The 283,290-nt window shown below is 37.6% G+C and overlaps 10 protein-coding genes and 1 pseudogene across 16 annotated transcripts; 6 read left to right on the plus strand and 5 right to left on the minus strand.

The window, feature by feature from the left end:
* Positions 1 to 6,471: 6,471 nt before the first annotated feature.
* LOC142167980 (uncharacterized) lies at positions 6,472 to 201,564 on the minus strand (annotated as a pseudogene).
* On the plus strand, positions 48,288 to 49,102 carry LOC107818655 (ethylene-responsive transcription factor ERF106-like). Its single transcript, XM_016644697.2, has one exon. It carries the CDS (start codon positions 48,398 to 48,400, stop codon positions 49,010 to 49,012), a length of 615 nt encoding a protein of 204 aa, XP_016500183.1. The 5' UTR covers positions 48,288 to 48,397; the 3' UTR covers positions 49,013 to 49,102.
* Positions 57,995 to 58,609, minus strand: LOC107818654 (ethylene-responsive transcription factor ERF106-like). Its single transcript, NM_001326026.1, is given in 1 exon segment — positions 57,995 to 58,609. A coding segment is annotated over 1 exon segment (615 nt).
* On the minus strand, positions 80,266 to 88,587 carry LOC107818653 (putative lipase ROG1). The gene is made up of 11 exons (XM_016644694.2): positions 88,293 to 88,587; positions 87,342 to 87,409; positions 86,240 to 86,310; positions 85,870 to 86,112; positions 84,158 to 84,321; positions 83,995 to 84,050; positions 83,849 to 83,901; positions 83,652 to 83,772; positions 82,836 to 82,933; positions 80,558 to 80,657; positions 80,266 to 80,432 (listed from the first exon to the last, which is right to left on the minus strand). The coding sequence occupies exons 1-10, from the start codon at positions 88,421 to 88,423 to the stop codon at positions 80,586 to 80,588; spliced, it is 1,077 nt and encodes a 358-aa protein (XP_016500180.1). The 5' UTR covers positions 88,424 to 88,587; the 3' UTR covers positions 80,266 to 80,432; positions 80,558 to 80,585.
* Positions 92,380 to 96,484, minus strand: LOC107818651 (uncharacterized). Of its 2 annotated transcripts, XM_016644692.2 has the most exons (5): positions 95,906 to 96,484; positions 94,701 to 94,869; positions 93,745 to 93,777; positions 93,524 to 93,618; positions 92,380 to 93,014 (listed from the first exon to the last, which is right to left on the minus strand). In XM_016644692.2, exons 1-5 carry the CDS (start codon positions 96,242 to 96,244, stop codon positions 92,784 to 92,786), a joined length of 867 nt encoding a protein of 288 aa, XP_016500178.1. In that variant the 5' UTR covers positions 96,245 to 96,484; the 3' UTR covers positions 92,380 to 92,783. The 2 variants fall into 2 exon arrangements, with proteins under 2 accessions (XP_016500178.1, XP_016500179.1); XM_016644693.2 differs by lacking the exon at positions 93,745 to 93,777.
* Positions 97,734 to 105,374, plus strand: LOC107818650 (uncharacterized). The gene is made up of 7 exons (XM_016644691.2): positions 97,734 to 98,006; positions 99,007 to 99,220; positions 99,866 to 100,032; positions 101,420 to 101,544; positions 102,940 to 103,000; positions 103,407 to 103,455; positions 104,853 to 105,374. The coding sequence occupies exons 1-7, from the start codon at positions 97,842 to 97,844 to the stop codon at positions 104,927 to 104,929; spliced, it is 858 nt and encodes a 285-aa protein (XP_016500177.2). The 5' UTR covers positions 97,734 to 97,841; the 3' UTR covers positions 104,930 to 105,374.
* Positions 166,467 to 174,304, minus strand: LOC107809459 (U-box domain-containing protein 35-like). The gene is made up of 9 exons (XM_075229062.1): positions 173,002 to 174,304; positions 172,131 to 172,270; positions 171,947 to 172,068; positions 171,517 to 171,743; positions 170,668 to 171,101; positions 170,134 to 170,298; positions 169,580 to 170,008; positions 168,533 to 169,282; positions 166,467 to 168,364 (listed from the first exon to the last, which is right to left on the minus strand). The coding sequence occupies exons 1-9, from the start codon at positions 173,201 to 173,203 to the stop codon at positions 168,182 to 168,184; spliced, it is 2,652 nt and encodes an 883-aa protein (XP_075085163.1). The 5' UTR covers positions 173,204 to 174,304; the 3' UTR covers positions 166,467 to 168,181.
* Positions 177,378 to 181,006, plus strand: LOC107809458 (splicing factor-like protein 1). The gene is given in 3 exon segments (XM_016634095.2): positions 177,378 to 178,925; positions 178,927 to 180,049; positions 180,717 to 181,006. Coding segments are annotated over 2 exon segments (2,517 nt in total). The 5' UTR covers positions 177,378 to 177,494; the 3' UTR covers positions 180,013 to 180,049; positions 180,717 to 181,006.
* LOC107809460 (uncharacterized) lies at positions 184,508 to 190,818 on the plus strand. 2 transcript variants are annotated; one of them, XM_016634098.2, is made up of 9 exons: positions 184,508 to 184,730; positions 184,817 to 184,878; positions 184,988 to 185,054; positions 186,955 to 186,994; positions 188,362 to 188,603; positions 188,699 to 188,762; positions 189,403 to 189,494; positions 189,593 to 189,907; positions 190,503 to 190,818. In XM_016634098.2, exons 1-9 carry the CDS (start codon positions 184,689 to 184,691, stop codon positions 190,653 to 190,655), a joined length of 1,077 nt encoding a protein of 358 aa, XP_016489584.2. In that variant the 5' UTR covers positions 184,508 to 184,688; the 3' UTR covers positions 190,656 to 190,818. The 2 variants fall into 2 exon arrangements, with proteins under 2 accessions (XP_016489584.2, XP_016489585.2); XM_016634099.2 differs by having other exon boundaries at positions 188,365 to 188,603.
* A 9,769-nt stretch (positions 201,565 to 211,333) lies between the features above and the next one.
* LOC107820688 (uncharacterized) lies at positions 211,334 to 230,035 on the plus strand. Of its 5 annotated transcripts, none has more exons than XR_012697913.1 (16): positions 211,334 to 211,495; positions 211,570 to 211,649; positions 219,732 to 219,826; positions 220,759 to 220,919; positions 221,310 to 221,461; positions 222,332 to 222,450; positions 222,916 to 223,076; positions 223,174 to 223,248; positions 224,391 to 224,462; positions 225,807 to 225,944; positions 228,286 to 228,466; positions 228,551 to 228,715; positions 228,874 to 229,052; positions 229,260 to 229,339; positions 229,436 to 229,549; positions 229,638 to 230,035. XR_012697913.1 is itself a non-coding variant. In XM_075227740.1 (15 exons), the coding sequence occupies exons 1-14, from the start codon at positions 211,429 to 211,431 to the stop codon at positions 229,318 to 229,320; spliced, it is 1,569 nt and encodes a 522-aa protein (XP_075083841.1). In that variant the 5' UTR covers positions 211,338 to 211,428; the 3' UTR covers positions 229,321 to 229,339; positions 229,436 to 229,602. The 5 variants fall into 5 exon arrangements, 1 of the variants encoding a protein (XP_075083841.1); XR_012697911.1 differs by having other exon boundaries at positions 211,338 to 211,495; positions 228,286 to 228,441; positions 228,663 to 228,715; positions 229,415 to 229,549; XR_012697910.1 differs by having other exon boundaries at positions 211,338 to 211,495; positions 228,286 to 228,441; positions 228,663 to 228,715.
* Positions 230,036 to 245,642: 15,607 nt separating this feature from the next.
* Positions 245,643 to 252,366, plus strand: LOC107774282 (uncharacterized). The gene is made up of 4 exons (XM_016593775.2): positions 245,643 to 247,960; positions 248,453 to 248,732; positions 249,171 to 249,379; positions 251,857 to 252,366. The coding sequence occupies exons 1-4, from the start codon at positions 245,767 to 245,769 to the stop codon at positions 252,255 to 252,257; spliced, it is 3,084 nt and encodes a 1,027-aa protein (XP_016449261.1). The 5' UTR covers positions 245,643 to 245,766; the 3' UTR covers positions 252,258 to 252,366.
* The last annotated feature ends 30,924 nt before the right edge of the window (positions 252,367 to 283,290 follow it).

The raw sequence follows: 283,290 nt of genomic DNA on the forward strand, positions 1-283,290 counted from the left end.
TCAACGCACGATCAAAGAATGAAAGAAGAGAAAACATTCCTAGATGTTCAGTAGCCTCAATATCATAAGTATGGGCGCCTACATACCCATGAACAAGACTCTACTAAACATTGCTCCATGACTCGGGGCTTAAAGCCTAAGCTCTGATACCAACTTTGTCACGACCCAATTTAGGATCGTGACCGGCGCTTAGGAGCAAGTGCTCCCAAGAAAGCCTTATCGGTATTTAACAGAAAAACGGACAGAGTTTCCACTATTTTTGGGCTATCCAAAAAGTTTCCTATCTCATAAACAAGTAACAACCAACCAATATTCACCTAAATAAGTTACAATCTTCATCAACTAACCACAAACGGGTTTCCACCAATATTACCAACCTCCTCAACATAATAAAACCAAAACCAACTCTAAAAATACGAAAAGAAAGTGTAATACTAGTAACTAGTCCATATCAACAAATGAATACTCACGACACTAAAAGGATGACTATGAAGTGACTCTAAGAGTTCAAAGAAAAGACCATAACAATAAATAAAATCTCCGCCCACGCGAACAAGTGCGAGGCTCACAAAGAACTATCAACCTGCGCGCTCTAATTAACGACATCCTCGCCCGCGTCAATACTGTCACTGTAAAACAATTGCGGGGAGTGAGTCGCTAGCTCAGTGAGTAATAACACTTAACCACAACCATTTTTATTGGGGACAAATCAGAAAACATACCTTCATAATAATAATCAGAAACTATCATAAACATAATTGCCGTCTCAAAAACGGTAAATATAATCAGTTTATTCATGTGCTTCCTGTAACACAAATCAATTTAATAAATTGGTAATAAACTCGGTAAACACTGTCTCATAACAAATCTTTATGTTTGGGAGGTTTCCAAGAAAGGATCATGTAATCACTGTGTGAACCTGATCACGCCCAACTATGCCTTATAAAAAAGACTAAGCGGTCATTGCAAATATATTCAGGCTAATAAGTCTGGAGTCGAATCCCACAAGGAATTAACCTATCAAACACAGATACTAGACTCGCACAAATTCACACAATCAATCTTCAAAAATATTTAAGTAACAAATTGGGTTTTATTAACTAAATATTACGTAATGAAAATGTAATAATTAACAACTAACTACGAACGAGTTGTAAACAAGAATTGGAATGATCTAAGGTTGTGATTTCCCCTATTGTTGGAATCTTTTCCGCTATGTTTTCTACAAATTTGCCTAAGTTTTCTCTATCGACCATGAGCACTCTAACTGTCGTAACTCTCTCCCGAGTAATTACCATAATTTACTACGCATATTCTTCCGAATTACGCTAGCTGGCATTAAGTACAGCTCACTCAGATCGCATCAAGGTTTCGTTATCCCTAAACCCACCTTTAAACCTTCGTATTGATCCCTCATATACGTTTAGGAGTAATGTTGTTCAACAAATACCTAAATATGCACTCTCTCCCGAGTAATACATACTAAAGAGGCACAACTAATTGAGGGCCCTTCAATCAACCATAAGAATAATATAGTTGAACAAATAGAGAAAATACTACGTCAAATCTATATTAACGTAACAAGAAAATCATCCTTCAATAGGTTCCATCAAAACCCTAGATTAGGAATTTAGCTACTCATACTCATAGTAACAATATACCAAATATTTTGCATAATTAAAATACAGAGTAAAGATGAAAAGATGTAGAAATGATGATTCTAACTCCCAAGGGGTGATTCCCCCAGCTATTCTTGCCTCTGGCTGCTCAAACAACGTCCCTCCAAGTGGTGTTTTAGGTCTATTTATATGTGTAGAAGAAACCCTAAACGTGTAGGCCCAGTTCTAGTCAAACCCGGAATGAATTAAGTCTTCAAAACTCGGATTGGACCTGGCCTCAGGCCTGGCGTCGCCAGCCTAACGCCTGGAATTTGGCTGGTCTCGCCAGGCTAAAGCCTAGTTCAGCCTGGCCTTAGGCTGGCCTCGCCAGGCTAAAGCCTGGTTTCGCCTGGCCTTTGGCTGGCCTCGCCAGGTCTCTCCTTTCCACTGTTCTCGAGCACACTTTCAACGTTTAAGTATCCCTTTTGCTCTACTTTCATCTCCAATTCACCTACACATAAAATAGACTCCATTATGCACAAATAAAGTGTAATTTATCATTAAAACATGTAAAATACAAGGCACATAATTTACGAAACTATGGAATTATAGCCACACATCAATACTCCACACTTAAACATTGCTCGTCCTCGAGCAATCAAACTACACTTATAGATACGACCTTTTTAAGCAATTCTCCTAACTCATTACACTAAGAATTTTTAAAATAGTTTAAGCACACAAGTGTGACATCCTCGCCTCAAGATTCGACTCACAAATACCATGCCTTATTCACAATTCACTTACTTACCCTGACATGGATGTCAACAACATTACCTTTTCTTTATGAATCATGTGCCCTCACCCAGTCAAAGAGCTTAGTTCCACACACAATGAATTTTAAGAACATAGGAACTCAAGATAGACAAAATTCACTCGCTCTCAGAAATAACATTCATATGCCACAAATGATGCACCATAGGTTTTCCCGTAGTGTAATACTCTACTAATCGAGTTTATTCAGTCTAAGATCAAGAAGGACTTTCATTGGTTGTAATGTAGGCTGCGGGTCGGGTAGGATACATTTGGATATGAGTGACTACACCTCCCTTAAGCACTTTAATATATATACTTTAACTCACATCCTATACTTATGCCAAACCAAACATTCCACCTTCACTTCAATTTATATTACCCCATATTTCTTTAAGCATAATTACATTAAGAGTCACCACTTATCAAAGAATATTCTTTTTCCCAGCAATACAACTATTTTCTTTCTTTCTTTCTTTCTTTCTTTCTTTTTCAATTCAAGCGGCTCTTACTTTTCAAAACAGTTCACCTTTCTCCTTATTTCATTAGTTCCACGCAAAAACCAAACCAACCACCCCATACTTTAACTTTTACAAAGTTCATAGCAATTCAAGTGCTCATTAGAGGTGAAAAAGTTCAAATAGATGGTTAATTCAAACAATTGGGTAAGGCTTGTAGTGTGGTTGCCAAAGAAACAAGATTACAGGCTCAAAGGGGTTAACTACGTTACATAACTTTTAGGTGGGTAAACTATATATATATCTGGCTTAACAAAGAAACGCCTATATCACTTCTCAGACTAAACATGACTACTATTTCGCTTTGCACACACACAGGGCAAGTTCTAGACATCAAATGCAATGCATAGAATACATACAAAACTCACACACACATGGCACATAACTCATTCAGGATTGGTTTCATCGCGACACTCCAGTCAAAGCAGTTAAGCAAAATTAGGAATCTACGATTTAAGGTACTTATGCGAGAGTCAAAAATCGAGCCTAAGCGTCACAACCATAGTACTAACTATTCTCAAGGCATAACAAAGCTAAGATATATTGCTACAATTAAATGCATAGCTTCGTGGTTCCTACTCCTAAAAATTACAACTAACTACACCCGGTTCAACTAAAAGCCCCTGGAAAAGAATCGCGGCCCAAAGAAAAGCCGAGGGGGAATTACTACACCACCTACACAAAAATCATCTTTTTGGTATTTTCTTTTGACTTACCTCCCTCAAGAAAACTGTCTGGGAGATCCATCGTCGGGATGAGTCCAATTTTTTTTTAAACACTAAATAACTAAAATTAATCATGTATAAGTCCCCACCCCACACTTAGATCATGCATTGTCCTCAGTGCATGCACAAAATGACAAAACACGAAAAATGAGTAGGGTGTAAAAAAACTCCCTGATCAAGTAACATCTTCATCCTCTGACGCTCTCCATTCCCCATCATGTTTGTCCTCCTCCTTCTCATCATCTCCCTCACCATCTGACTACTCTGGCTCAGCCTCAGACTGCTCCGGTGTGTTGATATCCTCATCATTGGGGAGTTTGTATCCATCTCCTAACCCAACCAGCTGCTGGGCATGAGCATTGAGCGGGTACCGGTGCTCCAATTCAGTCCTCTCCTCAGATGTGGCCTGTCAACCTCCTATCCTTAGCTGCAAATCCATCATCCCATAGAGATGAGCCATAAAACTATCATCCCGAGCGTTACGCTCAGTACTTGTCAATGATGCCATGTCAGTCTCTTCTTTCAGTCGGAGACTAGTGATGTCCGTTTGTCGTAGGGGCTGATCAATTGTGTGGTCAAACTCTGGCTCCTCCTCAACCCCCTCGTGTCTTAAGTACTGAGTTAGAAAATTGGCAAATGGCATTCGATCGATCTTTTTACTCGTTCTGACTAAAAATATCTGGTAGCGGATCAGATGACCCACATTTACCCTTTGACCCGTCATGAGGAAGTAGAGTACACAGGTCCTCTCACGGCTAATGAGTGTGTCATGATTGCACGGTAGGAGCCGTGCATTTATCAGTTTAAGCCACACTTGAGCCTCCGCCCTCATATTCTTCTTGGGAAACCTCTTGTGCCTATTAGTTATCTTATCCCGGACCCATGCTGCCGCAGAATTGGCACCACAAAGCATGTATCTTAACTCTCTGTATGTAGGCCGGCGAATGAAGTGGTCCAATGGATCCACAGGAACATCCGGAGCACCTAAAACGTTACATATGGCCGTGGGTGAAAAATCTGTCAATCTTCCATGAATCGGCACCAGTTGTTCAATACTCTGCGGATCAAACCCTGCATAGAATTCTTGGACTAATTTGAGATTAATGTTCCCTATGTTCTTGAATACATAGCTCAACCCCATATCCTGAATGCCCCTCCAAATTTCCTGATACTTTGCTTTCAAGCTGCGTTCATTGATAGCTGCTTCCGGGTGTACATGTTTAGGCCTACAACGCCTGTACCAATCCTTAGTATGCGGTGGTATGCTGTTGATGCCAAACTCCCGTTGGCCTTGTGGTTGTTGACGCATGGCTGCTATAGCTGCCACAGTTTGTACTCCACTTAGATTGGAGGTAGCTTCCCCCCCCCCTTTCTTTTCTTTGGGGGAGGTGTTGAGGTTGCCTTTACTTTAGCCGGCACAGTGGAAGTAGCCTTGGCTTTGCCTGTGTCTTTTCTGGGAGGCATCGTTGTTCCTGGCGTCGCCTGGCCCAGTACCTGGTGTTAGCCCAGCGTCGCCAGCCTAAGGCAAAGCAGACTCTGGCATTAGCCAGGCATCGCTAGCCTAAGGCCAAGCAGAACCTGGCGTTAGCCAGGCATCGCTAGCCTAAGGCCAAGCAGACCCTGACATTAGCCAGGCGTCGCCAGCCCAAGCGCCTGGTGTACGTCAGGTAATGCTGAAACCCTGTTCGACTTGCCCAACTCACCTGCAAACTTGTTAGTACCTAAAAACAAAAAAAAATAATTTTTTTTCAACTACACTAAAAATCAACTACGAATTGGGTTGCCTCCCAACGATGATTTAACGTCGTGGCACGATGCAGATAATTGTACTTAAGGGTCGCTTAACCTTGGTGGCTCGAGCAAATGAGTCACCAACACTACTTTTGCATCTTCCATGCCCAAATAATGTTTTAACCTGTGCCCATTGACTCTAAACGTGTGAGAGGCATTTGATGCAGCAATCTCTATGGCTCCGGTGGGGTGAATCTCCACCACACTGAATGGTCCCGACCATCGTGACTTTAACTTACCCGGTAATAACCTCAACCTTGAGTTGCATAGAAATACCTTATCTCCGGGTTTAAAACTCCGCTCAAGAATATTTTTATTGTGCATTATATTTAATCTCTCCTTTTATAATCTTGTGCTCTCAAAAACGTGGTAATGAAATTCATCAAGCTCGTGCAACTATGTGACTCTACTTGTGCCCGCAACTTCTATATCGAGATTTAACTACCGCAGTGCCCATAAAGCTCTATGCTCCAACTCCACTGGTAGGTGACATGCCTTCCCAAATACCAACTTATATGGCGTCATACCAATCGGAGTTTTGAAAGAGGTACGATAGGCCCAGAGTGCATCATCTAACTTTCTTGCCCAATCCGTTCTTGTAGCATTCACAGTCTTTGTCAAAACACTCTTTATCTCTCTGTTCAACACTTCTACTTGCCCACTCATTTGTGGATGATATGGGGTGGCAACTTTGTGACGTACACCATACTTTTCTAATAGCTTTGCGAAGGCTCGATTGCAGAAGTGAGTGCCTCCGTCACTGATTATCGCCCTTGGAGTGCCAAATCGGGTGAATATGTTCTTTCTCAAAAAACCAATTACTCCCTTATCATCATTTGTTGGGAGCGATGTAGCCTCCACCATTTCAACACGTAGTCCACAGCTACGAGTATGTATTTGTTGCTATATGAGCTGACAAAAGGCCCCATGAAATCTATTCCCCACACGTCAAACACTTCCACCTCTTGAATTGGGTTCATAGGCATCTCATGTCGGTGGGAAATATTCCCAGTTAGTTGGCATTCGTCACAACCTTTCACCCATAAGTGTGCATCTTTGAACACTGTCGACCAGTAGAAGCCCGATTCCAGCACTTTCGCGGCGGTCCTTACTCCTCTGAAGTGGCCACCATTTGGTGATGCATGACAAGCCTGCAAAACAGAAGATTGGTCTATCTCGGGGATACATCTCCGGATCTTGTTATCAACACAAATCCTGAACAGGTAAAGCTCATCCCAATAATACATGTGACAGTCACGAAAGAACTTTTTCTTTTGAACAGAGGAAAGATCATAGGGGACAATACCGCTTGCCAGGTAGTTTGCAATGTCTGCATACCATGGCGCTTCCTCCAATGTCACTGGTAGCAATTGTTCATCTGGGAATGTCTCAGTTATATCTTCTTCCTCATCTTTCTTTTCATTTCCCTCCAACCTTGAAAGGTGGTCTGCCACTTGGTTCTCTGCCCCTTTTCTATCGCGGATCTCCAAATCAAATTCTTGTAGCAAAAGAACCCAACGGATCAAGCGTGGCTTTGACTCCTTCTTTGCTATCAGGTACCTAAGTGCTGCATGGTCAGTATAAACAATCACTTTTGAACCAATCAAATAAGACCTGAATTTGTCGAATGCAAACACCACAGCCAACATCTCTTTCTCAGTCACGGTATAATTGAGTTGTGCACCGCTTAACGTTATGCTTGCATAGTAAATTGGGTGCACCAGTTTGTCCTTCCGCTACCCCAGGACTGCTCCTATAGCATAGTCACTCGCATCACACATGAGCTCAAATGGTTTCTCCCAGTTGGGTGCAACGATGATTGGTGCAGTCACCAGTCTCCTATTCAGCTCCTCAAATGCTAACCTGCAGTCATCAGAAATCACAAAAGAATGATCCTTTTCAAGGAGTTTACATAAGGGGTTAGCAATTTTACAGAAATCCTTTATAAATCGCCTGTAGAACTCGGCGTGCCCGGGGAAACTTCTCAATCACCTCAACCTTAGCATTGTCAACCTCAATACCCTTACTGGATACTCGATGCCCCAACACTATACCTTTTTGTACCATAAAATGGCACTTCTCCCAGTTCAGCACTAAATTTGTCTCCACACACCCTTTCAACACTCTTCTTAAATTGTGCAGACAGTCTTCGAATGAATCCCCCACCACAGAGAAATCATCCATAAAGACTTCCATAATATCTTCAACCATGTCAGTGAAAATGGCTAACATACACCTCTGAAAGGTGGCCGGTGCATTGCATATGCCAAATGGCATTCTCCGAAAGGCAAAGATGCCATACGGACAAGTGAATGATGTCTTCTCTCTCTCCTCAGGGGCTATGGAAATCTGATTGTACCCTGAATACCCATCCAAAAAGAAGCAGTGAGACCTCCCTGCCAGTCTATCCAACATTTGGTCAATGAATAGTAAAGGAAAATGGTCTTTCCGGGTGGCTGTGTTCAGTTTTCTATAATCCATACAAATTCGCCAACCCGTAACTATACGAGTTGAGATCAACTCATTATTCTCATTGGGCACTACAGTCATTCCACCCTTCTTTGGCACACACTAAACTGGGCTAACCTAGTTACTGTCAGAGATTGGGAAGATGATTCCCGCATCTAACCACTTGATCACTTCTTTCTTCACCACTTCTTTCATGTTGGGGTTTAGCCTTCTTTGATGTTCTCTGGAAGGTTGGTGCCCATCTTCCAGTAGAATCTTATGCATACAAAATATCGGGCTGATCCCCCTAATATCTGCAATGGTCCAGCCAATTGTAGTCTTGTATTACATTAACACCTGCAAAAGCTGTTTTGCCTGCACATCTAACAAACTGGATGAGATAATAACAAGTAAAGTGGATTTATGTCCCAAGAAAGCATACCTGAGGTGAGAAGGTAACGATTTAGTTCCAACTGTGGTGGCTCTTCAATTGACGGCTTAGCCGGTGGTGTTTTTATTTCTTCTAAGTGTAAGGGCTCGAATTCGAGCTCTCTTTTCCAGTACCCTCGCCCTTCAAGGGCCAAAACCCACTCTGCCAAGTTTTCACCATTCATTTCTTCTAAGTTTATGAGGCATGTTGCTAGAGGGTCTTTTGCGTTCATAGTCTCATCTTCCTCCTCCAAGATCACATCCACAGCTTCTATCAAAGAACAGTTAGCAAACTCACTGGGTCACCGCATAGATTTCTGCACATTAAACGTTATCTCTTCATCGTTCAATCTCATCTTTAGCTCTCCAGTTTCACAATCAATTAGGGCTCTCCCAGTGGCCAAGAATGGCCTTCCCAAAATTATGGGAATATCCTCGTCAACCCGGCAGTCTAAAATGACAAAATCTGCTGGGAAAACAAACATCCCCACATGTACTAATACATCATCAAGGATACCAGAGGGCCTCTTCACTGTCCGGTCGGCCAGCTGTAATAACATAGACGTGGGTCTAGCTCTTCCAATGCCTAACCTTTTATAGATAGTCAATGGCATCAAGTTTATGCTTGTCCCCAAATCACAAAGTGCCTTAGCAAACACATAGTTGCCTATTGTGCATGGGATTGTGAAACTCCCTAGATTAGATAACTTCTCAGCTATGGGTCTTGTCACAACAGCACTACATGTTTGAGTCAGTGTAACCGTGGCCAAGTCTTGAAAGTCAAACTTACGAGACATCAAGTCCTTCATCATTTTTGCATAACCAGGCATTTCCTTTAAGGTGTCGATCAATGGAATGTTTACCTGAATTTGCTTTAACATCTCCAAGAATTTCTTATATTGCTTATCTTTTTTATATTTGGCCAATCTTTGGGGGAAAGGTGCTGGAGGACGCTTCTTTAATGTGGTTTGATTTTGAACCTGCTCTGGCACTGTTTCTTCTGCCTTCTCTTGCTCTGACTTAGTTTCCTTCGCGACTTTGTTTTCTTTGCTTGTTTCAGATGGCGCATGTTGTGCCGTAACCTCTGTTAACCCTGTTGAGTCATCTATCTCGATGGGTACTGGCACAAGTGTTTCAGTAGGCTGGCTTTCGTGATCCATCTCTTGCTCCAGATCTAGGTCTCTACCATTTTGTAGACTCACTGCCATAAGCTGTTTCGGGCCCTGTTCTTTTGGATTAACTTGTGTATATACAAGTAACGTCCCTTGGGGACGATTGTTTAGGGCCATAGAAATCTGTCCTAATTGAATCTCAATACCCTTTATCGCTGATTCATGCGAGTCTACCCTCTGTTGAATTTTTCCCGTGGACCCAATCAATTGTTGCAACATTCTGTTGTTGCTGTCCAGCATTCCCTCAAGTTTAGTAAACCCATCATCTGGTCTCATAATCTGTTGTTGTTGAGGTTGTTGATAAGTCAGCTGCTGATTTTGCTGGATGTAGCCCTGTTGCCTTTAGTAAGGCGCAACTTGACCCATTGGTCGCATAGCTCCAAGATTGTTGTTATTATTGTACTGCTGCTACGCTGGTCTATATTGTTGATTATGTTGACCCCAATTCTGACCACCTTGCCTCTGTCCCCCATAGCTGGCTACATAATTCATATCTTCCTGATATTGCTAGTTGTCACCTTCCGCACTCCACGAGCAAACATATGGTTGGTTAATGCATGGTGTACATAAGCCCCTATTAGTTGTGTCAACTATGTGATCCTGCTGCTTCTGGCCTAATTCATCAATCTTTTTGGTGAGGATACTTATTTGTGTCATTAGAGTGGCCACATTCTCAGCTATGGAGTTGTTTGGGTCCAATGCCACTGAGTGAACTGTCGGAGTGATCGTGGAGGCTCTAGTCATCCATCCTGAGTTTTGTGCCATCTTATCAAGTAGGATCTTGCATTCTGCGAATGTTTTACTCAGAAATGTTCCACCTGCCGAAGCATCAACATTGGCCTTTAAGCTGTCAGCCAGTCCCATGTAGAATCTCTGCCCCAACATCTGATCTGGAATACCATGATGTGGACACTTAACCAGCATGCCCTTGAACCTCTCCCACGTTTCTTGTAGTGATTTTGTTGGTCTCTGCCTGTAGCTCAATATATCATCAATCTGTTGGGCAGTTTTATTTGGTAGGTAGAATTTGTTCAAAAATTGCTTGACTAATTCCTCCCAAGTAGTGATGGAATATATGGGGAGTGAATTAAGCCAAGTCTGAGCTTCTCCTGTCAGCGAGAATGGGAACAACAAAAGCTTTATCGCGTCCGATGTCACGTTAGGTTGCCTTTGCATTAAACATATTGACAGAAAATTTTTTAGGTGCTGCTGAGGATCTTCAATGTGTGACCCTCAGAGCACTCCCTTGTTCTGCAACAAATTTAGCATGTTATTTGTGATTTGGAATGATTCTGCTTGTATCTGAGGGACTGCAATTGCGGTTGCCAGATTGTCGGCGGTGGGCTGTGCCCAATCATATAATGTTGTTTCTTGTACAAGAGGCACCACACTCCGAATGTTTGGTTCATTCTCATTGTTTTTGTTGTTTATTGTATTTTCTATTCCGTCAGCCATGTTTGATTCGATTTGTTCTCTCGAGTTTCGCTGTTGTTTTCTTCTCTTGTTTGCATGATTTAGTGCCTTGAAAACTTTCTCAGGATCTGATATCGCTTCAAGCAATTCACCAGTTCTTAAGGAATTCCTAGGCATGCACCTGTAACACCCAGGACTACAACGTTAAAATTTCAATGTATTTGGTTTAGAATGGAGAAAATTAACTACACTAAGAATTCTAGCACTTCTTTTAGCTGCAATTAATATCGTTAACTCCACGGCAATGACGCCAAAATTTGATCACGCCCAACTATGCCTTATAAAAAGGACTAAGAGGTCGTTGCAAATATATTTCGACTAATAAGTCCGGAGTCGAATCCCACAAGGAATTAACCTATCAAACACAGCTACTAGACTCGCACAAATTCACACAATCAATCTTCAGAAATATTTAAGTAACAGATTGGGTTTTATTAACTAAATATTACGTAATGAAAATGTAATAATTAACAACTAACTACGAACGGATTGTAAACAAGAATTGGAATGATCTAAGGTTGTGATTTCCCCTATTGTTGGAATCTTTTTCGCTACGTTTTCTACAAACTTGCCTAAGTCTTCTCTATCGACCATGAGCACTCTAAATGTCGTAACTCTCTCCCGAGTAATTACCACAATTTACTAGGCATATTCTTCCGAATTACGCTAGCTGGTATTAAGTACAGCTCACTCAGATCGCATCAAGGTTTCGTTATCCCTAAACCCACTTTTAAACCTCCGTATTGATCCCTCATATACATTTAGGAGTGATGTTGTTCAACAACTACCTAAATATGCACTCTCTCCCGAGTAATACATACTAAATAGGCACAACTAATTGAGGGCCCTTCAATCAGCCACAAGAATAATATAGTTGAACAAATAGAGAAAATACTACGGCTCAATTCTATATTAACGTAACAAGAAAATTATCCTTCAATAGGTTCCATCAAAACCCTAGATTAGGAATTTAGCTACTCATACTCATAGTAACAATATACCAAATATTTTGCATAATTAAAATACAGAGTAAAGATGAAAATATGTAGAAATGATGATTCTAACTCCCAAGGGATGATTCCCCCCAGCTATTCTTGCCTCTGGCTGCTCAAAAAACGTCCCTCCAAGTGGTATTTTAGGTCTATTTATATGTGTAGAAGAAATCCTAAATGTGTAGGCCCAGTCCTAGTCAAACCCGGAAAGAATTAAGTCTTCAAAACTCGGATTGGACCTGGCCTCAGGCCTGGCGTCGCCAGCCTAATGCCTGGAATTTGGCTGGCCTCGCCAGGATAAAGCCTGGTTCAGCCTGGCCTTAGGCTGGCCTCGGCAGGCTAAAGCCTAGTCCAGCCTGGGCTTAGGCTGGCCTCGGCAGGCTAAAGCCTGGTTCAGCCTGGCTTTTGGCTGGCCTCGCCAGGTCTCTCATTTTCACTCTTCTCGAGCACACTTTCAACGTTTAAGTATCCCTTTTGCTCTACTTTTATCTCCAATTCACCTACACATAAAATAGACTCAATTATGCACAAATAAAGTGTAATTTATCATTAAAACATGTAAAATGCAAGGCACATAATGTACGAAACTATGGAATTATAGCCACATATCAGGACCCCTTCGTAAAAGGAGTCAAATATAACTGTAGGTCCCTACTCGAGGGAAAACTATAACTGTATGCTAGTTCTACCTTCCCACTAGCGCGAGCTATAACTGTACTCAATAATCGGTAAATACAAGGTGCACCTAGTCTAACTAACCTGCCGTTAGCTACGGGATCCTTCAAAGTCTACTCCCATTTATACTTGTCTCTGTAATCCGTATATACTCATAAGAAAATATTTTAAAACAATATAGGGAATTTCGGTTCTTATCAAATCATGTAATTTCATTTTGATAACATTAAATTCAAGTAACGGTAAACATATGTAGTAACAACAAGAATATTTAAGACAACGGTAATCATCTCAAATAACTATTTCGGTATCATATTAGATAAAAGACTTGTCCAACATGCAACTCAAAATAATCGGTAACATATTCATATAAATCATGTGTAAATCACGCAAGTTATGAAAATACAAATTGCGGTAAGATTACTACTCACAGTACTCGTGCCAAAATATCAAATGCTTCACCTCGAGCAATTCGTACAAATTCCTCCAATCAATCTATAATTACATAATATCGATCTCATGTTAATTTCCTTGTTTAGGCTAATTCATAGCTAATTTAGAATACCCAACCCTCGAGGTTTCATATTTGACTCTTAATTTGCCGAAATATATTTACCCACATATGAGTAATTACTAATCTATCAACTCCAACCTATTCATATAATTTATTAATCCAATTTCATAAAGTTCTATTGATTCTTTAGGAAGAAAATTCTCAATTGCGTGAATGAACTAGTGAAATTTCTATTACTATATAGAATCTTCCAATCATAAGAATTGAAATTAAAATCTATCAGAAGAAGAAGCTCAAGTATTACATGTAAGACTCAATCAATGCTTAAGATTCCTCAACAACTATAGCTATGGTTCCAACACACTGCGCCAACTTCTTTTCTCTTTTCCTTGTTTCTTTCTCTGCTGGTTCGTGTTTTTTTTTGTTTCCTGGAGGTTTCAGGTTCGTTCCCTTTCCCCTAACCCTTTTAAACTTTTGGGTAGATATTTTTGTAATGGGCTTCAGCCCTTTTGTTTCAATTCCTAACCTTTTTCCTTTTTTTGTTTTGTTTTTGTTTTATTAGTTAGTTCCTTTTTTTTGGACTTAAATTATTCACTAAATATCCAATATATCCTCATTTGAAATATTGGGAGTATTACAAGTAACCAATGACTCCAATCACCCTTATCACTTGCACTTTTGTGATACTCCGGGAATGGCTTTGGTGAGCTCACCATTTGATGGAAGAGGATTCCCAGGATGGAAGAGATCTGTCCTCATTGCTATCTCAGCCAAGAACAAGCTTGGCTTCATCAATGGTGTAACGACCCGACCAGTCGTTTTAAGTGTTGTAGCCCCATTCTCCCATTTACTACTCATTTTATGCTTAATTATTGTTATGTGACTTGTCGGGGTAGTTTATTCGATTCCGGAGATGTTTCAAAATACGATGAGGCACTTAGTCTCAAGGTTGGAAGCATAAGTTGAAAAGGTTGACCGGATGTTAAATTATGTGTAAACGATTCCGGAATGGAGTTTTGATAGTTCTGATAGATCCATTGGGTAATTTTGGACTTTGGAGTGTGTCCAAATGGTGATTTGAAGGCCCATAATTGATTTAGGCTTGAAATGACGAAAGTTCAAAAATTAGAACCTTTGGAAATTTAGAAGTTTCACCGAGAGTTGACTTTGTGGTTACCGTGCTCGGATTTTGATTCCGGGAGTTAGAGTAGGTCCGTTGCGTCATTTATGACTTATGTGCTAAATTTGAGGTCAATCGACCTTGATTTGATAGGTTTCGGTATCGATTGTAGAAGTTTAAATTCCTTAGTTTTCATTAGGCTTGAATTGGGGTACAATTCGTATTTTTGATGTTGTGATTTGAGTGCTCGACTAAGTTCCTATCATGTTTTAGGATTTTTTGGTGTCATTGTTTGAGGTCCCGGGTGTAATGCCCGGGTAGACGTACGTATATATCAATTATGCGGCCGCATAATCATTTCGCGGGCCGTACTTTTGTCACAGAAGCCAACATGAGAAACTTTGGAAGAAGGTTCTGCGGTCCATTATGCGACCGCAGACCTGCCACAGACCTAACCCGAACAACCCAGTTTTGGGACCCTTTTCTGCGGTCCCATTTGCGGGCCGCGTACCTGTTTTGCGGTCCGGTCTGCGACCGTAGACCCGGCTTCGTAGAGTTTAAGTTTGGAAAATTTCACCCGATCCCATTTTTTATAAAAACAACTTGGGGCCTATTTTGGATGGTCCTAATTGGTTTTTAGAGAGAACAAAGTGGTCTAGAGTGAGGAGGGGATCCCTAAGCTAAGTGTTTACCAATCTTGGCTCAAGTCTTAAAGAATTCACAAGAAAGAGTCACAAGGTATTCATCCTAGTGGTAAGATTCTTCACCCTAACCCTCAATTTTGAGATTTAACTAAAAATAGGTAATAAGGTAATCAATTCTTGGGTATGAGAGTGTATCTATGCATGCATGTACAATCATGAGTATGGGAAAGTAGTTGAGCCCAAATGGGTAGACCTTGGGTTGTGGGATGAGGGAAATCCACCATAGGAGAAGCTAGAAAACATAATGCCCACCTAGTGTTTGATAAAATGCTCAAATGAGCTGGAACCATGAACTCCTTCCTAATTTGTGTTTAATTTTGCTATATTTCTAAATAGATCGAAGTGGCTAAGATTTTCGAAATATTGTAGTAATTTAAGGAAGCTCAAGATGAGGTATGTTGACTAAACTTCTCTCTTAGAGTTGAGTCTTACGGTGTTCTTGTAAGTCTCGAGTTGATCATTATAAATTTGACTATTCCGAATGCTTTTATCTTATTGTGTTATCCTTTGGCAATGTGATTTAAGTATGGGATGTGTGTTAATATGTTATGACTTAAAAAATGTGATTTTAATGAAATTTATCACGTCCAACTGTGTAGGAAGTCACATGTGCCTAAGACCCATATTTGCTCAAATATGTACTTAAAGTCTTGAATAGAAATGTTTTATATTGATGATCCGTGATGATGTTTGAAAGTGAAATAGTAAACATGAAATATGAATTACGTCCAACGTGCCAAGAACGACATTAAAATTATAGCTGCTAGCGCTAGTGAAATGGAAAGATGTGTAAAAGAATATGAAAGGGGTAGTGAATCCTTTTAATAATAAATGCTTTGGTAGTATTGTTTAGCCACCAAGGAAGGGTAGGTCAAAATAACCTAACCCCGAAACTACACATACCAGTGTAGGAGTGATTGAGGGGTAAATCCCCGTATTAATGTGATGAAGTTGTTTCACCTTATATGGGATGAGATTGATGTGTTAAGATGTTTTCCCTTAAATGGGATGAGATTATTGCTAGAGAGATGTGATGTGATGTTGACCCACATGGCATTGTGGTGAGACAGTTTAGCTGATCGGGCTGAGTTCAGACGCACAAGGTGGTATTGTGAGTGGATGTCTCGGGGTGAAACGGCTTAGCCGATCGGGCTGAGATCGGACTCCGTGCTAAAAATACGGTGGTGTATAGGTACTAAAGATCTCCCAACTTAAAGGACTAAAACTTACTTGAAATTTACCTTTCCCCTAACTTGACACCTTGATACTGTTTAAGTCTCTTATTTATTTCATGTTTTCTTCTCTGTTCACTGTTACTCGTCCTATTGAGAGGGTGTTTAGTTTTACATACTAGTACTATTCCATATGTACTAACATCCCTTTTGCCGGGGGCGTTACATCTTTAATGGATGCAGGTGGTTTCATAGCAGGTGTTATTGATCAGTGATAGCAGTACACTCTCTCCTCAACCGACTTGGTGAGCCCCACTTTGTCTCGGGGTCCTATATCTCTTGTCATTTGTACATATCATTTTGAGGTATAATCGGGGCCTTGTTGTCGGCACTGTCGTAGCACTCTTTATTCTATTAGAGGCTCTGTAGACATAGTATGGGTTGTATCTTGTTTTGGGAAGGTTAAACTAAAAATGTTGTAATCGTTTCATCTGTTCCACTTTAACTATGATTGTATAGTGTACTATTTTGGAGACTTGTTAATGATATAATTTATGAAAATGAACCGGTGTTGTACACTTGACCTCTTACCGTTTAATTAATGAAATATATTCTACTCTTTATTCATAGGTGAGTTGGTTAGACGGTATTGTGCAGGTTTGCCCGACCGGGGTAACTCGGTTGAGCGCCGGTTGAGTTCCACAAGGTCGGGGCATGACACCGGGGGACCTCGGGTGGAGTTCGGATGGTTAACAGATAAAAATTTGGAGTTTACAGACTGCTGAAGTGCACCAGGTCTGGTGCGATTGCACCTGTTAAGTTTTAATCGCAAGTGCGAGAAGGGGAACACAAAAGCGGCCTGGAAAGAAGTGGGTTGTGGTCGCAGGTGCTTGGTTATTTTCCGCACCTACGTGGTCGCAGAAGTGGTGCATTGGGAGCTGAAGCAGAGATTGGCCAGCTGGGGATTTGCGCAAGTGCAAAGGGATTTTCCACACCTGCGAGTTCCCAGATGCGAAGGAAGCATCGCAAAAGTGAAAGGGGGCCTGGTGAGGCAGGTCCGCAGAAGCGGAAAAATTACCACAAAAGCGGAACCGCAGGTGCGGTTAAATGATGTGCAGAAGCAAAAGTACTGGGCAGAATGTTAAATTCGAGGGTTTTGTGATTTTTCTCATTTTGGACTTTGCAAACTCGGTCTAAGGCGATTGTTGAGAGGATTTTCGAGGGGTATATTGAAGTAAGTCACTTGTGATCATTTTTATTCAATAATCTTATTTCCCCATTGAATTTCCCACCTAGTTTATGTGTTATTGAGGTGAAATTTGGGAGTTTGAGGCTAGGGATTTGGAGAGTTTAATTTGGGGATTTGAGTGGTTTTTTGGAATCGAAATTTGGTAAATTAGGTATGGCTGGACTCGTGGTTGAATGGGCTTACGGGTTTTGTGACTTTTATTGGATTCCGAGATGTGGGCCCGAGGGTTGACTTTTTGACTTTTGATTAAGAACTTAGTATTTTCTTATGGAATTGATTGCTTTAGCTCGTGTTGATTGTATCGAATTGTTTGTGGTCAAGACCTTTTGTTGAAATAAGTAAGATTGCTTTCTAAAAGAAGTAGTTTTCCTCTCATGGATTTTTTTCCCGTTCATGCCAGAAAAGCCCCGTAGCTATAGCTATCCAAGAGTGAAAGTGAAATTCAAGCGGACGCGGATGCTATCGAATGAGACCTTTGCCACAGAATGTGATGTATTAGAATCTCCTTCCTTGAAAGCTTCAGTTTTTCAGTTCGGAATCCGATGTGAGGAAACAAATCCTAGGTCAAGGCAGTAGCACGGTACGGGATCGATCTTAGGATACCGGCTATAAGTAAAGGCGCATACGTGGGAAGGGTCCCCCACTACTTCTTCATTTAGGGGGGAGGGGCTCTAACCGGTGAAAAGTGGTGGGTGTCCACTAATGATCATTCCTGGCTCGGCTCCGATAATGCAATTTTGGGAGGAGTCGGTAATTGGGCACTCGATCCCTTCGAACCTCGAGAATGTGTGATGCTGGGTTGGCGTTTGGTAAACCAACTGGTCGCTCCTCTAGTTAAAGTATCGGGCCCTTTTTTCGTTGCCTAGGTCGCGAGGCAAGGGCTTGTTGGAGTAGAGATTTTCATGGTTTAAGGTAAGTAACACTTGTAAACTTGGGTCTAAGGGTATGAAACCCTGATTTACGTGTTATATGATTGGTGTTGAGGTGACGCGCATGCTAGGTGACAAGCGTGTGAGCGTGCACCTTAGTAATTGTGATCTAGTCGATTCCATAGTACTGTGTATCTATCTTATCTGAACAGTATTATTGTACTCTATGTGATAGAGCACTTGAGCTATAATTTATGCTAGAAAACATGTTTTGTCTATGAGCTAGTATTATTGGGTCCCACAGTGGTCGATCTTTGCCGTTGAGATGTTTGCTTAATTGCTTTCATGTACGCAGTCGTATTCATAATTGCATATCATATCTTAGTCTCCATTACAGTATATAGTCACATCTTGAATCATTGATTTGGGATGCTTATCATGAGTGTTGTGAGCCTGAGAGACTGGAGAGATTGATGATTGAGTGAGGTCGAAGGCCTGTTTATGAGTGATATTTATGGGATCGGGTTGCACGACGCAACAGATTTTATTGATTCATGCCTGGATTTGGCTTATTATAGTGCTTGGGCTGGATCTACCCCTCCGGCGTCTGCACATCCACAATGAGAGCAGTTGTTATTGATTTATTTGCATTTTGGCTGGATCTGCTCTGGAATTATTTGCGTATGGGCTGGATCTTTCCCGTACAATGTTGAGTGATTGAGTGTGATAAGTGAGAATTGAGATATTTAGGTTGAGTACTCTGAGAGTGTGAGTACGCGAGGCTTTTGTTGTGTTGCATCACATACGGTATGCATATTGGCATATAGATATAGAGATGTCATATTCCTCATATCATTCAGACTCGGCATATTTTATCTATTTTGAGTTTAAGTGTTAAACCTAGAGCATGCCTAAATTCTTGTATCGTTACCTATAGATTATGAATATATGAGATATTACTGTCATATTTTCCGTACACTTCCGTATTGTTAATTTCGTATGTGGGTTGTAATGTTCGAGCCCATCACTACTTTCAGTCCAAAGGTTATATTTGTTACTTATTGAGTTGGTTGTAGTCACACTATACGTTGCACTTCGTGTGTAGATCCAGGTGTTTCCGATCACGATAGTTACTGATTCACAGAGTTTAGTCATTCGGCGACTATCGAGGTAGCTGCCATGGAGTCCGCAGACCTTTAATCTCCTACCCCCTATCCCTCAGTTTATTTATTCGGCTTCTGTGTTTCTTAGAGAGTGTATCAGACTTAGTATTGTATAGATGCTCATGTACTCAGTGATACCCTGGTTTTGGGAAAACATTTCAATTGAGTTACGACATTCTATCCCGTTTTATGACATTTTCACTTATTTAAACATGTTCTAGTATACTTTCAATTTGGAAGTGTTGGTAATGTCTGAGTTGTCGGCTTGCCTAGTACCATGATAGGCGCCATCACGACAGGTTGAGTTTTGGGTCGTAACAAGTTGATATCAAAGCCTAGGTTACATAGGTCTCACGAGTCATGAATAGGTTTAGTACAGCCTTGCGGATCGGTACAGAGACGTCTGTACTTATCTTCGAGAGGCTGCCGAACCTTTAAGAAAAATTCACATTCTTGTATTCTTGTCGTGCGGATTTGTCGGTTCCGGGAGCTAAATTTTCTTTTATTTTATTCTCTCACAGATGGTGAGGACACGTGCAACCGGACCGGACGGACAACCACCAACACCGCTAGCTAGGGCCACGAGATGTCGGGGTCGTGGTAGGGGCCACGATAGGGGCAGAGGTGCAACTCGTACAACAACTAGAGTAGCACCTGCAGATCAACCAGTTGCTCCAGCTCAAGAGCAAGTTCGAGATGTGGTTGAGCCAGTAGGACCAGCTCAGGCACCAGTTGTGCCTATTGTGATTCCAGGCCTTCAGGAGTCTCTGGCCCAGATATTGACTGTTTACACTAGCCTTGCTTAGGCGGTTTCTGTTCAGAATACGCCAGTCACTTCTCAGGCCGGGGGAGGTACTCAAACTCCCGCCGCTCGTACTCCAGAGTAGGTGATGCAGGAACTTCAGACACCGGGGGTACTACCAGCCCAGCTTGTCATAGTTGCTTAGGCCTAGGTAGGTCCCGTTATGAGTGATGATGAGCAGAAGAGACTAGAGAGATTTGGGAGACTCCAACCTCCATCATTCAGTGGGGATGAGTCAGAGGATGCCCAGGACTTCTTGGATAGGTTCCAGCGGATTCTTCGTATGACGGGTATTCTGGAGATTAGTGGGGTCTCATTTGCTACTTTGCAGTTTACTATGGCTACCTTCAGATGATGGGAGGCCTATGAGAGGCGCAGGCCAGTCAGTGCATCACCACTTTCATGGTATGAGTTCTCGGTTCTCTTCCTGGAGAAGTTAATGCCACAAAGTTGCAGGGAGGAGCTGCGCAGACAGTTCGAGCAACTACTTTTAGGATGGCATGTCTGTGACCCAGTATGAGATGTGATTTTCAGAGTTGGCTAGTCACGCAGTTTGGTTGGTTCCCACTGAGAGGGAGAGGATTAGGAGGTCCATTGATGACCTCACCTATCAGTTGCGTTTATTTATGACTCGGGAGAGTGTATCAGGTGCTACGTTTGAAAAGGTGGTTGATATTGCTTGGCGTCTAGAGATGGTTCGTATTTAGGAGTGTGAGGAGAGGGAAGCCAAGAGGCCTCGTGGTTCGGGTGGTTTTAGCGGTGTTCCTTCTGGGGGTCAGTTCTACCACAACAGGTAGGGCTACTTATCGGGCGGATCGAGTGGTTAATTACTCTTAAGGGTTCGGCTTATCGGTTATCGATTTTTAAACATATTAATCTGCTAGCCACCCGATAAGATATCAGGCGGATTGGTATCGGTTCAGCTATTATCGGGCGGTTATCGGACGGTTTATCGGCCTAGTTCAATTTGTATTATAAAGGACTATTTTAGTCCATTATGTTGCATTGTTACAGTGTTATCAATAATTAGTACATACCAGCAAAAAACCAACAGTGCATCAGCAATTCCAAACATGGCAATTACATCTGTCAAGTGATGGAAGGTTAAAAATATAGTAAGTACTACTTATTGTACTTTAAAATGTAAACTGGGAGTTGGGGGAGTGAGCTTCCAGTAATTCCTAAGACTTGCATTCATTTCAGATTGCACCATTCTTTATTTATTTTACTTTTTGAAAAACCAACCCTTCATTTTAACCTTCTTTTTGTTTAGGTTATTCATAAGGTCTAGTTAATCTTTCTAACTACTCTAATTTGTGAAAATCTAAAGATGTGCAGATTTTCATTACTTTTAAGCTTGAATAGGAATACTAAACTTACCATCTACTGCTGCCTGCTCTAGCTATGGCGAGAGGGAAAGGCGAGAGGGAGAGGCTCAGGCGAGCCTCGAGGTTAAGGGGGTTGGCTGCTGGTTGTGAGTTGTTGTTGCTTATGAGAATTGAGATTTAACTTGTGAGTGTTAGGGTTTCTAAAGTTTAATAGAGTAATTAATAGAGTAATACTATACTGGGCCAGACGTCATTAGTCATTACTGGAAGTAGAAGTGTGGAAGGGATTTTTATTATTTAATATACATATGGATAAAAAGATTTATATATATATATTCCTTACTGATTAACAGATTATCCGTTAAGAAAATTGAATAATCCGCCCCAAACCGATAAGCCGTTAATAAAAAAAATTCAATTTGTTCCCCATCCGTTAAACTGATAACCTGATACCAATAAGCCACTTTTGCGGTTTGGTTTTCTATTTTGGTTCGGTTTTGAACACCCCTAACAACAAGGGTCGTCCTTATAAGGCTCAGATAACTCATCTAGTTCATCATGGTGCATCAGCTAGACATGGATCATACAGTGCTCGACCGGGTCAGTCATCTCTCAGTACACTCCCTGCTCAGAGTTCATCTCGTGCATCTTTAGTTTAGGGTTCATCTGCACCAGGTTCTTCTGGTAGTTATTCGGGTTCTCGGGGTCCGCCTCAATACTTACCACCATTTTACGAGAGGGGATGTTTTGAGTGTTAAGAGTTGGGTCATGTGAAGAAGTTTTGTCCTCACCTTATGGGACGTCCAATTCAGCAGAGGAGTCAGTCAACGACTACCGCACCAGTTACTTCACCACCCGCCTAGCCATCTCGGGGTGGGGCTTAGGAAGCTAGGGGTCACCCTAGAGGGGAGACCGATCAGGTGGCAGTTAGGATCGATTCTATGTTATTCCTACCAGGCCAGATGTCGTTACTTCAGACATAGTGATCACATGTATTGTCTCAGTATGCCACGAGGATGCTTCTGTATTATTTGACCCTGGTTCCACTTATTCGTATGTATCATCATATTTTGCTAGATATCTGGATATGCCCCGTGAGTCCTTAGCTTCATCTGTTCATGTATCTACGCTGGTAAGTAATACTATTGTTGTGGACCGTGTATATCGGTCGTGTGTAGTGCCTATTGTTGGATTGGAGACCGCAGTTTATCTCTTATTGCTTAGTATGGTCGATTTCGACGTGATCTTGGGTATGGATTGGCTGTCTCCATATCATGCTATTCTGGATAGTCACGCTAAGACTGTGACGTTGGAGATGCCGGGTTTGCCAAGGATCGAGTGGAGAGGTTCTTTAGATTATGTTTCCAGCAGGGTGATTTCTTATTTGAAGGCCCAACGGATTGTTGGGAAGGGATGACTGTCATTGTCACGACCCAAAAACCAACAGTCGTGATGGCGCCTATCGTGGAACTAGGCAAGCCACTACTCAACTATATCAACCCAGTTAAAACTTTAAAATATAGGCGGAGGCAATTTAATTTTTAAGAAAACCCTTTTTAAAACCGAAATAAACCCGTAACACAATACAATCTATCCCAAAATCGGGGTGTCACTGAGTACATGAGCATCTATGTCAGAATACAGTCTACTATAATGTCTAAGGAGTGAACAATGAAGTACAGATAAAGATAATGAAGGAGAGTCAAGGCCTGCGAACGCCATGCAGCTACCTCAATAGTCTCCGAGATCCTATCTCCTCAATCAGAGCCGTCGTAACCAGAAGTACCTGGATCTACACACGAGGTGCAGGGTGTAGCGTGAGTACAACCAATTCATCAACTAACAGAAATAAATAAAGAACTGAGAAGCAGTGACGAGCTAAAAAATACAATTCATTTTCAATAATTATAGCAAAGAATAGACATGCTTTCAAATCCGGTATTTTAAGTCAAATCAGTTTTATACAGTCCAAGTTCAGGTAATCCGGATATAGAATATATTAGAAATTTCACAACAATGACAGATAGAAACTAAGTGCATCAACAAATGAAAAGCAAGTACAGCCTCTCTGGGGCAACAGTCACTCAACTCATCACAACAACTCAATTACTCGGCTCTCAGCCCTCAGTACTCACACTCAATAGGTACTTGCGCTCACTGGGTGTGTGCAGACTCCGGAGGTGCTCCTTTCACCCCAAGCGCTATAATCCACACGGACAATGCACGTGCTACACAAACAACTCACGTGCTATAGTATCATATCAGAATGCGCATGGATAGCTCACGTGCTGCACGGACAACTCACGTGCTATAGTATCATATCAGAATCCGCACGAACAACTTACGTGCTGCACAGACAACTCACGTGCTACGGTATCATATACCTCATAAATAGGCCCTCGGCCTCACTCAGTCGTCAACCTCTCTAGTCTCTCGGGCTCTCAGAAATCATAAAGATCAGCCCAAACTGAATATGATGCATCAATAATAAATAATAGAGACTGAGGTAAAATAAACAAGTAAATTGTGACGGAGTACAAAACAATAATTAAGCAGATAGTTCAACAGGTACGCGACCTCTGCGGATCCCAACAGTACCATCACGTAGCTGAAGCATGATTTCTAACATGATTTAAAGTCAAATTTCTATAACACATGGAGAGCATATAGCTAGCAATAAGTTATTCAACTTTACGGTTCCACGGAATGGACCAAATCCTAATTCCTATGGTGCACGCCCACACACCTGTCACCTAGTATGTGCGTCACCTCCAAAATACTCACATAATCCAATAATCTGGGATTTCATACCCTCAGTACCAGATTTAAAACTGTTACTTACCTCAAACCGCGCAAAATCCTATTATGCAATGCCTTTGCCCCTCGAATCAATCTGCAAATGCCCTGAATCTAGTCACAAGAAGTACGATATAATTAATATAGGCTAAAAGAATCAATTCCACAAGAAAAATATGAAATTATAAGCCAAAATACGAAATAGGCTCAAACCCTGCCCCCGGGCCCACACCTCGAAATCCGACAAAAGTTACAAAATCCAAAAGCTCATTCACTCACGAGTCTAACCATACCAAATTCATCAAAATCCGACACCATTTGGTCACCCAAATCCCCAAAATCCACTCTCCAATTCTGAAGCCCTAAATCCCCAAATTTCACTTCAAAATCTCACTAATTAGTCGGGGAAATCAGTGGGGGAACAAGTTTTATGATCCAAAACAAGTACAAGAAGCCTACCTCAATAATCACCACGAAAATATTCTCCAAAATCGCTTAAGTCCGAGTCCAAAATGTTGAAATAAGACTAAAATCGCGAAACCTTGCTTTTAAACCTTCTGCCCAGGCATTTCGTACCTGCGGCTACAAGACCGTATTTGCGCCTATCGCAGGTGCGGAAAACCCATCGCACCTGCGGCTCAACCTAGCTTCTACGCCCTTCAGACAACTTCTGCGACCATCGAAGGTGCGGGAAAGTCTTCGCACTTGTGACCTCTGCTACTCTCCTCCATTACCGCTTCTGCAGTTCCATCCCCGCTTCTGCGGGCTCTCACCTGCGGTGCCCACTCCGCAAGTATGGTTACACCAGTAACAACAACACTCCAACTGCTTCATGAAATAAAAATCAAGTCTGTTAACCACCCGAAATCAACCCGAGGCCCCCTGGGACCTCAACAAAATATACCAACAAGTCTTATAACATTGTACAAACTTAATCGAATCTTCAAATCACCTCCAACCACATTGAAAACACGAATTACACACGGATTCAAGCCTAAGAAACTTCAAAATTTTCAAATTCCTCACACGACGCCGAAACCTATCAAATCACGTCCGATTGACCTCAAATTTTACACACAGGTCATAAATGACCCCACGAACCTATTGCAACTTCCAGAATCGAAATCCGACCCTGATATCAAAAAGTCAACACCCCGATCAAACTTTCCAAAAAGTCAACTTTTGCCATTTCAAGCCTAATCTCACTACGGACCTCCAAACAAGAATTGTTCTTTCAACTAAATCTTGATTCATCCGAAAACCAAACTTGACTACCCTCGCAAATCATAATACACATTTCAAAGCTGCCCGAGACCTCAAGCCATCGAACGGAATGCTAATTCTGAAAATGACAAGTCGAGTCGTTACATTCTCCCCCACTTAAACATATGTTCGTCCTCGAACGTGCCAAGAGTTGTTCCTAAACCTTCAAGTCACTATTTTACCTTATCACGCACATACCTGGGGGTGATCCCACGTCACCTTATTCCATATAGGCCTGATGATGTCACATGGCTAAAATTATAAATTTAACATTAGCCCATAAACTTTGGAATCCAATTTCCAACATCCAACACAACCACTCTAGTAACATGCCACATTAATACAATCTAAAGCCACAACCCGTGCAATCTGTGCACCAATAAGCAACATTCCAAATATACTCCATTGTGGAAAATAACCCAAACGAGAGAACCATCCCGCTAGTTCAACAAGTACCACCATAACCGAAATGCTACGAACCCATCATACCTAGCAAAACCAAGGCACACAAATCTAACAGAAAGGATCATCTCCCGACATAACCCAGTTGCAATGCGACCCATCCAAGTACTGGTCTATATGAAATACCTCAAGCCACAATGCTCAAAATCAACAACCACATGCAATTTGACATCAAGTACATGAAGTGCATGACCATAACCATGGAGAAGCAAATAACACAATATACCACAATCCGGAAAGACCATAACTAAGGCGCAATCAACCATTCCTCACCCCAATCACCATCTGACTCGAATTCTGCTACTAGGCCCAAACAGAACTGCGCCATGTGTGCACATAACCAATGAATCACAACCTTTCATAGCATGGAAGAGTAACACATAGAACATATCCGATACGAATAAAAAAAATCAATTCTAACCGAATGGCACTTCCCTCAACAATAGTAGTTCGGAGTCAACAAATCCGACCCGGTGTAGAATACACATCCTCATTGGGCCTATCAATGGGCCCCCAAATCAACTCCGGCCATCCCCGAATGGAAAAATGGCCCTCCAAAAGTCCACAACGACCTAACCATGACACATACTATCATCTGACTAGGTTTGGCCACATCTTTACAGTCCACAACCACGAAACAACCTGCATCTGAGAACTCCCAGTCTCCAAATCCATAGAACACACGAATCACCATATTTGATCCCAACTCCACTGCCTGAATGTCTAACACATCTCTCATACACGATCATCCCATGAGGAATACTTTCATAATTCTTTCGTGCCACATAGAAATAATTTGAAGTTCAGCAGTTTATCAACCAGGTAAGTACCGCAATACCGATGAACATCCGTAAGTCAAAACACAATGCGCCTACTGAAATGCGCACCCTTCTCAAAGGTTACTGAGCAGCTATAACATTCGTCTAAACATCTAAAATTAACCATTCTGTCCATAATTTGTGATCTTCTTTTAAGGCTGAACTGCTACCTTGTACATGTAAATATCCATCTCACAGGACACGTCGCCTCTATTAGATCACCATAGGAAGAGTACGAGAATTTCATATCAACTCTGAGTCACCAGTAGAATACATATCCGATTAATTAGAAATCTTCCATTTGTTCCCTTCCAGGAGGAAATCACAATACACAACACGTTCCTCACACCGGAAGAAAATATCCGGCTCAACCCATGGTAAAAATCATCACGAACACTTTGAAATCTGTTTGCACATAACCAAGCTATCAAGATTAAATTCCTCTAACTCGACCAAGCCACGTAGGTTACCAAACCCAAGAACATTGCCACCAAAACATCTATAAAGTCTCACCACATCATAATTACCTAAAAAGAACCGAGCATGCCATTACCATACTGGTGTAACCTACTACCCAGTCATCCTATTTACTTCGAGTTTCTTCAGAATTACCCTCAAGTTGACATGTCTCCTTGTCAGAACACTACGATCCTTACCCAAATCTCACTATAAGACATCCTAACATAAAATCATACCGTCTTAAGGCCCATTAGCTACTGTATTCTTCTTAAGCACCACAAAAGTACCACAACCGAGACCACCACACTGAAAAGACCTTATGTGGAATTAAAATTGATCCTCTTTCCTTTCTTATACTGAAATGTAGAATCCATAGTCAAATAGAATTACCGCACGTCCAGATACCATCAAATGTAAGTAGCTGATTCTAGTGATATACAAATTCGAAAAATTTCCAATTGCCGCATATACATTTTGAATCCATTAGAACCCTCTCGAGAGTCATCCACTCTACTCAAATCTAATTTGCTCCACCCAAATGGGCCGAAAGACACGTGCTCCTTTAGCATACTTAACACTCGAAGAAGTAATCTTGCCTTAACACGACCAATCAAATTCATAATTCGTGCGCACTATATCCTTTAAAATAACAACTAAATCATTCTATAATTTATATATTTTCATAAAGTGCAATGTAACCCGTATCCAGGAATTTCCTTACCCGAGTCATCCTCTATCTCCACCTCTGCATGTCATAACTAACCCACAAGTATGCCTCAGACCAAAACTAAAATTTAACATATATCCATGAAATAGAATTGTCAATAGCAGGCTCCCCCATTTGGCTCAAAGCCATACAAAAAACAAATACTACATAACTCACAATACCCATACTTTATTACTACCATAATACTGCAATCAGTTCAACGAAAATTCTTCTCAAGCTTACGCAACACCTACCATAAAATACCTCAATCATCCGCTAAGTTCGCATTTATTCTCGTGACAGTCAAGTCAACTTTCTCAACAAGATTCAAATTCAAATCTCAATACATACGCCTAGCTGGCAGAAAAGAAACTTTTCACTCAACATTATAAGGAACACACCTACATAGATTACTCCGTGAGATAACCCACCTGCTTAGCCTCAAATTGGCATATCACTATACCCTTTCGCAACCACAATTACCACGAAAGCACTTAATATCTCTGAGTTTGAACTCATCAACACAACATGAAAATCTACTTCGCTCCACAATTAAAAAGCATGACAGATCCCTCAACGCACTCACAACTCAAGACTGTACGTCACATCAAAACAGGAATCAAGTACCCAATAGCAAACTCTTGAGTCACAAGTAAAATTTATTTGTCTCATTCAACCCATCTGAACACATCCCGCATTCACATCATACTTATCATATATTTATTCAACCGCTCATCGAGCCACAAATTCCACTCATAGGAATACTACCGAACGCATAAGTCCAATTGCATAGGTTCTCAAAATCGAAACTACCAACCTTAAGCTGCGGTCTAACTCCGGCCTCAAGTCCTCCAGAATGGCCCATCAACAAAACACAGAATAATCATCTCGAACCTTGTTCATAGAATCACAAGCCAACGATACACAACCGATACTGAGCGCACACGAATGTGTGGATGGAATTCAAAGAGTTATGTTTCATGCTGAATCAATTCCGCACGATAGAATATAAGAAGGTGAAATTTTCCTAAGGGTTCGGCAGCCTCTTGAAGATTAGTACAGACGTCTCCGTACCGATCCGCAAGACTCTACTAAACCTGCTCATGACTCGTGAGACCTATGTAACCTAGGCTCTGATACTAACTTGTCACGACCCAAAATCCTAACCTGTCGTGATGGCGCCTATCTCAATACTAGGCAAGCCGCTACTCAACTATCTCAACCTAGTAAAACCTTTAATATATAGGCGGAGGCAATTTAATATTTAAGAAAATCCATTTTATAACTGAAATAAACCCGCAACACATTACAATCTATCCCGAAACTAGGTGTCACCGAGTACATGAGCATCTATGTCAGAATACAGTCTACTATAATGTCTAAGGAGTTAAAACATGAAGTATAGATAAAGATAATGAAGGAGAGTCAAGTCTTGTGAACGCCATGCAGCTACTTCGATAGTCTCCGAGATCCTATCTCCTCAATCAGAGTCGCCGTAACCAGAAGTACCTGGATATGCACATGTGGTGCAGGGTGTAGTGTGAGTACAACCAACTCAGCAAGTAACAGAAATAAATAAAGAACTAAGAATCAGTGACGAGCTATACAATACAGCTTATTTTCAATAATTACAGCAAAGAATAGACATGCTTTCAAATCCGGCAGTTTAAGTCAAATCAATTTTATACAGTCCAAGTTAGGTTATCCGGATATAGAATCTTTCAGAAATTTCACAACAATGACAAATAACAACTAAGTGCATCAACAAATGAAAAACAAGTACAGCCTCTCAGGGGCACCAATCACTCAACTCATCACAACAACTCAATTACTTGGCTTTCAGCCCTCAGTACTCACACTCAATAGGTACATGCGCTCACTGGGGGTGTGCAGACTCCGGAGGGGCTCCTTTCAGCCCAAGCGCTATAATCAGTACGGACAACTCACATGTTTCACGGACAACTCACGTGCTATATTATCATATCAAGATCTGCACGGATAACTCACGTGCTGCACGGACAACTCACGTGCTATAGTATCATATCAGAATCCGCATGGACAACTCACGTGCTGCACGGACAACTCGTGTGCTATAGTATCATATTAGAATCCGCACGGATAACTCACATGTTGCACGGACAACTCATGTGCTACGGTATCATATACCTCACAAATAGGCCCTCGACCTCACTCAGTAGTGAACCTCTTTAGTCTCTCGGGCTCTCAGAAATCAAAAAGATCAGCCCAAAAAATAATGATATGATGCATCAATAATGATCAATAGAGACTGAGATAAAATAAACAAGTAAACTGTGACTGAGTACAAAACAACAATTAAGTAGATAGTTCAACATGTACACGACTTATGTAGGTCCCAACAGTACCAACATGTAGCCTAAACGTGGTTTATAACATAATTTGCAGTCAAATCTCTATAACACAGAGAGAGCATATAGCTAGCATCAAGTTATACAACTTTACAGTTCCACGGAATGGACCAAATCCCAATTCCTACGGTGCAGGCCCACGCGCCCATCACCTAGCATGTGTGTCACCTCCAAAATACTCACATAATCCAATAATCTGGGGTTTCATACCCTCAAGACCAGATTTAAAACTGTTACTTACCTCACACCGCGCAAACTCCTATTTCGCAATGCCTTTGCCCCTCGAATCAATCTCCAAATGCCCCGAATCTAGTAACAAGCAGTACGATATAATTAATATAGGCTAAAAGAATCAATTCCACAAGCAAAACACGAAATTATAAGCTAAAATCTGAAATAGGCTCACACCGGGCCCCCGAGCCCACGCCTCAAAATCCGACAAAAGTCACAAAATCCGAAAGCTCATTCACTCACGAGTCTAACCATACCAAATTCATCAAAATCCGACACCATTTGGTCACCCAAATCCCCAAAATTCACTCTCCAATTCTCAAGCCCTAAATCCCCAAATGTCACTTCAAAATCTCACTAATTAGGTGGGGAAATCAGTGGGGGGACAAGTTTTATGATCCAAAACGAGTACAAAAAGCTTACCTCAATAATCACCTCGAAAATATTCTCCAAAATCGCCTAAGTCCGAGTCCAAAATATTGAAATAAGACTAAAATCGTGAACCCTTGCTTTTAAACCTTCTGCCCAGGCATTTCGCACCTGCGGCTACAAGACCGCATTTGTGCCTATACCAGGTGTGGAAAACCCATCGCACCTGTGGCTCAACCTTGCTTCTGCGCCCTTCAGACAGCTTCTGCGACCATCGCAGGTGCGGGAAAGTCTTCGCACTTGCGACCTCTGCTACTCTCCTCCATTACTGCTTTTGCGGTTCCATCCCCACTTCTACGGGCTCACACCTGCGGTGCCCACTCCGCACGTGTGGTTATACCAGTAGCAGCAGCACTCCAGCTGCTTCATCAAATCAAAATCAAGTCTGTTAACCACCCGAAATCAACCCGAGCCCCCCGGGACCTCAACCAAACATACCAACAAGTCTTAAAATATTGTACGAACTTAGTCGAATCTTCAAATCACCTCCAACCACATCGAAACACGAATTACACACGGATTCAAACCTAAGAAACTTTGAAATTTCCAAATTCCTCACACGATGCCGAAACCTATCAAATCACGTCTGATTGACCTCAAATTTTGCACACAAGTCATAAATGACCCCACGAACCTACTGCAATTTCCGGAATCGGAATCCGACCCTGATATCAAAAAGTCAACCCTCGGTAAAACTTCTAAAAAGTTGACTTTGGCCATTTCAAGCCTAATCTTACTACGGACCTCCAAATAATTTTTCGGACACGCTCCTATGTCCAAAATCACCATACGGAGATATTGGAACCATCAGAATTTCATTCTAGAGTCGTTTATACATAATTCACTATCCGATCAATAATTCCAACTTAAGCTTCCAAAACAAGAATTGTTCTTTCAATTAAATCCCGATTCATCCGAAAACCAAACTTGACCACCCTTGCAAGTCATAATACACCTTTCAAAGCTGCCCGAGACCTTAAGCCACCGATCGGAACGCTAATTCTCAAAATGATAAGTCGGGTCGTTACAGTCATATTTGGCATTTGTGAGGGATGTTGGTACCGCCCGACATGCATATTGACTTTGGTATTGACTTGGTACCAGGCACTCAGCCCATTTCTATTCCTCTCTATCTTATGGAACCAGTTGAGTTGAAGGAATTGAAAGAGAAGCTTCAGGAACTTCTTTATAAAGGGTTTAGTAGGCCAAGTGTGTCGCCTTGGGTACACCAGCTCTGTTTGGGAAGAAGAAGGATGGTACTATGCGAATGTTCATCGACTATAGGCAGTTGAACAGAGTTACAATCAAGAACAAGTATCCTTTTCAGCGAATTGATGGTCTATTTGACCAGCTTTAGGTATCGAGGTATTCTCTAAGAGTGATTTGAGGTTAGAGTATCACCAGTTGAAGATTCGGGACTCAGATTTTCTAAAGGCGGCATTCAAGACCCATTATGGTCATTATGAGTTCCTTGTGATGTCTTTTGGGCTGACCAAAGCCCCAACAACATTCATACATCTAATGAACAATGTATTTCAGCCATATCTCGACTCATTTGTCATAGTATTCATTGATGATATCCTGGTGTAGTCACATAGCCAGGAGGAGCATGCCCCGCATTTTAGGATTATATTGCATCGGCTGAGGGAGGAGAAGCTTTATGCCAAGTTCTCCAAATATGAGTTTTGGTTTAGTTCGGTGGTATTCTTGGGGCACGGGGTGTCCAGTGAGGGTATTAAGGTGGATCCAAAGAAGATGCAGGCGGTTTAGAGTTGGCCCAGACCGTCCTCAACTACTGAGACTCAGAGCTTTCTAGGCTTGGCCAGTTATTATCGTTGCTTAGTGGAGGGTTTCACGTCTATTGCATCGTCTTTGACCAAATTGACCTAGAAGGGTGCTCCATCCAGGTGGTTGGATGAGTGTGAGGAGATCTTTTAGAAGCTCAAGGCTGCCTTGACCACGGCTATAGTTCTAGTTTTGCATTAACCTTCGGGCTCTTATATAGTGTATTGTGATGCTTCTCGGATTTGTATTGGGTGTGTCTTGATGCATGAAGGTAGAGTGATTGCTTATGCTTCGCGTTAATTGAAGCCTCATGAGAAGAACTACCCCGTTCATGATTTGGAGTTGGCAGCCATCGTTCATGGAGGTACTGTATCTACGGTGTGTCTTGTGAGGTATTTACGGATCATCGGAGTCTCCAACACTTTTTCAAACAAAAGGATCTAAATTTGAGGCAACGGAGATGGTTGGAGCTGCGAAAGGACTATAATATCACCATTTTGTATCATCCCGGAAACGCCAATGTGGTGGCCGATGCCTTGAGTTGAAAGGTGGTGAGTATGGGTAGCCTTGCATTTATTCATGTTGGTGAGAGACCGCCTGCAGTTCATGTTCAGGCCTTGGCCAACCAGTTCATGAGATTAGATGTTTTGGAGCCAGGCCGCATTCTAGCTTGTGTGGTTTCTCGGTCTTCTTTATATGATCGCATCAGAGAGCGCAAGTATGATGATCCCCATTTGCTTGTCCTTAAGGATACGGTTCAGCACAGTGATGCCAAGGATGTTACTATTAGGGATGATGGGTTGTTGAGGATGCAAGGTCGGATTTGTGTGCCTAATGTAGATGGGCTCTGTGAGTTGATTCTTGAGGAGGCCCATGGTTCGCGATATTATATTCATCCGGGTGCCGCGAAGATGTACCAGGACTTGTGGCAACACTATTGGTGGAGGAGGATGAAGAAAGATATAGTGGGGTTTGTAGTTCGGTGCCTAAATTGTCAAAAGGTGAAGCATGAGCATCAGAGATCGGGCGGATTGCTACAGAGGCTTGAGATTTCGGAGTGGAAATGGTAGCGTATCACCATGGATTTTGTAGTTGGGCTCCCACGGACTTCGAGGAAGTTTGATACTATTTGGGTGATTGTGGATTGGTTGACCAAGTTCACGCACTTTATTCCAATGGGGACTACTTATTCTTTGGAGTGGTTGGCTGAGATCTACATCCGCGAGATAGTTTGCCTTCACGGTGTGCCGGTGCCCATCATTTCAGATCGGGGCACACAGTTTACATCGTAGTTTTGGAGAGCATTACAGCGAGAATTGGGTACCTAGGTCGAGTTGAGTACAACATTCCACCTTCAGACGGACGAACAGTCCGAGCGCACTATTCAGATATTGGAGGATATGCTACGTGCTTGTGTCATAGATTTCGGGGGTTCTTGGGATCAAATTCTGCCGCTTGCGGAGTTTTCCTACAACAACAACTACCAATCGAGCATTCAGATGGATCCATATGAGGTTTTGTATGAGAGATGGTGTCAGTCTCCGGTGGGATAGTTTGAGCCGAGTGAGGCTAGACAATTGGGTCCTGACTTAGTTCAAGATGCTTTGGACAAGGTTAAATTCATTCAAGATTGACTTTGCACGGTGCAGTCTAGATAGAAGAGTTACGCAGATCGGAAGGTTCGTGATGTTGCTTACATGGTTGGGGACAAGGTACTGCTCAAGGTTTCACCCATGAAGGGTGTTTTGAGGTTCCGGAAGAAGGGCAAGTTGAACCCTCGGTATATTGGGCCGTTTGAGGTGTTTCAGAGGATTGGAGAGGTGGCTTACAAGCTTACCTTGCCACCTAGTCTGTCTAGTGTTCATCCGGTATTTCATGTTTCTATTTTCCGGAAGTATGTCCGCGATCCATCTCATGTTTTGTTTTTTAGACGGTTCAGTTGGATGGTGATTTGACTTATGATGTGGAGCCGGTGGCCATTTTGGATCAGCATGTTCGAAAGTTAAGGTCAAAGACATAGCTTCAGTGAATGTGCAGTGGAGACGTCAGCTAGTTGAGGAGTCTACTTGGGAGACCGAGCGGGAGATGCGGTACGTTTCTAGACCCGTTCGAGCACGAACTTTTATTTAAGAGTGGGAAGATGTAACGACCCGACTGGTCGATTTGAGTGTTGTAGACCCATTCCCCCCATTTACTGCTCATTTTATGCTTAATTATTGTTATATGACTTGTCGGGGTAGTTGATTCGGTTCCGGGGATGTTTCGAAATGCGATGAGACACTTAGTCTCAAGGTTAGAAGCTTAAGTTGAAAAGGTTGATCGGTGTTGACTTATGCGTAAACGACATTGGAATGGAGTTTTGATTGTCCTGATAGCTCCGTTGGGTGATTTTGGACTTAGGAGTATTTCCGGATGGTGATTTAGAAGTCCGTAGTTGATTTAGGCTTGAAATGGCGAAAGTTGGAATATTACAAGCTTTGGAAATTTAGAAGATTGACCGAGAGTTGACTTTGTGGTTATGAGGCTTGGATTTGGTTCCGACAGTTGGATTAGGTCCTTAATGTAATTTATTACTTGTGTGCAAAATTTGAGGTCAATCGGACTTGATATGATAGGTTTCGTCATCGATTGTAGAAGTTGGAATTTCTTAGATTTCATTAGGCTAGAATTGGGGTGCAATTCGTATTTTTTATGTTGTTTGATGTGATTTGAGGGCTCGACTAAGTTCGTATCGTGTTTTAGGACTTTTTGGTCTGTTTGGTTGAGGTCCCGGGGGCCAACAGCGGAGTTCGGATGGTTAATAGATCAAAATTTGGGGAAGGGAATTTCGAGTGGAGTTCCGCACCAGCGTGATCGCAGATGCAGCGCAATGGGCAGCGAAGCGGAGATTGGCCAGCTGGGGGAGTTACGCAGGTGCGAAGGGAATTTTTGCACCTGCGAGTTCGCAGATGCGGAGGAAGCATCGCAGAAGCGAAAGGAGGCCTGGTGAGGTAGATCCTTAGAAGCGGAAATATTACGGCAGAAACTACTCGGCAGAATGTTAAATCCGGGGGTCTAGTGATTTTTCACATTTTGGACTTTGCAAACTCGGTCTAAGGCGATTTTTGAGAGAATTTTCGAGGGGTTTCTTGAGGTAAGTTACTTGTTCAATAATCTTGTTTCCCCATTGAATTTCCCACCTAGTTTGTGTGTGTTTTAGGTGGAATTTGGGAGTTTGAGGCTAGGGATTTGGAGAGTTTAATTTGGGAATTTGAGTGGTGTTTTGGTATCAGAATTTGATAAATTTGGTATGGTTGGATTCGTCATTGAATGGGCTTCCGGGTTTTATGACTTTTATTGGATTCCGAGACGTAGACCTGGGGGTAAACTTTTGAGTTGACTTTTGATTAATAACTTAGTATTGTTTTTATGGAATTGATTCTTTTAGCTCGTATTGATTGTATCGAATTTTTTATGGCTAGATTCGAGGCATTTAGAGGCTGTTTCGCGAGGCAAGGGCTTGTTGGAGTAGAGATTTGCACAGTTTGAGGTAAGTAACACTTCTAAACTTGGGTCTAAGAATATAAAACATTAATTTATGTGTTATGTGATTAGTGTTGTGGTGACACGTATGCCGGGTGATGGGCGTGTGGGCATGCACCGTAGTAATTGTGATCTAGTCGATTCCATGGAACTGTATATCTATCTTATCTAAACATTATTATTGTACTCTATGTGATAGAGCACTTGAGCTGTGATTTATGCTAGAAACCATGTTGAGGCTTTGTGCCGGTACTATTGGGACACACAGTGGTCGATCTTTGTAGTTGAGTTATTTGCTTAATTGATGTTATGTACTCAGTCGCATTAATCATTGCCTATCATATCTCAGTCTCCGTTACAATATACATTCACATCTTGTATCATTGGTTTGGGCTGCTTAGCATGAGTGTTGTGAGCCCAAGAGACTGAAGAGATTGATGATTGAGTGAGGTCGAGGGCTTGTTTGTGAGAGACATTTATGGGATCGGGATGCATGCCGCAACACACATTATTGATTCATGCCTGGATTTGGCTTATTATATCTCTTGAGCTGGATATGCCCCTCCGGAGTCTGCACACCCACAGTGAGCGCAATTGCTATTGATTCATTTGCATAGGGTTGGATCTGCCCTGGATTTATTTGCACTTGGGTTGGATCTGCCCTAGACTTATTTGCATTTGGGCTAGATCTACCCCGTACAATGTTGAGTGATTGAGTACGATAAGTGAAAATTAAGACAGTCAGGTTGAGTACTCCGAGAGTGCGAGTGCTCGAGGCTTTTGTTACATAACATATGATATGCATATTGGCATGTAGATATAGAGATGTCATATTCCTCATATAATTCAGACTTGATATATTTTATATGTTCCGAGTTTAATTGTTAAACCATGAAACATGCCTAAATTCTTGTACCGTTACCTGCAGATTATGAATATCTGAGATATTACTGTCATAGTTTCAGTAAATTTCCGTATTGTTAATTCCGTATGTGGGTTGTAATGTTCGAGTCCATCACTACTTTCAATTCAAAGGTTAGATTTGTTACTTATTGATTTGATTATACTCACGCTATACCCTGCACTTTGTGTATAGATATAGGTGTTTCCGGTCATGGCGGCTGCTGATTCATAGAGTTCAGTCATTCAGAGACTATCGAGGTAGCTGTCATGACGTCTGCAGACCTTGACTCTCCTTCCCCCTATCGCTCAGTTTATATATTCGGCTTTTGTTTTTCTTAGACATTGTATTAGACTTAGTATTGTATAGATGCTCATGTACTCAGTGACACCCTGGTTTTGAGAAAACGTTTGTATTGAGTTATTACATTTTATCTCGTTTTATGATATTTTCACTTTTTTAAACCTGTTCTAGTATACTTTAAATTTGGAAGTGTTGGTAATGTATGAGCTGTCAGCTTACCTAATACCATGATAAGTACCATCACGACATGTTGAGTTTTGGGTTGTGACAAATGGAACTTGTGATGAACCAACGATGGATGACAAGGATTATTCATTATGGAGCAGGTGCAATGACATGGTCTCCTCTTGGTTGCTCAACTCTTTGACCAAAGAGGTAGGTGACAGTGTCATCTACTCAAGAACATCTAAGGATCTTTGGAGCAACCTAGAACACAGGTTTGGGCAGTTAAGTGGAGCAAAGCTCTACCATCTGCAAAAGAAAATTTCCAAAGGAATTCAGGGAAAACAACAACATATCAGGTTATTTCACTACTCTCAAGAGACTATGGGATGAACTGGACTCCGTTAACTCACACTTAGAGTGCACTTGTGCATGTATCTGTCGTGGTAAGAAGAAGATGGCTAAATTCATGGAAGACCAAAGGGTCATTCAATTCCTAATGGGGCTGAATAATGCTTATGCACAAGCAAGGGGAAACATTCTCATGCTCAGTCCCATTCCTGACATGGATCAAACCTACTCCCTGTTACTACATGATGAGCGCCAAAGGGAGATCTATATGATCCCACACTACCCTACTGATGGGGATTCTTTCATGGTAGGAACACATAACAAATTTTCACATAAAATCAACCAAGTGCAAAAAGGGTGGAATTCTTAACAAAATCAAGAAACACATAATATAAGTCCAAGCCAAAGAAGTCTAAGTTTAATCCTAATGTGACATGCAACCATTTCTCAAAGATAGGACATGTAAGAGCTGATTGCTACAGACTTATAGGATTCCCTGATGAATTCCAGTTTACCAAGGGTGGAAATTTTCAAGGAGCAATAAAATCAAATGATGTAGTAGCATCAGCAGGGCAATGGAAAGTCTGGTGACAATAATGAAGGAAATCCAAACAATCAGACACAATGTTTGCGCAAAGAACATATTTTTGTACTGGTCAACATAATCAAACAGGTACAAGTTGGAAGTACATGAAATGCTTCCTTAGAGATTAGTGCCAATGTTGTTGTTGGTATTATTCTTAAATATTCATGGACATGTCTTGCTGTTTTTAACACTAAAACTTGGATAATTGATTTAGGTGCCTTAGAACGTATGTGTTTTGATTCTAATTCTTTCCTAACTCTATCTCCTTTACTTGTGCCTTTACATGTAAGTTTACCTAATTCTTTTCAGCTTTTTGTCACACACATAGGAAAGGTTTTCATTCAGCTTGATATGATTCAAGAAAGATTTCTTTATGTTCCATCTTTCAAGTATAACTTGTTGTCTGTTCATAAGTTCTGCACTCAATTCAATTGCATTTTCAACCTTACTTCTAGTGAATGTCTATTGGAGGTCCCTTTAATGAGGATGGGACAAGTTTTTGGTGAAGTAAGAGATGGATTATATCTACTCGAGCCTAGAAGTCTAGAGTCTAGAATTTTATTTAGTCAAAATATAATTTTCATTCCAAAAGGAAGTGATTCAAGTCTAGTACCTAGTAAAGTTTCTTTTTTTTTTAGTTCCAGTTTTTGCTAATGTTGTTTCAGATATAACTCAATGGAATGCCAGGCTGGGCATCTGTCCTTTTTCAGTAATGAAGAAATTAAATTTTGTTAATTTTCCTTCAAATTTTAATGATGTGTGTGAAATTTGTGCTAAAGCAAGGCAAACTAGACTTCATTTGCCCATTACCCAAATCAGAACAATATCTACATTTGAGCTCATTCACATAGATACTTGGGGTCCTTTTAGGACTACTACATACAATGATTACAACTATTTTTTATCATACTTGATGATTTTAGTAGGGCCACTTGGACCTTTTTACTAAGTACCAAAAATAATGCTTTTCCAGTTTTAAAGTCTTTTCTCTGTATGGTTAAAAGGCAGTTTAACAAGAAATAAAAAGGGTGAGATCAAACAATGCTTGGAAATTGGGGAAGGGAACACAAGAATCTAGATTCTTTCAAGAATAGGGGTTTAATCATAAAACCTCTTGTCTAGCTACACTTCAACAGAATGGGATAGTTGAGAGGAAACATAGACATCTTTTGAAAATTGCAAGAGGATTATTTTTCCAGTCCAAGGTTCCACTTCAATATTGGGGAAAATGTATTTTATCTGCAATATTTTTAATAAATAGGTTCCCTTCCAAGGTATTAAAAGGCAAGACACCATATGCAGTTTTGTTTGGGAAAGAACTTACATATGAGGTTCTAAGAAGTTTTGGCTGCTTATGCTATGTGTCCATTTTATCTCAGAATAGAGGGAAATTTGAACCAAGAGTTAAGTCTTGTGTATTCTTAGGCTATGCACAAAGTCAAAAAGGGTATAAAGTGATGGACAAAGATATAAAAAGAGTATTTGTTTCTAGGGACATCAAATATCATGAAGAATTTTTTCCTATTCATTCCCCAAATTCCTCCACCTATTTTCCTTCTTGTTCTACTCCCACTAGCCATACCTATGCACCAGATATACCAACAACCGATACCCCCTCTCTAGTTTCCAATACTGAACCTCCTCTACATAATCTGCAACCTGTTTCCTCACCATATTCACCTATTTTAGATACTCCTTCAACACCTAATAAGTCATCTGGTTCTAGTACCGCTTCACTCAGAGTTCCACACTCTTCATCCCATCCTGTAACTGACATTACACTAATCTCAGGTGAGTCTTATACCCCTTCCTACTCATATGTTCACACATTATTCAGAAATATGATTCCTACACCTCCACCACTTATCAGCAAGTCTGACAGAGTTTCTCAAAAACCTACTTATTTGAAAGACTATGTGTGCAATGCTATTATTCTGTCTGATCTCACTAGTTCTTGTTTCACTCAGTTTGCTACACTTAATGTTTTTTTTTTTGGAGCTCTTTCTGCTATCAATCAACAACTTGTTCAATCACTATCTACTATATCTGAACCTAACAACTATGCCTAAGCTTCCATACACCCCGGATGGGAAGCATCTATGGAAGCAGAGATTGCATCATTACAATTGAACCACACTTAGGATGTGGTAGATTTGCCTCAATGGAAGAAAGATTTACCTTGTAAATGGGTGGACAAGGTAAAGCATCACTTAGATGGGGCTGTGGAAAGATTAAAAACTAGGTTAGTAGTTAGGGGGACATTCAAAGAGAAGGGATTGACTATTTTGAAACCTTTTCACCAATGATAAAAATGACTACCATAAGGTGTCTTTTGACTGTGGCTGTAAAGAAAGGTTGGAGAGTGTCACAACTTGATGTGAATAATGCATTTCTCCATGGAGAATAGCAGGAAGAGGTTTATATAAAATTCCCTGCAGGTGTTCTTCCACCTAAACCAAATCAAGTATGTCTCTTGAAGAAGTCTCTTTATGGGTTAAAACATGCATCCAAATAGTGGTATGACATACTTGCAGGAGATTTGAGTTTTAAAGGTTATTCTAGTTCAATCAATGACTATTCTCTTTTCTACAAACAGAATGGAACTCTTGTTTCTATCCTAGCAGTATATGTAGACGATATCCTACTCACAGGGGATGATGTAACAGAGATTGAATAAATTACTATTTTTTATAATTCAAAATTTAAAGTCAAACACTTAGAAGATATTCATTATTTCCTATGCATGAAATATTCAAAGAAAAGCAGGGGTTCATTATCAGCCAAAGAAAATTTACCTTAGAATTGCTACAGGAGTTTAATTGTTCGGGAGGTTGGATTTCTATACCTTTTGACCCTTCCACTAAGCTTCAAACAGATTTAGGGACATAAATGGACGACCCAAGCCTTTATCACCATCTAGTTGACAAGCTCAACTATTTGACGAACACTAGACCTGACCTATCATTTGCTATTTTATCTCTAAGCCAGTACATGCAAAGGTTTTGTCTTTCTCAATTTTCTGCTCCTCAACGTGTGTTGAGATATCTGCGCATAGATCCCTCACAAGGAATTCTTTTATCTTCACATTCTTCCTTTGATTTTTTGGCCTTTTGCGATGCTGATTGGGTGGCCTGTCGCGATTCTAGACGATCAATGAGTGGGTTCTTCATTACTCTTGGAGGTGCGTCTATTTCCTGAAAATCCAAGAAGCAAGCTTCCATTTCTTTGTCCACTGTCGAAGCTGAATATCGCTCAATGTGTCGAGTAACGACATAGATCACTTGGCTCGTTCGTCTTTTAGGAGATTTCACTGTCCAGTCTACCTTACCAGTGCCTATTTATTCCGATAGCCAGCGGCAATTCACATAGCTCGTAACCCAGTCTTCCATGAACGCACCAAATATGTGAAACTGGATTGCCATTTTGTTCGTCAACAATTTCTCTCTGGTTTGATCTCTCTTTCCTTTGTTCCATCGGATTGTCAACTCACTGATTTGTTTACCAAACCCTTATCTGGGGGTTCTCGCCGCCGTATTTATTCAAGCTGGGGGTCCATTCTCTCCCCTCCACCTTGAGGGGGGATGTTAAAGATCAGAACCCCCATATTAATTCAAAGGATGATGAATAAGGTAAGCATACAAGAGAGAAGAAGAAGTGTGAGGAAGAAGTGTAGGGTTTCGGAGTTTCAAAGAGAGGTTCGAGTTTATGTATGACGAAATCTTATTGAGATACTAATTTTAATTTATGAAGTGCTACGTGTCAAGATCATGAGCATTGATGCAAATTTCTTAAGATCAGATCTGGCACGTTGGTTTGAGAAGAGAAGACTAAATCCTAGTCATTCATTTAACAGCTCTAATTTCATATGAGGAAAGAGCACTAGAAGCTTCCACACGTGAATAACACATGCACACACATTGTAAAGAATAATTTCTGTTAATTTTAGTTACCCAATTAGCCAATAGGAAATAGTACAAGTGTATAGGAATATTTATTTACATTCTTTTGTATCTACAACATATACTTGTATATAAGGAGGAGAGTACTCTCAATAAAATTACAAGGAGAAAATTTCCACAATTTGAGTCTTTTCTTTCAAGTTGCAAGATGGAAAAAGAAACATCAAAATATATAATTCCTTTAAATCCACAATAATCGGAAATGTAGAAGCAACAATATAATGTTCGCAAGCAAAAAGTTAAAACAAACACGAGTTAAGAATTGACTTGAAATCTATTGGTCGGAAGTGTGGAGGGTTTCAATTTCACAAAAATGTTCTTTTCTCCTACCTTATTTTTGTCACTATTTCATCCACCTTTACCTATGATATATTTTTGTTAAATTTACTATTAGTGGATCACTAAATCAATCCCGTCGTAATTGGATAAAAATGTGAGTTATTAACCACCGAGATGCACGATCAAATAATTATAATGCTTTTATCTTTAATTAGATATCTAAATTTGGATCTCGAACCTTGAAAATATGGAATGCTTTGCTTTTTTTTTCCTTAGTAAGCCTGCTAAGTCAAATTCAAATTTATTGGATTAGTGAATTGAATATTCGTTGATTAAATCGGAAAAAAAAAAGTAGAATATTCAACTCAATTAATTATTGGGGACAAAGATGCAGCAAGTGGAGGCAATTCTTATCCTCTTTGCTCAATTACTGCAGGCTGGCCATGGGAAACAACAAAAGACGTTTGTCAATACGATTTAACATGTTATAAAGTCCTCTTGCAGGTTCACCCATGGTACGGACAAGTACGTGCAACTTGCATTTTTTTCAGGAGAAACGGAAAGAGGAATTACAAGGTGGATAATTGAATTCTCAACAAAAGATTAAGGACACGTTTGATCATAAATTTTGCCATAATATATTTGAATTTTTTTTGGTAAATATATGTTTGGTCATAGATTTTATCTACATTTTAGCAAATTTTCAAAATCCAAAACCTAAATTTCCAAAACCAGCTCAATAGTTGGTTTTGGGCAAAAATATCACTATTATATTTTTTAAAAATTGTCCCAAACTTTTGTATTTTATAAAAGAGCCCATCATTTATTATTTTGTAACGATGTTGTTTCGTCTTCTCGGTCATCTGATAGTGTATCATGTAGTTCATTATAAAAATGATAATTTTGTATCAAATTTATTTATGTTCAGGACTATGGTTTGCGATAATATAATGAATGTTATTGATAATAGTATTGTTGGGTATTTGTGATAGTTTTTAAAACTTGTGGGTATAAGTCATATTTCATGTTTTTTCAAACCAAACTTCACCCAAAACAGATGTCCAAACACATTTTCATCTTCAAATCAAACTTCACCCAAATCAAATTTTTCAGAATAAATTTAAAAATTTATGGTCAAACGCTAGCCAAATAATTGAGCAGTCAATTAACTAGACTACTAAAGTTCCCGCGCAACTTGCATTTAGTACATCGCTGATCACCTCTTTTGGTTATAGGATTTTCTTTAAGTCATAGTACAATAAATGTATACTGAAAATTTTGAATTTAGTACAACATTAGTCTCTCAACCTATTATAAACGAACTAAACATGTAAATTTGACCTATAAAATTGTAAGTCACCTAATTAAAATTAGAGTTTGGCGATTTAGTGATGAATTAATGCTCATTATAACTTGACTGAATCTATTTTGATTTAGGTAAACTTTAGACGAGTTGGGTCATCGTTGATTTATTACTTGAACTATATTGAGACTCCAATATTATCAATGTTGACTTGTAAAAGTGTAATTATTTCAACATCCTTAAATCCTAAGTAGACGGTTGGGAACATAACCAATTCAATCTCAACTGCTTTAAAGCAATCTAAACTGACCTAAATCGAATTATCCATTTGAAAACTCTAGAACAGACTCATTGTAATGTTTCAACGTGGAGGTTAAATCGATATCTGATGATTTAATCAATATATTTGGTTTTTTGTCAAGAGGCTCATTATAAATGGTATGCATTTAAGCATTTTAGCATTTCTTTGGATGGAGTGGGAGGAACTAGGGTTTCATTCCCACTTGATTTCGAGCTAAATTTTTTCTTTATAGCTTTGTTTCTCTTTCGAAAAAAGAAAAAGAAAAATGTATACCAGTCTTCCCCTTTATTTATTTTTCTCCCCATTCCTAACCCCACTAAGTGAAAATATTGGACAAATTGAAGGAGATGTGTATTTTGTTCTCAATAACATAATTTTTATGACTTCATATCATCTAGGAGTACTAGCATATAAGACTGAATTACAACATAGTACAAAGTACTACCGACTTTCTTCCTTGTATTTCTTTTTTGGTTTTGTGTTCTTTTAATTTGGACAGAAAAAGTACATGGAAAGTGTGCACAATAGACAACATTCTTAGAAAGTATGAGAAGAAGAGTTTAGATGTAATGTAAGAAGTTGATCTTGGAAAACAAAGATTCATCACTCTTCACTCTCATGATTTTCTCTTGCATTAGCATTTTGGTCTTAAAAAAATAGAATCAACTATTAATTTCATCTCTATATAGCTCGTAACTAACAGTTTTTTATAATTCATCGCTAATTTGTGATTAACGACGAATTTTATTGTTTAACTACAAAAGTTACTTGTCGCTAATTTTTGGTTTTTAGTAGTATGCGTATTAATAGATTGATTATGCATGTCAATAGGCAATAAAAGCACACTGAAGTTACTGTAAAGATGCCCCGTAAATCTTTTGCCCTTTTCGTGATTTTTGTGTTGAATGTTTTCACTTGACTTTTGCTCACTCCAGTAAGGAAATTTTGGCACGACTAATTAATGCTTCAAATACGATGAGAGCAGAGCAACTATATTCACCAGTGACAATGTATGTATCTTAGGACCTTTTATTTTTGGACCAGTGCAGCTAAAGTTTTCATTATATATGGTATATTTAAACTAGAGAAAAGGGCTAAATTTACCCTTTTACAATTCAAAAAGGTTTAAGTTTATCCTTCATTATTCTTTCATAAATCGCTCGATTCCATATTCAGTGAAAGTTCACTGAGGGCACGACTATAAAAGGATATGGAGGTCGCATTAAGGTATATAGGTAGTCGAGTGTTGTCTCCCATTCTTATGGGAGAGGATTGGTGGTAATTTGAAGCTCATTAGTACTATTCTTTGATTCTTATGTACTAAATATTATTTTTTGTATTGCGATTATATATCTTATTATTTTAATGTTGTTAATGCTCCTTTTTTTCAAATACTTTGTAATACTTTCCTTTACTATTTTTTCTTATTGGTTTTCTTTTTTAAAATTGCTTTGAGATGCTTTGCTTAAAATAAGATCTTTATCTTTATAAGGTAAGATAAATTCTGTATATGTATTTACTTACAGAGACCTCACATAAGATTGTGCTTGTTATCGTCACGTTATTCCATTGACCCTACTACACCCCAATTGATAAAGATGACAGAGAAAATCTTTTGCATTCTTCCCACTTGGGTAGTTGTCCAAAACCTGTAAACCCCACTTATATGATAACATAATTATCTAGTACAACGTGAGTTGTTTGGTATGAAAATAAGTTATTTGACATTAGTTATACTGAAATTAGTTATATTGGGAAGTTATCTCAATATTATTTCCTACTATTTATTATTTGATATGTTGTATTAATTTTGAGATTGTCAATTTTATTGCTTTATCCTAAAATAACTTATTCTGGGTTCACTATTTCACTCTCTGCTATGTATAAATTATCTCAATATTACTTTTAATCCTAGAATAACTTGTCCTAAGATTAGTAACCAAATAAGGGATAAGATAGTACTAAATTTATATGGCAAGATTATTATTTTTTTTGGTTTCTCATCCGATGTTCAATACCCCCATTGGGGGCCGACTAATCCGCATTGGCGCCGAGAAGTCCTACATTGGGGGGTAAAGCACTCCCTGACAAAGGTGACTACATACCCAAGGCTCGAACCTGATATCTCCGATTAAGGATGATGGAGTACTTACCACTCCACCACAAACTTTTGTGGTATTCCAAGATTATTTTTGCTCGTCTATCGTACCAAACGACCCATACAAGTATAATTTAACATGTTGTATAATTTGAACATTAATTTTATTTATTATGAGTAGTTAGATATTGTTATCTTTTTAGTAATCATGTGATAGAAATTCTCGTACACCAAAAGTGTATACAAATAGGGGCGGATTGGTATTATGTATGGGTTCACGTGAACCTAGTAGTTTTTGCTTATACTTTATATGTATATTAAAAAATTCACTAAATATATAAGAATATTTAGCTCGAAACTTAGTTCGTTGGTCCGATTATTCTTGAATATTATCATAAGATCATTTAAAAAACTTCATAACCTTCAAATCATAAATCCGCCTTTATGTACAAATTGAACAGTTGAACTCTAACATATACGTACAAAGTTGCTTTTCTTTTTCCGGCAAGCAAATCACAAACTCTTACTAAAATTAACAAAACACGCTTCTAAATTTCCAGCAAATCACAAACTCTTACCAAAATTAACAAATATATATAAGAAGGTTGCTTTCTCTTTTTCCAGCTAATCACAAACTCTCGGTCACATACAAATAAAAAACAGTGTCCAAACCGTTTCCCCAATAAAATGTCATACCCCACCCCCTCTTGAGCGTGTTGGATAGTGTGTGTGTGTATATATATATATATATATATATATATATATATATATATATATATATATATATATATATATATGTGTGTGTGTGTAGCGGGCTCAGAATTTAAAAGTATTTACGAGGGTACTACTATTGAATAAAAATTTGAACAAATGCTGGAGCAGAATCAAACCCAGGCAATGTACAAAAATCAAGTTTTACCCCCTAAATCAACCAACGCAACTAACTAAACTTTGAGATATATATATATATATATATATATATATATATATATATATATATATATATGTGTGTGTGTGTGTGTGTTTGTGTGTATACGCGGGCTCAGAATTTAAAAGTATTTACGAGGGTACTACTATTGAATAAAAATTTGAACAAATGCTGGAGCAGAATCAAACCCAGGCAATGTACAAAAATCAAGTTTTACCCCTAAATCAACCAACGCAACTAACTAAACTTTGAGATATATATATATATATATATATATATATATATATATATATATATATATATATATATATATATATATATCACACACATACATACCATCATTGTATGCATATTTTAGTTCTCCAAATTACCCCTGCATCATATTTAATATTCCCTCCGTTTCAATTTATGCGAACCTATTTTCTCTTAAGTCCGTGCCAAAAAAAAATGACTTATTTCCTTATTTGGCAATAATTTACCTTTATGCAATGATTTATAGCCACATAAAATATATGTGCCTCATTTTACACCACATGTTCAAAAGTCTTCTCTCTTTTTTTAAACTCCGTGCCTAATCAAATGGGTTCACATAAATTAAAATGGAGGGAGTATAAGAATTTTAGGGCCTTTTTGGTATAATATATATATACGTATATTTTTCCGAAGTTACGGGGACAGATGACCCCCTGCTCTAAGGGTAGATTCACCTCTGTGTATAAATATATATATATATATATACACACAAAAACACAAAACTACACTCACTTCAATATTTTCAAACTTCTTTTAGTAAAAAATTCAGACAATACTGCAATGACAACACAAGAAGAGGGATTAACGTTAGAGCTCATTCGACAACATCTCCTTGAAGATTTCACAAGTAAAGAATCATTTATCGACAGCCTTAATTCTTGTTTTACCGATCATATCTCCCCTACTTTGACCTCAGTAAAAACAGAGCCTTCTACTTCCAATAATTCACTCTCAGATTCTCCTACATCGTACCCAAATTCACCAATTTCCCATTACTTCAGCAATTTCCCAGAATTCAATACAAATTCAGACACTAATCTTAGCCCAACATCCGACAGCTGTGTTAGTTCCAGGTCGACTATTTCATCGGATACAATGAGTGGTAATAATAATGAAAATGATAAGAAGAAGAATTACAGAGGAGTAAGGAGAAGGCCATGGGGTAAATTTGCAGCAGAGATCAGAGATCCTAATAAAAAAGGGTCGAGGATTTTGTTAGGTACTTTTGATGCTGACGTGGATGCAGCTAGAGCTTATGATTGTGCTGCGTTTAAGATGAGAGGAAGAAAAGCTATTTTAAATTTTCCGTTGGATGCCGGAAAGTCTCGTGCTCCGGCGAATATTGGCCGGAAAAGAAGAAGAGATCTGGGGATGGAGTTGAAGATGTTATGTTAATTTTTTTACTTTGGAGATTGAAAATGTGTAAAGAAGTAATGCGGTTTTTAGAGTTTAAGTTATATATTTCATCGTAATATATTTTTTATATCTCATATCATCTAAAGAATATTTATAGGTAAATCTCTTTAAAATTTGATATTTATAATCTCAAAAATAAGATAAATTTTCCTATGCAATAAGTAAAAATGACCTAATGATATAAATATTTTTTATACCACCAACGGATATTACACATCTCTGTTACTTACGAAGAACAAGAGCGTTAAATGTCCAAACAGCTGGTTAGTTAGTTATAGCTAGGACATAGATTAGTTAAAACTTGAAAAAAAAGTTTTTGAAATTGTATTGAAAAATATTTTTTGGAAATTGAGGTTATTTTTGGACATGCATTTTATTTGAGAAAGGTTGAAGTTTTGTAACTAGAAGGAAAATTTTCACTCAAAAACTAACCCAAACCAATTTTTGGAACTTGATCAAATTCCATGAACAAATAATATTTTTAATATTTTTTGAAAAAAAAATAGCTAAAATTTATGTCTAAACGGGATCTCAGTTAAGAGCCGACCCGTACAAAATATCTTGGGAGTTAGGATACTTGTAAATTTTGGTTGATTATGTCGATTAAACTTATATAATCTCTAAATTTTGAGAGATACTATAAGTGCTCCATCTTAGGCTAAGTTCGTACGATTATAATATTTGGACTCTTTATAAGTCACATATGGTCTAATCTCATACAAGTCAACGAAGAAACTAGAAATATCTAAAATAACAAGAAGAATCCCATAGCTTTAGTGTGGATTGGATATTTATGGTTTTGAAGTAAGCAGTAGGATTTTGTGACCTCTGCATGTTGAGTTGGGGTCTTTATTATTAGGATGTCCATCTTTGTTTACGTATGGGAGTTTTGAAGCGATAATAAAGTTATTTACGTGTGACCTATAGGTTACTGGTTCGAACCGTAAAAGCAGTTACTAAGTTGTTTATATCTCATCCCTTAAGGTGCGACCTTTCCCTGAACTCTGCGTAAACACAAAATACCTTATACAAGGGCTTTCCTTTTAGCTCCATCCTTGTTTCAAATCCAGTTGGGGGTATCTGAAATTCAGTGAATCTTTCTACAACAAATTTTGCAACTTGGCATTTGGCAGGTTATAGACAATATTTTCCAATTATTTCTATGTCCGACTTCATGTTGACATTGAGTGGACTCTTTGTATATTTTAGTTAATTTAATTAATTTTGAATTGGGTCCCAAATTAATTGATTGTTGAACTACTGAGCTTTAATCGCATCTCTGAAAAGTACCACATCCATTGGATTAGCAAATTGGAAAAAAAGCTCATAACCAACATTTAACTTCAACATGTATTTTAGGAATTAGTTGAAGTTCTTGTTTCGTTTTCACCACTATTCAGGTTTGACTAAAAGCTGCAAGATGGAAAAAGAAGCTTCACAAATCACCAAGAATTTAATCGTTTTGAGGACACAATTATAGAAAATATTAAAACAATTCTTGATTGTTGTTACTGTTTTTCTTTCCGTAATTCTTTGTCATAATTGATATGATTATACTTTCCTTGACCCGATAGTTTACCAGTAACAACTCCTCTACTTTTACAAGGTAAAAATAAAGTCTTAAGTACATACTTCCCTAGAAGGCCTCCTCACTTATAGAAATACACTTAGTATGGTATTATTATTGTTGCATGGGTTAAGAATTGGCTTGTAATCTAATGGCTGCAAGTTCTAGTGGAGTTTCAATTTCACAAAATGTTATTTTCCTTTCTACCAGTTCGTTACTACTTCATATAATATATTTTTTTTGGTTTTTCATCCAGTATTCGGTATCCATATTGGGGCCCGACTAAATTCAGATTTGCGTCGGGAAGTCCCACATTGAAAGGTAAAACGCTCCCTAATAAAGACGACTCCATACCCAGGAACTCGAACCCGAGACATGTGGTTAAGGATGAAAGAATAATTACTACTTCACAAAAACTCTTGTCGGTCACTACTTCATATAATTGACCATTAAATTAATCCTCATTGTAAGTGCAGTTGGAATCTTTCTATCTCAATCAGAAGTCTGGAACTCTAACCTTTTCTAGCGCTTTTCTTTTCTTAGTAGATCTACCTAGCACAAACTTGAATTAATTGAATTAGTGAGTGAGTCGAATATCAGATAATTAAACTCAAAAAAGAAATAAAAATGTTCTTTCCAAAGAGATATCTAATGTTCACATAGAGATAACTTTAACTAAAGGGACAAAGATGTAGCAAGTTGAAGCAATTCTTATCTTCTTTGCTCAAATACACTGCAGCCAAGGGAAACAACAATAGTGATTTAGCCAATACAATAGTAAAGTCCTATTGCAGGTCCACACATTGTACGGAAAGGTACGCAACTTGCATTAATAGTACATTAATTCCCCTCTTTATAGGATTTTCTTGAAGTTCTAAAGTAAAAATATATATGTTGTAAATTCCGAATTTAGTAGCATTAATCTCGGAACCTTATTATAAATACAAAATATGTAAACCTCGACCTATATAATTGTAACTCACCCAAATTAGACAGTGAAAAAACAAAAAGATAATCTTATGCTCCCGCTATTCATGAGGTTCGAAAAGGGATCATGTCAAATTGGATCTTATTTACACAATTTAGATTATTTTCATGACTTGAACTTGCTATCTCCTGCAAATACGACGATAACTTTTACCGTTACACCAAAACTACTTTCGGGTAATACATAATAAAATAATAATAATAAAAATAGTAAAACGGTGGAAGGCAGGAAGGGGACATCTAATCTCCCTCAAGATTACTGCATTAGCCATGTCCTATTATATGTATAGAATGTACCCCACTGTGCTCTAGCAGAAAGATTAATGTAGCAGATAGACAGACTATGCCTTTCAAAAGGCTATAGTCTTGTTGACTTGGGAAGTGGTGCTTCTATTACTCCCTCGATTTGCAAAGAGCTCACGAAAAGAGGGAACTTGTGGTATAAAATAAAACACATATATTTTATATAATTATAAATTATTGCATAAAAAAAATTATTTTCAAATAGAAAAATGAATAATTCTTTTTGGCACGAACTAAAAAGAAATATGTTCACATAAATTGAAACGCAAGAAGCAGTATCTATCTACTTTTCTGATTCTTTACGGTTTCATCTTTTCTTTTTTCTTCTTCCTTTTCTCCTTATCATTCTTTTAATTTGGACAGAAAAAGTACATTAAAGTGTACAACCGATCAGGAAGTTCTTAAAAGACAATAAGAACGAAGAGGTTGTGAATAAAAAGTTGGATACTATATGAGTCAAGGCAACAAAGTCTATGGTCAAAGAGTCAACAGAGTCGTAGTCAACAAGGGTTGTTATCAACAAGAGTCGTAGTTGAGGTGCCAACAAGGGACGAGGTCGAGGTAGAGTACCGTTGATAGAGTTGTAATGGTAAATTTTCGAGATAGGACATTAAAGAAAATATTCTAATGGATATTCTCTACACTTGTACTATTAGGGTTTCTTAGAAATATGTCTCATATGTAGAAAAAGAGACAATAATAGGGGTATGTGATATTCATTTGTAAAGAACACACTTTGACTAAAAGATTCTCTCTCTCTCTTGCTAAAACACAAACATCACATTTTCACTAAGATTCTTGTCCATATTTTTCCATCAGATCCGAGAATAACTCAAATATTCAAGAATTGGTCTATCATCACTCATTGTAAGGAGAAAGATCCACTTATTCCATCCTTTATTGGATGAATCATTTCTCTTATTTACTTGAATGTCATTTATTGTTGTTCATTATTACTGAATGTTACATCATTACTTCTGATTTCTAGGGTATTTATTGCATGTTATTGTTGTTACTCGGCCACACCTACGCAACATTTACTGCCTCTTTAAAAACTCTATCTAGAGATATTATTGTTAGCTTAGATTAACCCTTATTTACATAAATTTAGTTATTTGAACCTAGATATATATTTTTTCGTCAAATAATTTGGTGTCGTCTGTGGGGATTTCTTAGCTAAATTTTTAGTATCCTCTAGATCTATAACTAACATATGTCCCCTAACGTCTAAAACTCCAAGACCTCTTTTCTTTGTGTATACAAAACCCTACATGGCAGGTCACCGAGAAAAAGGGACGAGAATAACAAGTGACCTCAATGGGCCAACTCACTGATTAACCTCAGTACAAGCTAAATCTAGAAAAGATCAAAGAGATAACGCCAGAAGAGATCATCCAATTCCGCGACCTAACAGGGAACAACACCAACCGTATATCAGGACGGTCGTTGCGCCCTCCCCCCGCCATGAAGAAAGCACATCCAAACCAAGGACGAGAACTCAACGGAAGGAAAAAGGTATGCCTCCCTTATTATCTACTCACAATTTTTGTGTATCACCTACAGAGATAGTCTATGCCCTGGAGAAGCTCGAACGGAAAGTGAAATGGCCATCAAAGATGAGATCGGACCCGAACATTAGAAATTCTGACGTCCTCTATGAGTTTCACCAGGAACGAGGGCACAAAACCGAAGATTGCATCGCCCTCAGGCAGGAAGTCGTGAACATATTGGGACAAGGGCACCTCAAAGAACTACTAAGCGACAGGGGAAGAACCATTTTCGCCAGAGGACACGAGCACCAAGGACCGCCAAACTCAAGTGTTCTATCACCCGGGAACGGTATGACGAACTCGATGAAAGTATCATCTTCGACAAGTTAGATGCCGACGTTTTAACTTTTTCTCATAATGACTCCCTCATTATTACTTTGTGAATTTTAGATACCGATGTTAAACGCATTATGGTAGACGACAGGAGCGGTGCATGCATTATCTATCCCTGAGTACTTGCCCAAATGAAACTCAAAGATAAGATAGTGTCGTGTTGCATCACGCTAACTGGTCTTAACAATGTAGTTGAACGGACATCTGGGAAAATTACACTCCTCGTTTTGGCCGGCGGCGTAACTCTGAAGACAACGTTCCACATCATGGACCAGGCCACTGTGTACAATGCCATTGTGGGACGACCATGGATACATCTCATGAAAGTCGTCCCCTCCATCTTATACCAAGTGATTAAATTCCCAACTCCATGGGGGATTTTCAGCATATGCTCCTCAACATCCCCTCCAGAACGCTGCACTTCCCCACCATCCGCACCAGATCCTCATCTCGGGCCTTCAAATCCTCCCTCACAATGTACTTGGAATTAGGGGGTTATCTACCCAGAAAATTGAATATCTATGAGTGTAGCTTCCAACAAATTAAACCGTTCATTGATACGATCTTGGAAGAGAGAGATATTCGCATTTTTGGGACAAGGTAAGGGTTAATTTGCCCGGTATTCACAAGAAGATTACGGTCCATCGGGATCATAATAGTCCTCAAACCTTACTTCAAGCTGGGTAAGCCCCTCGTCGATCATCCTCAGCTCGTCCGCATCCATGTCAGAATCAGATCCAACATCTTCTTCAGCAATAACCTTACTTCTATCATCAATCAAAGGAGGTGCATCCATTGCAACACCGGAGATGATGCCTCTTCGCCTCTTTGAAACACAGAGTCGTCGTCTGCCACTCCCTCGACCGCAGCCCTGGTAGGTCGAACATCCACATCTTCCAAACAAATGGTTTCGGAACTAGCCGTCGGGCACTCCCTAATATGCATTGTAGCCGTCTCCCGAAGGACGAAATTGCAGTCTCCATATCGGTAGCTGCCGAATTCTCCCCCATGATGTCTACGGCCCTCCTCTTACGAGGCATTAAATCATCATCACCAGGCAAAGGCTCTTCGTCCTCATCAATAAGACAGTATAACGGAGAGGCCGAAGAAGGGACATCCACTGGAGGGACCGGGACACGAACAGAAGCACTCGTCGTCGAAGAAGGGACCTGGGCACGAATAGAAGTAGCTACAGTCGAAGAAGGGACATGAGCTGAGGACGCAGTAGCTTTCCTTTTTCGGAAAAAGTGCGCGGGAGCCCTCGACCTCCTCGAAGATCCCCTAGCCGAAGTTAAGAAAAACAAAGGGAAAGGAAAAGTTAAGCGGAGGCAAGCAAAAAGGAAAAAGAACTAAGGTTCCAATGATAAAAAGCACTCACCAGTCGAAGGGAGAGCAAGCCCAAACCTCATAAAGAAACCCGTCCACTCATGAATCCTTACGATGTGAGGGAGAAGTCGGCCAACCCAATCATAAATGTCCTCGACCAAAGGAGGAGGCATGGTCTTGGCTGCACAAGAAAAGGACAAGAGGTCAAAGTCCATGACCAAACAAAAAATCAAGTACCTACATGCAAGGAAATTAGGTACTTACGAGTATAATTTAAAGTCTCAGGGAAACCGTCGACGTTTGCCACCACATTGTTATTTCTGACAAAGAAGAAGTTGAAACAGAATTGGAGGTTAGCTTTGTCGTCCATCTTCACCACTAGGCACTTGCCTCCTCGGCGAATGAGATTCAGCATCGTCCCTCTATAAAAGCTGGGAGCGAACGGATGTATTAAATGCCAAAAGAGTAAGTTCGACCTCGGCCAGCTCGGCAAATTTAGTAAGCATCATTATAAGCTTATAGACATACGGCGTAAGTTGAGCTGGGCAAACACCGTAATAACGACAGAATTTCTCCGCCAGCGGAAGAAGAGGGAGAGTGTAGCTGACTTGGAAGGGATAGGCGTAGAAGGCGCAATACCCAGGATGGTGGACCTACACAGTATCCTATCCGGCCGGAATCAATTCGACATAGTCGGGAAGGCCGAACTTAGCCCTAAGTTCTCCCAATTCTTACTCCGTCATCACAGACCGAAAGGCCCTAATGTTAGTATCGGGAAATTTAGAGAAGTCAGACCTAGTATCAGGGTTGCGAGGAACTATCTCCTCCACCAACGGAAAACTTCCATCATCGACAGCAACCGGAACGTTTTTCTCGTGAGGAGGAAACACCGTTGCCAAAGGGATCGCTTCAGTCCCCTCACTAGACTCGGAAGGCATGTTAGACATGTTTTAAAAGAAGTATCGAACGTTGAAGAACTGAGAACGAGTGCAATTCACTAGAACAGAAGAGGTTTAGGGCAAGGGAATAATGCTGGGGTTTGAAATAGAAAATTTGAAACTTCAAAATCATATCCTAACATCCCTATTTATAAGGATCTTGGCTCCAGAACCAAAGTCGTTTTATCATTACCTGGCACCGAAATCGAAGCGGCATATTCAATCAAGGGTCACACGCGAAACGAAGCAACACATCGGGAACATGCGTCATAATGATGCATAACGTCATAATGACGCATAACGTCATGACGTCATCCTAATTCGTGGACAGCATAACTCCAACAAACCAACCGGGAAAATCAAAGCGTTTGAAATAAGCGGCCGACGTAGAGCCACGTTACCAGTTCGCCGTAAGCACTCCGACCCGCACATCCCGCTCGATTGTTCCGACCACGACGAACAAAATCCGCTCATCAAACCCGACTGAAGCCAACCTTAATAGGCGGAGGGACTAACTATATGGGTCAAAATCTGTTTTTGGAATATTTAAGCCAAGATAATACTAAGGAAAGAATCCCCAAGTCGTCATTTGTCGAGATGGCCCAAGAAGCAGCAAAGTTTGTGGTCAAAGAGTCAACAAGAGTTGTAGTCAACAAGGGTCGTTATCAAGAAGAGCCGTAGTCGAGTTGCCAACAAGGGACGAGGTCGAGGTCGAGTACCTTTGATAGAGTTGTAACGACTAATTTTCGTGATAGGACATTAAAGAGAATATTCTACTGGATATTCTCTACATTTGTACTATTAGAGTTTCTTAGGAATATGCCCCATATAAATACAAAAGGAGACAATGATAGGGGTATGTGATATTCATTTGTAAAGAACATACTTTGACTAAAATATTCGTCTCTGTCTCTCTCTACTAAAACACAAACATCACTTTTTCACTAAAATTTTTGTCCATATTTTCCATCAGATCCGAGAATAACTTGAATATTCAATGATTTGTCTATCATCACTCATTGTCAGGAGAAAGATCCACTTATTCCATCCTTTATTTGGAGAATCGTTCCTCCTATTTACTTGAATGTTATTTATTGTTGTTCATTATTATTGAATGTTACATCATTACTTATGATTTCTAGGGTTTTTATTGCATGTTATTGCTGTTACTCGGCCATACCTACGCAACATTTACTGCTTCTTTAAAAACTCCATCTAGAGATCGCTTAAATTAACCCTTATTTACATAAATTTAGTTATTTGAATCAAAATATATATTTTTTTTGTCAAACAAGACACTGTTTACCGTCATGCTTTATCATAACTCTTACTAATCAAAAGGTTCTTTTCCAAGAAATCTCACAAACTTGTATATAGTATTCTTTGCATTATATGTGACGTACTTTGATATACGAAGGTCATGCAAACTGATTATTAGCGTGAATGAAAATATTTAAAAAAATAAAATAAAAGTATATATATATATATATATATATATATATAAAAATCACATAAAAATATTATAAGTCACAATAGTTAACAGTGTAAAATGTTTAAAAAGTATTTTCTAAAAACCAATAAAAAAACATTCTTTAACTCTCCAAACATCAAATGTGTAACATAAAGTGGAATTGAGAGAATATTTTTATATTTTTATTTTGAGACTTCGTAGAAGGCTTTATATTACTTTCACTATCAACATTATCTAATAGCGTTCACTTTCACGAATTCAAATTTATTTAATCAAATCAAAATTTAAATTTTCTTTTCGTTCTAACTATATTCTAAACTATCACTCTTAATTAATGTAAGGTAAATTAACTTCTTCATTTATTTTAGCAAGTTCAGACAAAATTGAACAGAGGGAGTTTAATACAGCTCTTTAAAGGATTAACATACTTAATTCACACATTTTTGTTACACATCTTCTTTCGCCTAACTAAAAACCTTAACACTGTTACAAATTCAGCATCTCAAGCTCCATCCCGTTATCTCTTCTCCTTTTCCGGCCAATATTCGCCGGAGCACCAGATTTTCCGGCATCCATCGGAAAATTCAAAATAGCTTTTCTACCTCTCATCTTAAACGCAGCACAATCATAAGCTCTAGCTGCATCCACGTCAGCATCAAAAGTACCTAACCAAATCCTCGACCCTTTTTTATTAGGATCTCTTATCTCTGCTGCAAATTTACCCCATGGCCTTTTCCTTACTCCTCTGTAATTCTTATTCTTATTTTCGTTAATATTACTACTCGTTGTATCCGATGAAATAGTCGAGTTGGAACTAACAGAGCTGTTGGATGTTGGGCTAAGATTAGTGTCTGAATTTGTTTTGAATTCGGGGAAATCGCTGAAGTAATGGGAAATTGGTGAATTTGGGTACGATGTAGGAGAATCTGAGAGTGAATTATTGGAAGTAGAAGGCTCTGTTTTTACTGAGGTGAAAATAGGGGAGATTTGATCGGAAAAACAAGAATTAAGGCTGTTGATAAATGATTCTGTACTTGTGAAATCTTCGAGGAGATGTTGTCGAATGAGCTCTAACGTTAATCCCTCTTCTTGTGTTGTCATTGCAATATTGTCTGAATTTTTTGCTGAAATAAGGTTGAAAATTTTGGAGTGTATCTTTGTGTTTGTGTTATGTATATATAGACACACAAATATATATAAATACACGCACAATTATCCAACACGCTCAAGAGGGGGTGGGGTATGACATTTTATTGGGGAAACGGTTTGGACACTGTTTTTTATTTGTATGTGACCGAGAGTTTGTGATTAGCTGGAAAAAGAGAAAGCAACCTTCTTATATATATTTGTTAATTTTGGTAAGAGTTTGTGATTTGCTGGAATAAGAAAAGCAACGTTATACATATTATAATATGTTAGAGTATATATGGAAATGGATCTATGTTTGAAGGTTACAAGTTCCTATAGATGCTCTTATGCTAATATGTAAGAGTTCCTATAGATGATCTTATGCTAATATGTAAGGATAATCTAACCAACGGTAAAGTTGTTTTTGTGTGACTTTAGATTATGGGTTAGAGTCGTAGAAACAATCATTAATACTTGTATTAGGGTAGGTTGTTTACTTCATACCCCTTGTGGTACGGTATTTCTCCGGACCCTGCATGAATGTGGGATGCCTTATGCACCGCGCTATCCTTTTAATTGGACCAACAGATTAGGTTGTGATTAGTTGGATATGAGCGAAAGCAACCTTAGATTTGTGAGAGTTTAATTTATATCAATGTTGACAATTTTTACATTATCATATCACCATGTATTTCATCCATTTTAATTTATATGAACTTTTTCGGAGTACGAGAGTCAAATTTCTCGAGATAAATAATTTTTTAACTTAATTGAAATAATTAGAAACTATATAAAAAGTACTATAGATCACAATAATTAATAATTTAAAAAAAAATTAAAGCTATTTCCAAAAAATATGATCAAAGAAAACCCTATTTGACTCACCAAATAATAATAAGTTTATTCTTTTTGAAAACCGAAGGATTATAAGTATTCATCATGAGTGAAATTATTTTTTAAGAGAATTAGACAGACAATCTATTAGGATAAATAAATATAGTAATATAAAAGAAATTTACACTGTTAGTCTGTATGAATTAAATCATATCCCTAAGAAGCTTTTTCAGCCTCCATATTTCTATCTTTGTTTTCTCCTTCTTCATCTCTTATCTTTTTTTTAGAGTTAAGGGTTAGATTAAGGAATGGGAGACGGGAAGAGGAATAATGCTTCGAAAGTCTATGTTGTATTTCGTAGTAAGAGGATTGGATTATACAACTCCTGGCATCAGTGTGATCCTATGGTTACTGGTGTCAAGGGTAGCATCTTCAAGGCTTTCAAATCGTATGATGAAGCCATAACAACGTTCAATGAGTTTAAAAAAAGTTATCAAGCTGATAATATATCGGCATCGAAGGTGTATATGATATTTCATGGTAAAAGTCTCGGATTATACAACCCTTGGTGTGAGTGTGCTCCTATGATTATAGGTTTCAAAGGAAGCATCTTCAAGTCTTACAAATCTTATGAGGAAGCTATAGCAACATTCAATGAATTTCAAGAAGAAAATGCTGACAGTGAAGAACCATCTTCAAGTTCGTTTGTAGATGAAAATGGTGTAGGGGTTGAAGGTGACAATGGAGCAAGTGTTATTTTATCTGTATTGTTAGCTGGAATGTTTGTAGGGATGAAGATATCAGAAAATTGTTCAGTTTGATTATTAATAAAACTATTTTCCCCCTTATGAACTGAATGTTTTGTCTATATGGTTAGATCTTAATTGAAAAGTTTAGTTCTAAGTGTCAAAGTGTTATCATCTACTGACGAGATGATAAGTAGTTATAAGCGTTAGATTCATTTTGCACATGTTTTAAACCTTACTACATTGATTCATGATATTCATCATATTTTGGACATTGTGTGGAATGTTAGATGAACTTTTCATATTTGTTTGATTCTGAAAAATGGTAGTAATGTCAGATTTTAGACACTGTTTGATTCATCTCTAAAAAATTCCTTTTTTTGACAAGAACTTGGGAAGTTTGCTTCATAAGTGCTTCTTCTATTCTCAACTATCTTCAAGTTTTTTATATATTTCTTGACAATATATTTTTCTATTGTCCAAGGTTTGGTGTCATAAGTTTAATGTGCTATCTTAATTTGGTAAAAAATTGACCACCTTTAGAGGATTTAATTAATCTTTACAAATGCTACATTAGTTCTTTCACTGCATTAGGCATCAAACGAATAATTGCACTTTTGAAGACAATATGACTGTTTTGTTAACTGGAATCAAACGATCATTTAAGTAAAATAAAATGATTCAAAGACATAATAATATAATTTCATTAATATGAGATTTCATAACGTCACCAAAACATAATAAGATCAATAAAAACATCACCATAAGGGATAGACAACTTCATAGACTATTAGAAAAACATCACCATAAGCGAAAGACAACTTGAGAGAAAACTTCATAATGCATGGATTACTCAATATTCTGGGTCACAGAGAGAGACTTGGTGGTCTTGGAGGTAGATTCAGTGTCACTAGTGATAACAATAATATAATTGCTCTTAGCTCCATTCTGGACGGATGGTATGGCCATATCATCAAGCATGGTATAAATTGAGGTTAACGGATGCTCCTCCAACATGACATTTTTTAGGGAATCAATGCTTGAGTCACGAACCACCCACTCAAGAAATTCATTAACCTCACGCTTCAGTTTAGTAAAGTCACGCTTAAGATCTTGGTACAGAATATTATGACTAACGGGTGAACCATGGAGTGGCTGTTCAACAACTTTCTTGATCGGAGTCCTATCCATTATTATGCTTAGATGTAGTAGTAGTAGTTTCAGTTTGTTTGTTTTATATAGGGTTAGCATACGAGAAAAATATATATAGGAGAGTTATAATAGCTATTCCACTTCCCAGTAGGATTTAATGTCTCTTTGTTGAGACCCTATGCAGCCATTACACTTTCCTGTAGTCACCCCCACTCCTCCATGCGGACATTACACTTTCCAGCAGTCACTTTCACTCCTCCACGTATCCATTACACTTTCCAGTAGCCCCTTCCACTCCTCCATACAACCATTACACTTCCCAGTAGTCAATTTCACTCCTCCATCCAACACTCCTCCATGCAAACATTACTCTCCTCCATGACTATAATTAATTATCGAAGTTTGTCTTTATCCATCCGTCTATACAGATTTTGGATAATTTTTTTTTAACTTCTTCCATATAGTGGAAGTGCCCTTTATAGGTTTTATCTCATAGTCTTAACCTTAGATTTATCAGACTTGACTAATCCATGTAAATGTTATTTGACCCTTATTTAGGTTTAGGTTTTGGTTCTCTTTTGGTTTAGGTTCGTTTAGGTTTAGGTTTTGGTGGTTGAATTCTAATTAATAACGAATCGGTCTCAAAAAATTTGTATTGGTAAATACAATTTTTGATTATCTGTGTTGATTTTTCCACTTTTCTATGAGCAAATTAATGTCGATTTTCAAACCTTTTTTTTAAAGATAAGCTTCCCAGTCTTGTTCTTGGTTATAAAAGGATAAAAAAGAAGAGGGGGACTTGGCCTAAACGATGAATGCTAAATAATATCTTGGTTGTAGTTTTAGATTAGTCATTTTTTTCACTAAATATATTAAATAATTTTCAGTTTAAATAGGCTTTTTTTAATCTAGTAGTCTTCTTAAAATAAATAAATATAACAATAATAATTAGAAAAAACATAAATAATATTATAAGAAACAATCATATTTATCCAGAAACATGTTCTTATAATACTACTTTGATCCATTTGAAGTCAATACATATAACTAAAAGCACATATGACGAGCTAAGCATTAGGCGTTCCTTGCACTTCAACAAAGAAGATCACGGCCCCTGATGTAGCCTAAACTAGTTCAAAGAGAAGAACACTTGCTTTCTTCAGATAATTTTCGACAATAAATTATTTCCGCCCCTTAATGAGTCTTCTCCGAACACCACATGTGAGAGTCACAGCGCACTCCTTCCCATTACATAGAAGCATTGTTTTAACCGAAATAGGAGGAAGATAGTCACATATACTCTTTGGAAGAAACTGCAAGAACATAAAGTAAAGATAGGGTTCGGAATTCATTGCTAGTTAGGATAATCAATAGTTATCAAATTATGAAATTAAAAAAAAAATTACCAGATCATCACGCTTAATATACGATCTGGGCACGTTCATCCTAAACCATGGATAAAAATCATCTTCAATCCATCCGTTAGCATTCATGTTTAGAGTATCTATTTTTGTTTGGAGAGTTGGAAATGCTGTTTAACACTTTAACTTGTGTTTAAGAGATATATAAAGAGTCAAAGCTTTTAATTTCCCTCCAATCGTATTTTTACTTTTTCCTTTTATTATAATTAAGATTATCCAATAAAAATATATAGAATTATAAATTGAGTATTATATAAACGGTCAATATGCCCTTAATAAATGAAATTATATATTGGCTATGTATAACATAGGCCATATGACTATAACCTTAGTCAATGGACTTATGAATAACTTTAGGCCGATACGCATGACCTTAATGAATAAAATTATATAAACGGCCAATATAACTATGAATCACAATGATGTAATTAGCATAAGCCATATTACTATAACCTTAGTCAATGGACTTATATGGTTGCTATAAATAACTATAGGCCGATACGTATGACCTTAATGAATGAAATTATATATTGGCTATTATATAAACTGTCAATATAACTATGAATCACAATGATGTAATTAGCATAGGCCATATTACTATAACCTTAGTCAATGAACTTATATGGTTGCTATGAATAACTATAGGCCGATACGTATGACCTTAATGAATGAAATTATATATTGGCTATTATATAAACTGTCAATATAACTATGAATCACAATGATGTAATTAGCATAGGCCATATTACTATAACCTTAGTCAATGGACTTATATTGTTGCTATGAATAACTAGTGGCCGATACGTATGACCTTAATGAATAAAATTATATATTGGCTATTACATAAACGATCAATATAACTATGAATCGCAACGATGTAATTAACATTAGAGTAGTATATGACTACAACCTTAGTCAATGGACTTATATTGTTGCTATGAATAACTAGTGGCCGATACGCATGATCTTAATGAATGAAATTATATATTAGCTATTATATAGACGGTCAATATAACTATGAAGTGCAACGATATAATTAACATAGGGTATATGAATACAACATTAGTCAATGGATTTATATGGTTAATATAACTATGAATCACAACGATGTAATTAGCATATGCCATATTACTATAACCTTAGTCAATGGACTTATATGATTGCTATGAATAATTATAGGCCGATACGTATGACCTTAATGAATGAAATTATATATTGGCTATTGTATAAATGATCAATATAACTATGAATCACAACGATGTAATTAATATTAGCGTAGTATATGACTACAACCTTAGTCAATGGACTTATATTGTTGCTATGAATAACTAGTGGCCAATACGCATGATCGTAATGAATGAAATTATATATTAGCTATTATATAAACGATCAATATAACTATGAAGCGCAACGATATATTTAACATAAGTTATATGACTACAACCTTAGTCAGTGGATTTATATGGTTACTATGAATAACTAGTGGCCGATACGTATGACCTTAATAAATGAACTTATATATTGGATATTATATAGACGGTCGATATAACTATGAAGCGCAACGATATAAGTAACATAGGTTATATGACTAAAACCTTAGTCAATGGATTTATATTGTTACTATGAATAACTAGTGGCCGATACGTATGACCTTTGTGAATGAAATTATATATTAGTTATTATATAGACGGTCAATATAACTATGAAGCGCAACGTTATAATTAACATAGCTTATATGACTACAACGTTAGTCAATGGATTTATATGGTTACTATTAATATCTACTTATTATTATGGTTTGAATTATATAATTTAACAATTGAGGTCAAAATGAACATTACACAGGGACACTTAATTCATTAATATTTCATAATTAAATTGCTAATTAGGTCCCAAATCTAACAATTGATGTCAAAATTCACATTACAAGGGGACTAAATATGCAAAATACACATTTTAATTAGGTTCTAAATCTGCATTTTACTAAAATTTATGGTCAAATATGCCTTTTTGAACAGTTGGCTGTGTATATATACACATTCACCCACACAACCCTATAGACATAAACACATACTCTTACACAAATCCTAGAAAACCAATTATGGAATCCTCTCCTAGCTCTGCCAAACGATCCCTATCTTACTCCTCTTCTGATGATAACGAGGACGAGCATAATCCAACATTTAAAGTGCTTATGAAAGATTCATACATCAATCACGACTATCTGGTAAATGAGTTTTTTTTATATAAAAATTTTAAACCATTAACTTCCGGCAGTGTGGCTTTTTTATGGGGGGTTTAGACTAAATGAGTTTCTTACTATTACTTTTGATGCCTTAACTCTAGATAAATATATGCATCGGTATATTTTTTATGCCTCTGGCAGTGTGGCTTTGTGTTTTATAGTTTAGGGGTAACAGTTATTATTAATGATTTTTTCTTCTGTTTGCAGCATATTCCAAAACGAATCTATGAGCATCTTCCTGAAACAAATAACACCGCACTTCTTCAATATGGTGGCAAAGAGTGGTTTGTAGGATTGACCATTAGTGAACGAAGAAGGCACAAAGAAGGCTGAAAAATTTTTGTAGTGGAGAATGATATCAAGCGAGGTTAGGTCGTTAAATTTGAGTTAGTTGAAATTGCACCATTGTTTGTTGTCTTCAAAGTTCAAGTGAAAGGACAAGGAACTTCTGAAGATCCGGTTGAAATTAATGAGTTTTTAGGTTATGTTTGCGTAGTTTCTTCCTATTTTTAGCTTTTATTTTTAAGTTCATCCGGTTATGATATATGTACTTTTATTTTCTATTGAACTATGAATGATATCTAATTTCTATCCTCATCCAGCTCTCGTGTGTTTTTTGTTATAACTGTATCTTGTTTTTTATATCATTTCAAAAGACTAAAATAATCTTGAATTCGAAAGAGTTAGGAAGAGTAAATAAGAGGTGTAAATGCTTTATTGAGAAGCTAAATGGTTGGTATGTGAATAATTTTGTTAGTAAATAGGATTCAATATCTACAAGAGGATTCAAAAATTGTAGTTATCAATACAATTTTGGTAACCGAAATTAGTTAATACAATTCAACTAATACCATTAATTTCGAAAACAACTCTATTCAAACCAAACCAGATAGTCGCACTAGTAATAGGTTGTTCGTTCACTAACAGGATTCTTTAGGCTAACTAAAATGGAGGATTCATTAGGCTAACTAGAATATAAATAATTTCAGTGGTTAAATTATTAGGCTAATTGAGATTCTTTTTTTCAGTGGTCTTACTGTCACGACCCCAATTTTTCTCTGTAGGATGTCGTGATGGCACCTAGTCTCTAAGACTAGGTGAGCCTAACAATTTGCGAAATAACTGAATATAAAACTAAACTCAAATCTCAACATATGAAATATAAACAAGAACTTCGATTCAAATAATTACAACTCTCAAAATTCGGTAGAAATAAGTCACAAGCTCTAAGGAGAAAGTGCTAAGTTCCCTATACATCAAAGTCTAATAAACATAAAGAAAGCAACATCATAAAGATAGAGGGGGACTCCGAGGTCTGCGGACGCTGGCAGATAAACCTTGAAGTGTCCACGTACGGTCTAGCTCACTGGTACCTGGTCTGCTAAGCAGTACCTGGATCTGCACAAAAAGATGTGCAGAAGTGTAGTATGAGTACACCACAATGGTACCTATTAAGTATTAAGCCTAACCTCGGTAGAGTAGTGACGAGGTTAGGTCAGGGCCTTACTGGAACAAAAGAGAAGCAAGGCAGAAGATATAATAATATAATGAAACAACAGAGAATTTAACAATGGGAAATTACAGAAAAGTAACAACACAACAAATGGAGGTAAAGTACAAGGGTACTCCCGAGGTATCGCCTCGTAGTCCCAAATGTAAATACACAACAGGGGGATCTCCGGGGGTACCGCCCCGTAGTCTCAAAAGTAAATATGCAATAGGGGATCTCCCGAGGTACCGCCTCTTAGTCCCAAAAGTAAATATGCAGCAGGGGATCTCTCAAGGTACTGCCTCGTAGTCCCAAAAGTAAATATACGAAAGGGGATCTCCCGAAATACTGCCTTGTAGTTCCAAAAGTAAATATGCAGTAGGGGATATCCCGAGGTACCGCCTCGTAGTCCCAAAAGTAAATATGCAGGAGGGAATCTCCCGAGGTACCACCTCGTAGTCCCAAAAGTAAATACACAACTCATAACCTATGGAACAATGAATTTACAGCAAGGAACCATACAGGTAAAGACTGAATACAAAAATCAAGGAAATATATAATTCAACTAAGCATGTTGCACAAATTGCAAGTAAGAGTTAAGACACGTAGACATGCGATACTAGGTGAAACATGATGACTACACTTGCTAAGGCAACTCAGTTAAGGAATTAAAAAAGACTACTCAACAAGAACCAGAATTTCCACATTTAGCCCGTGTACGCACTCATCACCTCACGTATACGGCATTCATATATCAAAAATTGTGACAACAGTACCAAATCCTAAGGGAATTTCCTCCACACAAGGTTAGACAAGTCACTTACCTCAAGTCTCGCTCAATCAATTGATAAGAATGCCTTTCCCTCGACTTTCCGACTCTGAACGGCCCAAATCTAGACAAAAGCAATTACATACCATGAATACAACTACAAAATACTAATTTAAATACTAAATCTATGAATCGAAAATCTCCCCAAAAGGTCGACTGGGCCCACGTCTCAGAATCGGGTAAAAGTCACAAAATACGAACATTCATTCGATATCGAGTTCACCCATACTAAAATTACTCAAATCCGATATAAAATTCTCGAAACCTCAAAATTCGGCCTAAGGATTTTTTCATATTTTTCACAAATTTCTCAACCCAAATTCTTAATTAAATGAAGAATAAATGATATATTAGTGAAAATAAATCAAAAACTAGTCAAGAATCCTTACCCAAAGGTTTTCTCTGAAAAAACCCTCGAACTTTTGCCTCAATCCGAGCTCTGTAGGTTCAAAAATGGAGAATGAAATTAAACCCTCGGAATTAGCCCTTTTCTGCCCAGCGAAATCGCTTCTGCGACACCGCATTTGTGATCCGTCCTTCTTATCTGCGGAGGCCACTAAGCCGCCCAACCGCTTCTGTGGTCAAGTCCCCGCTTCTGCGGTTAAGTCCCCGCTTCTGCGGGTGTGCATCTGCGAAAACGAACCCGCTTCTGTGGACCAACCTCATCACCCCCTGCTTCCGCTTCTGCGACCCTCCAAGTGCAGGTGCGAGTCCGCACTCACGGAATTCCTTCCACATCTGCGCAACACAGCCCCCAGTCCATTCCTCCGTATCTGCGTAACACAGCCCGCACCTGCGAGCTCGCAATCAAAGCTCCACATGTGCAGTTACACCAGCACAACCCAGTCTTCAGCAATCTCACAACTTCAACTTTTGATCCGTTAACCATCCGGAATCAACCCGAGGTCCCTGGGACATCAACAAAATATACAAACTGGTCCTAAAACATCATACGGACTTAGTCGAGCCTTTAAATCACATCAAACAATGCTAAAAATATGAATTGCACATCGATTCAAGCCTAATGAACTTTAAAACTTTCAACTTCTACATCCGATGTCAAAACCTATCAAATCAAATCTGATTGAACTCAAATTTTGCACACAAGTCATAATTGATATTATGGACCTACTCCAACTTTCGAAATCGGAAACCGACCCCGATATCAGAAAGTCCACTCCCTGTCAAACTTTCCAAAAATCATCCAATTTCCAACTTTCCCCAATTGACGCCGAAATGACCTATGGACCTCCAAATCAATATTCGGACACGCCCCTAAGACCAAAATCATCATACGAACCTTTTGGAACCTTCAAATCCCGATTTCGAGGTTGTTTATTTGAAAGTCAAACCTTAGTCAATTCTCCCAACTTAAAGCTTCCGAAATTAAAATTTTATTTCCAAATCCATTCCGAAATTTCCGAAATTCAACTCCGACCACACGTACAAATCATATTACCTGAACTGAAGCTATTCAATACCTCAAACCGTTGAACGACACGCTAGAGCTCAAAACGACTGGTCGGGTCGTTACACTTATTGTGTCCCAAGATCGTGATTATTAAAAGGAACCTCTCTATGTAAAATATATCTATATTTCATAATCAAAATTTCTACTTAGGATTCAAATTTAGGATGAAAAACGATAGAATTAGCATTAAAATACTATTTAATTAGCACTCAAACGATGGGATACAAAGTTGTCAAAATTGAACGAAGAAAAAACTTAAGACGGAAAATTAACATTCAAACTTTTTGAGGAGGGTGTTTGAAATATTTTTTGGACTGGGTTGGCCCCATATATATAATCTCATATACTCAAACCCTAAAGGCCTAAAACACACTTACCTACAAACCCTAACTATCGACGCCTCTCCCTCTACCAAATCAACCCTATATTACTCTTCTACTAGTGATAATGAAGAAGACAACCATCCAACATTTGAAGTGGTTATGACTGATTCATACGTCAACTACGACGATCTAGTAATTATTATGTCCTTTAAACTTTATTTCTTTTAATTTTACAATAACTTCTTGAGTTAATCCTAACTGATTTTCTTTTACATAAAATACTTTTGTTTCTTATACCTTAACTCCAGAAAATATATATGCATCAGTATTGTATATATGCTTTTTCTTGTTTCAGTTTCATATTTTTCGAAAACTTAATAGTAATGCTTTTTTTTTCTTTTTTCAGTATATTCCAAGAAAAATCTACAAGCATCTTCCTCCAACAGTAGAAACCATGCTTCTTCACTATCGTGGCAAAGAGTGGTTTGTATCTATGAGTGTTGGTGATCGAAGAAGGTTCAAAGTAGGACGAAAATATTTTATTTTGGACAATTATGTCAAGCGAGGTTTCGTCGTCAAATTTGCGTTGGTTGATGTTGCACCACTGTATATTGTCTTCAATGTTCAAGTGAAGGGAGAAGGAATTTCTGATCATAATGCGGTTGAAATTGATTAATTTCTAGGATGTGTTTGTGTTGATTTATCCTTTTATTATCTTTTATTTTCATGTTGCTTTGGTTATGGTAGTTGTGCTTTTCATTTTTTGTTGAACTATTGATGTTATGAAATTTTAATCTTCATCACATTGGTCTTCTTTACTATAACAATATTTTTTTAAATTATCATTCAAAAAACCGAAATGGAATGATCAGTGATCATGCATTGGAAGAGTAAATACTTCATAGGGAAGTTAAGTGGTTGGTATGTCATTAATGTGATAGTAAATTGGTAGTTTACATTGATGCTAATTCCGAAAAAAAAGGTATTATATTAAAACAACTTTGGTATCCCAAACCACTAACTACAATGCAATTAATACCAATACAACTTGAAAATCGAAGCAAGCAATTAATGGAAAGAAGAAGAGCAGTAGTTAATGTGTCCTCTTCTACTGAGAAGAAGAAGGGTCGCATGTAAATTAATGGGAAGAAGAAGAGTCACAGGTAGAATAATTAAGAGATCAACATTGCATGAAATGCAATACGTGTATCAATACCTAGGGTAGGGTTGAAGGTAGGGTTATAAAATAGTAGTTGAATGTTGGTTAAAGTTTCAGGAAAAAAAATGGTTGAATGTAAAGGTTGAAGGTAGGGTTTAAAATACCAAGATAGGGGTTGAAGGTAGGGTTTTAAGTTGCAAACTGGATTTTTTTCGTTTTTAGTAATGTCAAGATGTGAGTATTTTAGTTCTTAGTTTTGTACTGATTTTAGTCTTGTCAAGTCTTTCACTTCTGTACTAGTTGCAACTAGTCACATTTTGTTAGTCTAATCCTCTAAATTCAAAGCAAGTAACAATAAAATGAAGCATTTAACAATGACAATTATAATACCATACGTTTAAACTCATTACAAAACAAAGTCATAAATTCAAAACAAATCTATCTCAAATCAAATTAAATAAGTTCCAAACTTAAATCATCTCAAACTAAACGGTCAAGTCTTCCACTTCCCAATTTGCTTCATTGTTTAGATCAGTCAAGCTACTCTGTGGTGATAATATTGCATCATCTTATTGTAATTAGAGTAAAGAAGACTAATAAGTATAAGCAATGTATTTACGTAAGAAAAAATTAATCAAATTTATTATACTTTACTTCATTCCTTCCGCTAGCCGAGGAGTTCCACCACTTCTACCATCACCTCTAGCATAGCCTCTACCACCACGTCTACCACCACTTCTACCCCTCTTATCACCTCTAACTCCACTTCCACCACCCGTTTGTGAACTTCTAAAGTATGAATCAATTCGCCCTCTATATCTATTCAACCACGAGAAGCTACGTATCTAGGATCTCTTATATTTCTTCCTTCACCCTCACCCTCATCCTCACCGCCGCCCCCACCCCCACCCTCACCCATACCGTCATGTATATCTTCCAATTCCCAATTTGGAGCTATCATATCATCATCCCAATTCAAAAGGTCATGCTCCAATCTGTTCAAATCATACATAATATATTGCCTCTTCACTTTAGTGTCTAATGCAATATCACAAACTCATTCAAAATGCTTTAATAGTTCCCTGTACATTATGTATTCAGAAGTCATACGTGGGTAACCTCTTAGAAAGAAACGTTTCAAGTGTGGACGAACAACATCTCTTCTCCACCTTTTCAATATATATCTCTCATTAACGTTTTCAATCCTCTTATGAGATAACACCTTAAGTATATGGCAGCATAGAATACCTCTTGTTTCAGACCACTTGCAGCTGCAACTTAGATATTCGCCAATAGGTGTATATTCAACCGTGAAGACAAATGGATCTCTAGTGTTAAAACTCCTGAGCGAATAATCTGTTATAATGTATTTCTCCACGCCAGGGTTTGCTTGATGATCTTAGGGGTGCTGATTTTACAATGGTACAGTTTTCTTAACTGTACTTGAAAAAATTCAAACACTTCACGAGTATAACATGCTTGAAGTTTTTCCTCCCATGCGAATTTAGACAAATATTTTGGTTCAAAGTACCTTGACCTATATTCAGCTTCCAATTCTTTATCAAACTTAGCTCTTATGGCTAACTCATATTGCTGAACAAATAGCTTCAAAGTGCTTTGGCGGGTGATAAATCCATCAAAGAAAGCATGCATTCCTTCACTTCTTTGTGTGGACAATATCCCAGCCCAAAAGTGGTCATTTAGGTATACATGAACCCATTTTTCCTTCTCCAAATAAAGCTTATAAAACCAATCCCTTCCATCTAAGTTATATTTTGCAATATAATCAGTCCATCTTCTCTCAAACTCAGCAACGTTAATGCTATCAAGGACTAAAGCCTTAAATTATGCCTTTGCAATATTACCATCAAGAACTCCGCTTAACTTCATAGGTAACTTTGCGAACATGTGCCATATACAATATCTATGTACTGTATTTGGCATCAATGCATTGATGGCAACCTTAATACTATCACATTGGTCAGTCATGATAGCTAATGGATGAACATTGTTTAGAGCCCCAAGCCAGGTAGAGAGCACCATTTTGTAACTTGTTATATTCTCACTAGACATAAGAGCGCATCCCAAAAGTATGGACTACCTATGCTGATTGACACCAACAAATGAAGCAAATGACATATTGTATCGATTCACAAGGTATGTGGTATCAAGGCATATTACATCATGGAACTCCTCATATATAACCTTAGAGTGTGAATGAACCCATACGACATTACGAAGTCGACCAAAACTATCCACATCTACGGAGTAGTAAAATTCCCTATCTTTTAGCCGCATGTCACTGAAGAACTTGAGTAATGATTGTGCATCCCCTTCTTGCAATTGAAGATTTCTACTCTTCAAAATATAATTTCAGTCCTTTGGTGTACAACCCAGATTTTTGGGGCTACCAGCAAGTACTTCAGCGAATCTTATATTTTTTGAAAGTCTTAAGCCAGTAATATCTTTGGCTATAAGAGCTCTCTTAAGAGACTTACTAAGCGATCTGTGTCCACCCATCAATCGTGATAGTGTTGGTTCCAATTGATGATTATGTTTTTTAACTACCTTTGAAACATGTCATGAACCATTCTCCTCCAAAATTCTATTTATTCTAGCACGACAATTCCTTCTCTTGGTAGCATGCTTATTCATTGGTTTCCTAGACCTATCACAACCATATTGCACATACCTTACAATATCACCACCTTTTTTGTTTAATGTTCTTTTGACAATGCAAACCCCTGCTAATCTTGCATGTTCTTTGTAAAAATCAAACATAACATCCTTATTACTGAACCGCATTCCAGTAATTGGACCTATTACGAGATCTTCTTCATTGAACTCCTTAGACATTTCCCTGTCCTCTCCACATGGCCGCCATCATCATCAGCAGCAACAACATCGTCAACATGATCTTCTCCATCATTGAAGTTATCGTCTGAATCAATGTTGCCCCACCCATTTTCATTCATCAAACTGTCGTCTGAATTTAACCCTAAAGATATGTGTAATGCATTCTTAGTTGCTCTGACCTAGTTTCTATGTTGTTATTCGGGTTTAATGGCTCAAAACTGGTTTCTTGATTAGCATTCATGTTTAGGTTAAGGGAAGGGTGGTGAATTATGTGTTTAATAAAAGCTCTCTTATCATATGTGTATGGTATAACAAGGTTACTTGAATTTTGTATACTGTATAAATATTCGAAAAATAATATACGTATACATACGAAGGCTTTTGATCTTCCCATCCGTATAAATTTTATTTTAAAAAAAATACATAACAGTATACGTATACATACGAAAGCTTTTGATCTTCCCATGAGAGAATGATGATTTTATGGGATCAATATTTTGGGATAATCAATAGTTATTAGCTTGTTTGGGAGGAAAATATTTTGGAGGAAAATAATGGCTGTTAAGCCAAATATGAAATCAAAGGTTTTAAAAGTATTTCACGAGCGTGGCCATCGTTGGACCATTATGAGTGTGGCCAAATAGCAACACTCTTAAGAATTATCCTTAGCTAAACGATGGTGAGGTGTGGCTTGTGAGGTGCATGGAAATGCAAATTGTGTCCCGTGATGTTGGAGAGGGGGAATTGATTTGTTGAAGTTTACAGGTTTTGGACAACAATGACTAACCAAGTGGGAAGAAGACAAAGACTTTCTCGATCTGTCTTCTTTTATCAAGTGGAATGCAGTAGGGTCAACCTTTCATTAAAATCTACCATCTTAAAACGTTATTAATGTACTTAAAGGTGATTAATATAGTTTAAACCATATATAGTTATAGTTTTAGTTGTACAAGTGAAAATACTACTCTTACGGAAGATACTCTTAATATGGTGTGATATTGTATGTTTTGGGTCAAGCTCGCATGGTTTTCCCCAAAAAATCTATCACCATTAAACCATGTAGACGAGCAAAGGCACTAAGGCCTCATTTGTTTGCACTTAATGGAGGAATCATTCAGATCTCAGACATTAAGTGCGTTTGTTTTTAAAGTCTAAATCTTAATTATTCAGATCTTAATCACTAAGTTTGTTTTTTTTTTTTTTACTTCACAACCACTTAATGGGTCTGAATAGTCCTGTATGATTAAGATCTATAACCGAGACTTAATTTCATTAAGATGCTATCATCCATATTCATTATTAATTTCTGCCACCGCCTATCATTATCAACTACCACCATGCCACCACCACCACCACTATCCTCAATCATAGCCGCCACCATTATCGACTTCCACCACCATCATTCCCAACCACAACCAACACTCATCCACCTCAACTATCACAACTAACCATCCCATCACCATCAATAACCATAGTCGGCACTGCCCATCATTATAAACTACCACCACCTTCCTCAATCACAACTACCACCACCGCCTGCCATTATTAACTATCACCACCCACCACTACCATCCTCAATCATAATCGTCACCACTACTAATCACCACTAGCTACTACCCTGAACCACTACCATCAACCAAAACTACCACCAACCACCGCCTCTAGTTGGCATTCACAAGCACCATCGTTAGCCATCATCACCACCAGCTACCATATTTAAATATATATATATATATATATATATATATATATATATATTATTGATAGAATATTAGATTAATTAGTATTTCATTTGAATTTTATGTTTATTAATTTTCAAATAAAATTTCTATACATTTGTATGTTAAAAATCAAACAATCTTAATCCTTTAGTATTCAGATTTTAATACACATCTTAATATTCGGATGTGTATTCAGATTCAGATATCTTAATCTTAATACACATCTTGATATTCATATGTGTATTCAGATTCACACGTCTTAATCTTTAAAAACAAATGAGGCATAAGCTGGGCCCCACACCACACTTTGCCATCTTCGTAGTTCTGCCGCCAAGTCATTGGCTCTAATACTCTTAACATAGTGTGATATTGTTTGTTTTGAGTCAAGCCTACATGATTTTTCCTTAATTGCCTCTCACCATTAAGAGTATCCAACTCCTTATATAATTTTTTTTTTCTTCCTACCTTCGATGTGAGACTTTGTTTACACACACCCATCACAATTTATATAGCGTAATTTGATCGGAAGGAAATTTTAAGAAAGAAAGATGTTTGGAAGAACTGTATTAAACCAGTATTCTTGATTTAAGGTTCAAAACTTGAATTCGTCTTTTTTAATAAATAGATTAATTTTATTTTAACCTAGTATTAACTGCTCCTATACGACCATGAAGCTAATTAAGATTTACTCGTAGGAGGGCTTTTAAACAAAGTTTAGGTTTTATCTATAAAGGTATCAACATTTTTTACTCAACGAAATCACTTCTAAACAAATTATAGGTAAGTGTTTTTACAAAGCATAACTAGCGTAAAAAGCTGATGGATAACCAATTGTAAACAGTTAAATTACACATAACTTGACATACACAGAATTTTGCGCAAAGTTTAGATATGGCAGTAGGGACTAAGACTTTATTTCTAGTATGTGATGATGTTTATTTTGCATTTACTTTTTAAGCAGTATCTACCTATTTTATATATACATATTAGCTTTTAGAAAAATATATAAAATTTCACCCTTTTCTGTGTATGACTCGTGTCTAAGCAAGTAGATAAAGATAGTCCAAGCATTAACACAGAGAGAAAGAATAACTTCACACAGTAGGAACCAAAGCAGAGGACCATTTCCAGATGCTTGAATTTAGGACTTGAACTTTGGACCCTACCCTTTTTAATTTGGTTCATGCATTCCCTATGTCAACAGCAGTCTGAGCCCAAGGCACAGACAGACAGTGACCTAAATTTGGATAGTTTATAGATCACAACATAGTACTATCTATAGCAATAGCAATATATGTAGACAAGTTTTACAAGTCTAGAAACTAGCAAGCAGAGGCGGATGGGTCGTTTCATTTTATCTTCGTACTTTCGTTACAGAGCATAAATTTGTGTGTAAAAATTTACTATCATTGAAATAAAAAATAGATATGAATCCATAATTTTAAAAATACAATAAGTTCAATACTAATTATAAACCTTAATGAGTCGGTTGGTACGCGGACTAAATTATCTCGGGATTATAGTCCTAGAATTATAATCCGTAGACTAATTTATCCCATATGGGAGGTGAGATAAAATAATACCAACTTTGATGGGATAAGGTGAGACAAGATGAGATATTCAGGATTAAGTCTGGGACTAAGTTTATACTATGTTTGATTGACGAAATAAATTTATCCCGGAATAAATTTACACCGTCAACCAAACATAATATAAATTTAGTAACACACTTTATCCCACCTTATCCCCGTACCAAACGACTCCTAAGGGGTTGTTGGTTAGTAGGATAGGGATTAGACAAGGATATCCCATCCTTGTCTATCTTGGGATGTCCCACGTGGTTAGTTATCTCACATTCTATATGGGATAGCTAATCTCATTATCTTAGTACAAAATGGTTCCCGAGACTAATTAATATTCATAACCAAACGCGGGATAAAATAATATTGCATGGTATATATTCCAAGATTGTTTATCCCTTATTCCACTAACCAAACAATCCCTAAAGGTTGAACCCATAAAGTTTAAGTCTTGAATCAATCTATGCTAGTAAGTGGCGAATCCAAAAATTTATCCAAGAGAATTCAAATTTAAAAGAAGTGAAAAATATTTCCCAATAATAAGTATTCAATATATTTATATACCTCTAAAACTTAATATTTTACCTATATACAAAATATAAATTTTCGACGAAGGACGGTCTTCTCCCATAATGCATAGTATGTCGATAAACACAAAAATCTACAGGGGAAACAAGTTGATGTACCACTTGCTGAGTCCTTTAAACTAGTTGCAAAGCTTTTGTCTCAACATCCCTAACATGGGCCATATATCATTATTTGTTAGTAAATTCATCAATGTCACCATCATAGCAGTGCCATATGTGCCTTTCCAGCATTGAGCACGAACACATACATCAATTGTCCTCCAATTCAACTATATGTTGTATATGTATATATGGGAAAAAGGATAAAAATACCTCTCTACTATATCAAATATTTGAATTTACCTTCTGTTATACTCTAGATTCATCCATATTCTTGTTATTAACTGTGTTGCACGTACTCTTCAAAATAACTGTCGCACCCATATCGGATTCTGCAAAAATACATTACTTTTGAAGGATTCAATATGCTCTCATCGATATTTTCAGAGAGTCCGATCAACATAGGTTATTAACATTTCTTTTCGTTTTGGTCCTTGATCCTTAATGGAGTTTCAACCTGAGATATATTAGAGAGTAATTTTAAACGATAGTAAAAAATAAATGGATAATTTTGAAACTTTTTTCGAAGTATTTAGACATATAAAATCCAACTATTTCAAGCTGGAGCTCTAGTATTGGCAATGCAAATACGATAGCCATCGGATATTTGGAGCATTTATTAGATACCAAGGGGAAGGCGCAGCCGCAAAAATCCAAAAAGGTCAATAACTTTCTCACTGGGCCAAGGGGGACCCCTAATTGTATCTTGCTTATCCAGAAACTTTTGATATGTCGCTTTAGCCTATTTATTATTTTTATTTTATAGAAGCCTTAACGTAACTGGTAAAATTGTTGCCATGTGACCAGAAAGGTCACAGGTTCGAGCCGTGGAAACAGCCTCTTGCAAAAATGCAGGGTAAGGTTGCGTACAATAGACCCTTGTGGTCCGGCCCTTCTCCAGACCCCGTGCATAGCGGGAGCCTAGTGCACCGGACTGCCCCTTTTATTTTATAGAATTCTCCAAACTGTACATAACGTTATTTCATAGGTGCGACTTCAATATTGTTACTAAAGCAGATGCATAATAAAGCAAGCATAAATATAAAAGGCATAGACTGTATTTAAAAAATGTAAACACAGTGGTCCAAGTGATGCAGTCTAGATAGGTCAAGCTTCATTTTGTTCAGAAAACTTAATATTGCAAATCTGGAAACATGGCATATCACAGTCCAGGATTTAGAAACATTGGATTCAGTATAAGACTAAAAACATTATTAAAGCAGTATACCGCAATTACATTAGACTCAGACTCAAAAAATGCTAAATCCAATCCTACAAAGCATAATATAGGCTGTCGCATGTAAAAGGTTGTTATGTAAGTATACTCACGTCAGCAACTTATCTTACATAATAGATAAGTGACACCACTTAGAAATAACAAAAAACTCATTTTCCAACTCAACCTACAACTAATGTCTTCCACCATGTGGAAATCAAGGGTTCTTTATTTTTATTTTTTTAACAGGTCCAAAAATGAGTTTTTATTTTTTTAAATAGTATCACCTGGATATTACGTGAAGTCAATAGCAGAGTCGCAGCCTATATAGTTTGTGTTTTCGAGTAGCATTTTCTGGCGTTTTTTGAAATTTCTATGGTATATAGGTACAATTGAATTTTAGTTCACAAATTAAAAATCGAATGACCATTTTTATTTATTTTTTTGGTTGCAAAATCTCTATTATAAACTAATTAATAAACAAAATCTCTATTCTATTATCCGATAAAAAAGACAAAATGGTCTTCTGTTGCAGTAAAACACTTCTTATGTTGCCAAAATACTAGCTGTTTTTATTTTTTTCGTGAAGTCACATGTAAGCCAAACAATTACTCCCAGTTTGAAAACCTCTGTATCTATTTATAATACGTTTTACACCCAATTGATTGCAATGTTGATCTAACTCCTTGCTCGCAAGCATCCTATGGATTAACTCACAGTTTTCTCTAAAACCATGAAAGAGGCTTGCAGCAAAATGCCTTAATCTCAAACTCTAAGTTAAGGTCATGAATTTTCATTCACCATGTCGCTCCATTTAAGCTCATCTCTGGTGTCGATGTGACATGCCTTGGTGAACACGTCCCAATGATATATTATGTATTACGAGGATTCATCATAAATTGACTAACTTTGTGCTTACTGCTAATCAGCTACAACCCTTATCACTTACCGGGCTTGAAACCGACAATATGAGCAAGTTCGCACATGCTGAGTTATGAGATAAGTTTGCCTTTAACTAGATAAAATACATGGAGTAATTTTCCCAACCTTTCTCGTCATCTTTGTATAAGCCATATATCCCAAGCATATTCTGAAACCGCTTCGCCATAATCGAGTGCTAGTAAAGGTACTATCTTAAAGACAACCTAACGTTATTATTTATCCAAATGAATAAATTAAAGACAGATTACCTAATGTTATTTCCTAAACGTCAAAGTAGCCTTAATAATATCTTACAAGTCTCTCTTTCTGCCTTCAGTATTTTCATCAATCTAGCTTTTCTCTTTGATTTCTTTCTACTTTTCATGAACTATTTGTACTAAATTTGTTGTTCAGTTACTATTAGCAGCTTCAACGTCTCGTACATTGTGCTTAATTAAGTCTAGAACTATCACAAGGTGCTGGCTTGCATAGAAAATTGTACTCCTTGCTCTTAAAGAAGCAAAAATTGAGTAAAAATTGAGTACAACTTATCGGTCATTATCTTGACTTCAATTCCCCAAAAAAGGAAGTCAATGACACAAACCTGATTAATATGAAAGGAGTGTATGTGATTCTCTGAAGTTAATTAGTAGAGAACAACAAGGTTACTATTACAAATACCACTTGGGTAATATTTCCATAGGGGTTACAAATGGATCTGCAGGTTCACTAATCATTGATGGTTCTAAAATGGCTAACCCTACATTAGATGCAATAGTACCTAGAATTACTATCGGAAATTTATAGTATAAAAGATCATAGGGCTAGGCTATGTGGCCACTGCTACCACAGAACTCAACTATTGTGTTTTGTCATAGAGAAGTTTTCCCCCTCCTACAAATTTTGTCTTGCATAGGAAGGGTGATATCAGATATGTGATCAGTGGTTTGACGTTGGAACATAAACTCCAAACTCCAGTATAGGAAAGTGGAAATTGTATTGAGGAAATAATATTTTTCATTTTATGAATGAACTGTGTTCATGTACCCTAGAGCACAGTGAGTTAACAAAGTTCCTCATAATTGTTTCTTGTTTACAATTCATAAAATGGGTTATAATGAGACCCAAAAGAATCTTACCTGCAAGGCTGCAACCAAAGATGAGAAATTCAAATTACTTGTCAGCAGACCACAACAAGCCTTCTATGCAAGACAATCCAAAGTCTAGGAAAGAAAAGGAAATAAGAGACTACAGATGCAAATCGTAGATCACCTTGAATAATTCAGATTTGATTTGGCTTCTATACAATAAAATTATCAATCATATGTTGTATAACGTCAGCACCTTCGGCATGCATATATTGATCCTTCACCTGTAAACATCCAATGAGCATTACAGTCTTAAGCCCACATTACATTTGACTAAGGGTAAAAAGGTGAAAAAGCTTTAATCCTATTGTGAGTTGCATTTTTACAGTTTACTCTATATACTTTTAATTGCATTAAGTCACATGGTTTATCAATTGAATGACAAATTGCATGTAGTTACAGGGTTTATGAAGTGAATGAGAAACTGCAAGTATTACAGGGTTTATTAAGTGAATGACAAAACGCATCTAGTTTCAGGGTGTAGTAAGTGAATGACACATTCAACCCCTTTAATAAGCAACAAAGATGACCTAACCCATTCCACGGAACCTAGAGGGAAGAGAACGGGATGAGAAAAATAAAGAGAGAAAATAGAAGAGTGAAAAAAGTTGCAAGTCCCGTTGGTCTGGTTAAAAGGAAATAATGGAAGTATGACATAAGATTTGTCCTTGTTTTGGGAAGAGAAATAGTAAGCCCAAGAGAAAGGTAGACTCCTTTTTGAGTTTCAGTATCTTTCCACCTTTACATACCAAAACGGAGAGGAAGCTTATAAAACTTTCTTCATTTCATATCCTTCCTCTTCTTTCTAAACAAAGCATAAGATCACATTTCAAAATATCTACGTCCAATCACCAGCAACCATCTATCCCACACTGCATTTCAACACCTCAAAAATTACTTTTGTTTACTGCTTTAAATTGTAATGCCTTTCTCCCAGCTAGCTTATGAATTCAAACAAAAGAACAGAATAGGGTAAAGTACATAGCACGCTCCAAGAATGTCAATGTCTTACACTGGCTCTTCCCTCCACTGCTACCCACCACCACAACTTGGGATTGTAATATCTTATCATTTTTGAGCACTAGGCACTCCTCCACTATGTCATCTACATGTCTAAAGTGGCAAAGTGGTCCAGAAACAGACATGGTTCAAGCCAAAATCTCTTGGGTCAGTTATTCAAGGGAGTGGGGAGATCGACGATGATGTCACATATCGTATTGGGGCGGGATGGATGAAAATGAGGCTCGCTTCCAGTATCTTGTGTGATAAGAATGTGCCATCAAGACTGAAGCTGATTGAAATGAAGATGTTGAGATGGATGTGCGGGAATACCAGGTTAGACAGAATTAGAAATGAAGTTATCCGAGACAAGGTGGGCGTGACCTCTCTAGAGGACAAAATGCGAGGCGAAACTTAGATGGTTCGGGCATGTGAAGAGGAAAAGAGACACAGATGAACAAGTGAGGAGGTGTGAGAGGTTGGCCTTGAGGGCCAACGGAGGGGTGGAGGTAGGCCGAAGAAGTATTGAAGAGAGGTGATTAGGCAAGATATGACGTTGCTCCAGCTTACTGAGGACATGACCATGGATAGGAAGGTGTGGCGGTTGAGAATTAGTGTAGAGGGTTAGGTAACTATGCTTTGTCATTGTTTGTTATAGTAGCTTTAGTACATCACTTAGTGTCTTTCGTGTATTTTCATATTTCTAGACTTCTGTTATTACTTGTTGTTGCCTTCGCTTTAGTTTTCTAATTGCATTACCTAGTGTTTTCGCTTGGTTTTTTTGATTTGTTTGCTTGTCATTGGCCCTTCCCTTTATCTTTCATGAGCCGAGGGTCTACCGGAAACAGCCTCTTTGCCTTCTCAAAGGCAGGGTAAGGTCTGCGTACACACTACCCTCCCCAAACCCTACTTGTGGGAATAAACTGGGTTTGTTGTTGCTAGTACTGAAAGGTCAAATTAGAAGTCCAATACTCTTAAGATGTATCCCATAGGGTTAGGACAGATAAATATGGAACAGTATGCTCCTGTTTCAAAAAGGTAAATTGTGGGTGATTGCAATTTCTCTCCATAACTTAAAACCTTGTAGAAGATGGATAACTAGTTAATACTTTTGCTTAATAATTCTTGAGGCTATAAAACATGCAAGGAACAGGAGAAAAACATGAAAATACAGGACAAAGATATGAGTCTCGTAAGTGCTTTTTCAGTCTTAAATCTGTGAGGGAGATGAAAAAAAGTTTAATTTCCACATATTACACAAAAACAATGTATAATTCCTACTTCTATCAATGTAAATCAACTTTGACTTGACTGTGGTTCCAGGAGAACCAACAAAATATCTATAAAATGCTTTGGGCAATCATATTGTTAAGCATCTGCAGTCAGGAGTGAAAGAGATAGACCTGAATAACACTGTGAGCGGCAAATCTACGCTTGCTCTTGTGAAAGCTAACGTCTACTTTGTCCCATGACACTCTAGATAAACCAGTCACCAATTCCTCTGTATAATTGTCCAAAGCATGAATACTGCAATATTTAGAAGCCAAGAGAGGCAAATAATACACACACACACACACACACACACACACACACAGATATATATATATATATATATATATATATATATATATATATATATATATATAATGGGCCTGAGGCCGCAATCCAAAATCAAAATCTCTAGTGGACTAAAACAAAATACAATCAAGAAACAACCACTCGAACCAAGAAGCGTAGGGCAAGTTACAAGATTCGCAATGTGTAACAAGGATGAGGGCCTATGTTACCTCCATTTGTTTTAGCGCTACATGTTCAATGCAAGTGGTGTATGTATCCGCTATAAGTAAACAATCTTTTTTCATAATTTCTAGTGTATTTTGAAGTATTCTAATGTACTCATACCCAATGCACACCTGTTTACATTCGACCAGATTTGTTAAGTAAAATGAAGGATCCATATGAGACAAGAGAGGACCTAATACCATCTCCATTTTACCAAATAAATAGCAAAAGATTTCAGGATCAAATATTGGTTATCTTTTAACGGTGGTATGTACTAGAAAACAGATACAAAATTATATTCAATCATGCATGTACTATAGAGCAGCATTACAGAATATGTCAGAGACCCCAGAAGGGGGGAGGACAATGGAACTAAGAAAAGCAAGAAATGATTTGAACTAAAGCCAACTTCTTGTCATAAGAAAAGAGCTACAAACCTTCCGTCTTGTCCAAAGAATCATCTTTCTTCACCACGGACTCACCCTGCTCACCATCACATGCCTTGCAATGTTCTTCGTACACAATGTGAGGATACTTTTCATTCAAGGAGTCTTCCCACTATAAGCACCACAGTGATTTTGCACATAAGAACTAACATGTGGCAGCTAAAAGACATATCATAGGATGATTGTACCTTGGGTAGTTCATTATTACGTCTAATAGATGATGTTCTCCAACCAACAATATCTAAACAATTATTGTTAAAGAGAAACGGTCTATCTTCAGAAGTTAGGGTATCATAATTGCTGAATGTGTGATTCAACAGTGCAATCAGGATACGGTCATAGCCAACATTTGAATATGCAACCCGGCGCTTGAACGAACGCAATGCAGACCTGTATACATGTATTTTTCAACTAATTAACATCATAGACAGTATTTACTACAGGTTCCCAATAAACACAGGACCAATCAATGAACTATATTAATCTATGTAACATACATGAAGCGCAGTTCACCATCATCTTCCATCATGCGTTTAAGTAATGGGGGCTTCCCTTCATCATTATCACAAAGAAAAAGGTGCTGCCCTGTTCTTTTGAATATCAAATGAATTACATGAAAAGCAACTTTCTCTAGGGCAGTTACACCAAAAAGAAATGGCACCTGACAATACCTTAAAGAATTAATATTACCAAAAGGTTCAACAGCTGACATAGCATATTTTCTAAGATAGACTAGGAAGAAACTTCAAAATCTTACAAACAAGAATCATGAACACACACGCTTGACAAAACAGGAACTACAATTTCGCATTCCTCAAGATCTAGGCAACAAAAGGAATATGTCGAAGATTCGCAATAGCCTTGATCCTTCCAGATAGTCAGATAAAGGAGCATTTCTATTTCCACGGTAATGCAGCATTAATATGGGATCAAAATATATGTACGACTAAACACTATCATGTCCAAACAACTGATTCTAAGCTATAGGCAAGTAGACAAACCAAATAAGTACGATCTGCCGTCACTGAATTGACACTTCTTGAAGAAGCATCACCGCAGCAGAACAATGATTTTTACCAGAAAGTGCCAAGATTAAAGGGTTAATCTGGGATATTTGATGCTTTTAAAAGCTCAGTAAACCTCCTAAAGAAACCTAAATCAAAACGTACCCAGACATACATGAGCAACTTTCAAGGTTACTAAAGAGCGACCATTACGACAAGATCTGAGAAGTTTTTCAGTGTGCAGATATGATATGATAGATGTGGCTAGATAAAAAACTTTCTCACATTGTATACCATTTAGCACCCTTGGAATCGATCATGTGTCACGCAAGTTATCAACTTGAAAATAGATAGAATTGTCCAGTGATGGAGTTCTAATAAAGATCCACACTCCCACTATATAAGCATGGTAAAAGGACTTTTCGGCCCCCTCAATTATAAATTGGAAAACTGGCACTTCTAATTCAATGGCTGCTCTTCTGCTTCTGCCCAGGCACAAATAGCTGTCAACCCATCCTTCCATCCACACACCTGCATCATCTCCCTCAACCCACATCACCCCACTTTGATCTCCTTTACTGGATCCTCCACACATCATACGCTCTTCTTCCCCCAGGCCATTTTTTTTGTTTTGCTGCATTTTATCTGGCTTTGTTGCTATAAAGCAAGAATCTCCTACTGTGCAGTAACTTCTCCAGATCTCAATGTTTTTTGCATGAAGATCGCACTCGGGGATGAAAATAAATGTTCAGAAAAGCTTGACATAATTTTGAAATTAAAACCACCATTCCTTTTTTTTTCAGAAACAAGTACAGGCAAAACCACAAAAGAAAACGATAATTTTAAACTTGTATCAAGGATATTTGGTGATAAATACTATTCCTAACCAGACCTAATAAACAACAGGATATCTCATTAAATATCCAAAACACCAATCATGGGATGATGGAGAGCAATACAACCCATTACAATTCGATCTGAAGGAAAAGTTATATTGGCATGCCAAATGACCCGTAAAACTAACTATACCTGGTCTCTAAAAGCATCACAATATGGGAGTGTGAGTCCATCTCTATCTGCTCCTAAGCGTCATTTACCCAACAACGAGACAAGAGACATATTGAATGAAGATAATAATCCATTTTCTTCAACGAAAACTATATTACCTTTAAGTAATTGGTAATGATTTCAATATACACTTATACCTGCTTGTTACCTCTAGAACCAAGATGAGGTGTGGCAACAGTGACAAAATTTATTGGTTGCAAACCAGCTATCGTACCCTTTGACCCTTCTACGCATGCATTGGCCAATAAATCCTCCCTATTCTCCATTCTATGAGGTCTGTATAATCTCCCAATGGCATATCTTGCCACCAACCCTCCAACAGAATGGGACACAAAAGAAATTTTCTTTAGACCTGGATTTCTCTTGATCACTTCAAGAACCTAAATCCATTTCCACATCGTTAGTAGATTTGGTAAGCATACCAAGCTCTAGAGCACATATTAGAAAAAAGGATTGCACATAAGCGAAAAGAATAAAAAAGATGAATGAATAGTATCAGAAGATAACCTCCTCAACCAATCTCTCAGCCATTACATCCACACCATCCAATGTTAGTTTTGCCATATTACGTTCACTACCTGCAGAGGAAATCATTTTCAGTAGTCTTCCTTTTGGTATTCCATTTTTTGTGCACTTATATCCAATAGTTATCGTAGATTGGATGCATGTGTCAACTGAGCAATATATACTACAAATGTCCATACAATCTTGCAAGTAGCTCACTAGCACTCGGCTAAAATGAAGAAGATACAATACAGCGTAGAATTACAGAGTAACATGCCAGAATAAAATCTGCTCTGAATCATTATAGCTATCTATTCACGTAAGAAATCTCAATTAAGAGATTGGGACAAAGAAGCTGGGGACTCCATTCAGAGTTGACTATTACCTTAAGTTGAGTGTTATCACTTATCAATGAAACTACGCACGTGAGGCAATGTGTTGTAGACCTAAACTAAATTAATAGAAGTGTTTCCTCTCTAATAACTTATACTAGATGGTTCAGACAACTGCACGAATTCAACATGAACAAAAGTTTCAAGAATTAGAAGCCAAAATTAGAGGCACACAACAAAAATGTTTAGTTGATAACAACTTAAGCTAATAACTCACAACTAAGTTCAAGAAATAAATTCCACCTAGGCAAACAAATGATTACTTGAAGGTTATATGAAGTAGCATATACAACATTTCAATTTTTGTATAACCAAACAAAGAGCAAGATTCCAGATGAATAAATAAATTTGACCTATCACTAAGAACAAAAAAACCTCAATCTACAATCTAATTTTCAATGAAAATTTGCTGGAATAGAATCAAATGGGAATGTATAAGAAAATGCAGTTCCTTCCAGGATGACACTTAATCCTTTATTCTGTTATCATTTATACGTGGTTTATTAGCACTCAGAACAGATGATATTAAGGACACACAGTGCGACCACATATCAGATCTATCAACGTAACAGGCAGAGAATAACAAAAAGGATACCTGAGATTTATTGCCAAAGCAGCGAAATGGTAAGTGCAAGGGAATGGTAGAGGAATTGCAATATATAGAAACACAAGCATTTGAAATTAGAAATGGCACTCCGAATAGATGAACTTACAATGAACAAATACTTTGTGGGGAAGCATCCGAACAAACTGCTCAGCACCAAACTTCCAGTCTGTGGCGCTGTTGAAATACATCCATTACAATACCAAACTATAAGTACCTTTGCTTTCAGCTAAAGTAAAAACTAGAGAAGGAATTAATTCCTTTTCATAATTTCTTTTTATCATTACTCCAATAGAAGATCGTTCCATGGCGGCACAGCTACGCATTTCAAGAACTACGCATTTCAAGTGCAGATACCCAAACCAAAGAAACTATTCAACACAGAATGCAGTCTAAGAGCAGCTTGTTTATGGCATGGAGAAGTGGAAAATTTCGTGATCTACCTACTGAAGAAACATTCAGTATGGTGGCAAAAAGTAGAATAGATGAATATTACCTAGTCAATCAATTAGCTAAATAAGTTTTGAAGATGTCCCAGATAATGAAGCAATGAAAGCGAGGGGCGGATGTAACACAGTAACTTTAGCTCAAACCTTGTATTATAGTTAATAAATCTACTAAAAATGTAACTCAGAACCCCGTTACTAGCTCTTGAGTAGGATCCAGAACCCATAAAGTTCACTATCCTGGATCCACCTATATTAAAAGCCAGTTGAAGCACAGATACTCCAAGTAAACAAAGGAACGTGTAAAATAACAAATATAAGCAAAAACTAAACAAATATCCTCCATTTCCGGACGAACTACTTATAATATTCGCAGGACTAAGAGAACCTAAAATATCAGGGACCAATTATAAGAATCTCAAAAATCACTAACAACTAGAAAGTAAGATGAAAATTCTCCAATTTTTCCCGTCTAATTAAATTCTAACACTTCGATTTCATAAACAGATAATTACTTCAACTTCAATATTCCGCAAAATGAATAGAAAATGATAACATAATATACTTAAACTGTAGCGCGCGCGTACACACACACTCACACACACAAAACACACCTTCCGAGAATACCGTGGACCATAATAACAAGATGATCAGCATCGGAATTTTGGCAACTGAAGATATCTTCGCCGCCGTTAACGCTTTCCGATGAGCAAACTCCTCCGTCCTCTACTTTTCCGTTTTCCATTTCGTTTGTTTCTCTACTCTATAATTCTTTAATTCGGAAAATTGATAATCGCATTTAGTACTAGTAGTAAAATGATCAGAATTCGAATTTGAAGAGAAGAAAATGAGAAATAGTAAGAGTTAGGTTAACGCTTTAATTAATAAAGATATAGATAGCAGGGGAGAGATGTTAGTTGTGAAAGAGACTGAAAGATTTAAGGAAGCTGACGACGTGGCGGGTACTGCATTTTTACTGAGCGTCAAAGGTTTAAGGATTCACTTTTTTAATTGCGTTTTTCTATTGATAATAAATTTTACTTTTCATCTTTAATGACAATTTTTTTATAACAACAAAAATATCATAATAGATTTAAATTATAAATTTTAAATAAATTTATTCTTTTCTTAATTTCATGCCAATGCAAATTCTGTCATATAAATTGAAATTGACAAAGTAGTATTTAAAAATAATTACGGGATAGCTTTAGAGGAAAATTTGCTTATTCTGTGAATTGTTTCTATCAAAATAATTTTTTCGAGAATTACTTTTAAACAACAAAATAGTGAATCTTTCTATAAATTATTTATAAGCTTCCCTTCGTAGATTTAGGAATTAAATAATGTCTCTTGCTAGTACTTATTTTCTTGTGTTAAAAACCAATAATATTTTTTCCATTTGCGGAGGAAAGAAATAATGTAAAAGTTGATTAATTAATAGGAAATCGGCATGGATTTTTTCCTAATTAATCAAAATATTCTTAAATAATAAAGATGCATTTGAAATTGCTAATAAAATTTTGAGATAACAACCTGAAATCTAACGCCATTAAAAAAAAAAATAGTAGCACTAAATAACAAGGCTGATAATATTTTTTCGTCTAACAAGGCTGATATGTTGATACTAATAATTGAATGCAATATAATATCAAGTTCTCTACAAGATCTCTGTTTTTTAAGGTAGTGTAATCCATTCGCCAAGCATAAAACATGTGATATTGCTTAGTCAATCAAAATACGTCATTCCAACACATTTCCTTATCAAAAAGAGAATACCAAAGGTATTGATTATTTGCCTTTGCATATTTCAGTCAGAAGAAACTGCACGTTTTGACTTTTAAATACTAAGGAAATAATTTTATTTGAGTTTTAAGGGCTGCCGACTCACCATGGGGAAAAACTGATCACTTTTTATAAGTGGCGGATCCACAATTTTTATCAAGGGATGTCAAAATATAAATAATTAAATACATCGAAAAGTCAAGAGGAGTCAACGTATAGTAAATATACATAAAATTAAAAAATTTATCTAGCAAAATAATGTAATTTTCCGGCGAAGGGGTATCGCTTGACACCCCTTGCTTCAATGTGGCTCCGCCAATTTTTATGGCTCTGGTTCAGACCATAGGCAAATGTAGCCTTTTAGCTATGGATTCATTAGATACACGGAATATTATGTAACAACTTAAACTAATGAACCACAACTAAGTTCAAGAAATAAGTTCCACCTAAGCAAACAAATCAAATGATTACTAAACAGTTATATGAAGCAGCATATATGATATTTCAATTTATATATGACCAAACAAAGAGCAAGATTTCAGATGAAAACTTTGGTTTATCATTAAGAACAAAGTAACCTCAGTCTACAATCTAATGAGCAATGAAAATTTGCTGGAACAAAATCAAACGGGAATGTATTAGAAAATGCAGTTCCTGTCGGGATGATTATTTACCTTGTTCTCATTTATATGCAGTTTACTTGCACTCAGAACAGATGATATAACATTAAGGACACAAAGTGCGATCACATATCAGATCTATCGTCTGAGGCCTCTTTGTGATGGAAAAAAGCCTTCTGGCGAGCCATTGATGATGACTGAGAGTCTCCCATTTCCTTAAGCATATTGATAAGGAAGCCCCAATTGACATGGTCTAATGCTTTCTCTATGTCAAGCTTGCAAATAATTCCCGAGCAGCTGCTTTTCTTCATTGTGACCAAGCATTCATTAGCAATAAGAGCAACATCCATGATCTGTCTGCCTCTAATAAAGGCCATCTGTGAATTACTTTTTTCAATCTCTCTGTCAACGACTTAGAACTGATGTTCTAGAAGATACCAATTAAACTTATGGGTCTGAAGTCCCTCAACTCCACAACATCATTCTTGTTAAGTATATGTATGTGGCATTAAAGCTCAAAGAACACCTCCATAGCCTTCATGATGTCCTCTTTGATGAAAGACAAGCATTTTTTATATAAACACATTGAGTAATCATTTGGACCAGGTGCCTTGTCACTTGCACACTATTTTATCACATGAATGGCATCCATTTCTTCAAATGGTCTTTGAAGCCAAAGATTCTCCTCTTCAGTAATTTTGTAGCTGTCCTCAATATTGTACCTGGGTCTCCAATCTTCAGTTTCAGAGTAAAGGTTCTGGTAGAAGCATAAGATTTCCCTTTTAATGTCCTCAAGCTTTTCTGAAGTCACCCCATTCATCTCTATTTTGTTAAAGCTGTTGTATCTCTTGCGTGCATTGGCCATCATTTTGAAAAAGCTTGGTTTTTTGTCCCCCTGTTTAATCCAAAGAACCCTAGACCTTCGTCTCCATTTTATTTTTTCACACTTGGCAATGTCTTCGAGTCCCATGTAGATGTCTGTTTTCGGGACACGTTCATCCTCACCATGTGGATGGAATTCCACCATTCTTTCAACATGTCAGTAAATCCATCAACTTCAAGCCACAAGCTTTCAAACTTGAAATAAGAATTTGATTTCTTCCAGTCTCCACACTGTAAAAGCAAAGGAACATGATCAGAGGATACTCTTGGAATAACAATCTGTTTGATTGCCTTATATTCATCATCCCACTCATCTGACAATAAGGATCTGTCCAGTCTTGAAGTAGCTACGTGATTGTAGCTTTTAATCCAGGTGAAATTACCACCAGTCAGAGGAGGATCAATGAGTTTGAATTCTTCAATACAGTTTGTAAAATCAGCCCACATCTGCTGCTGGTTCTTTCAGATGCAAACCTGGTTGTATTAAAGTCTCCACATGTAACCCAGGGTCCAGGACAAATGCCTCTGATTACTGCAAGTTCCCGCAACAAGTCTTTTTTCTCATGTCTTGTATATGGCCCATAAACCCCAGTTAGATGCAATGTGAAATTCTGGTCTCGCAAAGAGAACTTCAAGGTAATGTAGTATTCCCCTGTAGCAATGACCACTCCCTGCCATCTCCTTTTGTCCCAAAAAATCTAATAAAATACTTTTTCGGAACTGAAGAAGTAATTACAGTAAAATGATCACAATTTGAAGAGAAGAAGAGAATAAGAGATTGGTGGGAGTTAAGAAGAAGTAATTCATATCCTAGAGTAGAACCATGACTTTTATTTGAAAGCTCTCACTTCACATTTCAACATAACATGTATTTATCTTAACAAACACCTATGGCACATAAAGTTTTACCTAAGGACACAAAAATACCCAAAAAGAATGCAGCGGCCATCATACCTTTAGATTTGTAAGCCAGCCGAAATTAATCCAATCAACTCTTTAACAGGAGGCGCCAGTAGATGTTTTCCCAAATGCTAGACAAAGTTCCTAAAGATCAGTTTCTCTCAAGTATACATCTCTGTATTGCCCAAAAGATAGTTCTAAGGAAGAAAAGCCATGTGCATGAGCAGATGAGACAGATATTATTGCATGCATGTACAGCTTCTAGCAAATTCTTCCAAGTAAAGGCAAAAAACAGAAGAGAAAGCTAATTGAAGATAACAGAAGGAAACAGAGGCGAGAAAGAAACAACACCAACCGCAGAAAAATCAGTTAATAGAGAAGAAACAGAAGAGAAAAAGAAACAAATGAAAGAAATATGGCAGAAAGAAAACGGTACTCCAAACCCAGTAACACCGATGGAGAATGCAAATGAACAAAGAAGGTAGAAGCAGAAGGGGAACCCAGTTGGCTTAGCACGTTTCACCATTAAAAAAGGAACATGAATTCATGAAATGACTGAAATTGAAGAGCAAAATACCAAATACACATGACAAACAACAGTAATTCCTATAGTACCCCTATCCGTACACCCCAACTCCCATTTCTATATAATAGTAATACACATGAAACCTTTTGATACAAGCTATATCTAAAACAACAAAAGATGTAGCAGCCAGTTCACCATGACTACTGCAAAAACTTTGTGAATCATAGCAGCTGTACAAGGAAATGAATAAAGGACACCCTTTGTGATTTTCAGTTGGTACATGTTCAAAGTGGGTGAACCATTTGAGTTTGCCGCCAGACACAACCAAAAACATCAAGAAGATGTTCTTCAATACATTGTTGCTCTTCTTTTTAGGGAGTATCAATTCAATCCCATTAGAGACCTAATTCCTTTTTCAATTGGGCAAGGGTTGCTTCAATCTCATCAATATTTTCTTCAATACTGCTATCTTTCTCTGTCCTATTTTCTTTTCCATTACCAGTTCTGTTTGTTCCAGATTGTGCATTTCCCTTCTGGGGTCTTTCATCATTGCTTTCTTCTTCTACCTCTGCATCGGTTATATTAAGCTCCTTCTCTAAGAACTCAACAAATTCTTCTCCGATTTCCTGTCAACAATCAAACTTTATAGTGAGAGAAACTCCAATTCTTTCTTTATCGTATGCAGAGTAGAAGTACCACAATTTTGTCCACCTCTAATAGTTAAACGATTTTCACATCCAAGAAAACCTGCTCAACCTCTGTACCCAGGGGTATCTAAGCCAGAGGCACCTCACAGGAAAATAAAGGATGATACCTAGAGGGTGGTAAGAGGAGGCAAATGATCAAAAGGAGAAAAAAAAGAACGGAAAAGGGCCAAAACTGCCCCTAAACTATTGGATTTGGTACAAAAATGCCTTCAGTCCACCTACTGAGCCAAAAATGCCACAGCCGTCTTCTTTTGGTCCAAAATGTCCTAAAAACTAACGGACCATTTAAAACAAAAAGGGAAAAGACCAAAACTTCCGCCGATCTATTGGATTTGGTTAAAAATGCCCTCCGTTAAGGCGTTAACCACATATTGTATGATCTTAAATGTGCTTTTCTTTCATACCAATTGAATTTATCAAGTTCTTACCGCCAATTCTTCCCACAAACTCTTTGGTTTTCCCTCCGAAGCGACAGTTGCCTCCCAATTCCGAAATTCTTCTTGGACATCCCTAAAGAAGTCCGCTGCAGAAAGAAATTAGACTTGAGACCCACATGACTCTTTAACTGCAAGACGGGCTATATGTGAAAAATGTCCTAGCGCAGTTGAAGTATCGATAGTGTATCTTTAACTGCCATGTGCAAATCTACCTATTGTTATTTGAACATCCGTGAAAAAGCTACCTGCAGCATGAAGGGGTTAAACATAAGAATGTAAAACCAAAAAGAGATAAGAACTGCCTTACTGAACAGATTAACGAATAATTTTTTTTTTTTTTGATTAGTGAACAGATAAACGTAGAGTTCTGTTTTGTTTTTCTTGTGCTCTGGTTTTTGTTTTTTTCAGGTTTCATTTTGTTTAATAAAAGCATATAGTTCGTTAGCATGGATATCATAGGTGAACCCTCTGAACACTGAAATTGCCGTGTCGGAGCAACTTAGGGTGGAAGTATTGCTTTATTCAGAATGTTGGTGTAGTGTCTATTTTGAGGTATCACAAACAATTTTCAGTGTCACTATGAGGTTCAAACATCTAACTCTATTGAGCAACCAAGTAATCAGGTTTTGTGGTGAGATTTGCCATCCACGATCGAACCAGTTCAATGGAGCTCCCCTTTGCTCTATGTCAAAAAGCCCCCCCCCCCCCCCACTTACTGCCTATCTATAAAAACTGGGGGAAGCGCGAAGAGTTCGTGGCGAAGGAAGTAAGATATTCATTCTACTTTGTGAGCCGGTGCCTAAGTTTTATGATCAGCTAATGCATCCTTCAGAAGTCGACCTTCATACTTTCTTTCGTAAATGTTACAAGTCAATCAAGACACTGGAGGCATTTCAGACTACACACTCAAGTTGATTAATTAGTGGATGACAGATGCTTTTACTATTTTCATGTTTAAATTCTTATTACAGTTTTTAGTTCTTTTTGAAGAAAGAAATGATAAGAGGTTTTGAACACAGCTCCTGACCACAGGATGGCAAGGTAAAGCAGCTGTTGCTTTATTATTTCAAAGCTAAGATTTTTTATCTGGACATAAACAAACATGCATACTAACAGAACTTAAGTACAAGTGAGCAGCAAATATCACTAATTAGCAAGGGTGTTTTACCAAAGCCATAGAAGTCTTCTTCATCTGCAGTACTTCTATTTTTTCCTGCTCCACTATAATATGAAGAACTTGTTGTGTCACTTCCCGAATCATATCTCTTCCTGGTTTTGGAGTTCAATAGTGTGTTGTATGCATGCTTAATCCTCATAAACTTTTCTTGAGCATTGGGCTGTACAGAAAGGCATTAACAAAAAGGGAGATGTCCTTCAATAAAACCAGATTTAATCACCGGGAAGGAAGAGAAAGTTTTAGTTCCTAGTTCCCGTTTTAACTTCAGGCTATATGTTTTTCTTCTTTTCCTGCCGTCAACAAGCACCATGCAAAAAGTGAAAAAGGATAAGGTAATTTGACAAATAATGCCTTGATTTCCTAAAGTAAAATAAATAGTGTTGTACCATATTTGGAATTTCTGTTGCTAGATTTATGTGCGCGGGGATCACGCGAACCCAGCAGCTTTTGCCAATACCATGTATATATAATAAAAAATCCACTAAATATCTATAAATATTTGATTGTGAACCCAGTTCTTATTACACTATTAACTTGAGATCGCGGGAGGAACCCATAAACTTCAAATCATGGATCTGCCTCTGCTTGTGTGTATATTTTGCTATTTCTAGTGCTAATCCTAGGTGAACAAGTAAAATACAAAGCAAGTACGGGAGGTTTGCAACTGATGAACCACTACAGCTATAAGCAACAGCGCCAAATGTGTTATTGCAAACAGTGTTGTCAAAGGCAAAAACATTAAAAAGCGGTCCAAGTCAATTGGGGCTTCAAGCACAAAGCACAATTAAAGTGTGGGATTTAGTTTAAAAAGGCACAATGAAGAAAAAAATAAAAATATATATGTAACGCAAGAAAAAATGACAATTTCATTCATAATGATTTCCTCAACAACTAATATATCTTTTTGCCAATCATATTTATTGTTTTGTACCGCTTCATTCAAGATAGGACTTATAGTCAATCAGGACACACCTTAGTGCCTTGCCTACACTGAAGCGCAGTCTAAGTGAGGCGAAGCGCATACCTGAGCTTTTTTGAGCTTCAGGGCTTAAGCGCGCTCAAATGAGCCTTTGCCAACACTGATTGAGAAGTTAACTAAAATCATTTTATAAACTTCAGCACTTAACGCATAGACATATTTATTAGGTCATCCAAATTATCAAGTTAAAACTAATAAATTCAAAGGGCTACGCTACCTCTTTGTTAACATCAGGATGATACTTAAGAGCAAGTTTGCGATAGGCCCTTTTGATTTGGTCTGCCGTCGCCGATGAAGACACTCCTAAAACTTCATAGGGAGACTCTTTTCGACTTGCCTTAACCAATGCAGCTTTGAATTTTCTCCTCTTCTGCTTATTATAGTAACCGCCGCCGCCTGGGCTAGGTGAGAAGTCCAATCCCAACCCATAGCCGATTCTAGAAACGGGTAACTTTTGCAATGGAAAATGGAAGAAGTTGTAGTTTGCTGCTGGATTTTGAGACGGAGCAAATTTTGCAAATATATAAATGGACGGCTGAAAATTCACACCTATCATTGCTAAGTTACGACAAGACCCATCCCTATGATGTGCTCTCCTTAATTCACTTTATTTATTTCTATAGCATCGCAATCACAAATTAAGCGGAAAACAATAAATGGACCCTTTGCTTTTTCTGTGATTGGCAACGTATTTATGGGTTTCCGATATAGAACTCGAGTCAAGACTAAAGTATGGTCCTCTGTTCAACCTCAGAATTGGAACTGGATTTGGAATTGGAATTGGATTTCGTTGTTTGTAGCCACTCATTAGCCTACCAAGATTTTGGAGATGCAAAATTGTTTGGCCTAGCTTGTAAAATCTGCTTTTATTTTGACAATTGCTTTTTCTTTCTTTTCAAAAATAAATTTGCTTTTGACTAATTAATTTGCTTTTGACTAATTAATTTCAAAAGCTTTTGACTAATTAATGTTTGACCAAACTTTTAAAAAATACTTTTAAATATATTTTTCTCAAAAATACTTTTAAAAGTACTAATTAGAAACTACTTTTTCTTGCTTTTTAAAAAAAGCTTCTACTTCAACTCAAAAACATTTTTTTCCTTTAAAAAACTTGGCCGAACACCTTGACTTTGAGGAAAAATAATAATTTTGACAAAAAAATACTTTTGGCCAACAAAAAAGCTTGGCCAAACAGGCTAATATGCTACCAATTATGTTTTACTTCAAGGGCACACACGTTTTGTCTCCGTTAGTTAGGATTAAGAGCCCGTTTGGATTAGTTGACAAGTTTGAAGTGATTGAATTTTTTTTTGAGTGTTTACCTGTTTTGATAAATATGCTGAAACTTATAATAAACAGTTGATGTATTTGGTAGAAAAGTATTGATAAGTTGTTCTTTTATCCTTAATAATATTTTTTAATTCACAAATAATTTTTCAAGCTTGAAGTGATTGAAAAGTATTTTTAAATGCTGAAACTGATTTTTAAGCATTTACGAGTTTGGATAAACGTGCTGAAACTGATAATAAGCCGTTGATGTTTGGTAGAAAAGTACTCACTAAAATAAGTTATTTTTTGCTAAATTGACTAAAATACCCTTAAGGCTTTACAAACAAATATAAATTAAAAAGATTTTTTATAAAGAAAATGATAAACAATAAATAACGAAGAGAAAGTTAGAAAATTTATTTTGAAAAAAATATTTTATGAATTAAAAAATATTATTAAGGATAAATTAGTAAAAGTCATGGCCAAACAAAAAATGCTTATAAGTCGAAAAGCAATAAGTTGACCACTTATAACTTATAGTTAATTTTATCTTATACGTACTTTGGGTGTTTACCAAACAGGTAGATAAACTAAAAGATGCTTATAATCTAGTTTAACCAACTTATAAATTTCCCCAAACACCCAATAAGATTGAAAATGCACTAGTTTGTCAAAAGAACAAAGAAATAGGATCATTATGTACCTAAATATAAAGATAGAGGACTATGTTGGCTTTTTCTCCATTTTCTAAAGTTAAAACTCTGATCATCGAAAAATTGCAACAGCTCAAACTCGCCCAATTCTTGGTAGTATCCATTTTTAAGGCCGTTCTTTAATAGTTTTCTCCTTTCATAGTTCATTCGCTTTCGCTATACAGAGGTAGAATGTTGCCGAGATGGAGCAAGGCCATTTCACAGTTTTCTAGGGCTTATTCTCAAAGGAACATAAAAATGGGAAGACGATTGTGTTCTTTTTCATATCGAGATTATTCCGCGGTTGCGCCGTCTGTAGACCATTCCACTGAGAAAGACTATCATAGCAAACCCCAGGTTTGAAAATTTTCAAATTTTTTTTCTTTTGTGGTAATTAGATGTTAGTAAGGTAATGCCCCAGGACTTTGATTCAATGGCCTGAAAAAAAAAAGGATCTTTACACAACGTATACATAGATTATACATAGTTATACACATATTATACATAAGTTATACATATGATACATCCGCCGGCCATTTTTAGTTTAAGCGGTTGGGTGAGCGAGTATTTAGGTCATTCTTCAACAAAAAAAGTGGTCTGGTTCATTTGCTGCATGATATCTGCTAATCAATTTGCTTATTTATCCTAGGTTTAGATGCTATTTTGAGTACTTGATGTACATTCAAAGGCGAACATAAGATTTCAAATAAGTGGGTGTGTAATACGACTGCACTGACTACATCATTGTGACAATGTGTGTTGAATATTTTTCTTCTTGACGGTGGTGTTTGAGTGAGTTTACGCACCTCAACTATTCTATCGGGTACCTGCTTTCTCTACTAGTATAGGTGTTGGGTAACTCTGTGCAACTCGATTTAGGCTAGTGAGAAAGAAGTCACTTAGCTTTTTAGTCTCTACTGCAATTTAGAACTTTGGTCTCCCATGGTTTTCATTCCAACTTCATTGACCTCTAGGATACACCCTTGGTGTCGACTGCATACCTATAAATATATACTCCTTATGTAGAGTCTTTCGACTATGCAACAATAGTTCGTACGAAGTTTAATAAATTTTCAATGGTGCAACTTTTTGAGCTGAAGGGATGCTAGCACACTAGCAGCTGACATTGACACTACTGTCCACCCTGCTAGCAGTTTTACCTTTCGGAGATTTTAAGGGTTTTGATATTGCATGTTTATTTTTCTGTAATTTTTCTATAATGATATTGTGCCATGAAAAAAGATACATTTCTCTTAATTGAGTTGTTGATCTCTATGCTTAGTAGAACATAGATTTGTTGCATGACTGGTGTCTGATTTGCGAAGGACTGATAGTTGAACTCCTGTTATTTGAGCAGGTAAATTTAAACAAGATGTTCTGGTCTAGGCCTCAATCATTGGCATTGGCCCCTGATTCACCGTTAAGAATTGATGAGCCACAATATGAGGGCATCCAGCGTTTTCTCCTCAAATTGATGTTGTTCTATAGTAAGCAAAGCACGTCCATTCGAGGAGCTCATGTTATTTATCGCCGTGTTATTCACCAAATTGATAGACCTGCTATCTATGATGGTGAGCCTCTTTGCACTTCAGCTCATTGAACACGCTATCTTTGGCCATTTTCCTATGTGCTTATGGATTGTTATGTGAAACTTTTCTTTTATTTGTTTGTTTATAGAAGAGAAAAAGAATGGTGTTCTTCTTGAGTCTGTTCATTGGATTGCTTATGACTCCGATTGGGCATTCAAGCAGCCGATATATGTAACAAAGATGCATTTTACAAAGTTGTAGTTAAGAACTATCTGTAGATGCTTCTTGACTAAAGTCTATGGCTCTTATTCCCCTACAAATTCTTTAGTCATTTCTCTTCCGTACTCTGGTGCTGAGGTGTGAATTTCTAGATCGCGCTACAGTTTTGAAATTGTTGCACATCAAAAACCTTTATACGCGTTCCTCATCTGCAATCCTTTCACATTATCTAGCTCATTATTATAATTATTTAGGCACTGGCAGCTATATCTCTAACCCAATTGTTGCAAATCTTTGACAAGCATTACTGCTCATGTTAATTCAAGAGCCCAAGTGAGTTGAATGTTCATTCAATCTTTAAGCATAATTACCTTTTTTCTTTTAATTGAGCACTGTCTCTTCACAAAATAGCTATGCTAATATGTGTTTGCCTTAGTTATTTGATCTGCTTGTATGTGTTGCATGCAGTCTTTAGCTTGGAGAAAACATTTAAGACCACATTTGCTTTACTTGTTATCCATATGTGGCTATGCTTGCGACGCTTGAAGCAGGAGGGAAAGGAAGGCGTCGAGTTGGGGCAATATCTGTATGAGATATATAATCATGATCTGGAGTTGAGAGTTTCTAAAGCTGGGGTAAGTTATTAAACTCTTGTATTGAAAAATCAATTCAATATCGCAAATAATTCTTCTTCTTGGCGTTCAGTTGGGAAAGTAAATTCAAGTGGCAATGCTATTTGTAATCGAACGTCCATCTTGTTGAACATGGGCGGATGTAGTGTGCTAATAACAGGTTCAATTGAACCCATAACTATCAACGCGGAGTAAAAATTTATATGTGAAAAATCGTTAAAACTGCAAAAATATACTAGATGAACCCATACTAATGGGTTCAATGCTAAAACCTTAAAAATTGAACACATAGAGTTTAAATCCTGGATCCGCCTCTGTTGTTGAATATCTTTTGATCTTCTCTTTGTTGTTAAATTGACAACCAAGCTAGAGTGGCTGTAAAGTTTTAACTACTCTTATGTTTGGTTTTAAGAGAATTTTTTGTTGCAACCGTTGGTAAAGTATATAAAAGCATGACTAATGGTAAGAAGAACAAGCCCACACTTTTGTTTGTGCAATCTGTAAATATGGCTCCAACACAGCCTTTGTGCTGAGGATTAATATACTGTTACCTGTCTCAAAAAAAAAAAGAGCATGACTAATGATGTCGGGCCCTCCAAAAAAAAAAAGAAGAAAGAAATCTTAAGAAGAAATGGAAGGAAATGGAAAAAGTCGGAAGGAAAAATAGAGCTCTAGAGCAAACAAAATATCGTGGTTACATGCAGGTTTATAGTAAGTCTAAGCTAGTGATATCTATGATCTTTCCATACAAAAGTTTATGTTATTATATTTCTTACATCAACAATTGGGATGGTTATCCTAAACTTCCCTCTTTTAACGTTACCTTATATAAAAAAAAAAAACAACTTGGATGGTTTTCAGACTTGTCGCTTACCTTGGTGGAAGAGCATCAATCAGCTTGAATAGGCTCTTTGCATCATTTACTATTTTCATTTTTCATTTTCATATGTTGCGACAGAAGATCTCTTTTTCCAGAGGTTTTATGGGGTTTGACTTTCAAGCTCATCGAATTACATCTCAGCTCCCACCCCATCCTTGTTTTAAAATTGACTATCAACAAGCGATTTGTTTAAGCTATTGTTCATGATGTACGTTTTTGCATTGGTTTACAACTTATTTTGAGAATTACTGCCCCTCTTGCATTGTTTAAGCTCATCGAATTACTGCCCCTTTTCTGCTTCATTCATTTTCTTTTTGGACAATTTATTCTCACCTCCAAAGCGTAATGGAGGAAAAGAATACACAATTTAATTTGCAGCTCCATAATGGTGACTCAGTTTATTTGTCTTCCTTGTGGAATGATACTGGCATCTCAGATTCTATTGTTCATGACAAAAAATAGAAAATTTAAACTTATCTATCATATCCTTTGTCTATTTTTAAATCGCAGGTTAATTTATTGTTGACTAAATGGATGAAGGATTTGGAGAAGATATTTTATGGTAACATTGTTGCTTATGATGCTGCTATGCTTCCTGAAGCTGGGCAGGATGAGCTGCAAACTGTAATTTGGAGGTAAATACATTGGTTCAGGATCCACAATATTGTTTTAATGTTGTATGTTTCCTTTTGCTTTGTTTTGATGAATAATGATCAGTGTGTTCAACAAACATGCTTCCATGGTCATTATATGGAACTAATGTGCTATTTCATGAACATCCATTCAGGTTAATTGTTTGTCAGTATTCTACTTATGTAGAGTTACTCGTATTTGTCAGAATTTCCACTTAGCAGATTATTACTATTACGAGCAGCGCATGGTTGCATGAATTAAATTGAATATTATCAGAAAATAAGCATATAAAGTTTATAGACCTTAGCTAAGAAAAGCTTCAAGACCTTATTTTGAATGCACTATGCAGTCCTCATATGCTTACAGTTGTCAAAAAATTAGCTCTAAGCTCTCGGTGGATGAAGGTTGTAAAAATTTGAGCTGGATATTTATCAGATTGAGAATGATTATTGGGTTGATTGATCCATTACCCAGACTGGAAAGCAGTTCTCAGACTTGTTTTCTAACATTTGGCTTAAAGCAGCAGAACTGGAGAAAAGCCAAGGCATGAGGAATCTTTGTTTTAATATAAAGAGGCATGAGGGATCTCTTGATGCCCTTCTTCGAAAAGCTTTTATATTCCTAATTTTGAGGGTTTTCGTTGATGGGAAATGTGGAGAAGTGTCTTGTGTGTGTGTGTACCTGCTGATCGTGCCTATTAAAAATTTCCTTAACGGAATGATTAGGACATCTCCGAATGCATCACTATTAATGTAGCCTTACTGAATTGCTTTTATGTTCTTACTGAATTGCTTCTCCCTCATTTTGAATGAGTGCTGCATCAAAGTTTGAGAAGAAAATAAACAAGAGGAAAAGAGAAGGTTCTTTGCTGAAGTTAACAGGAAACAAACAAAGAACCGTGACAAAAGCATATGCCTTACTGTCGTTATTTCTAGATTATGTTTTTATCCATAGAGTAGGATTAGAGAATTTGAAGCCAACTATATTGCAGTACCCATTAGAATCTGCTTTGCCTCATTTACTCTATTTGTTTTTTGTTTATATCCTGAGTCGATTGGCATGCCATGGTCACCCTTCGTTCATTGAGTATACCTTTTTTTTGGAATTCACCAAAAATGAGAGTTTTCTTGTTTATGAGCTGAGAACAAGCTGTTGGTAGTAATCGAAGCTGAATGATTTGTAGTTGATATCACTGTGGTGTTATCACAAACTAGGATTTGGCATCGGAGAGGAATATAAGGGAAGTTCCGGTTTCTAATTTTGGTAATTTGACAAGGATGGAGTTTCTTATTCACGGCAAATGACAATTAAAATTAAAATTGGTGATGGCCTTTTAGTTTACTGAAGAGACTCTATATGCCTTTATTTGATTACCCTTCTGATATTCTATGTTGTAGGAATGTCTTCTCTGATGATGGTACATCTTTACCAAATGATGCAGCCCTGCTTCCAGTCCAGGCAAGTATACATACATATACTTAAAGTGCTTTTTCTTTTTATCTGATACTTCGGGTGCTTTTATTAGTGAAAAAATGTCCAATATTTGCACAGAAGAGAATTATAACGCTTGCACAAATTATAGTTCTTTGAAAATCAGGCCTTATAAAACAAATTTTTAGTTCTTTTAACTCTTGTGTGGTACATAGAATTTGGTGTTATTTCTCCTGAAGCTCTTTATATATGTTCATGCAGCTTTGACTTGGTATTGACTATGTTACAATTTTGGTGCATATTTTCTAGTATTTTTCCTTGTATTTTTGTTGCTTTTTGTGTTTCTGTATTAGGATGTTGGACATTTGGACCAGATTGTGTCAAAGACGATGGTCTGTACACCATGCTTATTTGTTTGATTTGGTCATTGCAGGCTATTTGTAGGTATGTTTGCAGGGAATCCAACTGTCTGTCATTGACAGGTACGAATTGTGTCCCAACTAATCTGTACTAAATCAGTTCATGTGAAAAGCATGTAGGCACATATAACTCCTAAGGGTTTCTGTACTCTTGCTCTTTCTCCATAGAAAAGGAGAAAAACCTTAAAGTTGAACTTGGCGCCTTTTTCTCTTTTCTGTTATTGTGATCTACTTGTTGCATATCTTCAAGCCAGTCCTCAAGAAGTAGGTGAAGAAAAATTATTTACAGGATCACTTGCTGGCTTCGAATTCCCTCTTAAGGCTTAATGATCTTCATCCTGTTGTTGGGATTGACTCAGTATTAGATACTTACTTTTGAGGGTAACAAAATATGTTTTAGCTTAAATACCGTGTCACTCTCTATGCTGTATTTATTGTGAATTCTAAATGTTCCTGAGTTTTCATCTGAAGCCAAATAGTGGCAGAGTTATTAGAAAGCTTGATTTGACAGTTGCTTTGTCTTTTATGCATTGAAACTTAATTTAACTGAAGTTACTTTGTCTTAAAAATAATAATAATAAGAAGAAGAAGAAGAAGAAGAAATAAATCTAATGGCCAATCATACTATATTAAAAGTGGGAGCACTCCAACTCTAAAGTTATTTTACATTTTTGGACTAGCCTGGGTCATGCCTAATAGTATTAAAGAGGCCTACGAAAGCTGGTGCTCTTGGAGAGTTGGCAAATCCATCAAAAAAACTTGGCTTTTGGTCCCCGCTTCTATTTTTTGGTTTATATGGACTGAAAGGAATTGCAGATGTTTTGATGGGATATCAACTCCAAATCATGCTCTTAAAGCTAAATGTTTATTTAACCTTTTTACTTGGCTTAGGCACCTGTATCTAGTTGTGATCGTTTTTTGGACTGTGTCTGCTCCTTATTTTTAACATAGGTTTCTTTTTGTTATGTTTATGAGCAGACACACTCTATTTACTTGTACTCTCTTTTGCTATGCATCTTCTTGATGCCTTTAATGAAATTCTCTTACTTCATCAAAAAAACTCTAAAGTTATTTTACAACTGTGTCCTTTAAAATCTGAGTGACCATTTTGTCCTTCAATCAAATATTACTCCTATAATATTTTGGTACAAAAATGTAATTGTATATTCTAATAAATGCTACCCTATTAGATATAAATATTGTATAATAAAAAAGAATCATCCTATTAAAGAAGTCTTTGATTTAAGGTTCCATTAGAGCAAACATTATCCATGAAGCTTTTGCTACTTGAGGAAACTTTGTATTGTATTCAACCATTCCTGTTGAAAGCTTCACTTAACTAAAACTGAGAAAGGAGATGAAAGTATTCAATCATTCATGCTTATATTTCTGTATTAGACTGAATAAGATATTTAATTTCCAGAGCTATCATTCTGATGATAATACTTTTGTTTGCACAGATAAAGATGCTGTCTTTTCGGGCAACTTCACGTTCACCTCATTGGAAAACACAAAAGCTGATAAAGAGGGAAATTAGACGCAAAGAAAACAATGTCAAAACCAACCATGCTCATGCAACTGTGCCACAATCCATTGTAGAGATTCAGGCTTTCCCTCACTGAAATTATAAGAAATTGCTGAATGCGCAGGCGTGAAACATGAAATCCACTGTTCTTTGAGTTTCAGTAATCTAGGTGCAAATCTAAGGTTGCTTTGCTTTTTTGTGCCACAACATAAATCCTAGAAATGACTGTCAAACTGTTGATGGCTAATGTTTCTAATGGAAGTTATACGAGCTCATTCGTTACATTATGAAGGAATAAATCAAGTAGTTGAAGGAGTCATGGGCGTGTGACCTTTTGTATTTCTTTATCAGTTCTGACTTCTGAGGAAAGTGGGACTGTAAGTTGTATATGGTAATTGCGCCTTAATTCGGATTATTGATTTTGGATAAGTCCCTTAATTGCTGATAATGGTAGAACATCTTCAATTGCTTGTTCTATATAAGGTTAGACAGAGAGATTTTTGCACAGTTGGTTTGTAAAAACTCAGGCAAAACTATATTTTAACGATATTAATGCATCTAAAATGATTATACGGTCTCTGATTAGTAAGTTGAATACACACCAAAAACCATGCCATTTTTTTCTTTTTCAATTCACAAGCTCATTTCTTTCCTCATCAATTCATAATGCTAGTACTTCTAGTACTGCAAATTTACATTTTAAGGGATAATCATAATTTTGGAAAAGCCAACAAATGAAAATGATATTTAACTGTCTGGTAAAGGAATTTTTAAATGACATTCTTCACCAACCTGCAACAAATATAAAGTTTGTAACTTAAATAGAACACGATTGTTAATCAAATTGTTCAACAAATTCAATATTCAAAGCTGATATAATTAATTAAATAAACACAAAATATTTGTCAAGAATAAAATGATGTTAGTAAAAATAGGAAATTATCTTTTTTTCTCTGAGAAACTTGAGCAAGAACTTCTTCAGCGTACTATTCTAATACTCTCTTTCATTTGGAGTGAATTATGAAACAAGATTAAATTGTGCTGTCATGACTAATGTGATATAAGAAAGTACACTACTAGTACTATGTAGTAATTAAAAACTCGTGCTTGTTCCTCATCTTTCAAAGCTGGTTTCCCTTGATTTTAGAAAATGTGGTGAAGATAGAGAATGAACGGTTGGTCTTGTGGTGAACACCCTTCACTTCCAACCAAGGGGTTGTGAGTTCGAGTCACCCCAAGAGGCAAGGTGGAGAGTTCTTGGAGGGAGGGAGCCGAGGGTCTATCAGAAACAGCCTCTCTACTCAGGGTAGGGGTAAGGTCTGCGTACACACTATCCTCCCCAGACCGCACTAGCGAAATTATACTGGGTTGTTGTTGTTGTTCGGTGAAGATAGAGAATACACATCATCAGTTTAAAGGCATATAAAATGGGACTCGACTCCCCTTTCTTGGTTTTTGGTAATAATTAGTAGCATCAATTATGGAATTGTTACTATCCACATAGTGTTTTCTTGAGAAATATTCTTTGCGGTAATGGATAATATAGATGGATTCCTCATTCCTATGTTTCTCGAATCAGCTCTGATCATCAGTTCTGCTTCTTTTATTTCTTTTTTCAAGACCTACATGGAAAGAATTCTTACATCAACATTTTTCGCTCCTTTATTGAAGATTCCACAATATGCCTTTCATTTCCATTATAATATGGATTAACATTCCGCCTTGTCACATTCTTATAGCCAAGAAATGCAAATGAAGTTGGTTTTCTTCGTTCATGGCTTCCGTCTTCATCTTTGAAACCCCTCCTTCGTTACAGGGATCGAACATAATTATTTTCTTGAGAGGAATCCTTCTTTGATTTTATAATCTTAAATAAAACTCCTTAAAAATTTCATCTCATTGAAGATCTAACGCTTATATAAATACTAGTCTTTATGCATGTACATTGCACGTGCATAAAAAGATGCACATACGTATATACATGCATAAAAAATGCACATACGTTGTATATGCATAAAAAATGCACATGCATTACACGTATATTTCATGTTAGTTAATATAAAATCAAAGAAGATAAGATAACGAAACACATATACTTTAAAAATTAACTTATATAAAAGAAAATTACGTAATCTTGAAATTTAGAGGGAAATACACATAGAGAATTTTCATAAAGAAATAAAGATGATACATTTGCTACATGAAGTTAATAAACAAACCTAACACTTCACAGAAAGAAATTAAATTGTAAAGAAAAAAATTACATTCCTACAATTCCGAACGTAAATAAAATAAGATTAAAAAAATACATTTTTAACATAAATAAAATAGAAAAATACTTCTGGAAGAAAAAATAACATAATATCCAACAATTGTTCTTGCATCTCATTGAATGAGACGTCAACGCATGTAGTAGTGGCACATTTATTTCTGATATGCCGAGACCAGGTAATGAAGATGAAATAGTTTCTGAAGCTAGTGATGTAGAGAGTCAAAAACGGTTTACTTCAATCATTGCTAGCAACTTAATACCAATATTCAAGGGGCCATTGGTTATGCCTTGAATGTCACACGTAATATTGGCCTTGAAGGTTTCATGGTTACATTCTCTAAAGAAATTCACTTAAGAGAAATAAAAGCCTCTACAAACAACTTTTCTGCCTATATAAATGTATAGCTCATCCTCTTTGCATTCACTATGTAACTTCGGCCATTCCATCAGTATAGGCCACTCACTGGTTGATATAGTTTTGGAGCGGAAACCAGTACTTGTTCTTGGATCGATACTTCACTTAGTTGGAAGTATCCTTATATAATAGTTTCCAAATAATATTGTGGCGTCAACAAGCCTAGCAATCATTGGATGCTAGCCTAACATTCCTATGTCATGGTGATTCACGTAATATTGCATGAGATCAATATCGAAAATGTACCAAAGTGTATCGAATATTATTAACTTCTTGAGGGGGATCCTTCTTTGATTTTATAATGTAAATAAATTTTCTCAAAAATCTTATCTCATTGAAGGTCTAACGCTTATGCATATTGGCTGCACGTGCATAAAAAGATGCACATACGTACGTACGTGCATAAAAAATGCACATACATTGTACATGCATAAAAAAAATGCACATGCATTGCACATATATTTCACGTCAGCTAATATAAAATCAAAGAAGATAAAATAATGAGACACATATACTTTTAAATTAATTATATGAAAGAAGATTACTTAACCTTGAAATTTAAAGGAATATACTATTGAGAATTTTTTTAAAAAAGTAAAGATGATTCGTTCTGTTAAATAAATCTAACACTTCGCAAAAACAAAAATTATAAAGAAAAAAACTACATTCCTACAATTCCAAATGTAAATAAAAAAAGGCAAAAAAGTACATTCATAAAATTTCTAACATAAATAAAAGGGAAAAGTACTTTTGGAAGAAGGAATAACCCAATATCCAACAATTCTTCTTGAATCTCATTAAATGAGATGTCATTGCCGGTAATGGTGACACATTTATTTTTGATATGCCGAGATCGGGTAATGAAGATGAAATAGTTTCTGAAGCTAGTAATGTAGAGACATCACAGTTTACTTTAGTCATTGTTAGCAACTTAACGCCAATATTTAGGGGCTAACCATTGCCTATGCCTTGAATGTCACATGCGATACTGTTGGCATTGAAGACTTCATGGTTAGATTCTCTAAAGAAATTCACTTAAGAGCAATAAAAACCTCTATAAACAACTTTTAGAGGTTGTTTATAAACTTTTATGCGTATATAAATATATGGTTCATCTTCTTTTGCATCCACTATACAGCTCTCAGCCATTCCATCTGTATAGGCTACTCATGAAATGATGTAATCTTGGAGCGGAAGTCTGTACTTATTCTTGGATCGATACTTCACCTAGTTGGAAGTATCCTTTTATACTGATTTCTGGATATAAAATATTGTGGCATCAACAAGCTTAGCATTCATTAGATGTGGCCTGACATTCCTATGCCATGGTGATTCCCGCAATATTGCATGAGATCAATGTCGAAAATGCACGAAAGTACATGGAATATTATTATTTTCTTGAGGGGGTTCCTTCTTTGATTTTATAATATAAATAAAACTCTTCAAATATCTCGTCTCATTAAAGGTCTAATCCTTATACATATAATAGTCTTTATGTATATACGTTGCACGTGCATAAAAAGATGCACATACGTATGTACGTGCATCAATAAACGCATATACCTTTTGCGTGCATAAAAGATACACATTGCACGTACATTTTATATTAGTTAATATAAAATCAAAGAAGACAAAATAACGAAATACATATACCTTAAAAATTAACTTAGAAATTAATAAAAAATTTCTATAGTGTATTTTCCTCTAAATTTCAAGATTAAGTAATCTTCTTTTATAAGTTAATTTATGTTGGCATCGCATTTGGCATACCCCTAATAGTCTGCAATACTTAATGTTCTCTAAGCTTTGTGATTGGATCGAGGCATCCTACCTCAACAAGATCAGAGTGTTAGGTGTATCTTGAGAGACGTGCATATATTTGCTCATGTCACTGTGCTCCTTTGTGCTCTCAAAGCTTGGATATTTATACTTTTTGCTGCTCTGACTCTAGGAATATGCTTCTCAATCTATAAATTATTACCTGAGAGAGAAAAGAAAGATGGTGAAGTATTAAGGAAGAAATCTGAAAACAACATTGGCTTTGGAAGAGATTTCTTCCTAAAAATGGCAATGGCAGTAGCACTACTAAATATTTCTCAAGAAAATAACTAATAAAATTGTCAAGTTTTGATTTACTAATATAAATTAACTCCTCAAAAACCTTATCTCATTGAAGGTCTAACGTTAATATAGATACTAGTCTTGAGCACATACGTTGCACGTGCAAAAAAATGCACGCACATTGCACATGTATTTCACTTTTAGGAATAAATTTGGACTAGCGAAGCTAGAGCAAAAGTTGATTTACTTATCTTTTGTAGGTGTCATTTTGACGGCTATCAAGACACCTTATACACACAAAAGTAGAGAGTTCTACAGGGATTGTGAAACTTTCGGCACCATAGATTTCTTCTGTGGTGATGCAACGGCCTTGTTCCAGAACTACTTAATTGAAACACCCATACTATTGCCCCAGCAGTATAGCACAATCACGGCACAAGAAAGAGAATAAGATAACACCAAAACTGAAATTATGCTACAAAACTACACGTTAAAGTAAGCCACAGTTGGAAAACGGATAATGTCACTACATATTTAGTTTGGTTGAAATTTAGAAAATAATACACCATAGAGAAATTTTACAAATAAGTAAAGATGATTCTTTCTCTATATGAAGTTAAATAAACCTGACAGTTTGCAAAAAGAAATTAAATTATAAAATTAAAAACTGCATTCCTACAATCCAAACGTAAATATAAAAAGAGAAAAAATATATTCGTAACATTTCTAACATAAATAAAAGAAAATAGTACTTTTGAAAGAAGGAATAACCCAATATCCTACTTGCATCTTATTGAATGGGATGTCATCACTGGTAGTAGTGTCACATTTATCTCTGACATGTCAAGACCGGCTAATGAAGATGAAATAGTTTCTGAAGCCTGTGATGTAGAGAGTCAATCACGATTTACTTCAGTTGTTGCGAGCAACTTAATGGCAATATTTGGGGGGGCTAACCATTGGTTATGCCTTGAATGTCATATGTGGCACTATTGGCATTGAAGGTTTCATGGTTAGATTCTCTAAAGAAATTCATGTAAGAGCAATGAAGGCCTCTACAAACAACTTTTGTGCCTACATAAATGTATGGTTCATCCTCTTTGCATCCATCTTGTAGCTCTTGTCCATTCCATCTTTATAGGCCGCTTATGGAATGATGTAGTCTTGGAGTCGAAAGCCAGTACTTATTCTTGGCTTGATACTTCACCTAGTTGGAAGTTTCCTTATGTATTGGTTTACAAATAATGTTGTAACATCAATAAATCTAGTAAATATTGGAAGTAGCGTGTCGTTCCTATGTCATGGAGATTCCCACAATATTGCATGAGGTCAATATTGAAAATCCACCAAAGTAGATCTCACTTACTTTCAGCTCTATGATGTTATGAGGAAGCACCATGACAAGCGTGTAAAGATGGCGATGTCTCATAATTTCCGATATGGATGGTGTTAGTCATTTGCATTTATAATTCTAGTTCTTATACTATCGTTATTTCTTAATGAGACCCCCGGGTTTCTCATTAAGAAAGGGTTAATAGAGGAGGCAAAAGTAGCCCTCGAGAGATTAAGGAAAAGTGAAGCAGAAGCATTGTTGCACATCAATGTTGGGGGGCTTAATAGAAAATAAAGGCAGGGAAATGAAAGAAGCTATTACCCTCACCACTTTTAGTGGTTAACATAGTGTGAAAGTTTTCGAGCAAGTGTTGGGCTTTGACTCAATATTCTTCTTCGGACCTTTATTTCTTCAATCAGTTGGATACACATATAACGTCTCATTGCTGGAGTTGTTCGAGCTGGAATTGTCGGACTTTCAGTAGAGTATTTTGTCTTTTAACTAAGCCGACAGAGTGCCTATGTTGGCATAGCATTTGTCATCCCCCTCATAGTATGCTATTTAATGTTCTCTGGGCCTTGTGATTGGACTGAGGCATCCTTACCCGATGAAATCAGAGTGCTAGGCATATCTTAGGAGACGAGCATATCTTTGCTCATATCACCAGTCATGAATCCGGTGATTTTGCTTCCTTTGTGATCTCAAATCTTGGATATTTGCTCTTTTTGCTGCTCTGACTCTAGGAATATATGTTTCTCAACCTAATAAAATTGTCAAATTCTGATTTAATAATATAAATGAACTCTTCAAAATCCTTATCTCATTGAAAGTTTAACACTAATATAAATACTAGTCTTTGTACACATATATTGCACGTGCATAAAAAAGATGCATGTACATTGTCAAAATTCTCATAATCTGTAATATTTAATATTTTCTAGGCCATGTGATTGGACTGAGACATCCTACCCTGATGAGATCAGAGTGTATCTTGGGAGACGATCATATCTTTGCTCATGTCACTAGTCATTAATCTGGCAATTTTGCTGCTTCTTTGTACTCTTAAAACTTGGATATTCATGCTTTTTGCTGCTCTGACTCTAGGAATATACTTCTCAATCTATAAATTGTTACCCGAGAGAGAAAAGAAAGATGGTGAAGCATTAAGGAAGAAATCTGAAAGCAACATTGGATTTGGAAGAGATTTCGTCCTAAAGATGGCAATATTGAAACTGTATAGCTGATGACAATAGCACTACTAAATATTTCCTAAAAATAATATAATGTCAAGCGAAAATAAGTAATAAAATTATCAAATTCTGATTTAATAATATAAATGAAATCCTGAAAAACCTTATCTCATCGAAAGTTTAACATTAATATGAATACTAGTCTTTGTGCACGTATATTGCACTTTCATAAAAAAGATGCACGTATATTGTCAAAATTCTCATAGTCTACAATATTTAATATTTTCTAGGCCTTGTGATTGGACTGAGGCATCCTTCCCCTGATGAGATTAGAGTGTATCTTGGGAGACGAGCATATCTTTGCTCATGCTAGTCATGAATCTGGTAATTTTGTTGCTCATTTGTGCTCTTAAAGCTTGGATATTCATGCTTTTTGCTTCTATGGTTCTAGGAATATGCTTCTCAATCTATAAATTATTACCCGAGAGAGAAAAGAAAGATGGTGAAGCATTAAGGAAGAAATCTGAAAGCAACATTGGATTTGGAAGAGTTTTCTTACTAAAGATAGCAATGCTAAAACTATATAGCTGATGACAATAGCACTACTAAATATTTTCTAAGAATAATATAATGTCAGACGAAAATAAGTAATAAAATTGTCAAATTCTTATTTAATAATATAAATGAACTCCTCAAAAACCTTATCTCATTGAAAGTTTAATATTAATATAAATACTAGTCTTTGTGCACGTATATTGCACGTGCATTAAAAAAATGCACTTACATTGTCAAAATCCTCATAGTCTGTAATAACTAATACTTTTTAGGTCTTGTGATTGGAATGAGGCATCCTACCCCAATGAGATCAGAGAGTATCTTGGGAGACGAGCATATCTTTGCTCATGGTACTAGTCATGAATCTGGCAATTTTTATACTCATTTGTGCTCTTAAAGCTTGGATATTATATTCATTTTTTTTGCTGCTCTAGCTCTAGGAATATTCTTCTCAATCTACAAATTATTACCCAAGAGAGAAAAGAAAGATGGTGAATCATTAAGGAAGAAATCTAAATGCAACATTGGATTTGAACGAGTTTACTTCCTAAAGATGGCAATGCTAAAATTGTATAGCTGATGACAATAGCACTACTAAATATTTCGTAAGAATAATATAATGTCAGGCGAAAATAAGTAATAAAATTGTCAAATTCTTATTTAATAATATAAATGAATTCCTCACAAACCTTATCTCATTGAAAGTTTAACATCAATATAAATACTAGTGTTTGTGCACATATATTGCACGTGCATAAAAAAGATGCACGTACATTGTAAAGATCCCCATAGTCTGCAATATTTAATTTTTTCTAGGCCTTGTGATTGGACTGAGGCATCCTACCTCGATGAGATCAAAGTGTATCTTGGGAGACGAGCATATCTTTGCTCATGTCACTAGTCATGAATCTGGCAATTTTGATACTCCTTTGTGCTCTTAAAGCTTGGATATTCACGCTTTTTGCTACTGTTGCTCTAGGAATATGCTTCTCAATCTACAAATTGTTATCCGAGAGAGAAAAGAAAGATTGTGAAGCATTAAAGAAGAAATCCGAAAGAAACATTGGATTTGGAAGAGTTTTCTTCCTAAAGATGGTAATGTCGAATCTGTATAGCTGATGACAATAGCACTACTGAATATTTCCTAAGAATAATATAATGCCATGCGAAAATAAGTAATAAAATTGTCAAATTATGATTTAATAATATAAATGAACTCCTCAAAAACCTTATCTTATTGAAAGTTTAACATTAATATAAATACTAGTCTTTGTGCACGTATATTCCACGTGCATAAAAAAGATGCACGTACATTGTCAAAATCCTCATAGTCTGCAATATTTAATATTTTCTAAGCTTTGTGATTGGACTGAGGCATCCTACCCCGTTGAGATCAGAGTTTATCTAGTGAGACGAGCATATCTTTGCTCATGTCACTAGTCATGAATCTGGCAATTTTGATGCTCCTTTGTGCTCTTAAAGCTTGGATATTCATGTTTTTTGCTGCTCTGGCTCTAGGAATATGCTTCTTAATCCACAAATTGTTACCCGAGAGAGAAAAGAAAGATGGTTGTAACGACCCGACCGAGTCATTTTACTTTCTAAATCTATGTTCTAATAATTAAGACTTCACGTATGTACTTTTACTGTTTTATGACTTGCGGGGATGGTTAGTTCGAGTTTGGAAGGGTTCAGGTTGAAATTAGAACACTTAGTTCCTTAATATTGGCTTAAAAGGGTTAAGTTTGACTTGGGTCAACATTTTTAGTAAACGACCTCGGAACCGGGATTTGACGGTCCCAATAAGTTCGTATGGTGATTTTGGACTTGGCTGTATGTTCGTATTAGGTTTCGGATTACTCGGGTGCGTTTCAGTGCTTAATATTGGAAGTTGGCGCATTGAAGGTTTTCAAGTTCTTTAAATTTGGTTTGAGGTAGGATTTGGTGTTATTGAGGTTCGATTGGGATTCTGAGCCTTGGAAGAGTTTTGTATAGTGAGTTATGACTTACATGCAAAATTTAGTGTCATTCCGAGTAGTTTAAGCATGATTCGACGCGTTCGGAGTAAGTTGAAAAAAACTTGAAATTCATTAGTTGATTCGATTGGTTTTAGGGTGCGATTGTTAGTTTTGATATTGTTTTACTCGTTTCAAGGGTTCGAGCGAGACCATTTTTTGTTTACAAACTTGTTGGTATGTTTGGATGGCCCCCGAGAGCCTCGGGTACTATTCGGTCAATGTGCGGAACATTTTTGAACTTGGAAGAATGGCTGAAGCAGCAAGGATCTGGTATGCGTTCGCACCTGCGAAGAATTGGCCGTAGGTGCGGCACCGTAGAAGCAGCTGGCTAGCCGCAAGTGCAAAATTTGGCAAGATGGGCTGAGTTCGCAGGTATGGGTATGTGGGCACAGGCGCATGACCGCAAATACGGTTAGTGGTCCGCGGAATCGGCCTGGAGCTGAAGGAGGCAAAGGTGCAAGTGCGAGGGCTCGACCGCATCTGCGAGCCCGCAGATGCGAAGAAGGCGTCGCAGAAGCGGAAGGAGGCCGGCTAGGGAGGACCGCACCTGCGATGCATTTTCTGTAGATGCGGAGATGCGGCCAATTTTTCGTAGAAGTGGAACCACTTGGAGGCAGAAATGTGCATTTAAGTCGGGACTTAGGCTATTTTGGCTTATTTCTTTCATCTCTTGGGCGATTTTTGAGCTCTTTGAAGAAGAGTTTTCACCTAGCTTTTGAAGGTAAATAATTTCTACCCAATGCAAGTTAAATACATAGGTTGTGGGTAGATTTTAATATGTAAAATTGTGAAAATTATGTGTGTAGTTGAAAAACTTAGGTTTTGGATAAAAAAGGAATTTAACCACGAAAATGATTATGGAATTGGGTGAAAATTATATATTTGAGTTCGTGAGGTTATGGGTAACATTCATATTTAAAAATTTCCGGAATCCGGGCCCGGGGTAAATTTTAGGAATCTTCCAATTTAGGGTGGATAATTACTCTAATAGCTAAATTATTAACTTTTGAGTTTATATTGATTAATTTATACAATATTTGGCTAGCTTCGGATTGTTCGGCACCAAGTTGAGGCCTTAGAGTGAATTTGTGGGCCGGAAAGTGAGCTTTGAGACGAGGTAAGTCTCTTGCCTAACATTGTAAGAGGGAATTTACCACATGGATGTTTTAAATTACTATTTGCTTCTAATTATGGGGTCTACGCACGCATGAGGGGACAAGAGTCCATGTCTAGCTACTAATTATTCTTAAGTCCGGGTAGTTTTCCGACCCAAATCATGAAATACTTATATTGTTTGCACTCTATTTGCTAATTTAAGTACCTAAATTATATTGAAATTTGGTAAAGGATTCATAAAGACCGAATTTCACTTACTTTGAGTTTTGGCGGGTTACTTGACCGTTAATGAAAATTGTGCTTCCGTGTGTATTAGTCTTATAATAGCTTTTAAATCGGATGTTCATAAAGTATTCTCTCTTCTTGTGGAGTGGGCCAAACGCCTCAACAGTAGAATAGATGTATCTATGGTTCGTGTCGCTCGACCCTCGGCAGTGTACATATTATTCTGGATCGAGTCGTACGACCTCAGCATAAATCGTGTGTGTTAATGCTTGGAGCCCGAATACACTTGTTATTAGTTTTATAAATTGAGGGGTTATAACTTATTTATTGGCCCGAATTTTATCTGGAGTTAGCATGTGTTAGTTGAAGAATTTTTGGATTCCTATCAGTTAAATAATCATTTGTCCACTGCTTGCTGACGTGTTATTATTATTATTCACATATCTCATGCCTATTTAAAATTCCTGTATTTTATTGTTGTCCCATAGTAAGTGTTGATGTCGACCCCTCATCACTACTTCTTCGATGTTAGACTGAATACTTACTAGGTACATATTATTTATGTACTCACGCTACACTTCTGCACTAATTACACAGGATCTGAGGCAGGTGCATCTGGCAGTCATCCCGGCGTGCACCCCCGTTACCCCGAGGTTTAGTAGTGATCAGCTTTCTAAGTCCATTCTGCAGCACCCGGAGTCTCTCTTTTATATTTACTTTCTGTCTACTCTATTTCAAACAGTAGCTTAGTGTTTTGTATATTCTACTAGTTGCTCATACACTTGTAACACCGGGTATTGGAAATATTCTAGTAGGTATAATTTTTTTGTAGAGTATATATATCACTGTACTTGCTCCTTTATGAGCTTACGCTTACTTTACTAAATTTTTCACTTCTCATTTGCTTAATAAATACAAATCAACTACTTTAAAATTATTAAAAGGAATAAATACATGGCTAGTTCATGCGTTGGCTTACCTAGTGGCGATGTTGGGTTCCATCACTGCCTATAGGAGAAATTGGGTTGTGACAATATGGTATCAGAGCACTAGGTTCACGTAGGTCTCACAAGTTATGAGAAGGCCAAATAGAGTCTTGCGGATCGGTGCGGAGACGTTCGTACTTATCTTCGAGAGGCTATAGGGTGTTAGAAAACTACTCTTTCTTCATCTCCTATCGTGCAGTTGATGTTGTGCTAAGTGTCCTTCTCTTGTCCTCTCACATATGGTGAGAACGCACGTGGCAGATGTACCCGACCATGGAGAAGCTGCTCTCCATGTTGCTAGAGGCTGAGGCAAAGGCCGAGGGAGGGATCCAACTCGTGGTAGAGGACGAGGGTGTCATAGAGTTGCTCCAGTTGTGCCACCAGTGGATCTAGTGGAGGATCCTGCTATTGAGGAGCAGGGCGAGGTGTCTGCATCGGAGCCAGCCCCAGTGGATTTTATGTCCGCACCAGGATTCCAGGAGGTCATGGGCCATATGTTGCGATTCATGGATTCTATGACTCAGGCTGGTTTATTTCCAGCAGACCCAGCCACATCTCAAGCGGGAGGGAGAGAACAGACCCCTACCGCTCAGGCTCCACGGCATGCATCTGTCATATATCAGATCCTGAGCACACTATCTATGGGCGGAGCTCAGCCAGTTGCAACAGATATTCCTGAGCCCAGACCATCTACGACCGGCGAGCCGCAAAAACTATTGGACAGATGGACTAGGCTACATCCTCCTGTCTTTGGAGGTGAGCCACATGAGGACCCCCAAGACTTTATTGATAGTTGCAGGGACAGACTGCACAACATGAGGATATTGGAGTCCCACGAGGTGAACTTTACCATCTTTCAGCTGGAGGGCAGGGCCCGTAGATAGTGGCAGTACTATCTTCTCAGCAAGCCAGCAAGTTCTCCTCCCTTGACTTGGGACCAGTTCACACGCCTCTTCTTGGATAGATATATTCCACCCTCTCAAAGGGAAGAGTTTCGATTTCAGTTTGAGCAGCTCCAGCAGGGCCAGATGTCGGTGACCGACTATGAGGCGAGATTCTCTAAGTTGTCTCGCCATGCACTTATGATACTTCCTACTAATGCAAAAAGAGTGCAGAGGTTTGTTGCGGGTTTGTACTCTGGTATCCATGCCACTATAGCCCGAGAGGTTGAGATGGGGACTTCGTACGAGGTTGTTGTGGAGATAGCTCGGAGGATCAAGGGTGTTCGTTAGCAGAGCCGAGAGTAGGTGGCGAAGGATAAGTAGTTTCGATATTCTGGAGGGTTCAGTAGTGCTCCGGTTGGGGGAAGAGGTTCGTTTGTGAGGGATTAGTCTAGTAGGCCCACATATCCAACACCACCGCCTCCTCGAGGTGCTCCAGTGTGGCCCTACTTCAGCGCCATTCCAGAGAACTCCTACCGTTCCCCAGCAATTCAGGGTTCCTACAGTAGGCCTTCGGTCCATCAGGACTAGACTTCAGGTCAGCAGTCTACCGTACCGAGAGGTTGTTTCAAGTGTAGGGATCTTGGTCATGTGAGGAGGTTCTGCCCCAGGCTTCGGGGCAAGGCAGTACAGCAGGGTCAGCAGCCTATGATTTCTGCACCAACTGTCGCACCAACTGTCTGGCCACCCAGAAGTGAAGGGCAGGTGGGTAGGGGTCGTCCTAGAGGTGGAGGCCAGTCATGTGGCACTCCAGCTAGGTTCTATGCCTTTTCGGCCAGACCAGATGCAGTAGCCTCAGATGCCGTGATCATAGGTATTATTTCTATCTGTGGTAGGGATGCTTCGGTACTATTTGATCTAGGGTCTACGTATTCACATGTTTCATCTATGTTTGCTCATTTTCTAGGTGTTCCTCGTGAGTCATTGGGAACTCCTGTTTATGTGTCCACGCCAGTGGGCGAATCTGTTATTGTGGATCAGATCTATCTGTCCTGTATCGTGACTTTCTTTGGTTATGAGACTAGAGAGGATCTTTTGTTGCTTGATATGACCGACTATGAGGTCATCCTAGGCATGGGCTGGTTGTCTCCATATCATTCCATCCTTGATTTCCATGCCAAGACTGTTACCTTGGCAATGCTAGAGTTTCCTAGATTGGAGTGGAAGGGTTCGTCTGTCTGTACATCTAGTCGGGTTATCTCTTTTCTAAAGGCTTGACACATGGTCGAGAAGGGTTGTGGGGCTTATCTAGCTTATGTTCAGGATACTACTACAGAGACTCCGGCAATTGATTCAGTGCCTGTGGTTCATGAGTTCTCCGATATGTTTCCTTCTGATCTTCTAGACATGCCACCAGATTGTAATATCGATTTCTATATTAATTTGGCTCCAGGTACCCAGCCTATCTCTATTCTACCATACCGCATGGCTCCGAAAGAGTTGAAGGAGTTGAAAGAACAGCTTGAGGAGTTTCTAGCAAAGGGGTTTGTCAGACCGAGTGTGTCGTGGTGGGGTGCACCGATGTTGTTCGTGAAGAAGAAAGATGGGACTATGCGGATATGCATTGATTACCGCCAGTTGAACAAAGTTACCATTAAGAACAAGTACCTGTTGCTGCACATTGATAATTTGTTTGACCAGTTGCAGGGTGCCAGGGTGTTCTCTAAGATCGACTTGAGATCTGGGTACCATCAGTTGAAGATTCGTGATTCGGATGTTCCGAAGACGGCTTTCCGGACTAGATAGGGCCACTATGAGTTCTTAGTGATGTCCTTCGACTTGACTAATGCCCTTGTGGCATTTATGGATTTGATGAACCGAGTGTTCTGGCCATATATTGACTCGTTCGTCATTGTCTTCATTGATGACATTTTGATCTACTCGCGTAGCATGGAGGAGCACGAGCAACATTTGGGAGTGGTGCTTCAGACCTTGCGGGAACAGAAGCTATATGCTAAGTTCTCCAAGTGTGAGTTTTGGTTAAATTTAATGGCATTCTTGGGGCATGTTGTATCAGGCGAGGGTATTAAAGTAGATCCCAAGAAGATCGAGGCAGTTCAGAGTTGGCCTCATCCTACCACAGCGACCGAGATCAAGAGCTTCTTGGGATTAACAGGTTATTATCATCGATTTGTGGAGAGATTCTCATCTATTGAAGCACCTTTGACTAGATTGACCCAGAAGGGTGCTCTGTTCCGATGGTACGACGATTGCGAGGCAACTTTCAGAAGCTCAAGACCGCTTTGACTTCAGCACTGATGTTAGTGTTGCCTTCTAGTTCAGGGATGTATACTGTGTATTGCAATGTTTCACGCATTGGCCTAGGTTGTGTATTGATGCAGTAGGGGCGAGTTATTGCATATGCTTCACATCAACTGAAGCCCTACGAGAAAAATTATCCAGTACATGATTTGGAGTTGGTCGTGATAGTTCATGCTCTCAAGATCTAGAGGCATTATCTTTATGGGGTGTCCTGTGAGGTTTACACCGATCATCGCAGCTTGCAGCATTTTTTCAAGTAGAGGGATCTCAATTTGAGGCAACACAAGTGGCTTGAGTTACTAAAAGATTATGATATTACTATCCTTTATCATCCGGGAAAGGCGAATGTGGTTGCGGATACCTTGAGCAGAAAGGTGGAGAGTATGCGTAGTTTGGCATTCAATTAAGTAGAGGAGAGGCCATTAGCTTTGAACATCCATTCCTTGGCTAATAGACTTGTGAGGTTTGATATCTCATAGCCCAGCCGAGTTCTTGCATGCATCGTCACTCAGTTTTCATTATTCGAGCAGATTAAGGCTCGTCAGTACGACGATATGCACTTATTGGTTCTCAGAGAGACGGTACTATAGGGTGGTGCCAAGGAGGTTACTATCGGTGAGGATGGTGTTCTGCTGCTCCAGGGTCATCTATGTGTTCCTAATGTTGATGGATTGAGGGAAAAGATTCTAGAGGAGGCACACAGTTCTCGGTACTCTATTCATCCAGGTGCTACGAAGATGTATCGCGACCTGAGGCAGCATTATTGGTGTCGGCGAATGAAGAATTACATAGTTGAGTATGTAGTGAGGTGCCTAAATTGCCAGCAGGTTAAGTGTGAGCACCAGAGGCCAGGTGGCCTACTCCAGCAGATGGTTATACCTGAGTGGAAATGGGAGCACATTACTATGGACTTCGTAGTTGGGTTACCATGGACCTTGAGGAAGTTTGATGCATTTTGGGTCATTGTCGACAGGTTGACCAAGTCGGCACACTTCATTCTGGTTGTGACCACGTATTCTTTATAGAAATTGGACCAGATTTACATTCATGAGATTGTTCGGTTGCATGGTGTGCTTGTTTCCATCATATCAGATAGAGGCCCAGTACAGAGTGAGTTGGGGACCCGGGTAGAGCTCAGCACAACCTTTCATCCACAGACCGACGGGAATTCGGAGCGGACGATTCAGATCTTGGAGGATATGGTCAGAGCATGTGTGTTTGTATTCGGAAGGCAGTGGGATCGATTCTTGCCTTTGGTTGAGTTTGCTTACTACAACAGTTATTAGTCCAGCATCGAGATGGATCCGTTTGAGGCTTTATATGGTCGGCGATGTCGTCCGCCCATCGGATGGTTTGAGCCCAGTGAGGCTAAGTTATATGGTACTGATTTGGTGGAGGATGCCTTGGAAGAGGTAAAAATAATTCAGGAGCGACTTCGCACAGCACAGTCCAGACAGAAGAGTTACACGGATCAGAAGGCACGTGATTGATCATTTATGGTGGCGATAAGGTTCTCTTGAAGGTCTCGCCGATGAAGGGAATCATGAGGTTCGGGAAGAAGGGTAAGTTGAGTCCAATGTTTATAGGTCCATTTGAGGTGTTGAGAGGAATTGGGGAGGTTGCTTATGAGCTTGCTTTGCCTCCCAGTCTATGGGGAGTTCATCCGGTATTCCACGTGTCTATGCTACAGAAGTATCATGTCGACAGGTCCCATGTGTTAGACTACAGCACGGTTCATCTAGATGGGAGCCTGGGTTATGAGGATGAGCCAGTGGCCATTGTTGAAAGGCAGGTTCGCCAGTTGAGGTCCAAGAAGATTTCTGCTGTAAAGGTTCAGTGGAGGGGTCAACCATTCGAGGGGTTGACTTGGGAGATCGATGAGTACATATGGAGCAGATATCCACACTTATTCTGCACTCCAGGTACGATTCTAGACCCGTTCGAGGACGAATGTTTGTTTAAGAGGTGGAGAATGTAACGAACCGACCAGTTGTTTTGCTTTCTAGATACATGTTCCCCTAATTAAGACTCCTCGTATGTGCTTTTACTATTTTATGACTTGCGGGGATGGTTAGTTCGGGTTTGTAAGGGTTCAGGTTGAAATCGGAACACTTAGTTCCTTAATATTGTCTTAAAAAGATTAAGTTTGACTCGGGTCAACATTTTTAGTAAACGACCTTAGAACCATGATTTGACGGTCCCAATAGGTTCGTATGATAATTTTGGACTTGGGCGTATGTTTGGATTGGGTTTCGGATGGCCGGGAGCGTTTCGGTGCTTAATATTGGAAGTTTGCGCATTGAAGGTTTTCAAGTTCTGTAAATTTGGTTTGAGGTAAGATTTGGTGTTATCGAGGCCCAATTGGGATTCCGAGCCTTGGAATAGTTTCGTATGGTGATTTGTGACTCGCACGCAAAATTTGGTGTCATTCTGAGTAGTTTAAGTATGATTCGGTGCGTTCATAATAAGTTGGAAAAAACTTGAAATTCATAAGTTGATTCGATTGGTTTTGGGGTGCGATTCTTAGTTTTGATGTTGTTTTACGCGTTCCGAGGGTTCGAGCTAGTCCGTTTTATGTTTAGGAACTTGTTGGTGTATTTGGACGGGGCCTCGGGTACTATTCATTCAATGTGCGGAACATTTTAGAACTTGGAAGAATGGCTGAAGCAGCAGGAATCTGGTGCGTTCGCACCTGCGAAGAATTGGCCACAGGTGCGGCACCGCAAAAGTGGCTGGCTAGCCGCAGGTGCAAAATTTGGAAAGATGGGCTGAGTCCGCAGGTGCGGATGTGTGGGCATAGGCGCGCGACCGTAGATGCGGTTAGTGGTCTGCAAAAATGGCCAGGAGCTGAAGGGGGCAAAGGCGCAGGTGCGAGGGCTCGACCGCATCTGCGGCCCGCAGAAGCAGAAGGAGGCCAGCTGGGGAAGACCGCATCTGCGATGCATTTTCCGTAGATGCGGAGCCACAGAAACTGGCAATATTTCGCAGAAGCGGAACCACTGGGAGGCAGAAGGGTGCATTTAAGTCGGGACTTAGGCTATTTTGGCTCATTTCTTTCATCTCTTGGACGATTTTTGAGCTCTTTGAAGAGAGGGTTTTACCTAGGTATTTAAGGTAAGTAATTTCTACCCAATATAAGTTAAATACATAGGTTGTGGATAGATCTTAGCATGTAAAATTGTAAAAATTATGGGTTTAGTTGAAAAACCTAGGTTTTGGATAAAAATGGGATTTAACCATGAAAATAATTATAGAATTGGGTGAAAAGTATATATTTGAGTTCATGAGGTTATGGGTAATATTCATCTTCGAAAATTTCCGAAATTTGGGTTCGTGGGCCAGGGGTGAATTTTAGGAATCTTCCAATTTGGATTGGGTAATTACTCTAATAGCTATATTATTAACTTTTGACTGTATATTGATTAATTTATATAATATTTGGCTAGCTTCGGATTGTTCGGCACCAAGTTGTGGCCTTAGAGTGAATTTGTGGGCCAGAAAGTGAGCTTTGAGACGAGGTAAGTCTCTTGCCTAACCTTGTAAGAGGGAATTTACCCCATAGGTATTTTAAATTACTATTTGCTTCTAATTGTGGGGGCTACGCACGCACGAGGTGACGAGAGTCCATGCGTAGCTACTAATTATGCTTAAGTGCGGGTAGTTTTAGGATCTAAATCATGAAATACTTGTATTGTTTTCACTCTACTTGCTAATTTAAGTGCCTAAATTATATTCAAACTTGGTAAAGGATTCGTAAAGACCGAATTTCACTTACTTTGAGTTTTGGCGGTTTACTTGACCGTTAATGGAAATTGTGCTTCCGTGTGTATTAGTCTTGTAATAGCTTTTAAATCGGATGTTCATAGAGTATTCTCTCATTTAAATCGACCCCTCGTCACTACTTATTCGAGGTTAGACTGGATACTTACTGGGTACATGTTATTTATGTACTCACGCTACACTTTTACACTAATCGTGCAGGATCTGAGGCAGGTGCATCTGGCAGTCATCCTAGCGCACACCCCTGTTACCCCAAGGCTTAGTGGTGAGCTGCTTTCTAAGTCCGTCCTTCAGCACCCAGAGTCTCTCTTTTGTATTTACTTTCTGTCTACTCTATCTCAGACAATAGCTTAGTGTTTTGTATATTCTACTAGTTTCTCATACACTTGTGACATCGGGTCTTGAAAACATGCTAGTAGGCATTTGATGTTTTGTTTGGGTATTTATATCATTGTACTTGCTCCTTTATGATCTTACGCTTACTTTACTAAATTTTTCACTTCTCATTTACTTAATAAATACAAATCAACTACTTTGAAACAATTAAAAAGAATAAATACATGGCTAGTTCACGCGTTGGCTTGCTTAGTGGCGACGTTGGGCGCCATCAAGGCCTATAGAATAAATTGGGTCATGACGATGGTGAAGCTTTAAGGAAGAAATATGAAAGCAACATTGGATTTGGAAGAGATTTCTTCCTAAAGATGGCAATGCTGAAACTGTATAGCTAATGACAATAGCACTACTAAATATTTTCTAAGAATAATAAAATGTCAAAAGAAAATAAGTAATAAAATTTTCAAATTCTGATTTAATAATATAAATGAACTCCTCAAAAATCTTATCTCATTGAAACTTTAACATTAATATAAATACTAGTCTTTATGCACGTATATTGCACGTGCATAAAAAAGATGCGCGTACATTGTTAAAATCCTCATAGTTTGTAATATTTAATATTTTTTAGGCCTTGTGATTGGACTGAGGCATCCTACCCCTATGAGATCAGAATTTATCTTGGGAGACGAGCATATCTTTGCCCATAACACTAGTCATGAATCTGACAATTTTGATGTTCTTTTGTGCTCTTAAAACTTTGATATTCATGCATTTATCTCCTCTGGATCTAGGAATATGCTTCTCAATCCACAAATTATTTCCCGAGAGAGAAAAAGAAAGATGGTGAAGCATTAAGGAAGAAATCTGAAAGCAACATTGGATTCGAAAGAGATTTCTTCCTAAAGATGGCAATGCTGAAATTGTATATCTGATGACAATAGGCTACTAAATATTTCCTAAAAATAATATAATGTCAGGTGAAAATAAGTAATAAATTGTCAAATTCTAATTTAATAATATAAATGAGCTCTTCAAAAACCTTATCTCATTGAAAGTTTAACATTAATATAAATACTAGTCTCTGTGCATGTATATTGCACGTGCATTGTCAAAATCCTCATAGTCTGCAATATTTAACATTTTCTAGGCCTTGTGATCGGACTGGGCATCCTACCTCGATGAGATCAGAGTGTATCTTGGGAGACGAGCATATCTTTGCTCATGTCACTAGTCATGAATCTGGCAATTTTGCTGCTCTTTTGTGCTCTTAAAGCTTGGATATTCATGCTTTTTGCTGCTCTGGCTCTAGGAATATGCTTCTCAATCTATAAATTATTACCCGAGTGAGAAAAGAAAGATGGTGAAGCATTAAGGAAGAAATATGAAAGCAACATTGGATTTGGAAGAGATTTCTTCCTAAAGATGGCAATGCTGAAACTGTATAGCTGATGACAATAGCACTACTAAATATTTTCTAAGAATAATATAATGTCAGACGAAAATAAGTAATAAAATTTTCAAATTCTGATTTAATAATATAAATGAACTCCTCAAAAATCTATCTCATTAAAAGTTTAACATTAATATAAATACTAGTATTTGTGCACGTATATTGCACGTGCATAAAAAAGATGCGCGTACAGTGTCAAAATCCTCATAGTCTGCAATATTTAATACTTTCTAGGCCTTGTGATTGGAATGAGGCATCCTACCCCAATAAGATGAGAGAGTATCTTGAGAGACGAGCATATCTTTGCTCATGTCACTAGTCATGAATCTGGCAATTTTGATGCTCTTAAAGCTTGGATATTCATGTTTTTTGCTGCTCTGGCTCTAGGAATATGCTTCTCAATCTACAAATTGTTACCCGAGAGAGAAAAGAAAGATGGTGAAGCATTAAGGAAGAAATCTGAAAGCAACATAGGATTTAGAAGAGTTTTCTTCCTAAAGATGGCAATGCTGAAACTATATAGCTTATGACAATAGCACTACTAAATATTTCCTAAGAATAATATAATGTAAGACGAAAATAAATAATAAAATTATCAAATTCTGATTTAATAATATCTCATTGAAAGTTTAACATTTATATAAATACTAGTCTTTGTGTATGTATATTGCACGTGCATAAAAAAGATACACGTACATTATCAAAATCCTCATAGTCTGCAATATTTAATATTTTCTTGGCCTTGTGATTGGACTGAGGCATCCTACCTCGATGAGATCAGAGTGTATCTTGGGAGAAGAGCATATCTTTGCTCATGTCACTAGTCATGAATCTAACAATTTTGCTGCTCCTTTGTGCTCTTAAAGCTTGAATATTCATGTTTTTTGCTGCTCTGGCTCTAGGAATATGCTTCTCAATCTACAAACTGTTATCCAAGAGAGAAAAGAAAGATGGTGAAGCATTAAGGAAGAAATCTGAAAGCAACATTGGCTTTAGGAGAGGTTTCTTCCTAAAGATGGCAATGCTGAAATTATGTAGTTGATCACCAAAACCTTTTTAAGAATAATATAATGTCAGGTGAAAATACCTAATAAAATTGTCAAATTCCGATTTAATAATGTAAATGAACTCCTCAAAATCCTTATCTTATTGAAAGTTTAACATTAATATAAATACTAGTCTTTGTGCATATATATTACACGTGCATAAAAAAAGATACATGTACATTGTCAAAATCCTCATAGTCTACAATATTTAATATTTTCTAGGCCTTGTGATTGGACTAAGGTATCCTACCCCGATGAGATCAGAGTATATCTTGAGAGACGAGTATATCTTTGCTCATGTCACTAGTCATGAATCTGGCAATTTTGATGCTCCTTTGTGCTCTTAAAGTTTGGATATTCATGATTTTTGCTGCTCTGGCTCTAGGAATATGCTTCTCAATCTACAAATTGTTACCCGAGAGAGAAAAGAAAGATGGTGAAGCATTAAGGAAGAAATCTGAAAGCAACATTGGATTTGGAAGAGATTTATTCCTAAAGATGGCAATGCTGAAATTGTGTAGTTGATGATTGTAGCACTACCAAACATTTCTCATGAATAATATAATGTTAGGTGAAAATACCTAGTAAAATTGTCAAATTCTAATTTAATAATATAAATGAACTCCTCAAAGTTCTTATCTCATCAAAAGTTTTATTATAAATACTAGTTTTTATGCACATATATTGCACGTGCATAAAAAAGATGCAGGTACATTGCACGTATATTTCACTTTTAAGAATATATTTGGACTAGAGAAGATATAGTTAGTATAAGAGAATAAGTTGATTTATTTAGCTTTTATAGATGTCATTTTTACAGCTATCAAGACATTACACACACAAAAAAGTAGACAATTCTATAGGGATTGTGAAATTTTTGGCACAATTGATTTCTTCTTTGGTAATGCGACTAGCCTTGTTTAATTGAAGCACTCATGTCATTGCCCTAGAAGTATAATATCATCACGACACAAGGGAGAGGATTTGAGAACACCAAAACTGGAATAGTGCTACAAGTCATAAGCTCTACTGAGTTTACTAGAAAAATCTTCTAAGTACAACTGTTTCGAAATAGAAATAGGCAGTACAAGTACAAAATCATAAGGTGACTCCGAGGCCTGCGAATGCGATGGCATGTATATCTTGAGTCTCCACAGCAAAACCCGAACAGCTAGCAAATGATCAACCGACTCCGAAGTACTTAAATCTGCATAAAAATGCGCAGAAAGTGTAGCATGAGTACACCACAGAGATACCCAGTAAGTATCAAGACTAACATCGGTGGAGTAGTGATGAGAAACAGTCAAGAAATCTACAAGACTTAACAACCTAACAAGGAAACAATGTCAATATAAAATTAAGCACGGAAAAGATAATAAAGCTAAACTCCCAATAGGACACTAGAAACAACAACTAGCGATAGGGAGAAACAGGTAGTAATGCCGTGAAGTAAGTGGAACACAGTTTAAGTCCGGTGAAACCAAGTAGAGAAAACAAGTAACAACTCAATAAGAGCAACCACTTTCACAAAAGATTTGTTCAAGAATTTTCCCCTAGATACTTTGCCTCAGAGTCACATTTCACCGGTCCCAATTCATGAACCCTAATCACTTGGCATCTTGTACCCATATTACAATTCATAATCGCATGGACGACTCCTCTGCTAGGGGAGTGACAGTATCTCATATACACACGGACAACTCACGTACCAACATAATAATGACTCATGACCGTACGGACAACTCACGTGCCAATAAGATAACTCTCACACATAAGGCAAGTAAATGAGAGTACATGTAAATGGTCAATAACATCAGGATTTATATTCTTAAACCGATATGGGTGATTAATTACGTGTATGCTTGTACAAGTGTTCTATCACAACTCAAGTCAACAAGTAAGGGTAGAGGCAATGAATGGCACATAGAAAACCATCACCGCAAAATGTACAATGTATAACTCACACAAGGTAGGCACAACACCACACAAATATCATCAATAACAATGCCTCCAGGGCATCACAAGTCATCACAAATCATCCCCGGCGTAGCCCACCTTGTCTCGCCACGTGCGCAACAATAAAGTAAATGCCCACCTTGTCTCGCCACACGCGCATAATAATATTCCCACCTTATCTCTCCACATGCACAAACCCACATATATAGCCCGTTTTGTCACATCGCATGTGCAAATATAAATAGTAATAAAAATACGGACAACTCACGTGCGAACACCCCGACAGTCCTCTCAACAATACCACGTGTGCCAAAACACAATAACACAATATAAGGTCTTTTACCACATGTGCCCATATGCCACAACTTTTTTCTCAAAACAAAATTCAATACCGCAACCACGCATAGCCCTCGGCTTGACAACACTGAGTACAACAACAACAACAACAACAACAACAACAACATGAGAGTATGGCAAGTAAATCAATGCAAGAACTACAGAACATAAGGAAACGGAAGAACGAACTCACAATGAAAGACACAATAGGTAATAACAGTTTCAACAAGAATAGCTCAACAAAAGGAGAGATAATGTATAACAATGATTCCACATAAGTACAACTCGACGATAAGAGAGATAGCATGAATCAATGATTCCAAATAGGGATAAGTCAACAATGAAAAAGATAACAAAACTTCAATTAAGGTTAAGCAATTACGGAAGAGATAATAATAACTTCAATTAAGGTTAATCAATTACGAAAAAGATAATAATAACTTCAATTAAGGTTAAGCAGTTACGGAAAAGATAACGACAACTTCAACTAAGGCACATAAGAACTTATTGGCAACAAGGGTAAAACATGAATCAATCAACTCCAAATAAGACACGTAAGAGTGAATTTAGTAAAGGGAAGATTTAACATGATAAGACAATTTCATGTTTAATGAACATAAGAACCTAAGAGCCTAAGACGGTCAAATTCTCATAAATAAGCCCGAGTACGTACTCGTAACCTCGTGTACACGGCCTTCACATGACATAATTAACACAAACGACTCAAATCCTAAGGGGTAATTCCCCCCTCCCCCATAAAGTTAGGCAAGATACTTACCTCAAAGAAGCTAGACTGATACTCTAAAATGACCTTCTCATGTGAAACAACCTCCAGACAGCTCGAATCTAGCCAAAATAACTTAACATCATAAATAAAAATCATAGAAAACGATTCTGGATAATAAAGCTTCGATCTTGAAAAAAAAAAGGTCAACTCAAAATTTAGCCCCGGGCTCGCGTCTCGGAACCCGACCAAAATTATAAAATCCGGACACCTATTCGATAACAAGTCCAACCATACAAGAATTACTCAAATCCGACCTCAAATCGCCTTTCAAATCTCCAAAGTTTAGTCTAAGAAGTTTTCACAATTTTCCCAAAATGTCCAACAGAAATCACTAATTAAACGATGAAAATAACAATGGATTCATGAAATATAATAAGATTCGGGTAAAGAACACTTACCCTAATGCATTTCTTGAAAAACCCACGAAACATCGTCACTTACCGAGCTCCCTAGGTCCAAAAATGAGTATTGAAATCAAACCCTCGAATTTAAATCTTCCTGCCCAGCACTTTCGCATTTATTGACAAAGAAGCGCATCTGCACTCTCGCATCTGCGAGAAAATGCACGCATTAGCGACAACAGCCTACCAATCCACTCGTATCTGCGCGAGGAAGGTCGCACCTGCGACACCGCAGAAGCGAGATAAGAACCGCAGAAGCGGACAGTCACCCTGAGCCACAAACTTGCATCTGTGATGGGCACACCACAGATGCGGCCACGCACCTGCGTTCGCCAACCCGCAGAAACAGAACTCCCGCCCAGGCCCAACATTGCAGAAGTGACAACAACTTCGCATAAGCGGCTCTGCACCTGTGCTCCAAAATGCGCTGGTGCGATACACCAGAAACAGACCTGACCAAAAGCACGAAAACCATCCAAAACTCGTCTGAAACACACCCAGGGCCCCCGGGACCCCGTCCGAACATACCAACTAGAGCCATAATATAACGAGGACCTGCTCGGGGCCTCAAATCACATCAAACAACATCAAAACTACGAATCGCACCTCAAATCGAACTTAATGAACTTTTGAACTTTCAACTTCTACAACTCGCGCCGAAACATATCAAATCAACCCGAAATAACCTCAATTTTTGCATGCAAGTCCCAAATGACATAACAGAGCTAATACAACTCTCGGAATCATAATCCGAGCCCGATATCAACAAATTCAACTCCCGGTTAAACCTCTCAACCTTCTAAACCTTTAACTTTCTAATTTTCACCAAAATACTTCAAATTAACCTACGGACCTCCAAATCCAAATCTGAACACACGCCTAAGTGCAAAATCACCATGGGAAGCTATTGGAATCGTCAAAACATCATTCCGGGGTCATCTACATAAAAGTCAAACTCCGATCAACTCTTACCGCTTAAGCTTCTAAAACAAGAATTGTTCTTCCAAATCAAATCCTGAATCATCCGAAAATCGAACTCGACCACACACGCAAGTCTTAACACGTAATACAAAGCTACTTGAGACCTTAAGCCACCGAACGGGACACAAATTCTCAAAATGATCGGTCGGGTCGTTACATTCTCCTCTTCTTAAACAAACGTTCGTCCTCGAACGTGCCAAGAACCATTCCAAAGTCATCAAATCACTAGATGTACTTAGCATATATATACTCACGGGTGACCCCACGTCACCCTAATCCACATAAGCCCGACTACACCATCTCAACTGAAGATGTTTCCTTCCACCAGCATTAATAAGCCTTAGAACCAAATTTTTCATCATCCGATCATTTCCAAAAGACCCGATTCCCACATCAACACATGGTATCAGCCTCAACCAGATGAAACAACTCATGCCTACACCCACAAGGTACAACCACACGATGTAACACATCACACATATGCCCATAACAACATCTCTAACCACCATAGCTGCCCATAATCAAATCCAGCACCGGCAATTAACCTCATATCGGCTAGAACCCCGTTCCAAACCTTCACATCATTGACAATGATGCAAGAAACATGAAGGTACCATGACTATTCACTCAAATCGATAAGTCACATCTAACGCCACCTAAGCACACACCTCGCAATCTAAAACCCAATAAGCACCACTCGAATATGACTGAATATTGAAAGAGAAACACATGAGAGAACTATCAAAGAAACCCGACAGGCATAACTCCATATCAGTACCATACTACGAATCTATTCCAGAAGGGAGAATCAAAACATATGAACTAATCACAAGGATCTCATCCTAATACAACTCCACCGTGGCACGCAGTCCGTTTCAAACATATCAACCCATATGGAAATACGAGGATCCCATCCTCAGCTCTAAATCACAAGTAGAATATGCATCATACCAATCAGACCTTCCACTAATTCCATTTAGCGATACAAAATCACAACACGTAACGAACTTCCCATACCGGTAGAGCATCTAAACACAAATAGTAACCAACCATCCAGAAATCACATCAAAACCTATTGAAATGGGCAACAGAAAGTCACTTTTAGTCTCATAGCTCTCAATAATGAATAAAACAAAATGATAGATACGGGCTACCACTATAGAATCTCCCAACAAGGGTAAACACATAAACAGAGTACAAAATCACGAAATGCACCCATATATGAAGCAAGATAAGAGGACTCACCCCGATAAGTAGAACCAAATTAAAATAAGAATGATGCTCCTCTTTAACAATCGAAACCATACATGCAACAATACCATTTGGTGCAGCGGCCTCAGCCCTATTGTGGAAATCATATCAACAGGCCGGGCCTCCCCCTCTTGGGCTCCCTCTACCCCCCTGACCTACACCTCTAGCTGGCGGTGCAGGGATAGCATCAACTAGGACAAAACTTATAGCCTGAATACCCCACTGTGACATATCTGTCCAGAGTCTAGGACAATCTCTCACCATGTTGCTGGTATCTCCACACTCAAAACAACCCCTTCGCTGACGTGGCTGTTTAAGTTGTACAGTGCGGGTACTCTGAGACCCATGGGTATCTGAAACACTGTGCGAAGCCTGAAGTGCAAACTGGACTGGCTGACCCACAAAACCTCTACCATGTCATACCCTGCCTCCAAAATAGGGACCAGTAGGCCCTCCCGGTCTACGAGGCCTCTTAGCCTCCCCGACCTCTCCCTCCTAAACCCACATGCCCTCTAATCTACGAGCGGTCTCTACCACCTGCTGGAACGAAGCATCCGTCTCCAACTCCCGAGCCATGCTGAATCGGATAACATGACTGAGCCCCTCAATGAATCTGTGGACTCGCTCTCTGACTGTAGAAACCAAAGAAGGTGCATATTTAGACAAATCACTGAATCTAACGGCATACTCTAACACTGACATAGATCCCTGGCGTAGCTGCTCAAACTCCGCGTGCCATGTATCCTGAAGGGTCTGGGGAACAAACTCTCTCAAGAACATCTCTGAAAACTGAGTCCATGAAAGTGAAGCTGCATCGGTCGGGCTACCCAACTCGTACGCTCGCCACCACTGATATGCCGCTCCCTTAAGCTGGAACATAGTAAAAGCAACCCCACTCATCTTTATAATACCCATAGTGCGGAGAATAAGGTTGCACTCCTCTAGGAACCCATGCGCATCCTCTGAAGCCAAATCACTTAAGGTAGGAGGGTAATACTTCTTGAACCTTGCAAGTCTAAGTTGTTCCTCCTCAGATGTTGCTGCCCTAACCACAGGCTGAACTGGAACAACAGGTAGTGTCGGCATGACACCTGGAAACTGACCAATATGGATTCGCTGCTCTAGAGTACGGGCAGTGGGAGTCTGAGCTCCTCCCCAAGTCTGTGAAGTGGTTGGTCAACCGAAATCAACCCTGCCTGAGCCAATATGTCAAACATGCTCAGGAACTGTGCTAAACTCTCTTGAAGTCCCGGGGTAACAACAAGTGCCTCCGGTACCTGTCCCCCAACCGGAGCTACTAGAGACTCCTCAACTGTTTCCCTGACATGTGCTCTAGCTGCAGCACGTGCTCCTCCTCGGCCTCTGCCTCTGCCCCGACCCCTAGCAACACCGGCTCTGGAGGCAGTGTCATCAGTAGCTGCAGCTCGTATCCTCACCATCTGTGAGAGAATAGAATGTCAAAGGCTCAAACTCCGAGATCAATAAACTCGCACGATAGGGATGAAATAAGTGAAATTGTCCTAATAGTTATGTAGCCTCTCGAAGATAAGTACAAACGTCTCCGTACCGATCCACAAGAAACTACTAAACGAGCTTATGACTCGTAGCACCTATGAACCTAGAGCTCTCATACCAACTTGTCACGACCCCAATTTCCCTCCGTATGATGTTGTGATGGCACCTAGTCACTAAGATTAGGTAAGCCTAGCACTTGCTGAATTAAATGATAGAATTAAACTAGAAACAACTATTAAGCATGAAACTGAAATTTCTATAGTAAACTAATAATCCTAATTGCAATACAATACCCAAAACCGGAAGTACAAGTCATAAACTTTATTGAGTTTACTAGAAAATATTTCTAAGTACAATTGTTTCGGAATAGAAATAGATAGTACAAGTACAAAATCAGAAGGTGACTCCGAGGCCTGCGAACGCGATGACAGGTATACCTTGAGTCTCCACAGCAAAACTCGAATAGCTAGCAAGTGATCAACCAACTCCGAAGTACCTGAATTTGCACAAAAATGTGCAGAAAGCGTAGCATGAGTACACCACAGCGATACCCAGTAAGTATCAAGACTAACCTCGGTGGAGTAGTGACGAGGGATAATCAAGACACCTACTAGACTTAACAGCATGTACAAATATGAATGTGAAACTAACAGGGAAACAATGTCAATATAAAACTAAGCATGGTAAAGATAACAAAGCTAAACTCGCAATAGGACACTAGAAACAACAGCTAACGACAGGGAACAATGGGTAGTAATGCCGTGAAGTAAGCTGAACACAGTTTAAGTCTAATGAAACCAAGTAGAGAAAACAAGTAACAACTCAATAAGAGCAACCACTTCCACAAAAGATTTGTTCAAGGATTTTCCCCGAGGTACTTCGCCTCATAGTCACATTTCACGGATCCCAATTCATGAACCCTAATCACTTGGCATCTTGTACCCACGTTATAATTCATAACCGCACGGATGACTCACGTGCCAAGGGAGTGACAGTATCTCATATCCTCACGGACAACTCACGTACCAACAATAAAAATGACTCGTGACCGCACAGACAACTCACGTGCAAATTGGACAACTCTCACACAGAAGGCAAGTAAATGAGAGTAAATGTAAATGGTCAATAACATCAGGATTCATCTTCTTAAACTGATATGGGCGATTAGTTATGTGTATGCTTGTGCAAGTGATCTATCACAACTCAAGTCAACAAGTAAGAGTAGAGGAAATGAATGGCACATAGGAAACCATCACCGCAAAATGTACAATGTATAACTCACACAAGGTAGGCACACCACCACATAAATATCATTAATAACAATGCCCCCAGGCCATCACAAATAATCCCTGGCATAGCCCACCTTGTCTCGCCACGTGCGCAACAATAAAGTAAATGCCTTGTCTCGCCAGACGTGCATAATAATATTCCCACCTTGTCACAATTAGCACTAATGACACAAATGTCTAGCCATGTGCGCAACAATAAAGAAAATGCCTTGTCTCGCCAGACATGCATAATAATATTCCCACCTTGTCTCGCCACATGCGCAAATCCACATATATAACCCGCCTTGTCACGCCGCATGTGCAAATACCAATAGTACTAAAAATATAGATAACTCACGTGTGAACACCCCGACAGTCCTCTCAACAATACCACGTGTACCAAAACACAATAACACAATATAAGGTCTTTCACCACATGTGCCCATATGCCACAACTTTCTCTCAAAACAAATTTCAATACCGCAACCACACATAGCCCTAGGCTCGACAACATTGAGTACAACAACAATAACAACAACAACAACAACAACAATAACACGAGAGTACGGCAAGTAAATCAACGCAAAAACTACAGAACACAAGGAAACGGAAGAACGAGCTCACAATGAAAGACACAAAAGGTAATAACAGTTTCAACAAGAATAGCTCAACAAGGGGAGAGATAATGTATAACAATGATTCCATATAAGTACAACTCGACGATAAGAGAGATAGCATGAATCAATGATTCCAAATAAGGATAAGCCAACAATGAAAGAGATAGCAAAACTTCAATTACATAAGAGATAATAATAACTTCAATTAAGGTTAAGCAATTACGAAAAAGATAATAATAACTTCAATTAAGGTTAAGCAATTACGGAAACGATAACGACAACTTTAATTAAGGCACATAAGAGCTTATTGGCAACAAGGGTAGAACATGAATCATTCAACTCCAAATAAGACATGTAATGGTGAATTTAGTAAATGGAGGACTTAACATGATAAGACAATTTCATTTTTAATGAACATAAGAACCTAAGAGCCTAAAACGGTCAAATTCTCACAAATAAGCCCGAGTACATACTCATCACCTCGCGTACACGGCCTTTACATGACACAATTAGCACAAATGACTCAAATCCTAAGGGGTAGTTTCCTCCTCTCCCCCCCCCCTTCCCCCCTCCCTCCCCCCACACAAAGTTAGGCAAGATACTACCGATACTCTAAAATGACCTTCTCATGTGAAAAAACCTCCGGACGGCTCAAATCTAGTCAAAATAACTTAATATCATAAATAAAAATCATAGGAAACGATTGCGGATAATAAAACTTCGATCTTGAAAGAAAAATAAAAGTCAACTCAGGGCCCGTATCTCGAAACCTGACCAAAATTACAAAATCCGAACATTCATTCGATAACGAGTCCAACCATACAAGAATTACTCAAATTCGACCTCAAATCGCCTTTCAAATCTCCAAAGTTTAGTCTAAGAAGTTTTCACAATTTTTTCCCAAATTTCTAACTTAAATCACTAATTAAATGATGAAAATAACAATGGATTCATGAAATATAATAAGATTCGGGTAAAGAACACTTACCCCAATAAATTTCTTGCAAAATCCACGAAACATCGTCACTAACCGAGCTCCCTAGGTCCAAAAATGAGTAATGAAATCAAACCCTCGAATTTAAATCTTCCTGCCTAGCACTTCCGCATTTGCGGACAAAGAAGCGCATCTGCGCTCTCGCACCTGCGAGAAAATTCACGCAGCTGCGACAACTGCCTGCCAGCCCAAGCTTCGCATCTATGTGTGGAAGGTCGCACCTACGACACTGCAGAAGCGAGACAAGAACCGCAGAAGCGGACAGTCACCCTGAGCCACGAAATCGCATATGCGATGGGCACACCGCAGATGCGGCCAAGCACCTGCGTTCGCCAACCCGCAGTAGCGGAACTCCCACCTAGGTCCAACATCGCAGAAGCGACAACAACTTCGCATAAGTGGCTCCGCACCTGCTTCCAAAAGGCGCAGGTGCAACACACCAGAAACAGACACGACCAAAAGCACGAAAACCATCTGAAACTCGTCCGAAAAACACTCGGGGCCACTAGAACCCCATCTGAACATACCAACTAGTTTTATAACATAATGTGGACCTGCTCGAGGCCTCAAATTACATCAAACAATGTCAAAACTATGAATCGCACCTCAAAAATCGAACTTAATGAACTTATGAACTTTTAACTTCTACAACTCACGCCGAAACATATCAAATCAACCCGGAATAACCTCAAATTTTGCATGCATGTTCCAAATGACTTAACGGAGCTAATCCAACTCTTAGAATCGTAATTTGACCTCGATATCAATAGAGTCAACTCTCGGTCAAACCTCTCAACCTTCCAAACCTTCAACTTTCCAATTTTCACCAAAATGCATCAAATTAACTTACGGGCCTCCAAATCCAAATCCGGACACATGCCTAAGTCCAAAAGCACCATATGAAGCTATTGGAATCATCAAAATACTATTTTGGAGTCATCTACACAAAAGTCAAACTCCGGTCAACTCTTATCGTTTAAGCTTCTAAAACAAGAATTGTTCTTCCAAATCAAATCCCGAATCATCCGAAAACTGAACTCGACCACACACGCAAGTCTTAACACATAATACGAAGTTGCTCGAGGCCTTAAGCCACCGAATGAGATGCAAATTCTTAAAACGACCGGTCGGAACGTTATAAAAACTGCATGTTAAAGCAACCCCAGATTTGAAAAATGAGTAATGTTACTACATATTTAGTTTGGCTGATAATATATGAAGCAGAGAAAATATTACTACATGGTATTTTATTTTTAATTCAGATTGATTGATTTTAGATACAGTCCTATTTGCTGATAATGGTTTATGTTAACACATTCTCTATTTTAGTCGGTTTGAAGTCAATTCTCTTTTTTCTTTTTCTTTTTTTTTCTCTAAGTACCTTTCATTCACTTCTTGGCTCATTATGTACTGAAAAATGCATTATTATTACTCCTCTCATCATAACCTAAAAGGTTTAAGGTCATAAATAGAGATTATTTCACAGTTGATTTAGTTCTAAAACCACAAGCAAAATTAGCTCTAGTAAATTTAAAGATATGAATGCGACTACAACCACATTGTGATATTTTTTGTTTTTCGAAATTCGAATGAAAGTTATAAGTCAGAGATTTTGGAAAATTAACTTCTATACACTAGTAAAAAATAATTTAAAAAATCACTATCAGATCACCTAAATATCCTTAAAAATAAGGCATGTTACATATTACTAAAAGTTAAAACTGATGTAAAAACAATTTACATTGTCAATATATACAAGTTAAATTTCGTCTCTTTATGATAAACTAATCTAAGTAAGAATTGGCAGCTTGCAAGTGAGATTTGATTTTTTTTCCTTTTACACGACTGTCAATTTTCACTAGTTTTACAAGGTCTCTCTATGAATTTTTGTTTTCTTGAATTCAACACCTGCTCCTTCTGTTTCAAAATCTAAATTTAATTATGTCCATTTTGATAGCCAAAATCCCACCAAGCCACCATTTAAGAAACTCAAATTCACTTACCCTTCTGGCATTACTATTCTCAAATCTTGCAATGGACTACTTCTCTATTCCAGCTTCCGAATTCGTCATTAACCATTAGCCTTTTCGGGGAAACTTGTGATCATTTGCATCTTATACAAATTTCTAGTCCACAAATCCAGTTTGATGTATATGAGATGAAAAAGAACTATTCGGAATGGTCTGTTCCGTACAAGATTGATCTTCAACCTCTACTACTTTTTCTAAGATGACTAATACATATCTTCACCCTTTTAAAATTGATTATTATAAACTTTGTGATATATCTCTGGTTCGAGGTGGAAGAGTGAAATTGTATTATGAGGAAGAAGAACAGAAAGGTACAGACCCAGTAGAGGCGGGAGAGAGAAGAAGATGATTAAAAATGAGAAATGTTATTTCGTCTCTTCCGTCTTCTCACTTAAATCCACTTTCATTCTATAGGTGATTTACCTTCAGGTAATGGAACTATATCCCAAGTGTGATTGTTTTCTAAGGCTTCAATCTCAACCTTCATGGCATCTATCTATCTAGGATCTTTGATAGCCTCATGGTAGTTTGCAGGTTCAGATACAGAAGAAGATGCAGCAATAAATGATTGATAGGTAGGAGAAATATTTTCATATGTTATGAATTTAGATAAGGCATAGGGAGGCTCATGATGAATGTTTAAAGACACAAAGTCTTTCATCCAAAGTAGTGGTTTTTTGTCTCTATTTGATTTCCTCAAAGTCTCTTCTGTTGACAAAGTAGGATTTTGTTGACTAGATGATTGAACTTGAATAGTATTTGAAGGTAAGGATTCAGTTGCTAACTCAAATATTGTGTTCTGTTGTGATATTTCAAAGGTAGTATACTGTATTTGATCAGCTGATAAGTTTGGGCTTTGTTGATTTGAATCTTTTGTACCATTGTGGAAATCACCAACTTCATTTATTTGAATGTCATTATGACTTAGTTCAGTAACTTCAGTAGTGAACTGGTTGACTGGTTCATCTAATATTTGTAGAAAGTTGTTGGCTATGAAAATAGGTTGAACTTTGGTTTGATTGAGAGTTTTGAATGGAAAGATGTCTTCTTTAAAGATAACATCTCTGTTGACAAAGAAGGTCTTGTTGTTAATGTGATACAGTAGGTATCCCTTTTGAGAAGTTGCATATCCCATATGAATGGCTGCCTTAGACCTGGGCATCAGTTTATCTTGTTCTTGCACTATTTTTGCATAGCATAAGCATCCTGGTACTTTAAGATATTTTTGTCACGGCCTAAACTGATGGGCCGCGACGGGCACCCAGTATCATACTCAACCGAGTACCAATGTAACGTATATTTATTATTACTTCATCATATACACGTGACATACAGGCCTAATAGGCCAACATGATCATTTATAAACTCAAAACATAGACCGACAGGGCCGTATAATATTTCACGTATACGATATTTGTCTACAAGCCTCTAAGAGTACATGATTGTCATAAAGGTCGGGACAGAGCTCCGCCATACTAAAACATACACATCTAAATCATACTGACCAAACAAGCAACTCCAGAGCAAATAGAGTGCACTAATATCTTCTGCTGAGTTGATCGCCTACTTAGAGGACTTTCGATCTGTCTATTGAGACATGCGGGTATGAAACGCAGCGTCCCCAAGCAAAAGGCATGTCAATACAAATAATGTACCGAGTATGTAAGGAATAAAAATCAGTAAATAATAGACATGAGAGAAACATGGAGTAAAAGACTTAACATGTATGTCTGAATAGCTCTGTAAATCATTTCATATTTATAATGTCATGCATATGCGTATAATGTCATACCATGCTTAAGTATATGCGTTCATAACATCATCAAGCCTCTAAGGGCATCCCATAATATCATTTCGGCCACTGTGGATAAATCATCAACGTATACCAGCTGATCAGGTGGTGGTGCGTATATAACGCCATAACCTTTTCCCATATTCCATATACATATATATATACGCGTATATAATGCCATCTGATCATGGGTCAATGTACATGTATAAATGCATGAAATGCATAAGAAATACGTTAATTAGATTTTCTCGGAATGTCATAAAAATAATATGCATGTCGGATAAATTTTATCAAATACGTATTTTTTTTTGGGACCCATGAACAGAAGATATAATAATGATTCACATGGGGAATCAAGAATATAGACACCCCTAATATTTCTATGAATAGAGTCATTTATAGAAATTGTGCATTTGTGCGTTTCATTTGTATCGTATTGATCATGCCAAAAAGAAATAAGGGATAGCCTTAACATACCTGGGCCGATTCTCTTGACAATCCCTCTAACGCACGTCAATTGCGACGATACGTAACGGCGGATCGAAATAGGGGAAAATTTGTAGAATATTCTTGAGAAAAATTATACTGTACTCCCTTAGACTCCAACAGTAGCTTTCTTGTTATCTGGTAATTGTTGTAATGCAATGTGAAGAAATAAAAAGAAATGGGGAAACCGTAGCTTTGGGATCTTGAATTGTCACTTTAGAATTTGCTTCTTCTGGTTTCAGTATGAATTGTTGAGTGTTTCACCGTAAGTGACTTATTTACAAGCTATATGAAATCCCTTACCTTTAGGATTTGTGGTCCCCACTTTTGGGGTTTAATTCATCGAAAATTGCCCTAACATTCCACCTAACTATCAAGACCAAATAGTCACAATTGGTTGATTTCATTCTTATCCAAATATTTGAATTAATTATCCAATAATTACTTGATTAACTTGTTAATCTCCCATTAATCAATAATTATCCGATTATCCACATAATTAAAAATTATCTTAAATTACTTAAAATATTGCTCATTTTTAGCACACCTTGTACACCTCACTATCATGGTCATGTGGTACCTTGTATGGCACTAGTCCATAAATACCGGGTATTTTAGCTCAAGCCACATTTTATCCTAAAATGTTAAACTTCGACGAAATTTATTTTCTTCGATTTGCTTACCCTCTCACCTTCACGAATTTACTCATCACTTGTATGAAACATCATAATGCTTATAATCTCCAAAATAATCTTATTCCCGAACTTACGTCAATTTACTTACGACGAAACTTTATCATACGAAAATGCGGGATGTAACATCTCATTTTCCGAGCTTCCATCAATTTACTTATGGCGTATTTGCATGTACGAAAATATGGGGTGTAACATTATTCCCCCCTTTGGAACATTCGTCCTTGAATGTTGACTGATGCACTTATCATTTTCATGACTTATGCCTTCCGAATACTTTAGTACTCTCATTGCCATCTAGGAAACTGTTTTGTGAATAATTCCAAAGGCCAAGGCATTTCCCCCCTTTAGGCCTCTTTCTCATACCACGACTTGTGGTCAGAATCCTTCCAATCTCGTAACTGTTGCTACCTTCCATCATACAGCTTGTACAACTCTGACCTTGCAAGTGCGCCTATGCGACTCTTCTTTCCCTTTTCCTCCAGTTTTTAGCCAATTCCTAGGCCTCACTTTGTAAACATTTATAGAGCTTGACAAGAAAACCCTTTGGGCATCTATATGTATAATGAAGTTCTTCGCTGAGTACTTTGTCGAACTTTCGAATATTGCTATATCTTATTTCATAGATTCGTTTATCCATCTGTATGACTTTACTGCATCTAGGTAGGTCATACTATACCCTAACTCTTACTTCGATTTATCGTTACTAAGGTCTGCTATCAAACTCCAGGTTACTCTCGTTGCTTATCCGATATGTATAAATCTAAGTCCTTTAATGCTTCCTCATTACTGTTCATCTTAAGAATGACGGCCTAATCTCATCTCATTCTTTGTGGCTTTTGTCCATCCATTGTTGATTCACCTCAATATTGATCTACAATATACCACTGATAACTTGAAACCTCTTACGTAATCTATAGGGCTCACGTTTCATCATGGAACATTTGAAGTGATTTTCCTGATCCACCTGGGGGCGACACGATACTATACTTCCATAATCGTATTTCATAGAATCCCAATGTGATTCTCCTTACGTGGGTATTTTAATCCTGTAAAATTCATCAAATCATTACTCAATCGAACGCCCAATCGTCATCCTTTATCTATCACAATTACACCCTCATTGTACTATCAGGGCGGTATTCCATCTCTTCTAAATGTCATTAGTCTTAGACTTCTTTGAGTTCAGTCAGGCTATACTGAGCTTTCTATAACTTAGAGAAATCATCAACTCTCTTGTTTTTATGGGCTTAATACTGAGGACTTATCCATTCTCGTCACCTTATCACTTGCCCTTTCTTATCCTTATTCCTGTCTTCCTAAAATCTTGTCGCTTTACCATACTTTAGCTTGCAACCTACACATATCTAGTTATACTACTCGCAACCTTCCTTCAACTTGCTTGCACCATAGATTTCCTTGTGTTATTTTGGAACATCAAGTGAGACGTAACATCATCTCAAACTCTTCTTTACTCTCTTAACTAGGCCTCTCGGTACCTAGAAACCATAGGCTGGAAGATATATGCCACTGACGTCGCCGCTATCATTCCTGGATACCGAATCCCAACGCTTCTAGCCCTCTGTCCGAAGTAAGGACTATTCATAACCTTCTGCACTTGAGTATCTCGTACGTTGTTCACCTTTACCTTACTTGCTTTAAAATATCGCATCACATCTTCTATCTCTTTCATAACTTCCCTTCTGCATAGGTATGATTCACATCCACAACTTGAAGCTCTATTGTAATACTTGCACCTCTGGTGCATATACAATTCTGTGGGAGATTCATACTTATCCTGTTATAGAATATGGTTGTTGCACTATCTCTCTTGTACCTCTGACATTAAGGGTGATCCTGCAACGTTTTCAATCACGACTTCTATAATATTTTTGGTCCAATAATCAGACTCCTGATTTACTGAGTTGATGTAACTCTTTAGTTTCTTCTTCCTTCTGATCAGCCTTTATGTAGGGTTAAGCTATCTTTCGATCTGCGGCTCCTGGTATTAGTTATTATTTTAGCCTTTCATGGGCGCTATGGAATATCCATGATACAATCTTCTGACAATTCAATCCTTTGTCTATGCCCTAGGCTCAATTCCTTCTTTTAACTCATACCGGAGTCTTCTACGGCTGTATGAATGTCAACATATATTGTGCATGGATATCACTCTGAAGTCTTAAGTGCATAATCCCTTTTGTTCCCTCTAAGCTTCCTTTAAACGTAAGCTATTACTTTTACCGGTCGTTCTGCCACCTTGTTGCGTGCATGCTTAGCTTATCTTTGTTCCCACGCATACCGGAATTTTCGTGCAACTCATATGATCTTGAATATTAATTTTGGTTTTTTTTTTCTTCTTCCTGTTCATTAGCCATGATAGGTGCCACTTTCTTATGGAGTGCATGAAATGTTATTGTGAGACTGTTGTTACAAGATCATTTCCTCTTTTGGTCACTATGCTTAGGTTGAAGCCTTCTTCCTTATTTCCTCAGCTAGTCTTTCGTAGTCGTACTTAGGGAGGACCCTCTGACTCTTGTAAAGCCACGAGCTTATTACATCGTATACTTGACGGACCTTTTGATGTCCTTCCTTACCTATAATTATCCGTAGTTATTTACCTCCATGCCCTTATGCTTGTAGGACTGATTCTAAACTAATATTTTGACTGTCTTCCCAGTGGGACTCTCTTTTATTTCCTTAATACTCATGCGGTACCTTTACTACCCCGACTCCTATCTGAATATTTCTCAAGTATCACAATGTCATATTTGCGAGACTGAATCCTCCATGTTGGGGTTCACTATGTTTATCTTGTACGATCTGTTGATTTGTATGTATCTTCTTGTCTAGCCATAACTAGGCTCTTCCTGAATCAACTACTAACTACTCGTTGGCCCATTCTCATATCAATATTCCGCGTAATCTTTCTTGGGTTATTTTCTTTGTCTTAACTTACGTCTCGCACTGGCGCCTTATCTATCAATAACATCTCAGGCAGGAACTCTTACTTCCTCTTCTTAACATCGTTCTTGCACAATGTTCTGGAATCGTAGCACATCTGTAGGATTTGAATAAGTGCAATCTCATCCCTTTTTCATTTTTTTTTTTCGCATTCTTCCCTTACCATTCCATAATTACTAGAATCACTTAATTCTGACTTAATACCACATCACTCCATATTCCCCCCCTTTAGGGGAGTACTAGGAGTTGGAGCCACGAGGATCTACCTATAGATATTTTACCTCTTCATCTTTAGTATCATTTCAAATCATCAATGACCCTTACTCGCCTTGCGGAAATCCTTCTGTATCAAGGATAATAAAATTCTTATTCGCGAGGGTGACACTTAGCATAACTGGCACATACAGTCTCTTAAGCTTAACTTTTCTCACAATGCTTGCTTTAGGGAAGCATCTTCCTGAATGACCATTATCTGAATTTCTCATGAATCTTCTTCTATTGTCCACTCTATTATCGCCAGAACGAAATATGAAATTCTCATGATGCTGACTATTATCTAATCACTCATTCCCTAATTCATGTTTAGTTTATCTTTTTTACCAGCCCATACTGATTTCTATTGTTCTGGGGTCTAACTTTTCCTTCCGGTAGTCGCGTTGGAGTCACGAACTTATTTCTTGAAATGAGGATATGACTTTATGGCTTATACTCTTTTGTTGTCTCAAGGCCTGTCACCTCTCGTCTTTTCCTTCAATTGACTATAAACTCTGTAATACTGTCATCTTTTTGATCTACCGTTGTCATCCATGTATCATATCTTACTCATAATGCTTCATTAACTTTTTTCTTATTTTCCGCTAGTATTTCTGTTTATTACTTTATTCTGAAAACTTTCAACAGGACATTCTTTTGCTTTTAGCTCCCTTTTGCTCCATCCACTGGCTCTTCGGGTTGTCTAGCATTATCTCTCTACTAAGGACGGGAGTCGTACTAAGATAATATTTATCCCTTCCGGGCTTCCAGTGCCCATCTTTGTGGTACTCATATGTAGCTGTACTATTTTAGAGTACACCATCTGGGTGTCTCACAAGGAGATCTATTAGCATATTTGTAATATCATTCAGAAATGTCACCTAACGCTAACAATCCATCCACCATTTTGGGTTATCCTAACCCCAGCTAGATCCTGATATCCTGCCTTCTCTTATACTACTCAAAAGGCTTATATTCCTATGCGATAATCTTCTTTAGCTGGGTAGCTCGTACCCTTTTTCATATTGCTTCTTTTACTTGCTGAAACTTGTATCTACCTTCCGATTCTCTTATTCCTTTTTACCATAAGAGTGGATAGACACTCTTGCCTTAGGGATCCTTATCAAGAAGTTTACACATCTTAGTACACGCATGATCTGCTGAATACCTCATATTTATCCATTATAAGCATGATGCAAATATTGAGTTCCTCTGACTCAACTCTTCCATAGCCACATTCAATCTCTTACCAATCATCTTTCTATATGTAGGCATTGTCGTATTCTGAATAAGATAGAGTTTAGGAAATTGAGTTCTTACAACTAAGCTCTACCACATGATCTAGAGTAAGAAGAAAGAGTGACAGTGTTAAATGCCTTGTAGCCTTTTGCTTATAAATGTGGTGCACAACACACCCATAAACAAGACTCTACTAAACACGGCCTGTAGACTCCCTAGGACAGAACTGCTCTGATACCACTTTTGTCACGACCCACACCGATGGGCCGTGATGGGCACCCAGTACCTTACTCAACCGAGTACCAACGTAACGTATCTTTCTTATTAATTCATCATATACACGTGACATACAGGCCTAATAGACCAGCATGATCATTTATAAACTCAAAACATAGGCCGACAAGGCCGTACAATATTTCACATACACGACATTTGTCTACAAGCTTCTAAGAGTACATGATTATCATAAAGGTCGGGACAGAGTCCCGCCATACCAAAACATATACATCTAAATCATACTGACCAAATAAGCAACTCCAGAGCAAATGGAGTGCACTAATATCTTCTGTTGAGCTAATCGCCTACTTGGAGGACTTTCGACCTCCCTATCGAGACCTGCGGGCATGAAACGCAGTGTCCCCAGGCAAAAGGGATGTCAGTACAAATAATGTATCGAGTATGTATGGAATAAAAATCAGTAAATAATAGACATGAGAGAAACATGGAGTAAAAGACTCAACATGTATGTCTGAATAGCTCTGTAAATCATTTCATATTTACAATGTCATGCATATGCGTATAATGTCATACCATGCTTAGGTATATGCGTTCATAACATCATCAAGCCTCTAAGGGCATCCCATCATATCATTTCGGCCACTGTGGACAAATCATTAACGTATACCAGCTGATTAGGTGGTGGTGCGTATATAACGCCATAACCTTTTCTCATATCCCATATACATATAATATACACGAATATAACGCCATTTGGTCATGGGTTAATGTACATGTATAAATGCATGAAATGCATAGAAATACGTTAATAAGATTTTCTCGGAATGTCATAAAAATAATATGCATGTCGGATAAATTTTATGAAATACGTATTTTTCTGGGACCTATGAACAGAAGATATAATAATGATTTACATGGGGAATCAAGAATATAGACACCCCTAATATTTCTATGAATAGAGTCATTTATGAAAATTGTGCATTTGCGCGTTTCGTTTGTATCGTATTGATCATGCCAAAAAGAAAGAAGGGATAGCCTTAACATACCTGGGACGATTCTCTTGACAATCCCTCTAACACACGTCAATTGCGACAACATGTAATGGCAGATTGAAGTAGGAGAAAATCCATAGAATATTCTTGAGAAAGATTGCACCATACTCCCTTAGAATTGCAAATCCCCGTTGAAGCAGAGTCACGTCAATCTATCTCACTTTGCTGCTTAACTCCAAGAGGAGAAGCTATGATGTAAGAAACTATCCAGTCATAATATATATAAGGGTCTCCCGCTAAACAAACTGTTATCAAGTTGAGAGGCAAACTCAAGAAAAAGAGACATAAATAATTTGGTAATCCAGAGAATATTTGATTGCGACTCCAGCCGTAGCTTTCTTGTTATCTGGTAATTGTTGTAATGCAATATGAAGAAATAGTAAGAAATGGGGGAAACCGTAGCTTTGGGATCTTGAATTGTCACTTTAGAATTTGCTTCTTCTGGTTTCCTATGAATTGTTGAGTGTTTCACCGTAAGTGACTTATTTACAAGTTATATGAAATCCCTTACCTTTAGGATTTGTGGTCCCCACTTTTGGGGTTTAATTCATCCAAAATTGCCCTAACATGCCACCTAACTATCAAGACCAACTAGTCACAATTACTTCAAGGCCTTGCTGCCACGTTGGTTGATTTCATTCTTATCCAAATATTTGAATTAATTATCTCTAATCACTTAATTAACTTGTTAATATCTCATTAACCAATAATTACCCGATTATCCACATAATTAAGAATTATCTCAAATTACTTAAAATATTGCTCATTTTTAGCACACCTTGTACATCTCACTATCATGGTCATGTGGTACCTTTTATGGCACTAGTCCATAAATATCGGGTATTTTAGCTCGGGCCACATTTTATTCCAAAATGTCAAACTTCGACAAAATTTATTTTCTTCGATTTGCTTACCCTCCCACCTTCACGAATTTACTCATCACTTGTTTGAAATATCATAATGCTTATAATTTCCAAAATAATCTCATTTTCAAACTTACGTCGATTAACTTACGACGAAACTTTATCATACGAAAATGCAGGATGCAACATCTTATTTTCCGAGCTTCCATCAATTTACTTATGGCATACTTCCATGTACGAAAATATGGGGTATAACAGTTTTAGTGAGGGCTTCTTCCCATAAAATTTCTCATATGCAGACTTGTTTTCTAGTACAGAACTTGGCATTCTATTAATCAGATAGGCTGCAGCTAATACACAGTATCCCCAAAACTTTATAGGTATGTGTTCCTAAAATCTAATTGCTCGTGTGACTTCTAAAATATGTCTGTGCTTTCTTTCAGCCATACCTTTCTGTTGTGGTGTGTAAGTATAAGTTGTCTGATGGATTATCCCAAGATTATTATTGTTGCGGGTTGTATTGACAAACTCAGTGCCATTGTCAGTTCTGATGACTTTAATTATTTTGTTAAATTGAGTCCCTACAAGCATTATGAACTGTTGAAGAATAATGCAAACATCAGACTTAAGTTTGAGCAAAAACAACCATGTTGTTCTGGAAAAGTCATCCACCACTGTTAAGAAATACTTGTTACCATCAAACGTAGCTACTTTATATGGTCCCCAAAGATCTACATGAACCAAATCGAATGAAGCAATAGTTTTAATGCAACTAATAGGGAAATGTTGCCTTGTTTGCTTTGCACATGGGCATACGACACACTTATTCACTTTTTCTGCTATAAGCTCTAGTTTTATAGGTAGTAACTTCCTAAGTACATTTATTGATATATGTCCAAATCTCTTGTGCCACAAATCTATATCCTCTGCTGAGCTGAAATCATAACTGGCTGAACTCTCAGTAGATATAAGAATAACTTCACTTATGTTTCCTGCTGCTTGACTTCTTAGTATGTACAGACCATCATCTTCCTTACCAAGTATTTTCACCTTCCCAATGAAGAGCTCCTGAAAAATACAAAAATCAGGGAAGAAGGCTACTAAGCATCTCAACTCTTTTGTCAGTTTAGAAACTGAGAGTAGATTGAATTTGAATTGAGGAATGTAAAACACATTAGTTATTGTATTTCTACTTGCTAAGGTACTAGCTCCCGCGTGTGTAACATGTGTCACATCTCCATTAGGCATAAACACTTTTTTTCGATACTGAGTTTGAACTATAGTAGACTTGTCCAACAAGTCCATGTATGCTACCATATGGTTGGTAGCTCTAGTGTCTATTATCCAGTCTTAAAATACTTAGATGTACCTACTACATTAGCATTAGAAGTTGGTCCAGCATTGTTGTTTAGCATATGGAGGATCTGCTCATACTGCTCTTTAGTAAAGGTGCAACTAGTCAGCTGACCTTGCAGGTTAAGTTGATTACTCATGTTCTGCCCCATTGATTGGTTTGCAGTATCTATTGATCCAGTGAACTGGCCAAATACATTTCCTACAGTCTGATTATTCTGCAAATTGTCTTCATTTAGAACATTATAGGTAGTTGCATTATTGAACCTTGTATTTCCTGTGTATTGATTGTTTTGAGCTGCAGATTCAGTCAGTGTGTTATGAGCAGTATAGTTCCCAACTCCCCCTTTCTTCCGGAGGTTAAAGTGTGTTGGATACCCCCATAATTTTATAACAATTTTCTTTGTTATGACCTCTAAGTTTGCAAAACTCACATTGAACATTGTAGTTCTTCTTTACTTTCTGATTAAACCTTTGATTTCCACATGTTCTTGATACATAGCCACATCATACTGTCCGGTAACATTAGTTGGATTTGCACCTAATAATCCTGCTGAAGCTGCTACTATTTTTTGGCTTTCATCACTTATGATCATTGCATATGCCTGATTGACAGTAGCATGGGACTCATTAACAGAATCGGGCTTCTTGCTTGACTGTATGAGTCATTTAACCCCATCAAGAACTGAAACAGTTTCAATTTCTGCAAATGCACTATAAATTCTTTTTATTTTTCACAATCACATCGAGGGGATGGAACCAATGCTTCAAATTCTTCCCACAAATCCTTCAATTTTGAAAAATAAACAGACACATAGGCAGTTCCTTGACTTAAGGTTGTAATTTCTTTATGCAAATTAAAGGATCTTGCACCATCTACTTTGTTAAACCTTTCATACAAATCATTCCAAACAGCTCGAGCACTTGAAGCATATATAATACCACCTAATAATCCACTAGCTACAGAATTCATGATCCAAGAAAGGACTATTGCATTAACTCTTTCCCAATGATTCCACATTATTTCTGAAATTTTTTCTTTAGTGCAAGAACCATCTACCAACCTCAATTTGTTCCTTCCCAATAGAGCTACTCGCATAGATCTAAACCAGATAGAGTAGTTTACAATACTTGTCAATTGGAACGATATGATTTGAATTCCACTAACATCTGAAGGAGACAGAAATGACGGATGATTGTAATCTATTCCAAGTGCTTGATTCACTCCCATTGTAGGAGTTGGAGCTGGTGCATGAGTATGGTGCTCAGTTGTATGATTCAGCAGATCTTTGATCGCCATTGTCAACCAAGAATTCAAGAACACTAACAGTAATTTGCAAGTAGATTCTGTGGGATTAAGATCGAACCACAAGCTAGAGATTACTAGCTATGCTCTGATACCATAAAATTGCATTAAGAAGAAGAAGAACATAAAGGTACAGACCCAGTAGAGAAGAAGAGAAAGAAGACGAAAGAGAGAAGAAGATGATGAAAAATGCGAAATGTTATTCTTGCATTGTGTGTGAAGTGCACATACATGTGTGTATATATATATATATTAACACTTGTCTAACTAACTTAACCACCTACTTAATTCTAATTGGTTGAGTATAGTAAAATGACTAATCTACCCTCTAATGAGTTATGTAACACCTTTCTCAACAAAGAGAAGAGGATGCATTTTTGGTATTAGGAATTCCCGACAATTGTAAGGCCGTAAGGTACAATCTTGTTTTCTTTGTGTTGTGTTTGAATCAACTGCTAAATTTTCAAAGTATCATCCGATTCTGATCTATAAATTGTGAACTCCATTTGGTTTGTATTTTAATAGTTTCAAGAATGATAACAGTGTTACGTTTTATTTTCTGAAAAAGTTGCAATCATTATTAAAGTTGAAAATATGTGTCTACTCCTTCTACAACTAAAGTATTAGACTTTTATTACAACTGAAAAATTGAATATTCTAATAAATCAAATATTGGAATCTTTCTACGTCTAAACAACTAATTATTCTAGAAAAACTATTGCAGTAATTATTCTAAAACATAACAAAGTTTCCTTCTTTCTATAACCATCTCTACTGTTGCGGCGATAATGCTACCACTGACTCCAACAGTAAGTCACTCTCACTCTATTTAAATTTTTTTGCTGGATATATAAAAATTAGCTTGAACTTTGAAGTTTAAATTATTTTTTTTCCTCTTTTTTTTTTTACAACAATTTCAAGTTTCTTGCCCGATTCAACTTTGCACTATTTTAAGGGTTGAGTGTAGCTTGTCGAGGACAATTGTAAATTAATGATATATTTTTTTATGATAATAGTAATATTATTGAAAGTTTTATGCGTTGCTCCAAGAAGCCATAGTTCTTAAATTTTTCGTTCAATGAATTTGTCTAGTACAAATAGCGAGTTGCTTTTTCATAAGGTCACTTAACTAATAAAAATTGGTTAGAAAAGTCACTTTAGTTTTATTTTGTAATTGAAAGGTCACTCAATTTTACGCCTGAAATGTCACTCTATACTTTTCGAGAATTTTTTACCGTTTTCTTTTCAACCCAACTATTTTTCCATGATCCGACCCGCTAGACTTGTATGGATACCTTATTTGGCTGCGTAAATAGCGCGAACTGAAACTCAAAATAGATCAAACCGTCCAAATGAATACCCTATTTAGGTTGTGTATATAAAAACGTCTCTACCTTCAAATAGTGTAGCACCCGAAACCTGAATCATTATAAATAAATATGGGTGCTACTTTCTATTTTCTTAGGCTGAAAAGGTAATAGACATTGAGTGGAAAAAAGATATTATTAGTGAATGATCAAAGTCTCCTACTTCCTATTTTCTTCAGTTTGTTAGATTTATTCTTCAAACTATTGTGTTGTTTTCCATATCTACAGAGGAGTGTATTATTTGTGGATAATATTTTTTTTTAAATGCTTTTTTGGTATTTGATTCCATACAAGATGTGTGACAAAGGGTTTGGTAGTGTTGAAGCTATTGAAGACAGTGATGATCTTCTACAGTCGTCGTCGTCGTCGTATGATCTTCAAGAACCTTGTTGTTTTCCCCTCAATGATAACGCGAAATCTTCTATTAGAATCTTGGATTTTGTCAAAGACCATCGTACTGACATGGTTCAATTTTTGAATTCCTGTGCTGGTTTAATTCTTTGTCATTGTGTGAAACAAAGTCTTACAGGGAACTGCGTGGACAAGTACAGAGTTTGTAATCCAACTACAAAGCAATTCAATTCTCTTCTGAGCCCATATATGTATTCACTAGACCTGAGTTTGGCCTTTGATCATTCAAAATCACTTCATTACAAAGTTATAAGTGTGGGTTGTTTCGCCCGTATTGAGATATATACTCTTCAGAAACCAACTCCTGGAGGCTATCTCAAGCTCAGTTTCCAATATCATTTATCAGCCATTTGAAATAAGCAAGTTAAATAGCTTTGGCTATTTTGATCTTGATAAGGAAATGATTTACTCTTATCCAATGCCAAAAGTAGATGTACAATACTTTTGTGGTTGTAGCCATGAGCATTTATATCTTGTTGGATCTTCAGTCAATGGTGACTTCGGTCATTTTGATGTCTTCGAATTGGGAAAGGATTTGACGAGGTGGGTTGCTCTAATGGTAAGCATCCTCCACTTCCAACCAAAAGGTTGTGAGTTCGAGTCACCTCAAGAGCAAAGTGGGAGTTCTTGGAGGGAAGGATGCCGAGGGTCTATTGGAGGGAAGGATGCCGAGGGTCTATTGGAAACAGCTTCTCTATCCCGTTCTCTATCCCGGGGTAGGGGTGCGTACACACTACCCTCTCCAGATCCCACTAGTGAAATTATATTGGGTTGTTGTTGTTGTTGTTGTTGTGAATTGGGAAAGGATTGCGCGTCTTGGAGCCTAAAGTATCACATTGATCTAAGTAAAGTTTAAAGTACATTACATAAAAGGCTTTACGACACTAGACGTGAGAGGGATTTTATTGATTTTGATGTACATTCTGTGATTATGACAAGAGACACTATCAGAAATCCGCTTAAAAACCGACCAAAATTTTTCGACCAATGTTGGTCGGTCAAAAAAAGCGACCAAAAACTGTCCAGGTTGGACGGAAACTGAAAAAATATATTTTATATTTTTTTAAAAATAAATACCGACCAAAGTTGGTCGGTAAATTGGTCAACAAGTTGACCGAGCTGGTCAGACTTGCTTAGTCAAAGAAAATTTTGGATTACCGACCAACTTTGGTCGGTAATGTGGACCCAATTTTTTAATTTTAATAAATTATTTTATTATTTTAAATGTTTTATAAAATTTAAGAATTTATATTTAAAATTACTGACCAACGTTGGTCGGTTAATGCAGGGGAAGCATTTACCGACCAACTTTGGTCGGTATATTTTATTTTCTGGAAAATAACCGACCAAAGTTGGTCGGTTATTAGGTCAACATTGGTCAAACTTTTGAATCACTTTTATATTTACTATCTAAATAATATAAATATAATCCGTTAACACTTTTGTAATACAAATAATCAATACATTAACATATACTATATATAACATGCTATATATGTAGTTAAAATAGTACAATAACATGCTATATATGTAGTTAAAGTAGTACAACAAAGCGTGTTATATATATATATATACACACACACACACACACACTAACATATACTATAACAAGCTATATATATAGTTAAAATATTACAATGAAGTATGTGTGTGTGTGTGTGTATAGCCGTATATATATAAGAACACGATGCGCTAGGACCACAGGGTCGGGTTCTTTTAGGGATAGACTTGTGAAGATCCTAATTAGTATATATAATTTATCATCAAATATATCTATTTGTAAATTGATTCATCGACTTATAACTTACTTAGATGCATTGATGAATATTAAGAACAAAACGTTTGACCTATATCGACTAATAGTAAAAATAAAACGTCTTGACCTTTATCGATTAATCTATGTCATGCATTATTAGTGATGAATGAATGAAAAATAAAAGAATTAATACTAAATATCTTTGACATGTATATATATATATCGACTAATAGTAAAAACAAAACGTCTTGACCTTTATCGATTAATCTATGTCATGCATTATTAGTGATGAATGAATGAAAAATAAAAGAATTAATACTAAATATCTTTGACATATATATATATATATATATATATATATATATATATATATATGGATCACAAATTAAAGAAACGAAAGAAGTTATTAGTATTAAGTAAACGAGTTAAATTAATAGGTCAAACATGGTCAAACTTTAACAAGCTATATATATACACACTAACATATACTATAACAAGCTATATATATAGTTAAAGTATTACAGTGAAGTGTGTTTGTGTGTGTGTGTGTGTGTGTGTGTGTGATATCCCATATATATATATATATATATATATATATATATATAGGTATAGCCATATATATATATAAGAACACGAAGCGCTAGGACCACAGGGTCGGGTTCTTTTAGGGATAGACTTGTGAAGATCCTAATTAGTATATATACTTTATCATCAAATATATCTATTTGTAAATTGATTCATCGACTTATAACTTACTTAGATGCATCGATGGATATTAATCAATGATTCATCAAAAACGTCTCGACCTATATATCGATTAATCTATGTCATGCATTATTAGTGATGAACAAATGAAAAAAGAAGTTATTAGCATCAATTACAATATAGTGTATGTGTGTGTGAGAGAAATTACTCATATACTTAATTATAACTTAGAAAATTTACTTAGATAGATGCTATTATAATTTATTAAAAGTAAATAGTTAATATAATTATTTATAAAAATTATGCTTATAGTTTATAATTATTTATAATAATTGTATAGTTAAATAAAATAAATGCTTATAGTTTATAATATTTTTTTATAGTTTATAATATTTTAAGAAAAAAAGCACAAAAAAAAGAATTTAGTTTTTTTTTAAAACAAAACGACCAAAGTTGGTCGGTTTTTGGTCAAACGGTCAACACTTAATGTACCGACCAAAATTACCGACCAACTTTGGTCGGTAATTCTGAAATCAGAATTGAAATAACGGGTTCCCCATTTCTCTTACCTTTCTTCCCCAAATTTCCCTTAACTCTTCACTCAATGCCTTCCCATCTCCTTCTCTATTTCCCTCACACAAATCCCATTTCCCACCCCGCGTCGCCACCGCCCAGCTGCCGCCGTCGTCGCGCCATCGCCGTCGCCGCTACCGCCCCTCTCCTTCTCCACCTCCTAAAAATTCTGGGTTTGAATTACAACCCATTTTTTTGTTATTTCTAGGTTTTGTTAATTAGTTATGAATTAGTTTCAATTGATTAGTGTTTCAATTATTTGAACATTGCATTTTATTGAGAACTAGGGTTTAGGTCTTGTTTTAATTAGTTTTGTTAATTAGTTTTATTAACTAATTAGTTTTGTTAATTAGTCAGTTAGTTTTAATTGATGAGTGTTTCAATTTTGAGTTTGTATTGTCTTGAATAGTTTAGTTAGAATCTAGGGTTTAAGATTTGTTCTTGTGAATCGAACTTTTAGGGTATGGATTGAATTTCTTTAGTTAAGTTAGTTTATGTTTAAACTCATAGGATATGAATTGAAATTTTAGTTTTTAGGATTTGTTCTTGTGAATTGAACTTTTAGGATATGAATTGAACTTTTAGGATATGAATTGGACCTTTTGGATATGAATTGAACTTTTAGGATATAAATTGAACTTTTAGTTTATGTTTAAACTCGTAGGATATAAATTGAACTTTTAGTTTTTAGGATTTGTTCTTGTAAATTGAACTTTTAGGATATGAATTGAACTTTTAGGATATGAATTGGACCTTTTGGATATGAATTGAACTTTTAGGATATAAGTTGAACTTTTCATTTATGTTTAAACTCGTAGGATATAAATTAAATTTTTTGGATATGAATTGAACTTGTAGGATATAAATTGGTGTAATTAGGAAAAAATAATTATCTTGAATTAATTAAAAAAGATTTAATTAATTTATAATTGTAGAATAAATTAATTTGTTCTTGTTTTATTTGTATAGATGGAACATCGTACTTGGATATATAATAGGAATTATCCTAATCGACGGAGATTGCGGGAGAATTTTGTAGAAGGGGTCAATGACTTTATTAGACATGCAATGTCACTTCCATCATACCAAAGTAAAGGAGTAATTAGGTGCCCTTGTGTCAGGTGCGATTGTATGAAGTTTAAAAAATCGCAGGAAGTTAAGCTTCATCTTTATAGGAAGGGGTTTATAGAGAATTACTTTGTGTGGACTAATCATGGAGAGATCGATGATAGCCGTGGGATATTTCATAACATGGTTGTTGGTGAAAGTAGTAGGTTGGTGGAGAATACAAATCTTGATTCTAGAATTCAGGATATGTTTGCAGATGCTTTTGGGATGCACTTCGGGGGTGAGCCCAATGAAAATGTTGAACAAACTCCTAATGATGACGCAAAACGTTTTTATGAACAGTTAGAGGAAGCTAGTCGTCCACTACGTGAAGGAAGTCGGCACTCTGAGCTGTCTGTTACAGTTAGATTACTAAGTATCAAATCTGATTGGAATATTTCTCAAACAGCCATGGACGCTTTCATTGACCTTATGAGTGAACTAGTTGACCCTAATATCAACTTACCTGGTCATTTCTATAAGGCAAAGAGATTGGTTTCTAAGTTAGGACTTTCGTCAATGAGAATTGATTATTGTGAAGATGGTTGCATGTTATATTATAAAGATGATGCAACTTTAGACAATTGTAAATCTTGCGAAAAGCCTCGTTTCAAGAGGTTTTCCAGCGGGAATATGGTTGTTGTCAAGGAGATGCAATATTTACCTCTTATACCTAGGTTAAAGAGGTTATATGCGTCGATGAGTTCTGCTCCTCATATGAGATGGCACTTTGAAAATAGAAGACCACATGGTGTTATGTGTCATCCTTCAGATGGAGAAGCTTGGAAGCACTTTGATAGGACATATCCAGATTTTGCTAGTGAACCAAGGAACATTCGGTTAGGTCTGTGTGCGGATGGATTCATACCATTTTCTATATCTGCGACACCATATTCATGTTGGTATGTCTTTCTTACACCTTATAATCTACCACCTGAGTTGTGTATGACTAGTCCATATATATATATTCTTAAATTATATTATCCCCGGTTCACGTAATCCGAAAAGTTTGATTGATGTATATTTGCAACCTTTGATTGATGAGCTAAAACAATTGTGGTATGATGGTATTGAAATATATGACATATCAACCAAGCAGAATTTAAATTTGCGTGCTAATTTAATGTGGACTATTAACGATTTTTCTACGTATGGAATGTTGTCTGGGTGGATGACTGCTGGGAAGCTAGCTTGTCCTTACTGCATGGAAAATAGTAAAGCGTTCACTTTGAAACATGGCCAAAAGCAATCATGGTTTGATTGTCACCGTCAATTCTTGCCTGATGATCATGAGTTTAGAAGGATGAAAATGCATTCAAAAAGAATAAAGTGGAATATGATTTTCCACCTCTGATACTTTTAGGTGAGAAAATTTGGGAGAGGGTCCAGAACTTCAGTAAAGTTACTGAAGCTCCACCTTATAGATTCCCCGGATATGGTGTTAATCATAATTGGATGAAACAGAGTATATTTTGGGAGTTGCCTTATTGGAAGGATAATCTTCTCCGACACAACCTTAATGTCATGCATATTGAGAAGAATTATTTTGACAATTTGTTCAACACAGTGATGGATGTTAAAGGTAAGACAAAAGATAACTCGAAAGCTAGAAGGACTTACAAGAATATTGCAGGCGGCCTGAATTATACTTGCAAACAGCAAACAATGGTAAGGTGTTCAAGCCCAAAGCAAGTTACACATTCACTTTGGAGGAAAGACGATAAATTTGTGATTGGGTTACGAAATTGAAGATGCCTGAGGGTTATGCATCGAATCTTGGAAAAAAGAAGACATGGAGGTAGGGAAGTTGAGCCATTTGAAAAGTCATGACTGCCATGTTTTCATGGAGACCTTAGTGCCTATTGCATTTTGTGGTTTGCCTGAAAGAATCTGAAAACCCGTCACAGAGATTAGTTTATTTTTTAAAGACTTGTGTTATACCATATTAAGGGAAGAAAACCTACTTCGGATGGATCAGAATATTCGTATAACTTCTAGTAAGATGGAAAAAATATTTTCATGTGGTTTCTTTGATGTGATGGAACACCTTCCAATACACCTTGTACACGAGGCACGACTTGGAGAGCTTGTTCAATGCAGATGGATGTATCCCTTTGAGAGGTAATATTATAAGTTTGATGTAATATTCTATTTTATTTGAATGTTCTTGGATAACATGACATTATGTAGGACAATTGGAAAATGCAAATAATTTGTTAAGCAGAGGAATAGGATTGAAGGATCTATATGCGAAGCCTAACTTGCAAAGAAAACTGCATATTTTTATTCTTATTATTTTGAGAGTAACGTGCCATGTTCTAGGAATAGGCCCAATAGGCACACGGTCGAATGTGTGAATGATCCATTATATCCACCAATGTCCATATTCAATCAACCAGGTCGATGTTCTAAGGATTTTGCTAAATTGTCCCGAAGTTGTACCATTTCTCAAGTAAGTATTGATTTATTAGTTATCAAAATGTAAAATTTACTGTGATTACATATTGATACAACTACTAAAAATATTTGATGTGTCACAGTCACTTCGTGGGTCAATTTGGCCATGATGCTATATATACGAGATTTGATACGTGGTTCAAACAGTTTGTAAGTGTGTGTATATATATATATATACACGTAGTGAATGTATAAAAATTGATTCATAAGTTGTGCTAACTTATGAATTTTTTTAACACTATGTAGGTAAATAATCCAAATAATGGTGTAAATTAATTTTTGAAAGATATATCTTGGGGACCTGGGCTTCAGGTCACAACAATGTCTAAGTACGTAGTGAATGGTTATAAGTTTCATACAGAGGATTGCTCTAAAAATAAAAATAGCAACAACAACGGGGTGTGGGTTCAAGGTGGTAATGGAAACCAAGTTGGAGATATTGATTATTATGGTGTGGTCAAAGAAATATTACAACTAGAATATACAGGTTGGCCATATAAGAAATTGATACTCTTTAGATGCAAGTAGTTTGACCCAAATCTAACAAGAGGTATAAGAGTACACCACCAATACAACATAATTGAGGTTAATCATACGAGGGAGTATGATCATTATGATCATTTTATAATTGCACATAACGTTAGGCAAGTGTATTATGCTCCTTATCCATTGCGGCGGAATAAGTCCGATTGGTGGGTTGTAATAAAAACTAAGCTTGTAGGTAGGGTGAAAGTCGAGAATGTGTTAGACGTTGCATATCAAAACGATATCTCCAGTGTTCACCAAATAGTGGACGATCAATTAGAAAATGATTTTTGGAACATCCTCAACGCATATTGGAAGAAGTTGATATAAATGAAGTAACAATTATAGAAAATGAGGACGAAGAATCAACTGATGAAGCTCAAACAAGTGAGGACGAAGAATTCTCAAACGAGGAACAATACGTCGATGAGGATTAAAAAGTTGGTTTTTTAAAAGCACTCTCGTTTTATAGCTAGTTTCTTATATGTTTCAATCTAAATGTGTCTTATATTATGCAGATGGCAGGCAAGGGTCAAGGTAACAATGACCCTACTAGTTCTCGGGGTCGAGAAAAGTGTAGGAAGGGAAAGAGGAGGGTAGAAAATAATAGTCCCTCTTGTCCACCCTTTTCAAAGATGCCTATGTCTTATCCTCCACCACACGGCTATACTGAGCTGCCACAGCATCACGAGCCGTACACCTTCATTCAGACACCAGGTTTTCCATCACAGGGCCATAGGACTATACGTCCGACATACAATCCAGCTGCCTCACAGCCATCTGAATCGCATCCATCCATGTCACAGCCACTCGGGTCACAGCCATCAGTATCAGAACCACTTGGGTTGCATCCAGCTATGTCGCAGTCACAGGGATCGCAACCATCTTTATCATCGACTCCATCTATTGCAGGTCTTCGCCTGCGAGGCAGTAGCTCTGACCCGCCTATACTGTCTACACATGCCTCTGATACACATGCTTCGGATGATGATGACGAGGTAGTGCATTATGATCGATATGGCAGGATCATCATAGTCCCTGAGGGTGATGGGTAAGTGTTATTTGTTATTTTTGCGTCTATTGATTTGTAACATTTTTACTAAGATATTAATGTATTTTTATTGTTAAATTGCAGGTTCAGGTCGGGTAATAAGACTACGAAGATAATCATCAATGCCATCAAAAAGCTTTATGATGACCCTTATGCGACTTGGACTGATTGCCCAATCTGGCTGAAGGAGCAAATTTTCAATAAATTTAAGGTATAAATGTTCTTTTAAACAGTTTAATAATTTATATTTATGATGTTTCCATCTAATATTTAACTTTTGAAATACAGAGCAAGTGTGTATGGGAAGACCGTTATAGCATGGAAGTGGCTGCAAATTTTCATCATAAAGCTCGCAAGAGATTGGCGGATGCTTTATCGGATGCTAGAAAGAAGAACAAGAGGCCCGGCTGGTTACTTGAGAATTTGTGGAATGATTTGCAAAGGTAATGGCTTATCGCGGAGTTCTTAGAGAGGAGCGGAAAAGGAAAAAAAGCTCGCGCATCCGAGAAGGGAGGCTCCTTGCACACTGGAGGTGCGATCAGCCTAGGGACAATAAAAAGAAGATCGGTACTTAATTGCTTAAATTATTTTACTTTTCTAAGTATATCTATTCTGTTTATTAACTAAATTAATTTATTTTCAGGAAAAGAAGTATAGGTGTCCAATGAGCCATGATGAGCTATTCAAGGAGACGCATATTGTGAAGAAGAAGAAGAAGAAGAAGAAGAAAGAGGGGGATCAAGATAGGTGGGTCGAGGACCGGGCCACGACTGCATATGTAAGCTTTCAATTTTTTTTAAGTATTATAATTTACTTTTATAAAAATTTTGAAATACTGATTTAATTTAAAATAATATAGGGTCGCTACCAAAGTAACGTAGAGGAATTCAGCCGTAGTCATCCAGCTGGTGAATTGGGTGAGCCAACCCAACCTTCGGACGAGGATGCTGAAAGAATATGGTTGGAGTCTGTTGGCGGTCCAAAATGGGGGAAGGTATACGGGCTTCCTACTAAAAACTTCCATCGCTATAAGTGTAGAATGCAAGGAATAGGGACTTCCTCGCAAGGCGAGCAACTTAATAGGGAGAGGCTCTCCACTATGCGGGAGATAGTGACAAAGCTCACATTCGAGTTAGAAGCGGTCAAGGAAAGAGAAAGGCTTAGAGATGCTCAATTCCTTGGCATGCAAGCTCGGATCAGAACTCTCCTATCTACTGGAGCTTTTCCGTTGCCCCGGTCTCGTAAGTCATCTCCAGAGGGTCGACCTCCATGTGATCGTTCCTCCCGTCTTGCTCGTTATCGTTCCTCCCGCCCTCCCCGTGATCGTTCTTCCCGTCCTCCACAAGACCGTTCTCTATACCGTCTTGTAAATGAAAGTTCATCAGACGGTGATGATGATATTGTAGAAAACACCCCTTGACTTTTATATACTTTGAACTAGACAAATAAAACCAGTTTTGAACTAGTTGTAATTAGTTTTAACTTGATTTTGGATTTTTATATTCAATTGAACTTTAATTTGTTAGTTTTAAAGTATTTATTGAATGTTTTGGTTGTTGTGTTGTTGTTGGTGTTGTTGTTGTTGTGTTGTTGTATTGTTGTTGTTGTTATGTTATTATTATTGTTATTGTTATAATTCAGTTGTTATTAGATGTATTAGTATGTTGGCAGGTGGTGTAGCTGCCAAAACAGGCATTTTATGATTGGTCAGTTTTTAATTAAAAAAAATTATTCCAAAATACCGACCAAAGTTGGTCGGTTAATGAACATTGAATTTCCAGAATTCAACATTACCGACCAACTTTGGTTGGTATTTTGCCTGCACTGTTGAGGTTGCCGACCATAGTTGGTCGGTAATGTTTAATTTTAATTATTTTAAAATATATATATATTTTCAATTACCGACCAAAGTTGGTTGTTTATTTTAATTTTAATAATTAATAAAAAAACATAACTTAGTTAAACCGACTAACTTTGGTCGGTAAAATTAAATTAATAAAATATATTTCCGACCAAAGTTGGTCGGTAAGTAATTAAAATTGCCAGATGGTCGTTTTAAGCTACCGGCCAACGTTGGTCGGTAAGCCATTCCGACCATCAAAACACCGTCCACACCCTAATGATCGCGTTTTGGTCGATAATTGGCCATAACCAACCAACTTTGATCGGTTTTTAGCGTATTTCTAGCCGTGAGAAAGGAATCAAGAACCTTATTTGTCCCTCTACAATATACCATGCCATGCCAAAAACGCGACACGCTGGGTGCCATTACCTTCAGTTCATCATTTGATTGAGAATCCATTCGGGGTAGGAAGCAAAGTCCGAGTAGTACAGACAAGTAGTTATGTATATAACGAACGTGTCTGACAGTTTTGTTGCTCTATCTTATTCGTAATCATTCAAAATTTAGCACTTCAGGGTTTACAATCTTTGTTTTTCTTAACTTTTGCATGTTTTAATTCAAATTAATTCCCATAAGATGGCTGCTGTTGTAAAACCTTTAGTAAATGTGGATGTTCACTATTCTTACTATTTTCACTCATGACAATGATTTCGTGCTTCTAACAAAAGAGTTCTAGAACAGCCTTTTGCAGAAATGCAGTGTAAGATTGCGTACAATAAACCCTTGTGGTCCGACCCTTCCGTAAATACCGCGCATAGCGAGAGCTTAATATATCGTGCTGTCCTTTTTTAACCATTAATTTTGCGGTCCTGCTCATGTTCCTACTTTATCTTTATATTATTGGTTTGTGATTTTCTTTTAATGATTATAGTTGATGACATGATTATACGCGATGAACCATTCGAGTGATATGTAGGAATGTTTTTGCTTACTTCATAAATTTGATAAACATTTAATTTTCTATTAAGCCGATGTTTATCAGCTTGGATAATGGTAGAGTATTCATTGGTAAGGTGTTGTAACTTGTTATCATATTTCTAGGATTTTATTGGTATTAATCATGAGACAACATTCTCTTTTACATGCACCTCATATATAAATGGTATGGCCAAAATTAAAAATCTCCATATTCTCGAGATTATTCGTGCTTTTGAATGGTGTGCTCGTATGCATCCCAATGCTTAGTGCTATTTATCTTATGAATTGTTAGGAAAAAATAATAATCCCGTCCATGAATTATATCCACGGCAAATAATAATAATAGCACAAGAGAGTAACAACAACACCAACTCTCTTAATGATGTAAAATACAATATTCGAGCGGAGCAATATAATCACTATAATATTACAACTTAGTAGTGTCGAGAGACTACTACAACTTTGAAAGAAATAACACTTTTTATTTAAAAATACATCACTACCATATTACTCACACTCACTATTTATCTCACAGACTCCAATCTGTGAATTACTCTCTCTAATTTTTATTGCTTCTCTCTAATTTTGGTGTAATTGAAATGAAGAATTGAGACATCTATTAATAGCAAGAGATGTCGTCCAACTATTACAAAGAAGATGGCTTGTTATTGATTTAGTCCTATAATTTTTCAACAAAGTTAGGCATCACACATCCCATTTTTCTTCAACAAAGTTAGTTACGTCTCATCCCATTTTTCTTCTTTTATTTTTGTTTTCTTTCAATACGAGCCCCACATGAATAATGTATGTAGGCTAGGGACACTTTGTTTTCTGTAATCTTGAAAAGTGGAATCACAACACAACTACTTTGAGAATAATTCATTAAATCTTCTGTTGAGAATATTGAAAGTCCCTTGTTGGGGACTGAACTCAGCCTGCCCATTCATTATATATATATATATATATATATATATATATATATATATATATATATATATATATATATATATATATAGAGAGAGAGAGAGAGAGAGAGAGAGAGAGAGAGAGAGAGAGAGAGAGTTGAACAAGTAGTTTCTCTTAGTGCTGAAAAAATTGAAGGCAGTGATGATCGTTTAACCAATATTTTACTACTACTCCCAGCAAAACCTCTCTTCGGGTTCAAGCAGGCGTGTTCGTCGCTCGATACTGTACGGTATTTATATTACAATTTGGTATTTTCGGTATTCGATTTCTTAAAATGTTATACCAATAACGTACCTAATTATATCAAAGCCTATTCCCATGAAGTTGTTAAAGTTTTGAATTCCTGTGGTGGTTTAATTCTTTGTCGCAAGTGCTTGGACAAGTACATTGTCTGTAACCCAACTACAAAGCAGTTCTCTGCTCTTCCAAGCCCAAATATATATGGATTCACTAGAAATGAGTTTGGCCTTTGACCATTCACTATCACATCATTACAAAGTTATTAATGTCGCCTTTCACATAGAAAGAATTGGGCTCTATCTCCATATTGAGATATACTCTTCAGATACTAATTTTTGTAGGCGATCTCGAGCTCGATTTCCAAAACCATTTGAACCGTATTTCCCATTGGAAAAGAGAGTTTTCTTCAGTGGATCTATATTTTGGACGTCTAGTCATTTAAATAGATTTTTCTATTTTGATATTGATAGGGAAATTCTAAGTCAATTACTCAAATGGTCAATCAACTATCCCAAATTATGTGATAAAGTTATTTTTTTTTCTTTTCTAATAACAAAGTCACTTAACTATGTTTATAGCACTCAGAAGGTCACTCAACTACATTTTCCAAATTTTGGATTGCCAAACACCTATTTTACTCTCTAAATTATAAACATTTATCTTTTTTTTATTTTTTTTAACTTTTTAATATTATGATTTTTCCCTTTTTAATTTATATTATAGACTTACCTATATAATAAATAAATTTTATTTATACTTATCAAAAAAAAAATTATTTATAAATTAAAAAAATAAAAAGTATTTAAGCATATATAATGCTGGAATAACAAAATAATGAGCATAGTAAGAAAATTAATTAGAATAATTTGTTCGTAGTAATTTTAGTATTAACAACAAAAATTTAAAAAATTATTTACACAATTGAGAATGAAATAAAATAAAGGAGGTAAAATATATATCCATGCACGTAATATAAAAATAATTATTTAAATAAAGGTATTTTTATAATACACATTATATATTCTTGAAAATTATGCTCAATTATATTATTTTTCCGTCATTATATGAGCTGAAAAGTGATTTTTTATTTTTTATTTTATAAATAAAATATATTTATTCTATAGGTAAGTCCACAATGTAGATTAAAAAGAGAAAAAAATTATAATATTTAAAAATTTAAAAAAATAATAATTTAGAGGGTAAATTAGGTATTTGACAATCAAAAAATTGAAAAATCTAGTTGAGTGACCTTCTGAGTGTTATAAGTACAGTTAAGTGATTTTATTGTTACAAACGAAATAAAAGTAGACTTTAGGAGATAATTTGGTATAGTTAAGTTGTCATCCGAGTAATAGTGAAATTCTCCACTCTTATCCAATGCCAAAAATGGATGAACATTATACTACTTTGGATGTGTCCATGGGAATTTACATTTGGTTGGCTATTCAGTCATGTATACGAATTGGGAAGTAACTATTCCTCTTGGAGCCTAAAGTATCGCATTGATCTACGTGAACAACCTTCACGAGAAATGGTTTATAGTACTAGATGTCCAGGAGATTCGTCTTTTCTTGAATTTACATTTAATGTGATTTCTCTTATGGCTAGCGAAGGGAATCAGGAACCATATTTGGCCCTCTACAAGCCCCGCAAAGTTAAATTCTTCGACTTACAGCACGTCGTCATTGCCTTCAGTTCATCATTTGATTGAGAATCCATTCTGGATAGGAAGCAGACTGAGTACCAAAAAGGCAAAAACCAGTAATTCTATAGGGAATGTGTCCGACATTTCAGGATTTACAATCTTTGTTTTATCATTTATGTCTCTTTTTTTCACTTTTCTTCTTCTGGTGAAGACAGCAATATTAACTTTGAGTCAAATTAATTTCCATGTCATCTTCTTGAGGATAAGACAGTCAGAACTTTTTACTTTGAATCATTCGGGAGGTCCTGCCCATTGTCCTACTTATATAGATGACTTTGTTTTGTAAAGAGTGATATGTATGAATGTTTAATCTGCTTATTTCATAAAACGGTACAGATCCAATTTTCTTTGAAGGTGATTTTTATCAGATTGTATAATGGTTGAGTATTCGTCGGTAAGGTGTTGCAGTTTTATTTCTCGGATCATATTGGTACTTTTCATTAGCCAACATGCTCTTTTACGCCCCAAAATATTGGTGTGGCCGAAAGGAAAAATCACCTCATTCTCGAACAATGTACCTATTTTTATACTTCAAAACTCCTTTAGTATACATTTCTGCCTTAGCACTTTGACCTAGTGAGTGTTTTATACCTATCTCATAGCTCAAGTTGCTACTTAACCTAAATGTTGTCTGGCTTCATCTTAAAACAAGCAATAATATTCTCAGTTTTATGTATCATACTCTAAGAATGAAAAGAATGAACGAAATCTTCTCCAGTATTATACTAAGAATTATGAGGCTCCATCTCTTAAAAGGTTTTAACCTATTGATTGATTAGGCCTTCAAGACGTATTTGCTATATAATGACAAAGCTGGATCTATCTATGAACACCTGGCTATGTATTTGACTTTTACCTGTTTTCGTTATTTCCATTCTCCTACTGTTAAACAGGATCTGTTGAAGTACGATCTACATATATATATAAACTAGGAAAAACATGAAAGTGAGAATCCAACAAAGTACTTGCTTATGTTTATGTTAACCTCTTGTTAACATTCAAGTGTTTATTTGGAAAAGTTCTTTACAAAATTCTTTACATTGTAGCTCATCAGTGAGCAGAATTTGCCTTTGATTCTTTATATTTTCAATCAGTTGTTTCATTTACAAAGCATGTATCTAGGAGACTAATCTGTCGACTAACACTAAAAGTTGTATGTACATGTGGTAGAGATTCCTTTCTTATAAAGAAGCTTAAGAATATAGCTGAAAGTCGTGTATCAATGTTTCCCTGACTTCCATTCTTTGATAGCAGAGAGAAGTGTGTAATTTGCCAGCAGTTGTTTATGTGGTAATGGTGAATTCGTCACTGGTGAATGATCGTTGTCCTTTAGCCATGACTCTATTGCCTTCCGGTCATAAGTGTATCCATCAGCCGCAACACAAGGGTCATGCATCACTTCCTGTAGCAGAGTTTCCCTTTAGTAAATGAAGCAAAGAGCAGGTACTGACTTTGTAATATGCATTATAGATATAGCCTAATGTAAATTAGACCTGCTTTATATTTTTTCTTGGCTGCATATTTACTGTCAAAAATCAGACCGAAATATTACTAACAAATATAAGTGTACCTTGAGTATGGGGCATTTGAAGTGGCTAGGAGATGGAGATAGGATATATATCAAATCTCGAGCTCTATCAGCGACTTCTTTCAATCTCTCTAAAGCAGGGAGAACTTCATCTTTCAAGTCAGGTCTGTCTCTACGTCGAAGCTCAGTGCATTTTATAGCAAGCACAGCCAATTCCTTTGTCTCTTCAATAGGCCATTCACCGGCTTCTTGATCCAGCAACTCCACTAAGTTATTGTCTTCGATTGCCATTTCTACCATATGGGCTAAAGCTATGGCACGTTTCGCAGTAAGCAACTGCAGAATGACCATTCCAAAAGCATAAACATCAGATTTTGTAGAGACTAATCCTGTCCTTTGATACTCAGGATCTATATAGCAAAGTGTGCCAACTGGACTCGTGTCTTTGTATGCCGTCATTGCTGAGGAAGAGTCTGAGTGAACCATTGTTGAAAGTCCAACATCTCCTATTTTGCTCACCAAGTTATGATCAAGCAGTATGTTAGCTGGCTTTAAATCACGGTGTATGATCGGTTTTGGCTTCGTGTAATGAAGGAAAACAAGAGCAGAAGCAACTTCCCAAGCTATCCGAACCCTGTCAAACCATGCAAGTGGCGGTGTTTTGTTTTTCCTTATCAACCTATCCTCCAAACTTCCATTCTCCATGTACTCGTATACTAGGCAACCGCGTTCAGGGCATGCGCCAAGTAGAATTAACAAGTGAGGGTGATGAATTGTGCTCAATATTTCAAGCTGTAAAATAATTCAAAAAAATGTAGTTAGTTGTATTCAAAGCCTGATTTGAGTAGTGGCAGAGGCAAAACCAGGATTTGATATTTATGGGTTCAGGATTCTGGACCTTTTAAATGACTGTGTTCTAAACTAATAAAAGTGGATTTCTTAAGATAAATATAGAGTTTGGATCAAAGTTACTGGGTTCGGCCGAACTCATACTTTGGTTCAGGGTTTGGGGTGAAACTAGTACACTTTATTCAAAACTCCTTTATGCATTCTTGTTTACTTATTTCTCAGTTTAGATATTTCTCATACCTCTTGTTGAAATTGCTTAGTTCTATGAGCCTCGGTGGAATGAAGAACTTTCACTGCTGCAGTTGTATGATGCAAATAGCACTTGTAAACCATTCCATATGATCCCATTCCTATCTTAAGATCCTCAGAGAAAGATGCGCTAGCCGTCATGATCTCTTCCCACGTGAATTTCTGGTAGTGATGGAGAGGTAGTATTAATGATTTCTCAAGCTTTTCTTTAGCTCTAGCCTCCCGGTTTGCAATGCTTTCTGCTGCTCTTCTTTTCTCAACTTCTCTTTCAGCACATTCCATTGCATAGTCAGCTTCCTTCTTTGCTGCTTCACATTTTAACTTCTCTTGTTCTGCAAATTCTTTGGCTTCCTCCTCCTTAAGGTTTATCTCCATCAGCTTATTCGCTTCATCCACTCGAAGCTTCTGAAATTCATTCAGCTGACAAAAAACAGAACCAATGAGAATAGGCATTCATATAAGTTAGCAGTGTAGTCCACAAGTGGGGTCTGAGAAGGGTAGTGGTTCCGATATTTGCCACAAATTCAGTTTGAAATTAAAATTACCTTCCGAGAAGCATCTATTGCCTCAGTTTGAGCTATTGCATACATTCCTTGAATATGTTTGAGCTCAATTCTCAGTTTTTCTAGGTCATAATTGATGTTAACCTGCATATATGTAAGAACTTTAGTGTTGAAATTCATAAAAAGAACTAGGTCATTTTTAGGTAACTGCTACCACATAATATGACTATGCATAAAACTGCTAAACCAAGACATCCTAAGATACACTAATCCTTAAGAAAGTTGCTGGAGGCAATAGGAAGCTCCTCATATAAGCAAAGTGAATGTATATTACTGCATGTTAAATGAAAGAAGGCATAATTGGGCAGCCTGGTGCACAAGACATCCCGCGTTCGCGCAGTGTCCGGGAAAGGGCCGCACACCAAAGGGTGAGATGTAGACAGCCTACCTAATGCAAGCATTAGTGGCTGCTTCCACAGCTTGAATCCGTGACCCATAGGTCACACGGAGACAACTTTACAGTTACTCCAAGGCTTCCCTTCAAAGAAAGTATAATTGAAAGAAGAATATGATCACCTGACTTCCAGATGAAGAATCTGTTGGAGCATCTGAGTTGGAAGACTGACTTGTAGACCATTGTTGATTGTCTAATTTTGCTTTCTTGAAACTTGAATTAAGACTATTTGGATCAGTAATTCCTGAGCTACTGAAATAGCAACTTTTGTCATCCTCAGCTTCTCCGGTAGCAATAGTCATAGCTCTAGGATGGATGACTTCATTCAGATTTGCTCTTTTAGTATTGTTTTTAATTGAGAGGGCTTGAAATGCTTCTCCAATGTCGATAGATGAAGTTCTAGATTGGATGGTTTCACCAATATTTGTTCTTTTATGGAGAAGTGTCTGCAGGGCATGGTGTGTTGGGGATTTTGATTGATAGCGTTGCAATTTACGAGTAGGAGAATACAAATGAGAGTATGAAGCAGGTGAAGTTGAGCTGTGATCCGTCCTCTCTGAGAATTAAAGGACAAGATATTAATGTTATGACAATAATTGAATAGGTACAACTTTCTTTTAAGATTCTTGTTTATGACATATACAATTAGACATCTCTATAACAGTCATCTTCTATAACAATATTTCATTATAACGGCCAAGTTTTCTTTGAAACGTACTTTTCATGTTATGTTATGTTATATGTTCTGTATTACAGCATTTTGCTACAGCAGCCAATAATTTTCCGAACAAACTATGCCATTATAGTGAGGTTTGACTGCTTCTGTTTTCCTCAGGATGGACCTATCAAATCATTGAGATTTTCAAATGTCTCCAACTTCTAGCTGGTATTAAGTATCTTCTATTGGTTCTCACTTCATCACTTGTTCACATTGTTTTAATGTAGTTTGTTGTAGCCTTCATTAATTCATATGAAAGTGAACACATATATGAATAAGAAATTTGTACCTCCTTGTGAGCTAAAACTTTGGCCTGTAGAATTGTTGGAAGAACTACTTGTATCACTGCTATCATCTATAACAGCTCCATTGTTTTCATAACTCGATGGACGCACTGACGACAGTTTTCCCTTTGACACAGCATAAACTGTGCAAAAGGTTGGAGCAGTTTCTGAGATACTTGCAGATAAGTTTCTTCCCCTGTGCATCAATTAGAAGTTATCGCATCGTCATGAGTTTATACCGTGCTAATTGCAACAAGAAAATGTCGCGATATCTGAATGGATATACAACTAAAAATCTTCAGTTAAGACATAGCACTCTCTAAACTTCTGAATTTTGAATTTTTATGTCTTACCAGCCACTTATTCTTTTGAATTTTGAAGAGCAAATATAATTGGTACCTTGAAAATAGGCCAGGGGTTGAGGTTCCAATGACAAGCTTGTTGATAGAACATTTAGATACCACCCCTGCTATTGCATTTACAACATCATTTGATTCAATTTGAACAACTCCTACTTGCACCTGCATTTAGTTAAACAATGAGCATTTTTTACCATACTGTAGTTCCTTAAGGTTTTTCAAGCGTAGGATATAAGTCGAACCTTTCTCCTAATAAACATCGTCTTGTAAGGAAGAAGCTTTTCACTTGCTTGCAACTCGACTTCCTTCCTGAAGGCATCTGCTACATCCTCTCTTACTTGTGCAATAGGAATCAAGTTTCCCACTAGAAAAAAAGAAAATGTGACAACTTGCATGTTTAGACTCTAATTACAACGCATGTAACAAAATGTACCATGCTCTAATGCTTCCATTAGGTCAATTGTGTTATATAAAATTATACACCGTATAGGAGACAAAGCTAGGGTGGTGAAAGGGGTGTTCATCTGAACCCCCTTCAACGGAAAATTACAACTATATATATAAGGTCAAAAATATTTTATATGTATATATATTAGAGTTTGAATCCTCTTGGCTTCTTTGAGTGTTCACTTCTTTATATTTTGAATCCTCTTGGTGAAAATCGTAGCTCTGCCACTATATAGGACAACCAAAGGGGTCTGTAGAGGTTTCTTTTTTAGACACTCCATCCATTGCTTTAAGGTTTCAGTTGGATGCTCAAATTCTTTCACATGGTATCAGAGCCAACTTTTACATCATCCTTGTAGTTGTAAAACCATATTAGAGTCCGCACGTCAAAATCAGGTTATGCTTGTGGAAGGGTGTTGAACTATAAGGTTTTATATTAAGTATACAAGGATATCAGAAGGAATTTATACAAAGATTGCCACAACGCCATTGCTTTAAGGTTTTAGATTGAATGCTCAGGTTCTTTCAACGTAAGATGTTCTATCATATATTCTTTAGCTAATTCCATGACTTGAGCAATTGTAGGCTTGTTTCAAAAAATTCAACTTCTTGATTGAAGAACAGACCAAAAAAGAGACATAAACTTACTAGGAGTTGGAACTGCAGTGATCTCCGGACGGACATGTAGTAACATGAAGCGTGTCTCTCCCTCTGGAACAAATTTGTCCAATGCCCATTTCACCACATATTTGCTATTCTTGTTCCCACTGATTGCTATAGCAACAACTGAAGATGTTGGAGACTGCACTGTTCCTTGCCCTTCTGTTTTCGATATATCATTCTCCTCCATACTCTGCCACTCCTCTTCAGTAATGAAAGTTCTGCAACAACCACAAAAATGAAAGATTAACTCGTGTATTTAGCAAACACGGATCAAAAATTTGTTCTGTAGGTTTAACTCAACACATTGCTTTCAGATCGAACTATGCATATATATGCAAAAGCATTTAAAATGTATACATATACGATCACGCTCATTCTGAATCTACTGACTCCAGATCCTGAATTTGTCTTCATATGCAGATTATTTACATTCTTGAAAATGCCCAAGAAAACACAAAAAGGAAAGAAAAGAAGACTAACTCTTTCCAACTTAGTGCTCTCTTAATACGTGATGGACTTCTTATGTAGTTAAATGCAGGCATTAGTGATCTACTTTGGACCTCAGATATCTTTCAAAATGAAATTGAGTTCTCTTTATCATACTAAATAAAGAAGCAAACAAGGTTAAATAGGAGTATCACAAAACCTTTGACATGATCAGTGCATTGACTATATCTCCTATCATTTGTTGCTGAATGGAATTAAATTATAATTTTTAATTAAGGATTAGTAAACATGCATTAGCACTAACAAAATTAGAGAATATTAAAATCTAAAAGTAGGAAATCTTGGTATATTCTTGTGATCATTGCATACACAGATAAACTGTTCGGTCAGCTCTCACTAATTCTATTTTTGACTTTATAATCTTCAATTGTTTGTTTAATGAAGTCTATAATCAAGAAACTGATTGGTCCAGTGCTTATCTTCAATGCATCTTAATTATAAATTAGTCATTTCATTTGTGATGGATTAAGTTGTACTATAAAAATGTATTATTTAAGCGTTGGACTTTGCAGAACAAAATTAGTTGCAAACACGTCCTATATATGATACATCTGTAGTTCTGTACTAAAGGAATGTTATTTTATATTTATCACATTGTTGGATAGAGGAAGAAAGGTTTTTTTTTCCACTAGGTATTCGGTGTCTAGCGGTGAGCACCCTCCACTTCCAACCAAGAGGTTGTGAGTTCGAGTCAGCCCAAGAGCAAAGTGGGAGTTCTTGACGGGAGGGAGCCGAGGGTCTATCGGAAACAATCTCTCTACATCAGGTAGGGGTAAGGTTTGCGTACAAACTATCCTCCTCAGACCCCATTAGTGGGATTATACTGGGTTGTTATTGTTGTTGTTGTCCGTATCATTTTCATTTGGTATTCGGTACTCGCATTGGAATCTCGAATAATTTGAACTCGCACCATGTAAGATCTATTAAAGAAAAAGGTGTTTCGTACCGATATTTTTTTTCTTTCCTAGAACAATAGAGGAAGAAGTAAATATATTATTCCCTCTCTTTTTTGGTGAAAGAAAAATGATCCTGTGAAAGTATAACTAAGTATAGAGTCAACCTCTCAAAGAAAGAAAATTGAAGAGTGAGTTACAACTTTAACTTTTTGTGTATGCTAATATATATTCTCCTTTTCTTTCACTTGTTAAAAGCAAAAGCGACAAGAGTGAGTTGATTTCAACAAGATTTTGAATCTTTCTCTTATGACATAGTTTAACTTATTTACACCAAAAAAATTACATTATCATGTCACTCAAAATATATTTACAAGTAATTCTTCATACAAAGTAGAATTTATAATCTTAAATAAAACAGGTTACATATTACAATAAATAAAAGCGATTTGGTAGGTATAAATATTTGAAGGAGAGTCTTGGCGTAACTGGTAAAGTTGTTGCCATGTGACCAAGAGGTCACGAGTTCGAGCCATGGAAACAGCCTCTTGCAGAAATGCAGGGTAAGGCTGCATACAATAGACCCTTGTGGTCCGGCCCTTTTTCGGGCCCGTGCATAGCGAGAGCTTAGTACATTGTGCTGCCCTTTTTTTAACGATGGATATTAGTTAATTTCATCATATAATAGATCATTTCCCGCGAGTTATTCATTTTTTTACTAGATAATATGAGTTGACCAATGTTTGACCCGCTTTAAGTGCATCAGGTATCTAATCTATTTTTTTAGCGGATAATATGAATTAATATTTGCACATTTTATCCATTTTGCCATCTTTAGTTGTGAGGCATGGAGGAACCAATTTAATATTGACCAACATTAATACTAAAATACTCCATGTGGCATGATTATTGTGCAACATTAATATTTAATACTCCATATGGCATGAATATTAAGCAACATTAATATTATATTATTGTGGCATGCTTTTCAGTGGAGGGTTACCTCAAAATACCAATCAGTCATTGTAAAGATCATTGTCTGACCATATAGAATTTGGTGGTGACACAATCTTTTTAAATACATATTGTAGGAATATCCAGTATCTCCTAAGAATTTTTGAAGTTGACTCAAACCAAGTCCAAGTTTTTCTTCCTTTTGGGACTAAATCAATATTTTTTAATTTCATCAAAAAAATCAAATAAATAATAAACAAAAACTACATGCTCGGCAGCTTTTCTCAAAAGTTAGAACTCAATTATGCAACAACACCACATGAAATTTTGAATAAAGCAATTGATAATTTTAAATTCAAAATTTTAAAATATTGTAAAAGAACAAAAACCTACACCCTCCTCTAGTTTCCCAAGTAAATGATGGGATACGCACGGAATATGAGAGCCAAACATCTTATGTTTTGATTTGATTTACAAGGGGAAGCCTCAGAAAGGCATCCGAGTGCGCTTCTGGTTGATGAATACTGACTCAGTCCATTTCTGTTGTGGGGAATCTCAGTCGATTGATGTCGGATCGACTCCTAAGGTACTACTCGCCTTGGGAGTGGTTCGGCTATCAAGTTACTTTGTGGGGTAGGAGACCAAACTGGTGACTGTTACGACATATCTACAAAGTATATGACATCCCCCAAGTTGACTAGTGCTAAGCCAAGAGATTTTTCTTTGGATCATTACAGAGAAATGCCTAACTCTTTAGAATTAGAAAATATACAAATGTTGAAAGAGTGAAGTATGGGGATAAAGGCAAGTTGTATATGGAAATGTTGTTTGAAACTTCAAATAATAACAGTATGGACAAAGATAGTGTAAACATTAGAAGAAAGAAAAAACATTGAAGTCTAATCCAGCTATAAACTCATCGTGATATGGACATTCCAAATAGAATCGTGGAAATTGAGTAGGTTTTAGCTGGGAAAGTTTGATCAGATCAATTTGTCGCGTCTAACTTATTATTATGATTTAGACTAAGGTTACATTATTAAATTTGCCTTACGGGACTTTTGTGTTTCTTTTGTGCCTCATAAATTAAAGATCATTCATCTCTCTTTCGATTATATATAAATGGAGATTGTTTTAGAGCTAGATTTAGAATTTAAATCAGTTGATGTGAAGTATTATCATATATGCTACCCTTTTTTTTTTTTTTACGATATTGGTATCGATTTACTAGAAATATACAATTTTAAATTTTTTTTAGTCGAACTGCGTAACATTCAAAAGAATTCCTAGGCAATGTTCTTGTCTAAACCGGTGTTACACCAATTATTTGTTCTAGTATTGAACCCCAAATCAGAATTCTAATTTGGATCTTGTTGTAGGCTTGCTTTAAATATCTAGTATCAGAAACCCACTAGCCGAATAATTTGCACCGAATATATCCAGTTTTTAAAAAGTATTTAAGATTTTAGCCAGTTTTGGCAAACTTCAGACAGCTCATGCTGTTGTTGTTGCTTCTTCATCGTCTTCTTCATACCTTGAGTCAACTCCAGACCTTCAGTCTGAATTTGAACTACATTCAAACTTTAGAATGTAGATCTAAAGTTAGACTTTCATAGAGGCTCATTTCAGAGCCGACAATCTGAAGTTGATTCTAAGACGGCTAAACTTTAAAAAGTTTGTTAGTTTTTTATTATTTTTTAAAGGATCTTTATACATATAGTGGGTCATATTTATTGTTTACTTTTCTAGTTATATACATAGATTATACATGTATAACACATAAATTATGCATATATTATACCTCCAGACCGGCTACATTTAGTTTAAATGGTTGAGTGGGCGGCTATTTGTATTAATTCTTCATTTTTTAAACAGGGGTCCTAAAAACGGCTATTTGTGCATTTTCCCCTTCAGGACCATACTAGAGGCCCAGCAGAAAGAGACCAAGGAAATGGTGGCCCAATATCAAGCCCAAATGGTTTAAGCCTAAAACCGCCCTTTTCAAGTCGCAGTATTATCCAAAATCTAAACTTAGATTCACGATATACTCTCTCTCTCTCTCTTTCTTACAATCCCGCTTATATTTCCTCTCTTCAATTTATTCCTCCCTTAATTCGAATTCCAATGGATTCCCAATCCCACCCAGTTGCTCCCTCCGAAGCCCTAGCTCAAGACCCTTCACAAAACCTAAATTCATACGAACAGTACCCTCCTCATTCAGATCCGTACTATCAAAACCCTTCACAAACCCTAGATTCATATCCTCAAGATCCCCCACCAAGTGTTCGTGAAAATGCCCAGATGAACAAGATGAGTTCAGACAATCAGAACTTTCTAGAAAACTCATCTCATGAGAACCAAGCTCATGCAGGTGATAATTCGGTTCAACACCAGCTGTCTTTGGAGCAAAATCAGGTCGACCCGAATTCGAATTCGGATCCTATGTTGCAGAAGCCATTGTTGTCGGAAAATGGGTTGACTAATAACACTCATAGTGGTGCAGAGAGGGACCAATCAGGGGGCGAAGAAGAAACGAGCAGTAGGAGGAGGAGGAGGAGAAGCCGATGGGACCCACCTCCGACAGAGGATGGTACTGAAAATGATGGAAGTGGGACCGGGCGAAAGAGGAAATCAAGGTGGGCAGACGATGAACCGAAGCCGGTGATTCAGTTGCCCGATTTCATGAAAGATTTTGCTGGAGGTATTGAATTTGATCCTGAAGTACAAGCTCTTAATAGTAGATTACTTGAAATTAGTAGGAAATTGCAATCTGGTTTACCTTTAGATGATAGACCTGAAGGCGCTCGTTCGCCTTCCCCTGAACCTATATATGATAATATGGGTGTACGTATAAATACTAGGGAGTATCGTGCCCGAGAGAAATTGAATAGGGAGAGACAAGAGATTATATCGCAGATAATAAAGAAAAATCCTGCCTTTAAGCCACCAGCTGATTATAGGCCTCCTAAGCTTCAGAAGAAGCTTTACATTCCGATGAAGGAGTACCCGGGTTATAATTTTATTGGGCTGATTATTGGGCCGAGAGGGAATACTCAGAAGAGGATGGAGAAGGAGACAGGAGCGAAGATTGTGATTCGAGGGAAAGGGTCGGTTAAAGAGGGGAGGTTACAACAGAAGGGGAATTTGAAGCATGATCCTGCGGAGAATGAGGATTTACACGTGTTAGTGGAAGCTGATACTCAGGAGTCGCTTGAGGCGGCTGCAGCTATGTTGGAGAAGCTTTTGCAACCTGTCGATGAAGTACTTAATGAGCATAAAAGGCAACAGCTCAGGGAACTTGCAGCGTTGAATGGAACGATTAGAGATGAGGAGTTTTGTAGGCTATGTGGTGAACCGGGTCATAGGCAGTATGCTTGTCCTTCTCGCACCACCACGTTTAAGAGTGACGTTCTCTGCAAAATATGTGGTGATGGGGGACATCCCACTATAGATTGTCCAGTGAAAAATACTACTGGAAAGAAAATGGATGATGAGTATCAGAACTTCTTGGCAGAATTGGGAGGCACGGTTCCTGAATCGTCAATTAAGCAGAGCTCAGGCGACCCTAGCTCTTGGTCCTGGAAGCACAGGCAGTAATCCTCCTTGGGCCAGCAGTAATAATGCCGGTGGTGGTGGTAACACGTCACACCCTGGATTAGGGTCAAATATAATCAAGCCAAAAGAGTATGATGAGACAAACTTGTATATTGGTTATCTTCCCCCTACTCTGGATGATGATGGTTTGATTAATTTATTCTCTCCCTTTGGTACTATTGTGATGGCTAAAGTTATAAAGGATCGTCTCAGTGGTCTTAGTAAAGGTTATGGTTTTGTTAAGTACGCAGATGTTCAACAAGCTAATAGTGCTATTGCGGGCATGAATGGTCATTGTCTTGAAGGGAGAACTATTGCTGTGAGAGTTGCGGGTCAACCCCCTCAGCCTACTGTACCTCCGGGCCCTCGTGCTCCAGCAATGCCCACATACCCTGTTCCTCATCAGGCTGCCGGACTCTATCCGTCTCAGCAGTATGCGGCTGGTGGTCCCATTGGCACTACTCCCCCTGGTGGCTATGCTGGGAATCCAGTTCCTTGGGGACCACCTGTACCTCCACCATATGCCTCTTACCCGCCTCCTCCTCCTGGCTCAACCATGTATTCTCCTGGTCCAGGTCAATTTGTTCCTCCATATGGTGCACAGTATCCTCCACCAATGCCACCGCCATCTTCTGGTGTCCCTGCTCAAACCGTTTCTTCTGGTGAAAACCAACAAAATTACAGCTCTTCTGGCGAGACACAACAAAGTTATCCTCCCGGAGTGCAATCACATAATAGTGCACCTGTTCAATCTCTTCCCACCTATGCCTATGGCAATTCTGTCACTGCAATGCCACACAATGCCCAACCTGCATACCCAACATCTTCATACAGCTATCCTTCTTATTATGGCATGGCACCACCACCTCCTCCAACTGCGTCACAGTCCAATGTGGATCATTCACAGAGTATGAGCAATGTTCCCTGGGCCTCAAATCCACCAGAACCTGCACCTGCCCCTCCGCCTCCGCCTCCACCATCATCTTCTGAGAAACCTCCCTATGGTACAGATGCAGAATACGAAAAGTTCATGGCAGAGATGAAATGATGATTGCAGTTAACTTTGTATTGGCTTGCAGTACAAGGTATGGAAATGTTTCATTCGCAATGTTTTGTTGTATGTACAGTTTGGTTTTCACTTTTCATAGCTATCTACATATGTATACACTCGTACCCACACTTACACTGGGACAGCTTGATTTCTTAGCAGCCTATTTGTTGAGGAGAATTATTTATTTTTATCACAGCTGATGATAAATCACCTCTTTTCCACCTTTTAGGAAAAATGGCCCTTGGAGGTGGGCGGTTATTCTTTTATATAAGGCATACACTTTATGCTTTCAGTATCTAACCTCTTCAGCATATTTTGTGACTTCATTTATTAACTCCTCCACTTCCAGAGAGTTTCCCCAGAAAGAAAAAAGTATTGACGAGAAGGAAATAGAAAGTACGAAACCTAATTTTATAGTTGATTAGCCATGTCCATTTCACATTGTTCGTTTCCTTTTTGAGTTGTTGCAAGTGATGCAGATGGGCATATTCTACCTGGACAAGTATCTATTTTCTAGAGTTTGGTCCTTCTGTTCCACTTGTTGGAGTTTGACGTCTTTCGAGATTTCTTTATCTTTTCTTTTTTACCCAAGTTTGAAAAATCCTTATTTTAATTTAGTTTAATGTATTAAAGAAGTGAGTGTATTCTTTGATGATTTGATCTTAACATGTCTCCTCTGTTGATGTTGCCATATTTGACAGGCTGATTTGTTGGAGCACTTCACCTGATTTCTTACCTCTTGCCATGTCTTCTCTTTGGAGTTTCGGACTCACATCTTTAACCTTGCTGTACTATTATGACATTTGCAGAGAGATGAGGAGTTTGGTTCAAGTGTTGGAGCAGAGGTCTTTTGTCGTAGCTGCCTAGCATATCATTTTCAAACTTCTTAATTATTTTGTTGGAATTTCTTGATGACTGACTGACATTTTTGTCTGTTATGTTTTTTCTCGACTTACATATTCACTGCTTATCAATTTTGGTTCTCTGCTAACTGGTTACATATTCACTGCTTATCAATTTTGGTTCTCTGCTAACTGGTTTTCGCTTTTAGCTTTCTCTACTAATTTAACTATGAATATTCAGACAGCAGCCTGATGCTTCCCTCTGCTGTTTCTCTCCAGAAGGTGATGCATCTTCAAAATGTGAAGGTCCTCAGGGTATGTGACTCGATAGTATGACTACTGCATTCGCATGTCTCTGGATTAACTCTTTGTTATTTCATTCTGATATATTTTCCAGATGTCTTGTGACAGGAAGATGGTTGTAGTGGAATGGGCCTTCCTATTCTGCACTGATTTCTTTTATGTACTTGCTTGCCTCATAGATAGTTGTATTAAATGAAACCTTGTTGGATTTATTAGGTCACTGATTAAGCAATCAACATGGAGCTCACTGGAGGGATTAGAAGCCTAGGGGCTGTACATAATGATTCCTGATTGATTCCCTTAGTATATTTTATCCTAGCAGTAGTAGACTATGTTTATCATGTCGGAGTGGGCGTTAAGGGGTGAGGAATTACTTGATTTAGCTCTTTGTTAAGAGGGAAGAGCGTATTTTTGTAAGAGGTAGCAATCACTTAGAATGTGGATTGATGCTTTCAGATGGTTGTGGTTGTGAAGTCTTGGAGAATAAGGAGAAGGTTAACATAGTACCCTTAATGACATAATTTTATCCCCATAGAAACTTCATGGTATGTTTAAGACTACAAACTTCAAAAAGTCAAGTCTTTCTTTCTTAGATTCCATGTTAAGCAAAACATTTTCACATAGCATGAAACAGATGGAGTCTATGTTTAGGGGCCTTCTTGTGAACATGTTGAACACATCTCAGAACTTATCTTTGTTTGAAGTTATCTTACCTAATTCTTCCCTCAGTATTTACCTGCTATTCCAATCGTTTTATCGAAGATGTGTTTTTGCATATTTGGAGTATTAAAATTAGCACCTGTGAGTTGAACAATTTTTCAGTGTACAGTTGTCTTAAATTTGAATGGAATGTTTTCAAACTATAACTAATGACGGAATGAATCTCATACACTGATGACTTGTGTAAGATTTAGTTGGACTGAAACAGGTATAATTGCTTAAGATATAAAGTAATTATGCATCCACTTTGATTACTTTACGATTGAGGCTCGTAAGTCATAGCAGTTGCAAAGAACAGTAACTGTGGAGTGTCCAACTCTTAGCTTGGAGATTGCAAGAATCGAATAAGACTTTAAGTCCGATTCAGTTATCTTGGATATTTCGCATGTTGCAAATAGCTTTGACTACTCGATTCAAACTTTACCCAATCAAATTATCATAAACCTATTAGAAATAGGATAAAAAATAAATTGAATAACTAATATAGCAACACTAAGATACTCTTTTGGCGGATCCACGAATTTATATATTGAGATTGAAAAGCTCACTAGATTACCACATCTAAGATTTGAACATATAATCTAAAATAATTTTAGACCCCTTTTGTTATTATTGACCATATTAGAATCTGCTTTTATGTTAAGAGAATCGAACAATTTATATATAATCAAGAAAAAATTGTAATGTAATTTTTCAGCGAGAGAAATTTGATTAAACCTGCTTGCATGTACCTAACTGTTCTTTTAAAGATATGTATCAAGTGGTTAAACGAAAAAACAAGAAAATGACTAACTGCCATGGTCATGGGTTTTTAAAGTAACAATATGAAATAATTTACATGAAAAAAATAATTGTATTACCCTATCATAAGCGGACAAAGCTCCCTTTTGTGCCCGATATACTGTGCCAAATTCAGTAAAACTCGAAAATTTAAGCACAAACTCGTGAAAAGCATTACTCTAGATTTTAGTTTTTTGACTTATTTTCTTGAATAGACTTTGCGTTTCAGTGTCGATTATCCAAAACTTTCATCATGTAAAATTACCGTTTTTATACTTTCCGGGAAACTATAGCAATTTTCCACTTCTCTTGAAAAACAATACTCTTATCTATCTTATCGAAAGAAGGACCAAAATACTGAAAAGTGAATCACAAAATCTTTTACGAGAAAAGAAGCTAGTACTTGTCCGTTTGGACATAAGAAATTTTTCAGTTTTTTTCAAAAATTTTTTACTTTTTTTCCGAAATCAGCGTTTGGTCATAAATTTTCTAATTTTCACTTGAATATGCATTTTAGAATTTTTCGAAAATTTGAAAAACTTCAAAAAACTGTTTTTTAAAATTTTCACTCAGATTACTCACAAAACTTCAAAAATAACCCAAAATTATATTCATGTCCAAACACAACTCTAATTTTCAAATAACATTTTCACTTGAAAAAAAGATTTATTTATTTTTTTTGGAATTTTACAATTCTTATGTCCAAACGCCCACAAATCAAATTGAGTTGACATACAGTTTTTACAAAATTATAGTAAGTTAATAATGATTAGTCCTAACAATTATTATTTTAACTTATTGACAAACCTGTGATATTAAACATCTATAGAACGGTTTTCAAATGTGTAGGCGTAAAGATATGTTTTTTTTTTTTTTACAAAATCAATGTATTATATTACCTTCGTACTATTAACCATGCCCATCGAAACGTCTTTGTTATTGATTTACATTCAAAACTTTTTATATAAGTAGTTCCCAATTCACTTGTTAATTTAGTCTTAACACCGCATGCTTGTAGCGAACTATGAGTCTATGAATACTTGATTTTAAAGTGTTGATAGAGTAATTAATGGATGATGGTACGTAGAAAATTAGAAGATCAAGATATGTTTGATAAGCCTGAAATCATTTTCTTTTAGAATATTTTTTTGGTGTTAGGTTGGTATAAGAAAAATATTTAAAAATATTTATTTAAAAGTAATAATATTGTTATCAAATCGCAAGTGTTTTTACTGAAAATTTTAAGTACTAAGATTAATAATAATATCAAAACGTTATTTAGAACAACTAATATAAAAATTAAGATACTTCTAAATGACTTCCGTCCTAAAGTAATAGATGTCATATTACCCCTTTTGATTTTCACATGAAAATGATTTCATAGAAGAAAAAAAAGGGTATTATCACTTTAGCCCGCGCCAGAAACTATTTACATTCGATAGCCAAAAATGGTGTAAAATTTGTAGTATAATTTTTGTATATAACATACACAATATATATATATATATATATATATATATAAATTCGGCTATTATTTTGAAAGCAGTTATACAGTGTCATTTTCCCAAAAAAATAAAAAAAGGACTCCTGTCGTACCAAACAAGCAAACACATTAGTGGAAATAGGATTACAAAAATCTACCCCCTTCTCGGTTATTTTACCAAAAATTAGATCCATGGTTTATCAATCTTTATCATTTAATTATAGTTAATTAATATATACTCTCATATTAGTTTGTCACTTAAACCCATGATAAATGAAAGTAAATTGTTTGTACTATGAAAAAAGGTTCAAATATTATATTTTCCAAAACCCTAATAAAAAGAGTTGTCAGGTCAATTGGTCACAGAGTTATTTTCCCTGGGGAACGTTTAGGGTTCGAACCACGTCGTACACATTATTTTTCCTTCTTCTTCACCATCTTCCTTGCAGCTTTTTTTTGCAGAATCTTCTGCAATTCTGGTTCAGATCCTTTAATTCTCGTTCATATTTTTCACAATTTAGCTTCAACTCTTTCAAATTCTGCATATGGATCCAGATTTACCCTCATCTCCTCCCAAAACCAGAAAGGTTTTCAAATTCCCAATTTTTCTTCCATTATCCTCCAAATTTATTCTATCACTAATATATTCATTTTTAACTTCTATTTTTTACAGGTTAAATTTGCTCCGAAAGCACCTCCCCGTCGAAAGAAGCAGAATCCCGTACAACCTAAAACGTACTTCTATTTTATATTTTCCTTTTCTTTTTGGCATTTACAGTGTATTTTTTTACTACTGCTTTTATTATTATTATTCTTATTCTTATTTTTTGTTTTATTTTTGCAGTGAAGCAGATGGAAATGAAGATACCAATGATAATGAAGCTGCCGAGGCTATTCGGCGCCGTGTTAATGTAATTCACCGTTCCTTTTTCTTTTTATGCTATTTATGTGTTATCTCTACCTTCAAAAATAATTATTAATTAAATAATTGTTATGTGTTTATAGTTTTAGCACGAGATCCTAGTTCTCTTTTGTAGTGTCACGACTTCAAATTACAGTTATATGGTAGGTAAAAAAAGTATATTAATTATTTTGTGTTTATTTTATGGATTTAAGTTAATAAGAGGTCTCCGTGTTTGAGCTCTCAAATGAAAAAAATCTAGGGAAGAAGTGTTTCATGGATACCGGACACCGGGTGAAAAATTCAAAAAAAAAGGTTACTCCCTCTGTGTTGTGCTTTTCTTTTATACGTCACTTAAGAAATATTAATTAGAAAAGGGATTGGACTATTCTAACATTATTTATGTCTTAAGATATAATTTCTCTTCGTTGAATATTTATGTTATTTATGTGTTATCTCAATTTTCAAAAACAATTATTACTAAGGGTAAAAAGAAAAAAAACAATCAATTTTGTCTTGAAATTATAAAATGACAAATAACTTGAGACAACAATTTTTAGTAACCATGACTGTTAATATGAGACGAGCGAGTATATAATACTCTAATATTTTGTGCATTATCATTTTACAAAATGATTATCATATAAATTTACTTGTAATCACTTTTTACCTTCATTCATTAAAAAAATTGCTACTTGCAATCACCTTACACGAGACTTGGTTCTATAAATTTACTTTACTTAGTACATAGAACTTAAAACCCTTATTTAATTAGTTTTTTGTCTAGTATTTTATTAGCTTCACTTCGAGAACTGAGAGGAACTTTAGTTGGATGTTTGTAGTTAGCCAAGGTCATGTCAGCTCTGACATTTGGTTGGTTTTGCTTTTTGGATTTCAAGAATTTCTTTTTTGTTTCTGTTGGTATTTTGTTTATTTATTTATTTGTTTTAAAACTAACTATCCAGCTTTTCATGTAGTAGTATTATTTGCATTGCTCCCCTAGTCTTTCATGCTCAAACATCCATTAAAATTATGTTTAAACCTTAAACTAATTGGAGTTGGCTATATCAATCCTCGTATTTCTATCTCGCTTTATACAAACTCTTCCTACCTGAGATTTTGCATAGCCGATCTCAAGGCCAAATAAGGGGAAAAGGCTGCAGTAGGATGATGGTCATTATAAAAATAGTTGTTTCCCTTCGGGGGACATTCGATAAAATTATAAAAATAGTTGTTTCCAAAAATAATAGAGAAAATAAAGGTGGTTTAGGTGAGGTGGCCCTGTGAATATAGAAAGGGGGAGAAGGAGAAGAGGGAAAGACTATAATGGGGATTTGAATCCAAATGAATGGAACTTTAGAGTAGAGTTGCAATCAATAAGTTTACATCACTTTGGACAAAAAAGATATAATGTGTAATACACCATTACACCTTAGATGATATGGGTGATTAAAATGGAATTATTACTGAAATTTTATGTTGCGTGGAATATCTGATAGAGGATTTGAGAGGATGTATTTCTTTATTGATGACAAAAGCTGAATAACAGAAGAACAAACACATTTGTAGACCAGGTCGATGCCATTTATAATTGAAAATATTTCTATAGGGTCTTTTTCTATTCCTTCAACGTCGCAGGGTTAAACCAAAAACAAAATTGTTGTTTTCCCGATGTTTTCTCACGCTTTCGACTAAACCTTCTCGTGAAAAGTATATTAACAATATTTTCTGTAATTAGTAGATGATATTCGGACCATCCTTTTCTTGAACCATATCACCATTTCGTATAGAAGTTATTATCTCAGCTACGTAGTGATAGTTTAGATCATTTAATAGTATTTCTGTTACAAATTTACAATTCTATTCTTCTTAAATCTTTTTCCAATAACAATTCTCTTTCATCTGATCAGGAGCGCCTGACTAGACAGAAACCTAAAACAGAGAAAAAAGGTAAGCTTTCTCTTCTCCTTAAATGATTAATTGATACTTCAGTTTAGTGTCAGTTGTAAAGGCTGATCTCACTATTCAAGTTTTTATGCATATAGCATAAAGCAGGCATAGTAAACAATGAGATACGTTGTGATTAATATGTTGAGTGTTTAAGTCTGGTTTTTGGAAAGGGATAGAGGAAAGAAGGGAAATATCGGTGCCTTCTACCAATCAAAAACAATTTAAGCCTGAAACGGCTTTCTCAACTGAAGCTAACACATTTTTACTGTAAGTAATACAAAGATTGCTTCATTATTTGTTATGCAATGTCGAAAGACTTGGAAGAAGGATACAGAATTTTCATGTGCTGGTTAGTTAGCATATCTAGATAAAGCTTGATGATTTCAGTACCCTAACTGGTGATTTTATAACATGAATCCGATAGTGAATGCTAATTTTTGTAGGCACGTCAGTTATTTCTCATCATGCAATTTCATGCATATAGAAAGTTATAATTGGTGTTTATCTTCTCTTGGGGGGGGGGGGTGTAGCTCATACACTTTGAGTTCACCAACTCTTGACTTCTAAATGACCTTCCTCTGTTACTTATGCAACCTGCATGAGTTTTTATGTTTTATTTTTTTCCTGGGGCTGGGATGGGGTGGGGGTATTATTGCGATCAAAGCTTGTAACCCAATAATGTTGTTCCATGTACATAAACCTATAACTATGAGCACCTCAATTAGCAATCAATATTCATTTGAGATTTTGCGCTCTATGAAACATCGCTATTTCTCTTTGCTACTGTAGTAAGATAGATGGTGCTCATTGTGCATGTGTCTATGGTGCAGACTGCATATGCTAATGTATTAAGGTACTTGATATTCCTGACAAGGAGAAGCTTTTACGTACTTCTCCTTTCAAACAAGATTTTCTAATGTTTGAATCTAAAGAAGACTAAGGATGTTCAAACTTGGATAGAGTTAAATAACCAAGCATATTTTCAAAAGAGTGATACATCATACATATTTGGGGCAGAAGTTACTGTTTGGATGGTTCCTAGATAGAGATATACTAGTTTGATCGATCTATATATGTTCTATGTATCGTGGCGCCTTCTAAATACATAGAATCCCAAATAAGTGGCGCACGATTGCATGTGCTCCTGATCTTTGGATGAACAGCTTTGTAGCATAAAGTTGGATTCTGATACTTTGTCAGGGTTCTGCCATGAAAGTTAGAACCTCCTATTTTCTGGATAAGTATGTGCTCCCGAAAGTTTATTTATCATATTGGTTATTGGCAGTTTTTTCATTCCTTATCGTGTATGGTCATCAATGATTTTTTTTTTTTTTAATGCAAATGCATTGGCATTCAAATGAAAGCAGCAGTTGAGGTTGCATTTTCTCATGGAGTAGCATCACCAACTTCCATAAGGACCTTTGGAAAGCCTAAGGAACTCACTGTCAATCGGGATAGTACCGTGAAAGACCCTGAATCTGATGATAGGATGGACATCGATTCTTCACCTCCTTTACCTTCAAGTATTGGAGCAGATCTTGCTGAAATTTCAGTCAGTAATTCAGATGCTTTATTTAAAAGGAAGAAGAAAGAGTATAAAGAGCCTTGGGTAAAGGATTTTCCTTCATCACTTCTCTTTATGCACACAAAGCACAAGCCAACGTCCATGAATTTTGACCCTTTTGCTTCTTGATGCTTTGGCAGGATTACCATCATACCAACTATCCTATAACTCTTCCTCTGAGAAGACCTTATGCTGGAGACCCAGGTATTTCTGATTGAATAGAATATCTTTACGCAACAATAATCTACTCCCTTTGCCCCTAATTGACTAGTTTACTTTCCTGTACATTGCCCTAAAAGTATGTCCTTTTCTGTAAATTAAAAACTTGTCCCTATAATTGTCCATCTCATATCACCAAACGGAAAATACCTTTCTGTCAGTTTACCATAAAAGTGTGAATTGATTAAAAAAGTTAAATGTCTATCCACTTTTAGACCTTTTTCCACTTTGAATACGACGAAACTTCAGTTTTTGCCTTAATATCGGTGCCTGCTGTAGTATACTTAATCTGGGACGTTGTCTGAAGTATTTATCTGTTATAGTACCGTGCTACTGTCTTTCTCTACGATTTCGAATTATTTTGCTGCAAGTGGAAGAGTATAGTATGGTCCCTCTTGTTAGTGGAGTTGCTTGGGCGCATAAAATTTGTTTCAAATCATATACTCTTTTTAGTGAAGAATGTTGATAAAGAAAAAAAATTATTGTGCTCCCGTATGTAATAATTGTTGCCTATTAGTGAAAGGATATAGTCTTAAAGAAGATGTTATCACTCTGGTGCTCGTTTCTCTTGTTTCATGCCATGATTTCGCATATAACCTTTATTCCTGTTCTTTGTGGCTTGTAGAAATTTTAGATGAAGCTGAATTTGGAAAGGCTGCAGTAAATGCAGAGTATGATGAAAATAATATACATCCTGCTTCAGAGCTTGGTTTACTGGTATCTGCTCTAGGCAATAAATTCAGAATACAAAAACATATTTTAGAAAAACAAAAATGTCTTCACATGGGTTACCAATATGGATATTTGATTAACAGGAAAAGAAGGACGATGTACAGATTCTTTTTCTTCAGCTTCCGGCTAATTTACCCCTAGCTACCAAAGGAGGTAGAGATACTGCTGGCTGCTTGCCATCGCCTATGCTTAAGGGAAAAGAAGCAGCTGGCACTGCTCCTAGACTTCTTGCCAGTGCAAAGGGGAAAGAGATAGTTGACAGCTCTACAATTTCCAGAAGGCATAATACTGCAAAGGAAGATTGCAGTTTGGAAGGGTTGCCTGCAGGAAACATGGGGAAAATGCTGGTTTACAAGAGTGGAGCAATTAAGTTGAAGCTTGGAGACATCCTCTATGACGTGAGTCGCATCGCATCATTCCCTTGCTTACAATCTAAAACTTTTTAGTTTGATGATAAACTCTTCTTCTCAGTTAAAAGATTTTACGTTTCTGAAAGATGGTTAAAATTTTACGACTTAAGTGTGTTTAAGTTAGCACTGTGAAGTGTCCATGAAGGAGCCGAGTCATAGCATTTTGTTACACAAGGAACCAAGTTATTTACCAGAACATGTGTCACACCTTTTTTCTGTTTGTTTTTTTCCCTTATTTCCACTTTATACTTTTGGTTCAAACAATTTGTAAGCTTCCCCTCATTGTCACACAGCGATAACTTTTGGACTTTGGTACTTTGACTTTAAATCCTCGTTCATCTGCCTTGAGTTTGAAGTTTGTGTTAGCAAAGCAAAGTGATCTGTGCAATGGAAGTGAAAAATAGAAGTGCAGTTTTTCGCAAATGTACTCCTTTTCATATTGTTTCTCACTTGTTGAGATTATTACCCTTCTTTTGAAGTTTAGTCGAACCAATATCAAAGCAGCATATGCTTCTCCAGATGCAGTAAGCTTGTAACTTGCCTTCAATATGAAACTCCTCTAACAGCAAGAAAATACTTGCAGGTTTCTCCTGGTGTAGATTGCTCTTTTTCTCAAGATGTTGTCGCAATCAATACTGTCGAGAAGCACTGTTGTCAACTTGGGGAAATTGGCAAGCGAGCTGTTGTGACTCCTGATGTTGATTTCCTCTTGAACAATAGATTTAGAGCTAACTAAGACCACTTTACCTTGTCAATCTAGAGTGAGGTTTCTTTTTGTTAGGGTATGTCTTGGACTCTTGGTAGGTAAATATTTACTTCGATTTCTAATTTCAGTGGATATGCTGAGTCCTGTGCAGAGAAATTACATTTTATGGAAAAAATGAAATTATATTTTATAATTTATGATTCCCCTCCACCCTTAAGTTCGAGTCCCGGGTATGAAAAAAATACTATTTTTAATGGGCCTTACGTGGTGCGAATCCGGATATAATTGGACTCCAATGAGGGTATCAGACACCAGGTGGATAAACCCAACCAGCTACAACAAATTAGAAATGGCGTGGGATAGCCACTTTTTAACATGGTATTTAGTTTTTATCCAGTATTTTTAATGTTGAGCAAAAATAGCCACTACTCTATTAAAATTTATAAGAAAAGACGTTTTTACTCTTTCTTCATGAGTGTTGTGTAAATATTAAGGACATGGTGTCCTTAATATTTACAGTGTACACATGAAGTTAAGAACGCCATGTCCTTAACATTTACGCTGCACATATGAAGTTAAGGACACGATGTCCTTGTTACACCATGTGCGTCTCAAGGTGACGTAATGAATATGAGACTTGTTAATCATGATTTAAATGATTTTTAAGTCATAATATGTCTATATATGATGTTTGGATAGAAAATATGAAGTTTGGGAAAAATCGGTTTAAAGTTGCGGAAACACCGACTAAGGATTTGTCCTGTAACAATGCTTTTTGAGAAATATATTTCGTGTAATATATGAGGTCTTTTTGGTACATATTATATACCAAATTGAAGGTCTTGGAATGTAGTTTCCAACGCTCTTAACCGTTCGTTCATACGATATCCGGATAAAATGATATAAGCGTCGGAAGATGGGCGAATCAGAGGGTGCCAAGCTAGTACTTTTTGACTTTTCAAAAGTTGATATATATTTTGTTAACTCACCTCTCTCTCTCTCTCTTCATTTTTACATAGCATCTGACCAGATAACTCCATAAAAACGGTGCTTGAGCTCTCTAATAATGCTTCAAGCAAGACTATCATCTCGGACACGAAATCAAGAAGCGATAACATTAAAACGATCCCTACGACGTAAGTATCGCTATATCGCCTCTCTTTTTCTTTGTAGTTTGAGTTTTGGGAGGTACTTAATAATTAAGAAACGTGTACCTTCTGTATTTAAGTGTTTAAATATCAAGGAATGTTGATAAATTCGTTTCCTAATAATTAGAACTCACGGAACGGTGATCGAAAGTCGCGAGTTTGAGTTATTTGACTTGTAGTGGACTATTTTGTGGGTTGTTTCGTGTTGCTTTTGGGCTGTATATTTTTCTACTATTTAATGGAGTTTTGGAGGATAAATGGTGTGGAGAAACACCACATAATGACGGAATGGTGGGTTGGTCGTTCGTCGTTATATTTTTTTAAGTTGTTTGACACTATTTTGGTTGTCGTTTTATGTATGAAGTGATTAGGGTGTGTGGGTTGTTTTGTGGTATATTGTGATGGAGATAAGGTTGGAAAATGATGCTTATATTTTTGTATTGTTGTGTTGTTGGGACCAAACGCACACTCACGCAAGTATACGTGGTCGTCAAGTAATAGAGTAATGAGTAGAGTATCGTTCCCACGAAGACCTATGATTAACTTTTGACTGATTCTAACTCAAATGCCTTATTGATTCAAAAGATTTCTCACAAAATAGATAATTTTCTGAATTACTACCTAAAGACTATCAAGTAATGAAATACTAGGAATCAACCACAACACTTAAATAGTTTTGAATAACAATCAATAGGATATAATATTCCAGGGTCACGGGTTATCTAACAATCATGTTGCATTCTTAGTTTAAAATAACTAATTGATTTATCTGGATTGTTGATTGACAAGGTTGATATTACTCATAAAAATCTGTCAAGTTCTTACTCGCCTATTCAAGCTAACTTAATGCCTATATGTCTATGGAATTAAGATTAACAAGAACGCATTTACAATTCATGTATTGCAACCGAGAAAGGTAATTAGGTATATTTCTATCCTAATTGCGAATCCGTTCCCCGATGCCCGGGTTCAAGAACTTGCTCTATTTAATTCTATATGCAATCTAGAATTCCCACTTTCGAGTTCAACTCTAGATTCGTAGATAGTAATTCACTGTTAGCTACTCAACAAATTAATTAAAAACAGAATTAAATAAGCAACCCAATATGATAAAATCAACTTTGTCAAATTAAATTTCAAACATCAACATTCATGTATCGCCCATGACCCTAGAATAATAGGGTTCTTAGCCACTCATATTCATGCAATCATCAAATAATTCACCAGAGTGCATAAGAATCAATAAAAGAAGGAAAAATAAGAACTCAAGATGAATTCTGTGGTTTCCCAGCTTTGTCGTGGCTTTTTCCCCCTTCCCAATATGTTCGATGACCTAAAGGAGGCGTTTTTAGCTTATATATTACGTACAAAAGTCGTGGGCCAAAGTTCTCCTATTCCTAGTCCAAATCGGCTTCAGGGATTGATGCTAAGGTGGATGCGACGCATCCACCTCGTCCTCCATTTCTCAGCTTCGCATGCGAGGGTGGATGCGACGCATCCACCTCGTCCTCTACTTCTCAGCTTTGCATGCGAGGGTGGATGCGACGCATCCACCCTTTGTTCCTCCATCTCAGCTTTTTCCAGGTGCGGATGCTAAGGCGGATGCTATGGGCCGACTTCACTGCTAAGGGTGCACGAAATCTGATTTTTTTCTAGATTGGATGTGACGCATCCAATCTCTCTTCCTATACCTAGAGCACCTTTTCTTCATATTTTTGTACTCCAAACACCCTAATTCACCACACATAACTCAATTAGTCATAAAACCAATAATTAAATCATGTTGGGCATTTTAAAGATCAAATAACATCAAAAAGCGGTTAAAACATGGGTAAAGTAACATCAACACATATCGAAATATGCCAAACATCACTACCCCACACTTAAACCTTTGTTCGTCGTCGAACAAACCATCACTATAGTAGACAAAATAAAATTAAGATCTTATCATTCAAAGCACACCACAACTACGACCATGGTTATTTGCCACAATTAGGCTCTAGAATATGCATCATATGCACTTACCTTTACTTGTGTCGTTCTTTTAAAAATATTCAAACAAAGACAACATACTCACAACAATCCTAACCTCAAAAAATGACTCAATGTCACTATGCACTCATGGCTTGAACACCCAACATTATAGAGAAGTCTAATAACGTTACCTATCCCTCGTGAAACCATGTGCCCTCACAACAAGAACAAGAGAGCGAGTTCAATCCACACATTCGAATCTCATGATCAAATATATTTTAATGACTCACATATATCAAAGAAAATCACTCACTCTCACAAAGAAGTCACATGCATGCAATTGGTACCATAGGCTTACCCTTAATGTAAATATCTACTAATGTAAGCTCGCTCGATCTAGAATCAATTAGGACTTTTTCATGGTTGTAATGTGGGCTAAGGGACGGGTAGGATATATTTTAGGAATAGTGACTCAACCTCCTAAGCACTTTAACACATCACCAAATAACTTAAGCGCAAATTCTTCAACACCATTTCAATTTCAAAAATAATATCATCCCCAACAATATTTCCTCTTTCTTTAAGCACTACTTTAATTCATACCCACTAGCAAGAACAAGACAACAATTTATTTATCTATATTTTTCTTCTTCTTTTTTCCAGATTTTTCTCTTCTTTTTTTTTTCTTTCAATTTCCGCTAGTGTTGTATTATTTTACAAAATAAGTGCACCCTTCTTCCTTTCATTGGTTCCACTCAAAAGTCACCCCACACTTAGTCCCTTCTTACTTCTTTTAGCGCTCATCTAACAATTAAAGTGCTTTAAGAGGTAAAAGGATTAAAACAATATCAATTAAGAATAAAAAGGGTATAGGCTTGTAATGTGGGTACCAAATAAAAGTCAATAGGCTCAAAATGGTTAACTAGGGATAAATTTTATTTGTGATAAGCACTAAGCTCAAAAAAATCAAAGAAAGCCTAAAATCATTTTTCAAACCGAGCATCACCTCAAATTTCGCTTCAACTCACATACCGGGCAAGTTCTAGACACAAGTACAATACATGAACAACACAAAAACCTCACCCCACATGGCACATGACTCACTAAGGACGATCACATTCCGACTTTCAAACAATGTAAGTATTCACGAAGCAACGAGATATTAAGCATTAAGCACAAAGTGAACATAAGTCATGTAAACGAGACATAGGTGTCACAAAACATGCTATCCAATTTATAAAGGCTTCATGATCAATTTTAAAACATAGGAAAGGCATTACACATGCCAAAGCCTGAATATGCTACTATCAAACAAGTCAAGAGCCCTCTAGGAATCTCATATTTCTTCCTCCATTTATTTTCTAACTCTAATCTATTCTAAAAGAAAAAATTTACTACCCGGTTCAAAATACATCCCATGGAAAAGAACCGATGCACAAAGAAAAACCACAGGGGATTATTACTATCTACACAAAATTTTTACTAATTACTCAAGGCTACTACTCTATTTTTGTGCTTTTCTTTAGTTTTCTGTCAATCTCCTAATACTAACACTAATTTCAAGAATCAACTGAGAGTTACTCCATATAGATGAATTTACTACTATCACATGCCATTAATCCAGTGAATATTACAGCCCCCAACAGTCAAATTGTAACATTTAAGTACATTCATCCACACAAAAAATATGAATAACCCCCACCCCACACTTAGAACTGTGCGTTGTCCTCAATGCACACAAATAAGGTAAAGTAGGGTGAGAAGAAACTCCCTCAAGTCAAGGTGGAAGGCTCGTCCGCAGTCTGTGGAAGAGCATCTGCATCCATGGCATTCATCAAGACCCCCTCCGGCCTTGCAATATAATCCTCACGCATAGGGAGAGCTGCCATTGTCCTATCATCACCAACTGGAGTTGATTCTGTAGCAGGTGGTACAGCGACCTCAGTAGGCCTGGTGTGTGGAGCCTCGGGGACTATAGGAGGAACAGGAGTGGATGGTCCGGCAGTGGACGATGCAATCAGCTGTGAGATGTCTATATTTGCACGTTGAACCAGAGCTCTGAAGAGTAATGATATCTCCCTCATCATCGTGGCCTGCTCAGTCTGGACTCGGCTTAGATCCGCACGAGTCTGACTCAACTCATCTATGGTGGCACTCAACTCTACACGAGTCGCTATCAACTCAGCCTTGTTCTCTTGCATATCCGCTTGCATTTGCTCAAACAACTGTTGAATGGTGAGCTTAGAAGACCTTCCCTTGTTTGGCTCTAGTACCTGAGTAACATCATATGGTCCTGGAGCTTTAGGCTCAACGTCGTCATTCTCCTTGTCCCATAGTACTCCCATCTCTGTCAAGAAAGCTAATAGGGTATTTGCAAAGAACAACCTCCACTTGTAGTTCATCCTGGTACGTTGCATTTGGTCATGCATGATGGCTCCCAAGTTGAGCGGTATCCCTTTCAATAAAGCATACAATACTAGTGCTCGGTGTCGAGGGATATCAGTTTTGTGTTGGCATGGCATCAGGCGGTTGCATATGAAATTTAGAGCCACACGTGCTAACGCACTCATGAATTCCTTGGCTATAGAATGGTACTCCATACTCCCATGCTTCCAATTTGCATCCTTCCTGGTAGGGCATAGGACAGACTTAATGTGTGCATAATCTGGTGTTTTGCATATGGAGTCAAACCTATCTGTTAGTGTGTGTGGCACCCCTAAGAAATTATTCAGAGCTTCAGCTGACACATTAATATCTACCCCTCGTACTCTCACAATGCTGCCCCTGGAGTGACGCCAATTGGCGTAAAGCTCTCTGACGATAGTGAGGTTGGCCTTGCCGTGGCCCTTCAAAATAGGTCCCCATTGTTGCACCTCTCGAATTGATTTTAGAAACTCTGGGTACTTTTTCTTAAGTGCTCCGATGTTGATAGGCTTTTCTGGAATGTACTTCTTTGAACCCAGTATCTTATTATAAGCTCGAAATGCCTTTTCATTAACAAAGCTCTTCTCCCAAGAAGCTCGGTCTATTGGTTCACCCTCATCTTCGTCACTCATGTCGCCATGTAGAAGCTCATTATCTGAATCTGACTCGGACTCAGATTCTGCAGTAATCTTCTGCTTTCCTTTATCATTCGGGTCACTCTGCTTGGAGGCTTTTCTCTGGTATGTCACAGGTTCTCTTATCTCTATCCCTTTGCTTGGCGGATTTAATGATGTTGTTGTAATACCCTTTTTCAATGTCCTCCTTACTAATGGTTCTTCCTCTTCTTGCTCTGATTCATCAATCAACTGCCTATTCTGCAGTTCCTTCTCCTTCTCAGTCCGCTTTCTTTTTTTCTGTGGATTTGGGGCACCTGCTGCCTTTCCGGTAGGCTTTTTGGGCGGTTGCTTGTTATTATCTTTGTCTTGTTGCTTGGACGGTTTACTCGTTGCTGCCATTTATGAACCTAAGTACCTGCAATGCAAAGAAATCAACAATTAGCGTATAAAACAGTGAAGTTCAGCTATAAAGCAGTTGCAATAGCTTGCACTTCCAATTATTCGCAAAGTCATGCCATTCAATACTTCATGAAACTATAGCTCATGGCTTTCAGCAGGGATGTGATAACTCTCTTCAAATTTTACAAATAAGCATTGCGCTATATAGATCTCATTATGCCCAACATGAGGTTTATCCGAGCGACGCTCACTAACCATGTTCAATTGCACATAGCACCTCACTCGACCCCACACTTATTCTCACGACATATCATTACGCATAGCGCTCACACAATTTAAATCGAGTAACACTTTATAATTCACGATGTCTAGCATGTGCCGGATGTTTAATTTATTTAGACAATATATCATAGGCTCAAAACATTGCTGTACACAATCAACACAAACGACCTCACACTTATTCACTAGCATATACTAATGTTGCTCGGTTACTCAGACTTCACCGGCGTCTAAATTTACCTCACGGGCAATTCGTCGAACATGTGATATGCAACAGTTGTGCCTAGTTCATTCTATCAGTTGTGTAATTCGACTACCCTCCCAAAATTAACGAGATGAAAGGAATTATAGTTTATCATCTCGCAACCATTACAACTAACAAGAACGACATCCCTAAACCTCAAACTTTTTCAGTTCCTCTCTTAATCACATGTGTGATATTTGAAGTTGGCAAAACCTAACTTGTTGCTACCATTGAGAGAGGGAAGAGAGGAGAATTAGGACAGAAGAAAAGGAAAGAACGAGGAAGACGATACGTACCTGTCGCGTTTGGATGCGTCGCAAGACTGCGGATGTTTCAAGACTGCCAATTAAATTAAAAGAAAGAACGAGGAAGACGGGTTGAAGGGAAAATTGTGAGGGAGGGGATTTAGGTGGTTTAAGTGTTTTAAGTAATACTTACCTGGGATGCGTATTTGGACGCGACACATCCTAAGTGACTTCTCTGAATTACTTTTGGACGATGCTATGGACGCGATGGGTAGACTTCACTGCCTTGTGCAATTAGTCCATCAATTTTTTCATGTTGAGGGGGATACGACGCATCCGCCTCGTTTTCCCATATCTGGACCCTTTTTTTAATTTTTATATATACATACAAGATCTAATTCCTACAAAACAATGAACTAACTAACTTGGGTGGCCTCCCAAGAAGCGCCTGATTTAACGTCGCGGCATGACGCAACACGTTCTCCATGCCTCCACTAAATCCATCGAGGTCTTGTGACGTGCAATGTCACCACCCCAACAGTGTTTTACTCTCTGGCCATTTACTAAGAATGTCGCATTGGAACCCGTATCACGCAATTCCACCGCACCATGAGGTTTCACACTAACCACTTCAAACGGACCCGACCATCGAGATTTAAGCTTTCCTGGAAAAAGCTTTAGCCTTGAATTAAACAAGAGAACTTCTTGACCTGGCTCAAACTCACGATGTTGGATGTGCTTATCATGCCACCTTTTGGTCTTTTCTTTATACAATTTGGCATTTTCATATGCATGCAATCGAAACTCATCAAGCTCGTTGAGTTGTAGCATTCTCTTCTCACCGGCCAAGTCCATCTCCATATTTAGCTTTTTAATCGCCCAATATGCTTTGTGTTCAAGCTCGACGGGCAAATGGCATGCCTTCCCATAAACCAACCTGTACGGAAAAGTACCTATGGGGGTCTTGTATGCAGTGCGATACGCCCATAATGCGTCATCCAGCTTCCTGGCCCAGTCCTTTCTATTCCCACTTAATGTTTTTCCAAAATCTGCTTTACCTCTCTGTTGGAAACTTCTACTTGACCACTCATTTGGGGATGATAGGCAGTGGAAACCTTGTGCTTAACTCCATATTTTGCAAGAATATTATTCAGCAATTTGTTACAAAAGTGAGTTCCCTCGTCGCTTATCAACACTCTTGGAGTCCCAAAACGTGTGAAGATGTGCTTCTTTACAAAGCTTACCACTACCTTTGCGTTATTAGTAGGAAGAGCAATGGCCTTCACCCACTTAGAAACATAGTCGACCGCCACCAAGATGTACCTGTGCCCATTAGAATATGGGAACGGTCCCATGAAATCAATCCCCCAAACATCAAAAAGCTCTACTGCCAGAATATTTTGCAAGGGCATCTCGTGCTTTCTCGTGATAGTTCCGGTTCTTTGGCATCTATCACAATTTTTAACAAAGGCATGTGCATCCTTAAACAATTTTGGCTAATAGAAACCTGATTGTAGCACTTTTTGGGCGGTTCTATCCCCACCGTGATGACCTCCATATGGCGAAGCATGGCAGTCATGCAGTATAGCATTCATCTCTTCCTCAGGAACACACCTTCGCACCAACTGATCTGCGCACTGCCTATATAAGAATGGCTCATCCCACATGTAGAGCCTCACATCATGTAAGAATCTTCTTCTATTGTCAGGTGTCAATTCTAGTGGCGTCACCCCACTTGCAATAAAATTCACATAATCTGCATACCATGGGGCTTCACCTGAGGTGTAATTGCTCATCAGGAAATTTTTCTTTGATTGACCCTCCTTCAGCTACATGGTTCCGACTTTCTAATCTGGACAAGTGATCAGCCACTTTATTTTCTGTCCCTTTTCGATCTCGGATCTCTAAGTCAAATTCTTGCAAAAGGAGGACCCATCGAATCAGCCTCGGCTTGGCGTCTTTCTTTTCAAACAAGTATCTGATAGCTGAATGATCTGTGTAGACGATGACTTTGGTTCCCACTAGATAGGATCTGAACTTGTCAAACGCCCACACCACTGCAAGCAACTCCTTTTCAGTAACTGTATAATTCATCTGAGCTGGATTCATAGTTTTGCTCGCATAATAAATGGAGTGAAAGATTTTATCCCTCATTTGCCCCAAAACCGCTACGATTGTTATGTCACTTGCATCGCATATCAACTCAAATGGTTGTGCCCAATCTGGGCCAATGATAATTGGTGCAGTCACCAATCTTCCCTTCAGCTCCTCAAATGCTTTCAGACATGCATTATCAAACTTGAAGGTGACATCTTTCTCTAGGAGCCTGCATATCGGAGAAGAAATTTTCGAGAAATCTTTAATGAATCGACGATAAAAACCTGCATGGCCCAAGAAACTGCGAATGCCTTTGACGGATGTCGGTGGGGGAAATTTTTCAATTGCCTCCACCTTTGCTTTATCCACCTGTAGACCATCTTTTGACACCTTGTGCCCCAAAACTATACCTTCACGTACCATGAAATGGCACTTTTCCCAGTTTAGCACCAAGTTCGTCTCTTCACACCTAGCAAGCACTTTATCAAGGTTCATCAAGCAACTATCAAAAGAACATCCAAACACAGAAAAATCATCCATGAACACTTCTACAAATCTTTCAACCATGTCAGTAAAAATAGCCATCATACACCTTTGAAAAGTCGCAGGTGCATTACACAAACCAAAGGGCATTCTCTTGAACGCATACGTGTCATAAGCACACGTAAATGTAGTTTTCTCTTGGTCCTCTGGGGCTATAGCAATCTGATTATACCCCGAATAACCGTCCAGGAAACAGTAGTATTCCTGGCCAGCTAACCTATCAAGCATTTGGTCAATAAAGGGAAGGGGAAAGTGGTCTTTCCGGGTGGCATTGTTCAATTTTCTATAATCTATGCAAATTCTCCATCCAGTGACAGTTCTTGTAGGAATTAAATCATTATTTTCATTAACTACTATAGTCATCCCCCCTTTCTTTGGCACACATTGAACGGGGCTTACCCATTTACTATCAGAGATTGGAAATACAATACCTGCATCAAGCCACTTAATCACTTCTTTTCTTACCACTTCTTTCATGATTGGATTTAGTCGGCGTTGATGCTCTACACTTGGCTTGTGTCCGTCCTCCATGAGGATTTTGTGCATGCAGAAAGCTGGACTAATGCCTTTAATGTCAGACATTGTCCACCCAATTGCTCGCTTGTGCTCACGTAGCACTCTCAATAGCTTTTCTTCCTGCAATTTAGACAAGTGAGAAGAAACAATAACAGGTAAAGTGTCAGAACTACCCAAATAAGTATATTGAAGGTGAGGGGGTAGGGGTTTAAGCTCCAGTTTTGGAGCTTCTTCAATTGACGGCTTTGGAGGATGCCCGCTTGGCTTATTCAGGGGCTCAAACGGGTGTATTCTTTGTATGTAAGCACATGATGTATCTAGGATATGCATCATCTCCTCAACCTCATCATCAATCGTCAAGCTATCGAACACTATGAGTGCTTTTTCTAGAGAGTTGTCTAGATATACACTTGTGTCAAGAAGTTGCTCGTCCGCCTCCACAACAGATATCATAGAGAGCTCCTCATAGTGGCGGGGAAGTTGGATTGCTTTGTAGACATTAAAAACTGCTTCCTCGTTGTCCACCCTCATAATCATTTTTCCCTCTCTCACTTTAATTATTGCATCACCAGTAGCCAAGAGAGGTCGTCCCAATATGATTGGAACTTGTTCATCAGCCTCAAAATCTAGAATAATGAAGTCAGCTGGGAAGATAAATTTCCCAATTTGCAGCAGCACATCTTCAATCACTCCTTCCGGGTAGGCTATGGACCTATCAGCTAATTGCAACATCACAGTGGTTGGTCTTGGAGCTCCCAAACCCAATTGCTTAAATAAGGACAAGGGTATTAGATTTATGCTTGCCCCCAAATCACAAAGAGCACGACCCACATCACTATTACCGATTCGGACTGGGATAGTGAAGCTGCCAGGATCCTTAAGCTTTTGGGGAAGCTTGTTTTGGACCCTTGAAGTGCACTCCTCAGTAAGTGCAACTGTCTCGAACTCAGTCAATTTCCTCTTGTGAGCCACTATATCTTTTATGTACTTAGCATACTTTGGAATTTCACAAAGTACATCCACCAATGGAATATTTAATTGAACCTGACTCAGCATAGAGAGAAATTTGTTGAACCTTTGATCGTCATTCTTTTTCTGCAATCTCTGGGGGAAAGGTGGTGGTGGCCTTACAGCCTCCACTGGCTCTGAACTTGCATCATTTTTCTTTGACTCGTGTATTGCCTTAGGGGTCAGCTCCCCCTCAGGTATAGGTTTGTCCTTTCTCTTCTTTGGCACTTCCTCTAGTTCCCTCCCGTTTCTAAGTGTAACTGCATTAACTTGAGGGTTCTTCTCTGTATCACTGGGAAGAGAGCCTGTAGGTCTAGTATTTTGATTTGCTGCTAACTGCCCCATTTGCCTCTCAAGATTTCTGAAATCGGTCCTGAGCTGTTGATTGTCTAGCAACAACTTTTTCAGCAAGTCATTCGTACTCTCTTCTATTTGTTGGGGTGGCTTCTGAGGCTGATTAAAATTTCCTTGAGGCCTATACTGATTCTGATTCTGTTGATTTCCGCCCCATGAGAAGTTAGGATGATTCCTCCAATTTGGATTGTAAGTGTTCCCATATTGTGCATGTTGATTCATAGGACCTCTGTTTTGTTGCCCCACATAGTATATAGATTCAGAATTCGTGGGGCATATGTCACTCATATGACTGTCACCACATATTTCGCAACAAATAGACATCTTTTGTACATGTTGCGTTTGTTGTGTTGTCATTCGGTTCATCTGATTTGCCAGCTTTGCAATATCTGCTCTCATGGCTGAGAAGTCATCAAGCTCAATCAACCCGGCTGACTTCTGTTTAATTGCTCTTCTTGCATCCCCATCTCCTTGCCAATTATGATCATTAGCTGTGAAGTTGTTTAGCAAGAGTTGAATTTCACTGTACGGCCTCGCCATGCAACTACCCCCACAAGCTGAATCCAGATTCATCTTTGATGCCTCGTCTAGCCCATCAACAAAAGTGTGACCCAATACCTCATCAGTCTGACAATGATGCGGGCAGTCTCTGAGTAGCTTCTTGTATCTTTCCCAAGCTTGACGAAGTGTCTCGACATCCCGTTGTTGGAACCCAAGAATTTGGCTCCTCAACAATTTTGTCTTCTTAGTAGGGAAAAACTTGATTAGGAATTTCCTTGCTAAATCATCCCAAGTGTGGATTGAGTTTGCGGGCTCCTTTTGCAACCATTCCTTAGCTTCCCCCAACAGTGAAAAGGGAAATAATGTCAGCCTAACATAGTCCTTGGAAACGTTCGGATAATTGTAAGTGTCCGTAATTTCCAAGAAGTTCTGAATGTGCCTCTGCGGGTCTTCATGAGATAGACCCACATATTGTCCTGTGGATTGAATCAGCTGTACCATGTACTGTTTGAGTTTAAAATGCCTCGTGATGTCAGGCTTCACGATAGCCTGAGTCATATTAGCAAGATTGGGCCTTGCGGCTTCTATCACCGGACGCTCTTCATTACCTGCCATCTCTATTGGCTGTGGTTGAACTACAATGTCCAACTCCCTTTCTATTCTCATTCTAGCTTCGACTTCCTTTCTCACTCTATGAAGTGTTCGTTCAATTTCTGGATCAAAAGGAATTAGGTTGTTTGCACTTCTACTCCTCCGCATTCAAGAGAAGAGCCTGCGTTAACACAAACAAGGCAAACTGAAAATTAAAACTTGAACAAATAAGTAATAAAAGCTTAACTCAGTCAAGTAGCTAATTTCTAGGTCCCCGGCAACGGCGCCAAAAACTTGTTGGGACCAAACGCACACTCACGCAAGTATACGTGGTCGTCAAGTAATAGAGTAATGAGTAGAGTATCGTTCCCACGAAGACCTATGATTAACTTTCGACTGATTCTAACTCAAATGCCTTATTGATTCAAAAGATTTCTCACAAAATAGATAATTTTCTGAATTACTACCTAAAGACTATCAAGTAATGAAATACTAGGAATCAACCACAATACTTAAATAGTTTTGAATAACAATCAATAGGATATAATATTCCAGGGTCACGGGTTATCTAACAATCATGTTGCATTCTTAGTTTAAAATAACTAATTGATTTATCTGGATTGTTGATTGATAGGGTTGATATTACTCATAAAAATCTGTCAAGTTCTTACTCGCCTATTCAAGCTAACTTAATGCCTATATGTCTATGGAATTAAGATTAACAAGAACGCATTTACAATTCATGTATTGCAACCGAGAAAGGCAATTAGGTATATTTCTATCCTAATTGCGAATCCGTTCCCCGATGCCCGGGTTCAAGAACTTGCTCTATTTAATTCTATATGCAATCTAGAATTCCCACTTTCGAGTTCAACTCTAGATTCGTAGATAGTAATTCACTGTTAGCTACTCAACAAATTAATTAAAAACAGAATTAAATAAGCAACCCAATATGATAAAATCAACTTTGTCAAATTAAATTTCAAACATCAACATTCATGTATCGCCCATGACCCTAGAATAATAGGGTTCTTAGCCACTCATGTTCATGCAATCATCAAATAATTCACCAGAGTGCATAAGAATCAATAAAAGAAGGAAAAATAAGAACTCAAGATGAATTCTGTGGTTTCCCAGCTTTGTCGTGGCTTTTTCCCCCTTCCCAATATGTTCGATGACCTAAAGGAGGCGTTTTTAGCCTATATATTGCGTACAAAAGTCGTGGGCCAAAGTTCTCCTATTCCTAGTCCAAATCGGCTTCAGGGATTGATGCTAAGGTGGATGCGACGCATCCACCTCGTCCTCCATTTCTCAGCTTTGCATGCGAGAGTGGATGCGACGCATCCACCTCATCCTCTACTTCTCAGTTTTGCATGCGAGGGTGGATGCGACGCATCCAACCCTTGTTCCTCCATCTCAGCTTTGCCCAGGTGCGGATGCTATGGCGGATGCTATGGGCCGACTTCACTGCTAAGGGTGCACGAAATCTGATTTTTTTCTAGATTGGATGCGACGCATCCAATCTCTCTTCCTATACCTAGAGCACCTTTTATTCATATTTTTGCACTCCAAACACCCTAATTCACCACACACAACTCAATTAGTCATAAAACCAATAATTAAACCATGTTGGGCATTTTAAAGATCAAAAAACATCAAAAAGCGGTTAAAACATGGGTAAAGTAACATCAACACATATCGAAATATGCCAAACATCATGTGTTCTTGTTGTTGTTGGTATATGGTATTGGAGGAGGGCCTAGTTACAGGGGAGATGCTGCCCAAATTTACGTAAACGAGCTATTAGTTTAAGTTGATGACTTAGCCTTTACTCAACACTGATTTTGAATTTTCTTATGATGTGGTAGATTGGATTGAGTTGTTTGAAGAATTTCTTGGAAGGTATTAAGGACTCAACTGAGTTAAGGTATGTTAAGGCTATCTCTTCTTTCCTTTTGGCATGATCTAAATGATACAAACGAAACGAGCAAAATACGCAACTTTCATAAATGACTTTATTCATAGAAATACTAGGGGTGTCTATATTCTTGATTCCCCATGTGAATTATTATTATATCCTCTGTTCATGGGTCTCAGAAAAATACGTATTTGATAAAGTTTGTCCGAAAGGCATATTGATTTTATGATATCGAGAAATCTTATTAACGTATTTCTTATGCATTTCATGCATTTACACATATACATTGACCTATGACCAGAAGGCGTTATATACGCGTATATTATATGTATATGGGATATGGAAAAAGGTTATGGCGTTATATACGCACCACCACCTGATCAGCTGGTATACGTTGATGATTTGCCCTCAGTGGCCGAGATGATATGATTGGATGCCCTCAGAAGCTTGATGATGTTATGAACGCATATACCTATGCATGGTATGACATTTATACGCACATGCATGACATTATAATATTAAATGATTCACAGATCTATTCAGACTTATATGTCGAGTCTTTTACTCCATGTTTCTCTCATGTCTATAATTTATTGATTTTCATTCCTTACATACTCGGTACTTTATTTGTACTGACGTCCCTTTTGCCTGGGGACGCTGCGTTTCATGCCCGCAGGTCCCGATAAACAGGTTGAGAGTTCTCCTAGTAGGCTATCAGCTCAGCAGAAGGTATTTGTGCACTCCACTTGCTCCAGAGTTGCCTATTTGGTCAGTATGATTTGAATATGTATTGTTTGGTATGGCGAGGATCTGTCCCGACCTTTATGATATTTATGTACTCTTAGAGGCTTGTAGACAGATGTTATGTATACAGATACTAGTATGGCCTTATAGGCCAGTACGTAATATATATAAGTCGGTATATCAAGTTAGGTCACCCTATATTGAGTATTTTCTTATGTTTTGTTCTACTTATCTCACGACAGCTTCTCCAACTCAATTACCTATGATAGTATGATACGAAAGATACGTTACGTTGGTACTCGATTGGGTAAGGTACCGGATGCCCGTCGCGGCCCATCGGTTTGGGTTGTGACAGTAAAGTTTAACAACGGAAGGTGCAAATACAGGACACTTTGTCCTTAAAATTTACACATCATTCATGAAGTTAAGGACACCATGTCCTTAATATTTACACAACAATCATGAAGTTAAGGATATCATGTCCTTAATATTTATACAACACTCATAAAGGTAAGGACACTATGTCCTTAACATTTACACTGCACATATGAAGTTAAGGACATGAGGTCCTAAAGTTTAACAACAGAAGGTGCAAATACAAGTTAAGGATATTATGTCCTTAACATTTACACTGCACGCATGAAGTTAAGGACGCCATGTCCTTAATATTTACACTGTACATATGAAGTTAAAGATATGATGTCCTAAAGTTTAACAACGGAATGTTCAAATACATGACACTTTGTCCTTAATATTTACATAGCATTCATGAAGTTAAGGACACCATGTCCTTAATATTTACATAACACTCATGTCTAGCACAAGGGTATTTTCATCCGGGCGGGTAAAAATTTATTAAGCACTAGCTAAAGAGTAAATATATTTTAAACAGTGGCTAAAGAGTAAAGACATCTCTAATTAGCGGCTAACTGTGCACTTCCCCCTAGCAGCTAACTGTGCACTTCCCTAATTAGCGGCTAATTAAAGACATCTATAATTAGCGGCTAATATTTACACAACATTCATGAAGTTAAGGACACTATGTCCTTAATATTTACACAACACCCATGTCTAGCACAAAGGTATTTTCGTCTGGGCGGATAAAAATTTATTAAGCACTGGCTAAAGAGTAAATATATTTTAAACAGTGGCTAAAGAGTAAAGACATCTCTAATTAGCGGCTAACTGTGCACTTCCCCCTACAACAAATCCAGTGTAATCCCACAAAATAGGATTTGGGGAAGATAGTGTGTACGCAGACCTTACCCTATCTTGTGTAGTTAGAGAGGATGTTTCTGATAGACCCTCGGCTCAATGAGATGAAATAGAAGCCGAAACAATAAAACATTAACAATAACAAGAGAAATGAATAAATAACCAAGGCGAAAGAAACAACATACAGTAAAAGAAATCTGCGGATAAACAAATACTAGGATACAATACCAAAACTGCCAAAACTACCAGCACGAAAGGACACACACTGCTATCTACTGACCTTCTACCCTAATTCTCTACCTCCACACCCTCCAACCAAAAATAAAATAAAAATTATATTTTATGCATCTTAACTCAAAAAATTTCCTTGAAGTCTGAAGAATTACAATTTGACCATCTGACTTCTCTAATATTACCCTTTTTTCTTAACTAATATTAGCAATTTCGTTTTTAATAAAATCCTTTAAGAAAAAGTTATTCCTAATACCCTAGGCTAATGTAGTTCATGCCGAATAAATTCCTAATTGACATTGTTGTACAAAATTTGACCTTACAGTTGGAGCACATTAAGAGATATCATGCACAATTTATTACTACCATTTCAAACAATTCAAGATAAATAGAACACTTTGTTTGTTTGTTTGATATTGTTTTAACGTAAATGTTTCAATATTGTCTTAACATAAATTTAAATATGTTTCATTCAAAATATTCAAGTTTCAATTAAGTAGTATTTTGATTCCCTTAGTATATATAGTATTTAAGTTCATTTTGTTAAAGAAAAACAAATAACGAAAAGTAGCGTGGAGAACTCCTAAATATTTGGATTGGGCAAAAGTACCAACAACATCAACAACATACACAGTATTATCCCATATTGTGGGGTCAGGGGTAGTGTGTACGCAGACCTTACACCTACCTTGTGAGTATAGAGAGGTTGTTTCCAATAGACCCTAGGCTCAGGAGAGCATAAGCACCACATTAATTGAAATATATACAAGAAGGGACAACACCCAAAAGCCATATACAAACAGAATAAAAACAACAAGATAGAAAGGTGATCAACAACGAAAGAAAATAATGGTTAGTCATAAAAATCTACTACCAACAGAAAGTGATATTGCGTACCAATACTACTGTTATGAACACTCTAGACTACCTACCCTACTACTCTAATCATCGACCTCCACACCTTCCTATCAAGGGTCATGTCCCCGGTCACCTCCTCACCGGAGCGTTTGTGCTCTTCCTCCTCACATGACCAAACCATCTAAGCCGCGCTTCTCGCATCTTGTCCTCAATAGGGGCCACACCCACTTTGTCGCGAATAACCTCATTCCTAATCCTATCTAACCTGGTGTGCCCGCACATCTATCTCAACATTATCATCTTTGCTACCTTCATCTTCTGGACATGAGTGGTCTTGATTGGCCAACACTAAGGGTATTTGGCGGTCGGTACAGTACGGTATTTAGACATTTTGGTTCGGTATTTTCGGTATTCGGTTTCTTAAAATCCTATACCAATACCGTAACTAATTAAATTCGGTATGGTTTGGTTTTTCTCCCTTCGGTTTCGGTTTATTCGGTTCAGTAACTAGTGCATAGAGTCATAGACTCTAATATTCTTAATTAAAGTACTCAAAAATACAAACTGAAAATGTTTTGACAAAAGTTTTGTCCAAAACTAATAAATATCGACCCAAGAGAGAAAACTGTACATAAAAGAATAAATTTGATCATTAAAAATTTCTTGTTACGTGTTTATAGTTAATTGATAAACTTAGAGAATAAAGAAAAGTAAAATTTAGATTTTTTATATTTATGTTATAATTGATAATATGTGTTTTGTGTAATATAATATATATTTCGGTACAATATCGTTATTTCAGTATTTTATTTTAAAATACCAAATACCATACCTAATACCAAATTTTTAAAAAAACTTAAACCAAATACCATACCAAGTACCAAAATACCGAATACCAAATACCAAATTTTTTGATTTCGGTACGGTAATTCGGTAGTTACCAAATTATGCACAACCATAGCCAACACTCAGCCATATACAATATAGTCGGTTTGACCACCACTCTGTAGAACTTACCTTTAAGTTTCGGTGGTACCTTCTTGTCACACAAAACAGCGGAACCGAGTCTCTATTTCATCCATCCCGTCCCAATACGATGTGTGACATCTCCATCAATCTCCCCTTCCTCTGAATAATAAACTCAAGGTACTTAAAACTTTCTCTCTTGGGGATGACCTGCGAGTCCGTCCTCGCCTCTCTTTCCCCTCAACGAGTCCCACCGCTGAACTTAGACTCCAAGTATTTTGTCTTGGTCCTGCTCAACTTGAAACCTTTCGACTCCAGGGTCTGCCTCCATACCTCTAACTTTGCGTTCACACCGCCTCGCGTCCCGTCAATCAATACAATATCATCTGCAAATAGCATGCACCACGGTACCTCCTCTTGGATGTAGCGCGTCAGTACGTCTATCGCTAGGGTAAACAAAAAAGGGCTGAGTGCCAACCCCTGATGCAACTCCATCTTGACCGAAAAATGGTCCGAGTCCCCACCCACCATCCTCACTCGGGTCTTTGTTCCATCATACATATCCTTAATCACTCTAACGTATATAACATGTACACCTCTAGCCTCCAAACATCTCCACAAAACCTTCCTCGAGACTTTATCGTACGCCTTTTCTAAGTCGATGAACTCTATATGAAAGTCCTTATTCCTCTCTCTATATTACTCCATTAATCTCCTAAAAAGGTGGATGGCTTCTATAGTGGAACGCCTCGGCATAAACCGGAACTGGTTCTCGAAAATAGACACACTCCTTCCCACCCTTAGCTCTACCACCCTCTCCCAGACTTTCATAGTATGGCTAAGCAGCTTGATACCCCGATAGTTATTGCAATTTTGGATATCACCCTTGTTCTTGTATACATGAACCATCGTGCTCCACCTGTATCTTATTCTTTCTAAAAATGACATTAAATAACTTAGTGAACCACTCCAAGCCCGCCTTGCTCGCACTCTTCCAAAACTCCATCGGAATTTCATCCGGTTCAGTCGCTTTGCCCCTGCTCATCTTACGCATAGCCCCCTCAACCTCATCAACTCTAATCTGCCTACAATGCCCAAAGTCACAACGACTCCCGGAGAGTTCCAAAGCACCCAGTACAATGCTCCTGCCCCCCTCCTCGTTCAAGAGACTATGGAAGTAGATCTGTCATCTCCGACGGATAAGCCTCTCATCCAACAAAACTCTACCTTCTTCGTCCTTGATACACTTCACTTGGTCCAAGTCACGAGCCTTCCTTTCTCAAGTCTTGACTAACTTGAACAACCTCTTATCCCCACCTCGACCCTCGAGTTCCTCATACAAATGACTAAAAGTTGCAGTCTTGGCCGCTGTAACTACTAACTTCGCCTCCTTCTTAGCCAACTTATATTGCTCCCTATTCGCCCTCTTCTCCTCCTCGTCTACACTTTCCACTAACTTCAGATGCATCGCTTTCTTGGTTATGTTAGATAGATCAAATAAGAAATGAATTCATATAAATAAAATTTAAATTAATTTAATGTCCTAAATATTATGGGATTCTTTACATGATTCAAGTAAGGAAAGATTTTATAATCTAAATTTTAGTTGATTCAAAGTCCTAAATATTAGAAAAATATTTTAAATTATAATTTTATTTGATTTGAAATTTATTTTTAAAGAATAAAAAAAGGGAAGGATATTTTATGTAAGGAGTTTAGTTTATATATTCTTTTTCACTCAGTATGAATTGATATAACGCTGTAAATATTTCCTAGAAAACTCCAAGGGGTTAAGTAGAACTCGTTCAAATATACCCGGTTCAACTACACACTATATAAACCACGTCGAGCCGTTCAACAACACAAATTGTATTTCACGCTCATAAACTTTCTTAATCAATCGACATAACAGAAAAGAAACAGTTTAGGCGATGTCAAAATCAAGTGAAAATGGAGAGCGTCCGGCGAATTTATCTCACACATTCAAGTACTTGCTCGGTCAGTTATTTTTCTTCTCACTTTATCCTCGTTCAATTTCACATATTTGTTTAGTAATGTGTTTATATTTGTAGCTACTCAATTTTTATCAAGGGGAATACCATTCATATTCAACTCTTGGATCGTTCGACACCTCACTGAAGAAGATTATGCGGTGATTCTAATTTAATCACTGTTCTATATCGTATCCATATTTTTTGATTTCAATTTTTGTAATTCTCAGTAATTATCATCTTCCCATAGAGTAAGCGATCCAATTAGAAGGTGTTTCTGAATTTAAAAAGACAAATTATTGAGCATCTCTGAGTCGAGCGTCTATCGGAAACAACTCTCTACCCGCACAAGGTAGGGGTAAGGTCTGTGTATACACTGTACTCCTCAGACCCCTCTTGTGGGAATATACTGAGAATGTTGTTGTTGTAAATTATTATGCATTGGAATAAAATGAGCCCAAATAAAGTAGATTGAATATAGAAGATCCCAAGGGTATGACCTAGCGGTCAATAATTATACATATTCAATGAATTTCTTAAGACAAATATAGGGTTTGAACCAAAGCTTTTAGGTTCGGCCGAACCCGTAACTCAAAGGCTAGCTCCGTTCCTGCCATCAATGAAGTGGAGGCACCCTGGTCTTTGGTAGATGATAAATGTTAGGTGATTTCTTCCCATCTGCCTAAGCGTTGGTAGATACTTGTACCGGTGGAAGTAGCAGGTATCCTGTGGAATAGACTAGGTGCACTCAAGCTAGCCTGACACCACCTTTATAAAAAACGAATATAGAGGATTCTTATAAGCGATCCCAACTAGTTCATGATTGAAGGTTTGTCGTTTTTGTTGTTTTCTGTATATGAATATATTTATAATCGCAAATTTGAACCCTGGTCCTTGGAGACTAGAGTTCAAATATCGGCGGACACAAAAAACGCTAGGTGGTTTCTTCCAATACGTCTAAGACTTGGTGGGTAGAGTTATCCGGTACCTGTATTGATGAGTAGTGGGAGGTAGCAGGTACCAAATAGAGTAGTTGAGGTGCGCTAAGCTGGCCCCAACACCACTTTTATTAAAAAAGTTGAATGTAGAAGATTCTTATAAGCGACACCAACTAGTTAGGGATTGAAGTTTTGTTGTTTTTGTTGTTTCCTGTATATATCAATATATTTGTAGGTGCAATTTTGTTAATAAGTTGGTTTGCAGTTGCTTGTTCTCACTAGTTGTACTCTTCTTGGCGGTGAGAATACAACATTTGGAAAGATTACTATAGGTAAAAGTAAGAAAAGGGAAACTGCTATTCATTTCGTGGTATTTCATATTATATTATACTGAATAGAAGTTTGTAAGCCCGAACAGGTGATCAAAGTTGAACAAACGAAAGTATGAATTGGTCGTTGTATTAGAGTTAGTATTTCGGATATATTCTGAAATAGTAGTTGAAGTATGTAATAGTTTGCTGGAGAGGTTCCATAGTAAGTTTATTTAGTTATTGGCGCTAAGCTTATCTCGAACCAATAACATACAAAGTCTCTCTAGAACCTCAAAAACATCAGGAACATGGTAGAGAAAAAGTTCCGGGCAAGGTAGGGGAAAGTTAAGTATGTCCTCGCAGGAGTTTGATAAACTTGTAACTAAATATTCCACTGCATCGATTACTTTCAATGGTTTTACAGAGGGCACTCAGACAATGTTATGGTGAAGTGAAACCTGATAGTTGCTGGTCAATAGTTTAGGAGGACTTGTTGCCTTGCAATGGATGGGGTCAAGATCCTGGCATCTGGTTTTGAGATGGATGAAAGCAACAGAGCATTCTATGGCCGAGACTCTTCCTTCTCTTCTTCTTCCTAAGATTCCACCACACCCATCAAGAGCCAAGCTTCCCGCGTCCAAACCCCAGTAAAGTTCTTCGGCAACCGAGCCCTCACGCGCCGCCAACTCGCCTGTTTTTACGGCGACATCTCAGCCACGCGCCGGCGCGTGTGGCTTTTTCCGGTGACTTTTCAATTTTTTTTCTTCAGACAACCTCTTCTCGAGGCTTTTCCGAGCCTTCCCGTGTCAGTTTCACCAAATTCCAACGACTTTTTCTTTTTCCAACCATTAAACCCCACATTCTGGCGATTGATTCCTTTGTTCAGTACGAGAAAACCTTCCTCCCTTCCTATATACTGATTTCACCCACTGTGATTACTGTTATTCCAACTATTGAGGCTTTTTCCGGCCAGCTTTTTCGGGACAGCCGCATTTAGAATATAATGGATTGTACAGAGAGAAGCTCTTTCTTCTCTCTAGAATCTAGAAAACTGGAAAATATGTCTTTTATCAAAGCTGTCTCTTGGCCAGCCCTAGAACTTGGGGGAAGATGCCATCGAAAGCTCGACGTAGGGCAGGAGCCGCACTTCTCGCTGTCCGAGGAGCACACTCTCAGGCGCAAGGGATTCTTGGAATCTAGTCTCATTGGGTCTTTCTCCAAATAGGTTGGTTCTCCAGAGGCTGTTAGGAACTGGGCATCAGAGGCATGGAACGTCAAGGACGGGCTGAAAATATCGCAACTGGGGGACACTCAATATCTCTTTCGTTTTGTTGACAAGTCTCAAGCTTCAGAAATTCTTGTCAGAGGAAACAGGTGGTTCGATGGGAACTTCTTAAATCTAGACAGATGGGTGGAGCATGATGGGTGTCTTGACCCTCGCTTCACTGGCGAAATATTGGTGGTCAACATGGTGGGTCTACCTGTGCATCTTTGGTGTCTTGACCTATTCAAGAAGATAGGGGAAATCTGTGGGATTTTTATTGATGTCACTTGCAGTTTACACGATCTCTCGCGATTGAGGATTGTGGTGAGGAAAGGAGGCAGAATCCCTGTCTCCACTGTGGTGGAAGATGGCTACTTGAGTTCTAGGGTTTGGTTGAGCCCTGAATTTCGCCCTATCTTTATGCCTGTGATAGTGGCGGAAGAAAACGGAAGGTCAAATAGAAGGGAGGGGAGGAGAAATCAGTCTCTGAGGGGAGGGGAGGGCTCACCGGATCACTGGATTAAGCCGGAATCAGACGTTAGATCGAGAAGAGACGGGAGTTTTGAAATTGGGGGAGGAAGACAAAATTTTAACAGGAGGAGAAGACGTATATGGGTTAGTGATGCGGGTTGGAAAGGCAGAATGAGCCGATCCTCTTCTAATTATCATAGGGCCGGGCAAGTTTTCAGCAAGTATAGGCCTGGGCCTCCTCACATGGGCCCAACAACTTTCCCCAATTCCATTAGAATTGATCTTAAGGGCCCCAGATTATTTCAAGCTGCGCATGATAAGACTCCTAAGCATATGGGAACAGTCGTTCCTCCTTCTTCTGGCCATGGTACTTCACACAGTGGCACTCCTTCACCGAGCTCTAGTGACCTGTGCCCCTCTACGATGGCCGCTGCTGCATGGGAAGAACCGGCTAAAGATGGTGCTGTTAATCCACGACCCCCCGCCTCTAATGGACCCAGTTCCATCAACCCTTCACCTGCTCCTGGGCTTAGTTGTGCTAAGGTCACACTTAAAGTTTCTTTTTCGTCTGGGGAGATTGTTGAGCATGCCCCAAATGTTAGTGTCGGACCAGTACTTTCAGTTAATATGCCGCCAAGGGTTTCATGCTCTCTTCCTCCATGCTACCCTACTGATGGTTCTGGACATTCCTATAGCAGCGGGGTGTTAATTTCAGAGGTTGCTGCCCCTCAAGGAAATGGTGAGACCCTTTCGGAGGTTAAAACTCCTAGTGCTAGCAATGCTATGGTCTTGTATTCCTCTGGTAGTAGCAAGGAAAGGGTACATATAGAAGACGCCTGCCCAATTTCGGCACGGATTGGAGGAGGGGATATGTCTTTCTGGATGGAGGATAAACTATTAAACTTTGGGAAGTTTCTAGGTGTTTCTGTTGAAGGGAAGGAAGATAGGGTGTTAGAACTGTTGAGGGAGATTGAGCAACAATCTCTTTACGATGGTGCAGGAGGGGGGGTATTTGGGTAAAGGTGTTAAGCAAAATAACTTAGGGGATGTAGTGGTGTATCAGAGAAGGGGGCGAGTGTGTGACAGAAAGAAAGGGACCTCGGCTAGGGGGGGTGGGGAAATGGGGGCTATTGTCGCTTATGGAAGTTAAGATCCTTTCATGGAATGTGAGGGGATGAATGACCCAAACAAAAGGGTCATCATCAAAGTGGGAGTTAGGGAGTGGGGTGCCAACCTAGTTTGTTTTCAGGAGACCAAAATGGAAGTTTTGTCGGATGCGATCGTGAGAAGTGTCTAGGGAGGTAGTTGGGTGAAATATGACTGGATCCCAGCAGCGGGAAGTGCCGGGGGCATTCTACTTATGTGGGATGATAGAAGCTTGGAGGTAAAGGAGATTAGGAAGGGAGTTTTCTCTTTGGCAGCTCTCGTCAAAGATAGAGTGAGTGGGGTGGAGTGGGGATTTGGGGGAGTGTATGGGCCGGTAGGGGAAGGGTCCAAGGTGTCTTTCTGGGAGGAACTGGCCAATATTATGGGGGAATGGGACATTCCATGGGTTCTAGGGGGAGACTTTAACACTATTAGATTCCCGGAGGAGAGATTAGGGTGTAGTTTGATTTCGAGGGCCATGGAGGAGTTTTCTGACTTCATCAATGATCACTTTCTCATTGACCTTCCTCTGTCAAGGGAAAGGTTTACTTGGGCCAGGGTGGAGGATTCCAACTCAAGGTCTAGACGTGATAGATTCCTGACATCTCCCTCATGGGATGAGCTGGTGCCGAATGTGCTGCATATTCCTTTACCTAGGTTGACTTCAGATCATTTGCGTATTTTGCTAGATGGATGCAGAGGGTGGGGGGTGCGTGCTCCCTTCCGATTCGAAAATATGTGGTTGAAAGTGCCAGGGTTCGGTGACAAGGTGAAAGAATGGTGGACAAACTACGGGGTATCAGGGACACCTTTATTCCGTCTTTCGAAGAAACTTAAATTGCTCAAGGGAGATATTATTAGGTGGAATAAGGAGGTTTTTGGGAGGGTAGAGGTTAAAATGAGGGAGCTTATGCATGAATTGGGGGAATTAGAAAGAGGGGAAGGGGCGAGGGAGTTAGATGAATCTGAGAAAGCGAGATTGGGGGAGGTTAAGAGGGAAATAGTCGAGTTAGCAATAGCTCAGGAGACTAGTTGGCGGCAAAAATCGAGGGCGCTCTGGTTAAAGGAGGGGGATTTGAATGCCAAGTTTTTCCATAGGGTGGCGGTTGCAAATCGAAGGAGAAACTTCATAGAGTCCTTAGTTGTGGATGGAGTGAGGATTGAGGGAGAGGAGGAGGTAAAAGGGGCGATAGCGGGGTTTTATGAGAACTTATATAAAGAGGAAGTTAGTTGGAGGCCGACTTTGGGGGGAATAGAGTTCAACCATATAGGGGAGGGAGACAACGAGTGGCTAGAAAGGGTTTTCGAGGAGGAGGAGGTGCACGAGGCTGTGTCGAGTTGTGCTGGTGATAAGGCCCCCGGGCCTGATGGTTTCTCCTTGGCTTTCTTTCAGCTCTTTTGGGACACCATCAAGGGGGAGTTGATGGAAGCCATTGAATACTTCCATGTGAATGGTGTTTTCGAGAGAAGTATCAATGCTTCCTTTATTACTATTGTGCCTAAGAAAGAAGGTGCATCTTGTATCAGAGACTACAGGCCTATTAGTCTCGTGGGGAGCATTTACAAGATTATTTCTAAAGTGCTTTCCAACAGACTTAAGAAGGTTCTTGACATGACTGTTTCGTCCTCCCAGAATGCGTTTGTGGAAGGTAGGCAGATCCTGGATGCTGCTTTGGTGGCAAATGAACTTGTAGACTCCAGAAGGAAAAATAGAGAACCCGGCTTACTATGCAAGTTGGACCTTGAGAAGGCTTTCGACCATGTCAATTGGGAGTTCCTGGACTTCATTATGATGCGGATGGGGTTTGAGGCAAGATGGAGAGGATGGATCAAGTTCTGCATTTCCTCAATCAGATTCTCTGTCCTGGTTAATGGTAGCCCGTGTGGTTTCTTTGGCAGCTCCAGGGGTCTCAGGCAAGGTGACCCCTATCCCCCATGTTATTCATTCTAGTTATGGATGCTCTGAGCAAAATGATGGATCGTGCGGCGGGCAGAGGCTTCTTGAGAGGATTCTCAGCTCCGATTGGGGTGCTCAGTGCCCAAAGAGTCTCACATTTACTTTTTGCGGATGACACACTGGTTTTCTGTGATGCCGATATGGATCAGTTGACCTACCTGAAGCAGGTCCTGCAGTGGTTTCAGTTAGTATCAGGACTCAAAATCAACATCGGCAAGTGTGAGATTTTCCCGGTAGGTGAGGTTACTAATATTGATGCCTTGTCTGGTGTTCTCAGATGCAAGGTGGGCTCCCTTCCCACTACTTACCTGGGCCTCCCTTTGGGCGCTTCATATAAGGATACTACGGTTTGGAATCCAGTGATCGAGCAGGTTGAAAAAAGATTAGCAAGCTGGCAGAAACGGTATATGTCAAAAGGAGGTAAGGAAGTGCTTATCAAAAGCACTTTATCGAGTATGCCCACCCATTACTTATCCTTATTGCAAGCACCGGTGAGAATCACAGAAAAACTGGAGCGACTTCAAAGGAACTTTCTTTGGGATGCGGCGGATGGAACTAGAAAGTTTCATCTAGTGAATTGGCAGACAGTCACTTCCCCAAAGTAGTGGGGTGGACTTGGAGTGAAAGACCTTAGGGTATTTAACAGAGCTTTAATGGGGATGTGGCTGTGGAGATTCGGGGTAGAAGAGCATGCTCTATGGAGGGAGGTCATAGTAGAAAAGTACGATTCCATGGGAGGGGGTTGGAGGACCAAGGCAATTACAACACCTTTCTGGTGTGGCATGTGGAGGAGCATCATGAAGAATTGGGAAGCATTCAGTGGCAACATCACTTACAGGGTGGGAGATGGAAGGAGAATCGGCTTTTGGAATCATAGGTGGTGTGGAGAGTATACTCTGAGGGTCTCCTTCCCCCACGTCTTCAGAGTTTCAAACCAGAAGGAACTGATGGTCCAACAGATTCGTAAGGAGCATGAAGGGGGTAGTATGAGACCTCTCATTCAGAAGGAACATACAAGATTGGGAGATTGCGGAACTCCAAGATTTGTTGGCACTGCTATATGGCCAAGACAGGCCCCGACCATCCTGCGACTCTTGGAGATGGGGCTTGCGTGGCGATGGTTTGTTCACCGTAAAGTTCTTTTACCAGAGTAGGTTGGTGAGAAAGGAGACCACTTTTTCATACTCCTCGATCTGGATTCCTAGGGCGCCCACGAAGGTGTGCTTTTTTGCATGGCTAGCGGCGAGAGGAGTGATCTTGACTGCTGAAAATCTCCGAAAGAGAGGAATTACACTTGTTAGTTGGTGCTACATGTGTAAAAGCTCAGGGGAAGAAGTTGATCACCTTTTGTTGCATTGCCCTGTGTCCTCTGCTTTGTGGAGGGCAATCCTGAATCTTTTTGGTGTTCAATGGGTGATACCAAGCACTGTAAAGGAAATCTTATATAGCTGGGCCGGTTTCCGTAGAAGAAGAAAGCAAAAGGCGTGGAAGTTCGCCCCGTTAGCTCTCATGTGGATAGTATGGGGGGAGAGAAATAGGAGAGCTTTTGAGGAGATTGAGTCTCCTTTTTCACATCTTAAGAATAGTCTTTTATCTTTGATCGCTTTTTGGTGCACTCATTTAGCCCCTACTTGTATAGAAAATTGGGCGTCTTTTGTAGAGAATCATGTTCTGATGTAAATTCTCTACGTTTTGGTATACTTCGTGTATACGGGAGTTCTCTCCCTTTTGATTAATACAATTTACCTTATCAAAAAAAAGTTATCGGCGCTACTGCGTTGATGTTAAATTTGAATTATAAAAGATGGCAACATCTGCTTCTCCACGGAAATACGAAAATAGGGAGAAGTCAACCAAATAAGGTGGATTAAAGAATGAGAAAAATTCTCTTACTTTTTCTTGCCGTAAGCTTTTAGTTGGTTTCCTTTCCTTTTTCTTGGATAAGCTTTTGTGGCTGACTGGTTGTTACTAGACAACACAACATCTGCGTTGACATGTACCATATCGATTCACCATAATTTTCTTTGATGTTTGTGGTGATTTGAGTTCAAGAACATGTTACCAATTAACTCAGATACTTTATTGTACTTTTCAGCCTGACTTCTTGGTTTTATGTACAGGAATTTGTCTAACATCTTTTTTTGTGCATCATGCAGTTGTATGCTGTACAATTTCACTTGTTCATTACTTGTGTGCTTTTTCTTAGTCGAGAGGGCTTCAGGCGAGCATGCATGAGGGCTGACATTTATTGGTACTATTGGATTTTTTTTTCATGCTTCTTTTAGTTTGTTCTTTGCATTTCATTTCAGAACTTCTTTTAGCTTCAATAAATAAAATTATCAAATCAATTCCGTCTCTCTATATTGAAATTAAAGAGTTCAATGCTTATCTCGTGTAATAAGCATATATTTTGCTTCAAGTTGTTATGGTCATAGTCAATAAAATGCTCTTTTCTGTTTTTGTCGGGAAATTATGAAAATCTGTTTTATGTGATCCACATTATACCTAATTATGCTTGTTATTTACCAATTGGAATAGCGGTGAAACTAATCTCCAGATTATAACTTCTTTAAAAAGAAAATACTATATTTGTACTTACACAAGAACCAGGTAGGTGTATTACCAAAGATTTCCATTTAAGTTGCAAAGAGCTCAAAAAGTTTGTAAAATCATCCACTTCCTTTTACATTTTCCTGTCTTCTCCACAAAATTCACCGTTTTTTTCTCAGCATTGACGTAAAAAATGTAAAAGGCCTATCTGGTGAAGGACTTCCACGTCTGTAACAACGTGGATAATCAGTTGAAACTTTCTAGAGGTTCTTGACAAAGACGACATCAAATAGGTGGTTAAGGTTTTGAGTTCTCAGAATAAATATGTGAGACAGGGCTAGAGGATATGACATTTTAGAAAACCAAATGTCAGATGTTTGACCATTCAGATGGCACTCGTAATATAAAGTTCAATTAGCTAACAGACCCCTAAAGTTAAGCAAATAGAGGGTGTAGTCTATCTGGTTTGACATTGTGTAGTGCCAGCGGGATGAGTACATGAAGGTTCTTTTATCTTTTGTTTCTGTCATTCTGTTTCTTCTTTGAGACTTTCGTTAGAAATATATATAAATATACCTACATATATATTGGATCTGCTTTTGAAGTTTGGAAGTCATTGTGTTTAAATTGCAGTGGCGGATCATCAAGGAGAGAAAATGCAGCAAAACTGTTGAAAGTAGCATGGATGACCCTCCCTTTGGGAATAATTGTCACATTTGCGGGATGTCTTTTTGTTATGTGGTGGCAAGAACTAAGTTACTCTAGTCAATATGCACAGGCTATATGGATAAATGGTGAGCTTAAACTTTGATATACAGTCTTTAAGGCATTGTGTTGCGTCCCTATTCTACAAGCTGGTTATCAATATGAGTCAGGAAACCTATGCTTTCTATGGTTAAATGGTTGCATCTGTTTTCGGCTTTTGAACTGTCACTTGTGAGGGTTTGTATGTATGCGCTTCAGAAGTCATGTCGTTGGCTGTTTGTCTTTGGCTTCAATGTGATTTTAACATAATCCTGGCCTGCTTAGAACCGTTTCTTCTACCTACATCTGGTTGGAGGTTTGAGACTTGAATATATCATGTATTGGATTGTCCCTGAAGTTGATTTTGGCGTGACTTTTTGGGGGAAAATTCTCGTCTGACTTTTTTTATTTTTATTGGAAATTTTATTTCCATTGACCAGGTTTTGCATGTATACTGGAGCTACTAGCCGAACCCTTTTACATCTTATCCCAGAATTTACTTCTCCTTAAGTTGCGTCTGATTGTTGAAAGTGCAGCTACCCTTTCACGATGCATAGCTACCTACATCCTCATTGTAAAGCTACCTGGCATGGTAAACAACTATTGATCGTCTTCATTATTTACTCTTTTATAGTTTTCATTTTTTATTTTTATCTTTATTACGGTAAAGTTTAAGTGAGTTTACTGTTAGGTGCTTTCCAGTCATGTTTCTTTATAACATGAAGTACTGCCTTAAATTGTTTATGCAAAAGATGGATCCTATTGTTGCTCGGTGGAATAATATACCTCTTGAGGATTGAATTATATTATGAATAGTAATCATATCGCGTTAATTTATGAAGTTTAGTCCTAAAAAATGGCTTTGATGAAATGCCAATTTGACCATTGAATGTGTGCAGAAACAATGTTTTGCCACCCATCTACATAGTTTGAAGGCTAATGTTTAGTTAATCTAGTTTTTGGTGTAATCTTAAACATATAAGTGATGTAAATTCTCTGATGGACTTTATTAGATGTTGTCATTTCTTAAAAGGACCCTACTTTTGTACTTGGTTGCATCTCCGTGATGCTTCTGGTAATTCCAATTGCTAGAAGGAGCTGCCAGCACAGTAAATATTTGGTGGATTTCAGCAAAGTTATCCATCATGCCTTATTTCACACATTCTTCCTTTGATAATTCAAATTTGAAAGACATGATTCCATTTACTTATTTAATTTTTGGTCCACCATTTCTGGTAGGTGAATGAGTTTTTATCTTCTGTAGTTCCTAATTTGATGATCTTTCAATAAAATCTGCGTAATTTTTTCCATGTCCTAGGTCTATATGCTTGCATGAGTTACTTGCAGGGATGCCTGAACTTAATTTGGTTTAGTTGTGGTGACAAATTTTGAAAATCAAAATTTCAAATCTTCAGGAGAAAGCATAATACCCATATTTAAGATTAGGATTTCTTACTTTCAGGAGAAAGCAATTGTATTTGCCTTGTCACAAGTCGCATTTGGAGCGTGTGTGTTCTTTGGCTACTGGGGCTACTTTCTTTTTTTTCACATGTATAGCAGTTCTGAGCTCTTCCCTTTTGGGTAAGAATTCTAATGTTTACTCATCCTCTTTTGTTCGCATGCATGTTATACGCTTCATATTTTCTTTTGATAAGTGATATGTAAAGTAAGGCACAAGCGGGTGCTTATAGCAGATTTACAGACAAAGCACAAAAACATCTAGAGAGAGAGAGAGAGAGAGAGGGAGGCGGGAGAGAGAGAAAGATGGAGAGAGACAGGTGGTAGTAGATGCACATAATGCATCTGTATTGGTCCTAAAGAAAAAAAGTCATCTTTTTATGAGAATGGAGCTTTTTCCTTCTTTTGAAAGTGGGGGTGGCTGGGGCGTGAAGAAATACAAAGGAATGAGTGGAAGCCTGCTCTGGTTTGGTTCTATCAATTGTTTAACTTTGTTCACAAAATCTCTCTGCACTCCTCTCTTATATTGACAGTCATTTTCTTCTTGTCATTGGAATTTATTTTATTTGACAGTCAACACCCTATTAGTGTAGGAAATGGAGGCATTGATGAGCAACTTTCGAAAATGTGTATGTTGTTTACCTTTCAATCTTGCCGCAAGTTGCTTCTTCAAGAAGGAGAAAAGATGGTTCTTGTGTGGTTGGACACACCATATAACCAAGCAGTATATGGGCTTGTAGACAAACTAGGTATGCTTTAGCTAACTATTATTGCCTTCTACTTACGGCCTTTCTTAACAAAGCAGCATATTGCTACCGGATACAAACATATAAATTGATTTTTCAGGCAGCTTAGTGGTTAGGCTGGTATTTCTCCCATTTGAAGAAAGTTCATATGCTACATTTGCAAGGTCTGCATCAGGTTTATTCGCCTTCCTCTTAGGACTCTTGTTGGTTATAGGACTTCATTTAATCATTTTATTTTTTCAATTCATATGTTTTTCTAAATCTTGCTTAGTTGTTGTCATGGTGACTAATGCTAATTTGATTTCACAAGGGGGAGGGGAAGTGCAAGGAGAGGGAAATTCATCAAGTTACTTCCTTAGTTGCACTATTGTTCATATATTCTGACACACAATTATTAGGAGAGTAAAAGATATAAGAATTCCTCCTTTTCTGTCTAGATTTGGGAGGTTAGATGGCCCATTTTTGCTTGCTTACCAAACAGGGAAATGACAAATAATCATCCTTCTACATACCTCTTTTCGCCCTACAGATCCTGTTCTTAACATGATTTATTGATTGGCTCGTATGGAAGTTTTTCATGCCTTATTGAAAGACAAGACGCAGATACAATGGTGGTTCCTCAAGTGATGCATGCCTATTAAGAAATACTTCTGAACCAAAGGTTTACTGGTTTTTACTAGTTGTCGGCATGTTTTACATTTCTGGTTTGACTTTTCAGGATTTTGCACAGAAGCTAAGAAATAGATAAATGAGCTTATCTTTTTCTTTAACCATAACAACCTACATGAACTATTGCTTTTGACTATTTTCTGATGCTACTTGGTGTATTTATTTCTTTTAACCGAATTTTGCTTGGTTTATTACTTCCATGAACTAGGTTTATTGGTAACATGAAGGTACTGTGCACTTGTCAGACTTAACCTCTTCCAGGATCTCAATCTGTAGGCCTTTGATCTTAATCTTTTCAAAAAAACTGGTATTTGAAGAAAAAGTATCTTCGATAGCAAAAGGCAAAAGGCCATCTTATTTTTCCTAAAAAGCTTCTTTGACTTGATGACAGAAATTGATACTGTATTCTCCAAGAATTCTGGTTTAGTGCACCAAAACCCAATGAGTAGCTATATTTCAGCCATGGCTTACAGCTTCATCTCCAAACTTGCTACCATTTACTTAACCTTGTCTCTGATATTACATTATTGGGGTTTGTCGCCACCACAAAGCTGTAAACCAAAATTTTAACTTTATGCTAATGACTTTCTTCTGTCATTCAATTTGAAGTGGCAATTTGATACCTCAGCTGTTTCACTGTTTTGACAGGTAAAGACACGCAGAAGCAAAAGAAATTGGGAAAAAGTTTGACTGAGGCTTTGAAACTTGTTTTACTAATAGGTAACTATGACATCTTACATAATTGAACTTGCTTCAACATTACTTTGATCTTCTCTTTTTCATTTTTATTTATTTATTTATTTGCATCTGTTTTGGAAATCATTGTAGCTATAAAGCTGGACTCGTCGTTACCTACATTTACTTATCCTACTGGCTCATAATCAACATTTTCTAGTAGTTTTACCCAAGTCTCAATTTTCCCTGACCGTTGTCTTAGCAAACATTGGCAAGACTTCCCTAATCCAGTTTTACAAAATTATCGACGTCAGTGTACAAATGATGTCAAGCCTTTTTGGAAATGATTCTACTGGTAAACATTCTGGGTGCTAATCATCGACCTTCTGACAACTTATACGGTATGTCTGATGCACATGCATAGGAAGCGATGTATTTTCTTACAGGAATTCAACCTAGTCTTTCGAATATGAGTATTGCTTCAAAATAAGAGTAAGGATCCTCTCTGTCCTTGTTAATTACTCTTTATACAGTCCTGTATAATATGGCAGAAAAATGCGAGACATTTCTCCCTTTCGCATCATATGGGTTATCTGGAATGAGAAATACGAGATGTTTGAAGGACAAGCTATAGAGTAAAGCATTGTTATTTTAAGCATATTCTAGGCAAACAGAAAGATTTAAATTGCTTAGACACTTTTATGAATTTTTTGGGAGCTCTAAAGATGAAATCTTTTGTAAAGTTAAATGTAGCACCTTGTTGGTGCCATTATGGTAATGTGAAGAAAGAACTCTTTCTGTGTTACCCCCCCAAAAAAAAACTCTCCTCAACTCTCTATGGATCCAAACTCAATCTATGCCAGTCTTTGTTGCAGAAGTGACATTTTTTGTAATGGACTACTAAATCTTGAAGCTAATAAAAACCTGAACTAAAAATATCTTCTTTTGGGCACACGACTAGTGTGGCGACAAATTCACAATCTACCTAAGGAAAAAAAAAAGTACATGAAAGCCTCAAAAGATGGAGGCCGATGTACAAGACTCAGCATTTAAGACTTAACTAAGACTATAAAATGTGTGGAAGACTTGCTACCTGGCTGCCACTGAAATAGACAGCTTCCAAAATATGATACGTTCTCTAGGCTTGCTTTTGCTGGGGCATTTGCTTGGTTAATCAGCATCATTACCATATGCTTCAAACTAATTGTTTCTCTTTTTGATAAATATGCCTCAAACAATAAATTGACACACATTATGCTTCACTTGCTGCTTGTATTTATTACACTGAAAAACTTGGTAAATTTTTATTTCATTTTGGCTCTTAGGTTTTTCAGAATGAATTAGACTCTAAATAGCTTATCTTCATTTTCAAAACTGCTTTTCTTGTAGGTTTGGTTGTCATGGCCTTTGGCCCTAGCTATTCCTACTCTTTCGTCAGATTGCTGTATGGTCGCAAGTGGAGTGATGGAGAAGCTTCAACAGCTCTACGATACTATTTCCTCTATGTAATTCTGTTGGCTATGAATGGTAAGGTCATGTTTGGTTTTCATAATAGAAATCGATTATAATATCTTAAATAAGTGATTATTGAATTTTTTTTATCACTGTTATATAATAACTAAAACCAATTAGAGTTAATGAAACAAATTTGATAGGATTACTGATGAATAAGATAAATGATCCCAAATAAACTGTTTCGCTCCATATTTTATTTGAGTAACGCTAAGTGAGCAGAAAAAGAAGTTCCGTGCTGAAAGGTTTCTGTAATACTGAAATTTGAGGGACCCCCTCAGCAACTGTCAAGTATTTTGGAAGGTCCAGAACGAATCCTATTCCTATCCTTCCTTTTCATTAATTATTTTGGGTGCTTAGGATTCAATTTGATTAGCTACCTTGAGATTTACTATAGGTTTTCTAGTTCAGAAAAATGCTTCTGATCATGAATATTGTGGGCTTTTGACTGCTTCTCAACTCTGTAGATTTTTATATTTGGGCAGCCCATATGTATTGGTGCTTCTGTGATTCCTTTGTATTTTTAACCGGGCCACAGCACATGAACTGGAGCTGATTTACTTCCATACACTCAAATGTGATACTTGGCACCTATTCAACCTATAGCACTCAGTAAAGAAGGCTGGAGAATGTCGAAAACTCTGGAAAACAAACTAGTTTTAGCAACGGGATTATCTTATGAAGTTGGCACGAGATGAGTTTAAATGGAGTAACATGATAAGTGAGTTAATATAACCGATCCCAACTTTTTGGGACTGAGGCGTAATTGTAGTAGGATTATCTTATGAAGCAAGAAGCAGTGTATGATGATAATTAAGAAGGTTCGGTGAAACTTCAAATTTAGTAAATAATGATGTGGGGACATAGCTGTATATATATGGGATAAAAGGTTGTGAAGATTGAAGTTTGAACCTAAGTTGCTCCGACACGGCAGTTTAGGTGCCGCACCCGTGTCGACACGACACTAGTATGGGTGTGGGATCCGTACCGAATCTGGTCAAACAATTTTGGGTACTTTGACCCTGACGGATGGAAAAATTCCTGACAGATACAATTTGATTCCGGAACTAGAACCAAAAGTAGGGTAAATTTGAAGAAAATAGCATATCTTATCCAGGAAATCAATCCTTTACTTATCTACAACTTGAGAATAAAAAAGGAATTCACACTTTACAAGCTATACGCAAGTATTCCACAAAATTTCTCGAATTAAAGATATTTTTATTTTTTTGAATTATTTTTAGCCGGATTCCCGCACCCGTACTTAGAATTTACATCTCGAAGGATCCGACCTCTAGATCCGCACCCTTGTCGGACACCCACACCCGTGTCCGAGCAACTTAGCTCCCAACTTTGGACTTCTATTTTAATGTGTTTGAGTTTGTAAATAACTGTACTGCCGCAGCCTCCACGGCAAAAGTTTCTTAGATAAGAGTACTGTTCATGTTTGAAACTTCTGTGAGGGATGCAGTTTTTGAGCTTTCTGATAAATTTTGGCAAAGCACAGCTGAAGCTCTTAACTGGAATCTGGCCATATTTATCCACCAGTCATTTATTGTTGAAGCGCTACAACCTTGATGCGTGCTTTTGAAATTGGTGACTTTTGTCTGACTTTTTTGGCAGAGGAGAAACTATTGGCAAGTTTCTCGTCTTATTAAATTGTGTGAAAGTTTAAACTGTTAGAGAGTGTACACTTTTATTTACTTAATTATGTCTTAGCACGCCTTCTCACGTGCTAGCCTGATAATTTTTATTGGACAAGCATGTGAATATTTATTAATGGATGGTGGTGCAGCTTGAACTCAGTGATACCATGTGAAATTGTGTGAATCACCTCATCTTAAAGCTTATAATGTTAGAGAGGGGACATTTTGATTTATTTAGTTATTTCTTAACATGTTCAAATGCCATTTGATGGACACCTTTCTTAAATGGTGTGTGGAGCATTCGAGAACTTTGTTACCAGCACTGCCTTTATGAATTGTTATTATTGGAGGTTTTAGCTCATTTTTTCGTACAAATTAGATTTTTTTAATTTTATTATTTATGAAGCTGTTTATTCCCTTGACTTTTGCCTGATAAGGCTACTTATTGCTTTTACATAACTGATAGAAAGCTTATATATTCGTTTTCAAGTAGCTGAGATCTACAATGAAGTATGTTCCCTTCTCGTTTTGCAACCTGCATTATTAATTGCAATAATTGTACCACTGATTTGCTATGTATTTGCTTTCGGCTTGTGAAGACGATATGTTGAATTTGCCCTGGCCTATTAAAGTTTTCTTTAGCTTTACCACCCTTAAGGTTTACAGATACTATTCTGAAATTGTCGAGTTTTTCTTTGTCTTTGGTGCAGGAACATCTGAAGCATTTTTGCATGCAGTCGCAAACGAGATTCAACTCAAGCGCTCAAATGATTCCTTGCTTGTGTTTTCACTGATTTACGTGGTGTTAAATGTTTCTCTTATACGTTCAGCTGGTGCAATTGGGTTGATTTTAGCAAATTCTTTGAGTATCCTTTCCTGATGCATTAAAGTGTTAGATTTCTTCTTTTCCTGAAATTCTGACAGTGGTTGCCTTTTTTTTTTGGGAAAATTGTTGATCAGTGTTTCGCACTGCAGATCTTGATTCAAAAATAAGGCAAGGTCTTACAGTTTGGTGGCGGGTTCTGATTAGGTTGTCGAGGATAGTGAATATCATGTTTGTAACGCTAGTTCCTTGACTTGTTGAAAGATATGGCTTTAAGGATCACTTACTCAGCAATATTCATCAGGAACTATTTCCAGGTATTTGCTAAGCATGTGAAATTATTTTGCTTTACATCATCAAAACCAAGAAATTATCTGATGCTTGAGGATTTTAAATATTTAAGTATTTCAGAAGTCAAAAATTTCCTTGGATGCAGACGAAAACGATGATCTATTCTTTGGATTTTTTTTCTCAGGGTTCGTCCTCATTTTCCTTTCGTAGCTGCCTTCCCTCTGGTTGGACATTTCTGCTTCTTTCTGGAGTAGTCACTCTAATTTCAGAAAAGATATTTTTGGATCGGGATGACTTCTGGAAGACATTCAGCGTTCACTTCATAGTGGGCGTCACCAATTTCATGCTAGCAGCCTTTATCATGTAAGTTTGTAGGGAACTTACGAAAATGACCTTTGCAGCGCTAACATTTTGTTGTCCAATGCACTCTGTGAACTAGAAGTGTAGTAAACTAGGCTCAAATACAGAAAATCAAAACTTAAATGCTCCAATTTGGAAGTCCTGTAACTAAATTGTATTCTGAAAAGCATGACGTGTATATTTCTGAATCTTATCTATCTTAATCTTCAGCTATCGTCGCGAGAGGAGCTTTATCAACAATATCATACGTTTCCGGGAGCATGCTGACTGAAGAAGAAAATCACACTGCAGTAAGGATTTATTTTCCCCCATCTTTAATACTCACAATTCTTTTGTCTTTTATTTTGATGTTGACGTTCACCTAGCATGATGTCTCTCAATGCCAGGTCAAGCAAGAACCTTAGTCATCAGTTATTTTATGGAGAGAAGATGGCATTTAGCTCTTTGATGCATATTGGCAATTCTTTGTTGCATTTAAAGTGAAAGTCATAGTTTACTAGGTATGACAGAACTCTGGTTTGATGTTTTCATGAACTGGTTCCTGTTCCTTCTATTTTGGCCGTAATATTAGCTTAATGCTGCAAGCAGGTGTTTTCACTTTGTCGGGTTTCCACATCAAATCCAAGTGGTTTTGGCATCTCAGAATTGTAATTGTTGAAATCAATTATCTGAATTTTCCAATCGTAAAAGAATGCGTACTTTCAGATAATGTTCGATGAAGGGTGAGAAATTAACTTATTAAGAGACCACATCTTTTTACCTATTAAAAGACAACAAAATTATTAGCTGTTTATAGAGACCACTGATTAATTTGTTTGGTTTACAATGTTCTTTTTCTGCTTATTTTCGATTTCCAGAGGTGGGTTGTCTTATTCTGGTCTTTGCTTTGGATTTCACTTTTTTTGCAAGAATATCCTAGATCAACCAGGATCAAGAACAGATGATAATATAAAGTGATAAATCGTTGTGTTCCCAAGTACATGATACATTGACAGCGTAGTGATTTCCACATATTAATTTCCCGTATTTTATAAATTGGTCGATTATCTTATGCAGTTCTTTTTGTTTCATCTTTCTCCTGCATTTGACACTCATGTCACCTAAGTGATGCAAGGGGCAAAAGGTATCATTCTTTCACTGCTTTCGCCTTTATTCCTTTCTTTCAAACATTATTTGATTGAATTGGAGAACTGATGCAGTGCAGTGGCAGTAAGAATGGTGTCGTTACTATGTTGTGCATCTGTAGCAGTATTGCCCTATCTTTTCATTGGTTTCCTTTTCCCTTTTTTACAAGGTAAAATTATGCAGTATTATTAGTGTGGCATCTAATATGTATACCGTGGTTTTTTGGGTAGAAATAAATTTATTCAGGAGCTTTACTATAACATGACCTTAGAAGCCTTCTGTTCAGCATTAATAGAGGGATTCATATAGTCATCTTATCAATTCTGTTGTCCAGTGCTCGGATGCTCGGATTGCCTCCAACTGCAGTAAAACTTATAAAATCTTTGTTCCTAGTTTGGTTCCTCTTAAAGGATAAAATCTCATTCCTGCTTTTTGCAACTCATAAGTGATCCTCATATAGAAATCAAGTTTAACCAAATAGATAAGAGATGTATACATAGGTCTTCAGCAGAGTGATAGTCTAAGCCATGGAAAATAAGTTATCATAGAGGACTATCATGGTTGTATGCGTTGTCTTCCAATGTCTATATAAGTGACTAGTAATGTAAAGAGTTTGGTAGTTATAAGCAATGAAAACTTGGGCAAAAAAGGTAGCCAAAGTGGGGAAATGAAACCTATGATGATTAAGTAGAGTAGGTCTTAAACAGGTATTCTTAACAAGAAGGAAGAAAAGGTAGACAAAAATTCAAACATTCTTAAGCAAGATGATTATCTTGTTTGTTTTTTGCTTGAAAGGTTGAACCCTTTATTAGTACACCCCTCCCTTTGCTTCAAATTGCAGAAATTAGATATATAGATACCAAAGGTGTAAATGTGTCTTAGGTTGTCTAAATCGGTTTTTGGAGATTATGCATTATTTGGGGGTTGGGGAAGCAGTAGGCTGACCAACCAATGTAAACTTCACTAAACATAGTCGGTTCCAAATTCAGATAAAGGGTGAGAATTGCAGTTATGGCTAGCATAAATTGTCTAATTATAAAATAAAAAAATCTCTAAATTCTGAATAGATCATACAGAAGATTATATTAACAACAACTAATTTTGGATATACCTATATTTGATTGAAAGAAGAGAAAACTGAAAGGTGGAGAGTAGCAAAAGTTGAAAAGATGGGAAGTTTCTTATGAGCCTTGTCAACAATAAGTGCAATGGCCCCAGGTTTGTATCATTGTTTCATTGGTTTAAGCCATACAAAGATAACTCAGTTCACTCAAGTGTCGATACAAAATAGGGCGTGCGCGAATTTTGGAACATCTTTTGTGTTCGCCATATATGTTGAGTTTTAACTATTGTTCACTATATTTTCGGATAGTTAAACTAAGTTTCTTTAATTGTTTATTGTTTATTGATTTTACTTAAGCTGAAATTATTAGTCCTAACTTGATTAAACTAAGTTATTGCTTGATGCTACTTTGTTTCATCTTTCCTGTGCCGAGGGTCTATTGGAAACATGCTCTCTATCTTCTCAGGGTAGGGGTAAGGTCTGCGTACACACTACCCGCTCCAGACTCCACTTGTGGGATCCGACGGGATTTTATGTTGTTGTTGTTGTTGTTTTAGGGGTTTGGGATACAGTACAGTTTCCTAAACTATTGCATGCTAAACTAGGAAAAATGTTTACCTGCAATGCACATTGTGGCATGGGTTTGTTCATTTTCCACTTAATGAATTTCAAGTCTCAGGTGTAGAGCTTTAACTTTCAACATTTATGAAAATGCTATCACTGTCATTTTTTTGAATGCTTAAGAGCAAATGAATCACAGCTATGTCATTTTGTGTGGCACAAGCTGTTAAAAAATAATTATCCATTTATATTCATTTGTTATAGGTAGGGTAAAAGAACAGTTATTACAAATAGTAGAAAGACAAAGGATCAATTAGTCTCTTGGACAAAATATTATATATCTTGGAGGAAATGATTATCAAGAGGAAATAAGAGCATCGTGATACCCTTTTTCCTGTAATTTAGCAAATATACTTTTGGAAATTCCTAACAAACAATCTCAATATAATTTCTACTCCTTTTTAACTAATTATACTTCATTTAAAAGGCATAAATCATTTTGTTTTCTATTTATTCTTTGGACACGATTTTAGGTGGGACATAATACTCCTATATCTTCACTTTAAAGCAACTTCATTTATGAGTTGCAATGATATTTATGGGGCCTCCTTTGAAATCCTTTTGTTTTCAATCTTGAATTTCTTACATCACTCTTAATGTTCAAATGTTTCCAAACGAGTAATTATGGGAATAGTAAAAAAAAGTCACATGTATGCCTTAATTACCTTCTTTAGCTATCTAATCACCAAAAAGCTCAGCTTATTTTCAATTCGATCATTATGAAACAAAGATTTAATGCTCTTTGCAGATTAGGTCGTGTTCGCTACGCTCCTAAATGGTACATGTCCTATTAGGATTTAAATTATAGTGTAAATATATTTACCTACAATTGAATTTTCTTATAAGTATCATTTTCATCAAGTTATTAACTACTCCCTCCAATCTATTTTAATTGATTTTCTGGTTGTTTTCACAATTAAAGTGGACCGGAGGAAGCCGTCTCATATTAACAATTGTGGTTACTAAAAATAGTTCTCAAATTATTTATTATTTTAGAAGTTCAAGACAAAATTGATTGTTTTTTCGTTTTTTATCCTTAGTAATAATTGTTCTTGACGATTGATATAACACATAAATAGAATAAATATTCAATGAAGAGATATTATATCTTAAGACATAAATAAGGGTAGAATAATCTTATTCCTTTTCTCGTTAATATTTCTTAAAGGGCGTGCAAAAGAAAAATTCAACAAAGTAATATCTATCTTATAAGTGAACCAATCGTATCGTTAGTGTTTGAAGCTTAAACTCTACTTGGAAATAGCCTTTTTTTGCCTAAGCAAGTGTAAGGGAATGTTTTGTTGACTAGAGATGGGACTTTGACATGCCCTTTCTCAATCTCCTTCACAGCTTAATGATTTTGTCCTCCACTAGGACAAAAGTAAAGTCATTGTGTGGTAAATGAAATGCTCTTTTCTCCTAAAGTTATTAAACTATTTTTTTTGTTTAAGAAAACACTTTAGTTTTTTTTTTAAGTATTACAAAAAGTCTAAACAATTTTGTACAACTATAAAGTCACTCAAGTATTATAAAAAATGTATCTTTAGTTTCCTCCTAGGCACTGATTGAGTGACTTTTGTTACAAAAATAGTTTAGTACATTTTTCGTTAAAAAAAAAAAAAGAATCGTTTAGTAACTTTTGATGCAATAGCATAAAAGTTAGAGTGATAATTCATGAAATTAATTCAAAGAAGTTCTTGTAGACTATTGATATGGCCTCTATCTGTAGGGAAATGGATTGCTTTGAGGGTCAATTCTTGTTTGGTACCTCCTTTGTTCCAAAATAATTTATGGGATTTGAAGTACGAGAACAAAATATTTAATTTTTTATAATTAAAAACATGTAAAATATTGGAAAATGTAATCAATGAAGAAATATTTGAGTGTCTAAACAGTATTGGTGTCGTATAAACTGAGCTGACATGTTCTTTTTCTTTTTTCCCTTTTTCTTTTCCTCATTCAATCGCTTTTGCTCAACATATTTTTTTATTATTTTGGACTCATTCACTATTCATATTGACTGTCAGCTTTCAGCTGCTTTCTCAGCTTCTGTTAATTTGTACTGTGCTCAGCGAAATTCAAGATTTTATAAAGGGTGAAAATAGGGAGAAAGGGACCAAATTTTTACAGTGTTGATACGAAAAGTAGAGACAATAACTGTTCTTAATTTATCTTAATGCATTTGCATGGATGTTACATATCATATCTTAATCTATTGTGTTGCATTGTATCTTATTGTTTTCTTTCGTTTCATAATTGTTTACTCTCAAAATCAGATAACAATTGAATTTGTTAGTGGTTTTAAAGACATGCGGATTAATTTGATAATGAAATGTAAATTAAAATGCGATTAAAATAAATAATGACATAGTAAATGCAAATCACACGAATTAGATAATTTCAACCTAGGGAGGTTGGATATCCTCAAGTTGGAAAGATGCTCAGATCGGTACCACGTCACCAAAGAATGTAAGAGCCTCAAGAACTAATAATGATATATTGTTTATGAGTGTAAATATGTAATTTACAACATATCCAATGAATTGTAAGGTCCCCTTTGTATATTAGGGGAGACATACTTTTTAAGATATTATTTTATTGTTCTATAAAAAGCAAAAGTCCTTGATTTGCTGACCGTTGATCCCTTTTTTTACGTGTTCCGTGATTTTCGCCGTTATGATCGGTTAGTTGCGGGAATTGCGGACGCATGTCGGATAAGTTGGCAAGACTTTCTTTGAGACCGTTAGAACCGGGATCGGTTACATCTTCGGTAAACTAGAAGGCAAATCTGATAGTTTCGATAACTAATTTTGACAATGCTCTGGGTCCGGTCTTAATTACCATATTTCGATCCTGGTTGATTGTGTTGGACGCTAGATCGAACTTCGAGCTCGACTTTACCCGATTACCATATTTCGACCCCGGCTTACCATGTTGGATGCTCGATCGAACATCGAGCTCGGTTTTACCCGTATACAAATAGTCCCCTAATTTTTCGGAGAGTAGGTGACGAGAAACGATATGAACTCCCGATTCTCACTTCGATAAATCATGACATAAGCGACAAAAAATAGTTGAAATGTCCCGTCGGTCCAGTCTTTCAGGCATTAAATGTGTGTCAGTTAATGGTCAGCCACTCGAGGATGTGAACCGTCGTTTGAAAAACTATAAATATCCTTCCATCCATTCATTTGAACTTTACATTCAAACTTTTTGCTCTTGTGCTTTAAGAAACTTTATCACTCTCACTTTCTGATTTTCTGGTTTACATTAAAACTTCTTCCCTTCTGGTTTTCTGAAAGCTTCCATAAGAGTTGCCTATCTGCCAATCACACCTTCTCTTTCATCAACACCATCATTTCTCCACTTTTTCACTATTTAAAAGTAATGGCAAAGACTTCAAAATCCGTTCTATTCTTACGGGGTGCTCAACCGAAGCCGATTTCAAGGTCGAAAAAACATCCTCGGTACCGGGTCGGTGTGAGCCGATCTCGAGATATATATGCTCGGTCATCGAGAGTGTCTTCACCAAGGTCAATGAAGATTGCAACTAGGCTGATAAGCACGTAGTGGTCCCTACGCCCGAGGAAGCGATTACTACCCACGTGGAGAGTTTTTTAAGTGTTTACACTTACCCCTTCACGCTGGACCCCTTAGATCCGACCATCATTACCTTCTGTAAGAGGTATGAGGTGACCCTCTGTCAAATTCATCATTCGTTCTGGAGGATAGTAATTCTGCTCCGCTTCTTCGTGAGCAAGATCGAGGGGTATCCATTCTCCATCGACCATCTCATGCGTTTGTATAGTCCCCGACTCTATTGATGGGAATTAATCAAGCTTGCACGCCGGGCTAGTAAGGCCCTGTTCTCAAGCATCGATGAAGACCGGGACCGAGGTTGGTTAGGCCGATTCGTCCGAGTAAAGTCCTCGGATTTAATCCATGCCGATTATATGCCATTTCCTGAGAATTGGAACATGTCACGTAAGTACAATATTAGTTTCAAGGTTTTGTTCATTACGCTTCCCTTCCTTTTCTTTTTTCATTAGTGCCTTGTGGTGGTGCAGTTGTCGCTCAGATTTCGGAAGCAGTTCCTCGACTCAAGGAGTGGGTCGAGGGTATTACAACACAAAGATCATACTCCGAGAGTTCGTGGCATGAGCTTTCGAAGGGCCGATGGGAGGCCCGTTCCCGAGGTGTTATTTTTATTTAAGTTACATTTGACCTTAATTTCACGCCGTCAATTTCTGATTTGTTTACTTTCTTTTTGCAGGTTTACCAAAAGATGTTGAAATGAGGCCTCTATCCGCTGACAATGATGTCTTCACTGAGCCCCCTGCTTCGAAGCAGGATAAAGAAAAGAAAAGAAAAAAGGCTCCGAGTTCTCTGGGCCCCGAGAAGGACAAATTGAAGAGGCGATTGGTGCTAAAACCCAAGGAAAGCACCAGTGCTCGAGCACCGCCTCCGGATTCACTCCACCGATTGAGAGATGAATCCGATGTGGAAGGAGGGGCCTTTGATCTGATGGATAGCGTGCCGCCTCAGCCCAATGGGCAAGGAGCTTCCGAGCCGGATGTGGGTAAGGTTGACCATCATCAAGTTAGAGAAACTGAGGCGGCCAGGGCCGAAGCCTCGCAAGCTGCGGGCAACGCTTCAAAGGAAGCACTTGGCAAAATAGAGATTGTCGAGTCACCCTGATTTAGAGAATCGATGTTTAACGAGGCGCAAGCTACTAAAAAATGCCCCGCTGAAGGGACTCATGGAACGAATGACCTTTTCCGCGGTATCTTCGATGGCGTGGATTCGACGGCTAAGGAAGATGCTACCGGGTTGGGAGACTTAGATATACCGAGGAAAAGCCAATCCCAGGAAGCAAGTGGGCCCTCTTCGAGAACGAGATTGGCCGGTAAATTTCCTGCTCTGAGTGCATATCTCGATCGGAAACGTACCATTATTTTTTCAGTTCGGTACCACATAACCAAAGAATGTAAGTGCCTCAAGAACTAATAATGATATATTGTTTATGAGTGTAATTTACAACATATCCAATAAATTGTTAGGTCCCCTCTGTATATTAGGGGAGACCTACCTTTTAAGATATTATTTTATTGTTCTATAAAAGGCTAAAGTCCTTGATTTTCTAATAGTTGGTCCCTTTTTTTACGTGTTCCGTGATTTTCACCTTAATGACCAGTTAGTTGCGGGAATTGCGGACCCCTGTCGGATAAGTTGGCAAGGCTTTCTTTGAGACCGTTAGAACCGGGACCGGTTACGTCTTTGGTAAACTCGAAGGTAAATCTGGTGGTTTCGATGACTAATGTTGACAATGCTCTGGGTCCGATCTTAATTACCATATTTCGATCCTCGTTGATTGTGTTGGATGCTAGATCGAATTTCGAGCTCGACTTTACCCGATTACCATATTTCGACCCCGGCTTACCGTGTTGGATGCTCGATCTAACATCGAGCTCGGTTTTACCCGTATACAATAATATCATACACCGGCAATTCGTAAAATAAGCTTATAATATTACCAAAAAAAGTATAGGATAGGATAAAATAATTATTAAAAAACGTATGATAAAGAGTAAAATAAATTTATAATTACGCCAAGATGAGAAAAAAAAGGTAACGATGTGATCACATCAAATTGCTCATTACATAATAAAAAATTTATCAATACGAGTGATGCAATAAAATTTAAATAATAACGAAAACAAATATTGTATTTAAAGTAACAATAACAACTAGAAAGTTTATATACGTAAATATATGTATGTATGTATTTTGGCTGAAAACTATAAAGTTGGTAACCATGACAAAGTAAATCCAAGCAATCGCTTTAACCAACATTTTAATTAAAGGAAGAAACAGTAGAAGCTACGCTCCCACATGAATAATCCTTATATATATACTTATTTAATCAACACTCTGACACTATCATTGCATTCTTTTGTGGTAGGATTTGTTGTTTAGTCATATTCAGTCGACCCTTTTCTACTTTTATTTTTTATTGTGGGTTTCGAACAATATAAATTTGAAATTCACTGTCATGAAAAAGATACAAAATGATACCCTCATATATATATATATATATATATATATATATATATATATATATATATATATATATATATGTGTGTGTGCTTCATCCCCACAAAACATTGACTTCCGCTCAAACAATATATATAAAGTTAAAATTATTTTTTATGCATATAAATGTGAATCTCCTTTTGACTTATTCGTGTATTTATTTTTAATATTTCGAATTCCGTTGGTAAAAATTTTAGCTCTGCCATTAGCGGTGATTTAGGAGTTTGAGCTAGGTTTTTAGAATTATTGGCTACTGCCTTACAAATTAATAGGTGGCTATTTATAGTGATTATTCAAGTATCATAAAGGTAGTCCGAGGAAAACGAACTAGCCTGTGCATGGATTTTTGAGGGAAGAACTCCACTCAAAAGCATATAGTGTTAGAGTTCAGCTTTTATCTAGTAAGTAATACAATATAAAATGAATTTTTTACTCGATTAAGTCATACGAGTAATAACAACATATCCAATGTAATCTCACAAGTAAAATATGAAGAGGGTACTATATACGTAGACCTTATCCGTACCTTGTGAATGTAAAGAAACTATATATTTCCGATAAACATTCGACTCAAAATAAAAAAATTTATTTTTTATTTTATAAGTTTTTATTCTGTTTTTATATGGCTTTTTGGTACTGTCCCTTCTTGTCTATATTTTCATTAATGTGGTGATTATGCTTTTCTGGGCCGAGGGTCTATTGGAAATAACCTCCTATCCTCACAAGGTAGGGGTAAGGTCTGCGTACACACTACCCTCCTCAGACCACACGATGTGGGATAATACTGAATATGTTATTGTTGTTGTATAGTAATATGGAGTAGTATAAAATGAATTTTTACTCTGTTAAGTCATACATGTAAGTTGTAACAGTCACATTAAGTAGAATAGTTAATTAGGAACCTGACCAATAAGTCAATAGCCTACTATAACATTAGAATATATATATATATATATATATATATATATATATATATATATATATATATTAATAGTGTAAATTTTTTTATTCGTGTATACAAGTTAATTCCTTAATTAAATTAACACTTTAACATAGAGATTAAAAAAAAATTATTTTATGTGTCACATAATAATATAACTTATGTAAGGTTCACCTATTACGTGGCTCATGGGTCCCACATGCTAGCTTTAAATCATAATGAAAGAGATACTCCCTCCGTTTCAATTTATATGAAACTGTTTGACTAGGCACAGAGTTTAAGAAAAAATAAAAAATTTTAGAATTTGTGATCCTAAACAATTCAAAAAGGGGTTCAGAGTATTTGTGTGGTTATAAAAGATTTTTATTAAATATAGAATTATAATTTTAAGTAAAATTATTTCTAAATTTAAAAAAAAATTATTTTTTTTGAACTGATAAAAAAAAAAAGGTTCACATAACCCGAAAAGGAAATAATAATTATCTAGCAAGACTTAGCACTGGGAAAATTATAACGGCAGTGAGTTTGAAACAGAGTTCACGCCCAGAGGGACCCACCTAACAGAGGATTGTGGGACCCAGACTCCCCACGCGAGTAAAGCCTGACGAGACACAGGTATTACTGTATTTAGGGAACCACCAAACAATATGACGCCAAAAGTGTAAAAATAACACGAGCTACCAGTTTTGAACTTTGATAACTAAAAATAGCTAGAGTTTGTAAAATTATTAAAAAATAATTATTATTTTACTGTAATATAAAAATTTTAGTATAATATATTAGAGATTAGTATATTTGTGTATGAATTTCATACTGAAACTTCAACGCATGAAAAATTTCAGCGTAATATATTAGAGATTGAAGCACATGTGTATGAATTTTCATCATATTATGCTGGAACTCCAGTATATCATGCAGGAATATTTTTCGGATTTTGAATAATATTTTCGTTCAGATTTATCTTTACATGAAAAGTGATTAAATTTTAATTATTTTTTAAATTATATCTATTTTTCAATTATCACTAAAAAATCTGGCTATTTTTTCTTTTGTGAACGATGGGTATGAAGGAGACATAACCAAAGTTGCGCCCCACTTAATTGTGGGGGCACAACACTTATCCTGTAACTGCGCTCTACCCTTTTGGTCTTGAGATTTTTACATGATAGGTCTCTTATTTAAGACTATATATATATATATATATATAACATCCATCACTTGTGGTTTATTTCAATAAATAAAGATTTTTTTTATTATTTTGGCGGGTTAAAAAAATAAATAGATCTCACTAAATCCGGGATTTATTTTATTCCCTTCTTCTTTATTAAATATTTCTCTCTCATCTATATGGTAATAAAAATATGAAAAATTCATTTTTTTTGGAGTTTAACTTTTTTAATTGTTTGGACATTTAGATCTAGGCGGAATGGCTTCTTGGCCACTTAAATTTGACGGGATTTTAAAAGCCGATACATAAACTTTCAACTTTTTCATTTGAACACTCGAACTCATTTTTTCCAACAACAACAACATACCTAATTTTATCCCACACCGTGGGGTCTGGGGAGGATAGTGTGACGCAGACCTTACCCCTACCTTGTAAGGATAGAGAGGCTATTTTCAATAGACGCTCGGCTCAGGAAAGCATAATAAGCACCACATTAATGAAAATATAGACAAGAAGGGACAGTACCAAAAAGCCATATAAAAGCAAAATAAAAACAATAAGATATTAAGGTAATCAACAATAAAAGAAAACTACGGTTAGTCATAAAAATGAACTGCCCACAAAAAGCGAGACTGCGTGCCAATACTATTGTTATGAACACTCTAGACTACATACTCTACTACTCTAATCCTCGACCGCCATAACTTCCTATCAAGGGTCATGTCCTTGGTCAACTAAAGTTGCGCCATGTTTTGCCTAATCATTTTTTCCGTAACTAATAAACACATTACACCATTGACCATGCCCATGTGGCGTCAGTTGGTCCTAATCAGCAGTCCGCGTGAGGAACATGACGCACATGAGCGTGAAAACCCCCTTCTCAATGCCCAACAGTACAAAATGGGTTGTATTTAAGTGTCTTCTTATTCATTCATTCTAAAATACCCTCTTACTCCATTTTTAAAAATCTAAAGCTTAATTCCTCCTTCTTGTAAAATTTGAATCTCCATTTTTAATTTTTTTAATTTTTTTCAAACCGTAAAAATGATGAAAAGTTGTATATTTTGTCATTGTGGAGTTAAAGCTAAGTTTTGCATCACTTGGACTAAACGAAACTCGATTAACAGATAATAAACGAAAACAAAAAATATGGGTAAGTGATTATGATCGATTTTGGAAGGGGGTGAGTGATTATGATCAATTTTGGTGGTTGCTGTAAACCCTAGGGTCAAATTCAGCGATGAGCAGATCAATGCCATTCTCGAAAAGGTTTTTCGAACTTATGGAGAGTTCATCGATGGCGAGAAGGGCCTTACATATGATGGCCTATTGCGTGCCTACTATGATGGCCTGTGGGCCTTACATATGATCCCCTCACTTTCCAGATTCTTTTCACCTTCTCTGATCATCAAAATTCTGGAATGAACAAGGGAGGGTTTGGTCAGAGAGATGTTAAATGAGGGGAGGGGGGGTCGGTCTATGGAATGAAAGAGGGGACCAGGGTTAGGATTTTCGTGCCCTTGACGTGTAAGACATCCATTGGTCATTTGCTGACTGGATGAACACGTATGTATATGTGTAATACATGCGCGCATGGTCTCTTGTCAGATGTGTTTATTAATTATGGAAAAAATGAGTTTGAGTGTTCAAATGGGAAAATAGAAAGTTTATGTATTGACTTTTAAAAACCCGACAACTTTATGTATCGGCTTTTAAAAATCCGACAAGTTTATGTATGAAGTAATGTAACTTAAATTCATTAAATATTTAGAAAACGCACATTGTATAACCACATATTTTTTTATTTAATAATTTTATATTCTATTACATTTGAATATAACATTTACAGATTCATCGTATCTTTCTAGAATAAATTTAATGATTTATGTTATTTTGTTAGTATAAATTTGTCATAATAAATTTAAGAATCCTTTATGCCATGATTTTCTCTTCCTTTTCACTATTTTCTCTCCCTTCCACAAAATTCAATCACTAAATAAAATGAAAGGCTTTAAACGTGAAGCATTCATGAGTTATTTTTACACTTTATATATAATAGTAATATTATATAATATTTAAACAACTACAATGTGCTCTAAATATATAATATTTTTATACAATAAATATGTGGTATATTTTATATTATAAAATTTAATACTCCGAATATACGTCATATATATTTATCATATTGAGAAAAAGAATTATATACTATGTATATCCAAATAAAATAAAATTTTATACTAATAATATTTAATTTATACTTCATAATATACTTATCAAATAAATATTAATGTATTATACAAATTATATAATTTGTATAATATCTAAATATTATAAATATCACTTATTCATCCAAGTATGCACTATTATACGAGCATTCACATTTATCAATAAAATATAGTTATACCACCAAATAAAACGTTACCAATTGAAATAGAGAGAAAGTACCAATAAAATCATAATTAATGACAATTTCATTATTAGATGTGAAACTCAAACCTTTTGGTTTTATATTTAAGGAAATGAGCACTTCAGAGCGTGATTGTAGGTAAGGGTATAAAGCTTTCTACTAGAAATATAATTATTTAGTTGTTTTGTATGCAAAATATCTATTGTTGCTATGTTTGTGAATATTTTTCTTAAATTTTGTCTATTTATGTTTTTTGCCCTCTTAATCTTTGGGTCTACTTCTGCCCTGACTGGGATTTCTCTAAGGTCGTATGAATTTAATTGGAAAACTAAATAGCATAGTTGCTCTCTAAATAATGAGTAAGTTATATATTTATTATTCAGTAAAAAATAATTATATTTTTTAGACATATATATATATATATATATATATATATATATATATATATATATATATATATATATATATATATATATATATATATATATATGAGAGAGAGAGAGAGAGAGAGAGAGAGAGAGAGAGAGAGAGAGAGAGAGAGAGAGAGAGATATGTATAAAATATATATATTATATGTATAATATATTACTGTACAAAAAACATCAATGCGTCAACTATTATTTTTGGGAGCAGCTATATTGCGTAGTTTTCCTAAAAATAATAGCTGAAAGAATATATAGTTATTATATATCAATGTAATATATATAATTTTTATTTATTTAGCTAGTAAATACAATTATTTTTATCGCGCGGCCAAATATCTATCTTACCCAATTTAATGCTGTTACAATTGAAAGTGCCTGTTGACGGAAGTTCTGAATAAATAGTAACACTATGTAAATTCTAGATTTTTCGTAGTACAGTAAAGGGAAACAATTGGAGACAGTGTTATAACTTTATTCTTTGTCAATGAATACACTTGAGTATCTTTAATGATACAAAGTAATGCCCATCATTTTTAAAAAATTACCAAAGTCAAATTGATAGGAAATAGCTGGTATTAAATACATTATTCACTTCGCTATTGTCCAAAAAATAATAATCATTAAACAAGTGAATATTAGGATAGCACCTGAAAATTATGCTTATTAGCAGTTTATTTAATATAGTGAACTAAACCTTTTGCGAATGTTTTATGTTTCGGTTAAATATGTGATCTTTCATCGATGGTCCAGTGTTTAATATTTTTATTTATTTTCCCCTCTTGAACATAATTAATAGGAAGAAGGGAATATGTAATTATGCAACAATGTTCAAAAAGCCAGTAATATTCAAATTCGTAATATCATTCAGAAGATTCGTCCCTTAACTAACAAAAAGATCTTAGCAGAATTGTTACACATATGAAATTGAGTACATTTTTTGCAAACAAAAAAAAAATCATTTATTTCTCGAAAAGACATAAAAAATATGTTCAATGTTATAAAATAAAAACTGTAAAGTAAATAAATCGAAGACAAGTATAGAGAAAGATTGATATATTATTCAACTTCAAACTCATGTACATAATGAACTGAAATCTCTTATATTTATAGAAGAAAGGAAGTTGCTACTACAAGTTGCTGTGTAAGCTGCTACTGCAAGTTGCTGTGTAAGCTGCTTGTAAGCTCCTACGGCAAGCTGCTGTGTAAACTTCTTGTAAGATGTTATTGTACCAGTTATAGATAATCTTCTAAAGAAGTAATATTTATCCACAACGGAGTGTCGAAATGATAAGCTTCTTCAGGAAATTTATTTCCAATAGAGTACTAAATATATAAACATATTTACGGCGGAATCCAATATGAATAAGCTTATTCAGGAAGCTTATTTACAACTGAGGCACATCCATAATATAATATATTTATAACATTCAATTTCAATCTTAGATTGGTTGATTGTCAAAGCCTTCTATAATATGTTGGAGGAGATTGATTGGACTGTATATCGTTCCATATTTCGTTTTTTTTTTTTTTAAATTGAATTCTCTAAAACTTAAATATAAGTATCACTTGAGTAAATCTAAAATTCTAGTATCAACGCTCAAATTGTAACATCTTAATCATGAAGTTATTCTTTTGGAATCAGTATTTTGTTTAGTAGTATAAAGTATAGAAAAAGAAGAAAATATGCTGAAAAAATGAAAAGAGAAGGAGGACCAATAAAATTAAAAATTGGGAGAAATGGAAAATTACTTTCTTGGATCCTGAGACTGCTAGAGACATTGCCACTATTATTGCCAAAAATCAATATCATTCTGTTTGGGATGGTTAAAGAAAAAGAAAACAAGGAATGATGAAAAAGTGGTGCCTAGATAAAACAAAAAAGAGAAGGAGAAAATAAATCAAAGAAAAATCAAAAAGTATTGCAACAGAGCAGACAAAGGAGAAAAGAAAATACTAAGAAATAAAGATGTGAGGCACAAAAAGCAAAAGAAAACAGAGAAATAGACTTGTTAGCTTTACCAAATGGTGATGAATTGTGTGAATAGAAGCATGGGAGTTACATAAAGAAGTAACAACAAAAAACTTAAGAGGAAGAGGAAAAATTGGTATTGTTGAATTTGAGGTATTGGAATTTGAGTTTAAATCCTATACACTAATAGTGTAAAAGAATTTGTACATTATTAGATTATTTAAAAGATAATTATATATAGTCGTCTATTATAAATAAGATTAGTGACCCACAAATAACAATAACAACATAGTCAGTGTAATCCTACTATATAACAATAACAACATAGTTAGTGTAATCCTACTATATAACAATAACAATATAGTCAGTGTAATCCCACAAATGAGATCTGAGAAAGAGAATGTGTATGCAGACTTTACCCCGACATTGTACAGATAAAGAAAATATTTTTCATAGACCCTACAAATATAAACACAACAATTTAGAACAAGTGATGCAGGAATCAAGAAGGGAAACATGCAGAAACAATAGTAATCTAATAATATATTAAAGCAGAAGTAGCATCAGGAAGTAATTGAAAACTAAGAAAAAGAAACCATAATAGTAAAGCTACTGGTATGGGAAGAAAAAGGAAAAAATAATAATTTTTTTACACTATCACTATATACAAGTCAAATCCTTTGAATTTTACATATGACTCTTTTTCTTTTCTTTTCCTTTCCTTTCCCCCTCTCTACTCAGACAAACAAAACAAACTAGGTAACTAATCATCATGAAACATCCTCTATATCCAACACTAAGAAAAAGCAATTCTAACCAACAAAACATTACTTCCCTTAAATTTACCACTCTTTACAAAGCCTATTTCTCAACCATTTCCTACACAAACACAACCCCAAAACCATGAACCATTTCCTTTCTCTCTTTCTCACTACATCTTTCTCAATTCTCTTCTTTCTCACAAAAATTCCACTTGTTTTGTCCATTACCACCACCTCTACTTCAAATCTTTCAATTCAACTCATTTCTCTTTTGTCCTTAAAATCTTCTTTTCAAGATCCTAACAATACATTCCAAGATTGGAATCCCACAACCACCTTCTCAAAATTTAGTTTTCAACCCTTTTGGTGTTCATGGTCTGGCATTAAATGTGACACAAAAACAAGCCAAATTACAACACTTAATCTCTCAAGAAGAAATCTTTCTGGTAAAATTCCACAAGATATTAGATTCTTGGTACATTTACACCACTTAAATTTAAGTGGAAATTCTTTTGATGGTCCTCTACAAACAATTATTTTCCAATTTCCTTTCCTTAGGACACTTGACATTAGTCACAACTCTTTTAATTCAACATTTCCACTTGGCATTACTAAGCTCAAATCTCTCTCACATTTAAATGCCTATAGCAATAGCTTCACTGGCCCTTTGCCACAAGAAATTGTTCAACTTCAAAATCTTGAGTACTTAAATCTTGGTGGAAGTTACTTTGATGGTGAAATTCCAACAAGTTATGGAAATTTCAAAAAATTGAAATTTTTACATTTGGCTGGAAATTTACTGTGTGGTAAAATCCCAGTTGAGTTAAGTTTCTTGAACCAACTTGAACATATAGAAATTGGATACAACAATTACACTGGCAATATTCCTTCTGAATTTTCCTCTTTATCAAATTTGGCCTATTTAGACATTTCTCAAGCTAATCTCTCTGGTGAAATTCCATTTCAATTAGGAAACTTGAAAAATCTTGAATTTTTACTTCTTTTCAAGAACCATTTTATTGGCAAAATTCCTCAGAGTTTTTCCAAACTGACATTGCTGAAATCACTGGATTTATCAGATAATCATCTCTTTGGCAATATTCCAGATGGATTTTCAGAATTAAAGGAGCTCAGCATGTTATATTTGATGAACAATAATTTAACAGGTGAAATTCCACAAGGAATTGGTGAGCTTCCAAATCTTGAATTATTATCTCTTTGGAATAATTCACTCACTGGAATTTTACCACAAAAATTAGGATCAAATGCAAAGTTACAAAAACTTGATGTCTCTTCAAATTCTTTGTATGGTCCCATTCCACCAAATCTTTGTCTTAGCAACAAGTTAGTTAAACTCATCCTTTTTTCAAACCAGTTCAGTGGTAAGATTCCTTCATCCTTAGCAAATTGCACTGCTTTATCGCGGTTGAGAATTCAAGACAACAAACTCAACGGCTCGATTCCTTTAGGATTCGGGTTTTTGCCAAATTTCACATACATGGATATCAGCAAGAATAATTTTTCAGGTACAATTCCAAAAGATTTTGGAAATGCCGTGAAAATGGAGTACTTGAACATATCTGAGAATTCATTTAACAGCGAGTTGCCTGAAAATATTTGGAAAGCGCAGAGTTTACAGATATTCTCCGCAAGTTACAGTGGACTTATTGGAAAGCTTCCTGATTTTAAAGGGTGTGAAAATTTGTACAAAATTGAGATTGAAGGAAATAATCTCAATGGTAGTATTCCATGGGATATTGAACATTGTGAAAAGCTAATTTCGTTAAATTTTCGACGAAACTCGCTTACTGGAATCATTCCCTGGGAAATATCTGCAATTCCTTCAATAACAGACGTTGATTTGTCACATAATTTTCTCACTGGGACAATTCCTTCAAATTTTGGCAAGTCTAGTACATTGGAACATTTTAACGTGTCATATAATCAATTAACAGGTCCATTGCCTTCTTCAGGATCAATATTTTCTACATTTCATCCGTCGTCGTTCATTGGAAACGAAGATCTTTGTGGTATTATTATACATAAACCGTGTAGGACGGACAGACTCAACGACGGGGAAATAGAAATTCGGCGACAACCCAAACAAACGGGCGCCGGTGCAATAATCTGGATTGGGGTTGTAGCATTTGGAGTAGTATTGTGTTTCCTCTTTGTGGGTGTCCGATGTTTCTATTTGAATTATAGCCAAAGATTTTCAAGTGATAAGGTAATTGGACCGTGGAAATTAACAGCATTTAAAAGGTTAAATTTCACGGCAGATGATGTCCTGGAAAGCATAACAACCACAGACAAGATACTAGGAATGGGATCTGCAGGTAAGAAACATCCTAAATATTACGTCTTTGTCTCAATTTATGTGTTGCAGCTCCGATTTCAAAAGTCAAATGAGATTATTTTTTTGTCGCAAGCTTTTGATATGCATTTTTAATATTCTGAATTGTCAAAATACTGTGACCTGAAGAACTTTTTATATAGTTTCCAAATATGTATTTTTATTTCAAAAAACTTTAGTCGTTTTGTCATAAAAACAGTAAATTTTTTTAAAATATAATATTTGGAGTTAAGTTGAAAAACAGTATTTGGAATTTGAAATTATGTTTGGACTTGTATTTCACTTGAAAAAATATTGCAGTTTTGTGAGTTGGGAAAAAAAAATTTCAATTTTTAAAAAAAGTGGGCTTTTGTAAAACTCATTTTCTTAAAATCTTCAAAAACTTACAAAATTTCATTTTCAAGAAGTTTGACTCTCGAAATCCGAACTACATCAATAATAACTCAGAACGTTGATTCATCTTGATCTGCCTCAGGTACAGTGTACAAGGCAAAAATGCCAGGTGGCGACATCATAGCGGTGAAGAAGCTATGGGGGAAGCAGGTGAAGGAGACAATAAGGAAAAGAAGGGGTGTATTAGCTGAGGTTGATGTCTTAGGCAACGTAAGACATAGGAACATTGTGAGACTATTAGGTTGTTGCAGTAACAATGAGTGTACCATGTTGTTGTATGAGTATATGCCTAATGGAAACCTAGATGACTTGTTGCATGGCAAGAACAAAGATACAAATTTGGTGGCTGATTGGTCTACTAGGTACAATTTTTCTTCACTTCAAATTTATTTGGTAATGATAATGACGTGAATTGAGTCAATGGTCTGTTGAAAACAGTTTATCTACCTCACATAAGGTAGAGGTAAGATATCAGCGTACTCTATCCTCCATATACCCCACTTGTAAAATCATACTCAAGTGACACCGCTTCGTCGAATTTTCTCCCGTAATTTATATGTAATTATTGGGTATAAATATAAAAGTGATACCGTTTGCCATTACAATAAATTATTCCTTTTTTATTTCTTCAAATATTTACATCGTTTATGAAAATTTCTGCATACGCCACTGATCATATTATATATGTTTTTATTATTTTAATGACGTGAGTTGAGCTTATACGAAGAAGTATTGAAACTTCATATTGCGGACCTCGATATTTGAATCTAAAACATAGTTATTGTTGTTTGATTTACTAGGTACAAAATTGCACTAGGGGTGGCACAAGGAATTTGCTACTTACATCATGATTGTGATCCTGTAATTGTTCATCGTGATCTAAAACCTAGTAATATTCTTTTGGATGGAGAAATGGAAGCTAGAGTTGCTGATTTTGGAGTTGCTAAATTGATTCAGTGTGATGAATCTATGTCCGTTATTGCTGGATCTTATGGCTACATTGCACCTGGTAAGTTTTTTAATCCCTTTAATTTTAAAGGATTATTCTCAGGGAATCAGTTCAACAGTCAAGAGAATACAATTTGAACCACAACACATAAATTCGAAATCTAATTTGTCTAGTGTGTGTTTGGTACGATCGAAAATCTTTTTTCCATAGAAAATCTTTTCTCCAAAAAATGTTTTCAATGAGGTAATCACAAATATCATAAAATGTTACTAACAAAGGTTGTGGGTGTTAAGTACTTTTTTATCATTAATCATTGATCAGAGATCTAGTGTTCGAGTCTTGAGTATGTAGTCGTCTTTGTTAGGGAGTTATTTACCTTCCAATGTAGTACTTTCTGGTGCGAATCCGAATTTAATGGGGTAATAATTTATATATACCGGATTTTCCTTTCTATTAGGCGGAACTCGAACATCATTTTTCTAATCATATTTAGTTCTCAAAAATATCTATCATAAAAATGACATTCTTAAAAAATGACTTCCATTATGCAAATACACCTTATATGATCAGCAAAATCTGATTAAATTTTCTGTCCCTATTGACTATGTAAAAGAAAATTTGGAATGTCCAACGTATGTTATTTTATGCTTGGTTTGTGCTTTTTCTGTTGTGTAATGTTTATCCAAAAATCTATCGCATCCTGTCGGTTTAGTTCATTCTGTAGGGTGACGAAAAGGGGTCACTTACGTGCTTAACGTGGTGTCATGTCATAAAATACTGTATTTGGTGAACTTCATATCTATCTTCATCGTTTCCATCCACTTTTTTTTTCTCTAATCAGTTTTCAAATCGATAATTAAAAAATAATTATTATTTTACTGTAACACGAAAAGTTTCAGCATAATATACTGGAGATTGGTGTATGAACTTCCAGTATATTATGTTGAACCAGTATATTATACCAGAACTCCAGTATATTATGCTGGAAGTTCACATATAAAAAAAAATTAAACTCTATTATATTATGGCAGAATATTTTCTGGATTTTGAACAGTATTTTCGTTCAGATTTATCTTTCTATGAAATTGGCTAAATTTCGATTACTTTTAAAATTGTGTCTATTTTTCAATTACTACTTGTAAATCTTGCTATTTTTGAATTTTTTTCCTTTTTTTCTTTTCTTTCATAACCGTAATATTTGTGCTAGTTTGCTCGAATATTTTGCTCCATCAAAATTTAGGTAGAGGCAAAAAAATTACTTAGCTTCTACTGATATTTGAATTTAAAATTTCATACCAACACTTCATTTCATTGATAACTAGGTCACCCCTATGTTACTCGTTTCTGTCCACTTTCATGTGTCAAGTTTCAAGTTTCAGCTTATAGGAATCTTCTATGTTACAATAATCAATTCTGGGAGACCTAGGTCATATTTTGAACTTGTGCACCAATATTTAAAGAAATATTTCTCTCTGTTTCTAAAATTTTACATACTAGGAGAGAGTTTATTAGTGCTTTGTGATGATAGGTATGAATTTGTTAAAAATATGTATTTTCAAGAAAGTTCTCATATCATCACAAGTGTAAGGGTGGCACCATTATTATCACCTTCTTTTTTTTGCTTTTTCTCGCCGTGATTTACTACTATAGTTTTAACCTTTTAGGGGCCATGGGCAGTATTAATTGCGCGTGAATTGGCCCTTAGGCTTTAATTTTGATTTTTACTTTATGTTATTCTTTGGACCCACAGAGATTTTTCCAAAATATTATCTGAATCTTCAGGATGATTAATCCCCCTAATTTATTACTAGACCTTAATATTAAAGAGTCAAACTTTCTAGATTTCCTTGGCGCTATAAGACAATATGTTATGATAACCCATTTAATTTTTTTAAAAATTTTTGGTTTTCCACATAGTGTACGATGTTCTTAAATGGAAAAATGATATTGTACGATCGTTCTTAAAATAATAGTCAAAAGATATGTAAATTTATATATTTTCGGCTATCGAATGTAAGTAGTGTCTGGCGCGGGCTAGAAATGATAATACCCCTTCTTAAATTTCTTGTTGTTTCGTTCACATAAGTTTTCTGATTGGTCTGCTTGTGTTGATGCTAGTTGTTATTCTTTCCTTTTATCCTTCAGGAACTTTTTTACCCTTTTTATCTCTTTTTTTCTTGAGTCGAGGGTCTACCGATCGAAAACAATCTTCTCTATCTTCTCAAGGTAGGGGCAAGGTCTGGCTATACACTACCTCCATACTTACAATATTACACTGAATTTTTTGTTGTTGTTATTGTTGTCCAGTATCCGCGTTGAGGCGCCGACTAATCCGAATTCTCACCTTCTAAGGCCGTTAAAGAGGAAAGCACTCCAAATTATTTCCATTTCGAGACAACCCATTTATTCGTGCTAGATAGCTATGTTTTACTTAATTATCTTACTTCTAAAACTTCTGAATTCGTAGTACAAGTACTAATCCAAGTCCATTAAAATGTAGTAGTACTAGTTTGACCAAGTATGTTGTACGTTTGCAGAATATGCTTATACATTGCAAGTGGATGAGAAAAGTGACATCTACAGCTATGGGGTGGTGCTAATGGAAATTTTGTCCGGAAAAAGATCGGTAGATCCAGAATTTGGTGATGGAAATAGCCTTGTTGATTGGGTGAGGTCCAAAATGAAGAACAAAAATGGTATAAATAGCGTGTTGGATAAAAGTGCTGGCGCTTCATGTCCTCGGGTGAGGGAGGAAATGATGTTGTTACTTAGGATATCGTTGCTATGTTCTAGCCGAAATCCGGCTGATAGACCTTCTATGAGGGATGTTGTGTCTATGTTACATGAAGCCAAACCTGAAAGAAAGTTGTCTACGAATGGTGGTGGTAGTGCAACTGCGGCTTTTTCTTTGGCACAAAAGACCAATGTTGAGTGTTAATATAATTGGAAATTTGGTTTGTTTGTTTTTTTTTGTCTCTTTTTCTCTTCAAATTGTGGGGGATTGGTAATTTGGTATAGGAGAAGTCAATATTTTCTTTTAAAATTTATCTAGTGGAAAGTCATGTGTTCTGATTCTACTATTCTATCTTGAATAGACCATTAATTTTAACTTGACTAGTAACAAAATAGATATTGATATCAAGGATTACAAAAATGGAACAAAATAAAATGATATTAAGTACTCTTAGAATATCTCAAAACTGTGTGTTTCGGCAAAGGAAAAAAAGATATATTCAAGATCTTTTTTGAATAATAACTTACTTTTTTGACAAAATAAACCCATGATCGATGTGTGCCACGTGGTGAAAGACAGCAGTAATATTAGGTTGGATTGAAAAAATGACTGACTTGTTTTTTAAGTGGTGTCACCTGAATATTATGTAAGATGAGTTGTTGATATATACTAACTACTTATGATATGTCAATTTTCTACATATGGCGTCTTACTTGTATTTTCTGGGATCAGATTTAGCATTTTATCTCCTTCCTTATATTTTTTAGATATACAAATGCATAATTGAGTTATTTTTGCGATACAAAAGTTAATTTTATAATTTTGGTGCAAGACACTAAAAGTTGGACATCCATCCATGTAACCTGAAAATTAACGGAAACATTCTTTCTATTTCACAAAGTAAGGGTAAGGTCTGCGTACACACTATCCTTTCCAGACTCCACTTGTGGGTTACACTGAGTATATTATTATTGTTGTAAATTAAAGTATCTAGGCATTGAAGAATTTAGAAAACGTTACCTGTGCAACCTTCTTGATTGTAGCCATAGAAGCCTCAGCACGAGCATTGGCAAACCTCCATTGTACCAACCTATTATTCATAATCCTATATTGATGAAAATCTTCTTCTAATACAGGTGACACTTTTCTCTGCTTAAAATACTTCAAAACCCCAACAACACCACTTCGACTACCACTACTCTCCTTAGACTCCGCTTTCAATTTTCTAGTGCTAGGCGACTTAGGGACCGTATTAGGCAATTGAGATGCAGTCGAATTAGGCAATGGACGTCCTGGTGACAATGCCCATGCAGAAGAAGAATTAGTAATCTTACTCTGATTATTGCGTTGTAAAAATTTACCAAAACTATAATTATGATCTCCATTTTCTTGAGACGACTTTTTAGTCGTCTTGATTTGTGTATAGTTTGGGCTTCTCATCAATGGGCTAACATTTTCTTCACCTCTATAAGTTCTCATTTTCGTCGTTGATTTTGACCGATTGACAAGACTTGGTACTGGGTCTGTTGATGAGTAGGTGTGGATTTCGGGAAGTGACATTCCGCTTTTGCTTCTTAGTAATCGTGGAGAGTTAGCCGGTGATCGCTGAATATTAATGGCTGGTTGATAATTTTGCTTGCGAGTACTGCGATTTTTCTCCTTCTCCATTTTGATGATTTGATGTAAGGTCTTTGTTTTACAGGTTTGTATTTTTGGGAGAAAGATTAGTGTATAAAATTCAACAACTAGTTTTATAAGAGAAAGAAATGTAGGTTTAGAGAACTATAGCTCGAGGGCTAGTAGTTGATAGCACGTTAATATGTTTTTTTCCTTCTTATTTCCAAATTGTAGTTCGAGGCTAACACGAAAATTGGTCGACTACGTGTATTTATTTTATCATGTATATATGTCAAATGAGGAGGACTTTTTGGAGGTCAACGTTAATATGTAATCATTTGATTATAGGAAAATGTTAGACACGTCCTATTAACCAATATATGTTAAATCCCATAATTTGACTACTTAAATTATTACTCTAATTAGCAATAACAATAATATTTAGTACGCTTCAATCTCAAATAAATAGGAGTTAAATAAATTAAAATCGGTTATATAAAGTCTCATTGGCCATTTTTCTGATTCCATTAGTACAGGTTCAATGATACCTCCAAAATAAAAACAAAACATAAAAAGTAGTATTAGAAGTCTGTTTTTTTCGACTGACATAAAATATGTAATTGGACTAAAAGATTTCTAAGAAGAAATAGGACCTAAGGTAAATGAACTAACACGCCTAAAACATATCCAGAACTAATTAGTATCGCCTATAAAAATTATTTTTTTATTGTGTATTATCTTTCGCTAAACTATTATAGAGGGTAGGCCTTTCGAAATTTTTTCTCCACATGTGATTGTAGGTTTACCTCGTTCTCTTCTAACATTTCACTTGGCATGGTTTCGCATCTACATATGAATGCATTTGGAGGGTTGATCTCGTCCAAATCACACCTTAAAACAAGGATATGAAACGGTCAATTGCAATAATAGTAACCCAACAACGAGTCGGGATCGAATCCACATGGAGCTTATATGGGAATTAGGGGTATATATTCTAGTACGTGAGTTTGACCTATCTTAATTTACACTTCCACAAATTGGTTTTGTTTCTATTTCTATTTTTAAAACTAAGATTGCAAAGTTAAGAAATAAAACTAAGATAATAGTATTGTTGTTTTTCAAGTTTGTAAAAAGCCTAGGGTTATGACCATCACCTAGGTGTTCGCCTAATGGGATATAAACCTTAATACTTGTTTTGTTGATCGGGGTGTATTATAGCTATCAACTCTCAATTACCCACTCAGTACTTCTTGGTCAAGGAGTAGTTTTGCCCAATTTGGCTTTCTCAAGTCTAAATGGGTATCACACAAAATGGTTGATAAGAGCTCAAGTCGGGTTATTACTATCTCTAGGTTGAACCCTTTAATTGGGTTGATCAATCTCTCGAATGACCCAATTTTTTGTTAGACGAGTTTTCCTAGACTAAGTCTCTTTTTCTCAAGTAGAGACTAAGTCAATTAGGCATGAACTAATGTTTGCAACCATTAATTCAACAAATTAAGCATGAGCAAGGCTAAATAATAAACACTCAATCATAAACAGACATTAATTAGATACCCATAAGGTTTATACAATAGGTTTGGGTCACAACCCTAGTAAAAATCTAGCTACTCATGCTTGAAATTGAAGAAATAGAAGAAGAAATAGTAATTAAACTCATATTGGAAAGTCAAAATGATAAAATATAAGTTAAAATATCCCAAAATATAGAAAACTACTAAAAGAAGTAAAGAAAAACGGCTACAGGACTTGCTGATGTCAAAAATTAACCTAATTTTGTGAAACTCGTCTATTTATACAAGGCTCGAAATTTCGAACAAAAATGCCCTTCGGGAGGTTCTGCGGCCGCACAATTCTATGTGCGGTCCTCAGAAGTCTTCATCTTTGCAGGAGCTGGGATTCTACGGCCGCACAATTCTCCACTGCGGCCGCGAGGCATTATTTCTGCGGTCCGCAGATTTATCACTACGGCCTCAACCTGGTCTTCTGCGGTCCGCATCTTTACTTTTGCAGCAGCAAGACACTCCTTCTGTGGCCTCACAATTCTTGTGCGGTCCGCATTTTTTAGGGAGTGGACTTTGAAAATTTGCACACCCTCTGAATTTCATTTCCAGTTCTTCATTTGCGGCCGCACAACTCCTGTGCGGTCCGCAGTTTGCTAGAAAACCCTGTTGGGATTTGCTTCATTGTTTGCGGTCGCAGATAGAATTTTGCGGTCCGCACTTTGCAAGCTATTGTGCCTTTTGTTGCCTTGTGTTTTGATTACTCTTTTTTGAGTCAGATTTTATCTCGGGAGTCTGACTTCGAACATTCCTGCAAATTTTGCATATTTCATCAGTTTTGGGAACACAATTAAACGCTTTTAGACCAAAACAAGAGCTAAAAGGTGATAATAAGTAGTCAAAATCCTCACTTATCAACTTTCCCAAACTTAATTTTTTGCTTGTCCTGAAGTAAATAAAATAGTCCCCACCTTCACAAGTTAAGGGTCACTCCAACCAATCAAAAGTGACCCACTCACACATCAATTGGGACCAACAATTACCCACACTACTTATGCATTATCAACAAGGCGACCAGTTAAACTTTTATGCATATGTAGTTCTAATGTGACACTTGAGCATCAAAATTTGACTTTATTCATCAAGAAAACTCGCTCTTTCGTGTAGGTCATTGTGAATCCCAAACTCTTCCTCCTTTACTCTTCATTTGCCTAGCTCACTTAAGAATTTTAGCACTCAATCCAAAGATTTGTGAAAGTTTCACTCATCTCTCTCAAGAGAATGTCGCAAGTACGGTTCAAGTATCATAGGCTTGTCTCTCATGTAGATCGTCACTAATGTAAGCTCACTCGACTTGAAATCACGTAGGGCTTTTTCGAGATGTAATGAAGGTTTTTGGACTAAGGTTGGATACACTATGGTTGAGTGGGATCACCCTTCCTTAAGCACTCCATTTTTTTATTCTCGGCTCAAGCTTTGCCAATTCCTTGAAGCACTTTCTTTTCTTTGGGGAACTAGAGAGACTTAACATCACTCTTTCTTGATCATGACATTCATTTTCTCCCTCCTTGATTTCTCCATGCTTTGTATCATTACTTTTCTTTGAATTCCTTCAATTTTTCCACTTATTCGCTTTCTTTTTGTATTTTTCTTTTTTCTTCTTTCCTTTTCTTGCCTTTCCTTCTCATCATTTCTTTTCTCCTTTTTGTGCCTTGATACCTCTTTTAAGTTCCTCGTCTCTCCCCCAAACTTATATTTTTAGCCAATTGTTTCACAAGAGTGTTAAGGAAAGCTCGGGTGCCGCGAGAGGGTCACGACAAAACGGGTAAAGGCTTGTAACATGGTTATCAAATGAGAAAGGCTCGAGGCTCGTAGGGATAACAGTATTGGTAGGTAATGGAAAATTTTATGCGGGACAAGGAAAGCCTACAATCACTTCTCAAGCCAAGCAAAACTTAAAATTTTTCCTTGAAACACATTTGGGGCAAGTTCTAGACCATTCGCACGGGTACTTAGACTACCAAAAAAATACCTCACCCCTTACGCAACTGAATTGCTAAAGAGGATAGAGTCTAGGGCCCACAACGACCATATTCAAGATTGAAAATTATTATGGTTCGACTGAACCACTCGATGATTGGCTAAGTCAATACAAGAGTCACAAAGTCACTAACTAGAGCTATTTCTTTCAAAAACCTTATTTCTAACCATAAGCACGTAGTTAACTATGTTGGTACCAAGTGAAGCATGTTTGGCTCTTCGATCATGACTTAATTAGGTCTTTTTATTCATTACTACTATTATTATTGCCTAAACACCAAAAAATAAAATAGACTCAGTCCCTTAAGAAGGTTGTCACGCCATCCATCATTGGGAAGAGTCATCCGGTTCACACAAAAACTACCTTTGGAAAGAACTATGGCATTAAGAAAACCAAAGCCTTATTATCCACTAAAACATAAAAGAGATCTACTAAATCGAAAAAGAAGCTACTAATTCAAAAGGAAGTTACTACATAGAAAAGATGCTACTAAATTAAACACTAACTAATAAGAGAACCAAACATGAAGAGGCTACAAACAAAAACTATTGAAAGTAATACGAATATACACAATGAGAGAAGATATATACATAATGAGAGAAGAGAGAATATATACAGAATAAGGAAAAAGAAGAGAATAATGTCGGTTATTACAAACCAATTGTCTCAGAATCATCAAGTCATATCAAATGAACTCCACCCCCATCCCCCATCCCCCACCCCCGAATAAAAATAAGCATTGTCCTCAATGCTTAACAAAATAAAATTAAAGGAAGGGTAAGAGTAAAGAAAACTCCTTATGGCTCCTTGGCCATCTCTGTGTCCACAGCAGCATCACCACCCCCAGTCTCCTCCAACTGGATCTCATCGTCCTCAACTCTGGGAGTGACTGGGTTGGTGAACATCTGATGCACTGTCTCAACAGTGTCAACAGTAGAGTCTAGCTCCTCAGACTGGCCAACTGGTGATGCAGGTGATGTGGGATCTGGCATGGATGGTGTGGGTCAATCAGCATATCAAATGAAATATCTCTGGCTGCCGCAAGCTTGGTAACCTATCTCCGGAGCTTGTCCACTGACTTCTTGGATGCCTGGGACTTTCTCATCTTTTTCACTTCCTTGCCCAGTTTTTTTATCACTGACCCGTGCTGCACCAATGTGGCCATAATCATGTTCTGGTTCTCTGGGAGCTTCTTCAATGTTTCTTCCACTGTTGGGGGCATCTAAGGTGCCGTAATGGAGGACTATGTTGCAACAGTACTAGATATCTCAGACAACTTTGCAGTAGCTGTCTGCATCTAGTTGTTGAGGCTCGCCAATATCTGGGTGAATCGCAACGCAGAGAGTGAGGTAGTAGGCATTGGCACCGGCCTCAAAGCCGAGGTAGAACCTGTAATAAGAGTTGTCGAAGGCACTGAGGCTGGAGGTGGAGGCATAGATGTTGCACTAGCTGAAGGCTCGGCTGAAGTGGATGGAATGTCAATTGCCTCTGCAACTACCATCGATGGCTCATCAGACTGGCTTGTGGTGGTAGACGGCTGGCCCTTTTTCTTAGGGTTTTGTTCATCCATCAACGAGTACCATGAGAAGGGCTTCTTCGCCCGCACCTTCGTATCAAAATCTCTCGGCTCCACCCTCGCATACGTAAGATACACAGTAATGGTGTTGGGATACGGATAGGATGTGTCAGCTTGCCTGGCGACCACAGAGATGTTGACCGACATCACGACACCCACATTGATCGGGTACCCGTCCATGATGGAGGCAACTAAAACTGCATGCAGGATCGGAAGATTTGTCTCATTCTGACATGGGTCTAGTCGGCTGCATACAAAGGTCCGCCACCCCTTTGCCTTAAAACTCAAAGTGTTTCTGTGAGTAGCCATCCCTGTCGTGATTTATGAGGGTGGTTCCCTAGTAGCTGCTAGAATTTCAACTAGCCACGGACGAGATGCATCCCTAAGTGCCAACTTCTCCAAATACTCTGTGGGCTCGACATAATCAAACTCCAAGTAGGTGTTCAATGTGTGCTGGTCAAAACACACCTTGAGGTTCCTAACTTTAGTTACCTTTGTCCCTTTCTTATTATGCGCCACATTGTCGTAGAATTCCCGGACAAGGTATTCCTTTGCATCCACCATGCTCTGGGTGAACCACATCCAACCCGTGCGCTCTCGGAACTGCCTCAAGACTGCAAGGTTGTACTTTTCTAGATCTTTCACCGGCTACCACCCACGGAAGCTAGAGAAGGCAACCAAACATATGAACCTATCCTCCCACACCTCTTTCTTCTTTGACCGCTCAAGGTCGGCAACTGTAGTATCTCCACCTCGGCCATCATCTGGGATGTCCGGAACTGTGGAAGCGTAAATTAAGATAGTTAAAACTCAGATAATTGTGGAAGTTAAGAAATACAACTAAGATAATTATTTTTGTTATTTTTCAAGTTTGTAAATAGCCTAGGGTTATGACCATCGCCTATGTATTCGCCTAATGGGATATAAACCTTAATGATTTTTTTGTTGATCGGGGTGTATTATAGCTATCAACTCTCAATTACCCACTCAGTACCTCTAGGTCAAGGAGTAGTTTTGCCCAATTTGGCCTTCTCAAGTCCAAATGGGCATCACACAAAATGGTTGATAAGAGCTCAAGTCGGGTTATTACTATCTCTAGGTTGAACCCTTTAATTGGGTTGATCAATCTCTCGAATGACCCAATTTCTTGTTAGACGAGTTTTCCTAGACTAAGTCTCTCTTTCATAAGTAGAGACTAAGTCAATTAGGCATGAACTAATATTTGCAACCATTAATTCAATAATTAAGCATGAACAAGGCTAAATAATAAATACTCAATCATAAACATATATTAATTAGATACCCATAAGGTTTACACAATAGGTTTGGGTCACAACCCTAGTAAAAATCTAGCTACTCATGCTTGAAATTGAAGAAATAGAAGAAGAAATACTAATTAAACTCATATTGGAAAGTCAAAATGATAAAATCTATGTTACAATATCCAAAAATATAGAAAACTACTAAAAGAAGCAAAGAAAAATGGCTACATGACTTGCGGATGTAAAATATTGACCGAATTTTGTGAAACTCGTTTATTTATACAAGGCTGGAAATTTCGAACAAAAATATCGTTCGGGAAGTTCTGCGGCTGCACAATTCCATGTGCGGTCCGCAAAAGTCTTCATCTTTGCAGGAGCTGGGATTCTGCGGCCGCACAGTTCTCCACTGCGGCCACGAGGCATTGTTTATGCGGTCTACAGATTTATCACTACGGCCACAACCTAGTCCTCTACGGTCCGCATCTTCACTTTTGTGGCCGCAAGGCATTCCTTCCGCGGCCGTACCATTCTTGTGCGGTCCGCATTTTTTAGGGACTAGACTTTGGAAATTTGCACACCCTCTGAAGTTCATCTCCAATTCTTCATTTGCTGTCGTACAATTCTTGCGCGGTCCGCAATTTGCTAGGAAACCTTGTTGGGATTTGTTTCATTGTTTGCGGACGCAGATGGAATTCTGCAGTCTGCACTTTGCAAGATATTGTGCCTTTTGTTTCCTTGTATTTTGATTACTCCTTTTTTAGTTGGATTTCATCTCCGCAGTCCGACGTCCAACAATTCTGTAAATTTTGCACATTTTATCAATTTCGGGAACACAATTAAACGCTTTTAGACTAAAATAAAAGCTAAAAGGCGCTAATAAAAAGTTAAAATCCCCACTTATCAAGGGGACATGATACGGGTAAAATCGGGGGTAACTTTTCCCTCGATTCCCCAGTAAGAGAATGAAGGGGAAACACTGATCGACATGATCATAATCGGGGTCATGAACCCCTCATATCGAGACCCAAGAAAATGAACGATATATTTGAGATCGGATACTGTAAAACGATGTACCCCAGACCAAGCATGGCTTATGGACCTCGGGAGACGCGGTGAGCGATTATGCATGACGGATAGGGGGCCTTAATATTCTCCCTCAACCGGATATTACGGCGCAAATCCCATTCAGTATCAATTATAGATCAACAATTACCGAGGAAAGACGATTTTACCCTTTTTATACTTGTACTAGGACTGAAATTCTCCTACTATATAAAGGGAAATGACATATTGTAACACGCAATTCAAAGCAATAAAAGTTTACTTTTGTCTTCTAGCTACTGTTCAAGGCATTACTTGTTTGTTCTCTTCTTCACTCACGACCGAGCTCGTACCGAAGGTCCAATCGAGGACGAGTTCCACTATTCAATCTAAGATCAGACTTGGTCATTACATTGCAATTGGTTTGATCGTTTATTTTGTCTTTAATTCATGTATCTACTAATTCTTAATTATTCGTATTGAATTACACCATGTATCCCTTAAACCGCGTACAAATTTAATTGTTACTCATTTTTGGGGTAAATAATTTGGCGCCCACCGTGGATCGAAGGATAATAGTGATGATTTAGTACGAATCTCTATAACATACCCTATATTACACGTGTTCTTTGAAATATTAAATTCCAGGTCCGCCTAAGAATTTCAAACTCTCAGTCTGCTAACTTGAACGTTGACGTGGAGTCAGGCCATTACGACAAAAATAACAATGTGGTGCCCAGTAATGATGTGCTTCCTGCCGATCCCAATGGTGTCCCAGCTGCTGACCTGGTTGATTCTAACTCACAGGTGGCCATCAACGTCAATTTACCAACTGACCCTGAAAATAGTGTTCACTGGGGACCCAGGCCAACGGCTTGAGAAGCGCCCAATGATGAAGGTGACGGGGTGATCCTAAGATTGATTTTCGAAATGTTGCAGGCTCAACAAGCATCAATAGCACAACTACAGAACCAAATCCACGTCCTAAAGGGTCGAGCCCGAACAATCCTAGAAAAATACTCTGAGAAACGAACAAGCTGTCGTGAGACTAGGTGAAGCCGAGCTTGGAGAAGCTTCAGAGGTAATGAAGATGCTCGAAGCATTAACAAAACGGGTGGAGTCAGGAGAGAAAAAGATTGAAGCCAGCGACAAGAAGGCGGAAACAAACAACTCCAGGGTCGATAAGATTATGGGGCACTTCCGATATTGAAGGGATCGGATTCCAAAATATTTATCCAAAAGCCCTTCCCCCGAGCGCGACGCCAAAGTTGATCCCGAAGAGGTTTCGAATTCCTAAAATTCCCAAGTATAATGGGACCTCCTATACATGCGCAATCAAAGGGAACAACTTGGAAGATGACGAAATCGAGTCGGTGTTGCTGAAAACATTTGGGAAAACTCTATCCAATAGTGCAATGATATGGTATCCCAATTTGCCTCATAATTCTATTGACTCATTTGTTATGCTTGCAGATGCCTTCGTAAAGGCCCATGTCGGGACATCAAGGTCGAGACCAGAAATCCAGACCTTCTCAATGTCAAACAAAGAGATAACGAGATGCTTAGGGAGTTCGTGTCAAGATTCCAGATGGAACAGATGGATTTGCCACCGGTTGCGGATGATTGTGCCTTTCAGGCATTCACTTAGGGGCTCAACACCTAAAGTTTTGTGGCCTCTCAACAGCTAAAACAAAATTTGGTAGAGTACCCAGCAGTGACCTGGGCCGACGTCCACAACAGGTACCAATCGAAGATCAAGGTCGAAGAAGATCAACTCGGGGATCCTTCTGGATCTGTTTAAACTATCATAACCAATGATAGATCTAAGAGAGTCATCAATCAGGAGCCAAGGCCGGTCCGATATCGATATCATCCATACAATGCGAATCAGAGGGGAAACGAATGCGGGCATCACCTAACTAGGAACGAGAAGAGAAGTGATCGAGGGTCGAGCGACCGGGGCCTGATGAGCAAGAGCGGTTTTGACAGGTCACTCAGGAGTAGGGAAGCACCAAGATTATCGGAATACAATTTCAACGAGGACACTGCAAGCATCGTGTCGGCCATAGGTTGCATCAAAGAGACCAAGTGGCCCCGACCATTATAGTCTGACCCTGCCCAGAGAGATCCTAATTTGATGTGTAAGTATCACGGCACTCACGGTCATAGGACCGAAGATTGCCAACAATTAAGAGAAGATGTCGCTCGATTGTTCAACAACGGGTACCTTAGAGAGTTCCTAAGCGAGCGAGCCAAAAACCACTTCAGAAATAGAGACGCCCAACAAATAGGTCGAACAAGAGAAGCCTTAGAATTTGATCAACATGATCATTAGGGGAGTCGAAGTCCCCTAAGGGCCAATGATGAAACGCACTAAAGTGTCTATTACGAGGAAAAAATGTACCCGGGATTACGTTCCGGAGGGAGCTATCTCGTTCAGCGACGAAGATATCAATGGCATCATACACCCTCACAATGATGCACTGGTAATATCTGTACTTATCAATAAATCTCGGGTTAAATGTGTGCTGATTGACCCAGGTAGCTCGACCAATATCATCAGATCAAGGGTCGTAGAGCAACTGGGGTTATAGGATCAAATTATACTGATGGTCTGGGTATTGAATGGGTTCAATATGGCATGTGAAACCATGAAATGAGAGATTACTTTGCCAGTAAACACTGTCGGGACAACCCAAAAAATAAAGTTCTACGTGATCAAAGGGAATATGAGGTACAACACTTTATTCGGAAGGCCATGGGTTCACAACATGAGGGTGGTACCTTCGACCTTATACCATGCGCTGAAATTTCCCACGACGGGGGGAGTCAAAATGGTCTACGGAGAACAGCTATTCGTAAGGGAAATATTTATTGTTGATGAAGTGATCCTGGTGCCCGCGGTTTCAACATCGAGAAGTGAGGAACCGACCAAAAAAAAGAGACTAAATAACAATCAATGATACCGACCTCAGACGAACAGGAGAAACAGGAAGAACAAGAAGCAGACGATGAGGACAATTACAGTGTCCCAAGATCATTCATAGCTCCCGATGACACCGACGCCACCAAATCAATGGTCGAGGAGTTGGAGCAAGTTATATTAATCGAGCACTTACCGGATCGAAAAGTATACCTGGGCACGAGGTTAACCCCCGAGCTTAGGAAAAATCTTATTGATTTTCTTAAAGCTAACGCTGAATGTTTTGCTTGGTCCCATCTAGACATGACATGGATCCCACCGGAGGTAACCACTCACAAGCTGAGTTTGGATCCAAAGTTCCATCCGGTCAAGCAGAAGAGAAGGCCATGGTCCGAGATCAAACACGCGTTCATCAAGGATGAGGTATCCAAACTTCTAAAAATAGGTTCCATTCGGGAAGTTAAATACCCAAATTGGTTAGCTAACGTAGTGGTAGTACCTAAAAAGAAAAATAAACCGAGGATATGTGTAGATTATAAAGATCTAAATAAAGCATGCCTAAAGGATTATTTTCCTTTGCCTAACATCGATCGAATGATCGACGCGATGGTTGGGCACGAGATACTCAATTTTCTCGATGCCTACTCTGGGTACAACCAAATTCGGATAGACCCGGACGACCAAAAAAAGACTTCTTTCATAACAAAGTTCGGCACCTACTGCTATAACGTAATGATGTTCGGATTAAAGAACGCCAGTGCCACTTACCAACGCCTAGTAAACCGGATGTTCGAAGAATAAATAGGAAAATCAGTGGAAGTTTATATTGACGATATGTTGGTCAAGTCCCTGTGAGCAGAGGACCATTTGAAGCATTTGCAGGAAACCTTCAAGATATTAAGGAAGTACAACATGAAGCTAAACCTAGAGAAGTGTGCATTTTAGGTCAGTTGGGGCAAAATTCTCGGGTTCATGGTATCTAATCGAGGGATAGAGATCAACCCCAACAAAATAAAGGCCATAGACATCACCCTAGTCGATAACGTCAAGGCGATTCAAAGACTGACATGATGGATAGTCGTGTTGGTCCGGTTCATCTCGAGATCATCGGATAAGATCCATCGGTTCTTCTCACTATTGAAAAAGAAGAACATTTTTTCTTGGACTCCGGAATTCCAGCAATCTTTGGAAGAACTCAAGTGATACATGTCGATCCCTCCTTTGCTATACACTCGGAAGGCAGACGAACAATTATACCTTTACTTGGTGGTTTTCGAGGTGGCGGTAAGTGGTGTCCTAGTCCGGGAGGAAGAAGGTAAATAATTTCCTATTTATTATATTAGTAGAACCCTAGGCTATGCCAAAACAAGGTATCCTCACCTAGAAAAGTTAGCGCTCGCCTTACTAAGCACTTCCAGGAAACTAAAATTGTACTTTCAATGTCACCCCATATGTGTAGTGACTCTTACTCGATGAGGAATGTCATGCATAAGCCCGAGCTCTCAGTTTGGCTGGCCAAATTGGACACAGAGATCTGCGGGTACGATATCAAGTACAAACTTCGGACTGCCATAACGTCTGAGATTTTAGCGGACTTTGGAACCGACTTTATGTCGTCCTTGATACCTGAAGTCGAAAAGGAATTGCTACTCACTTCGGGGGCTAATTCGGGGATCTGGATCCTATTCACGGACGGTGCATCCAACGCGAAGGGGTACGCTCTCAGTATCGTACTAAAACCGCCTGCGGATAGCGTAATTAGACAGTCTATTAGAACTGTAAAATTGACTAACAATGAAGCCGAGTATGAAGCTATGATTGCAGGTCTAGAACTGGATAAGAGCCTCGGTGCCGAAGTGATCGAAGCCAAATACCTCATCATTGTAAATCAAGTCAACAGAACGTTCGAAGTAAAAGAGGAACATATGCGGAGGTACTTGGAGAAATTGTAGGTAACCCTACACCAATTCAAGGAATAGACTCTACAACACGTACCTCGAGATCATAACAACGAGGCCGATGCATGGCCAACTTGGGGTCGTCTGTCGACTCCGATCAATTCAACTCATGGCAGTAGTGCGGGCGTGCAACTGATGAATTTTGTGGTAGAAGAAGGTCACACCGAAGTAAACTCGATAAGTTTAACGTGGGATTGGAAAAACAAATACATAGACTACGTGAAGACACAGAAATTTCCACCGGATCCCAAGGAATCGAAAGCGTTGCACACCAAAACTGCTAGGTTTAGTTTAGTCAGAGGGAAATTGTTCATAAGGTCCTTCTTCGGCCCACTAGCTAGATGTTGAGGCCCGGTAGAGCCCCAATACGCCACGAGGGAAGTCTACGAGGGCACTTGCGGGAACCATTCGAGGGCAAAATCCTTGGTTCGAAATCTGATCAGAGCCGGATACTAGTGGAATGAAATGGAGAAGGATGTGAAAGACTTCGTACGAAAATGTAATAAATTCCAAGAACACGCATCGATGATTCATCAACCGGGAGAGATGCTCCACCCGATTCTGTCGTCGTGGACGTTTATGAAGTGGGGAATGGATATCGTTGGTCCTTTACCATGGTCGCCCGGTAAGGCCCAATACATACTACTCATGACCGATTATTTTTCTAAATGGGTCGGGGATAAAATTTGATAGTTAAGAACGAACGAAGAATCGAGTAGGCATATTGCGCACTGTCTAGTAAAATACACATAACTTTTCGCTCATAACTCCACTCGAGCTCCACAATATATGGTTGGAACGTTAATTCAAAGGCTACAACTTTCATATTTTAGGATTTCCCAAATTCCAAACAGAATAGGGTGAATAATGCGATCGCATCCGCGGCTACAGATTTGGCCACGGATGTGAGGCAGAACACCAGGTAAAATCCGCGGCCAAATCCGCGGTTAAATTCGCGGTTGCGGACGTCCTGACCTAGAAAAAAGTACTTTTTCGCGTAGGAGAGGGTATAATTGTTTGGGCACGACCCTACTTGGTATATATAAATGGAAAAATGGTATTTTGAGCACTTTTGACATATTTTTGATATAATTTAGACCTAAGGAGGCTAAGGAGACTGGGGATTCAACCTAAGGAGGCAAGAACACACTAGTAGCAAGGCGGAGAATTTTTCTACAAGTTTCTCACTTCCTTCTTCCTATTTCTATTATTGGTTATGAATTCTATTATTGTAGTTATGTATACTATTATGAATAACTAATTTGTTATCTAGGGTTTTGATTGAACCTTTTGTAGGATGAATTCTTGTTATGTTTTAATATAATTTAACCTTTGAATTTGTCTATTTGTTCAACTACATGCTTATTTTAGTTGATTGAATGGTCATCGATTGACTGTGCCTATTTATTATGTGTTGCCTAAGAAAAGATACATATTTAGGTGGTTGTTGAATAACGTCACTCCTAACGTATGTGAGAAATCAATACAGCAGGTTTAAAGGTAGGTTTAAAAATAACAAAGCCTTGACGTGGTCATAATGAGCGGTTAGATAAAGCCAACTAGCGTAGTTCGAGAGAATATGCCTAGTAAATTATTGTAGTTTCTCGAGAGAGAATTACGGTACCTAAAATGCTCATGATCAGTAGAGAATACTTAGGCAAAATTATAAAAGACACAACGGGAAGGATTCCCACAATTGGGGAAATCATAACTCTAGACCTCCTTAGTCTTGTCTTCAACCCTTTGTCTCGTTAGTTGATAATTTTACCACTTTCTAGTATTTGCTAGTTAATTAGCTAGAAATATAAATCTCAATCTTTATAATTTAAAAAATTATTCAAACTTGTCTTCTTAGTGATATTAAACAACTATAGATAAGCCTTAGTTCTCTGTGGGATGTGTGGAATGTGTGTGATACGTGTGGTGGTCAAGATGGTCACTTTCATGGTTGTGCTTATACTTCTTATCTTCCCCCAACCCCTTACTATGACGGTTCTTATTTTTCTTGTGAAGTTAATAGGAACAAAGAACCCAGGGATGATGACCTGAAAGAGATCAAGGATATGCTAAAGTGCCTTGTGGAGCAAAATAATGAGAAACAACTTCACATAAAAGGCAAGATGATGTTATTCGCAACCTGGAGGCACAAGTGCGTCAATTAGTTGAAGCATTTAATGCACAACTAGATGATATTGTGGATAGTAGCCAAAAAGGAGCTTGTATTAGATGCAAAAATTGAGGTGATAAGGGGGTAGGACAGAGTAGAACACCAACAATCAATTAAAATAGATTTTGAGGATGTCGATGTTGTAGAAGAGATACTAGAGTCAACCAAGGAAGTTGAGGATATAAATTTAGTTGACTCTAGCGTGATTGGTGTTGAGGATGTCGAAAATCTTGAAGTTCATATATTTGAGTGCGTTGGACCTCATTCAAACACTTCTCTACATTATGTTCAGACGGTGAAATGGTAATGGATCTTTACAAGCATAAAAAGCAGTCCAGGGAAGAGGTAGATGAGCCTTATATTTTGAAATTTTAAAGGCCGACTAGGCAAGGTGACACTCCTCAGTGGAGAGCTAAAAAGTGGATGAGAATTCATTTAATTTTTGGCTCGCAACAATTTGTATCGCCCCAAGAGCATGATCATAGAGCAGAATCAAAACTTGGGGTCCAATTCATAAGTTCAAGGTGGAGTCAAAAAGTAGTTTTCGTCGTGCCGCGACGTTAAATCAAGCGCTTGTTGGGAGGCAACCCAACTTTATTTTTTAAAATTTATTTTATTTTATTATTTTATTATTATAGGATTATTTTTGTAGTGTCGATTTTTGATTTTTCAGGAGCATGGAATGCAAAGCTATTGGAAGAATGCAACAACAAAACCAGATGGTTGGAACTAAGTGTGAGGTACCTGCACGAAGGACCAGGTCTGGGAGAAGTCTGAGTACCCCATGAGATGCTAGTGCGTCGGCCTTTGGCCTTCCAAGGAGTTTCTTTTACCCTCTTGTATGTATGAGTGTGCATTTGGGGACAATGCACAATTTTTAAGTGTTGGGTAAGGAGATTGTTTGGGTGACTTTCCATGCTATTTTAGTTGTGTTAGTTTAATTGAATAATTTTTTTATTCTTACAAAAATAGAAAGAATTGGACTTTTCCGGACGATGGATCTATTAGATATTTTTCTTGAGGGATTTAAGTCGAAAGGAAAAAGACATAAAGATTTTTTTTTGTAGGTAGTGTAGTAATTCCCTTTGGTTTTTCTTTGTGCCGCGGTTCTTTTTCAAGGGTTTTGTTTGAACCGGGTGTAGCTAGTTTTTTTTTTTAATGAATAGGAGCTATTGTGTTGTGTTTTGAATTGAAGTAATATCTCTTGACTTTGTTATGCCTTGAGAATAGCGAGTACTTTGGTTGTGACGCTTAGGCTCAGTTCTTGACTCTTATATAAGTACCTCAAATTGTATGATTTTAAATTTGCTTAACTGCTTTGACTAGAGTGTCTTGATGAATCCAATCCTGAGTGAGTTATGTGCCATGTGTGTGTGAGGTTTGGGTGTTATTATGTGCATTACATTTGATGCCTAGAACTTGCCCCATGTGTTTGCAAAGTGAAATAGTAGTTTTGTTCAGTCTTGGAAGTGATATAGGCGTTTCTTTATTGAGCCATATATATATTTTACCCGCCTAATTATTATGTATCGTAATTAATCCATTTGAGCCTGTAATCCTGTTTCTTTGGCAACCACATTACAAGCCTTACCCATTTGTTTGAATTAACCATTTGTTTGAACCTTCTAACCTCCCATAAGCACTTGAATTATTATGAATTGTGTAAAAGTGAAAGTGTGGGGTGGATGGTTTGGCTTTTGAGTGGAACCAATGAAATAAGGAGAAAGGTGCACTGTTTTGAAAAAGTAAGAGCCACTTGAATTGAAAAAAAGAAAGAAAATGAAAAAATAGTTGTATTGATGCGGAAAAAAATATTCCTTGATAAGTGGTGACTCTTGATGTAATTGTGCTTAAAGAAGTATGGGGTAATATACATTGATGTGAAGGTAGAGTTTGGTTTGACATAAGTATGAGGTTTGAATGTTAAAGTATATGTATTAAAGTGCTTAGGGAGGTGTAGTCACTCTTTATATCTAAATGTATCATACCCGTCCCACAGCCTACATTACAACCAAATAAAGTCCTACTTGATCCTAGACTGAATGAGCTCGATTAGTAGAGTAGTACACTATGGGCAAGCCTATGGTACATCTTTTGTGGCATATGAATGTTATTTCTGAGAGTGAGCGAATTCTTTGTATCTTGAGTTCCTAAGTATTCTTAAATTTTATTGTGTGGAACTACTGTCTTTCGTCGTGTGAGGGCACTTGATTCATGAAGGAAAGGTAATGTCAATGACCTCTATGTTAGAGTAAGTGGGTGAGTTGTGAATAATACGTGGTACTTGTAAATCAAATCTTGAGGTGAAGATGTTACGCTTTTGTGCTTTGTCTATTTTAAGTATTCTTGGTGTGATGAGTTAGTAGAATTGTTTAAAAAGGTCGTGTCTATATAAAGTGTAGTTTGATTGCTCGAGGACGAGCAATGGTTTAAGTATGGGGTGTTGATGATAGGCTATAATTACGTATTTTAGTCGCTTATTACACTCTAATTTACTGCACTTTAATTGAGTTTGAACTTTAATCGCTAGTGTTTTGCACTAATTGTGTGTTTTATGCCTTATAGGAGTGATTCCGAGCTATATGGATGATATGGAATGAATTCAAGTGATTTGGAGCTTTGGATTCTAAGTAGAAGACCAAGGAATTAAGCCGGGATCGTGTTTAGGGATCAAATTTGATAGTTAAAAATGAACGAAGAATCGAGTAGGCATATTGCGCATTGTCTAGTAAAATGCACATAACTTTTTGCTCAGAACTCCACTTGAGCTGCACAATATATGGTTGTAAAGTTAATTCAAAGGACTACAACTGTCATGTTTGCAGTTTTTTCAAATTCCAAACAGAATAGGGTAAAACATGAGGTCGAATCTGCAGCCGCGGATCTGGCCGTGTATGTGAGGCAGAACACTGGATAAAATCCGTGGCCAAATCCGCGATTGAATCCGCGACCGCGGTCGTCCTGACCTGAAAAAGTGTCCTTTTTCGCATAGTAGAGGGTATAATTGTTTGGGTCTGACCCTACTTGGTATATATACATGGAAAAACGGTATTTTGAGCACTTTTGACATATTTTTGACATAATTTATACCTAAGGAGGCTAAGGAGACCGGGGATTCGACCTAAGGAGGCAAGAACACACTAGTAGCAAGGCAGAGAATTCTTCTACAAGTTTCTCACTTCCTTCTTCCTATTTCTATTATTGGTTATGAATTCTATTATTGTAGTTGTGCATACTATTATGAATAGCTAATTTGCTATCTAGGGTTTTTATTGAACCTTTTATAGGATAAATTCTTGTTATGTTTTAATATAATTTAACCTTTGAATTTGTCTATTTGTTCAACTACGTGCTTATTTTAGTTGATTGAATGGCCATCGATTGACTGTGCCTATTTATTATGTATTGCTTGAGAAAGGATACATATTTAGGTGGTTGTTGAACAACGTCACTCCTAACGTATGTGAGAAATCAATACAACAGGTTTAAAGGTAGGTTTAGAAATAACAAAGCCTTGACGTGGTCATAATGAGCGGTTAGATAAAGCCAACTAGCGTAGTTCGAGAGAATATGCCTAGTAAATTGTTGTAGTTGCTCGAGAGAGAATTACGGCACCTAAAGTGCTCATGATCAGTAGAGAATACTTAGGCGAAATTATAAAAGACACAACGGGAAGGATTCCAACAATTGGGGAAATCATAACTCTAGACCTCCTTAATTTTGTCTTCAACCCTTTGTCTCGTTAGTTGATAATTTTACTACTTTTTAGTATTTGCTAGTTAATTAGTTAGAAATATAAATCTCAATCTTTATAATTTAGAAAATTGTTCAAACTTGTCTTCTTAGTGATATTAAACAGCTATAGCTAAGCCTTAGTTCTCTGTGGGATTCGACTCCAGACTTTTAGACCGGATTATATTTGCAGCGACCGCTTATCCTTTTTAGGACTAAAGTTGGGTGTGATCAACAACCTAACTAATAACATTATGTCTAACCATTCTTGTAACTTTCTAAAATACATTATCAAAATGTTGCCCAAAATCGGAGGAAAATATGTATAGAAACTTATTTGTAATGGATGTTTACCACAAAACATATAACATACACGTGCATAAGGTCTAGTTATTTAGAGCAAAATACCAAATTTGTTGGTCAGCTAATATTAATTGTATTTGCTAGCTAAAATGTGTGTAATATAATTTTTAACATATATTAAAAATTTATTTAAAATCGACTAAAAATATATTGTATACGGTTAAAATCAGGCCCACCCGATTTTACTGTTTGATCGAGACCGGGAGTTTGCATCGAAGGACGATCTCATAACCGAGGTACCTGTCGAGATCGAGGTTAGTAGAGATCGAAGCCAAATGAGACAGACATCGAGCAAGATCGAAGATAGCATAATAACAGCAAGGCAAGATATATGTGGCTGACCGAGGATCATGGCGTAAATCTCGGTGACTGATCGAGGATCATGGCATAAATCTTGGAACAGATCAAATCAGAAACGGTTAATTAGCTAATCATGGGGTTACTTTCTGTAATTAGAATTGTACCATAAGTGGAACTCCTATACTATATAAAGGGGGTTCTAATCATTTGTAGGACATGTTTTGACACACACAAAAAGCAATATAATTCTCTTTATTGTTCTCACCATTGTTATTCAGCTTGTTATACTTTCATAGTTCTTGCATCAACCAGCTCAAGGGTGTCCAAACTCAAGGGCTAAGTTTCATTCTAACACTAGTTTGCTTTACTTTATTGTTAATTTCTAATACTCATCCTTACATTTATCAATTGGTATTAGGTGAAATAACGTGTCCTTAGAACCATATTATAAGTTTAATTGTTATCCAATTTTAAGGGTAAACAGTTTGGCGCCCACTGTAGGGCTAAGGATAATAGTGATTGCTTAAAACTAATTTTAGTAACACACACTGATTTACACTTGTTCTCATAAGAATCTTTGTTTTCAGGACAAACATGTCAACGCAACACCTACATATGGTGACAACAACCTTGGATTTCACAGGGAAAATGACAACATAGCTGCCCCAGGAATCGAGGTGCCTCAGGCCGACCTCGAGGGAGCACCAATTGCAAATCCCGTCGATGTCAGTTCACATGTCGCCCTAAATACAAATTTGGGCGTTGAGCCCAAAAGTAGTATGCACAGGGAAGTTCGATCAGGTGGTCGAGGTACACAGGGCGGAGAAGATAGTGGAGTTAGCCTCCAATTGATATTCGAAATGTTACAGGCTCAACAGGCCGCTATAGCACAACTACAAAATCAACACTGAACATCGAGTAAGATCGAACCAGAAGTCCTTCAAAGGACGGAGCCTGTGCCGGAAAGGTCAAATGCCAACGAATCGGGGACTGACCTGCCATTATGAAAATGTCTGAGGAGCTCACTAAACAGATTGAATCAGGAGAAAAGAAAATCGAGGCAAATGACAAGAAAGTAGAGACATATAACTCCTAAATTGACCAAATACCGGGGGCGCCGCCGATTTTAAAAGGTATGGCTTCAAAGAAATTTGTATAGAAGTCTTTCCCTCCGAATGCCAGAAATTCCTAAGTACAACGGGACTACTGACCCTAATGAGCATGTCAATTCTTTTACATGCACAATAAAGAAAAATGACTTAGAAGACGATGAGATTGAATCTGTTTAACTGAAGAAAAATGATACGGTACCACAATTTGCCACCTAATTCCATTGATTCCTTTGCCATGCTAGCAGACTCCTTCGTAAAGGCATATCCTGGAGCAATAAAGGTCGCGACTAGAAAATCGGACCTCTTCAAGGTGAAACAAAAAGACAACGAAATGTTGAGGCAATTCGTATCTCAGTTTCAGATGGAACGCATGGAACTACCACCGGTCACAGACGATTGGGCTGTTCAGGTCTTTACTCAAGGTTTGAATGAATGAAGTTCGGTGGCATCATGACAACTAAATCAGAATTTAATTGAATATCATGTGGTAACTTGGGCCGATGTACATAATCAGTACCAGTCAAAGATCAGGGTCGAGGATGATCAATTAGGGACCCCTTCCAATTCCGCTTACCCAAAAAGGCCTGTCGGCAGAACTCAAAGGGATATCGACAGAGAACCCCGATTGAGCAGAGATCGGTATCTACCATACAATGAAGATCATAGAAATAGCGGCCCATGACGCAATCCCTTCCGAAATGATCGAAGGAACGATTGAAGACAGAGCTCTCGAGGGATCATGAGCAAAAGTGGCTTCGATAAACATGCTAATCCCGCATAAGCACCACGATTGTCAGAATACAACTTCAGTGTCGACGCATCGGGTATTTGTGTCAGCTATTGAGAGAATCAAAGATACTAGATGGACCAGACCCCTACAAACCGATCCATCCCAATGGAACCCCAATAAAACATGCAAATACCATGGTACACATGGTCATAAAACCAAAGACTGCAGACAACTAAGGGAGGAGGTGGCCCGTTTATTCAATGAGGGTCACCTCCGAGAATTCTTGAGCAACTGAGCTAAAAACCATTTCAGAGACAGGGACGCAAACAGGAAGAACGAGCAGGAAGAACCAAAGCATGTGATTCACATGATCGTTGGTAGGGTTGATATTCCACAAGGGCCCGTGTTCAAATGCACTAAACTATCAATCACCAGAGAAAAACGAACTCGAGACTATGTGCCAGAATGCTCTTTATCATTCAATGATGAGGAAGCAGAAGGGATTTTACAACCCCCACGATGACGCTTTGGTAATCTCTATCCTTATGAATAAAATTCAGGTTAAACGTGCTTTAATTGATCCGGGAAATTCGACCAATATTATTCGATTGAGGGTCGTGGAGCAGCTCGTCCTACAAGATCAGATCATACCCACAGCTCAAATTCTCAATGGCTTTAACATGGCAAGAGAAACAACTAAAGGTGAAACCATCCTATCAGTAAATGTAGCCGGAGTTATTCAAGAAACAAAGTTCCATGTGATCAAAGGCGATATGAGATACCACGCACTGCTCGGAACACCCTGGATTCACAATATGAGGGCGGTCCCCTCAACCCTTTACCAAATGCTGAAGTTCCTAACACCGGATGGAGTAAAAAAGGTGAATGGGGAACAACATACTGCCAAAGAGATGTTCGCGATCGACGAAGTGATACCGGTATCGGCACTTTCGTCAAGAAAAAGATCGGAGTCCAAAGGAAAACAAGGAGCTAAATAGCAACCACAGCTACCAGCCACGACTCAATAAGAGAAGCAGGGAACAGACGAGGACGAGGATTATTGGATCCCTCGATCCTTCATAATCCCCGAGGATTCCGACGCCACCAAATCAACAGTCGAGGAGCTGGAGCAAGTCGTACTGATCGAGCATCTACCCGATCGAAAGGTATACTTGGGTACGAGGTTAACCCCCGAGCTCAGGGAAAAACTCATTAAATTTCTTATCGATAATATGGATTGTTTTGCTTGGTCCCATTTATATATGACAGGGATCCCGCCGGAAATCACTACACATCGACTAAGCTTGGACCCGAAGTTTCGCCCGGTAAAACAAAAGAGAAGACCCCAGTCTGAGGTAAAACATTAATTCATCAAGGACGAGGTAACCAAACTTCTCAAAATAGGGTCCATTCAGGAGGTAAAATATCCCGAATGGGTAGCAAACGTAGTCGTAGTCCCTAAAAAGGGGAATAAACTTAGGATGTGCGTAGACTATAAAGATTTAAATAAAGCATGTCCTAAAGACTCTTTTCCTCTACCGAATATCAATCGCATGATCGATGCCACGGCCGGCTACGAGATCCTTAGTTTGCTCGATGCCTACTCCGGGTACAATCAAATACAAATGAACCCGGAGCATCAGGAAAAGACTTCGTTCATCGCTAAGTACGACACCTATTGCTATAATGTAATGTCGTTTGGACTAAAAAATATTGGTTTCACCTATCAACGCTTAGTAAAATTAATGTTCGAAGAATAAATAAGTAAGTCAATGGAAGTTTTTATTGACGATATGCTAGTTAAGCCCCTGCGAGCAGAGGGCCATTTGGCATATTTGCAGGAGACCTTCAATATACTAAGGAAATACAACATGAAACTCAACCCATAGAAATGTGCATTCGGGGTTGGCTCGGGCAAGTTCCTCGGCTTTATGGTATCAAATCGGGGGATCGAAATCAACCCCGATAAGATCAAGGCGATCGAAGACATCACAGTCGTGGATAATGTTAAGGTCGTACAAAGATTAACATGGCGCATAGCCGCCCTAGGCAGATTTATCTCGAGGTCTTCAAATAGAAGTCACAGGTTCTTCTCACTGCTAAAAAAAGAACAACAATTTTGCATGGACCCCAGAATGCCACCAAGCATTGGAATAACTAAAGCGGTACCTCTCGAGCCCGCCACTGCTTCATACTCCGAAAGCGGACGAGCAACTATACTTGTACTTAGCAGTCTCAAAAATCACGGTAAGTGGGATCCTAGTTTAAGAAAATCAAGGTACATAATTTCCTGTTTATTATGTTAGTCGACTCTAGGTGAGGTCGAGACCCGGTACCCACACTTATAAAAATTAGCACTTGCCTTAATAAGTGCTTCTAGGAAATTATAACCATATTTTCATTGTCACCCGATCTTTGTGGTGACTACTTATCCCCTTCGCAATATTTTGCATAAAACCGAACTTTCGGGCCGATTGGCCAAATGGGTCGTTGAGATCAGTGGGTACGATATCGAATATTGACCCCGAACGGCCATCAAGTCTCAAATCTTAGCGGATTTCGTGACCGACTTTACGCCTGCCCTCATACCTGAGGTTGAAAAAGAACTATTATTAAAATCAGGTACATCATCGGGGGTGTGGACCCTCTTCACAGACAGTGCTTCGAACGTGAATGGGTCTAGGCTAGGCATCGTTTTGAAGCCTCCCACGGGTAATACAATTAGACAAGCTATCAAAACTTCCAAGTTAACTAACAATGAGGCCGAGTATGAGGCCATGATTGCAGGTCTTGAGCTAGCTAAAGGTTTGGGAGCAGAAGTCATCGAAGCCGAATGTGACTCCCTGCTCGTGGTAAACAAAGTCAACAAAACTTTCGAGGTCTGAGAAGATCGAATGCAGAGGTACTTGGACAAATTACATGTGACTCTATATCGGTTTAAAGAATGGACCTTACAACATGTACCTCGAGAACAAAATAGCGAGGCCGATGCCCTTGCAAATTTGGGGTCATCAGTCAAAGACGATGAGATTAGCTCGGGGATTGTCGTACAACTTTCAAGGTCAGTAATCGAAGAAGGCCATGCCGAAATCAACTCCACAAATCTGACCTGGGATTGGAGGAACAAATATATCGAGTACCTAAAGAACGGGAAGCTTCCATCGAATCCTAAGGAGTCGAGGACTCTACGTACGAAGGCTGCACGATTCACATTGGCCGAAAATGGAACACTATATAGAAGGATGTTCGATGGATCATTGGCAATATGTTTGGGACCAGGAGATACCGACTACGTCCTACGAGAAATTCACGAGGGCAAATGCGGAATTCATTCTGGTACCGAATCATTGGTTCACAAAGTCATCAGAGCAGGATACTATTGGGCCGATATGGAAAAAGATACAAAAGAGTTTGTTCAAAAGTGCGACAAATGTCAAAGGTATGCACCGATGATTCACCAACCTGGAGAGTAACTTCATTTAGTCTTATCCTCATGGCCATTCATGAAATGGAGAATGGATATTGTCGGCCCTCTACCATCGGCCCCAGGTAAAGCTAAATTTATTTTATTTATGATTGACTATTTCTCTAAGTGGGTTGAAGCACAGGCTTTCGAGAAAACTAGAGAGAAAGAAGTCATAGACTTCATCTATGATCACATTATATGCCGATTCGGGATGCCTGCCCAGATCATATGCGACAATGGAAAATAATTCGTTGGCGGCAAAGTAACAAAATTTCTCGAAGATCACAAAATAAAGAGGATCCTATCGACGCCGTATCATCATGGTGGGAACGGACAAGCCAAATCGACAAACAAAACCATCATCAAAATCTAAAGAAAAGATTGAACGACGTTAAGGGAAAATGGAGAGAAATATTGCGCGAAGTCCTTTGGGCGTATCGAACAACGTCAAAATCCAGTAAAGGGGAAACACCATTTTCTTTAGTATATGGCACTGAAGTGCTGATCCCGGTTGAAGTCGGGGAACCGAGCGTCATGTTTCAATATGCAACAGAAGAGTCAAATCACGAGGCTATGAATATAAGCCTCGAATTGATAGATGAAAAATGGGAAGCCGCCCTTGTTCGAATGGCTGCACAGAGACAACAGATCGAAAGGTACTACAATCGAAGAGCCAATCTTCGACACTTCAAAATCGGGAACTTGGTTCTAAGGAAGGTCACCCTCAATACTCGAGACCCAAACGAAAGAAAATTTGGCCCGAACTAGGAGGGACCATACCAGGTCCTCGATATCATCGGAAAAGGATCCTACAAAATTGGCATGGTGAACGGCGAGCAATTACCAAACAATTGGAACATATCACTCCTCAAACGATATTACTGCTAAGGTACGACATTTTTCATTTTCATTTATATTTTATACTAACCATCTGCAGGTGTTTAATCGAAGACACCAAAGGATTCTTCAAACGCGGAGTCCTTAGGTCTGAAAGCACGCGTTGCACTCTTTTTCCCTTAGACCGATTTTTGTCCCAAATGGGGTTTTCCGGCAAGGTTTTAAATGAGGCAGCCATTGTTCGTGCTAACTTAAAGCAATTCAACAATATCCGAGGCTCTTTTACAATCAACCTCGAATACTGGGGGGCATCACCTTCGGATAGTTACAAGGAAAATACTTCGTGTCGACAGGGTCTCGATAGGTAAAAATTTTGTAGAGGACCAAACGGTCAAATGAACCATGTCCATGTAGATTACTCGAACCCTAATGGCAAAACATGTACACATGTATAATCTATTGAAAGAAGTATTTTCCCTTACTAGATGTTCCATGCTTTAAAAAAGCTTATACTTTACAATTTCATATTTATGATCTATTGTGGAAACCGGCTTAATGGGAGAGCATAACTGAAGTTCAAACAATTTACCCGATACTCGGGGACTGTAGTCCAAAAAATTGAGAGGATCGAATTACTAAATCTCGAAATCGTAAGACCTTAAAAATGTAATCCTCGATTTTATAGGCCACGACCACCACAAGTTAAAGGCTACGACCAAATTAACATGGTTCAGAGACGTCCGATTTTCGTTATTAAACAAACCTTCTAATATTTTTACAAACCGGTTAAAAAGGCTACCCTCGGCTAAATTTCTAAAAGTCTCGACAATATCGACCCTCGAAAACCCTAATGGGTACAAAGTCGTTCGAACTCTAGAATAAATTCTTTATTTTATGCTAAGGCATTACGAAATAAAGAGTCTCGATAATATCGACCCTTGAAAACCCTAATGGGTACGGAACCATTCAAACTCTCGAGAAAATCTCTTATTTCATGCTAAGACACAACAGATTTTATATGATTAAACAATAAAATCTGAAAAGGGGAGAAAGCCATTCTTTTTACTATTGGCGTATCGGCCTAATTCAAGAGCCTAAAGGGCCAGTTTATTTTTGATAAATCATCCTCACCCAATTAAAAATCTAAGGGTCACCCTACTCCGAGTTCGAGCAAGTACTCACTCGATTATAAAAACTACACTAGCTCGGCTTCGATCGCTACTAGCCTCAAATTGCCTAAGCCTCGAATTTACGAACAAAATTTTCATAAGGCATAAATAAAATAAAAAAAATTCACAAGGCATAAATGAAATAAAAACAAGTCAGAAAGGAAAAATATCTTTATATATATGCGAATATTCACAAGGTCCGATCAGGATCCTATACAAAAGACCAAAAGTGAAAAATCATAAGGTTCTTGATCTTCTCCGGGGGCAACTTCTTCTCCATCGAGGTCCTCCCCATTCTCGGACCTGCTCTTGCTGCCATCATCATCATCATCATCGGAAGTGGCCAACGCCCCATCTTCGGCTTCATGCTTTCTAGCCTTTACTATCTCGTTGGTAAGATCGAAACCTCGAGCGTGGATTTCCTCGGGGGTTTCCCTCCGAGATTGGCATCTGGCAAGTTTGGCAATCCAATATACTTGAGTTTGGGCGGTCTCGACTGCCTCTCTCGCTTGGATTTGAGCGGCTTCAACATCGGCTTAGTAGACGACTACGATCGCATCTGCCTCGGCCTTTGCCTTTTCGGCTTCAAATTTAGCCTTGGCAAGTTCAGAAGCCAACTGAGTCTCGAGTTCCTCTATTTTCCTTGCTTGAGTCAAGCTCTTATCCTTCATACCTTGAAGCTGACTTTCGGCTAATGATAATTGGGCTCGAGCTGTCTTTTTTTTCTGCAGCAAAACGGTCCATACCTTCTTTCCACCCCAAAGACTCCATTTTTATCGTATCTACCTCCTCGTGGAACTGCTCGACCCTCTCGATCTTCTGCTGTAACTGTGAGATCGAAATGTTAGCCACCATTCTCGAATCGAGCCCATGAGCTTTTAAAATTTTCATTACCTGCTTGATCAGGTCGGTTTGATCTTTGTGAGCCGTTGCCAATTCGGCTCGGAGGTCCTTGATCTGTTCTTCTTTTTGATTACCGAGAAGATTGAGGGCATTCCTCTCTTCTGTAAGCCTTTGAATGTCGGCCTCGTACCGATTCAGTTCGTCTCGAGACAGAGAAAATGCTTCTCGGTGAAGTGTTGAGACCTACGTAGAAAAAAGAAAAGAAGTTAGATAAAACGAGAAAAATGAACACAAAGATAATACCAACAAGGGGAGCTAAGGCTTACCCGATTCAGAGCTTGCTGCGCTTCATTGAAAAGGCTCGATGACTCGCCCGAGTCCTTCCTCTAGACTTCCAAATCACTCAGGCCGATAGTATCTTCGACCCTAGTAAAGTAATCACGGAAGGGATCCTCCATTCCATGGGCTCCTTCGATGGAGAAGGTCTTCAAGGCCCGAGCCTCTTGAATCATCTCCTCAGAAAATGAGGGGATTAGCGGGGAGCCTCCAATTTCTATTGCCCCAAGTGGTTCACTTGGGGCGTTCTCCTCATCTCGAAGGGCCTCGACAGCCGTACCCACAGTTGGCTCAATGTGGTGGGAAGCATCTTCGATCCTCAATGGCTCGGGGACTTCGCCCAAGTCTTTTCCCGAGACACCCTCATCTCGAGATGGAGTCTCTGCAACCTTCACTGATTCAGTGGACTTTGGGGCCTCGGTGCTCATTCTCGCTCGGGCCGCTAGCCCAGAGTCGTCTTCTTCCTCTTCTTCGTCCTTCTCCCTTAGACGCCGAACAGACTCTTCGGTTAGGAGGATGATGTTCTTCCTCGGCTTACGAGCCTTCTTCTTCTTAGGTTCTGGATCCTCAGAGGGTGAGGTCTTTTTCCTCTTTTTGTCTTTCGCCGGTTTCGGTGCCGGGATCGAAGTCTCTTCCTCACCAGATAGGCCCCCCATAACAGCATCTTTGCCAAGGTCTATATCAAAAGAAATTAAGTGAGAAATGCCTTAACAAAACCATCAAATACATGGAAAATGGGCTTACCATGAGTTTTGGCCTCCCATTGGCCCTTTGATAAATCGCACCATGAGCGCTCGTCATACGAATAGGTCGAGGCCAGGTCCCGAACCCAGCTTTTGAGGTTAGGAATTGCACCGGGCATCCAAACGACTGCTACATCATGGAATGAGATATCTATGAGAAGAAGTAAATGGGCAAAACAATAAATAAGAACTAAAAGTGGGATTGTACTTACGCTTCATGTTCCATTTCTTAGGAAATGGCATCTTCTCGGCCGGGATTAGGTCGGAAGTTCTCACTCGAACGAACCGGCCCATCCAGCCTCGGTTCTTATCCTCGTCTATGCTCGAGAACAACACTTTGGTGGCCTGACTTTGGAGTTTTATTAACCCGCCTCGATAGAGGCGGGTGCTGTATAACCTAATGAGGTGGTTGAGGGTGAAAGACATCCCCTCGACGTTGCTCACGAAGAATCGAAGCAAAATGACAATTCGCCAAAAAGAAGGATGGATTTGGCCTAGGGTTATTTAATACTGACGACAAAAATCAATGACGACAGGGTCGAGGGGGCCCAGCGGGAAGGGTAAGTGTAAACACTTAAAAACCCTTCCACATGGGTGGTAATGTCTTCTTCCGGGGTCGGGATCACCACTTCTTTGCCCTTCCAGTTGCAGTCTTTCTTTACCTGCTTAAGGTATCCTTCGATTATCGAGCATATATACCTCGACACTGGATCACATCGACCAGGAATCGACGAGGCTTTATCAGTCTTGAAGTTAGAAGTGAAAACATACCCCCCGGGAACACACTCTTTAGGTTGTGGCTCCACCGGTGTTTTATCGCCGACCGGCTGCGATGAAGAAGCGTTTTCCTTTTGAGAAACAATTTTTGATGCTTTTGTCATTTTTGTATGGATTTGAAGTTAAAAATAGATGGAGATGATAAGATTTGGTGTTTTGAGAAGATGGTAGCAGTGAAAATCGTAGATTTGTAGATGAAGAAGTTAGAAGGTATACAAAGCTTTGGAGATTAGAAATCTGAAAGTAAAAGTTCGAAATGGTGGAGAGAGGGACTATTTATAAATTTCACAACGACGATTCAATATTGGCGGTGGCCGACCATCGACTGACGCACATTTAATGCCTTGGTAACTGTACAGACGGGACGTTTCAGTCACTTACGTCACAAGGATGACGTCATGACGGATCGAGGTAGAAAATCGAAGGCTCAATTCGTTTCTTGTCATTATACTCCAAAAAAACGAGGGGACTATCTATATACGGTTAAAACTAGGTACACACGATTTTACTGTTTGACCGAGACTAGGAGTTTGCATCGAAGGACGGTCTCGTAATCGAGGTACGTGTCGAGATCAAGGCTAGTAGCGATCGAAGCCAAATGAGACAGACATCGAGCAAGATCGAAAATAGCATAATAACAGAAAGGCAAGATATCCGTGGCTGACCGAGGATCATGGCGTAAATCTCGGTGACTGGTCGAGGATCATGGCGTAAATCTCGAAACTGATCAAATTAGAAACGA

The sequence above is a fragment of the Nicotiana tabacum genome, chromosome 13 (genome assembly GCF_000715075.1).
Source record: "Nicotiana tabacum cultivar K326 chromosome 13, ASM71507v2, whole genome shotgun sequence".
Lineage (NCBI taxonomy): Eukaryota > Viridiplantae > Streptophyta > Magnoliopsida > Solanales > Solanaceae > Nicotiana > Nicotiana tabacum.

Bases quoted from the DNA above. Each gene is read 5' to 3' on its own strand.
- LOC107818655 (XM_016644697.2), top strand. From the start codon at position 48,398: ATGACAACACAAGAAGAGGGATTAACGTTAGAGCTCATTCGACAACAT.
- LOC107818653 (XM_016644694.2), bottom strand. From the start codon at position 88,423: ATGGAAAACGGAAAAGTAGAGGACGGAGGAGTTTGCTCATCGGAAAGC. The intron at 84,051-84,157 runs GTATGTTACATA...ACATGTATACAG, and splicing joins GATGGTGAACTGCGCTTCAT to GTCTGCATTGCGTTCGTTCA. The intron at 82,934-83,651 runs GTTTGTAGCTCT...ACAATTATACAG, and splicing joins TTCTTTGGACAAGACGGAAG to AGGAATTGGTGACTGGTTTA.
- LOC107818651 (XM_016644692.2), bottom strand. From the start codon at position 96,244: ATGATAGGTGTGAATTTTCAGCCGTCCATTTATATATTTGCAAAATTT. The intron at 93,778-94,700 runs GTAAAACACCCT...TTCATGCTGCAG, and splicing joins AGAAGACTTCTATGGCTTTG to GTAGCTTTTTCACGGATGTT. The intron at 93,015-93,523 runs GTAAGAACTTGA...GATTGTTGACAG, and splicing joins GTTTGTGGGAAGAATTGGCG to GAAATCGGAGAAGAATTTGT.
- LOC107818650 (XM_016644691.2), top strand. From the start codon at position 97,842: ATGTTGCCGAGATGGAGCAAGGCCATTTCACAGTTTTCTAGGGCTTAT. The intron at 101,545-102,939 runs GTAAATACATTG...TCTATGTTGTAG, and splicing joins CTGCAAACTGTAATTTGGAG to GAATGTCTTCTCTGATGATG. The intron at 103,456-104,852 runs GTACGAATTGTG...TTGTTTGCACAG, and splicing joins CAACTGTCTGTCATTGACAG to ATAAAGATGCTGTCTTTTCG.
- LOC107809459 (XM_075229062.1), bottom strand. From the start codon at position 173,203: ATGGAGGAGAATGATATATCGAAAACAGAAGGGCAAGGAACAGTGCAG. The intron at 171,744-171,946 runs GTACCAATTATA...ATTGATGCACAG, and splicing joins ACCCCTGGCCTATTTTCAAG to GGGAAGAAACTTATCTGCAA. The intron at 169,283-169,579 runs GTATGAGAAATA...ATTATTTTACAG, and splicing joins CTAAGCAATTTCAACAAGAG to CTTGAAATATTGAGCACAAT.
- LOC107809460 (XM_016634098.2), top strand. From the start codon at position 184,689: ATGGATCCAGATTTACCCTCATCTCCTCCCAAAACCAGAAAG. The intron at 184,879-184,987 runs GTACTTCTATTT...TTATTTTTGCAG, and splicing joins AATCCCGTACAACCTAAAAC to TGAAGCAGATGGAAATGAAG. The intron at 188,763-189,402 runs GTATTTCTGATT...TGTGGCTTGTAG, and splicing joins ACCTTATGCTGGAGACCCAG to AAATTTTAGATGAAGCTGAA.
- LOC107820688 (XM_075227740.1), top strand. From the start codon at position 211,429: ATGTCAAAATCAAGTGAAAATGGAGAGCGTCCGGCGAATTTATCTCAC. The intron at 211,650-219,731 runs GTGATTCTAATT...TGCATCATGCAG, and splicing joins TCACTGAAGAAGATTATGCG to TTGTATGCTGTACAATTTCA. The intron at 222,451-222,915 runs GTAAGAATTCTA...ACACCCTATTAG, and splicing joins TCTGAGCTCTTCCCTTTTGG to TGTAGGAAATGGAGGCATTG.
- LOC107774282 (XM_016593775.2), top strand. From the start codon at position 245,767: ATGAACCATTTCCTTTCTCTCTTTCTCACTACATCTTTCTCAATTCTC. The intron at 247,961-248,452 runs GTAAGAAACATC...GATCTGCCTCAG, and splicing joins ACTAGGAATGGGATCTGCAG to GTACAGTGTACAAGGCAAAA. The intron at 248,733-249,170 runs GTACAATTTTTC...TTGATTTACTAG, and splicing joins GTGGCTGATTGGTCTACTAG to GTACAAAATTGCACTAGGGG.